This window comes from Natator depressus, chromosome 16, assembly GCF_965152275.1.
Source record: "Natator depressus isolate rNatDep1 chromosome 16, rNatDep2.hap1, whole genome shotgun sequence".
Lineage (NCBI taxonomy): Eukaryota > Metazoa > Chordata > Testudines > Cheloniidae > Natator > Natator depressus.
Window position 1 is genome coordinate 17,163,047 of NC_134249.1, and position 243,793 is coordinate 17,406,839.

The 243,793-nt window shown below is 47.7% G+C and overlaps 6 protein-coding genes across 12 annotated transcripts in view; 3 read left to right on the top strand and 3 right to left on the bottom strand.

Moving 5' to 3' along the window:
* Positions 1 to 54,277, bottom strand: part of TSC1 (TSC complex subunit 1) — a 57,936-nt gene extending 3,659 nt beyond the window's left edge. The window contains exons 1-22 of one of the 2 annotated variants that reach the window (XM_074974040.1): positions 54,186 to 54,277; positions 45,487 to 45,549; positions 31,624 to 31,816; positions 30,608 to 30,711; positions 29,657 to 29,809; positions 28,102 to 28,246; positions 26,723 to 26,877; positions 26,287 to 26,360; positions 24,488 to 24,666; positions 23,791 to 23,906; positions 23,374 to 23,497; positions 22,704 to 22,816; positions 22,312 to 22,384; positions 20,749 to 20,850; positions 15,918 to 16,494; positions 9,701 to 9,744; positions 7,300 to 7,466; positions 6,119 to 6,301; positions 5,648 to 5,758; positions 3,726 to 3,848; positions 1,748 to 1,935; positions 1,241 to 1,402 (exon numbers count right to left, since the gene is read on the bottom strand). In XM_074974040.1, the coding sequence (XP_074830141.1) occupies positions 1,241 to 1,402; positions 1,748 to 1,935; positions 3,726 to 3,848; positions 5,648 to 5,758; positions 6,119 to 6,301; positions 7,300 to 7,466; positions 9,701 to 9,744; positions 15,918 to 16,494; positions 20,749 to 20,850; positions 22,312 to 22,384; positions 22,704 to 22,816; positions 23,374 to 23,497; positions 23,791 to 23,906; positions 24,488 to 24,666; positions 26,287 to 26,360; positions 26,723 to 26,877; positions 28,102 to 28,246; positions 29,657 to 29,809; positions 30,608 to 30,711; positions 31,624 to 31,729 (2,999 nt within the window). In that variant the 5' untranslated portion in view covers positions 31,730 to 31,816; positions 45,487 to 45,549; positions 54,186 to 54,277. Of the gene's footprint in view, positions 1 to 1,240; positions 1,403 to 1,747; positions 1,936 to 3,725; positions 3,849 to 5,647; positions 5,759 to 6,118; positions 6,302 to 7,299; positions 7,467 to 9,700; positions 9,745 to 15,917; positions 16,495 to 20,748; positions 20,851 to 22,311; positions 22,385 to 22,703; positions 22,820 to 23,373; positions 23,498 to 23,790; positions 23,907 to 24,487; positions 24,667 to 26,286; positions 26,361 to 26,722; positions 26,878 to 28,101; positions 28,247 to 29,656; positions 29,810 to 30,607; positions 30,712 to 31,623; positions 31,817 to 45,486; positions 45,550 to 54,185 lie in introns of both variants that reach the window. The other variant, XM_074974039.1, reaches the window with a different exon arrangement.
* Positions 54,278 to 61,160: 6,883 nt separating this feature from the next.
* Positions 61,161 to 75,895, top strand: GFI1B (growth factor independent 1B transcriptional repressor). Of its 2 annotated transcripts, none has more exons than XM_074973552.1 (7): positions 61,161 to 61,472; positions 66,922 to 67,050; positions 69,380 to 69,547; positions 71,008 to 71,270; positions 71,970 to 72,107; positions 73,229 to 73,394; positions 74,207 to 75,895. In XM_074973552.1, the coding sequence occupies exons 2-7, from the start codon at positions 66,936 to 66,938 to the stop codon at positions 74,383 to 74,385; spliced, it is 1,029 nt and encodes a 342-aa protein (XP_074829653.1). In that variant the 5' UTR covers positions 61,161 to 61,472; positions 66,922 to 66,935; the 3' UTR covers positions 74,386 to 75,895. The 2 variants fall into 2 exon arrangements, with proteins under 2 accessions (XP_074829653.1, XP_074829654.1); XM_074973553.1 differs by having other exon boundaries at positions 69,380 to 69,496.
* A 14,880-nt stretch (positions 75,896 to 90,775) lies between these two features.
* GTF3C5 (general transcription factor IIIC subunit 5) lies at positions 90,776 to 104,547 on the top strand. Its single transcript, XM_074973526.1, has 11 exons — positions 90,776 to 90,922; positions 91,735 to 91,954; positions 92,553 to 92,751; positions 95,697 to 95,892; positions 97,100 to 97,204; positions 97,787 to 97,901; positions 99,384 to 99,464; positions 99,986 to 100,083; positions 100,936 to 101,018; positions 102,596 to 102,738; positions 103,628 to 104,547. Exons 1-11 carry the CDS (start codon positions 90,776 to 90,778, stop codon positions 103,777 to 103,779), a joined length of 1,539 nt encoding a protein of 512 aa, XP_074829627.1. The 3' UTR covers positions 103,780 to 104,547.
* A 537-nt stretch (positions 104,548 to 105,084) lies between these two features.
* On the top strand, positions 105,085 to 116,975 carry CEL (carboxyl ester lipase). Its single transcript, XM_074973525.1, has 11 exons — positions 105,085 to 105,730; positions 108,522 to 108,672; positions 109,384 to 109,506; positions 110,150 to 110,347; positions 110,983 to 111,113; positions 111,707 to 111,814; positions 112,264 to 112,381; positions 113,372 to 113,558; positions 114,636 to 114,839; positions 116,022 to 116,219; positions 116,710 to 116,975. Exons 1-11 carry the CDS (start codon positions 105,692 to 105,694, stop codon positions 116,900 to 116,902), a joined length of 1,650 nt encoding a protein of 549 aa, XP_074829626.1. The 5' UTR covers positions 105,085 to 105,691; the 3' UTR covers positions 116,903 to 116,975.
* Positions 116,976 to 117,925: 950 nt separating this feature from the next.
* RALGDS (ral guanine nucleotide dissociation stimulator) lies at positions 117,926 to 216,262 on the bottom strand. 4 transcript variants are annotated; one of them, XM_074973334.1, is made up of 18 exons: positions 215,702 to 216,262; positions 135,813 to 135,923; positions 133,397 to 133,590; positions 131,574 to 131,648; positions 130,813 to 131,006; positions 130,124 to 130,245; positions 129,739 to 129,954; positions 128,881 to 128,984; positions 128,152 to 128,236; positions 125,672 to 125,749; positions 125,491 to 125,577; positions 125,146 to 125,178; positions 124,715 to 124,836; positions 124,048 to 124,143; positions 123,150 to 123,402; positions 122,618 to 122,863; positions 122,230 to 122,344; positions 117,926 to 120,744 (listed from the first exon to the last, which is right to left on the bottom strand). In XM_074973334.1, the coding sequence occupies exons 1-18, from the start codon at positions 215,720 to 215,722 to the stop codon at positions 120,569 to 120,571; spliced, it is 2,328 nt and encodes a 775-aa protein (XP_074829435.1). In that variant the 5' UTR covers positions 215,723 to 216,262; the 3' UTR covers positions 117,926 to 120,568. The 4 variants fall into 4 exon arrangements, with proteins under 4 accessions (XP_074829435.1, XP_074829433.1, XP_074829436.1 ...); XM_074973332.1 differs by lacking the exon at positions 215,702 to 216,262 and adding an exon at positions 188,759 to 189,274; XM_074973335.1 differs by lacking the exon at positions 215,702 to 216,262 and adding an exon at positions 159,218 to 159,577.
* Positions 216,263 to 220,942: 4,680 nt separating this feature from the next.
* Positions 220,943 to 243,361, bottom strand: GBGT1 (globoside alpha-1,3-N-acetylgalactosaminyltransferase 1 (FORS blood group)). Of its 2 annotated transcripts, XM_074973361.1 has the most exons (9): positions 243,300 to 243,361; positions 240,357 to 240,677; positions 236,051 to 236,123; positions 235,462 to 235,524; positions 232,951 to 233,001; positions 232,816 to 232,851; positions 229,527 to 229,661; positions 226,646 to 227,350; positions 220,943 to 221,001 (listed from the first exon to the last, which is right to left on the bottom strand). In XM_074973361.1, exons 3-8 carry the CDS (start codon positions 236,116 to 236,118, stop codon positions 226,666 to 226,668), a joined length of 1,038 nt encoding a protein of 345 aa, XP_074829462.1. In that variant the 5' UTR covers positions 236,119 to 236,123; positions 240,357 to 240,677; positions 243,300 to 243,361; the 3' UTR covers positions 220,943 to 221,001; positions 226,646 to 226,665. The 2 variants fall into 2 exon arrangements, with proteins under 2 accessions (XP_074829462.1, XP_074829461.1); XM_074973360.1 differs by lacking the exon at positions 220,943 to 221,001 and having other exon boundaries at positions 224,216 to 227,350.
* Positions 243,362 to 243,793: the final 432 nt, after the last annotated feature.

Consider the following 243,793-nt stretch of genomic DNA (forward strand, 5'->3'; position numbering starts at 1 on the left):
GGTAGGATGTACCTGCATCCTCACTGCTTTAGGAAAGGAATGGGGCTATAGTTCCCACTTGGATTTGTAGATCTATCCTTTGCCTGCTGCAGACCTGAACAATAGCTGCTCTCACTATATCAATTGTTTTTTGTAGCCATTCTGAAATTACTACAGGACTAGGAGCAGGAAGCATTTCATGAGTGGGAAGGATTTATTTAAATCATATATAGGTGAATGCTAATCAGCAGAACAGACAAATTCCTAACAGGGCAAAGGTAACTGTTGAGTATAATCAAGGTTATTATTTCCTCCCCCAGTGGAGAATCCCTTTTTAAAACTCAGATAAAAGTCTCAAGACTTCAATGAAAGCAATAAATAGAGAGCTTTTCTTTGACTTCAAGATAGCTTCAATTCAAATGTGCTACATTTGCATAAAAGGGATGCCTCTGACATATCCTACTCAAGCCAGTCATGCCCAACAAGTTTTGGTTGGTGATGATGGTAAATCCAGATAAGTTGTGAGAAACAATGCCTCATAATTGACAATGTTTCAGACCAGAAAAGATGGTCAATTCCTGAGACCTTTGTAGTCATAATGAGGGTTCAGCAACTTTCATGCTAAATGCAGCAGTTTGGATTAGATCTCAACATCCAAATTTGGATATTAGCAATCCTAACGGTCCCTATTTAATGCAACAGGAACAAAAAGTGCCAATGGAGTAAACTATTTCCCTGGACAACATCCCATTTAAATAGAAGGTATTGTCTACACTGCCTACACTAGTTCCTACCAGTCAGTCAGCTAATTGTTACAAAGGGTAGAGCTGCCCAATCAGACAAGCTAAACTAGATTCATTATGCAGCAATTAGAATAGTTAAGAAAATTCTATTTGGTTGTAGATTAAAATGATAGGTCCTGGATGTGAGCTACTGGAACTCAAATTCTTCAGAGAGAAAATAAAGAGAGTGTTTTACTGGAATGGGTTTCAGGTGTAGCTAGTTTGCATAGTATTGTAGTTACTAAAGAGCTCCTTTACAGTTTATTCTCAACTCTGTTACTGACTCACTGGGTTACCTGGACAAGCCACTCACCTCAGTTTCACCACCTGTAAGAATGAGAAAAACTGATGCTTCACAAAGGTGAGTAAAGTACTTGGATACTTAAGGATGGCAGACACTGAATGCTAAACATTACTAAGGGAGGTTTACCTCAAGCAGCTTGCAAGTCACTCACCAAGTTTTGTAATATTGTCCTTACCTTTCTTCTGCTGCTTCAGCTGCTTCTGTTTTTTCATCGTCAAGTTTTTTCAATAGGCTATCCTTCTCCCATCGGCCATACAGATCTAAAATCTCCAGCTCAAATGCTTGTGTAATTCTTTTCTGGGCTTTGTATCTGCTCTCTACCGCTTGCAGCTGGCCTCTGAACATACAAAGAACACATTACTACCAATTTAAATTTCTCAAAGTATAACCCATCTGCCAATAGATTTTTTGAACTTTATTTATAACATAATATATTTTATTGCACAAACTTCTATTGGTAAAAGAGACGAGCTTTCTTCTAAGCTTACACATGCTTCTTCAAGTCCTGAAGAAGAGCTCCGTGTAAGCTTGCCTCTTGCACCAATAGAAGTTGGTCCAATAAAACATATTACCTCACCCACCTTATTTCTCTAATATCCTGGGACCTACAGCTACAACAACATGGCAAACAACTTTATCTATAATGTAAGTTAGTATTAGTTACTGAAGTTGAAATCCCAACCTTGCTTGGATTTTGACATCCTCCAGATACTTCTTTTGCTCCAGTAACAGGTGATCTTTCTTAGAAAGCTGAGACTCCAGTTCAACTATCCGCTTCTGGGAGGCATCAAGCCTCTGGCTTTGCTGTTGAACACAGAATTTTGCTTTCTCCAGTTCTTTCCGAAAAGCAGCCTGCATCATTTCCACTTCCTGAAAAAGAGGGGTATTCTGTGTTCCTGAGCAATATACCATTTAGTGTCACATAAGTTAAAAGGCTAAACTTTCGTCAGATATAGTAAAATATCTACAACAGTAGATCCATCCCATGCCCCTTTGCTTTGAAGAGTCTAAATCTGTTTTCTCAGGATTTCACTGGGGAAGAAAGGTTTTAAATAGAGCTTTAATAGGGACAGGATTCCTATATGTTTGTAGTATTTATACGTGTGCATACAGTTACAGATAGCATAATTTCTATATAAGATGAAACAAAGCAAGTGTCCAAAAAAAGAGATGCAGAATTGGAGAACTTGTGAATGTATCAGGGATACTAAATTACCATGAATATAGCTCCACATGACCAGAATTTATTAGCACATCAGTGTTCCTTACTTAAGCCCTTTCCAATAGGGGTAAGGCTTGTCAATCTTGTATCAGATTAGAATGGATAATTTTCAATTTCTTTGAAATGTGGCCCTCAAAGTGCCAAAAGGGCACTTTTTTTGGCTTTACAGTTCACTTTTACTGGTTGCTGTCTCTCATGTAAAAGCAGGTACATTGTGCTGTAAATGTCACTTGCCCTACTGATACAAAAATGTTTCCCTGAGCAGGGGTAATAAAATCATATGGTCCTTAGAACTATTACAAAAAAGAAGCAAGGAGCATGAGATGTATGTGTGGTTGCAAGAGATAAGCACTTTTGGTGACAATTGTTGAAGTGACATGGCACTACTTCTGCATGCCGAGACCTACTGTATTAACACTAAGAGCATTCCCATGCAATATCTCAAGGAGCAGATTCTCTTTTTACCTTCACCTAGAAAATTATATGCGATATGGATTTCTGCTCCAGGGTGATACAAACGTAAGTTTCCAAGGTCACTGAACCTATTAAGGGTTGGCAGTTTTCCAGGAAAAGCTAGTTTATGCCAGGACGCTGGTAAATACCAGGTTAAATCCAGTTTAAACTGAGAAAAATAATTGCACCAAATCCAGTGAGTTCAGCAAGCAGAGAACAAATCTTTTCAACCTTTGGATATACCCATTCAAAACTGAGGAATAAGCTCAGTCTATCTACTATATCAAAGTTGGTATTTTGCTGCATGGCCAAATGGACTGGTAGTTTGCAATTCTCATGCTTCTGATTGCTCAATGCTTCAAGCCTACAACTCTGCATTACTGTCATTTTCCTATAATGTTTTCGACTTTTATTTATATAATACTGAAAACTGAAATGAGTCATGACATGAATAACTTCCTTGAGAAAATACCAAACCAAAATGCACAGTCATTCCAATGTTCAGTATAATAATTACATATATTAGTATTATGTCCACTGCACTTTTACTTTTTATTTGTGCAACTCTAAATTAATCTATGCATCTACTGCATTATGTAACAATCTGATTGTATAACTAAACCTAAGTGTAATGTGGTCTGCATCAATTAAGCAATTTTTAAAATAGAAAATGCCTTAAACTGTGATGAACTAGTTTTTCCTGGTGCAGTAAAAAACATTATTTACCTAGTAAAAACTATGCCATCCAAGAAGCTATTTGAAGACAGACTGGATAGCCTGGCATGACTAACACAAAAGCTCTCACTGAAAGATAAATCACAGTAGTATATTCCTTCATTTGCTTTGAAACTGGATGCAAACATCTATGTCTGTTTACTGATTTATAAAGAGTTTCCTTCTTCACTGAAAAGCCACTGCTGAACTTGATGATGATCCTAGGACAAATCTTTCCAGAAAAGCCTTGCCTGTGACCCACATACGGTACCTTCGTTGTGTCTGCATGCTTGTGCTGCAGCTGTTCCAAGTACAGCTCATTGACCTCCCCAAGAACCAGAAGTTGCCTATTCAAGAACTCCATCTGCTGCTGGACTGACTCGCTGTTGGAAAGCTTAAAAAAAAATTTAAAAAAAGAAGAGTCCGCAGTGAACAGTTTAATCTAAGTGTCACACCTGACCTGCACTACATCTGGGGGTTATTTTTTACTGAAAAGAAAAAGGAAAATCAAACCATGGTGCCTAGGGAAAGTAGCAGGCAATTATGACAATCAAGTGAATGGATGTTACTCAAAGTTGCTTCTGGTAAATTGTGACATTCCATGAGAGAAATGCAGCATTTAGTTAGCTTAACCCCCTCAGTTTGCTTCAAATAAGGTAACTGCTTCTCCATTTGTATGTGAAGTCCCTTTAGCTTCTGACAGGAGCTCTTTAACATACAGAAAGCTTTAATCCAAGCACATTATTAATTACTCCTGGGGAAATTCTGTGCCACTGCGCATGCGCAGAATTTATGTCCCTCACAGATTTCTTTACTTCCCCGCAGTAAAATGACTTTCTGATGGGGAAGCATAGGGAAGCCACAAGAGCAGTCATGAGACCCTCCCCAACAATATGTTTTGGGTGCCCAGGGCGGCCAGCAGAGAGGTAAGTCACCATGGGGCAGAGGGCAGGACTGGGGAAGACCTGACTGGTGGCTCCTACCCTGTGCTAGGCTCAGCTGCTAGTCCTGGCTGGGCTGGGGAGGATGGGACTTCCTTTTCCCCTACATGGCATCCCGGGTCAGGTCAGACCCACCCCCAGATTTCTTCCCCAGTTGCAGGAAGCTCTGCAAAACTCCTCCTCCCACCTGCTGCTTCCTACTGCCATCGCTGCAGTGGGAGGAATCCCTGTACAGGGAGCTGCTCCCCCATCTGCCCAACCCATGTGCATCCAGACCCCCTCGTACCCAGACCCTTCTGCCAAGCCTCACCCACCCACACTCAGAATCTGGCTGCTGAGCCCCACGCCCCCTGAACCTGGACCACCCTGACAAGCCACCCACCACCAGATTCCCACCCCACCGATGCCCAACCAGCTGCATCTGGACCCCCACTCTCCCAGCATCTGGACCCCCACTGAGTCCCCCCCCCGAACCCTCCCGCTGAGCCCAAACCACCTTCACCTGGACCCCCCTGCAGAGTCCCATTACTGTTGCACCCAGAACCCTGTTCCCAACAAGCCCCTGTGCATCCAGATCTCCCCCGCAGCCAGATCCCACACCGAGTCACCCACACCCAGATTGCCCCACACAGAACCCTCTCAACCCATACTTGGATCTCCCCACATTTAAGCCCCTCCACACTTGCATCCTTCCTGCCCACACCTGGCATGGAGGAGCAGGGCCCTGGGGTGTTTCTGGGACAGGCTTGGTCCTTGCACTGTGTCAGGGTTGGGTGCGGCTTCACCACTGAGTCCATGTCCTGGCTGGGGGGGCGAAGAAGAGCTGCACAGTGATCTCCCACCTCTGTGCAGCCAGTGGCCTGTGCTTCCCAATGCCAAGCTGGAGCCTCCATATTTATTTGACAAATAAAATTTGCAGAATTTTTAAACACCGTGTGCAGAATTTTTATATTTTTGGCACAGAATGCCCTCAGGCATTGCTCAATCTGTGAAATTCCAAATGTGGGCCAGACCCAAAACGAGGAGCAAGATTTCAGAAATATCAGGACCACGCAAATTTAATTTCTTCAGCATAATATTTTTCATACTCTTTCTGTTCTCACTCATTTAAAATCAATACCATGGAACTCAGTGTAGTATGAGGAGCAGCTTACCCAAAGTGATGGAGGCCTTATGAGGAACGAAGAGAAATTTGAAATGGGTACTAACAAAAAAAAAAGACATAACAAAAGGGCCACAAGGGGAATCTTACCTTCTGAGAAACTTGGCTGAGAAGCAACTCTGTGTGACACACCTTGTTGTTGGCTTTCTTTAATTCTACCCTCAAATCTGCAATCATATTCCTACAGTCCTTCAGCTTGGTCTGTTTAAATAAACAGCAAGAGTCTTAAGGTTCTGAAACTGTACCACAAATCTAGCAAAATACACATTTGGCAGGATGGCCAGCATTCCCCCCCCCAGCATAATCAGCAGTTACAGACTAAACACTAAAAATGATCATCATCTACGGACTAGTGAAATGCATGCAATTTCCATTTCAAAGCAAAATAAAACAAAGCCACAAAGAACAGAATCACATTAGTTAGATGAATTTTTAACTGCATGTTGTCTTATTTGGATTGAAGTGAGAGGTTTAATATACTTAAGAGCCAGATCATTAGGGGGGTTATTTTTAAAGCTACATTATCTGTTCACTATAGCTTTTCCATGCTATGTTTCATACCTGCAATTCCTGGCTCTGGTTGTAGAATTCTTCCCTGTCATGTTGCAGCTGTCGGATCTGGCTGTGAAGCTGAGCCACTATATTATCATGTTCTTCCTGAAACTGGTGGTACCTGACCTGCTCTTTCTGCAGACTAAGTTTCAAGGACTGGATATCTTTCTCCTGTAGTTTCAGCTGATCTTTCTGTCCGGAACCATATACCAAAAGTCAGATGACCAAATTTGCTACTTCAACTAGTACACCAGAGACCACTGCCCCAAGTCAACCACCAAATAAAGGATCAAAACCAAAACCCACTAATAGCACAGTCTTCAAACTTGGCTATGTTACAGCACTTTAGTATGTTCCTCATATAAAAAGTTTTTTTTTGTTTTGTTTTTTTAAAGAAATGGTTAAAGATGCCAGGCTGAACATCCTGGAAACTGAAGTTACATCCATGAAATATGGTCAGCAGTTATGTATGTTCCTCCACATCACCCCATGCTCCAGTGGTGACCTAAAGGGACAGCCTCAGGGAAGAGAGGGTAGTTCCATTTCCAATAATTACTTAGTTCTTAGCCTCTTTGCTGTGACTGCAATAAAGATCCCAATTTACATGGCAGCTTTTATAACATGGACTTAAGAATTCAAACAAGATTAAAGTTATTTCACATGGATTCCACACAACTAAGTTTCCATCACTAATTAGGGCCAGATTCAGAGACTCTGAAAGGGAGAACACACTTGAAATACTTAGCTTTCTGCCAGCATTCTTCCTCCTCAAATGGAAAGTATGTACCTCTTCAGGAAACTTAACAAGGTTACTAGCCTAATGCTAAGACTGCCCAAATGTTAAGCAAGCACAACATTAACTGTTAAATCACGTCTTTCTAAGCTAAGTTTGGCACTTATTTAAGCCAGCTGGCTTCTTCATGTATGTGTTCAGTTCAGTGCCCTTTATGGTAAATTTCCAGTTTCAACTAATCATACTGCACCAAAATTATCCACAATCCATTCCACAAAAACTGGAGTGTTCAAAGGTTACTTTAAAAACAAGAAAAAACTTCAAAAATAAATACTTTAAAAGATTTTAAAGTTCTACGATCCTATAGTAGATGTTGTCTGGGGCAGGCATTCATAGATTTGATAGTGATGTATTAGCAGCACTTCTTGGCATGCACAACTCTTAAATCCTTGCTCACCATGGCAGCATTATGTTCCTCCAGTGCTGTTGCTTTGATCACTTTCCGCAGGAGTCGCCGGTTCCGAAGGGCATGTTGTTGCCTTTTGAAGCGCTCATACAATAACTGGTTGTGTAGCAAAAGCAGCTGGTTACGCAGGGTGTGAATCTCATCTGAAGGGGGAGAACCTAGACAGAGTTAAATGACAGAGCAGAGGTTACTGCTAAATATATTTGATTCTATTACATACATTCAAACTTACATCCTCTTTCAGGCCCATTCTACTTTTCCAGGATTATTTTTTAACTTCAAAACTGAATGGAAAAAATTAGGAATTTAAATAAAGGTATCAATAGTTAGCACAAAACTTTACATGTTCAAAACTTTATACAGTCTTGAATCTTCATCATACCCACAGTTCACAGTACCAATTTATTATCTACATTTTACAGAAGGGGGTAAAGTTTTCTAGAGTGTTTAGATGGCTTAGATACTTTAGAAAGTGTGAGTGAGATTATGTCTACACTACAAAGTAAAAAACTGACAGCACCAGCTCAGAGCCTGGGTCAACTGACTTGGGCTTACAGGGCTCAGGCAGCCAGGCTAAAAATAACAGTTCAGACATTCCCCCTCAGGCTGGAGCCCGAGCTCTAAGACCCCCCCTCCCCCTTGACAAATTTCAGAGCCCAGGCTCTAGCCTGTCTATACTGCTATTTTTAACCCTGCAGCCCGAGCCAGCTGACCTGGGTTCTGAGACTGGGCTCTACATTTTTTTCTTTGCTATGTAGACCTAGCCTAAGCTACCTACGTTCCACTGACTTCCAGTGCTACCGAAGACACTTTTGAAAGTTTTACCCACAGAATCTGAAAGAACTAATTTGCACAAAGTTACACAGCAAATCAGTGACAGAACCAGAATTAGAATTTAGGACCTTCCAATTTCTAAGCCTGTAGCTCATTCCTCCAACTTATACAGCCTTCATAATTATATTAAAAAAAATAATGCAACAACCATTTGAAGCCTGAAACTGAAGTCTGTTTCCCTGCCAACATTTTCTCTTACATTACATGTTTTTGTCACTCATAAGCAGGTTGCTCATGAGTGCTGTGCTTGTGGCTTACATTATTATTTCTGGGAAAGAGTAATGAGAAATTGTAGGACATGGCTTTTACTGCACCATCTAAAAGTGGTAAGATTGAGATTAGCCTGAAGCCATCTAAAAATGTCAGTTTTAAATATTTCAGGAGAGGATGTCTTCCAAAAAGCCACGGGAAAGATTTTAAGACAGGCCAATTTCACACTCCTTTGTTATTTCACCATCCTACCTTAGTAAGACAGATTTATCTAAAAGCATTCCTAAGCACAGGCAACACTGAAAAGTTTTCTAACAGTGTACAAAGTAGATTTTTGATTGACAAAACTGTGCTTAAGTCAGCTATGACTTAAGTGGAGCTTCCAGATGGCTCAAGTGAAGAAAGACAAGGGACATACTTGAATTAAGGGAACCAGACCAATGTGTCCAAAAACAACTTCTGTCCTAAAACCCTCTGCCTCATAGTTATATTGATTTTTCAACTGGCTCATTTTTTTAAATCTCCCCAGAGGAGTAAATATTACCATCATGGAACTCAAAAGGAAGCCTAAGATGACAAAACTGTGAGATATATGTTAAAATGGTGAGGAAAGATTTCAGTTTTAGGCTCTCTGAGTTATGATCAGCTGGGGGTGGAGCGGGGGGAATATTTAAGTAGGTCTTTAAACCAGGTGGAATTCAGCTTTAAAATGGAAGGGCCATTCACCTGAGTAGAATTTGTTTCTGCATAGGTGGCCATAAAAACAAACCCATAAAGAGAATGAGTGTCCCTTTGAAGAAGGCCTGTACATGCAATTGCAGATTTGATAATGGGCATGAGTACCACTCCAATCTAATGGGGGGAAAAAGCACATAGCAATATTTTTGGTTCTGCAGGAAAGGCAATTATCACTTTCCTAAGAAAAAGAAACTTGTAATGTTGAAACACAAAGGTGCACCGTCTGCTGAGCAGATAAACTATATCTTAATGACGCAAAAAGAAATGGAGTACTTGTGGCACCTTAGAGACTAACAAATTTATTTGAGCATAAGCTTTCGTGAGCTACAACTCACTTCATCAGATGCTCACTTCATTGGATGCTCACGAAATGAAATGTGGCATCGGTGCCACAAGTACTCCTTTTCTTTTTGCGAATACAGACTAATACGGCTGCTATTCTGAAACTGATCTTAATGACGGTCATCATGGAACTGCAGCAGTTGAAAAGAAAGAAGCCAAATACGCAGTCCATCATTTAAGTAAACCAAGTAGAAGAAGATACAAAGAAATGTATTTTTACTGATTACGGACTACATTTATGGTCCTAAACCAAAAAAAACTTGTTTACCTCCAAAGTGAGTCCAGTCAGCAGATTTGCTTGGCAGAGGCAATCTGAAAATAAAAACACAGTATTAACAGTTTATAGTTACAGACCGGTAAGTCTGACGTCAGTACTGGGCAAATTAGTTGAAACAATAGTAAAGAATAAAATTGTCAGACACACAGAAGAACATAAATTGTTGCACAAAAGTCAACATGGTTTCTGTAAATGGAGATCACGTCTTACTAATCTATTAGAGTTCTTTGAGGGGGTCAACAAACATGTGGACAGGGCAATCCAGTGGACACAGCGTACTTAGATTTCCAGAAAGCCTTTGACAAGGTCCCTCACCAAAGGCTCTTATGTAAATTAAGTTGTCATGGGATAAGAGGGAAGATCCTTTCATGGACTGAGAACTGGTTAAAAGACAGGGAATAAATGGTAAATTTCCAGGGTAGGAATAAATGGTAAATTTTCAGAACAGGAGAGGGGTAACTAATGGTGTTCCCTAAGGGTCAGACCTAGGACCAACCCTATTCAACGTATTCATAATGATCTGGAGAAAGGGGTAAACAGTGAGGTGGCAAAGTTTGCAGATGATACTAAACTGCTCAAGATAGTTAAGACCAAAGCAGACTGTGAAGAACTTCAAAAAGATCTCACAAACTAAGTGATTGGGCAACAAAATGGGAAATGAAATTTAACGTGGATAAATGTAAAAGTAATGCACATTGGAAAAAATAACCCCAACTATACATACAATATGATAGGGACTAATTTAGCTACAGCTAATCAGGAGAAAGTTCTTGGAGTCATTGTGGATAGTTCTCTGAAGACGTCCATGCAGTGGCAGTCAAAAAAGCAAACGGGATGTTAGGAATCATTAAAAAACGGATAGAGAATAAGATGGAGAACATCTTATTGCCCTTATATAAATCCATGGTACGCCCACATCTTGAATGCTGCATACAGATGTGGTCCCCTCATCTCAAAGAAGATATACTGGCATTAGAAAAGGTTCAGAAAAGGGCAACTAAAATGATTAGGGGTTTGGAACGGGTCCTGTCATAAATATAAAGGGAAGGGTAAACACCTTTAAAATCCCACCGTGTCATAAATACAAAGGGAAGGGTAAACACCTTTAAAATCCCTCCTGGCCAGAGGAAAAACCCGTTCACCTGTAAAGGGTTAAGAAGCTAGGATAACCTCGCTGGCACCCGACGAAAATGACCAATGAGGAGACAAGATACTTTCAAAAGCTGGGGGGAGGGATAAACAAAGCCTCTCTCTCTCTGTCTGTGTGATGCTTTTGCCGGGGACAGAATAGGAATGGAGTCTTAGAACTTAATAAGTACTCTAGCTAGATATGCGTTAGATTCTGATTTCTTTAAGTGGCTGAGAAAAATAAGCTGTGCTGAATGGAATGTATATTCCTGTTTGTGTGTCTTTTTGTAACTTAAGGTTTTGCCTAGAGGATTCTCTATGTTTTGAATCTAATTACCCTGTAAGGTATTTACCATCCTGATTTTACAGAGGTGATTCTTTTTTACTTTTTCTTCTATTAAAATTCTTTTTTTAAGAAACTGAATGCTTTTGCATTGTTCTTAAGATCCAAGGGTTTGGGTCTGTGGTCACCTATGCAAATTGGTGAGGATTTTTATCAAACCTTCCCCAGGAAGGGGGGTGCAAGGTTTTGGGAGGATGGGGGGGGGGGGGGGGGAAACGTTTCCACACGGACTCTTTCCTAATAATAATACCGGTTAGACGTTTGGTGGTGGCAGCGAAAGTCCAAGGGCAAAAGGTAAAATAGTTTGTACCTTGGGGAAGTTTTAACCTAAGCTGGTAAAAGTAAGCTTAGGAGGTTTTCATGCAGGTCCCTACATCTGTACCCTAGAGTTCAGAGTGGGGAAGGAACCTTGACAGGTCCCATATGAGGAGAGATTAAAGAGGCAAGGACTTTTCAGCTTGGAAAAGAGGAGACTAAGCGGGGATATGATAGAGGTCTATAAAATCATGAGTGCTGTGGAGAAAGTGAATAAGGAAAAGTTATTTACTTGTTCCCATAATATAAGAACATGGGGCCACCAAATGAAATTAATAGGCAGCAGGTTGCAAACAAATAAAAGGACGTTCTTCTTCACTAACGCACAGTCAACCTGTGGAACTCCTTGCCTGAGGAGGTTGTGAAGGCTAGGACTATAACAGGGTTTAAAAGAGAACGGGATAAATTCATGGAGATTAAGTCCATTAATGGCTAACAGCCAGGATGGGTAAGGAATGGTGTCCCTAGCCTCTGTTTGTCAGAGGGTGGAGTTGGATGGCAGGACAGAGATCACTCGATCATTACCTGTGTGGAAGTGTGAAAGGGAAAAGAAGATTTGTGTGCAGTTATTTTAGTTTGGTTAAGAGAGAGCAAGAAATAGGCCAACCTCAACCCTAGTAACGCAAGATTTGTAGAAGCGGGGTTTGTGTGAAGCGGATGGGAAAACTACAAGGGACCTTGCTTTAAGATAAGAATGGAAAGCAGACTATAGCAGAAATTGTTGAGAAAAATAAGATATCAGGAAGGAATATGTATAAACAAAATGCAGCTGTTGATTATTATTGTATGTAACAAAAGGTATAAATGCTTGACATAATTGTTTTTCTTTTGAGAGACCGGCCGAGGAAGGGGGAATCCCTGTCTGTGTGTACTCTCTCCCGCCTTCCAACTGCTAGAAAATAAAGACTGTCTCTGACTTGCTGCAACCAACCTAAGAGCGAAGACTCTGTTTTCTTCCACACCTGTTAGGCTCACTCCCTCTGGGGCACTTGGCATTGGCCACTGTCGGTAGACAGGATACTGGGCTGGATGGACCTTTGGTCTGACCCGGTATGGCCATTCTTATGTTCTATATACGCTGTAAGTGAACACTTTACAAGGCAGATTGAAATACAGCCCCTGTCCCTAAGGCTTTGCAATCTAACAAATGAAACATCATACTCGAGAATAATTCAGGTAAGAGGGTGTAAAGATCACTGCAAGAAGTGGGCTTTAAGGAGGAATTTGAAAGACAGAAAGGATGCTTGGTAGACAGAATGGGAGAGACTGTCCCAAGTGTAAAAAGCAGCTTGAGAAAGGGGAGAAGCAGGAAGTAGGATAAGGAGATGAAGGGAGTGCATAATAGGAAATGAAAACAGACATGGATGCATCCATATATGAATCTCCCTTCTTACACCTTGGCCCAAACAAGTTTTTCCAGTTCCTGACTTTCACACTAGGGGAAGGAATTGCTATGCTTCTCCTGGCCACTAGACTTCGCCCCATTACTGGACACACAACTCTGCCCTCATGAACAACTTTATCTAAGGGCATGACTACACTACAGACTTTAAATTGACATATGTGCACATTACCCTCCTTCTGTCAGTGGTGCACATCCTCCCTAGGAGTGGTTCCACTAACTGAAGAGGGGTGTTGTGTGTGAGTGCGAGTGTGACAGAGAGAGAGAGCGCATGCGCGGGGGCTGGGAGCCAGGACTCTCAGCTCCACGCAGCTCCCCACCAGGAGCAGGGGGACCAGCCACCCCCTAGAGTTCTTGGCTCTCCGCTGGGAGTGGAAGCAGCCGCTCGACCTTCTCAGCTCCCTAAGTGGGGAGCCAGGCACCGGCAGCATGGAGCCCTGAAATTGACAAGACAGCCAATAGCAGTGTCTACACAGAAATTGTGTTGCCCTACCTACCCTGACAAAAAACCTCCACAAGAGGCGTAGGGTGAGTTATTATGTCAGTGTAGAAGGGCACTTTTATATAGGCGGGACAAGGCTGCAGTGTGTACACTGATATTATTAGGCCGACATGACCTGACTTATCTCAACCTAACTGTGTCTCAGACAAGCATCTAAGCCACATTAGAGAGAGGCAGCCAATGGTCCTCCACTTCCTCACCATCAGGTTTAGCAACACAGCTGAGCTCCATCAGCAAAGGCAGCAAGAGTCCTTAGGTTATTCACAGACTGTTAGACTTTAAGGTCAGAAGGAACCATCGTGATCATCTAGTCTGACCTCCTGCACATGGCAGGCCACAGAACCTCACCCACCCACTCCTGAAATAGACCTAGAACCTCAAATCATGGTTTAAAGACTTTACCTTCAAGAGAATTTACCATTTATACTAGTTTAAACCTGCAAGTGCCTTATGCCCCATGCTGCAGGGGAAGGAGAAAACCCCCAGGGTCTCTGCCAATCTGACCCAGGGAGAAATTCCTCCCAATCCCAAATATGGCAGTCAGTTAGACCCTGAGCATGTGGGCAAGACTCGACAGGCAGATACCTGGGAAAGAATTCTCTGTAGTAACTCAGAGCTCTCCCCATCTAGCGTCCTGTCTCCAGCAGTTGGGTTTTTTTGCTACTGATGATAGCCAATGGGCCACATGCCGTTGTAGGTAATCTCCTCATATCATCCCCTCCATAAATTTATCAAGCTCAGTCTTGAAGCCAGGTAGGTTTTTTGCCCAGCAGTGCTCCACTTGGAAGGCTGTTCCAGAACTTCACTCTTCTGAGGATTAGAAACCTTTGCCTAATTTTGAGCCAAAACTTGTTGGTGGCCAGGTTATAGCCATTTGTTTTTGTGTCCACATTCGTGCTTAACTTAAATAACTCCTCTCCCTTCCTGGTATTTATTACTCTGATGTATTTATAGAAAGCAATTATAGAAAGCAATCATATCTCCCCTCAGCCATCTTTTGGTTAGGCTAAACAAGTCAAGCTCTTTGGGTCTCCTTTTATAAGGTAGGTTTTCCATTCCTCAGATCATCCTAATAACTCTCTCTGCATCTGTTCCAATTTGAATTTATCTTTCTTAAACATGGGACACTAGAACTGCACACAATATTCCAGACGTGATCTGACCAGTGCCTGGTATAATGGTACTAACACTTCCCTGTCTCTACTAGAAATACCTCACCTGATGCATCCTAGGACTGCATTAGCCTTTTTCACAACTGCATCACACTGACAGCTCAGTCATCCTGTGATCAATACACCCAGGTCTTTCTCTTCCTCTGTCACTTTGACCTGATAAGTCCCCAGCTTATACCAAAAATTCTTGTTGTTGGTTCCTAAATGCATGACCTTGCATTTTGCTCTATTAAATTTCATCCAATTTCTATTACTCCAGTTTACAAAGTAATCCATATCTTCTTGTATGATATTTTGGGTCCTCCTTGGTATTGGCAATACCTCCCAACTTTGTGTCAACCGCAAATTTTATTAGCACAAACTCACTTTTTTTTTTTTTAAACCAAAAAGTCAGTAATAAAAATGTTTAATAAGATTGATCCCAAAACCAATCCCTGAGAAATTCCACTAGTAACCTCCCTCCAGCCTGACAGTTCACCTTTCAGTATGACCCACTGTAGTCACCCCTTTAACCAATTTCTTCTCCACCTTTCAATTCTCATATTAATCCCCATCTGCTCCAATTTGGCTAATAATTTCCCATGTGGAAGTATATCAGATGCCTTACAGAAATCCAGGTAGATTAGATCTACTGCATTTCCTTTGTCTAAAAGATCAGTTATCTTCTCAGAGGAGGAGATCAGGTTAGTTTGGCACGATCTACCTTTTGTAAAACCATGTCGTATTTTATTCCCATTACCATTCACCTCTATGTCCTTAACTACTTTCTCTTTCAAAATTTGTTCCAAGACCTTGCATACAATTGAGGTCAAACTAACAGGCTTGTAGTTTGCTGGATCACTTTTTCCCCTTTATTAAAAATAGGAACTATATTAGCAATTCTCCAGTCAGAGGATGACCCTTGAGTTTACAGATTCATTAAAAATCCTTGTTATTGAGCTCACAATTTCATGTGCCAGTTCCTTTAATATTCTAGGATGGAGATTATCTGAGCTGCCTGATTTAGTCCCATTAAGCTGTTTGAGTTTGACTTCCACCTCAGATGTGGTAATTTCTACCTTCATAAAGACATTTTACTTATACAGATAAATGTTAAGCTACCTTTCTGGCTATAAAGTTCACTTTCAAGAACTCACGCATGTCCAGCTAGGAACCTCTGAAGAGGTGACTAAACATGAAGTAATTCTGCACTTTCAATATAAGGACTACAGACCCATGTCTGCAGAGCTTCTTGGTTTCCAAACAAAGCAGCTTTTTAGGCACAGCTATTGATATATGAACTGACAAGGAAAGGAATAATAAAGTGGTAACCAAGTGTTTGCAGAGCAAGGTCTGTAGACACTTACTTGTTGAGCTCCTTGGTATGTGCATCTGCTCCTTGCTGTATCAGTCTATCCAGTACTTCCATTGGAGAGGTGGAGGATGTGCAGTCTTCTTCCTGGTTTCCCTTGAATTTCTTTCGCAGTTCCTCAGTCTTCTTACTAACAAAGAGGTAGGCAGTCTTTGGTAATGCAACCTCAAAAAGGTGCTCATATGAGGGACGCTGCCCGCTCCCAAACCCCATTCTTCTCTGTGCTGATACTTTGCAAGGGCTGGGAGTGAGGATACTGGTCTCCATAGAGGATTGGCCTACCCTGTTACCAGCAGGGCTTTCATGAGAGGCTCCGCAGGGTCTGTCAATGGGAGTAAATGCTTGTTTAGGTGTGTCTCGTGCACCCTCCGGCCCAGATTTGTCCAGAGACGAGGCTAACGGTTCAGAGTTCAGACTGTGTCCTTGAACACTGGAGGCTACTGAATGGGGCTTCCTTTGAGAGGCTGGTAGACTCTCACTTGTGCGGTAAAAAGGAGAGTCAAATCCTCCTCTAGGCACCACGGGCTCAGCATCTGCTGTAGTGATCTCAGAAATCTCTTTTGATATTGCATCTGAGGAAAAAAAAGGAAAGGCAGTTAATAGGCAAAAAAGCTTTAAAAAAATAAGTCTGATGCTGTGTTAAGACAATCCACCTTTCACCCCCTATAGAACGCCCCCAAACCAACTCTGTGAACATTTAGACATCAGTTTACCTGGCACACACTCAGGCTTGCTCTTTGTAACCTGGGATACAAATCCTGTACACTTTCTTAATGTAAAATTAGAACAGGGTACAATATCAAAACTGAGGGATGCAAATTAACTCACGGCTTTATGTCAGAGAGATGAATTTTTCAAAGTGTAATTTGAGTTCTTAAAACTTTGGGAAGATTTTTCAAATTGAAATAGACCAGACAAAGTATTTCGGAATATGCACAATAGGATTTAAATTATTTACCACGATTAAGATAATACAAATAAGAGTAAGTTTTATTAAATTGGAAAAACTAGCTTGTGGGTAAAAGCTAGAAATAAAGCAAATAAAATAAACCAGCCTTTCTATACAGGGTGAATAAAAACACCAACTAAAAAACATTTATGCTGATAACAGCTTATCTTAATTAATTAGCCTCTTACAGTTTATATGGCAACTTCCACCTTCTCTGTACGTATGTATATATATATATATCTTCTTACTATACGTTCCATTCTATACAGCCGATGAAGTGAGCTGTAGCCCATGAAAGCTTATGCTCTAATAAATTTGTTAGTCTCTAAAGTGTCACAAGTACTCCTGTTCTTTTTGCGGATACAGACTAACATGGCTGCTACTCTGAAACCTGTCATTTAAAAATTGATTTATTTAAATCAGAAGTTTTTAAAATTTCATTAAATATTTAAAATTTAATTTAAAATTGACAATTTCTTTTAAGGCCTTAACTTATTACAAATTACAATCATTTTAATCAAATACAAAAAATATTCAGCAGTTCATATTTGCTGCTAAGTTTTAGGAAGAAGTCAAACCACTGAATAATAGTGAAAGTCACTGGATAAACACTTGGAACCAGAGTTTGTGAAAGTGCTAAACCAGCTTTTGACAGCAGTAGCCTCTTTTGCAGGTGTAGAGAGAATCTTTTCTTCATTTCAGTTTTTCAGCTTCCAATCAATTTCTTAACACTGAAATGAACTAGTTGAATAAAGCAGGAAAGCTTGTTTTCCTCTTCCAATCTATGAATAAAAACTAGGTATGAAAAAACAAGATCTATTCATTCTGAAATCTTGAAAGACACTGACCAGAAATCATCAGCTCAATTCATTAACTAGAGATAATACTTCATTTAATAAAACCGTTAGTTTTAAATGCAAAGCATGTTTTGATAAGTTTTTTTTAAAATGTATCCAGCACATTTACGGTAGTTTTATTGAATAAAAAAAAAAGTTATTTTTGTGCATTTTAACTGAATTTGAATTTCTATCCAAATAGCACTTTACACAAATCACAAATAAAAAAAAATAAGTTCAGTAAATGGACAATGGTGAATGATGCATTTCTTAACAATAAAAAATGTGAAAATTAAGAAACCAAATAGAGGTAAGTTAAGCTATTGTGACAGGGTCGGGCCAGATGGCTATAGGAGAGTAACAGAAGGCAGATACATTAGCCCCAGGCTAAGCAGGTCCCTTTTCCCTGGGTAAGGTAACAGGGAAGGTTCCAGAACAATCAGGAACCTTCTGGAGATCATTAAGACAGGCTGATTAAAACACCTGCAGCCAATCAAGAAGCTGCTAGAATCAATTAAGGCAGGCTAATCAGGGCACCTGGGTTTTAAAAAGGAGCTCACTTCAGTTTGTGGTGTGCATGTGAGGAGCTGCGAGCAAGAGGCACTAGGAGCTGGGAGTGAGAACGTGGACTGTTGGAGGACTGAGGTGTACAAGCATTATCGGACACCAGGAGGAAGGTCCTATGGCGAGGATAAAGAAGGTGTTGGGAGGAGGCCATGGGGAAGTAGCCCAGGGAGTTGTAGCTGTCGCACAGCTGTTCCAGGAGGCACTCGAGACAGCTGCATTCCACAGGGCCCTGGGCTGGAACCCGGAATAGAGGGCGGGCCCGGGTTCCCCCCAAATCCTCCCAACTCCTGGTCAGACACAGGAGGAGTCTACCTGGACTGTGGGTTCAGAAAAACAGCCAAGCTGAGGGCTGCCGTGAAGCTCCAAGGCGAGCAAATCCGCCAATAAGCGCAAGAGCCACCAAGGTAGAGCAGGAACTTTGTCACACTATATAATTGCTTAAATATAGGTATATAGATATATTGTATCTTCCTGGTTTTCAAAAAGCACCACCAAAGTCTGTGTAAAAAGACTATATTTAGTTACAAATCAACATGTTTTAATGGTTGCCAACCAATGAGAATCAACCTTTCATTAGGAAAGTAATTAAAAATATAAAGAATTATATATATCAAGGTTTTCTGCTTGTTGATTTAAATCATGATCAAAACTGGTGATGTAAATCAATGCACTTTGTTTCTAGAGTTTTTTTTTTTAATTTAATTCGAGTCCTTGTCAATTGAAGTTCCAAAGAAGAGTGATAAATTTGTAAATATATTGTTTAGTTTATCCATAGGAAAAAACGCCTCTGAATTAAAAAGAGTCACATACATCTGTAAGAAAAAGGGAGACTAACTATATTAAACATGGAAAAAGTGTTATATCGTCCCTTATAGTGCTAATATGAAGAAAATATTGAAAGACACCCTATCAACACAATGTGTGTTAAGACACTACTTTGAAACTGACTACTGTCTCACTCAAATACTCAAAATAGGGTTTTAAGTGGTACATAAACCTTGCAATAGTCCTCTGCGTAAGGGTGAATTTTCCACATAGCAAGTAGGGGGTCTATTTTTATATAAAAATCAAATATTTGCTTATCCTCCTGTAAGTTTGTTTTTAGAAATTTTGACAGAGAGGAAGTCTCTTTCCTTTTTTGCTAACTACTTCCTAATATAGAATTTGGATTTTTTACTTGTGGGGAAAGAAGGCTGTTGTGAATACTGGAAACAAGTACAGACTTTAGGATGGAATAATTTTTCAAAGGAATAGTTAGGGGTATTGCAACCATTTTTTTTTTTTTTTTTTTTTTAAATAATGGCTATCCCTGTTTATGCATCTAGAAGATACAGATATTATGCGGTTTTACAGAATATCAGAAAACTAACAGAACAGGGATGGAAAAAAGGAAAGTTAACCTGTAGATATTAAAAACTCTATAAAATTTTGGAAAAAAAATCTTAAAGGAGAGTGAAAAGAGATACTATAAGTGCCTGATCTAAAATCCACTGAAGTCAATGGAATCATTCTATTGACTTCAATAGACTTTGGCTCAGCCCCCGAAGAAAGTCTAGAGCCGTGCCATCTAGCCTGGCATGCTAATTAAGGAACATTATATAAAGTTTTATTTCAAAATTACCTTGACCAGAATATTTTATAAAGGGACTATGTAATCATCAGTATGTCAGGGATGGGTGTGCAGAAGTAATTCATTCTTACAAAATGTAAATGATAATGTTCTAAAATTAAGATAGTTTGATCCTTGATATTAAAATAAATAGATTTTCCACTTGCCTATAAATGGTAATTTTTTTTTTAAAAACCAATGCAAAAGAGTCTACAGAGTTAACTAGGGACTTACTGATTGTCTCAAAGTCAGAAATTCTTCCCAGATTAAAAAGAGGAAATACAGCCTTAACACTAGTCATGTAAAGAAGGGTTTACTATTATTTATGTATTACACTTCTGAAATCTGATTTTTACATTGATACATACGTAAACGATAAGGATCGCTAAGATGATTGTTGCATAAAAGGAGTAGGTTTCAAAAAATAGAACATTTAAATGGACCAGGAAGACAAAGCCAATAGGGAGGGTTACAACAGTTAAGCAGGGCAGTGTGGCTCAGTATACCTTGACAGGAACAACTTCTTTCAGAAATTAAGGATATTTCATTCTCATCAGAAATACGTGCAGAGTTGCTACATATTGAACATGAAGTCTCTTGATTTACGTGGGAAGAGTTGATAAGAAGCAAGGTGAAATTAACTAACTATAAATTTATGCCACTTTTGGAATACTTATCAGGAAGAAGCTGGTATCCCCGATAGGTTCCCTGAATCCACACATTTTCTTCTGGCTGCAGTAATAACTAATACTCATTTATATCTGGCTTGATAAAATTAGAAAGTCTGCATCGTCAAACTCAGTACCATACTAGCTCGAGGTCTAAATGCATATAAAACCTACATAAGAATACCAACAGACATTACCTTCTTCTCTGTCCTTCTCAACACTATCTTCATCAGAGGCCAGGCAACCTAAAAATTCTGGAAGATCACTTAAATTTACAGAACTTTTACTGCCAGGCACTTCTGAAGAAAAAAAAACAAAAATTAATTGTACAGGTGTTATATGTCATCATAAGACTTAACAATATGATATCTTCCACTTCTGCTGAAATAATCTTCAAACAACATTCTCCATCCCTCTAGATCCTCCCCAAAACAGGAGCGTACCCCATTTCTGCTCCACCCGCAAATCAAAGAGTCCTGAAGTGTTAGGTCACTGGTCCCTCCAGAGACAGCCAATGTGATATTGAAATGACAAGAAGTGTTACTGCAGAGTGAGATGAGGTAGTCTCCTCCACAGAAGAGAAGTACGTTGTCTGCAGTTCTCCTACCCATGAAAAGGAAGGACAAAGCTTAAGTCTCAAATATGTTTGCACTGCTAGATTTCCAGGCCAGATCTAAACTCCCTTTAAAACACTCATCTTGCTCCAATAAACAGTACTTACCTACAAAAAAAGCTTAACTGAATGAATGCAGTACAAACTAAACCATATGTGACTGAGTAACAGATCAAAAGTCTGAGACAGATGATAGAGAGGCACATACTAAGCAATACAGGGACAGAAACCTTAGGTTCGCAGCTCAGTCACAAGTTGTGAATCCAATGGAAAGTCTAGCACAAATGCCAAATACCAGAAAGTTCAGATACCAGTGTTGCAAGACAACTCCACTGTGGAAAGCTAGTTTTAAATTCCAGCATCTTCTCCACCCTGAAAACATTTCTACAGCAATTCTTTAACATCCTAAGTGTGGTACCATCAAAGTCCTTTCCCACCCCTTCCAGAGATGTGTGGCTGTGGGATAGAGGGTAGAGGAAATGGCAAGTACAGATTCCATTTCCAGTAAGATACACTTTTCTCTCAAACATTCTCTATAGATTTTACTACTCCACAAGTAACTAGAAAGGGTTCTCTCAAATGCAGTGATATAGTAACACTGCAGGAGCATGAAAAAATACCAAGTTCTGCTTCCAGAAGCATTTGAGGGGAGAGAGAGAGTCTATACTGAACTGCTGACGCAGTGAAGGAACACACCTGGGCAGTCTTACAGATGCATAACAGTGCAAGTCCTTTTGAAGTTGAGGAATCTAAACATAAGAGAGCTTCCAAAGATCATCCTTAAAGCTTGAACTTCTCCTCCTTTTTAATCTTTTGCAACCTTCACTTTAGTTCTGTGTTCCAAACATTAAATATTTAAATTGTGGAACACTGGGGTGGGGATGAGGGGCAGCTAAGAAGGCAGTCCATGCAAAGTATTTCTGGAGGTGAATAGTTAACAGAAAACAAATAAAAAGTTTTTATCATGTGAAGTTAAGCTGAATCGTAGTGCTAGAGTGGGATTCTGGAACTACTATGGAATGGATGGGGAAAAAAATGGAGAAAGGGCAAGGGAGAAGTCTTTCGTAACTGGAAACATTTATCCACAAATGAGATCACTGCTTTGGGGTAAGACTATTGAGAGCTGGGAGAAGAGGATGTAGTTTACCCAATGCTTTCTCGCTGTTTATGACATTTTGCTGTCGGGACAGCGAAGGCCTCCCGGGATCCGGTTTGTCCTCCTGGAAGAAAATAAGGATTCTTTGCAACAGACATCTATCATAAAGCAGCCTCTAGTACATGTTCAGTGAGAGGGAATTTTTCCAGACAGATGACTTTAAGTGGTAAATTGATAAAGGACTTCAGAGACAGGCTAACCCAAATATAAATTGCCTGAAGTTACAGGCAATTTGTTAGTTTGTGTTAAGGCCCAAACTATGTTTTCATAATTAAATACTTTTGATTTACACACAGACAACCATGAGTGAAAAACAGGTTCTCATGAAAAGTTAACCCAGAGACTGAAGCCAGCTTTGCCTGCAAATTACATTTTGCCTTTACCTTCTTGAGAGGTGTGGCAGCAGCTGGAGGGAGTGAAACGTGCACAAAGTCATCTGAAATGCAGGGTGGAGGAGGGGAGGTGGCTGGTGTTCCTAGAGGGGTTCCTTTTCCACCTGCTCAAAAGGCAAAGAAAAGGTTAATCACCATTAAAACTCCATATCCTTCTTATTTGAGTTAATTTCACATTCATAAAGTTCAAGTGATACACACTTCAAATGATTTGCCATTCAAACCTCACAATTTTCAGTTTCATATGGGACATCCAGTTTTCAAACTTTGGTACTTAACTCGGGGTACCCAGTTCTCTGTCTCAGTGTTCATAGTAGAACTTAGCTGTGTAAATGAGTACTTGGATGTCTAAATGCTGATTTGGAGAACTCAAATGCAGAACTGGCTGTTCCCATTTAAGACGGCCATTCAAAAAATTGTATGCTCCATTCAAGTGTGGAGTAATGATATAGCTAAAGACATCAAAACTTACGAACAGCAAACTATGTAAGAGAATTTTTAGGGGAAAAGCAATTTAAAGACGTTCCAAATACACTTAGATTCACTTTTAAAGAGCCTGTATGCAACCCTAAGTATCTACACAGATATTTTTAACAAAGTATCGCTTCTAGACCAAGTTAAAAAACCCATTAAAATACTAACTCTGAAACGCAGTACATACCAGGTGTGCTAAAATATTTGCTATAAGGCTGTGATGAAGTTTGTGAGGACTCTGACGAGACAATTCCTGGAGAGGTTGGTGGAGTGGTCATACCACAAACTGCAGAGGGGCTCCAGATGGTAACCTGACTCACAATATAAGCAAATCAATTAGGCATATGTAATAAAAACCTAAATGAAATACACACATTCTGGCCTATGCCAAATGTCAAAAACAAAAAGATATCAATGAGGATTACATTTAATTCTTTACTATATTAGGTACAGAAGTTATACTAGGAAGCTGCAATGCTTGCTCACCTGAAAGCAAATGCATTTATTTCTAAAATATCCAAATCCAATGAAAAAGCCAATTTAAGAACTGAAGAGTGAACATCTTTGTAATAACATGCTGGTATGCCATGGTTAGGTGCATTACCTGCTGTGGCTCAGCTGACAGCCGCGAAGACTGTGGGCTCAGAATCGGACGTAGCTGCCCTTGCATTTGTAATAGGGTTAGCCTAGGAGTGGAATAAGGGGTAGAAGTGGAAGTCCCTGGAGTTTAAAAAAAAAAAAAAAGGAACATTCATGTTAGTTTATCAAATCTGATTTAGGTCTTGATGGTCCTTCTTGCAGATATTTAACAGTTTTTATTTAAAAAAAAATCAAATCCACTCATCCGTTCCTATGCACAATCTGGCTATTGGAGAGCAGATTTATCCCTTTCCATCCATGCAAAATATATAACACCACTAATTTTAAGTGGCTAATGATTTTTTCAGTATTTGAGCGTGCAACCTTAAAGAGGCCTAATTCTCAAAGTGCTGAACACTTGACCAGCTAATCACTACTGTCAATTCTGAGTATATGACAGACAAGGCAACAGGAATTGTCTTAGCTCATCCTTCAAGGAAAAAGGACACAGCTTTGTGACATTGCTAGAGAACAGTAATATCCGGACTTCATACGCGTGTACGGAAGGAGGTGGGGGGGAGAGAAAGAGAGAGAATGTTCTTTTTGCAAAAGTCGTCTTGTAGAACTGGACTCCAAGGAGGGTATAATAGTAAGAACTGTGATTTTTTTGTACATAGCTGGTCTGCTTCCAATGGATATTAAAAGTGGCAATCAGCTCTTACCATAGCTGCTGTGTGTGTCAATGTAAGGACTGGCATTGGGGTCAGTTTGACGAGGCTGCAAGCATATGCTGACTGGCTGTGACACAGAATAATAGCTGTCTTCATATGAGGCTTCTTTTGGGTCCAGGGAGATTTTGGCACATTCTATCACAACATCATGAGTTTCTAGTCTTTTCCACCTGCAGATAGTTTTTGGAGCCAAAAGAGTAAGTTAGTCTTAAATAAGCTAATTATGATTCTAAATCAAGGTTCCTGGACATATTAGGAACTGGTTTGTCGGATGGCTCATTTGTGTTCCTGCCAGCTTTGCATGATCCCATCTGAAACACGACTGAGGCACCATACAAGTGCCTTGCAACATTTTAGACAGTTTACAAAGAAATTGCACCTAGATGACTCATAAGAGGTGACTCCAATTTGGCAACATAACAGCTTTGAAATAGATCTATTTGAACCAAGCAGGCTCTTCTGTGGAGCACTCTGGAAAGGAGGAAAAGCATACAAAGGCTTGAATGGTCCTGAGCTTCAATACATGGAGAGATCAGATCAGCTACCCTCAGATGTTGGGAGTCCAAATTTAGACAAACCAGCAGTGCAGAATCTGAAACTATTTTGCAAGTTGCTATCTGGTACACCAATTAAGGAGTTTTACTTGTTTTAAGTTTTGGGCACAAAAATTATATTTGTTTCTTTCACTCTGTACACCTCTTCTCTGTATAACTGAGTAACTAAACTCAGCAGTCAAATTAGAACAGACCAAGACCTCAGAGGATGGAAGTTCATTGCATGTTAAAGTATAGTAAGAAAAAACGGGAAGTTATCCATTTAGAAGCTACTTTGCTTTTGGCCATAAGATAAAATTTGAAGCAAGATAGTTTATGCAAGATACTAACCCAAAGGGCTTTAACTGACAATTCTGTGCCAATCTAACTCTTTAGAGGTGTTGCCCCACCCCCACCCCAAAATGCAGCTGGGAGAAGCCTGCAAAATTGATCATTGTGATAGTCAATGGGTTCCCATTTAGTAGCGTTTTCCTAGTGACTCTGAAAGCAGGGGAAGAGCACTATTGTGCAGGAACAAGAATCAATTTCTCCTCTTCAGTTGCTGGGCCTGTGGAGACAAGAGAAAAGCAGCAAGTGGTGCTGCTGCAGGCAAATGGGCCTATTTCTAAAAAAGTTAGTAGAGCTGAGGCCACATAAAAACACACCTGTTAAAAGAATTGATCTGTTAACCGAATCGAATTTTCTAGGCACCAGATCAGATACACTGAAGCCATTTTAAATACTTAAATTCTATTAAGCACTTCTAATGAGCCAAAGGTAAAAAAACACAATATTAAAACTTGACCCAGTGAAACAGATACGGTAGCTTATGTCAAATCAAAATGCACATAATGAGCCTGCAGATTCCTCTTTATTTTGTTAAGAAAAATGAGCAAATTAGTTGTCGATAACATTGTTACATCACAGTAGTACTAACTGGTTTCTACCATAACTAAAATATCTTCCTCAGGTATTGTAATTATCCACCCACCAGACACAAAATGAAGTTCAACCCCCAAACAAACAACTGGTAAATGACCTATTCCAACAATTTTTGTGTCCCCATCCCCAGCTGAAAGCTAGGATGCAGAAACCTTATGTTTTATCTGGGGTACCTTAGAATATTGATTGCAGAGTATCACTGGCATAGGACTTTTCTATTGGCAGGCACAAATTTCTGTTGTGAGCCTCCTGAAAAAGACCATCTAAAGAATGCTCATTCACAGCCTTTCCTAATAGAGGAGTGAATTTATATACCTTCGTGGGTCCAGTTCATGGTCCTTGGATCCAGTCACTAATTCTGGATGAATTCGTACATGTTCCATCATTGGCTGGAAAAGTGGGGGCAAACACAGAAATATGTATTTAGTGCTTCTGGAAAAGCTTTGTACCATATTCAACTCCAAAAATGGAGCACCAACAAGTAACTGAAATAGGCAAGGGCTAAAAGTTTAGAGGACGGTTACACAAGTGTGACAGCTAGATTAATTTTTCAGACTTGCTTGTATTTAGAAAGCTGTTTTTGCTTCCACTAAGGGTTCATTCTGCCAGTAATCTGTCATGATCCTGTTTCACTGCACAGTACTCAATCCAATTATATCAATGCAGTAACTCTGTTTGGCAGATAACTACAGTCTTGCAGCTATAAACTACACATTCTTCTTAGCTGATATGAACATAAGCCATATTTTACCTTGACCACCTCTTCAAAAGTCTCCAAGTTTTCCTTCATACTGTAGTGAGAGCGCAGAAAGGAGACAAAGTTGCAAGGATACATTCCATAAAGGCGGTGAAAGAGTGCATAAACACTGGCATGGAGATGGACGAGATAGATCTCTGCCACATGACCTGGGGGAAATAGTTAGAGCCTTTTTACATGATTGAATTGGAGGAGAGAAAGAAGAGAAATTCTGCTGATGAGATCAAAGAAATTGAGTGTCAGAAGTTAAGAGATAGTGCTTTAAGAATATCTGTTCTGATTCAAGACAAATGACAGTTTGGAAGTACCATAGCCTAGCAATGCTTAACACCATCATCTGTGTGAAAGGAGAGGCCGCACTTGCACGTCACAAGTGTCAATCAGCTCTGAACTAAAAAGTAAAATCAGGAATGGAGTACTCATTCAGGCTGTCTTTTATCCTGTGTTTGTACAGTACCTAAGGTCCACAACTAGGAAGCCTACATGCTACAGCAATACACATAATAAATCCTTAAAACAAAGCGTTTTCTATTCAGATTGGCTCCTTTGCAGAAGAGTTAATTTTTCAACAATCGTAGCTTGCATGACTGACTGAACACTAAGCAAATCAATAAGGACACCCCTTTCAGCTCAAAGTCAAATAAAAATCCGATAACCACAGAGAAAAAAGTATCATAAGTTTGAATTGTGTAACTACTGGCTTGTCTTTCTGGCCTGTAGATGCAGCTATGATATTAGTCAATGTCAAAATGGCCTTCTAAATCACACCTCTATATACTCAACTATGGCGTTTGTTCACAGGGTCACACAGACAGAAGACATACAATTTCTAGAATTGTGCCCCAAAATGGCATATGGATTGTCAAAATGGACTAAGACCAACCAATGTTAAAATGAAAAGTCTAATACTAATAGTACTTTAGTGGTTACTGGTTCAGAAGCATTGTCAGAAATTCCTACATCCATAGTTAACACTCATAACTGAGAGCCTCCAAACTAGCACCTGGTTCAAGCTAGTTGTTTTCTCTCACCTTTCCATCTACTAGACCTAACTATCCATCCATATCCTTAGAGCTCTAAGGGTTGCATTCCTGCCATGTAGTGGCAGAAACAGCACTATTGATCTTAAACCATCACAGAATCCCTCATTTCAGAGTGTTGTACCAATAAGCACCATGGTGCAAGAGCAACATCCAGACATTAGCTGTCAAAGAAAAGAAATAGCTTTGAGTTTAGTATCTAATTTTCCCCATTTAACTAACCCCAGGAGTCAGAACTGCAACCCACCACTAGTCTCCCAAGATAAAGTGCTCGCCAGCAGTCAGAGAAATGGTGCTACTGAATCATACTTGCAACAAAGTCAGATCTCTCACCTGGATTCTTCAAGCACCAGGATGAGAGACGGCCAAATATACCAAAGAAATCATGAAGGTACATTTTGCCAGACTGTGGAATCATTGGCAGCATGGTTATTAACACTAGGACACCAGTGGTGAGTACTACTACATCTGTGTCAGTCTGCAATGAAGAAAAGTTGTATTAGTCAGAATTCAAATGGAAAAGCTTCATTTTTTCCTGACGCAGCACTAGTACACAATGGACATCACATAGTTACAACCTGATTAGGCATCCTTAAAGTAAGGACCCTTATCTAAACCAACCAAACCTTGACTCACTCTCACACCTGCCCTTTAATCTTGCAGATCCCCAAGAGAAAGTCAGGGATTCCAGCTACCATCCTGTCTTCCAACCACTGACCTGCTGCCTATGAATTCGTTAACTTCCTTCAAAGGCAGTCTTTATATCAGTTCCTTATCTGAATGGAGAAAACCACTACTGGTATACCTACCTCTGCCTGTCTAGAGCTAAACATGCTCTGCCTCCAGAGCCCAAGAGATTTGAAATTTGATCTGGGTACCCCACATGGTTGGCAGAGGACTAAAACTAGGCCCCAGCTGTCCTCATGTTAACATCTCTTACATGCATACAAGCCTCTTTCTGTACAGCCACACAAGTTAAATAGTATACCTGTTATAGTAACAAGGCCAAAAACATGATAAAAATGAAACCATTTGGACCAGAGCAAAATAATCTGTATCTTGAGTTTAGAGCTTTAGTATTAAAACTTGAGGTTAGCTACAACCAGTTTGTCAGATTGCTGAAATACAGACCAAAAAACTGAGCACTGCTGAAACAAAACACTTATGTTAGCTGAAGGCACTGTTGCATGATAAATCTAAGGTAACTGAAGAGGTCCCAAACTGTAAATTCTGTCTGCCTGATGCCTCCAATTTAAAAGGAAAAAACAAACAAAACTTTATGAATAGTGACTCTACTAATGCTAATCTACTATTATAACTAATTATGCAAATTTCTGTACCTTGTATTCATATATCTTTGCAAACTTCAATCTATTCTCATAACTCACATGTGAGATACACACAGAATATATAATTACTACTTATTTATCAGATGGGGAAATAAAAGTACAGGACGGTCAAGTGACTGGCACATTCTCTCAGCAAGTTAGGGGCACAGGAAGGAAAAGAAACCAGGAGTCTTGACTTGCAATCTTCCTGCTAATCACAAAACATTGTTTTCTCCCTATATTAACTTTAGTATCTTAACTTTTTACATGTTTTCATAAAGCAAAGGATACAAAGTTGTACAATTTAGGGAAATTCAGTGCTTATAAAACAAGAAGCATTCAGACCTAGGATTATCAGTGATCCACAGAACATCTACTACGTGGGAAGTGTCAGTGTAGGCTTCCTCCACCAGTGTGCTTCAATGGAAATAGAGTATGTACTCACTATTTTTCAAAATTTTCCTTTCCCCTAACCAATTCATGCAAATGGCACCCAGATATTACAGCAAGGGCCCCTTATAATACATATAATAAATACTCAGTGTTGACATAGTTCTTACCTTAAGACACTTAAGTAAAGAAAGCAGGAGAGGTGCTTGAGAAAGTTTATGTTTCCAAGATGGCTGTCGTCTTATCACATGACCCAGCAGTGAGAGAGTATGTAAACGGGTAGCAGCTTTGCCCATATATTCATTAATTTTGTCCAGTAGGTGCTGAAACCAAATTTAGGGGAGGAGGCAGAGGAGTAGAAAATGAAATGAAATGTTACAAAATATTTACAGGAACCTGATGAACAACAGACACCAATCTGTATGTTTGACAAGTTGCTCTTCTCAGTTACAGGAATTAAATGTGTTTTACAAGTGTGTCTAGGGAGCCAGACTGAATATAATTCTGTGAGTACAACACAGGGATACAGATTAAGTCTCTCTGTGGTGATACTGACAACAAAATGTTGTTCAAACCAGAATTTGTCATTGTGCTTGGAAACTCATTCTGCTCCAAAGTATTCAGCCATAGCAGAAAAAACAGCTGTTAGTTTTGCCAAGTGTTCATTTAAAAATTCCCACATGCCTGCAGAATCCCTGTATATTCTTGTGCAGTTGCGCTTTCCCCTCCCTTCAATGGGAAACAAATCTAGTAACAGTAATAAGCAGCTGCTGCCACAAGCTGTAAAGCAATTACATTACAAGTAAAAGATATTAAGTATCTGTATGAAAGATCTTCTATGAGTTTTGTAATTTCATCTCTTGTGATCAACATGTAAAGTTGATGGCAGCCATGGACCCAGTTTAAGTAATCCATGAAACAAAATGAAGTTCTGTGTTTGAGTTTTGTTTTGTTTTTTTTAAACTAAACCTAACCTACTCTTACAACACAGATAAAACGTATCAATTGATTCTACATCAAGGGAAAAGAAGAATTTTAACTGGCCTTCTATTTAGAAGCTTCTCTAATACTAGAGTAACATCTGCCATGCTCCATTTTCTCCAGAAACTAAGTTATTTTACCTTGTCATGGGGCTCTTGCAATGTGGACAAGATCTGCAATGCCTGCTGAGAATTGTTTTCCAAGTAGTAATCTACTAGCATATTCACAAGCATCGGTCCACGGTCTACAGTTTGTTGTCAGCAACAAAAAGGAATAGGACAGGTTATAAACTAAAATGAACAAAAATTTTCTATTGTAAAAGATTAAAATTGCAGAATTGAACAACATTCTTACAGGTGCCTCTAGAAAATTCCCCAGGTTTTTAAAAATGAGACCTCCCAATTATATTCTCCCACCCCCAAGTCTCTCTCTGATTGTCTAGCATGGTGAGAGAGAGGAAACAGACCTTCCTGAAAACTGACACCAGGATTTCCTAAAGTGTCCCAAACTAAATGATTAGATGTGTGACACTGACTAAACCTTTGTAGAGAGTCTACAGCTAGTGTTCCATGCTGCTGGGTGAAATCTGGCAATCAGCTGGATTCCCTCCTCCGTTCCCCACATGAAGCAAGTTTAGGGGCAAGGGGAGTAATAATGCTGTTCCACACTGAAATGGATCCACTAATAGCCATAGGAATGCTCTTAGTGGTAGCAGAAAGCATTTGTATAGCAAAATGAAGAATGGCATTTCACAAGGAGAAGGCATTGTTTGAAGTGACTGAAGTGGATGAAACACCTTCACTTGTTGGACGTACTTGGTAGGAAGGGAGCATGATATCTACTTAAAACCGGGGTGTGCATGTTTTCTTTAGTACACCACAAAACCCTAGTAACCTTATAAAAGGGTCAAGAAGACAGTCTCAAGGAACCAGGAGTTACAGTTTATCAGACCTTCCAAGAAGTGCCTCTTTTAGCAAGAGGAACATAAGGAGCATTAATCCTTGAAGCAATCACTGCCTCTGACAGAGGGTTTCTTCAAAGTAAGTCACATTTGCAGGAGGTAATGAGTAGATTTGATAGGGAACTTCAACTTTTTGCTTATTTCTCTACAAAGCTTCCTCCCAACCCTCCAGTTTAACATTTAAGAGGCACATACCAGAGTTGAGGTTATCTTTGAAGACAGCTGTTATATCTTCCTGGACAAGCAGAACTGAAGAATCCAACATAGAGAGGAGCTCACCAATATTTGCTTGCTGGGCCATTCTGTTTACTACTATAGGCTTATGCACGTGTTATATGAATGTGCAAGTTAAAACTTCTTCAGGTTCCTCATTGGTGCCCCTACCAGACTGGGAAGACAGAGCAGAGTACAGATAACAGAATATATCTCAAAGACCTCATCACTGCTATACTGGTAGCTGCAATATTACCCTTTTTGACAGTTAAATGCCAAAAAAGTTTGTTAGTGCAGAATTAAGGCTGCCCAGTGATAGCTTGTACCCTTCCAGAACATCGAGTTCAGCAGAACTCAAACTTCTGAAAACCAGGAAATACAGAGTTAAGGTAAATGCTCAGAGAACCTTAACTCTGCCCCACTAGAGCTGGCAACAGCCAATGGGAATTATATGCATGCGCTCCAGCTGTAGTCACAGTGTTAGGTATAGCTGTACTGAATGGTGGAGGAATACACTGGAGCAGTTTGGGAAAGCTGCGATTGATGAGATCTGGGCCCGAGTCCCCTATGTATATTATCAAAGGAAAGAGGTGCATATGTGCCATGAAGCTCCAGTCTACATCATTTCAAATGCAGAACTGTGTAGGTTGTATCAGTGGCAGGGCATTGGGGGTCTCTTTGCCATGGGTACTGCCAGTAGTGAAGTGGGATATGAGAGCAGTCTGGATTTAATGATGGGTACAGGAAAGGATAAGTTTAGGCGGTATCCTGTGTTCAAGTGTGCAGGAGTTCTAAAACAGTATAAAATGGCTGTTAAATTTTTTTAAAGTGTTCTATTGTGTTGGGAGAAGAGGCTCAGTGTTTGAACACAGGGCAAGGACAAATTGCCTTTTCACTGTAACATGGACTGAATGGAAGTGTGTGTATCATAGCTGTATTGGTGCATCGCTGAAAGAGGGCAAAGTTAAAGTTGCGTTGGCATTTACCATGACTCTGTTTCCTGGTTTTCACAAGTCTGAGTTTTGCTGAATTTAATTTTCCCAAAGGGCACAAGCTATCCCCAGGAAACATTAACTTTGCATTAATGACATGTTTTGCTATTTAGTTTCCTAGATTTTAAACAGAAAGAGAAACATTTATTGATAGGCGATAGTGGTCATTTAGACAATTTTAGTTCTCACACAGGTTTGCAGATGATATGCTGCTATAACTATGTAATAAATCAAAAGACCCTTGGCTGGTCTATACTGGGAACTTACATCATCATAGCTACATCCCTCATAGGTGTGAAAAATCCAAACCACTGAGAGACATAGCTATGCCAACCTAACCCCAGGTACAGAATTCTACTGTCAGCCTAGCGCTATCTTCTGTTGGCTTAACTACCACCACTTGGGGAGGTGGATTAACTATACTGATAGAAGAGCCTTCCCATTGGCATAGGTCAGTGGTTCCCAAACTAGGGGCGCCACTTGTTCAGGGAAAGCCCCTGGCGGGCCAGGCCGGTTTGTTTACCTGCTGCGTCCGCAGGTTTCGCTGATCGTGGTTCCTACTGACCGCGGTTCACTGCTCCAGGCCAATGGGGGCTGCGGGAAGGGCGGCCACCATGTTCCTCGGCCCACACCGCTTCCCACAGCCCCCATTGGCCTGGAGCAGCGAACAGCGGCCAGTGGGAACCACGATCGGCCAAACCTGCGGACACGGCAGGTAAACAAACTGGCCTGGCCCGCCAGGGGCTTTCCCTGAACAAGCAGCACCCCTAGTTTGGGAACCACTGGCATAGGTAGTGTCTACACTGAAGTGCTACAGCAGCACAGCTGCGCCACTGTAGAGATTTAAGTGTAGGCATACCCCTAGCTTTTATATACTGCATTTCACCAGAAAATGTCAACTTTACATCATTTTCCCATCTGTAAAATGGGGATGCTGAGGCACAGAGGGGTGAAATGACTTGCCAAAGGTCACCCAGCTGGCCAATAGCAGAGTTAGGAATAGTCCCAATCAAGTGGTCTTTCCATGAAGCCACATAGTTGCTATGCGATTCCTCAGTGCTCCTCTCTCATCCTGTATATTTTGTGATAGTGGAATGGGGATAATGATCATGCTTTAAAATATATTCAGTGTCTAGTTGCTAACAGGGCTGGTGAGAGAAATCTCATCCATGGTCTGTGTCCCAAAACCTTGACAGTTTTATTATATGGTTGTTAAGGTAACTTTAAGCATTGAGAGAAGACTGATGTCTCTCTTTTTCCTTCTCCACCCCCTGGCCCATCATTCCCCACAACATGTAGCCGCCCCCCCAATATTTCCAGCTCCCCTTCCCTTTCCCATCCCATTAAGACATTAGTTGACACTGTAGAAGCCATTAATACATAAGAAAAATTGCTCCTTGCTCTCTCCTGCCTTATGCTGCTGCATACATGTGTCACAGACAGCAGCTTACTGAAGGGTGGCGAACTGCCTTGGACATGTAGATGAGCCGCACAGAGCTGGGCCCCTCACTCCCATTACCCACTTCCAGTTGGGACTTCTGCTTCAGCCAGTCTTCCCCTCCCAGGCCCCAGACTCACCTAGTCTGCCCTTCCACCACATTCTGGCCAGCTCCCTCTCACCCCACATGGGTGATGTGTATCTAAACTATTTATTTTCTGGTGTTTTCAGATGTTTAAACGTGTATTACCTTCAGTCCCCCCACCTCATATGGAGGGGCAGGGCGAGGGGCTAAGACCCCTGCAGGGTAGAGGTCCCCTACATCCTAGAGTACACATACAGAAGAGGAGAATTCAGGGCTGACTCCCCCCCCACCCCCAATTCCTCTGCCACTCCTCATTTTCCAACCTATCCCTAATCCCTACTTCTTCTCCCTTAACCTGAGCCCTCCCCAACTCCTCATTTCCATTTATTTTTCTCCCCAAAATACCCCCATCCCTCACTTCTCCTTTCCCCGACCACCACCTACTCTTTTGCCCCTCCCCTTCCAGTGAGAATTCACACATGTAATTTATTTTCTATACAAAAAATAGTTTCACACCTTCTGAATATTCTGCTGTACTCAGCTAACATTTCTCCTATTAAAAACCTTGACAGAGACAGATTTTTCTAAGCTGTTTACAGCTCATTCTCAGTGGGACATTACACTCCATAGTCTTTATGATATGGATATGACATAACTAAGATATGTTTTATGCAAGATGGCTCATGTAAGATATCATTGGAAACGTTATGACTTACTGAATGTGATTATCCAATTTGTATGCATGTATCATTTCTGTATCTAAAGTTAGGAATATGGACTATGTAACAATTACTGGGTGTGTATTTTGAAGACACCCACCAGACAACAGGCCATCAAATTTGATGGGCCATTAGAAGAAGGCATCCTGGGACTTAGCTGTGACACTACTAGGTCAGGTGGTCTTGTCACCTAATACTAAAGACTAAACATTATCTTGGACTTCTTGTAACTTTCCACGAAAAGGGGGGGGGGGGGAAAGAGGAGGAAGGGGGCAAGCTTGGGAAACAAAAGATTCCCGCCTTATGTAAATCTTATTTAAGGGTGGGTAGGAAGGCAAACTGGACTCTCCTCCATTGCCTACCCAAGAAGAAGGACTGCTGAAAGAACCTGAAGGGACAAAGGAACTAACTTGAAGGGAAAGGCAGGGGTGAGTCCAGACTGAGACAAGGGTCCAGTCTATAAGAAGAAATATCTGGAACTCTGAGCTGTAGAAACTCCTCATCCTGCCTAATTCAACATTTAGGGAGAAATTACATTTTGTAACCCCTTTCTTTAGTGAATCAAGCTTAGTTTGCGTGTTTTGTTTTATTTGCTTAGTAATCTTCTTTGTTCTGTTTACTATTCCTTTAACCATTTAAAATCTGCCTTTTATACTTAATAAATTTGTTTGGTTTATTATTAAACCCAGTTTGCGCAATTTCTAACTGCGGAGTGCAAGAAGTTATGCATATCTTCCTCCACAGTGAGGGAGAGGGCGAATTTATGAGCTTACATTGTATAGATTTCCCTACAGCACAAGACGGTATTATTTTGGGTTTATTCCCCAAAAGGGGTGTACCCGTGTGTGCTGGGAGAATCCTCTCACACAGAGCTGACTTCAATCTGTGTCTGCAGTGGGATGTGGCCCTGCCTATGTGTGTACTAGAGGAGGCTTAAGAGCCCGGCTCAGCAAGACAGGTTAAAGGGGACCTATGCTGGCAGAATAGGTGGGCTCAGTGGTATCTCAACACATCAAATGGCACCTTTGAAAGGGGGCAACCCGTCACACTCAGATTTCTGCCCAGAGTGGGTTTCAAACTTAAGCCATGTCTACACATACAGCACTACAACTGCATCACTGCAGTGCGTCTGATGAAGACTCTTTATGCCGATGGGAGAGAGCTCTCCCACTGGCATAAAAAAACCCACCCCCACGAACAACAAACTGTCAGCAGGAGAAGCTCTCCTGCCAACATAGCACTGTGCACATTAGCGCTCATGTCAGCATAACTTATGTCACTCAGAGGATGGAACAGTCACACCCCTAAGTGATGTAAGTTTTGCCAACATAGGCAGTAGCATAGACATAACCTTAGTTGTAGGCTCAGAGATATTAACTGGTCCATTCTTTCAGCTGAGAACCTCTCATTGAGATGAGAGTACCTAATGGAAACGAATACAGCCTGAAACAATAACTCTGACAGAGAGCTGCTCCATTCACATCAGTAAGCATTCCCTTTCTACCTTCCCCACTGCTGGAGAGTTCCAGATGTGTGCCAACCATACCCACTCTCAGTTCCTTACCGCAGCCTCAGCAGCGTGTTCTTGGTGCATGCTCTGAGCATGTCTGTTCTAAGCTCCCCACCCAGAGATGGAGGGCTTCCCCAGATACTGGCTCACAGGGGAGGTATGGAGAGGAGCTCAGACACTCCCACAAAGACAGCCCCCCCCCCCCCCGAACCTGGCTCACATGCAGGGGAGCAGAGATAGGATCAGCCCCCACATAGACGGATAGGGGTCTCCAGATCCTGGCATACACACAGGGAGAGGGTCAGAAAGGGGGCTCAGACAACCCCAGAGGGCATGGACCTCTAGATCCTAGCTCGCATAAGGGGAAGGGAGTGGGGCTCAGACCCCCCTAAAGAAAAGCAAGCCCCCACAAAAAATCTGGCTCACATGGGGAGAGATGGGGAGTCATACCTCACAGATGGGCAGGAGTCCCCCAGATCCCAGCACACATAGGGGATAAGGAGCAGGGGCAGAGCAGGGACCCCCCCAGATCTCAGATTGCATGGTGGGGTAGGGATAGGGGCTCAGGGACCTCCAGAACCTGGCTCACATGAAGGGGGAAACAGACTGCCATAGATGTGCAGTCCCACCCCCGAAGCATGGCACAAACAAGGGGCAAGAAGCAGGGGCTCAGACATTCCACAGATCGGCAAGCCTCCTCCAGAACCCGGCTCATATGGGAGCGTCACACCCCTGTAGATGGGCTGGGGACCCAAGGACAGCACACACACAGTGTTACTCCTGGAGGAATTCTGCACCACTGTGCATGCACAGAATTTATGTCCCCCACATATTTCTTTGCTTCCCTCCAGAAAAATTACTTTGATAGTGAAGCAAAGGAAAGCCACAAGAGCGGCCATGCAACCCTTCCCAGCAATATGTTTTGGGTGCCCAGGGCAGCCGGCAGAGAGGTAAATCACTGTGGGGCATGGGGTGGGACTGGGAAAGACCTGGCTGGTGGCTCCTATCCTGCACTGGGCTCACCTGGGTGGGGAGGACGGGACTTCCTCTTTCCCTGCACAGCATCCGGGGCTGTGTCAGACCCACCTCCAGATTTCTCCCCCACATGTAAGAAGCTCTGCAAACTCTACTCTCCTTCCCCTCCCCAACTTCCTGCACCCATCTCTCCTCATCTGCAGGGGGAGGGATCACTGTACAAGGAGCTGCTCCCCCATCTGCCCAACCCTCCCACACTCAGACTACCTCTTCTCCCCCCCAAATGAGCACCACTCCCCCTGGACTACCCTGATGAGCCACCCACACCTGGATCCCCACCCTACCAACCCCCTACTGCACCTGGATCCCCACCCCATTGAGCCCCTCTCCCCCAGCATCTGGACCCCTTACTGAGCCCCCCACACTCAGAGCCCTCTGATGAGCTCTATCCTCCACACACCCAACCCCCTGCCCCACTTAGCCCCAACCACCTTCACCTGGACCCCCTGCAGAGTACCATTACTATTGCACCCAGAATCCCGGCCCCCCCTCCCCCCGCAACAAGCCCCTGTGCATCCAGACCTCCCATACACCCAAATGCCCCACTGAGCCACCCACACTCAGATTGCCCCATACAGAACCCTCTGAACCCACAGCTGGATTCCCCCACACTAAACCCTTCCACACTTGGATCCTGCCTTGCTGAGCCTGCCTGTACACACCTGGTATGGAGAGCAGGGCCCTGGGGTGTTTCTGGGGCAGGCCCTCTTCTTGCGCTGTATCAGGATTGGGTGTAGCCTCACCGCTGAGTCCAGGTCCCAGGGGGAGCTGCACAGTGATCTTGCATCTCTGTGCAGCCAGTGGCCTATGCTCCCCCATGCCATGCTGCAGCCTCCACATTTATTTGACAAATAAAATTTGTAGAATTTTTAGGCGCAGAATGCCCTCAGGAGAAACACAGAGCAGGGGAATGTGGGGCTGACATGTGCCCCTGCCCTCTCCCAGCTCTCCAAGCACTCACCCCCCTGTCCCCCTTCCCACTCTCCTATCTTCTCCCCTCCCACTTCACCTACTCTTCCACCCCAATCACCCTCCCCTCCCAGCAAGCATTTGCTTGCACAGTTTTCTTTTTTTTCTTTTTTAAATAGTTTCAGCACGTTCTGACTATTCTGCTGTATTCAGATTATATTTCTCCAAAATAACCCCCTCCCCTTTGACAGAGGCAGACTGGAGCAGTATACCAACTTTTCTTACTTCAGATTTCTGCCCTCGCTTGGATTTTACCTCACAGTGCCTTGGGTAGTGCTCAGATTCAATGAACTTAAAACATCCTCAGAGCCACCCAGCCCCTGTAATACGGGGTAGTTTTCCAGATAGATTACACTGAGCATGTGCATAGAGAGATACTTGCATGCCTGTTTGTGTGCCTGATAACTGGAGAAGCAAACTCTTTTTGAAAAAAGATTTTAATTTGATGTTCCCCGATGGGTGCCATGCACTCTATTGGGATAATCTTTGAGATCATGGTGCAATGAGCTGAGCCCTGGTTTGAGCTCTATCAGTGAGCAAAGATAGTTGACAGGTTCTGGCAACTTCAACCAAAACTGCTTTTTCCCTGGGTGCTATATTTCTGGAACCGTTTGGTCAAATGTCCCCAAATTTGGATCACTAAAATAACCCAAGCCTCCAAGACGCATTCCAACTTTCAAGTCAATCCATGTAACCATGTAGATTTCAGAGCACTTAGAATTGAGCTTTAAACAGAAAAAGTTGGTCTTAATCTTAACTATAGCAGAGCTCTCACTCTGCTGTAATGTTAAATTGAAGAGGCTACTAGGGATATTTTTCTTATGCATATGCATGGGAGAAAGTTTATAACTTTCCCTTCACACTCAATGAAACCAATACATTATATGCAACCTTGAACATTAGACCCTGTTTTGTTGAGAATATGTTGGCTGAGACACCTGGATTACGCCCTTCTCATCAGAGTGCTATGAATCTTTAGTGTAGATCTGGTCAGCCAGTTATGATTACAAGAAAAAGCAGCTGTGAACAAAGTGGCAATAGCTCCCCGAAAGCACCAATCCTCCTCCTCCTCCTCCCCCCCCCCCCCCCCCACAGTGGCCCCTAATGCAGCCCGGCTTTAGAACAGTTCACACATACCAGGCTACACTCAGGAAGTAGCCTGCATACTCAAGATTCTCTTTCCTCCCATATTTTCAGGTCAGCTGCAATCCAGCCTCATTCCAGAGACTTACTTACAGCCCCTCCTCATTCTTCCAGAGGTTCATAGCCCTTTAGTGAATGAAAGCAACTCTGAGTGGACAGGTTGGTGTGGGAAAGGGTACAGAAAGGAAAAAGGGGGTTGGGGGGAGGTAATAAAGTGTAGATGAAGTTAACTGTGCAAGAGTATGACCCAAGAAACATGGTGGTATCTGTCAATCAACTGTAAGGAGACTCCAATAAAAGTAGTATGGAGCTGGATTAGAACCTAGAAAGGGATGATCTGCAGCCTAATTGCATTAGGTTTCCTGCAACTAAACTAGCAATTTGTACGGTTTCTGTGGGGCAAGGAGAAATATTTACCATACTAGCAAAAAATGGTCTACCAGGCCAGCTGCTGACAAGAATTTTGATGACTTTTCTGAAATAGGAGGAATCTTGTTCACAATATAGACATCTAAACAGGGAGTGGCACATTTGTATTAATATACATAGGGAAAAAATGAACTGCATTCAGACCACGTTTTGTGACAGTAATCACAGGTTTCAGAGTAACAGCCGTGTTAGTCTGTATTCGCAAAAAGAAAAGGAGTGCTTGTGGCACCTTAGAGACTAACCAATTTGTAGCTCACGAAAGCTTATGCTCAAATAAATTGATTAGTCTCTAAGGTGCCACAAGTACTCCTTTTCTTTTTGTGACAGTGATGTTTTACTACATTAACCTTTCAGATTCCTATTTTGAATACATGGATGCATAAGCCATTGCCGAGTGCATAACTACTAGCCAAAATTCCATAATTTACTAATGTAATTCCATTCTTTATTTTACCCAAAGGAAATGTAAAACATCAACCTCTCCAGATAACTCCAGCAAACAGACAGCTATTCTACATTCAAATTAAAACATGCTGATCCTTACTAAATGGGACAGGGTGATTTTATTTACCCAAAAGGTATACAAAATGTTAGACTAGCAGAAAACCAGCACAGTGACATTTCTGACTACTTGCTTGGATTTCATGAAACAAGATGTATGAATTACAGAGAGGATAATTTTATCACCTATATAGATAAAATTCTGAAAAATATGGCAAGTCACATTCTTTAGTAGTCTACAGCCTGCCCACTTAATTTTTTAAAGGGAACAAGTACAGTTAACAGCACATCACAAACAGGAAGTGAAATGAGCAAAGACAAACTTGCGTGGATTAGGAGTCAGAGCACAGATTTACACATACCGCCCTGCTCTGAGTCCACAATAAACAATGCTGGGATCCTGGTTTATTGCCCAACTAGCAGAAATCACAATCTCATGAATACACCAAGAATGGCAGACTGTGTTAGAAGTTTCCTAAAGCAAGAGAGTCATCATCTTGTGGATGAAGTAGGTTCTAGCCCACGAAAGCTTATGCCCAAATAAATCTGTTAGTCTTTAAGGTGCCACCGGACTCCTTGTTGTTTTTGTGGATACAGACTAACATGGTTACCCCGGATACTTGACATCTTGTGTTTGGAACCCTCAAAGTCAGAGTTCATATTTAGCTGAACAATAGCAAGCTAAGCATTTAGCATAAAGGTGAAGGAAAAAGTGAACAACAGAAAACAAACCAGTCACTTGACAAATAGTTAAATCATGGCTCCTAAGAACGTAAGGTGAAACATTTAATTCTAACACGAGTCAAACTCGAGAGAAGTTCACTAAAAGTATCTTGCTCTGTTTTCTTGAAGTCAAGAGCCAAATCAACAGCAGCAAGAAGATCACAGCCTATTATGGGTCAAGTGGAATGGGATGCTGTAGTTTATCTGTTAGACTGTTTAGCTGTAGATTCAGTCAGTGTCAACTTTATCAGGACTTTAATAGCCAGGATTAAGAAACTGGGTGGGATACAAAGTTCAGATTCACACCCACAGTTAGCACTTTCACATGTATTGAGATGTTTTTCTAAACAAGGACGGAAGGAGAGAAGATTCAGTCAGAGCAGGAAAGAGAAATTACTTCAATTTAATATAGAGGGCAAGCCTGTGAGTTAGAAAAATGTTGTATTACATTTTGAATCTTTCATACAGAAGCATGCCATGCGAAATATACAAGTCCACACTCTACATCCTACTTGCAACTGCAGTGCTTCGTAACACTTGGGGGGGGGGGGGCAGAGGGAGAACCACCTCTGCCTTCTAGCGTAATGTATTCTTAAAGGAAATCTGTAGAAGGTCCCTTTAATCTCACTTGTGAATCAAAAAACATGTTAAATCATCAGCCGTATGTAAACTTTAAAGTTATAAGTTTCCCCTCTTTTTCTACCTTGAAGGACTAAACTTTGATGTTTTCATTTCAGTTATTCAAGCTTCTGGGCAACCTCCTTTCTGGTCCTTCAAGGAAAAATATGGTATAAAGCCATTTAAAACATTTACTAGATCACCAAATCTCAGAGGAGTTAGTTCTTGCTGAATAAGCAACTATTACCAATTATAATCTCTTTCTGTGATAGAAAGACAAGCCGTCATCAAGTAACCACAGAGAGCCTGGTTTTAGTCTTACCACAATAATCTGCATTCTGCAAATACTGAAATCTAGGCTGAATAGTTGAAACCAGTTACCGTGGCTGTAGCCAAGTAAACTGGACACTTGCCATCGTCTGGTTTTGATGTCAGCTTTACATTGCAGTGCTGACAGCTTGACATTCTGAATGCAAGCATCACAACTCTCTAATTCCAGGTGAGAACCAGTGTTAACAAGTCTCACTTTAGAAGTTATTCTATAATCGACCTTTACACCCAAATTGGAAAGGCTACTATTGATTTTATAGTATGAACAATCTAGAAAATAAATCCCAGTAGATAAGAGTTAGAACTGTGCTAAACAAGGAACATATCACATATATATATAAAATAAACAAAACATGGAAATCACTTGGTTAATCTGGAGCAGAGAAATAAGACTCTAAGTTGTACTTTTCCCCAAGAGTTACTAGTAAAGCGTTAAAATGGATTAGCTTTATTATTTTAGAACAAGGGCTAGTTGCTCAATAAAGACAAGGTTAACTTAGAAATCAGAAAGGGTCAGCCTTTGCAGATGCAAAGATAATTTGCTGAAGCACTCCATGAGCTTTACCTAGTGGAGATAAGAGGGGCAGCTCTAAGTAAATTATGGTTAATCCCCTCCCCCCATAGCGCATTAAGGCCAACAATATCAGAGGAGGCAAAGGACTTCTGTTTAAGTTCAAGTGATCTAAAAAAGAAAAGGAGTTCGTGTGGCACCTTAGAGACTAACAAAATCTAAAAAAGTATCTCCATACTACCACTCAAATATGGCTCTCCCCAGAGGTACTGAACTGTATTAGAGAGCATGTCATTTAAAGAGCCTGAAGCTCAGTACACAGATCTTGAGTGAAAGGTTCCTTAAAGAATGTAAAGTATGAAGCAAACGTTTGCTTAGGAACACCACATTTTTAGAAAGCCTAGAAGAAAACTTATTTAGTACAATTTCTAATTTGAGAAGAGTGTGCTAGTAGCACACAAAAGGAATAACCAAAAGATTTTTAAGAATGCATACCAGCTGGTCAATGGAAACGTAGAGACAAATGCAATTTAGTGAAGAGGCAGCTTGGTAAATAACTAAGAAGGGCAATGTCTTATTGATCCTAACCTAGATATGCACAGAAAACTCATTCACATTGGAGTGTTTGCCCATAAAAAAAAAAAAAAAAAAAAAAGGGACAGGATGAGGCTTAATTTGACTCTAGAGTCTACTTGAAGTGTGTCTGTTATAACAGGTGTCAACTATTTAAATCTTCTGCACATAGATGGGATAGCAAGTGTCTCAAATTGTAAAGAATCCCTTTTCAATCGGGTAGCATCCAGAGTTATCAATTGTGACAAATACAACCTGATAAAAGTTTGGTAAATAGCTCCCAATAAAAGCCTTCTATGTGCAGTTTTTATTAGTCTCTAACATTTTATAAAGAAAATTCATTTTCCAATCTCTTTCAAGTAAATAACTTGACTGACAATGAGATCTTCTAATCACCTTTAATTCTGATATTCTTAACTCAGATATGTTCAATGAAAAACAAAGATACAACCATTATCTTGCAGCAGGGGTAAGCAAACTTAATTTTTAAACACTGCTTTAATTAAATACTGTAAGCAAAACTCAATGCACAAATCAGAAAATTCTAACTTATGGTTCCCACAGTAACCAGAACCTCCCTGGCCTGCCTGTATTTGTATTAAGTTGTGCTGCTCAGTATGTGACTTACTACATGCAGTAAAGCCAAGTAACAGCAGCTGTAGTAACCATAACTGAATTTCCTGACTAACAGCTGCTATGTGGCTACACTGCATGTATTAAAACACAAATTTAACAGCATACAGTATTACTAAGTACAGGATAGCAGAATTCTGGTCACTGTGGGAACCATTGCCCTGAATTTCCTGATTTGTGCATTTAAAGTTTCACTCATCATATTGCATTAAAACAGATTCTGAAAATGAAGTATATTTGCTTTTGTAAAAAAAAAAAAAAAAAAAAAAAAAGAGAGAGAGTGTCTGAAAACTGCAAGTATCTCAAGTGTATATGTACTGGAACAAGGAGACCAAATCCTTCACTTTGATTCAAATCCTCCAACATTCATTGGGAAAATGCCTATCTTAAACATTTAATCTGTCTCATTCCCAAATACAAAGGTAATGAGAGTGTGCATGGGTCTACAGGATGAAGTCCGAACTACTGTTGTGGCATCTTTCTTTACTCTTTGCTTCCAGCATTGGGAACAGCAAAGTGTTATGCCTGCTCTTCTGAAAAGAAAAATATTAATGCCCATTTCAGGACATGAACACAACCCACCAAATGGATACAAGTAATAAAGTAAAGGCTACACCCCCCACTATGGTAGGTACTGCTATATAGTCGTAAAAATTGGTCAGGAACCAGCAAAACCAAACTCTCCAAGCTCCAGAAAGACAGTCACACAGGCTTAAACTTTTATATTTGAAAAGTCCTAGATTCATGGAAACTGAATGATTTCAATACACTACTTCACCATCACACAAACTTTTGGAAAGAGTGTTTGGAAAGGATGTGTGTGGGGGGGGGGGGAAACGGACTGATACTCAGAGCTTCAACAGGAATTTCAAGAACCCCTTAGAGCGGGAAGAGAAGGACTTAAGCCAAAAATTTCTGCAGATTTCAGGCTTTCATTTTTAAAAAGTTAAATTCCTAGCTTTTATGTTTGCAAATAAAACCAGCTGTAGTGCCGTCTTCCCAAACCTGCTAGGATGGCTCCGATGTCTACTGCTGTTCGTAGCTTTACCAAGAAACAGTATGAAGATAACAAAACTCCGGACAGTTTCAGTGCCAATATTCAGAATGTTGTGAGCAGTAATGAATCAAGAATTTTCACACTCTTAACACTACTTGGGAAAGCTATGAACAGAGACAGGCACTGCAGTTATTCAAGGAGAAGGAATGAAAAAACAAAGGTTGAGAAACAGTGGTGACAACTCTGCCTTCACAGCAGCCAGGAACTTCGCAGTAGGAAGACAAGACAGAAACCTCCTCCCTTCTAGCAGCTAGGGAAGGGTTTTAGATAAGATGCTTACTAGTCACAACCTGATGCAAATGATGGAGTCTCCCTCCTTCCAGCAGCGTCCAGGGACAGCACATTTACCAGCAGCTGACTTGGCAGAAGGGCCTTGGCGTCTCACTAGGCGTTCCCCCCCACCAATAATCTCACTGGTGAGGGCCCTACCCTTTGTATTTACCTCTGGCTAGTAGGTTTTGGACAAATTTTACAAGTCCTGAACTATTCTCCCCCCTCAGAAGTCCTTCCTCAAAATCAGGGTTGAAATACAACAGAGCGTGCAGGGGAAGCTTTTAACTGCTGTTGGGTATGCTGTACCTGTTCTGTGGACAAGTAGGACTTCAGTTTCCAGTGCTGTCAATCTGGCACCTTTCATGATCACTGAATTGAAAAAAGGACAGAGAGGTTAGCATATGCTACCATTAACACTGTTATAAAGCAGTTGAAAAAGCCTGCTGTTATGTTTCACTGCAGTTTTGTCGTTCCTGCATTACAACATCAGCCCCCAGTTTGAGTAACAACCAAGTAAGTTGCATGGTTACTTCTTCTGGTTCTTGATAGCCTACAGCCACAAGAGAATCAACAAAATGTTGGCTTCCACATTCATATTTGTGCTTAATGGTATGAATTTACAAAACCTGCTATGAAGAGAAGTTTTTTAGTGTATACCTTTAATAAACACAAGATTTTTGTATTTAAACATTCCCCTAGAGAATCATGAACCCAAATAATTGGACAGAGAAGAGGATTTTAGACAGAAGTGAAGAGGACCATTTCATTTTGCTGTCCAAATTGAGCAAGGAACAAAACTAAAATTAAAACTGTAGAAAATAAAAGATTAAAATTCAGTTCTGTCTACAGTGTTAGTAACAGAATCAAAGACTTTAAATAAACATGTTTTATGTTGACAGGATTGCTTTAAAAAAGGAAGCTGTGTATATGTATATGTATATAAAAAAGAACACACTTGCGCATCTCAAGATGATTCATTACAGAAAATAATTCCATTCACACACCTAAACTTTTGGGCCATTTCTATTACTTGGACACATTGCTATGAGTTAGCTGGGGGCTGTAGGGCAGTCTCAGATATTTATAAGATCATATAATTATTAAGCCTGACACTTCAATGATTCTCTTGCTCAGTACCTTTACTGATAAGTTGTGTTTTAAAACGTGAGCTGGGTTTATCCAGTTCACAGGTGAAGCCATGGACACACGAGATACCCTACTGAGGGACTGTCACAGTACAGCTGCCTGGCCTTGCATAGAATCGCAAAAGTTAGAAAAGGAGAAAGATTTAGACCACTGAGTCAATCCCTATACAAGCAATAAGCACAGGCCCCTCAAAGGGGAGCGATATCACTTGATCCTCTGAAGAAAAAGGTTTTTGGTGCAACTGGGTAGAGTGGCAGCCAAGAAGTTATATTTAAACACCTTCAAAAGAGGTGCTTTTGAAAAGTTATTATGCACGTGGGCTTGATTTTGTATGGGGAGGTGAGAGGGGTTATTTCTTAGCACTTATAGAGCAATTTATACAGTAGAAATGATGTAGGTTAACTTATGATGTATTTCAGTTTTCCAATTAACTGACTTAGAAATACCATTTCTTCTTCCAGTAAATCTCATTACTCGTTTAGTTTACTTAAGTTTTTGCCTGTCATTCTCAGGATGGACAGTGAGGAAAAATACACATTCATGTGTAGGAACAAAGACAAGATTACACAATGATAACCACTGACCATTCCCAACAGAAGAAAGACAGAAGTGTGAAGAGTAAGAGGAAAATGGTTGCAAGTTCAAAGTTGGCAACTTAGTTGTTTTTACAAGAGGTATATCATTCGCAACAAACTATCCAATAATGTTCCAATAATCTATGTTACTAGCATGGCTACAGCATATACACTTTGCTCTTCCCTTTAGCAATAAAACTTTAATTCAGTCTTCAGCAATCATGGCTGGACAGTCAAAGTGAAATGTCACAGTCCATTTATAAGCAAGCAGTGTTATGTTCAGAGTCCTTCAATAGTCAAATGTTTCAAATGTAAAAGCTATCCCTTCACACAGTCTGACTGACGATTCCAACGGGGATCAATAGCAAGACTTCCAATGGAAGATACTTAACAGGAGACTATTAACACCTGTTTCAAATTCTCATCAGCAGTTTGTTTTCAAGTGTTTTCCAAAGCAGATGGGTGGTTCTTTATTTTTATAGGGATTGGACCACACAAGCATCCAGAGTGTGCCAAAGTTAAAATGTGAGCCTTTGGGAAAGGGACTGCATTTTATTAAGGCAACTGAGATATGAAGGAGAGAGAGGAATAAAACACACAATCCTTTATTAAAAAAAGGAAAAAAAAACAAAACAAAAAAAACAGCTAGCCCGCTCTCTAGCCTACGTTCAAGAGAGTTAATGCACTGGCCTTTCACTTCAGCAACTGCATTCAAACCCTGAATAGATCACAAGTGGGTTAGTCTCAAACTCCCCTCTGAGTAGGTCTACACCTCTAAGTTTGACAGTTAAAACCTTCACCTGAGACATCCACATTTTTAATAGGCATACTACACATCAGGATTCAGGTACATTGGCATAACTGTATGGGAGAAAACTACTTGCCTGCAAGCAACACGGTCTACAACCAAGCAGTCTGTTCCTTGATTTCCGTGGCCACTATCTGCAAGATTATATAATGGAGTTAGAGAGCTTGATGCCTCAATTGTTTTTTGGGATATGGAATCTGCCAAACATAGGATGGTGGTGAATCCATTCCAGAACAATAGTGAAGTAAAGTAATTATTTCTCAACTATTTGGTTGCCTAAATTAACAGAATTGGTGATCTAAGTCGTTACTAATGCACATATCCACATCAAAACAGTGACAAGCGACACCTATTTTGAGACCCAGAGGCCAAAAACAGAAGGGGCGTAAGTTCTAGCCTACTCTTTTACTCTACGATGGACTTGTCTACACTGTCCTTTTTCTTCTGATCTCCCTCTGTCATACCACCAAGGCAGGTACACCTACAGTAGGGTTTCCACTGCTGTAGACAGAGTGTAGACTTTCATTTAAAAAAAAGCATCCTCTATAAATGCTCAGAATAGGTCTAGATGACAGTGGTAATAACACCAACAGCAGCTCCTCACTAGTGTGCTTGCTATCGTTAGAGCACGTGAAGCTTTATTGGTGTTAGTATACCAGTGGGAAATTAAGAAAAATGCCCATGTAGGAAAAGCAGATAGGTCTCTCAAGCACAAGGTTCCACAACACGATGAGAGGAGTGTGGGGAAGCATTGTTGGTGATGTACCTGTTCTGCAGATAAATGAATGTCAAACTTTAGGGTGTCAATCTGTTTAAATTTAGTCTTCACAAAACCTGACAAAGATGAGGAGGATAGTAAAGAACATGGCTGTTCTATCAGAGATGCAGTTATCTAAAAGAATTACTCAGTTCCCTAACTAATTAAACCCTGGAGTGACCTTGTGCCAGTAAATGCAGAATATTCCTAAAAGACATGTCAGTCAGTGGCCAGTGGATTGTACACTCTTACTGCTCTATTTTTATAGACTAACAATCTTCACTCCAATAAGCTGATTTTTTAAACATGTGTAAAAACATTCTAAATAAAAGTTTCAAATTTATACTGTACAGCATCTTGCAACCCGATTTGATATATTGCTGAAGTTAAATGAAAACAGCAAGTAACACAATGCCATGAACTAAAAACGTTTAAGGAGAATTAAATACTTTGCCGACATAGGGTTTCAAATGAATTATTTGTTGATATAGTCTTAAGCTGCCAGTTGTGGCTTTCTGATCAACCTGGTCTATGACGCTCACTGTAAGACAAAGGAACTCATATTTCCGCATCACTTTTGAAGACTAAGCTACAAGTTGTCCTCTAATAATTAAATCCATTTTAAAGCCAATTTTGGGAAAGTATTTAACGTCTATAAGGAGGCAATGTGTTCCAATGAAAAACACAGGTTTGGAAGATGTATACCCATTCATGCCCAAAGACCTGCTGTATAATCTTCTGCAAAAAACACAGACATCACTTGAGTTTCTCTTCTGTAAGGTGGGGAATACAGATACTTAACCCTACTGTGTAAAACACAGAAATCTTCAGATGAAGACTATCATAGCTGTTTGGTATTATTATATCCAACTAAGATTTGGAATATTGTCAGTAGTAAACCAGCTCTCCATCTGACCCTTGTACTAATGTGAAGAACAGTCACTTCCTTCATCGCCGTTTACACTGTGCACAAGACAGACTGAAAACAAAATTCCTTATTTCCCAGTTTGCATGCTCTCAGTCCCCTATTAGAGACAGTAAATTCAGCAAGATACTGTCAATGCTTGGAGTTGGCAGGATGAAAATGGTGAATCAATAACTTTTCTTCCAGTTTATCACTAGGTACTTTAGCCTCTAGTATTTATATCTTTTTTGTGGCTAATTTTAACATCTTCTACAAGGAAAGTCAAGATCCCCTGGTTGGGTATTAAAAAAAAGAAAAGAAAAAGAGAACTTGTTTAAGTGTTTACACACACACACACAAGTTCATCCCCTCCCATTGAAAAATTAGAAATAGCTATAGCAAATTATCCTAATCTTACATTCAGGAGCTTTCACAAAAGAGAATCTTATTAAATGAGTCAAAGCAGTAGGACTAAAGAATTGGCCTACAGAGAAGGAGGGAGAAGCCAGGAAACCTCAATTATGGGACCTATAAACGATGTGTTCTTTTCAAGGTGCAGTTTGCCCACAAGTCATTGTAACCAGTCAAGGAACAATAGACTGAGGCCAGAAGGGAAAGGGTAAACAAAGCATCTGTACAGTGAAAGAGATAATGGGATCTCTCTACAGGGTACAGGACTTCCACACACATTTTTGTCAAGAGAAAATTTTCTTCTGTTGTGAGTTTTATCCCAAGCAGAAGAAAGGAACACACATTTCCACCATAAAGGAAATACCACTTCCTATAGTAATACAGATTCAGACAAGTGAGGCACTTTTTCTATTGCTGACATCAGTATTTCACCCCACTTGCCATGACTTTACGTTTGGCGGGGGGGAAGGAGAAGAGGCCAACAAACTGTTTCAAGATGCATCCCATAAGGGAGACGAAATGTTACCAAACACAGAAACGCTTCAACAGCACATGACCTCCACTAACATCCTGGACTCTTCATAATCAGGAATTAGACTTGGCTATGGTACGACAAACCTTCAGGCTCATACTACTCCACCTAATTAGTATTTTAGGCAGACACCACAAGCTGCTGCTTAACCAGCATTAGCGGACAATGGGAGTGAATGGTGGTGTAATAACTCCTTTCAATGAGAACTCAGAAATTGATAAGCAATTGCTCCTCATCCTCAGGAGCACTCACATACAGTCCCAAAAGGATCAATCCTGTCTCCTCTTGCTTGAGATACAAGACTTCCGAGAGCCTACGTGTCACCATGGGTTCTACTGCCATCAATATCCTAACAGTGCCCATTTGTACACTTCCTTCTCAGGTAAGACTATCATCATTGCCACAAAGATAATGGATGAAATAAGTGACAATGAAAAACAGTAACTCAACTCAGAAGAGAGTAATGCTTGTATGGAGAGAGAAGCACTGAACAGCTAACCAAAGCACTGACCACACACTCTACAAAATACACGGGCTCTCCAATTGTCAAAACAGTAATTACCCTAAGGCCATGCAAAGTTAATCTTTTCCCTCTGGCTGCAGAAAGTAGCAAAAGATATCCTTCCACTCCCAGACTTACAAAGCTGCACTGTTTCCTCTCAGACCTAACAACTATGATGCACACATTTGTCTAGTCTTAACCAACACCACTATGTAGCTGGGATTACAACAGTCCAAACAATAACTCCAGCATGTTATAATATGTGGCGGCCTGCATTTCAATAGAATTAGCCACTAGTAACACATCACACATCTCCTCTGCCCTGTTCACTTCCAAGTCCAATGTAAGCTGCCAATTCTAAACCTAGTTACTTACCAACTACTGAGCTAAAATCATAGTTGCCTAGCTTGTCCATTTTCATCTACCTTTTTGCAAAAGGTTACCCTCAACAGGAAGAAGAAAAAAGAAAAAAAATCAAGGTTAAACAGACAAATCCTAGGACTGTAAGAGCAGAGTCCAATTCAGTGTTTTTTATGCTTCTCTTGAAATTGTGTTTTGTGCCAAGATACTATGCTAATTGCTTCCCTATAAATACCTGACAGAGGAAAAAAAGAAGAAAGTTAAAAAAGCATGTCAGGAAAGGGGGGGTGGGGTGGGAATGAAACTTGGTAGGGCTGATACTCTTTAGCCCTTTGATAGAAGCCATCAACTTACTGCTAATAAGCCATTACTAACCTGAAAGAGAATTTATTTTAGCTCTGCTTACAAGACTCAAAATAGATTACTATTTAATAAAAGTAGTATAATAAAATGGATCATTCTGTTCCTTTTTTAAAGTAAATACCTTGTCAGATCCCTTAGGTAAACTAACAGGTCAAGGGAAGGGCTCTACACTCCACAGAGATATATAAGCATCAGGCCTCTCCTAAATCTTGAGAACAAATTTTTGTCAACAACAGTACTCTTGGCACATGTTCACTGAACTGGGCTGCAACTACCCTGCTCTTGAATATAGTGCAAGACAGATAAGGTAACTAGTCTGGTTAGACTAAGCATTTTAACTCCCATAGAAATTAAGGAAAATACTTGATACTCTCTGGGTTGCATGTAAGGTAAGAAAGAAAACAGTGCAGATACACAAGGCATACTGAAGGCAAACATTTGCCTTTCTAAATACAGCTGTTCTGGTTCCGGTAATCCCACTGACTATATTAAAACTAAATGACCTAGTTTGTGGCCACTACATTGTGAATTCTATCCTAAGCCATTATAATACCCCTTTAAAAAGCCATACACCTGGCTGCTACATATCATACAAATCCCACAGTCCCCCAAGGACACCATTAGAGGATGTTCTGTTTACTCATTTGACTTGCTGACTTGTCATTGTTGAAGGCATATTTTCTGATTGTTTTCTATGGTAGAACATTCAGTTCCTGTAAAGACCAGTGTCAGTGATCAGATACTCCACTTGCAACATGAGGTGAACAAGATCTTTGATAGTGCAAGACTGCTAGGGTTAGATTAAAAAAAAAAATCAGCATCCTACTAATCAGCATCAGTTCTAGATCACATATGTATGTTTTAATCCAGAAGTCACTACCGAAACCAAAAGATTGCTTATTAAAATATCTGTAGTTGGACTATACACCACAGATTAAAGCCCTTTAACAAAGAGCAAAATAGTTTTAGTCAATATAACCCTTAGTTTTTATACTCAAGTGTTAGACACCTTGTCAAAAAGAGAGAGAATTGAGATTTGCTTTAATTTAAGTGATTTTACCTTATCTAAATCAGCTGCTGTAACCATCATATTTTAGTTTAAACAAAACCTGCTTTCTCAATGAAGTCATGTGGGTCTCCTTCGTTGTTCAAAAAAAGTTACAAAACTAAATCTCTCTCTTTTATAAAGCTCTTTTTAATTAATGATTTTAGTGTGCATTTAAACATTACCCAGCAGTGTTTATAATGCAACACCAAAGCCTTGTACTAGTGCACAACAGGAAATGAAATCAACTAAGAACCACAACAAAAAAAAGTGTGTATTCTTACTTATCACAAAAAAGTAAAACAAACTGCATACATTGTGGAAGATCTAATTTTTAGTTCTTTGTTTTCAAATGTCTAAAATATTGTTAGTAACAAACGAACTGAAAAGAGTTATTTGATCTAACAGTATCATTATAATACCACTTCCATTCTGACAAGCTTACAGTGACTTGTACAGAAAATAACTTATAATAATTGTCAGTCTGATCCTTTGGCATCCTGAAAACCTTCAATTCTAGCATCTCCTAGGAGGTACTCAGCATCCAATTTCAAGAGTTAGAAGTGGTTTGGGACACTCCAGCTACTCCCAAATCTCCCTGCCAATTTGTGTGGTTTCAGACTCACATGCTCCTTACAGGCCTGTGTTTCTCTCCCTTGTTGACTTGTATGAGACTCTCACAAACAATAAGAGAAAGAGACTGACTGTATTATTCTGCTTCCCCCATACAAATTACATACAAAGTAAACAAAGACAGAAAGAAAAAAATAATTTGGCTCTACCCTCCTAGATTTAGTCGTTTCAGGTGTTACTTGTAACACTAACAGAATATTTTCAAGCAAAAGTGTGATTTTTTTTAAAAGTTAATAGTATCCAAGCAATTTTTCCATTGACTTGACACATCGGCCATTCCACAAGAGAATGAGAAAATCCTTTATCACCAGAGAAAGAAACTTTTAAAAACTGCTTTAAAATTAATCTCAAAGGAACGAGTCCCCCTTGCAAATGTGTGAGAGTCCTTGGGGTCAGGTCTGGAAATTGGCACTCAGCATTTGAAAGGAAGGTGCAGAGTCTGCTTCCACAGTCAATGCACCAGACGAATAAAACAAAATAGAGAGAGAAACCATCTTAAAAGGAGATGCCCAGAGGAGCCGTGTCTGGGCAGAGTCACATGGGGGAGCTGATGACAAAGACCAGGTTTAACTGGGGGACACAAACAAGGGGGAGGGGAGGGGGAAATTACACGTTATTCATCCTCTCTCTTCCCCCCCACAACTTCTTTCCTTCCTCTCCTCCTCCCCCATCTATTCCCCTCTCCTCACTCCCCCTCCTCATTCCTAACATCTCCCATCCCCTTCTTCTCCCTCATCACCTCCTCTCTCCTATCCCCCATCTATTCCCTCCCCCCTCTATCCCTCCTCTCCTTCCTCCCCCTCCTCACTCCTAGCATCTCCCATCCCCTTCCCCCTCTATCCCTCCTCTTCTTACTCCCCCTCCCCACTCCCAGCTTCTTCAACGCCCTTTTCTTTCTATCCCCTCCCCCTCCTGTCTCTCTCTCACTCTTCCCCAGCTCCCTCCTGGCTGGGGGTCCGGGATACTCACCCCTCCTTCTCTCCAACTCAGCTGTTTACCACTCGGGGCTCCTCTAGCCCACAGGGCGCCGCCATCTTGGCCCTGCCTCCCTCCTCCCCCCCCAGTCTAGCTAGTCACTCCTCGAATCCCTCCGCTACAGAAAGTAGTGCGCGGGACCAGCCCCGTCTGCGCGATACGGCGCCGCCTGCCCACGCCCCGCCCTCGCTGTTTCCTCTGACCGGCCTCTGTCCCTCGGCGGTCCGCGTTCCAGGCTTGGGATGCCCCGTGCCGGAATGGCGCGGAGTTATCTCAAGAGGGAGCGAAGCGGCCCCAGAGCGGTCTCGTGATTCTGGAGAGGGCCGCAAGAAGCGCCGGCTGAGGATCACGTGATTCGGAGTCTCCGGGAGGGAGTGGGCGGGGCGAGGCAGGCTGGGAGGTAAACAAGGCCTGCTGGCTGTGGGGGCGAGGCAGGCTGGCTCTGGTAGTGGGCCTGGACCTGCTGCAGCCTCAGCGCCTAGCACCCAAGGGTGTCTGAGTGCTAAGCTCAGGCAGCTTTCCAGGCAGGCTGTCTGTCATGTTACAGTGCCAAGGGCACAGCATGCTGACGCACGCAGCCGCACACAGGAGGTGCCACACAGAGTGACACTCGGCAGCTCGTTGTGGCACCACCCTGGTGACATGCCATGGTGGACACGCAGTCACAACACGCCGTGGCCACGCTCAATGAGGCCACCGTTGTGTTGACATCTGCAATGACAAGCCCCAGCCGCACCACGGCAATATTACAACACCTCAATGCAATACTCTGACACCATGTTGCCAGGGTGACAGAAGATGGTGATGCCACTGAAATCCATGGAGTTACACTACATATAAACGTGACCTATGTGGACCTCCCCCTGACCTTCTCAACCAGGATGTGCTCCTATGCAGTGTTGCCAACTCTCAAGACTTTATCACAAGTCTCGCAATATATGTGCCCAGCTCCTGGCATCAATTGGCTCTCAGCTTTCATTGAAAAAAAAAGGAAATGTCTAGTCCTCGTGGTTGCAGAGGAAAGCTGGAAAACATGAAGCAAGGCTCAGAAACGGAAAAGTAAATGAAAAGAACCTCAGCACTATTATTTTTTTTAAAAAATCTCAAGATTTTTGCCACTTGTGGTTTTGGGGGGCCCTGACTCATGCTTTCAGGTTGGCAGTACTGTTTTGGTGAAGTAATGATCGAACGAGCAGCACATCTCTCTGTTTTCTTGTGTAATGCACCTTTGCAATTTCCATTCATCCACAGATCGTACTGTTACCAGTTTAAAACAGGGATCTAATGAAGCCCCATTTTTATCCTCCTTTTGTCTTCTCTAAGCCATGGTGAATTTCATTTCTGGAAACTCCTGAAATTCTTTTTAGCCGTATAATTCCCATGGAGCGCTGTAATTTTTAACCTTACCATTGCAAATGTACAAAATGGGCTGTCCTAGAATCTATCAGCCAGAGTGCCATTTCAAATTTACATTGCAATGAACAAGCTCCTTCATAGCCCACAAAGAACAAAACTACCTTACTTGTAAAAATACGTGGAAGGTATAAGAAAGCATATGGCTGTGTGTCAGGGGGCACTATTGAAAACTCACAGCTATCAAAATATTCCGTTCTTTTAGGCTATCAGTTGCTGTGGTTGCCAGTGTACTTTTAACCTGGGACAAAGAATGTGTTGCAGCACCACCATGTGTAAAAATAATAGTACTGCATATCTGAAAAAGAAACATCCTTGCAACGCTGGCCCAGTTCCACCCCTGATGTAACTCCACGGCCTTCACCAGAGAACAGTGGTGGTCCCACCAAGTTCTGCCCACACCAAGCTCTGCCCACTCAAGATACCAGAATGAGATTAGACTCACAGCAGATTGTGCAGATGTTCAAAATGTGACCACCTGGGTTCAGCTGGACTCCTCAAACTCGACTCCCCAGCAGTGATACATCTTTGCGCAGGCCAGATTAAGGCAAAGACACGATAGACACATACTTAGTGCCACAGTAGCCAGACTCATGGGATACTATGAGAATCTAAGCTTTCATTTAAAAAAAGTTTCTAGGCTCAGGGTTGTGCAGAAAAGCATGAAAACATGATCCGAGGATAACTTTAGGTTTATGTGAAATAATATTTACAAGACAGTATGGAGGCATGCACCATTGTTGCAAAAAATTTACAGGAAAACTCTGAAGTCTGGTACGCTCAAAATGTGATCTACTTTTTACTTTGAGTTAGCAAAGTTCATGCCATCCTTTATATTTTTATAAAGATCTATATAGTGATGGATTGCAAAATGCTTTATGAGCTGATGTACAAACCTTGCACAGGGATCACTTCACCCCTTGCCAAAATGCAGCAACTGTGGGAAGATGCATAACATTTCACCCCTTCAGGTTTGGAGATTAAGTATATCTTATCCAGTTCAAAGTGCAAGAATTTAGGGCGGAAGAATGAAATTATGTAAAACAGGGGTTCTCCTGCCTTTTAATTTTGTAGACCATTCATGGACCTCTCACCAACCATCTCTTTACCCCGCACCCCAGTCTCCATATAGGTTGGTTCTCAAAAAAGTTTCATTCTGTGGGCTAGCAGGAAGAGTTCTGTGGCTCTCTGGTGATCCACAGGCTACAGATTGTGAACCTCTGGCCTGATTCTGCAACTCATACTAGTAGTCCCTTTGAAGCTAATGAGAATTCTCTCATAAGGGTGGCAAGATAGAACCTAGGTTCAAGGAAAATAAAAGCAGGATTATAATGCTACCGTGAGGTATCCGTCGCTCTTTAACTACTGCAGCACTAGATGGCATATGTTACAGCTCTCATTGCTCTCCCTGTGGAACTGAGATCCCTCTGAGCTTGTTTCCCTTGATGTTGCACCTGCAATAGGTCATCCTATTGTAGGGTGAGAAAGAGTTTCTAGATGTGAGCATGTCTCTAACCTAGTCCTGCTTTGTGCATTACAATTAATTTTTATTCCAGTCTGGGCTGAGTGGGCTTTTTTTTCTCTCCCTGCTGTGCTGGGGACATGTTTATTTAATCTTCCTCGAAAAAAGATCTCAAATTAGGCTGAGTTTCAGAAAAGAAATGGAAGCAATTAGTGGTGTTATTCTGCATTGACTTAATTACCATAGTACTACCAGCACAAAAGGAAACCCAGACAAGCTGGGAGGGGTTTGCACATGCTTCTTACCGCTGGACAGACACAAAAAGGAAAGAATAGTGCATAAAGAGTGGTTTTTGTGTGATATAATTAACCTTGCTTAGTCTTATTTACCTACATACTTCAATGATTTGTTTAATGTGCCCATCATGAGCCATCTGAGCATGTGATGTGTATTAAGAGCAGGTAGCAAAACTCAGAATTAAATTGTCCTCAGTGGACAGCACAAATAGCCCTGCCTCCAGTATGCCCCCAGTGCACCATGGGTGAAATTCACCCTTGTGCAAGGAGCCAGCACAAACCTAAGCAGTCTCACTTAAGCCCTCCATGGCAGCCTGCCTTCCTTCCTCCTAGGTCCTGCAGAGGGTGCTCTACTGGTCCTGGAAATTTCAAGGGGGAACAGATGAGATGGGGAATGAATCAGCTGAAGCAGGGCCAGACAGATATGTATTGTGCCCACATCAGTCTAGTGGAGATCAGGGCAGAAAGAAAATACAGCCCCAAGTGTATCCATAGTGGGAATCCCCCTCAAAGGGTGTGCCTCTGGGGTGGCTGCTGCTGTGGGAGCTCTCTCAATGGGCTTCTCTGCACTGCAAAGTTAACTGAAGTTATGACATGAGAGTTGCCCTGTCCACACACAAAATCCTTCAACTCAAGTTGTGCAGCCCATCAGGGCGTTTCGGGTAAAACCCAAGTGATCACAACTCATCAGCTACTGACATGACCACTCTGTAGGATGGACACAGGCTAGTGTCCTCCAATGTCTTGCCACAATTCCTTGTGTGCCCAGAAAGGACAGACAACTCTCATACGTCACTGGGAAAGAATTCATAGTGTGGCTCAGCTTAATGCGGCACTAAAAACCAAGGGATGTGCCCCCAGAACTCTTAGTGCCACACACAAGTGAGTGCAGTTCCACTGTGGACACAGCAGCTCCAGTGTTATTTCAGCATGGCCGCTCTCATTCAAGGTAGGCTAACTTAGGGGGACTAACTCAAGTGTACATACAATTGAGTTAAAATGCAGTAAAGACAGCTGTGGCTCTATTGAAGGAAGGGTGATAATAGTTACTCTTTGATCCTCAACTTCCCATGAGGTATAATAGGGATAATAATAATCCTTCCTTCCTCCTGCCCTTTGTCTGTGCTGTGTATTTAGATTGGGGGCAGGGACTGTCTCTTATGTACAGTGCCTAGCACAATGGGGCCCTGATCTTGGTTGGGCCTCTAGGCTGTGTTGGGCTACATATAATAATAAAACAACTGTACCTATTATGTTAATGATCTGAATGTGTGCAATGACATCTCTGCTTTGGAAGATTATGGCAAACTGGGACAGTGGATTGGCTGGTATAAATGTCATAGTTCCAGCTGTGCTCCTCCCCATTGGTCACTGAGGCCCAGGAATCTAGCTGTCATCCTTCTAGTGAGCACTGGACACTACACGCTTTGAAGCCTTTGACACCTGATTCAACCAGCTGGGTTTGGTGAGAATTTATTGAGTACATTGCTGGGTTCCCTGCACAGTTTGTCCAGCAAACAAAACCTAATAGAGTCATGCCCGATTGGGTGGCTGTTTTCCCCAACTACAGTCCCAGAACCAGATTCTAGCCCTAAGTGTTTCATGAAATAACATCTCAACCCTTTCACCAGCCTGTCATCTTTCCCTTTTGTTTAATTCCTGCAATTCTCTTCACATAAACTCCCCCTGAAGTTCCAGTTCACTTATTGGTTTTCTTTCACAATGCATGTTTTTGTAGGGGGAAATGTAATCCCACAAATGTCTGTGTTTAAGAGGATGCAAATCAGTTTGCCAGCAGAATGCTGTGTGAACAGTTTCTTTCATGCAAAACTCTGCTAGATAAATAAAAATCAAAGGGGGGAATAGGAGGGAGGAGGTAGAGGAGATGTTGCTTCTATAAACAACAAGAATTAATTATCATTCAACAAAATCACAGATGTGACAGAATCAAAAACCTTAAGATCTGAATCTTTCTGAACTTTGGAGAAGTCTAGATCTAGAGCTAAATGTTGCAACAAAACCTATAGCAACGGCCCTTGCCTTGTCTAGTATCCTGGGGAAGTAAGGAGTCTGAAGGGCTGGGGGCTGGCTGTGCATTGTAATTTGAGATAGCACCAGCAGATGGCACCACAAACAGAAAACCTCACAAGAACTGTCATTAGTAAAGAGACAAGGTGGATGAGGTAATGTCTTTCAGTGGACCAACTTCTGTTGGTGAGAGAGACAAGTTTTTGAGCTACACAGAGCTCTTCCTCTGTGTAGCTTGGAAGCTTGTCTCTCTCACCAACAAAAGTTGGCCCAATAAAAGATATTACTTCACCCACCTTCTCTCTCGACTATCCTGGGACCAATATGGCTATAACAACACTGCATATTATGAGTAGACTCTAAAATACCTGTCACTTATATGTAGTAGTTTTACTTCTTCAGGATGATTGTAACATTGCAACAGGATCTCTTTTAACTGTAAAAGAAATGGTATTGCTTCCTTATACTTGCACCACGTTGAACTGTATAGGACAAAAGGACACGTTGATTCCTGGTGGACTGGTTCTCCAAAAAATAAAGTGTATTTGAAAAGGTTCCTACTGAGCAGCAAAACTCCACTAAGTGAAAGCTTTTCTTTGATGGCATCCATGAGCGTGTTCTGTACTCCATGCATGGATATGCATCTGATCTTAGATTATACTTCTTAAATTGTAAACTCCTTGGGCAGACACCTTGTCTACTCCATGCTCTGTACATTGCTGAGCATGCTGATAGAGCACGACACTTTGCACATGCCATAATACAAGTGTGTCTCTGATAGGGAAGATCAGAGAGAACAGGAGAAAGTGGAGGACAAGTTTTTATTGGTATGTCATTTGGGGAGATCACATTACTATCAGTGCAGCAAGTGAGAGCACTGTCTAATGATTATTGCAAGTTGCTGGTATTCAGAACTCACAGATTCTGTTCCCCGCTCTCTACAGACTCACTGTGTGATTTTGGGCAAGTCAGTTTACCTCTGTGTGACTAGATTTCCCCATTTGCAAAGTGCCTCACAAAGGTGTTGTGATGTTCAGTTGTTTCATATTGGTAAATTCCTTTGTGATTCTTGGGTGAAGGAAGCTACAGAAGTGCAAATTCTTATCTTTACTCCTGAGTGGAAAAGCATATTGGAAAGATGTCTATTAATTAACTTGCATTTTTCTAAATATATATTTATATAATACATACGTGAATGAAGTATGTGTATTTATATATATATATAGATGCTTGTTAATGATCTTGTATTTTTGCTAAATGTATGCGTGTAATGTATATACATATTTATTTTTGTTGCATGTATATACATTACACGCATGTAATGTACATTTTGTTGCATATACATATACATGCAACAAAAATAAATATGTATATACAGTACACGCATACATTTAGCAAAAATACAAGATCATTAACAAGCATCTTTTGCAGATATTAGATGGAGGTATCTAATCCTTTTTTCCATGTAGACTGCAGAGGTAAAGATACATTTTGAAATAAAAAAAATCTTGTGTATGTGCATTAAATGCATGAGTCTGAAGTGTGTGAGTGTGTGTATGAGAGAGAGTGGTGAGATGTCTGAGAGCTGTGATGTGTAAATGAATATGTGTACAAATACAGCTTCCTTAACAGCCGTTTCTTTTTTTGTAAAGTCTGTTTGGTACATTATTTCCCTGTGTCATGCACTTTGTCAGTGTCACAAAAGACTATTCCAGCAGAAAGCCCCACTGTGTTAAGGGCACTGCTTCTACGGAGCATAGTTGAGCAACATGAATTCTCTTCAAGTTTTCAAAGTCCTGGAAAGTTTTGATAAGCAAATACTGTGCAGGCTCTGCTTCTCCATTGGTTGTTTCTTCACCGCCAGATTTTGACACAAATAATCTGATTGAAAAATCAGGGAGGGGAACAGGGGCAAAAAACAGAAAGAAAAAAGGAGAAGTATCTATTTCAGAAGACAGCTACCAAGTGAAAAAGTGGAAGAAAGAGCCACAAAAAGAGAAAGAGAAGACCTCTTGCTGGGGGTCTGTCTGGGGAGATTTCAAGGCTGAGCTTGATTCCTGCAAACCACAGCCCCCCAAACAGGTGATTTTTTTTTACACGTTTACTGACTTTGTTGAATTCATTCCTATGATGTGTCTTCATAAGCTTTTCTTTTTTCTTTTCTTGTGTTTGCAGATATATCCCACCACATGAGTCAGTTACATGTGTTGGGGATTTTTTCAGGGTAATAAGGTGCTTAGATAAAATGATCAAACCTTTTAAAAACTGTACACTTATTTAACTTAAACACATGCACACGGGCATGTGCATGCACACACACTTAAGTAATTAGTAGCAGAGAATGATAACAGCAAAAAAGGTACAGATAAGATATTACTATGCCCTTAAACACCTAGGTCACAACAAGCACCTATAAGCAGAACTCATTTCCAGATGTGCCCCTTTGTATCTCAGCAATGAGGACATATTACATTTTTTCTTTTAATTGATATTTTCATGGGGCCAGATCTTCAGCTTAAGTAAATTCACAAAGCTCCATTCACTTCAATGAAGCTATGTCAGTTTACAACAATTGAGGATTTGGTCCATATTATTTAGTATTGTTGGCTCCAGTTTACCAATTGATTTAACTTGGTTTTCCCCCTCTTAAATATGTTGATTAATGTGGCATAATTTTTAGTATATGGAATAAGTTTGAACTCCCACCTGACATACAGCCAGATCGGTTCAATGCATTGGTCAGGAGAGTGAACAAATGACAAGCCCACACGATGGGTGAGCCTGTAAATTAAAGGAATATAGGATTTGCTTTACAGTACCTTGTCAAAGCTATTTATCCTTTGACACCCGATCCAATGCCCATTGAAGTCAATGAATCCGGCTCCTAATGAACAATCCTGGAATCACTTTTTAAATCCCTTTATTTTTAAAAAATGTATTTAATCCAGATGGGCAAGTATTTCCATCCACATTATGGGCAAAATTATTATGAAAAATTGCCAGTCCCGGCACAACGTCCATTTGCCTAACCTTACCATGATAATGAAGAACGAATTATATGTTTATCTCTCCACTAAAAACAAGTACAAATTACTCATTCCTAGTGAGTAGAATTTTATAAGGCTGGACTAGTGAATTTAAATTTTGGTTTAAAAAACTGAGAGTCTTTTTGAATGCTACTTAAGATCCAAAGTGTCAGGAGCCTGTAAAACCTCTTATTTTGTCAGTACTCAACAAAATTAAAATACATGCGGATGATAGTGAGGTTTCTTCATAATGTAGAATCTTCTGTAAGACAGAGAGTTCTTTATTTTTATAAGGTTTGTGCTTTGGTTTGGTTTTGTTGTTTGTTTTGTTTTGTTTTGCACCAGAATACTGGGAAAAAAACTACAATATCAATTAAAGTTTGTAGGAAGAAGAAAATATTGTCCCCTGGGCTGAACCCTTGTACAATGAGCAACCCATCTGAAAATGTATTTTATTTGTAACTCTAAAAGTCTGTTGTGGATTTCCTTCAAACATAGTGAAAAAAGCTTCCTTCATCTTGAGAGTTAACTTTCCAAATTCGGAGATAGAGAGATTTGAATTTCAGGAGTTACAAGGAGATGAAAGTCTGTCTTAGAATGGAACATATGTAACAAATTTAAGGCCTGATTCTGGATGGTGTTGAGTGCCTTCCAGGATTAGGTCCATAGGATGCAATCCTGAAAACATCTGCTATCAAATGTTTGCTTATTGTTGTGAGTATTCCCATTGAAGTCAATGGGACTACTCACAGCTGTAAGTGCTTCACTCGGTAGTAAGTGTTTGCAGGATCAGGGTCTAAGCTATGAAGACCATATTTGTCTCTCCATAACAGCAGTCTTCTGACAGGCACAAGAGCCCTTTACAGCACCAACAAAGGGCCTGATCCTGCATTTTTTGTGCACTGCAAACTCCAATTCATTTCAGTGAGAGTCAGGGATGCACAAGGAATGTAGGCTCAGGCCCCATGTCTCAGCTCAAACAGAAGTCAGAAACCCCTGAAAATAAGACATTCTAATAGAAGTTCTTGTACATTGAGTGTGACAATGTGACTGCAGTACATCTTACACATTTTTGATTAGATGTTCCCTATAAATTCTATTGGCCACCTATCAAAAGTGTCCTAAAGGCTCTAGGAACCTTTGGGATGGAAGGTGTGCTGCAAATATAAGATATTATTGTGAACGTTGGCCTAGATTTTCAAAAGGGGCTAGTAACTTTGGGTGCCTCAGTTTTGGGGGTACCAAAGATGCATTCACGGGGCCTGATTTTCAGAAATTGCTGACCATCCACCCTTTGTAAATCAGGACCTTTAAAGGGTCTCAAGTAAGGCACCCAAAAATCAAAAAGTCCAAAATCACTAAATCACGAGCCACTTTTGATCTAAAAATCTAGGAATATTTTTTCCATGCTGCAAGCCAAAACTGTAACTTGGCCACTCTCCCTGGGGCTTCCTCTGGCTGCTTGGAAAATACAGTAGCCAGTTGTGCGTTCTGTAACTGAGCAGTAAACAAGTAACTCTGATGAGTCTGACATTGAATTTACATTCTCTTTTGAACCAAGAAGAATCCAAAACAGTCACATTTTGAGTAATCATCCTTGGCTAATCAGTGAAACCTTTCTTATATGATCACCATCCAAGGAAGGGATTGTCACCAAAGAGACCAGCAAAAACCAGCTCCCTAAAAGATGGATTTTAAACTAAAGGTTGAACAAAACTGTGCTGGAAGACTCAGTGGTTGCTTAAGACATAGGGCTGCCAATTTTGGTTGTATGTATTCCTGGAGGTTTCATCACATGACATAATCTTTAATTAAAAATTAATCTTTGATTCCTGGAGACTCCAGGACAATCCTGGAGGGCTGGCAAGCCTATAAAATAATACAAGTGTTGTCTGTTCAAGGTGGGGTCAGTAGTGCCGGTTTCCCTTGATATCATGGTTAGATATTAGTAGCAGTTGACCACTTGTTACTGATAATCTGTGTTTCAGAGGGAGATAATATTTTTCTCTCACAATCTGTGCTTCCAGCTTTCCTCACATTTGGTCGTGTGAATCACAAATATAATCTGATGCAGTTAATTAACTACACTCTGGGTTCCCAGTTCCTGTTTTCTCTGTAATGTGGCGTGGGGGGAGGGGGACTTCCTTTTGCAACGTTCAGTAGTGCATAAAAGATTGTTGAACTAGGCACAGGCCATTATCTGCAATACAGACACTGAGCCAAATTTGGGTGTCATTTATACTGGTGTAAATCTGGAGTAATTCCATTGATTTCTGTGGAGCTATTCCAGATTTATTCTAGTGAACTGAGAGCAGAATTTGTCCCAGTGTATCTAAATGAAACACTGTGGGCCCAATCTGGCAAACGCCCCACCTGGGAAACTCCTGTTGACTTCAGAGGAAGTTCTACACACATTGACTTGTAGGATTGGGCCCTGTAACTTTGTGGTGCTTAAAAGAAGCCTCAGTAGGGAGTTATGGGAAAGTAAATAGAACTAGGTAATATGGAGTCATTGCCTGCTAATCAACACTGATGGTTAAAATACGCTGTCCATTTTCAGCCCTATATTGGTCCCCCTTCTAACTGTCTAACATAAAAAAAAAATTTTCCTTGTGACCCAAACTTTCACATGTTAATCTCAAGTCACTTGAAATTTTCTTGGTAAAATTTGAAGAAAACCAGGTGAGCCTATTTCAGAGTAAAATCTGACTAGGGAGTTCAAGATTTGGCCTAATAGATGGGTTATTAAGTGATAGGAGCCCTGGGCCAGATTTACAAAGGTATTTAGGTGCCTAAAGATGAGGATGGGGTGACGTGTGATTTACAAAAGCACTAGTTAGGTGCCTAACTCTTATTGACTTAAATGGGACATAGGCACCTAACCTACGTAGGCACTTTTGTAAATCACACTAGTCACCCTATTTGCACCTTCCGGCACCTAAATGCTTTTGGAATCTGTTCCCCTGTCCCTTGGACAAAGCACTAGCCTATACAATTATATTTCAAACACTCTAGGTCAGTTTCTGCACTGGGCCCTGGAGAATGGACTAGATGAACTCAGAGACCTTTCCCATCTCTAGTTGCTGTGTTTCCATGATCCATTCACAACTTTCCCTGGCTGCCCTATCCTGCCTCACTGAGACATTTCAGGTCATTCTTGCTCTACAGGTGCTGGACTTTTTTCTTTTTTTAGTAAATATGTACATTATGCTTCAACTCCTCTCATGTGGGGGTGGGGTGAGAGGGAAAGGGGGAGAGGAACACTTCCCTGTCAACACAGAGCCAGGATTTACTACAAACTTTCCAGGGTAAAATATACCAGGCTTTGCTTTTACTGCCACTGTACTGAACAAGTATAGGGAAAAATGCAAATGTGCATGCAAATAAGAGATCACCTGATCTCCTTGTAGTGTCTAACGTTGAACATTTTCCCGTGTTCTCTAGCACAAGACCAGTTATTAGCCCTTGGGAAGTGGGGAGGGAGTAGGCCTGGGTACTAAAGATAACAGATGCACTGCAAGTGAATTTCATATGATTAAATTCCAGCATTTGATGTTTGTTTCTAACTCGTGCATTTCAACAGCCTCATAGTGTTTGTTTCAGAGACAGCGTGTAACCCTTTCCCACTGAGCACTTCTGCTATGCCATTGCTTTGACTGTCATTTGTCAGATAAAAAGCCAAATCATCATGCAGCGCTGGTAAAGAAATTTCATGTGCATTAAAGAGTTTAACCCCACATCAGATCAAGGCTCCCTCTCTATTATTGTTCAGCATGTCTTTCACGTTGTTTTGTTGTTATCATCATTAGCGTTTGTACAGTGGCAGCACCTAGGAGTCCCATCATGGAATAGGACCCCATTGTGCTAGGCACTGTAGAGATACAGAACAGAAAGACACCCTCTGGCCCAAAGAGATGTTTTCCAGCCAGCTCTCCCACTTTGTCGTCCATTCAAAAGACTAGAATCAGAGATGCAGCATTGTCTAACGGCTAGAGCTGGGGAGTAGGAGTTCTGCATTCAGTTCCTGTCTTTGCCACTGACTCACTGTGTGGCCTTGGGCAAATCATTTAACCTCAACGTGCCTCATTTTTTCCCTCTGTAAAATAAAGATAACAATACTTCTTTGCCTCAAAGGGCGGTGGCTTATATTAAAGCACTTTGAGATTTGCAGTCATCTCTGCAGCCACTGACAAACAGTGTCTGACAATGACATGGTGCTCCTCTTGCCTTGTCCATGGGTTTCAGTCTCCTGCCCTGGAGCTGAATCCATCCCAGCTCCTAATTCCCTGCAGCCATTCCTCTTTGACTGGCTAGGAGTAGGGGGAGCAGGATCTTTCAACTGAATCCTCTGTCTCAGTATAGGTTGTTCATCCATAAACATGACATAAGGGTTTTATTTCTGGTAATCAAAACACCAGGAGCTGGCGGGTAGGGGAGTGGGGAGTGATAGAAAACATTTCTGTCCCTCACCATTATTTATCCCATCCTTCAATGTTTCTGCCCAGGAAGTGCCTGGAAAATGCCACGTTCTTTTTTGGTGAAGAGTAAGAAGGCCCATACCTACCACCAGTACCACTCTGTGGAAGAGGACCTGCCTGTATCCACATGGGATCCCATACCATCGCTCTGCCTTGGTGAGTCAGATGCATCCTCTGGGCTTGCTGAAGTACACCAAGGCAAACAGCAATTGGAAAGCCATGCTGGAACACAGAGCTGTGACACCAGCTAGGAACCTCTTTAAGTAACTTGCTTATTGAAGTCAATGGGCGTTTAGCTTGAGTAAAGTGTGAGTATGAACTGATTAAACAGTGAGTGAAGGGCCCCAATACACAGACAGTGGCTTCCCCTCTACGTGCTTTCTCCCTTGCCCTCTAGACCAAATCCACTGCTGGCATAAACAGGTGCAACCCTGTTGAAGTCAATGGAATTGCACCTTTTCTTCAGAAACTGCATTTGGCCTCTGTTTGTGTCTCCCTTTTGACTTGATGGTTTAGCGATTCCAGGGGCAGCACAGAGATACCATACTATACTGGAGGGCTTTGCTCGCACCTGTGAATTTAAAAGCTTGAATAAATGTGTTTCTATTGATTCCCAGATCCCTGCCTTGCTTGCATGGAAATCACTGCAAAAAACCCTCCCTTCTTCTGCTTTCTTTCATTTTAAATATAAATATTTATTCCCATGTTCTCCAGAGGGCAGGTTTAGGACATGCAATGAAACCTGTGTGGATCTCGCTGCACTTATGTTCAGCCACAGCAGCTGACTCCAGCAAACATCCACTAGCGATCAGAAAGGCTTGGAGTTGGTGGATGAATTTTCACGGGTGCCTAACTATGCTGCCTGTATACCTATCTGCCACACATACACTCTTTGTCTAGGCCCCATCCGTACACTGTCGCTATGGGTATGTCTATGCTGCACCTGCACATGTGAATGGCAGCTTGTGTAGATATACCTGCACTAGCTAGCTCACTAAAAATAGAAGCAAGGTCCCTATGGCCTGGGCTTCCATGGGGGCTAGGTACACATCGAGGTACACACTAGCTTGCACAGGTGATGCTGAAGCCTGCTCCACAGCATCCTCACTTCTAAGGTAGGGTGCAGTGAGCACAGATATGTCTACCTGAGCTGCAAATCACACCCCCAGCTGCAGCGTAACCTGTGTCTATACCCCACTGTCTGTGCAATACCAACCGCCGGTGAGTTGCAAGGAATTTCACAGCAGGATGGAAGGGTGACAGGATACCAGCGTAGTCACGACCGTGGAAGGAATTGCCCCCTGACTATTTCACAGTGAGGAACTTGAGGGGCAAGCTGATGTGTGTTGCCTGCACTTAAACCAGCCTTCTTTTGTGGATGGATTTCCCGCCCCTACCAACCCCTCTCCCCTCCCATGCATTCCCCCACAGCTGTCACTGGAGCAGGACAGATGGGGCAGTTATCTGCACCCCTCAGGCACCATTCAAATTTACTTTATTCAAATTCAGGCTCAATTTACAGTTTGTTTTGGCCCCATCTGTGAAACTAGAGCCTAGCCCTGCCATACCCTCATGGGAAGAAGTAAAGAGACAGCATGGTAAATCCCCATCCTTTGGAGAGTTGTATTGTCCAGTTCAGTATCAAGGAAGGGTCCGGCCCCTTCTCTGATCTCTATTACCCCCAAGAAACCCCAGCCTCTTCTGAAATCTACGACACTCTCCCTTTTCAGATAGCCCAACTCCTCCCATTTCCAAGGTCAACCCATTGCTGAGCAAGGAGAGAGGTGAAACCAGTACTTGGCCTCAGACCAATTCAGACACTTGGAACAGGCCCATTCCATCTCCTATTGCCAACCAGCAAAAGATGGTGGGTCTGTTTTAGAGATGGCCTGGCCAGGTGTAGAGAAATGTGAGGGTCATTGAACGCTGGGGTAGGGAGGAGACTTCTGGGCTCTGTTTCCAGCTCTGCCACAATGTGACAAGCCCTTTAACCTCAGTTTATCTGACTAGAAAATGGGAATAATAATCCTGAATGCTCTGCAGGAAGGGCGGTGAGGCTGAATTTGTTAATGATTGTTAAGCACCTGGATGAAAGGTGTTATATATGTGCAACTTACTGTAACAAACCCCTGGACACTTAGGATTTCATGGCTGTCAGCCTGCTGCATACCAAATGCCCCACTCCTTCCTCCCTGCTTCCCTCTTCCCAGTCCATGGTTTGCCACTTGAGCCGTCAAGGCAACGATAGAATTCAGATTCTTCTTCTCCAGCATGCACAGGCCCTGATTCTGGAGCTAAGAATAATCTCCATTAGCACCACAGGGCTTATGACACACAGTTAAGCAGTTCTGATTCCATCCACCAGAGGACAATGTAGTACATGCACATACACAGACACACTCATTCATACACACTCGCTAACTCATTACATTATTGATATTTTGCCAGCTAGAATAAATTAACCCTGATGCCATTCTGATCACAGCCCCATGTGACAAGTCGTCAGAAGAAGTCAGGACCTTCAGCGCAGAGTTCAAAAGCGAGTACCCAGAATGCCTTGTTCCAAAACAAGACAAGGACCATGCTGGACTGAAGGAAGAAGGTGCGCCTGCCCTGTATCTGAACAGGACATTGTCAGGGCCTCCAGCTCAAGGTTAGCTATACAAGGCCAGACTCTCCAAAGAGCTCAGGGCCTGATTTTCACATGCTCTGCACCTACAATTAGGGCCAGATTTTCAAAAGACTTCAGTGCCCAGCTGACTCCCATTGTGACACCTCTGATCACACTGTTTATGGCAGAGCTGAGCCCTTTTGAAAACCTGGCCCTGAATGGTTCATGAATCGAAGAATTGCACAATGGTTGTTGCTTTGGTAACAAGGACCTCAGAATAAATAGGGATCAAGAGATATTATTCCAAATTATATGAGGTATTGACTCATATCAACTAAAGGCCTAGTGATTCTGAGAGGGTTTCATCCGCTAGCTCACCTTCACAGCCAACATCTGAATGTAGGAATGTCATGGCCCATCGGCACCGGCACCACTAGCCCCGTGTTAAAGGGAAGTCTCATATCAGCCAAGATAACCTGAGTGCTGGAAGCATCTCTTCCCTACCTCATAGGGCCTGGTGGCCTTTAAATCTGATGAGCTTGGCATTTGGTTACTACAGTATGGGCACCTTAGAGATGTTGGTGATTGAGAGATAGACTGAGGTTGTTACTGTCACGGTTGCATATGGCCCCACATGTGCACACACGTCCGTACCACCACATTCTTACAGCACTACCTGATGACAGTCTCCACTAGTACCTGAACCCCTCTGTTCTCGGTCTGCGGTAGGTTGCCCAGTCTGCTTGTATGTAGCAGGCCATTGACAGGCACTGCACCAAACTAGGAAGTATAAGCTGAGCTGCTGGGAAGTACTAACTGCCCTGCCTGGAGTATCAGCAACATGAAGCTAATCCAGCCACCATACGCTGGGACAGATTTGTGTCTAGGGTGGCTCCTAGACCACATACAGCAGAATTAAGACAGCTCTGCCCACCTACCAGAGTTATGAGAAGGCTTTTCTGTTTCTGTGTTTCCCACGGGCAGCATTTCCCTCTGTGCTTCTGGGATAGATTTGTTTCATGCCAGACAGCACGGCCATACATTTCAGACTGAGATTAGAAACATGTCAAACCCCCCTAACCGTGAGCTCATTCTGTCGTTTCCTGCACAAGAGAGAAGAGACAGTAATGAATGCAAAGGGGACTTATTACTGAGGCACAGCCACATCCTGCAGGTCTCTCTGAGGCTCGAGCTCCCAGACTGCACTAGTCTCATTACACAGGCTCTCCCAAAGCCCTGGCCTGGTCTGGCCATCCATGAAAGGGACTGTATCCTGATCTGAATGCTGTGGCTTAGGCCCATCTGTAGATGAGATAAGCGTTTGAATTGAAGCGCACTGGTTACTAATCTTTCCCTGTAGCTTTCCTGAGTCAGGTATTCTCATTACAGATATTAAGCAGTAATAAAATAACTTTGCTGAGCAGGTCTGGGAGCATTTGCATGAGTACCCAGGCAAAGCAGAAAGCCTGCCAATCTGTTCTCCTTCTCCTTTGCCACCTCAGAGACATCCGTCCCAGCTCTGCAAGTGAAGGGCTGCAGCAATTCCACAAGCACCCCCACCTTCTACAAGCCCAGATTCTCTTGGGATGCCTTCCATTCTCCATACAGCTACAGGCAGATGTCTTCCAGCATGCAGTCAGCCCTCCTGGAGCGCTCAGTTAGTCTGTATGGCAGCCACCTCCTGCCGAGCTCTGAGCCGCCTATTGATTACAGCATGCGTTACTCACCGGACATGGAGACATACCACTGTGTGAAGTGCAACAAGGTGCATCACCAACTAAAGCCATAGGGCTGGGGAGGAGCCTGGGATGATTTTCATCACATACATACACCACAGTCCCACAGGCTTGATTTAAGGTACAAGGGACCCAGCTGGAGGATGGATACCATGGGTCCGATACGGCCAAGGGCACCGGGAGCCTATGCAGGCAATATGTACTTGGTGCTCAGTGCTCCCCCACCCATGCCACACCAAAAGTATAGCTCCTGCACTGACACCTACACTACCAACCACTATCAAGTTGATAGTAGAAGGTCTCTGTAAACAAGAACCTGGCTCTGCTGAGCAGAGATTGCCATAAGCCACAGAGTTTGGATATGGATCTGAATCTGAACATCACTAAAGTTTGGATCTAGAGTTTTGGCTTAGCCCACTGGGAGAGTAAGGCTAGCTGCCATGTTCAGAGCCAGCGTGAAAGTTTGGGAAGAGCGGGTGTGTACCCAGGGGTTTGGTTTGAGCCCCTCTCTGCTGGTAAATAAGAGCACCTCATTTTGACTAGCCCAGAAGTAGAACTAGCAGAGACAGCTGGCTATTCACTCTCCTGGCTGGGGAAATAGTTCTGTGATTGGGCTCAGCTAATATGGGCAGCTGGAGGGAAACATCAGACAAAGAGAGGGAACTGGAAAATAGAGTTGGAGACATGGCTGGCTCCCAGGATCCTCACTGGCAGCTTTCCTCTTCCAGGTATTCTCCACCCCACATGGGCTGGAGGTCCATGTCCGAAGATCTCACAGTGGGATGCGGCCCTTTGCTTGTGATGTGTGCGGCAAAACCTTTGGACACGCTGTGAGCCTGGAGCAGCACACGAACGTCCACTCCCAGGTTGGTCGCCAACAGGGAGCCAATGGCATTGCAGAGTCACCCGTGGCACTGAATTCCCAAAGGGGCTGGCTCCTCTGATACCTCGAAGCAGATTCTGGGCAAATCTCTGCTCGTGCTGAGTCCTCGTTAGGTTTGGTGGCACACCTCACGTGACATGATATGATTTGCTGGACTTTAATTGGCAGGCCCTCTTGAAAAATAGCAGGGAGTTTGGGAGGGAACAGACATAACTAGAGATGGGTCTGAGCCACAACCAGGGCTGGCCTTACCATGAGGCGAACTGAGGAGGCCACCTCAGGTGCCAGACTGGGGGGCGCCACTAGGACCCAGAGTTTCAAAGCTTTGGCCCAAGCGAGGGGGCATGGGGGCATCATTTGAGCTCTCCGCCTCAGGTGCCAAAATGTTGTGGGCCGGCCCTGGCCACAACATTCAGATCTGGAGCCAGATCCAAATGTCTTAAGAGTTAAGGGGTTGTCTGGATAACCAGGGTTTTGGTTCAGTCCACTGTAGCAAGACAGGCGCACCGTGACGTTCAGGTCTGAGCCTCCCCAGAGTTTGAGAGTATTTGGATACAGGAATTTGGCTGGCAGCCATCTGTTATAACAAAGGGGGAATCCCCAGCAGGTAAACACAACAGCCTTCCTGCAGACACACCAATAGAGCAACACCAGTGCCAAGAACATTTACACATCCACAACAGTCAGGAGGACTGAGGACAATGGATCTCATTCTTGGCTCTCTGTTCTCACAAATCTCAATGTTCTCCTTGGTAATTCCCTGCACATGTCAGCGGTTCATTTGCAATAGTTTCCTCCTGTGATACACTCCTCCTGCATGACACAATCTAGTGACTCAGACTGCTTTAAGCTCTTTGGGGTAGAAACTTTTTTATCCTGTGTTTGGACAGCACCTAGCACAATGGGATCCTCCTGGTCCATGACTAGTCGCTGCTGTGTGCTAGTGCAATACAAATGAATAATAATAATAGTATTCCTAGGAGAGGATTACCTGATTTGTCTTGTCTAACTTGCTAGCCTGCCTAGTTTTCTGCTAGCTTTGGGCTCCATCACTTCACCTGTGAATGACAAATCTGATCCCCAACATTTCATTTCCCCCAACAGGAGAGAAGCTTTGAGTGTAAGATGTGTGGAAAGACTTTTAAACGCTCGTCCACGTTGTCCACCCACCTCCTGATCCATTCAGACACGCGGCCCTATCCCTGCCAGTACTGCGGCAAGCGCTTCCACCAGAAATCGGACATGAAGAAACACACCTACATTCATACTGGTGAGAAACCTTTCTGACATGAAACACACACACACACACACCTGAGCCCACAGCAGTCACGCATACAGATACACTCATACACACACCAGTCACACATATACGTGCATACATGCACCTGAGCTGACAACACTAACCCGCACACGTGTACATGCGCACCTGAGCCCACAACATTCATGCACACACCGGTGCACACATGCACACAGACACGTGAGCCTGGTGTTCACGCACACACTTGTGCATATGCACTGAGATGATGTACAGAAAGATGCTGATGGTGAGTCCAATTGTGGGCTCAGCATATGTGTTTTTAATTTTGCATGTATGCCAGAGGGTATGATAGATGCATTCACACCTGTGCGGGGGGGGGGGTGGCGGAGGGGGCAGCACAAGGTCTCGGCACCAATGAAGTCCCACTGGCCCCCTGCAGGGGTTGAATGTTCCCCCTTGGGACCCAGTCCGTAATGCCAGGAGGGAGGGATGAGCCCATTTTCCCTAGTGTAGAGGGTTTGAGTTTGTGTTCTGCTTGGGAGAGTTGGGGAAGAGGTGCAGGGATCAGAGACGGGGAACGAGAAAAAAGTGACAAAAAGAGGGTGAAAAAGAGCAGAGGGGGCACTGACTGAGCAGCCGCGGCAGAAAGACCAGGGACTGAATGGGCTCTGCAGGCTGAGCTCCCCTCTCAGCCCTACAGGGCCGTGTGGCAGCACATCAGCAGGGCAGTGTGTGGCGAACAGACCCGCACTGCCCACGCCCATCGGCCCAGCACAAACAGCCACCTCAGTTTGGATCCGTGATGATTTGTTTCTGTCCCATAGGGGAGAAGCCCCACAAGTGCCAAGTGTGCGGCAAAGCCTTCAGCCAGAGCTCCAATCTCATCACCCACAGCCGCAAGCACACCGGCTTCAAGCCCTTCAGCTGTGAGCTCTGTGCCAAGGGCTTCCAGCGCAAGGTGGACCTGCGGCGGCACAGGGAGACCCAGCACAGCTTGAAGTGAGAGCGCGCCCCAAGCTCTGTCCTGGACCCCCACTCCCAGCCACATGGAATCCCACCAGTATTCTGGCCTCGTCTCTCCCTCTGCTTGGCTTGGGGCACCCACCTTGTTAAATGCTTATCTCTGCCCAGATTCCCTGTGGGACTGGCACAACAACGTCATCCTCCCTGGTGTTACCCCGCATCCTCCTGCGCGTGACCTAGGAGCACTCACTGTCTAGTTTTATCTAGTTTTAGGCATTGGGCTAGGCTCTGATCTCAGTTACTCGACTGTAAATCCCCTGGAGTCATCATTACTCTGGATTTACACTGAGTGCCGGATCTGGCTCATCTCATCCACTGGCAACACAGAGGGACTCCTGGGTTGATGACACCAACTGACTAGCAATCTGTGCCAGGCGGGCTCCCTAACCACGCTTTACTTCGATGGTTAGGAAGATAAGGCCTGGGCATGCAAATAATTTGCATTCAATGAGCTGCGCTCAGCTAAAACAGGGTTCTCACAGAGGGCATAAATGTGGGGCACATACACCTAGATTCACATTCTTTCTACAGGAGTCTTTTTGTTATCGGGTGAAAAATATGTAGCACTGCATGTTTATCTTACAATAGAGTTGGGGGGAGGAAACTAAAAATCAGACCCTGCATGCCCATATTAGTACCACCTGGCTACCTACATGGACTTCTGAACTACTCAATATTCAGGACCGTGGGGAATTTTGTTTCCCGGTCACTCTTATAAAAGAAGAAGCTGATCTATCCATCTTGCACCCATCCCATTAGTATGTGAGTACCCTACAAGTATTAGCGAGGCAAAGTAGCAGGATTTCCTTCTCTCTCTGGTCTAGCGGTTAAAGCACAGGGCTGAGAACAAGAGCCATGGGTTCTTTCCTTGGCTTTGCTACATCCGCACTATGTGACCTTAGGCAGGGCGCTTCCCCTCTCTCTGACTCAGCTTCTCCATCTGTAAAATGGAGACGATAAATATTAATGTATCCAGACTTGTCAAGTGCTTTGAGACCCTCAGCTGGAAGACACTAGAGAAAGGCAAAGTGCTATGTTAGGGAGAGACGTGCCTTTAAATGAGAGGGGCAATGCAGCCCCAACCAAGTCAGACTGGGACACTGTGTCAAACAGTGAGATCGCTGTGTTTAGCTTGAGGCTGGGATACAGCGTCGGTTCCTTTGCCCCTCTCCTTACCCTAGCACTGATGAAGGAAACAAAAAGCCCTGCAGTGACTCTCCTACAGACAGGAAAGACATGATGCAAGTGGAGAATTCATTTACTGCCAGGAGGAAAGGGGCCAAATCCTGCTCGCAGTTACCCCAGGGTAAATCCAAAGTAACCTCAATGGCTCTGGCCGAGGATGTGACGCATAAAAGCCTCAGTGTTTGTGCTGTGTCTAGGCTACTTTCCACTAATATGCAATCTGGCCACTCAAAACACTCTCCCCTCCTTTGCTTGTACATTTACATATGTATTTATACTTCTTGTAATGTATATTTTTACTGTAATAAACCAGACTGTAACAACCTGTACGGGCCTGTTAGATTTCCCAGATAAACGCTATGTTTCTTCTCAGCACCCGCGGGAGGAAGACTATCACAACACTATGTGGACTAAAGACACAAATTTCAAGAAAGGCTTTGGCCATGCCCAGCACTGGATTTGCAGTAATCTGTCTGATTTACGAACCTCTCTCTTTACATATCACAGGGGCCTAGTCCACACCATGAACTAAAGTGTCACTTAGGGGGGAAATGCCAGCATAACCTAGTGGCTAAGGCACACTCAGTTACTACAGAGCATCCTCTACTCAGAGCCTACACTCAGACCAGCAAAGAAATCTTGGATCAGGTTTTGGTCCTGTTCACAGCGTGATACATACAGAGAGCCCCATATAGGCAGAGTACAGTTACCATCAGCAGGTAATACACTGAGAGAGACTTATAGTCGGCTCCCATTTGGTCAGCTCTTTTAATAGATCACAGCCAATGTTAGGATCCTGGTCAATGGCAGGGCTTCATGGGTTGGGTATAAACAAGTGGGGGGAAATGGGATTGAGGAATAACTCTCAGGATTACGAATGGGACAGCAAGCACACACACACTCACACATACACAGGGACACACAGTGCGTGCAACCCCTCCACAGGGTAAAAAGTCATTGTAAGATTACTAGAAGTGCTGCCAAGAATCCAAATGTTGATTGTGATTTGTTTGTTTATTTTGCACCCCTAAAATCTATAAAAAAATATTTAAGGAGTTCCCAGGTATCTGAACCTCTCGACTGCTTCCCACTCCCAACCTCCCGCCCTTATGCTCTGTGGCAGCAGGTGTTTGGGACAGAGTTACGGGCAGAGCTGGTCACTGCAATGCTGGCGTGGCCTGAATAGAAGCTACACCAAGAGCACCTGTAAAACCACTCATAAAAACAAATCAGACAGCTGGTTCTTCCAAGCACTAGCAAACAACAGCTGCTGTGTCTGGGACATTTCCATTGTTATCACTGATTTCCATGGGACGGCAGAGTCGCTGCTTGGGGGAGGGGGCTGGTATCTCCTCTCCTGAATCCCTGCCTCCGCAGCCAACTTCTTTCCTTCGAACCAAAGCCACTCACCCACTTCAGTCATTTATTTTGCCTTGTACCCTAGGGCACACGGTGATGGCAGCAGCCCTGGTATCACTGAGCAGACTGGATAACTGAAGAGTTGTTAGACTGGAGTAAGCAATGGCAGCCCTACATGTATGCTAATTATGTGATCACATGAGCCCTGTATATCTTGGAGTCTCATTCATGCAAGGCTGACTTTAGACACAGGCTGGACAGGCAGCCTCTAGAGAAACACATTTTAGGGGTACTATGATACTCAGGCGTTCCACTACTGAAAGCCGCAATGTGGCCAGAAGATGCCATGCACTGAGAGCTCATCTGCAGATCAAATGCAACAGGAGAAGGGTCGGCCTGACCCAGAAGCCTCCCTGTGCCCAGAAGTCTCTCGGAGCGCATCTCTAGGAGCATGGGTGGTGGAATGAGGCCAGCTGGCAGAAGGGGAAGGGAAGAAATGGAAGGTGACCTGGGAAAGGGGGAAGGGATAGAACTTATTGGGTTGGAGGCTGAGATACCACAGCTATTCTTCACTTAGAGTAACAGTATACCTGGGGTAGGGCCAGGCACTGCTCCCTGCTGCCAAACAATGGATAGCTCTAGGGACACTGGCCATTTCCTCTGCATCCTGCATTCCCTGATTCCTGCTCAGCCTCCATTCCATGCAATGAGTGCAGGGGACCTTTTCCAACTGGTTTCCATCCCCGCTTTGTGTGTTGTGCTCTTGGCTTCTACCCTTCCCTACAGCTTTTGTTCTTGGGTGGTGGCCAAGGGGGTTTCATAGGTATGTGGAGTTTGAGGGGAGAGCTTAATCACAGGCCGGGAGGAAACTGGGCAGAGCCCTGCAGGTCTTTCTTCACAAGATCCTTGAGACTCTAGGCTCATCCCTGTGAGAAGGGGCCTGAGAGGCCCCAGACTGGGGTCAACATGTAAGTTGCTCTTATCTCATAACATGGCTCCTCTTGAGGAAGGGATCCAGTTACCCAACCAGGACTCCAAACTGCATGGGGTTATGAGACCAGGAGGATGGGGGTGGGGAAACCTGAGTCACAGCCACAATGAAGTAACAATGTTCTAAGCACAACGGTGCATTTCAGGCCAATCTACTGGGCTTCACAGCACACCCAAGACATGAGTGTGGGGCATAGCCCTAAGCACCCTTTCATGTTACACCGCTTGTTCAGAAATCACAGTTCTGTTGTCCTCGTCTTTGCCAACACAAAAGGCTCCTTTGTCCAGTAGGAGCCCTGTTACAGCACTCTGCACTGACACACTTCCCACACACCTGAGCTGACTATGTCAGTGCACTCTAACATTGCCCCAACAGAGCTTTTTGCCTTTCATTTCCCTGGTTTTTTGAAAGGGAAAGGGAAAGGAGGAAGAAAAGCAAAAGGCCCACAGCTGCAACACTATGGAGCTAAGTGATTCTCCTTTGCACAATTCCACACTTTAATCTGCATCGCCTGAAACTGTTGAAATTCACCTGAAGGAGGGAGGGAGGGAGGAAGCAGTTGTGCCTACACACACACCGCATTGCACAGGGCTGGTGGAAGAGCCTTCAGGTCAGAATTCTGGAGGGAGACCTGTCAGCAGAGAACAGATCATGGGCACAAGATAGGGAGGAGGCCTGTAGGCAGCGTACAGCCTCTTTCAAGAAGTCAGTTAGCCTATGGGCTAGGCTTTGTTGTAAAGGGCTTCCCTTTGGCTCATGCTTCATCCAAACCTGGGAGCTGCTCAGCTGACTTAGCTGGTAGTTGGTGGTGCTCAGTACCCTACAGGATCAGGCCACTGGTGTCATCAGATTCGGACACACCTGCCCCCTTGTTCCCCAAACATACAAATCCTTCCCAATTTTGACTGCTCTGAACATAGCCCCCTTCCCACCGTCTATCCCAGCATCAGAACATTTTGGCCAGTCAATCAAGAAACCAGATAACAAAACAAAAAATCTCAACTAATCTTTGTGGCTGAAGAAAGAGCTGATTGTTTTTGCTCCTCACTGAGCCCTCCCTTCCCCCCTCCCATGTCTCTCCCCCAACACCTTCGTTCCTTTATTGGAGGAAGAAATCCTGGTATTTGGACTGTTTTGTTTAGCAAATGAGGGCCATGCAAAGCAATCCTTCCGGGCAGCTGCCAGAAGATTGGGGGGGGGGGGGGGATGAGTTGCTCCCAGCAGCCTTCAGCCATAGAGGGCTCCAGCCCAGCTGCATGCTATTGATCATGGATCTGTCTGGACATAGCCTGGCCCCGGAATGATCAAAACTGGGAAGAGCTGGGGGGAGGGAAAGGAGAGGGGAATGCTCTCCCAGGGGAGTGCCAGCAAGAAAAAAAGCTTTAGTAAATGAGGTTGGAGGGTGTTGATGGGAACCAAAATCTGTGCCAGTTTCAGGAAAGCACCTCTGTTCAGGACAGCAGATTAGCGTTGCTATGAATAGAAACAGACTCGCTTAAGTCCTCTCCTGAATCAGAGCCTCTTGAAAGACTATGGGGAGGCCTAGGCCCGGTCTACATTACAGACCTATATCGGTGTACCTACGTCCCCTCAGGGGTGTGAAAATCTGCACCCCCTGAGCAAGGTAGTTATTCTGACCTAACCCCCCGTGTAGACAGTGCTGTGCTAAGGGGAGAGCTTCTCTGGTCGACATAGCTACCGCCTCTCGCAGAGGTGGATTAACTATGCTGACGAGAGAAGCTTTCCCATCAGCATAGGAGCATCTTCACTTAAGTGCTACAGCAGCACAGCTGTACCGATGCAGCGTTTTAAGTGTAAAAAAGCCGCCCCTAGTCTTTAACCTGACTTATGCTTACTCAGGTGAATACTACAAGATGCCTTATCTCTACTAGGATTTTACCTCGTATTGGTTACCACGTTAGCTAGCACCAGGGAAGAACCCTTCTGTTCTCCTAGTGCAGGTGAGGTCTGTGAGTAGCAGACAGACACTCACTAAGCAAAATGGCTGCTTCTGGGGCAGGGCAGGGCAGAAGCAAGCCACACACTCTTCAGAAACAGCCTAAGCATGTCCAGCAAGTGCAGCTTTCAGAGGAGTTTGTTTGCCAAGTGCTGTTGCCTCCCTCCTGAGCTGTGGTTATGAGGAAGTGTTTTCACTGAAAGGGAAAACAAATAAGCCCATTTCCCAGCCCAAATCCCCACCTCTCTGCAAGTGCTGCATCCCTTGGGAGATTCTCTCAGCTCAAGGGGATCAGCATGTCACCGCTCTACACTCTAAACAGAGGACATAAATGGAAGCCTCAGGACATTAGTCAGTCTCACAATACAGCTGCAGAAACATGTTCCCCGTTAGTCTAATAAAGATTCTTTCCTATTATTAAGGCCTTGTCTACAGGGGGGAAGTTGACCAGCATATCTGTGAATAAACTATTCCAGAAAAGCTATTCAGGTATAATTTAGCTATTCCAGAATAGATCCACATATGGACACTCTATTCCAAACTAAAAGTGTCTTTGATTCAGAAAGAATTACTCCACTCACACAGTGGAGTAACCATTCTGGGATAAAAATTACTTTTATTCTGGAATAGAGTCCACTATTGTGGAATAGTTAAATTATACCAGAATAGCTATGACAGTCAATGTACTCTGTAGAGAAGGACTGAGACAACACAGATCTATACAGCAGAGTTACTGAACAAGGGCACTTTAACATATCATGAGTCAATGTAGACAGAAAGGTTGGTCTTGTGGCGAGGCTGGGGCTCAAGAGATCTGGCACAGATTTTCTGTGTCCTTGGGCAAATCACTTAGTTCACATTTTCATAATTGCTCAGCACCCACTTTTTAAAACCTGTCCCTTAATCCTTGAGCCTCAGTTCTCCATCTGTAAAATGGAGAGAATACCTCCTTTCTCCAACCTTTTGTCTGCCCTATCCACTTAGATTGTAAGATCTTCAGGGCAGAGACTGACTCTCATTATTTATATAAACAGCGCCCAACATGATGAGGCTCTGATCTCAGTTGGGCCCTCTAGGCATTATTGGAATACAAATAGTTAATTAGAAAAATAACTCTGCAAAGCAATCTAATTCCAAAACTATCAGAGGATGAAAGAGAATATCATCCTAACCAGACACACAAATAATAACCCCCCAGCACTATAATAACCCCCCAACATACCCAAGAGACAGGAATAATAAAGAGAAAGAACAAACCAGACCACCAATGGTATGTGCAACTGTGAAGAACATCCCAAGGAAAGAGACCTAGGGGGACATTAAGCCTAAGAATCATCCTGCCACAGTCTGGTTTCACTGAAGATTTCATTTTCAAGGAGCAGTTTAAAGGCAAATATCTGCTATTCTGGCCCTGAGGCTGGTTTTGAACTGGTGACCTAGGAGCATTCCCTTTGCCAATCAGGAAGGGCAAGAGAGCAAGAGAAGCAAGCGTAGGGAGAGCAGGAGTGGGGAAATCTGAGGATGGGGAGGAGCTGACCATGCATCGAGCTCAGCTTTTGTCTGATAAGTTTATCAAGCACTGCCGGCTGCTAACTGTCAGCCAGCAAAGCGGGCCTGTTAGGGAGGAGGAACAGCTCCTGGTGTGAGATAGGACAGCCCATGCCTTATCAGAGCGTCTGAATGAAAGAGAGAGCTGGAGAAAGAGCGTGCTTTCCAACCACTTCATCTGAACAACAGACAGATTGGCAGGAAAAGACTGTCAAGCCCAACCAGGCCTCAACAGACAGACCTGTTCCATGCAAATAACTATGTTAAATGCAACAGGAAAGTTGCAAATTTGACCATAAAATCTCCAGGAAATGCAAAGGTTAAGGTTCTAACAGGAGCCTTGCCAGCAGTGTACATTCAGATTTTCAGCAAATAGCCCAGCCAGTTATTGAGCAGACTACCTATTCAATGTGGCTGAGAAAACATTTGTTTTGGGACATTAGCTTTCCTGACATTTTGTGGATCAAATCTGAGACTTCAATGCAGCATTAATGTGCGGTTTTGTGTATAATTTCCTTGGGAGGTAGGGGGGACTTATAAAAGAAGAAAATAGGGGAGGGGAATCAGAGAGAAACAACAAGCCCCAGCTGCTTTAATATGTAGCTGAGCAATTGGGCCAGATACCCATTTACACTGAGGCCCCTTTACACCACTCCAGCAGTATAAAGGAGCCTGAGTTTAGGAGTAGATGGCATTTATAGCCAGCAAAGCCAAAGGCCCAATAAGCAATTACATTTCCACTCATTTTAAATTCCCAGCACAGTGTAAAGGGAGCTGAGTGGGTTTTGGGTTTTGTGTTGAACAGAAGTAGTAATATGTGCCACACACAGATAAGCATCATTGTGGACACTTTGATGGCAGCCTCAGCAGAGAGGCCATGGACTGAAAGAACCATTATAACCCCTCTCCACCCCCTTGGGGGTGCTGTACATCACTGGGGCAGGCACCTAGAAAAGCACTCCCATTTTGGGGGACTGGATTACAGGGGATGGATCACTTTCTTCGGTTCACTCCCTCTGACGCATCTACTGTTGGAAGAGAGGATACTGGGCTGTATGGACCATTGGTCGGATCCAGTATGGCCATTCTTATGTTCTTATACATTTCTGCAAGGATTGTGATTGTGACAGAGCCTTGCTTACCTGCAGGCCCTAACCCTGCATCAGAACCAGCCATGCTCTAGCTCTTAGGCTGCATTCAAACTGATGACCTAGGGCTTGTCCAGACTCCACTAGAAAGTTTTACTGGCAATATTTCTGCAGGCATAGTGCTGCCAGCATAATGCTACTTATAAAACTTTTTTGGCAAAGTGCAGTCACACTTGGTTGCTTCTGCCCATGCACCGTGTCCATGCAGCATCAGATTGTATCAGCAAAAGAAGTGTTGCACCATGAATGTATCCTGGTCAGTGAAACTGGAGTTTCAGGGCCTACGTTTCCTGGAGGGACCGACTGGACATCAATGGAACGGGTTGGTTTAGACTAGAAGCACCTCAGTCACATGAACAGAGCAGTGCCCAGGGTTTAATAAAGTTCCATTTGTTCAACTTAACTTGTATTGATTCACTCTTTGCTAATGAAACAGTGGGTAGAATCCCAGTATCCTATGCCACCATCTGCCATGCTACTCTGGGGGAAGGATACTCTCACTCCTCTCAGGGAACTAAGAGACTTTGGGGTCAAATTCCCACAGCCCCCTCTGTTCCATCCCATAACCTACTGCTCTCCAGCCCATTACCAGCCCCCTGCACTGTCCAATCCCTTCACACCTCTAGAAAGCTGAGACTGGTTCTAAAGCGATTCATCCATTCCCAACTTCTGTCAATGCCACTCTGAGTTTCAAAGGCTTCAACAAAACAACCCACTACCCCCTTGATTTTGGCTCCCTACTGGATCATTTTAAAACAGGACTTATCTCGCTTCCCAGGCCCTTCTATATTAGGAGCTTTAACAGGATTTTTGGCAGTGGCCAAGCCTGCTGGTTTCTTCCCTTTATAAAATATAAGTTATCTTTTGCCTCAAGTGGGGACTAGGAAGTCAAGAGACTGGAGCATTACTGTTCCTTAAGGAGCCACATCCTGAAAGGCAGCGGGGCCTGGTGAGTCAGCATGTCAATCATCCACTGCTGCAGCCGGCCATTTATTTTGATCCAGCCTGCACCAGCCTGACTGCAAGTGAGTCAGGTTCAGGAGCTGCCCTTCAATAACCCTTGAAAGAGAGAGTTAGAAGAACTTCAGCTGCATTCAGAGGCAGTACAGCCTAGTGCACAGACCACAGGCCTGGGACTCAAGAAACCTAGGTTCTATTCTATTCTATTCTATTCCTGGCTCTACCATTGGCCTGCTGAGTGACCTTGGGCAAATCACTGCCCCACTGTGCCTCAGTTTCCCCATCTGTAAAATCACAATAATGATACTCCTTTGTAGAGTGCTCTGAAATTGTAACTTGGCAGCTGCCTCCCAAGCATCCTCTGGTGGCCTGGGGTAGCTCTGCAGTGCCCTGCCTCAGTTTCCATCCCTATAAAGTTCCACAAGAACTCCACCTCACAGTCCAATGGCAATTAAAACTCTCCCATTCTGGGGTCCAATTTATTTAGCCCTTAACACATTAACCCTCCAGGACCCAACACCAGTTCACTGTTTTTCCTCCCCTTGAGTCTGGCATCCCAACCCTCCTTCCCAGATCAGGGTTCTGTTCCTTTACTCACTGCAGAAAGCAGTCTTGTTCCCTCAATACTCACCTGCAGCTCCAGGCTTCTGTCCTTCCTATCACTCCCTAGCTGGAGTCTCAGTGGCACTTACATGAGCTCCTTTTAAGTCCCACACCCAATGCAGGTGTAGCTGGGCAGGGTGAATGGGACAGGGTTGGCTGACCCAAGACCTGCTGGCCCTTACAGGGGCAGGCCGCCTTGTTACAGAGATCTCTGGGTGAAAAGATATACTGGCATTAGAAAAGGTTCAGAAAAGGGCAACTAAAATGATTAGGGGTTTGGAACGGGTCCCATATGAGGAGAGATTAAAGAGGCTAGGACTTTTCAGCTTGGAAAAGAGGAGACTAAGGGGATAGGATAGAGGTCTATAAAATCATGAGTGGTGTGGAGAAAGTGAATAAGGAAAAGTTATTTACTTGTTCCCATAATATAAGAACTAGGGGCCACCAAATGAAATTAATGGGCAGCAGGTTGCAAACAAATGAAAGGACGTTCTTCTTCACTCAGCGCACAGTGAACCTGTGGAACTCCTTGCCTGAGGAGGTTGTGAAGGCTAGGACTATAACAGGGTTTAAAAGAGAACGGGATAAATTCATGGAGGTTAAGTCCATTAATGACTATTAGCCAGGATGGGTAAGGAATGGTGTCCCTAGCCTCTGTTTGTCAGAGGGTGGAGATGGATGGCAGGAGAGAGATCATTAGATCATTACCTGTTAGGTTCACACCCTCTGGGGCACCTGGCATTGTCCACTGTCGGTAGACAGGATACGGGGCTGGATGGACCTTTGGTCTGACCCAGTATGGCCATTCTTATGTTCGTATGTTCTTAAGTTTCACAGGAGAGGTAACATGAAGCCTCCTGGTTGTTTTGTGTTTGTACAGTGCTAGCACAATGGGGTCCTGGTCCGTGTCTGGGATTCTCATGTGCTTCGGCCCAGATACTTGAAAGTATTTAGGTGCCTAAGTTCCATTGATTTCAATGGGAACTAAGTGCCTCAATATCTTTGGGGCTCTGGGCCCTGGTAATAAAAATACAAATTATTATTATTATTAATAACAATAATAAATAATAGCTGTCAAAGTCAATCATTTAAACTTTTGGGAATTTCTTCCTTTGCCCCACTCCTTCAATCCCAGTGTCCCCAGCAATCTTAGCTCAGAAATGGAATGTGACTCAGGCCTTAAACTGACAGGTTGTCACTGGCAAAACCTAGAGGCTGGATGTGGCTGCAGTTTTATCACTGCCTGCCAGCTGCCTCCAGTGCCCCTGCCTCCTCCCCGATGATTCAGCAAATCTTCTTAGAGGAGAAAAACAAGCATATAAGTGAACAAATCACAATGTCAGATTACAGAGATGAGCGGGGGAAGGTGTGGCACAAAGAGGGAGATAAAGGGCGGCAGAGTCACGTGGTCCAGTGACTGTCAGGACTTACGAAGACTTTCTTTGTTTTATTTTGTTTTTTGTCTAATAAAAAACACATGAAAATGCGCTAAGAACTTGCAGTGCTAATACCTTCAAATGCTGAGCTTGCTAGCAGTACAATACAATGCAGGAGCGTGGGAGGAAATGGGGCACATGCTGCTCGTAGTTGTGCTGGTGTAACTGCTGGTGTCAATGGGGCTACTCTCGATTTTCAAGACTGTAAGTGAGAGCAGAATTTGGTCCAATCTGTTTAATATTATAATATGATGCCCATTCTATCATGCAAGCTATTTTCAAAAGTACTTTCTGTGTTAATACTAATACAAAAATCCTGGCTACGGTTTTCAAAAGTCTGAGTGCCCAAGGTGAGACACACCTTAAAGGGGCTGGGTTTTCAGAAAGTGCTGAGCAGCTGTTCTTGGAAAATCAGGCACATTTAAGATATCTCAAGTTGGGCACCGAGCATCACTACTTACTTCAGAAAATCTTGGTCAGCAACCATTTCACCTTCCATTAAAAGGCAGCCACCTCTGGAGTAGAAGGTAGCAGCTGCTTAACAGTTCAAAACAATACTCCATGACAGAAGAGAAAATGAAAAGAAAATGCAATAGTTTAGATAGAAAAAATGTTACTTCCAAAACTGGAATTTGACCAGGACATAACAATTAAAGGCCCCCCTACTCTTACAAGAAATGCCATGGAATCTTTAATGGCTCAGCCTTTTATAGGAAGAGATCTATATTGCCCATATTTGATGATCTAGGATTATCCTGTAGAAAATAAAGTTTCCCAGTTCATATTTAGTATTCACAAGCCACTCCTTTCCTGCAGTATGGGCCATTCCAGTGGTCCCCCTGAGGTCTGCAAAACTCCAAGACAGAGCTGTACACAAGATGGAAATGCAAAATGAAGACATAGCAGGAAAGCCAGAAAGTCAGCCTTACGCAGGATTTACAAAAGTTGCTCAAGAATTTGTGATGTCAAGTTGTGAGTATGTGTGTTTGTGTACACTGGCGGATGAAAACTGTGAACCTTCATTCTGCTCTCACACCAGTTTCACACCAACATAACTCTTCCTTATTTACACCAGTGTAAGCAAGAGGAAACCCAAGCTCTGTGTACTGGAGATGGGGTACTGCTGATCAGAACAATACCTCACCTGTAGACCAGTGCGTATTAGAAACCTGTTAAAGTCACACATTGCCTTAGGACCTTGGAAATGTATTATTGTGGCAAGTATTCATTCTTCAACACTATAGCCTGGGTGACAGTTAATGAGATAAGAACAGGGCTGAACACTAATGTAACTGACTATAGGGAAGCTAAGTATCTCATACCCGTCACCTTCAGCCTCCAACTAAAACCCCTCCAACGCATTATTAAGGATCTACAACCTATCCTGAAGGATGACCCAACACTCTCACAAATCTTGGGAGAAAGGCCAGTCCTTGCCTACAGACAGCCCCCCAACCTGAAGCGAATACTCACCAACAACCACATACCACACAACAGAACCACTAACCCAGGAACCTATCCTTGCAACAAAGCCCGTTGCCAACTGTGCCCACATATCTATTCAGGGAACACCATCACAGGGCCTAACAACATCAGCCACACTATCAGAGGCTCGTTCACCTGCACATCCACCAATGTGATATATGCCATCATGTGCCAGCAATGCCCCTCTGCCATGTACATTGGTCAAACTGGACAGTCTCTACGTAAAAGAATAAATGGACACAAATCAGATGTTAAGAATTATAACATTCATAAACCAGTCGGAGAACACTTCAATCTCTCTGGTCACGCAATCACAGACATGAGGGTCGCTATCTTAAAGCAAAAAAACTTCAAATCCAGACTCCAGCGAGAAACTGCTGAATTGGAATTCATTTGCAAATTGGATACTATTAATTTGGGCTTGAATAGAGACTGGGAGTGGCTAAGTCATTATGCAAGGTAGCCTAAACCCCCCCCAAGACGTTCTGGTTAAACTTGGATTATTGCTGTGCACATTGTACGATGAGCTATTGCCAGCAGGAGAGTGAGTTTGTGTGTGTGTGGTTTTTGGAGGGGTGTGTGTGTGGGGGGGGGGGGTGGTGGTGGTGAGAAAACCTGGATTAGTGCTGGAAATGACCCACCTTGATTATCATGCGCATTATAAAGAGAGGTTTCAAAGAGGGATGGGCTATTACCAGCAGGAGAGTGAGTTTGTATGTGTGTCTGGGGGAGGGGGGGGGGAGGGTGAGAAAACCTGGATTTGTGCTGGAAATGGCCCTCCTTGATGATCACTTTAGATAAGCTGTTACCAGCAGGACAGTGGGGTGGGAGGAAGTTTTGTTTCATGGTCTCTGTGTGTATATAATGTCTTCTGCAGTTTCCACAATATGCTATGCATCCGATGAAGTGAGCTGTAGCTCACGAAAGCTCATGCTCAAATAAACTGGTTAGTCTCTAAGGTGCCACAAGTACTCCTTTTCTTTTTTCTTTTTACGAATACAGACTAACACGGCTGTTACTCTGAAACAAAAAATAAGTCACCCATATGAGACTGCTGATCCAGCTCACAATATTTGAACTGGGTACTTCATGCAACAAGCTCTTCACCCCCACAGCTAGCAGAGAACTGACACATCTGTACTTGCCCTATCTCAGGTTGGAGGAGCAGAAGAAATGTGGGATGGGGAGGTGGGGAAACACCAATGCTCTTTGAGTCCCTTTTACTGGCTGTCACATGAACAGCATCTTTGGTAATCTTAGATGACATACTCAGCCCTGGCATAAGTGGTTGCAGCTCCTACTGATCTGAAAGGATCAGAGTCAGGGTCAGTCCACCCATGTGTTTTTCCTTCAAATGGACAGAAACCACCATGCTAATAGATAGGGAGAGCTGGCATAAGAGTGAAGGATGGAAAAGTGGGTAGGTGGCAAACACCCAAACCTAGCCACAGGGCTGCAAGTTCTTCCATGTCTCCAGGTACCTGAATCAGTGCAGATGATGAGCCTCCCTAGCAACTCTAGAGTATTTTATTCCTGAAAGATGTTAATTCTTTCTCAAATATTAACTTAAAAACAAGTGTCTCTGTCATGGCGAACACTTACTTCCTATTGTGCTCACCCAGGGAATTATTGACATCTAAATCTTATTCTAAATGACCACAACACCTTGTTGGATTAACAAACCACAGTGTGGCTATCAGCTGAATTCTGTCCTAATGCGCCCCCTGCTGTAGGTCAGATGAATATCAGCAACAATTGTATGGTCCCAGGACATTAGAGAGACAAGGTGGGTGAGAAAATATCTTTTATTGAACCCACTTTTGTTGGTGAGCGAGACAAGCTTTCGAGCTTACACAGAGCTCTTCTTCAGCTCTGGGAAATATACACAGAGCGTCACAGCTAAATACGGGGTGGAACAGATTGTTTAGCATAAGTTATTAACATGTATTTCTAGGGACCATTAACCTTGAACAACTTATGCTAAACAATCTGTTCCACCCCGTATTTAGCTGTGACACTCTGTGTAGATCTCCCAGAGCTGAAGAAGAGCTCTGTGTAAGCTCGAAAGCTTGTCTCGCTCACCAACAGAAGTCGGCCCAGTAAAAGATATTACCTCATCTACCTTGCTTCTCTAATCAGCAACTATTGCAAGAACTCTTTCAATACCTAGTATGTAATAGGAAATGATGATTGTATTATTTATCAATTGCAATGTTGCCAACTTTCACGATATTATCTTGAGTTTCACGATAATTAGTGTACTCCTTAAGGCCCCAGCTCCCAAAAACAAGGGAGTATTTCAAATCTGAGCTTTCATTTTTTAAAAAGTCAGTTTCTAAACTTAATGGTTGCAGAGAAAAGCTTAGAAATGTGATGCTGGAATAACCTGAGAGCTCAAAACATAGAAAGTATATAAAAACAACCCCAAATTAATTATTTATTATAAATCTCATAATTTGTAAGATAATCTCATGATTTTGGGTGTCCTGATTCATGTCTTTTGTCCATTTGGTATCGGCTATTCTATTTCCACCCTTTACCAAGGTTCTCTGGGTGTAGCACAAAACAATTACCTACAGCTGCAACAACAAAAAAAGCAAACAATTAAAAAAGCAACAAAATAAATGTAAGACGTGTAAAACAATGAAACACTAGAGATAAATTAAAATAGAACCGGTTTGATTCTGCTGTCATGTGCATCTATCTTATGTGTAACTCCACTCACTGCTGTGGAGTTATGTCTGATTTAAATTAGCCAAAACAGTAAAATAAGGCCCAATGATTCTATAAGCACTAATTTTTTAAATGATAGGTTCTATCTACCTTCGGCTTTCTCCATAATTTACATCAGCACATCCCAGAAAAAAACAGATCTCCAGGTTCATTACCAGTACTAAAAGGAAAACAAAGGAGGACAATATGGTACAATAAATGGGGCACTGACCCGTTAGCCAGAAGACACAGGTTCTGTTCTGTCCTCTACTATGGATCTGCTGTGTGACCTGGGGGGCAAGTCACTCCATTGCACTGTGCCTCTTTCCCCCTCCTGGGTCCTTGAGAAAGGAACTACACTTAAGGCTCACCATGTTACTCAGTGCATCGTTGGAAGGCACCCAGATACAAGAATAATAGGGATGGTATAAGAATCTGAATGGAAGAGTGGCAAATGAGCTGTAAAAAGTACAGGCTTGGGGGATGCCACACAAGGGCATGGAGGCTACAGGCTGAGGTGTGCGTGTGGGAGCCGCACGCAGGACTTGAGGCAACAGGCTGAGGATTTGGGGGTGAAAGCAAGGGCGCTGTGGGAGGGAAGCTAGTTAATGGTCTCCAAGCTGCAGAGAAGTGGAAGAGGCACAAATGAAGGGGCTGGAGCAGGAGGACCCACACAAAGCGGGTGGGGCGGCAGGTGGGAGCCACACAAAGGCTGTCAGGCCTTGTTGGAGCCACAAAGCCCTTGGGAGAGGGGGCTGGGAAGCTATGGAATGTCAAGAGCCAGGCTGTTCAAGGGGGCGCTGTTCCCCCACCTCGCCCCCTTGCAGTCTGGCTGGGGGCAGGTTGTTGTGGTAGGAACCGTTCTTCCCCGGAACCTTGGTGCTGCACCGGCTGGGGGAGCGCGTTGAGGGGAGGACCCGAGTGGGGGGTCGCAGAACCGGGCGGCGGAGGCGGAGGCGGAGGCGGCGCGGCGGGGCCGGGGGGAGATGGCGGCCGGGGGAGGCGGGGAGCAGGGCTCGGCCGTGCTGGAGCTGCCTCGCGGCCCGCGGCTGGTGTGCGTGGAGTACCCGGGCCTGGTGCGCGACGTGGGCAAGATGCTGCAGACTCTGGGGGGAGACGAGGGGGTGTCCCGGGTAAGGGGGGCCCCGGGGGGAGGGCGAGCTCGGGGTAACCAGGCTTCCTGGCTAAAGGATGCCCGGGCGGCGGGGGCTTTCCTGGCTGGTTGCAGGCCTATTGGGGCGGCTTCCTGGGTGAGGGGTTCCCTGGGTGCGGGTCATCCGGGGTAAGGTGGGGATGGATCTAAGGCCTTCCTGGGGGAGGGGTTGTCCCAGTAAATCCCAGGGAGCGGGCGGGGGTGCGCTGCGGAGTGGGGCTGGGAACAGGGTGCTCTTGGTGAGAGTTGACTGGGTTACAGTGAGAAGGGCCTGGGATTTTTCAGAAGGTGGGAGGTGTCCTGGTTAACGGGACCTCAAGGGGAAGGAGGCTGGGGGCTATCCTAGCGAAGCAGAGGGCGAAGGATAGAGGGAGATGTTAACTTCGGAGGTGGGGGGTGATGAAGGTATTTGTCGTGGATAAAGGGAGCCCTGGGAAGAGGGTCTAGAGTGCTGAGTAAGGATGGATGATCCAGTTCAGCGCTTGCTGTGGGTGACCCCGTAAGGTACGTGTTGGGATTAGAGTAGGGCTCAGGTAGGGGTATTAGATAGACTGTAATTGGAGGGCAATGCCTTAAATAAGAGTGTGAGAATCTGTGGTTCTCTGGGATATAGAGACTTGCTCGGGCCTGGTGCCCCATGGAAAGGAGGTGATGGTCACTAAGGGAAGACAGGGATAGCGTTTTGGTTTGGAGGTGGATTGGGCAGGGGGCATGATGCAAAGGAAAATTCAGTGGGTTTTTTTGGAGGGACAAATTTGATGTTGAAAAGTGCTTACGCTCTTGGTAATGTAGATATATGCCGACCCTGGAAAAAGGCTCGAGTTGTACTTCCGCCCCAAGGATCCCTACTGCCATCCTGTGTGTGCCAACCGTTTCCCTACCTCTTCCATGCTGTTCAAGGTAAAGAGGAAGATCAGGAGGAAGCAGCTGGAAGCTGAAGGAGAAACCCAACAGGAAGTCAAGTTTGAAATGGAAGTTCTTGGGGTTGTCTCCACTGTTTACAAATTTCAAGGTAGTAATTTCATCGGACCATGTGTGTGGAGTAGTGACTAGCAGTTCTGGTGGGAAAAGGGCAGTGCTCCCTCTTGCTTGAGTCCAACAAACAGTGTGTTCAGAAAACCCTGCATGTCAGCCTTACAGCGCTGGTATCTAGGGACCTCAATGTGTGACCTGGATTTGATACCGTCCCCCTTCTGTACTGTGACTTAATAATACATTGTCCTCTCTGCTGTTGCATTAGGTTATGGTGTAATCCAAGATGTTCTATAATGGATGCACCTATGCAGGAGGAAGGGGAAAAGTAGTAGTTTCATGTATTATTGTTTTTAGCCTTTAGTTGACTGCTTGGCAGATGTTTAAGATAAAGAAATAGAAAGTATTATGCTTTGAAAGTGAAAGTAGAACAAGGCTTCCAGGGTGCTTTTATGAATGCAGTGTAGGGGGACCGTGGTGCTGCTTCCCAACGTGAATTAATACCTAGCCCATTTAACTCAGCTCAGGAAACAGCATCTTCCCTGAGTGAGCTGTCTGAGGAAAGGAGAACTAGGTATTGTGCAGCATATTATTGTCTCTGATACACACCTTTTATCTTGACTTTTCCTTCCTCATAGGAATGTCTGATTTCCAGTACCTGGCAATGCATTCTGGACCTGATAGCAAACAGATCTCTATGTATGACAAGGTCTTGATGCTCAAACCAGAAAAGGAGGAATTCTTCAATAGGGAATTGCCCCTCTACATCCCCCCACCTATTTTTTCACGTCTGGACACCCCTATAGACTATTTCTATCGGCCAGATGTACAACACCGGTCAGTGCCTTTTCTTGTGATGTAGTAAATAGTTACATTGTCTCTTGAATGAATAGATAATGGAAACCTTTTACTGGGCCAGCATATCACTTATAAAATCTGAATTTTCAAGTTCACTGGGAAGATATCCCTGCTTCATTACCTGAAGAAACCTCTTGTAGTATAACTGGCATGGTTCGGTAGTAAAGGATCTTTCAAAATGGCCTATAAGAAAAATGATGGGGCTTGATGACCTTGGGGGTCATGTTGTTTGTATCAGGCAGCGATCATGACCAAAGCATAGGGTGCTTTTGTTTTTTGTTTCTTTGTCCAGAGTCTGTCTATGTAATTGAAATGAGAAAAAAATAGAATTAAAGTAACCAATATACCACTGAGTGTTTTTTAATGTGGAATCTGTGTTCTTTCAGAGCAGCATTTTAAAATATTTCACACACATGCCTCATCAGGGCAAACAGCTATAACTGATATATGCCTTTGTTATATCTCTCTTTCTGTGTTAGCTTTGTTTGTTTCAATACAATATGGACAAAAATACTTGGAAGGTAGCACGGGCTAAATGAGGCTCTGAAAGTCAAGAGCTCTGCCACTAGCAAGCTTGTGGTCTTGGGCAAGTCACTACTTTCTGTTTCCTTATTCTTGTTCTGAAATAACTGAGATGATAATTATAGTCACCTGCACAAAATAGGTCTCTCCAGAGTGGAGATAAGGGGTTGCTTAGTTGGCGCTTGTGGCCTATTAAGTTGTTTCTGGTTTGAGTTTAGTGGACTTCCTTTGTATTTGGGGGGGAAAAAATGCCATTGTCACAGAGATTTTTTTTAAAAAAAGGAAGAAATGGGTAGAAAGTATACTGTGCGGAAGTAATCCTGCACTAGCCTACTGGGGATTGAACAAAGGAGCCCTGTGAAGAAACCTTGCACTGTGTAAGAGAGAGCCATTGATGGGATCATGTTTTCGGAAATACAGTCTGGTGGACAGCACTGCAATCTCACCTCATTTTGCTTTCAGGCAGTCTCAAAACAAACATCAAAAATAGTCTACCGTATCCTAGAGAATTGTGCAGTATGTAAATGTGGTTCTTACTGGAAAAGTATTAATGTGATTTCAAATCTCATTGTGGCAGAGGACTTCCAGCTTGTGGCATTCAAGGTTCTGAGAAAAAGGAAGGATAGCCTCATAGTCAAGGTTGTGGATTAAGACTCCAGAGACCTGGATTAATTTCACTCTGTCACAGACATTCTGTGAGATCTGGGCAAATCACTTGTCTGTGTGCTTCAGTTCCCAATCTGTAAAAGGGGGATAATAGCACTTCCCTACTTCACAGATGTTTGTGAGGAAAAATACAGTATCAACTGTGAGGTGCTCTGTCACTACACTGATGAATGCCATATAAGTACCTTAGATAGGTTTTTCCCTCAGAACCATAAAGAGTTATGATCTCACCTGCGTGTCCATTTTCCATCCCATGCATTCTCTTCCCTAAAAGCCTTCTGTCCACTTTAAACCCAAACTAAAACTATAACAAAATAAATCTTTTAGGGTTTTTTTGTTTTAAATTTCCACTCTTCTCCCACTATTGAGATACAGCTTGAGACTATTTGGCAGCTTCTTTCTCTCTCTCCCCCTCCCTAGAAATTTTGGCAGGTGAGCTGAGAAATCCCATTTTAATAGCTGCTTTAAAGCTTTTTGTTTCATCAGGCGCTCTTGGCGGGCTCCCAAGTGAAACTTTGGGTTGAAGGTCTGTTGCATCTAAACATAAGAGAAAATTTCCACTCCTAAGAGTGGGAGTTGGACACTGCATGGTAATGTGAAGTTGTATCAGTTTGGCCTTTTGGCTGGCTTCCATGTGTTCCCAGTGAACTGGAGGTTGATGGAGAGTGGTGCAAGTGCACATGCCATGTGTTGTTGGGCTAGCATTCACTGGAACTGTTTGCTTCTGTGACTTTGTTTGTTTTGCCATAAATAAAAATGAAATCTGTGATGTCTCCCACGAGAAACATCTTTATTTTTCTCACTGTTGTCCTTCATTTGGGCTAAAAAGTGCAAATAAATATAATCTGACTCCAGGATTGAATTTTTAACTGCTCCATTGCCTTACCTCCCTGTATATCCCGGTACTCTTGGTGACTGTAGCAATGGGAACATAAAGTAGGTACCCATGGAAGCTAAGCCTGCCTTTGTGGATTGAAAATTCTGATTGAGTGACTAACATGTAATGCAGAGGTCCCCAAACTTTGGGGCACGCACCTGTAGGTGGGCGTGGAGGAACATTCAGAGGGGCACAGCAGGCTCATGCCAGCCCCCACCGGGGGGGGGGGAGGAGCGGGGGGGAGTACCGCCCCGCCCCCAGCTCTGCTCTGGTCCTGCCCCCAGCCATGGCTCCGGCTCCTGGCCCCATCCCCAGCCTCAGTGTGGCTCCATACCCAGCTGCAGGCCCCTGTCTGTGGCTCTGTTCCCAGCCTCGGCCCCCTTACCTTGTCCGCATCCCCCCGCCCCTCAGCCGCATCACCGCTCCCAGCTCCAGGGAGGAGGCGGCGGGGCGCAGACTCTCAAAAATTTGGGGACCACTGGAGTAAGGTTTATTTCAGTTAATATCAGTACATGGAAGCTCTGTCCTAGGGGTATTGGACATGGATCATAGTTTTCTCATTGGAAGAGTGATTCTCAACTTTTTCACTCTGGACTACTCCATAAGGGAGTCTTTAATGGTGACCTAGCTTGGACTACCCAAATCCATGTTTACTTGGGACCCAAATATCTTCCGACCCTAGATCTTGAGGGGCAAAGGGCTAGTTCAAAAACCCCTTATTCTACCTAATGCAATTCCCCATCACCACTTTTTCTAAGACCAGAAAATAAACTTATTTTCCACGTGGTTCAGTGGAGGCCACTAAGTGTAAAAGAGGAGGAGGAAGAAAGTATGACTAATACTTTGCATTGCTTCTTAGGGATGGCTACAACAATCCCCAGGTGTCTTGTGAGAACCTGATCGGCCTCAGCAGGGCCCGTCGACCACACAATGCCATCTTTGTGAACTTCGATGATGATGACATCCCCACTAAGCCGCTAGAGCCTGCAGTGCAGACCTGGAAGAAAGTGTGCACCAATCCTGTGGATAAAAACGTGGAGGAAGAGCTGAGAAAGGTACAGGCCAAATCTCGGGGGAAGGGACTGGACCAAAAGCCACCCCAGTGCACAGTGTGTGGGAGAAACTTCATCGGCTGCCTTCAGTGACTTTTTTGACTTCCCGGAAAACTGCTACCTACAAGGATTTATTTTATATATCTGTGTTTAACATTATTTACAGACCTCCACAAAGGATTCTAAAGACTGATCAAGGTGCTGTATTATAAATGTGATGGTGAATGAGACAGTGTGGTCTGATCATTAGAGCAGGGAACTGAAAGCCAGAACTCATGGGTTCTGTTTATATTTCTGCCTCTTATTTGCTGTGTAATTTTGTCAGTGTTTTTTATCCCTCTCTCTGTTTCTTGATTTGTAAAATGGGAATGATAACACGGATGTACCTGGTTATAATATTTAATGTTTGCCAAGTCCTTTGAAATCTTGAAGTGTAAGGTGCTATAGAAATATTAGATCCCCAGGACACTTACAATTCTCATTGCCAAGAGTTTTAGGGTTCTTCATGGTTTTATGAAAATTCTATTGGAAGCGAGAGTAAATACACTGAAGGATAGGGCATGGCTTAAACCATCAAGGAGAAGCTATAGTTATCCTAAGTTACTTGAAACCTGAACAGCCAGGTGGTACATCCATTACCTTCTTCCACTTCCCCACGTATTTTAAACTTTGAGTGAATTATGTGTTCTTAAATGTGAGATATATGGGATGAAAGTTTATCAGGAGCAACTCTGTTAAAGGCAGTGGATGTCATGTGTCTGAAACCCTACCCATAGCTCTGAAAATGTATCCTTTTCATGTGGGCATATATTGTGAAACCATATCTTTCAGTTTGCCTGACCCTTCCAGCTCTCAGGCCATTCAGGAGCAGAGCCCGTCTATTGTACTGAATTTTCTGGTGTGTTTTTGTTGATGGGACAGGTCACTGCCTAGGGACTAAGCTGAGACCACTGTTCATTTCATGTGCTACCCAAGTCAGTATTTGAGCCTGTCTCTTCAGAGATGAAAGGCAGGCTTGTTCCCTCGCTGTGCCAACATCCCTTAAATAAGTCTTATTTTTACTTTTCTCTCCATTGCCATCGTGCTGCGCTGTAGAAATGTGGTGACAGCTTTTAGTCTGGGCCAGAGGCTGTAATAAAAAGCAGATTCCCATTAGGAAATCGAAATTGGCATTATTAATGCTTACTCTCCACTTTGTGTGTTTCTTTAGCTGTTTGAGATTCGTCCCGTCTGGTCTCGGAATGCTGTAAAGGCCAATATCAGTGTCCATCCGGACAAGCTTAAACTTCTGCTACCGTATTTGGCCTATTATATGGTGAGTTTCTTTGTATACCTGCTGTGCAGCTTGTTCTTATTTGAGGCAGGCTTGGGAGCAAAGGGATGAGAGGACCAGCTGGATGTCTATGGACAATTCCTGGTTATCTACTGTTCAGATTCCACTGTCTGGTACCCAAAGCTTTGCATTAAATATCCTTAAGTAGGAATTCCAACTTTTTTTGGGAGGGGTGGAGAGAGGAGGAAAATCTTGCTTCCAAATGGAACCCACGCATAGTTACCAATTAAAGCAATGAGTGATGCAGTGGCTTTGTGCTTCTGGTCTGCCTTACAGTTATAGTAACAAACAGTCAAATTGACTGTCCATCTGGAAATGCTAGCAGGAGCCCTCAAAAAAAGTCTGCTGTGAGCTTTGGACTTCATTTCTGAAATCACAGATATCTGCAGCATGTAGCCTTCCTTTGCCCAAGGTTAGGTGTTAAATGCGTGTGTTGAAAGGAGGAAAAGAGGGAGGGAGGGAGAATCTGTAAAATAAATATTTTGGGGTAACACTGTTGCGCTCATTAATACTCTGCATCTCTGTACTGTCTCCTGTAACCACTCATACTCTGTATCTGTGCAGCTCACAGGTCCCTGGAGAAGCCTGTGGGTTCGGTATGGGTATGACCCCAGGAAACATCCCGAAGCAAAGATTTATCAAGTCCTGGACTTCAGAATTCGCTGTGGAATGAAATATGGTAAAATGGCCCAAGCAAAATAGATTCACTCTCTGCCCCCCCCCTCCCCCCCCCGCAGCTCTTCTGTCATCTCTTTCCATTTGTTTTTAAACCCTCAGAGCCTCTTTCCTCAAGCTTTCTGTTCGCAGAAAGGTGCGGGAGAGGAGGTCGTACCGGTGATTGTTTCTGAATTTCCTTCCCTAGAATCTATGGGGGCATCTGATAACCCAAGTTAGAGGAGCAGAAGGGACTTTTATTTGGCCACTGGGCCTAACAAAAAGCTACTCAACTTCCTTCCTCGTTATGTTCAAAACACAAATGCGTGTCAGTGGGATATCTTGTTATCTTCCTTCCCACTCCAGGACCTGCTACAATTTCAGAAGGGGGAGACATTTAAAATGCCACCTAAGGGTTCGTTTCTTTGTCATTTCTTCCACTTCCAGAAGGGACCAATTGGGTGACTGTTACAAGGATGACTTGTCCATCTGGCCAACTAATGCTGGAGAAGCAATTTCTTTTAAAAAAAATAAATAATAATAACATTTAATGCCACCAGCTGGAAAAGCACATAAGACTTGTGCAAAATGGAGGAATGTGCATTATGAACTCAAGGATGCATCTGGCTCTTATCCATCCTCATCCGCCCTACAAAAAAAATCCCATAGTGCCCTATGAGATGCTACAGACAACACAGTGAGAGTTTAAGATCTTTTAGCTCAGTGGTTCTCAAACTTTTGTACTGGTGACCCCTTTCACATAGCAAGCCTCTGAATGCAACCCCCCTTATAAATTAAAAACACCTTTTTTTATATATTTAACACCATTATAACTGCTGGAGGGAAAGTGGGGTTTGGGGTGGAGGCTGACAGCTCACGACCCCCCATGTGATAACCTTGCGACCCCCAGTTTGAGACCCCCTGTTTTAGCTTATTCCATTGCATGAGTTTTTGGTTTATACCATTGTAACACATCTGGGGTGTGTTGTTTTTACCAATTCGTTTGGCCTATTTAAGTTTAGTGCAGTGCTCAGCTCTGTACAAAACACCTCATTATATTGCATTTTCGTACTTCAGTTTCATACGTTCCCTGCCATAGTTTTAGATGTGTGATGTAAATTTAGTTCTCTCTTTATGTGTGTGTGTGTGGCGGGGGGGGGGGGGGGGAGTTCAATACAATAATGATAGTGCTTATTCTTCAAGGATCTCAGAGCTCTTCACACACTACTAAATCTCTAAGTATTATTATCCCTATTTTATAGAGGGGGAAATTGAGGTCCAATGACCATGCAGGAAGTCAGTGACAGGGCACATCTTCCCACCTTGTCATGTTAAATAGCTTTATTTCCCTGATCTTTCTCTCTCTCTCCATCTCACCAAAATCAACAACACGGTATTGGTTGGCTCTCCTTTCAAACCCTAGTCCAACACCCCGTGTTATAAAAACTGGAATATTCTATAGGATGCTGATCTCTGTTCAGAAACTGTTTTCTTTCTTGGCCTCCAGGTTACGCCCCTAGCGACATGCCCGTGAAAGCAAAACGCAGCACATACAATTACAGTCTGCCCATCACTATCAAAAAACCAGGTATGCCGAACAGGCAAAGGGGTTGGAAAAAGGTGCGCAGCTTACCGTGGCTTCTTCATTTCATCTTTTCATTGCTGTTGGTGGGTGAAGAGAACACAGTTCAACTTATTTCAGTAGATTTTTGGGGTTTCCTTTATCTCAGATTGCGATATATGTGCCCTATTAAAAGCTGTGGAAGTGTTGCCCTTTGAGGCATGTCTGGCTGATGGAGCCAGGGGTAATAATGGGAGGTGAGCGATCAGAAATTAGAAAAGGGGTCTAGTTGAATGAGGCCGTATCAGAAACACTTCCCAGTAGCTGCAGAAATAGTCTGCCTACCAATACAACTGCCAAAAAACAGGGTAGAGGGAATGAAGTGGAGGAATGAAAAATGAATGTTTACACTAACTTTTGCTATGCTGGCTATTTTTCTGCTGCCAACAAAGTTGAACTGAAGTAGAGAAGCAGCTAAAATCCTGTACTATGCCATGAAGTGCAAACTATTGTGCACTTCAGGAATCTTCTTCCTTTATGTCTTTCAGTAAGTCACACGGTCAGTGTACAGGACCTAAAACATGGGCTGGACACATCGAGTACATCCAGTGCAAAAAAACCTGCCTCCAGCAGGTACAAACTTAAAGTAGGTATTACTCTCTCCTACCAAGAGCTCGGAATGGTATAATAGGAAGGGGATCTGTTATGGTTTGTCACTCTTTTGGGGGCGGTGTTGACCCAGATGTACTATGGGCATTGATACAGATTTTACTTGGAGATGCAAGTGACTAGCTAAGAAGAGCTCTCTGTAAACCTGAAAGCTTGTCTCTCTCTTCAACAAAAGTTGGTCCAGTAAAAGATACTGCCTCTCTAGCTATCCTTATGGTAGACTTACCTGGAAAGCCAGTAGTCATCCACATCACTGCAAAGTTTGCTGTTGTTTTTAATGTCTTTTCTAAGTATGGAAAGTCATACATTCAGCCCCTCCCTTGAATGTGACGTATATTGCATTTCAGGAAGCAGATTGTGGAGCGCTATGAATAGCAAACTCTTAAGCCCATTATGGTGCATTTTCAGATTGCTCTGTAGAATCCAGTAAAGCAAAAGAAATAAGGGAACAGGGTAGTCTATACTTTTGCCATTCTCCATTTTCTTGTAATGGCAATCCCTCCCCTCTCCCCATTTTGAAGTAACAAACTATGGGTGATAGTGTAATTGTTAATAGGTGTGAATCGTTTTCTCCACAGAACTTTGCTGTGTTAGTTCTGATTGCTGTGGCTGGCAGGCTGCAGTGCAGTTCTGCTGCATCCATAGTCTGACTTTGTCCTCTACTGCACACAGACTCACACGCTCTCTCACACTCCTCTTTCTGCCAGGGAACTGAACTCTTATAGGAAATGCCTGGATCCTGAAATAGCTCTTAAGGAAGGATCTCTAATGTATGGGCGTGGAAATGATTTGGAATGCCCATTGAATCTTTGTCTTTGCCTCCTTCTAGGACTCCATCTATATCTTCCAGGAAGGAGATCTGCCTCCATATCGACAGATGTTCTATCAGCTCTGTGACTTGAATGTGGACAGGTACTGCACCTGATTAGCTGGATCTTTTGACAAAGGGAGATTTTGCAGATGATTGATTACAAAGGCCACCATTTGTGCCCAACCTCCTATCTTTCTCCTTGACCCGGATGCTTAGGAGATTCCTAGTTTCTCAACAGACAGACTTTATTTACATTGGAAATTCCTTCCCAGTAAAGTTGTATGAGCTAGCAAAATATACTTTCCCAACACGTGTTTTGGGCCTGATCCCAATCCATTGAAATCAGTGGGGAAACTCCTATTGACTTCAACAGGAGTAGGTTAGGCCCTACTCCCATTGGATAAATATTTAACCTGCAGAAGGAAAAACAAATTGTCACATAATTCTGGGGAAATGCATTGTTACTTTAGTTTGGATTTTCATGTACACATGTACCCCTATAGGTTTAAAAATATACACTACAGACACTTAATATAACCAACTAGCCATCACATTTAGAAAAGCATTTTATTTACAGTCTTATCATTTCCCTCTGCATTCATAAGATGCATATGATGTTACAAAGGGATAGGGTAGACATAGTTGAGGTACGATAGGCAAGTAGAACAAAGCACAGCCAGAGAAACCTACCTGAGAAAAAAAGCATGGCATGATCTAGTGATTGAAGCACAGGCTTGGGTCTCTTATTGGTTCTGCAACTGACTCATGCAATCTGAGTGAGTTACTTAATCTGTCTGAGCCTCATTCTTTCCTTCTGTACATTGGAAATAACTTTCTTACCTTACAGGTGGTTAGCAAGTAGAGCCGAGCGAAATTTGGCCTTTTTGCCTTGTGGGAAATTCTGATATTTAACAAGTGTTTTCATCTCAGTCTGGGACAAAACATTGGAATATTGAAATTTTTCACAGAACAAAATATTCTGAAAAATTTTGATTCTTTATTGTCTAAACCATTTGAACAATCGAACTGATTTGAAACAAAATGTTTTGGGTCTTTTCACCAAAATGAAATATTCCAGTTTGGATTGAATCAACCTGAAATGAAATATTTGGTTTTGATTTTTTTTTCACAATAAAAAACTGAAAAACGTAGGCAAAATTTAAATTTTCCAATGAAAAATTTCAGTTTTGCAGAAACTGCCTTTTTCTGTTGGAAAATTCCCAACGAGCTCTACGATGGAGGTCTTATGTGTGTGACATGCTACGAGATCCTTGAGGAGAAGCATCAAAAACCTTATCACTTAATCTGTTTCATGAATGCAACCCTGAATCACACTGATTTTTCTGGTTGCAGGGTCTTCCAGTGACTCTGAAAACTATAGCAGCAGGAGTTTTAACTCCTGCTAGTGCCACTCAGGCTGGACAGGTCATAGGGCAGGGACCAGATGAAGAGCAGTCCACTGACCCTCCAGGTTGGGGGTTGAGTAATAGGTCAACAGCGTAGCCTTGTAAAAAGCTGAGGTTATAGAAACACAGCAGTGTGGCCGTTCGGGCAAACAGCACAAGTGATTGGAACGATGGAGCCTTGTTCGTGCCCTGCGTGGTGTTTGGCGGCATAGGAAGGTTTCAGAGTCAGATCTGGCTGCCGGAGGCTGACTCTTTTCTTGCCGGCTATTTAGCTTACAGAAAATCATCCATCGGAATGATGGCACGGAGGCAGAATGCACAGAACGGGACGGGTGGTGCCTTCAGAAGACCAGTGATGATCTGAGGGATACCATGTCTCTGATGATAAAGCAGATCATCAGATCCACCAGACCTGGTAAGGATGGCTCTGGGGTTTTGAGCCTTGGAGGGTATGTTATAAAAAAAAGTTGAGACACTAGGGGGCGTGTTGTTGGGAGCAGTTGAGTCACAGTGTTGCACTTTGCAGTAGCGCCGGGAACTTGTCTGTTCATTTCCTGTTGTAGATCCCCTTCTCTTGTGGTAGGAGACTCAGTCTGCCTGGTTAGATGTAGGTGGCTAGATTCTTCACTTGCAATGTTATCATGATGTGCAAGTTGATATCAACCTGGATACCTGCAGGACACCTGCTCTTCTTAAAGCAGCACTTGTTAGGCCATAGGAAAAAGACCTAAAACTCTGTGGCACTGGGAAAATGTAACTAGATTTTGCCATTTGAAGACCAGCAAAGTGAATGGAGGCATGAGTATGAAATAGTTGGGGGGTAAGAACCTCCCACCTTTGCCTTCCCAATGTCATCGTGGCTAGGTTTTAAATGTCTTCGTTCCATGATACTCTTACTCATGGTTTTTATAGTTATTCAAATTGGAGGCATCTGGATCTTTTCATTAATGTGTTTAATTTAAGAGCATACTGTAATAGAGCAAGGACAGGACAGGAAAGTCTCTTGTCATGGTCCTGGGCCAAACCAATTTCCCAAGGAATTAGGTTAGTCTCAGTTGGAATGAGATGCACAATCACTCTAAATGCAAAACCTCCTGGCCTTGTTCTGTTAGAATTCCTGGCACAGGAAAGCTGCTTTTGTTTGGTTTTTTTATTTGGTTTTATTAAGGTGCCTGACTGTAACTATGATCTTCATTTTTACATCTTCTGGCTGGCTCTGTTAATCTTATCTGCAAACACATCCCTGGTTTTAGTGAGGAGGGAAGTAATGTTGACATCTTTTCTTCTTTCTCTTTCTGACTAAGCTCTGTTTTCGAGTACGTCGAACACTGAAGATGGCAAAGAACAGCTGACGTACGATTCTGGAGAGGAAGAGGATGAAGAAGAGGAGGAGGACTTCAAGCCTTCTGATGGGAGCGAGAATGAAATGGAAACCGAGATCCTGGACTATGTGTGACACAGTGAGCGAGCAGGATGAGGCTGCTTGGGGCTTTTGTTCCTTGAGCCCTGGGGGATATGGAATCATGACCAGGCTTTCGGGAAGATGCTAACCAAACTCATGGCTCACGGGATGTGGTGCTAGCAGTTGTGCTAAGTACTCTGAAGGTGCAGGCGCTAAAGATCACATTTTCACAGTGCTGGGGTGCCAAGCATTTGTAAAGGTGGCATTGTGGGATGCTGGCCCATTGCCAATCCCAGGCAACATGCATGGCCGACATTTACTCTGGCAGTTTTTTGGTCAGAGCGGAGCTGGTTGGGATTTCACTTGCTTTGGTTCTCTTGGCCATTAGATTGTTGTGTTTGTTTTCCCTTCCCTCCCTGTGCTTACAAACTGCAACATCTGATCCCATCATCAAAGGGATCTATACTTCCCTTTGAGACCATATAGGTGTTCCTAGGACAGCCATTGTGAGGGTACGTTAGTGTACTGTCTCCTGTTACCAGAAGTTGAGAGCCTCTTCATCCTTGCTAGCTCTGATATGTCAGAGACTTCAACAAGTGCTGAATCCAACCCAGATCAGAGGTGTTCCACTGGCCTCTTGGGCCCAAAGTGTTAACCTTTCATTAGAACCATTGCAGGGAATGTGTGAAGGTCACACCATTCTAAACCTAGTGTCTGGGTCAGTGGAAAAAACTTCAAACAAAATTAATTCTGTATCGAACAAGGTCATTGCTGATTCTTAATCGAGAGGCTCTGGAGACTGTCATTCGGGCTGGCTTAAATCAAATGTGGAGTCTATCCAATGGGACATGTGCAGGTATCTGTAATAACTTTGCATATGCATGAGAAGCAAACAGTAATTTCTCTTGGGGAATGTCCATCTCCCCATGAAACAGAACCTCCTGTCTATTTTTCTAATAAACTCTTCCTTTTTCCAATAACACATTCTTTCATGGATTTCTGTGTAGATATACATAGTACAGCCAATATCCCCAAAATGATTTTGAGTCAACAGAAACATTTTGGTAAACTGGACATTCATTAGGTAAGTGATTCTGATTTGAGAATTTTAACTAAGAGTTGGATTAAGAGAGTTCATCTAAACTGAGTTTTACTTGGTGGTCAGATATAAACTGAGACGAAGATCCAGGTCAGACTGGTAATTCACTTGAAGTAAGGAGAAAAACCTGAACTGGATTTCTGTGTTTGTTCTTCCCTGTAAAATGCACTGATTGGGTTCACATCCTCAGTTTGATGGGTAAAGATGAGAGAAGTTCAGGAAGGAATTCCATACCTCGCAGTTACTGGGATGTGTTGCCTTTTGCTCTTCTGAGTGGGAATAAAATATTCTTTGTACATTGACTGCACCTTCTGCATTCGATCAGCTTGAGAAGTTGGAAAGAAAAGCAGTAGGAAGGAACTCAAATTAGAAAAGACTTCCATGGCAGTGAGTAATTCACTTCTCCATGATGATGCATGTTGTCCCTGCCAGGCATTTACTCCCACAACTTTGCAGTCATCAGCCAGCTTTTGATTCTGCTCATCAAGAGAGAGTGTGGGGACAGAAACACACAGCTTCAGATGCTTGGAGGCTGGGACCTCTAGCCATGAACATGCTGTTGGCTTGCTGAATTTCTGACATTCTGTTATAGAAATTAAAGATCTCTTGGGACCTATTGAGTCTTATATTCTCCATTCTCCAATCCCCAATCAGTGCAAGATTGTTGCCTGGCCTATAGTACGTTTTCTAATGCATGGTTTAGCCTAACTTTAAATGTAACGTACATGGGCCTTCTTAAGGAGTCTTTTTCCTTCCCGCATAGAACTCTTATAGACATGGAACTCATGAAACAGTTGGCTTCCAGCCCATAACAGCAACAGCTGGAGGTCTCTCAGACTCTAGTGCCAGTTATCTACATTTTCAACCATGAAATGGAAGATTTGGCTGCAGCCAGGTGAATTGCAGGTGTGTGCAGTCTCTGCTGGTTCACACGGCAGCGAGAAGGGCGTTCCGCAGAGTGCGTGGCATGTGCCAGTATCTGCACTCCTATTCAGTATATATAGGCATACGTGCTGGGACAGGCTTGTCTAGCACGCATCATGTGTCATTGGGAGGTTCTGTGCTTTGTCCTAGCCTGCTACCTTGGAGTAGCAAGGGCTACAACAGTAAGTATGAGGTAGTTCATTGATGCATAACCATCAGTGTAAAGGTAAATTGTGTTAGAGTGAAAACAGGCTGCCTGGTTAGAAGAAAAATGTGCTTTTAAGGTTTTGTATGCCATTAGCTAGATGAGAAAACAGATGTTGTAGCTATTTTGGATAGTTACCTAAGACTTCCATTAAAGGAGACCTGCAAAAGGGGAAAAAGGGGGCTGTGTCCCCTTGCTATTTTATAGTATATAAAGGGCTCCAACCCATTTTTTCCTTTCCTTTGCAGTTCTCCTTTAATGTATATCTCGTTGCCTACTACCTCTCCAATATAAACCGTCGTCTGCAGCACTCCACTTTCCGGTTTTTCTTTCTTCCTCTTCATTTTTCTGAGTAAGAAAAGGAATCTATTAAGTGCGGAAACCTTGTTGGTACTGCAATATAAAGATTGCAAATCTGAATGCACACCTATTTGGGAAATACTCATTTTAACATTCCAAGGGAAACTTTACACCTGTTTTATACAGAGTTCTACGTTTAGCCATTGAAAATACTATTAAGGGGTATGTGTGGGTGATTCATTGTTGCCATTAGAACCTTAATGTTTGCACTTCCTGATTCATGGATTTTGCTTTTTTTTTTCCCCTTTTGACCAGGATTTAAAGAACAGAAACAACTTTATCTGTGACGCTATAGTATTGTTCAATACTGATTTACGCAACTCGGTATCTTTTTAAATGTTGCCACTTTAGAGATACCTAAAATATACCTGGAGCACTGTGGAGTTAATCAATAGTAGCAGGGAACAATATAACAAAACAAACTGTTTTTATTTGCAATGTACTTTAAAATATATATTCTCAAACATACCACTGACCCTGCATGCATCCAAAACTCATTGAAATCAGTGGGAATTTTGGGCATGCCAGGAATTTAGGTTCAGGCACAATGTAACTATTCCAGAGTGGTTTGTTTTTAAATATCATCTGTTTTAATTTTGTATTTAACTTTGCTGCCGATTTTTTTTTATAAAACAAATTGAATCTCTTTCCCACCAATTGCCTTAATACATCAGTAGCTGAACAGACCTTAAGTCAACTTTCCAGCACAGTGAACCACTTAGATACAGATGAGATGACATGTGGAAAGTTCCAACCCAAATAGAGCATTTTTGAGAAAAATTTGATCAAGTACATAGAAAGGGCTGGTTACCATGGTATCTGAGTTGAAGCATACCTTATGTGTGATATATCTAGAATCAAATACAAGCAAAATAAGTTTTAACTTATTCTTCGATATTATGCATTCATTTGGGACAAATTTTCTGTTCTCTCTACTCCTTTGTACTGTTTTGTGAATTCGGGAAAGCGACGGAACTGCAGGGCAGCCTTCAGAGTAGCTGCATAAGGGATATTCCACATCCTGTGTGTGGCAGAGCCCTGTCTTCTGGTCTTCCCACAGAGTGTGAATGGGCATGTCAGGAAGGGACGTGAGAGACAGGGAAGCAGTTCTACAAACTGTGTTGATCCACCAGCCAAAACACTTGTGTACTCGTGGGCTGTGGTTAAGTAGGAAGGCAAAGTAGCAAGGGGCTGGTTTTGTTTTTAACTTTGCATAAAGTAAATAATGGAAATGGGCAATTCCAGCTACTGAGTGTAGGCAGCTAACGTGTACCCAGAGTGTTTGAATTGGGCTGGCCTATGTTTCTCTTGCCAATACTCATCTTCCCCTTCCTGGTATCTGGGTAGCTTTCATCCAATGAAAAGAGAGCCACCAAGCCTTCTCTCTGCTGTGTCTCCCTGAGCATGCTCAAACTTGTTTTGAGCAGCTCCTGCCTCCTCAGTAATGTTGAAGGGTAGGATTTATTCTTCTGTACAGCTCCTGGCCCAATATTAGGGAGCCCATTGTGATAATTTTTGGCAGCAGGTGGTGGCAAACATTTACCTTTTGCATATCATCTGTTATATCTTGACTGTAAGATTCTCTGCAAAGTAATTTAAGGTCCATTTCTGTTCATTATGAGTCAATTTCGCTTCTTCTGTAGCCCTTGAAATGGCCAGTTGGAGTAAGTCTGATACTTAGGCTCCATTGAGAATCCCAGTATGTGTTGATATTCAAGGGGATCTGGGTGCCTGACTCCCCTTAAGCTTCATTAAAAATCCCAACCCTTGTGTTGCACGGGCTGGTATCTTCAGTATTGCATAAAACAACATTTAGTTCAAAACTTTCTTGCTGGAACTCCCTTTGACTTCATGTCACTCCTTTGCTGTATCTCAACATCCCCATCTGTAAAATGCAGTCAGGATTTATCACCATCTAATATTTGTAAAACGCTTAGAAATGCCTGCTGGATAAAATCCTGAACACAAGTGCAAGTTATTCATTAACAGAGTGTGGTGGTCATTAATTTTATAAAGAGTCTTCAGAGGATGCTATTTCAGTTGAAGTCTGGTTAGGAACACCACTACTGTGGAAACATACTGTTTTCATAGCGAATGCATCTTAGGGCTGAATGATTGGGGAGATTTGTGTTCCTGCTGTGAATTCTGCCTATCTACGTTCACGGGAAGATGTTTGCTGTCCCCTCTCTCCTCTTGGCATGTGTTTAGCTGGGTGTGGTGTACACTGAAGGAGGTTTTGTTGAGGGCATCAGTGAAAAACTGGGTCTCTTTGGTGACTACGTCGATATCTTCAAAGGAATCCCTTTTGCTGCTCCTCCAAAGAGTTTTGAAGACCCCCAACAACATCCTGGCTGGGATGGTAAGACACACATTTAGAATATCTTTCGTTTTCTGCCCTCATCCCCAGAACATTTTAATTCTCATACCATTTTGGAAGCCTGGTTTGTTTCCCCAATACTGCATTAGCCATCTTGTTGAGTATCACAGAGGCCTCCTCTGCGAGGGGCTCTGGCTTTCATACCCCTGCTGGTCAAGGGGTGGCTACCAATGATTTTATTTGGGGATATATTTTGCTCCACCCTCATGAACGTCATAAAGTTCTGTTCCCCTTTTCTGTCATTGCCCTTCTCTGTGGCATACCTTGCCTCAGCGGTAACATACTGCACTTTCATTCAGGTGATCAGCTGGGAATGTTGTTGCGTGCAGGAGCTGGGTCTGGTGTTGCTTTCATTCACTAAGTGAATGTCACTAAGATGTTGCCCGGGCTGTTAGAAAGGATGATTGTAGAAAGGAACTGTGTGTGTGTGGAAGTGCCGGGACAGAGCTAGGAACCTGCAGATTCTGTGGCCACAATTCCCAAGGTTCCCTCAAGCTTAAAGTGATTGTAGCTTCTGCAGTCTCGTGGGTATGAGGTGGCCAGTTAGAAAGGGGGTGTCTCATCACAGCTATTTTGCTAGTTGGAAACAATGCCATGGCGGTGAGTGAGGGCCGGGAACGGGACCTGAGTCACAGGCCTGCAGGATGGAACCGAGGGTTCTAAAGTGGGATGTTGTTTTCTCTCTCTTTGTAGGTACTTTGAAGGCCAAGGAGTACAAAAAACGTTGCCTGCAGGTCACGCTCACCCAAACCAGTACTCGTGGGAGTGAGGACTGTCTTTATCTGAACATCTGGATCCCTCAAGACAGGAAAGGAGGTACAGGCATGATGGTAACACTAGGTGATTAGGGAGAAGGCTCTCTGCAGGCCTGAGCAGCTCTGTGTTTGGCTGCCCATCCCTGACAGACTCCCCTGGGGCTGTCAGTCTGCAGTCATGTATTCTCCCCAACTCCACGGGCAGCAGTGGACGCCTCGGGTTATGGCAGCTACAGCCCCCGCTCCCGTTATGGTGAGTTCTCTTGCAAAGCACTGTGCGTCTGTGGAAATGACCCACCCTGCAGGCTCTGGGAGGATGGATGGTGATACTAGAGACAACACTGAACCTGTTTCCATGGAGAGCTTGTGCTTCTCTTGGCGAGTAGAGATTGGAGTTCCATGCTGGGTGTCTCTTCTGCACTGAATTGCTGCCCCAGGCTCCTTTAGCCCTGATAGAGCAAAGTAGCTGAGACCTAAGTCCATTGTCATGATGAATCATCTGTCTGTGTCTGTGGCCAGGTGGACCTGGAGTCAGATGTTTCTATATTCACACAAGAGATTGGCTTATGCCTGAGTGAGGCAATACTTGCTGATGAATGGGCCCAACAGGTGGTATCCTGCCTACGTGGCATCAAGGGACTTGGGTTTCATTTGGACAAGGAAGGGCTTTCGTTTGACTCTGTGTGGTCTGTCCCTCCCCACAGTGTCCACAAATCTGCCGGTGATGATATGGATCTATGGAGGCGGATTCCTCGTGGGAGGTGGGCAGGGCGCTAACTTCCTCGATAACTACCTCTACGACGGCCAGGAGATCGCAGTGCGAGGAAAGGTCATCGTGGTGACCTTCAACTACCGAGTGGGACCGCTGGGGTTCCTCAGCACGGGGGATGCTAGTATTCCAGGTATGGCAGCTACTTCACTTTGCTCCAGAGACCTCCACTCTGCCCCCGCACCTCCGCACACGCTGGGGTATCTCCTGCTACCACACTCCCCTCACACAACATACTGAGCTGTCTCGTGTCCTGCCCCCCCTCACACACACGCACGGCGGGGTGCCACCTTCACTCTGTATGGGGGAGTGTGGCAGAAGAGATCTCTCTCACGGGATGAGAGGGCCCGCGTTTATACTTGGAGCAGAGGCTGCAAGTGGATTGGGTATTTGAGGCACAGCTGGCGTTGGTTAGATAGGTTGGGTACCCACCCAGCACATCTTGTCTCTCGTATCTGACCAGACGGTTAGCAGAGTTAAGATACTGCAGTGATTTCTGTGATAGCTGGGGATAACGTCCACCAGCACAAGATCTTGGTTTCTTTTCAGCATGTGGCACGAGGAGAACATGGGTGTTGAGAGGGAAAAAGCCCTTGTTTGAACGCACAGCTTCACAAAACATATAGACATGAACGCAGGAGCCAGGAACTCCTGAGTTCTAACCCCAGCTCTGATACTGAGCGGAGCTGGGGGCGTTGGGCAGGGTGGGCTTTGAGCCTCACTGCTTCAACTCTCCTCCTTGAAATGTAAATGCCTTCTCTTGGCCAGGTAACTACGGGCTAAAGGACCAGCACATGGCCATCGCGTGGGTGAAGAGAAACATCAAGGCCTTTGGGGGTGACCCAGAAAACATCACCATCTTCGGGGAGTCAGCTGGTGCCGCCAGTGTCTCGTTACAGGTGTGTGATTGCCGCTGGGCCATCATGGGGTTCCTTTTCCCCCTCAGTTTTGTGAAGGGTCGAAACTGCCCCATCACAGTTGCTGGTCTTTTCTCACTGCAGATGCTGTCCTGGGAGTAGGTCCAGCCACAGTGGGTTAATTAACATCCCGTTTTGAGCAGCCCACCCTGATAGAGAAAGTAATTGTTTTCCTCACAGCTGCTCTCTCAGCTTTGATTTAGAAATGTCCTTTCTAAACCTTCCAAATCCAGATCTGGAGAGTGCTGTTTTCCCAAGTGATGTCCCACCTTAGGGTTCCCCTACTGTAACAGCATCTCTTTATCTTCAGCCCCAGTTCTGTTCTCCTGTAGGGGTTCTTGTACTGCCCTGCTGGCTCTATAGCTGAGCACCTCAGCTGCCTGGTGGTTTAGAAGATTGAGTCCCTGGATTCCTGAGACACTGTAATTGAGACTTGAAAAGAGCTAATGACTTTTGAGTCCCACGTAAAGCCTGGATGGGAGCTGGAGCTCTCTGCCATGGCCGTGCCAGAATACGGAAGGATCTTTTCAGGACTTGATACCACATAACCTTCTTATTTCTCTTCCATGTTGCAGACGCTATCTCCGTACAACAAGGGGCTGATCAAACGAGGCATCAGCCAAAGCGGAGTCGGCCTGTGCCCCTGGGCTATCCAGGAGAACCCTCTCTTCTGGGCTACCAAGGTAAAGTGGACTCCAGAAGTAGGGCAGTGTCCTGAGGCAAGAGTTTCCCAGGGTCTTTGTCAGATTTGAGCCTGGGAGAAGCTGCACGGTAGTTACAGCTCCAGGAGGACAAATGGTGCTCCAGTTGTCCAAGGCCTTTGGATTCAGAGACGCATTGATACTCCCAAGCTGAGGCCAGCTGTCCTGGCCAGACTTCCTGCAGTTAAAGGTCTGTCTTGCATGTGAAAAACTGAGGGTGATTTAATAAGCAGGAGCAGAAGCAAAACCAAAAGTCTTCAGAGCGGGCAATACTCCATAGAGATGGAGACTTGCAAACAAAATCCTCTAGGATTAAAAAGAAACTCCCCCTTTCCCAATGGGTATTAGTTCAGTGCTAATTCCTGGCTGGTTGTGCCAGCAATGGCTATGGGTGTAACTACAGGGTGGTTTCTCTCATTCATGTCCCAAAGGTGGCAGAGAAGGTGGGCTGCCCTACAGACAACACCACGGCCATGGGCAACTGCCTCCGGGTCACCGACCCCCAGGCTGTGACGCTGGCCTATCACCTGCCGATGGTCAACCTGTCATGTGAGTCAGTGGGTGCTAGCAGGATGGGAATCAGGGCACTGTGTGTTACGTGCCCACAGAGCCCAGTCAGTGAGCAGATGGGACATTATGTTGATCATTCGATAAGGGAAGATGTCAGCCCCCAGCTCAATAAAGTACATTTTGTACTGACTGGGATTGATCATGCTGGAAAAGATGCCTCTCTCTTTAGCACAGTGGAGCTGCACTACCGAGGTAGCCATGGCATGGCTTAACACAACCTCTGTGTCCCTTGGAGACAGCTGTACTGGCCAGTACTGTACCACACTTTATATTCTGTGGAAGCAGAGAGCAGAATTCAGGAGCAATGCTCAAAAATTGCCACTGCCCTGCAATTTTCAGTTGGGCCACTAGGTGGGGCGTATGAGCCAGCAAGACCCACTCCCAGTACAGCCGGTAGGGAATGTTGTTTGCCAATTCAGTGAATACAGGACTAGCTTGTCACAAGAATGGTTGCTGGCCCGCTGTTTGCACTGCAGGCCCATGTCTGAATCCTCTGCTGCCGGCAGCAGGTGAACACGGCTGGAACGAACGGAGGAGCTTTCGCTCAGGAGCAAGCCCCACTCTTCTGTAGCTGTGGGTGGGCGAGTTAGCTGACTTTGACACTGGTCTGACACCGATGTCTGCTGTTTTGCGCCCCCCCGCCACCTTAATGCAGTGTCTGTGATATCTGGCTAAAGCCTGTCTTGCACTATATACTGTATATACCCTGAAGCTCCCTGTGCAAGGCAGCCATAGGGTGTGCTAGGTGAGAGGTCTATAGTATATAGTTATATGCCCACCTTCCACTATGTAACGGGGGAAATTCTGGCTCCTCTGAAGTCAGTGGCAAGACTCCCATTGATGCCAGTGCGGCCAGGATATCACCCAGAAGCTCCCTGTGCAAAGCAGCTGTCGGCCATGCTAGGCATGAGGGCTGTTGGCTCCTCTCACAGATGTATAGTGGATTTCTGTTTCTGTTCCCTCCTGCAGATCCTCTAGTCTATTACCTCTCTTTCATTCCTGTGGTTGATGGAGATTTCCTCCCAGACCGGCCAGAGAATCTCTTCGCTAATGCTGCAGACATTGACTACATTGCAGGCGTAAACAACATGGACGGGCACTTCTTCGCTGGCTTTGACATGCCTGCTATCAACCGCCCGCTTGTGAAGATCACAGCGTAAGTTGCAGCTGCCCTTAATGGCATAGCCATAGAAAGGAAAAGCAAGTTGGGCTTTTGTCGAGAAGGGGACAGCCAATGAGTAGAGCACCGGCAATGCAATGATTGGCTTGGGCGCCCTGTCAATAACACCACCACTCCCATAGATCAGGGCTTCTCAAACTGGGGGTCGTAAGGTTATTACTTAGGGGGGTTGTGAGCTGTCAGCCTCCACCCCAAACCCTGCTTTATCGCCACCATTTATAATAGTGTTAAATATAAAAAAGTGTTTTTAATATAAAGGGGGGGGTCGCACTCATAGGCTTACTGTGTGAAAGGGGTCACCTATACGAAAGGTTGAGAACCGCTGCAGATCAGGCCTGGGCCAAAATAGCACCTGTTTAGAGCCAGCTTCACTCCTGCCATGTGAAAGGCTAGGGCTGATGTGGCATATGAATGCAATGGCAGGGCAGAGAGCAGTTTCCAAGAGCCAGCCTGGCTCTTTGCCTCTTGTATCGTTTAGCCAGGGGCTTAGAAAGGAGAACTCTTCCTTTTTTCTTCCAGCTTTCATACTACTTTGTGGCTTCTCTCCCCCCACATCTGGGTGGGGGCTTTTGGGTCCCTCACCTGTCAGACATCCTGCGTTCCAGAAAGCAAAAGTTTCTTGGCTTCACGAGTAGCGTGTAAAGAACAAGGCTGACTCAGTGGGCAACAGTTGTACCAAGTCACTGGGCACAAGGACCTCTATAGAACAGTATTCTAGAGGGCTCCAAATCCCCCTGGCTCCTTCCTGCTCTTTGGGAAGGGAAAAGGAATAGAAAATTGAGATGCTGAATCCCTCGGAGCCAGGAACTGAACGTCACATTCACCAGCTACACCAAGCTTAGCTTCCAGCTGTCTTCCCAGGCTGCAAGCCTTGCCAAAGGTTGAGCTACCAGTTGTGAGTCACAGGATGATGTTAACCTGCAGTCACCCTTGAGCTGGATTTACACTGGCAGCCTACTGCCTGAAGGTATCTCATCTATACCACCAAGATCTATTGCTTTGAGCACTGAGCTCAGAACTAGGACCTAGTTAAGATGTTTTGTGTCTTTTCAGAGATGAGGTCTACAACCTGGTGCAGGGGCTGACTCTACAGAAGGGAGTGCAGGCTGCAAATGCCACATTCTCCCTGTACACCCAGTTGTGGAATGACAAACCTGACCAGGAGGTCATGAAAAGGACAGTGGTGGACCTGGAGACAGACTACCTCTTCCTGAGTCCCACGCAGCAGGCACTTGCTCTGCATAATGCGAACGCTAGGTGAGTCAGAGAGGGTTGTGGTGGGCCCAGAGGCAGAGTCTGTGATTCAGCTACTTTACTCATGGTTTAAATCAGCGAGCTGGAAACAGTCACTGGAATCTTGTTTTGCTCTTTATTTTCCTAAAGAAAGGTTGATTCTCATTGCTTGGTAGCCACTCAAACCTGTTGAATTGTAGTAAATTAAGTGTAAAGGTTCTCTTGCTATCCAGGAGGTTACACCATAGCTCAAAGCAATAGTTTGGCTTAAGAAATGCATGGGTGACCATTTTCTAATCTACTAGATGAATATTTTTACTTGTGTCAAGCTGCATTTGGATGGAAACTGAAATTTTATTAAATGCACAGAACCAGGATTTTAAAATAAGCTACTGTAAATAATATGGTTTGTATTAAAGTATCAACTGTAATTAGTGAATTGAACTGATTATTTCTGGTCACTGTTGTCTTTCAAAAGTTCAGACCTCATTTTTAGTCATATGAGAAAACAAGCATTCCTGCTTTTGCAACTCCTGGTCGGTTTCTCAACATTGATTGAGCTAGTCATTGAGCTGTGCCAGCTGAATAAACTGACATGAAAAAATAAATTCTTTCTGCACCTGCAGAAGAGGCTACTGCTGTCAAAAACTGGATTAGCCCCACAACTCTGGTTCTAGGGGCTCAGCCAGTGACTTGATTACCTTTAACACTTTGGGAGCAAATATATACTGCTTAATATTTTTTATTTAATTTAAATGATTAATAGGTTATAGTAAATTTAAGCCTTAATAATATATCTTCATTCCAAATTAGGCTTTTTCTATTTAAAAACAAACCTACATTTTAAAAATCATTGATTTTTATCCACCCTACAAGTAGGTTGGTGACTCAGTTCAGCCACGAATGTGTCTTCGTGGGGTCAAAGTTGGTTTCGTTTGTAAAAATGAACTTTTACGCACAGGGCCCAGAAAACATTTAAAGATTCCCATGGAAACAGGTTTTATAAAAAAAAATTGTACGGCTCAAGTCAAGGTGGCCAAGGTAAAATGGAAGGGCAAGTATTTGTAATATGATTTTAACCTGACAGTGCATGGATCTTGCAAGACCAAACCTCTTCCAGTGCCAATATTGTCTGACTTTGTGCATAGGGAGTAATGCTGGTGCAGATCCTCTTCACTTGCTGAGAATCTATTTTGGTTTGTGTAGGAATGCCAAGACTTACTCCTATGTGTTCTCCCAGCCTTCTCGAATGCCTGTGTACCCCAGCTGGGTAGGGGCAGACCACGCAGATGACCTTCAATATGTCTTTGGGAAACCCTTCAGCACCCCACTGGGCTACTGGCCTAAGCACAGGACCGTCTCAAAGGCCTTGATAGCTTATTGGACCAACTTTGCCAGAACCGGGTAAGGAACTCAGCCTGTGTGGGGCAATGCCCTGCCAGTTGCACAGCTTGATGCAAAATTCCAGTGAGCAGTCTTCCCACAGCGGGGGGGAATCTGTCGCACCTGCAGCACCCACCCACATGTAGGTGGCCCGTAGATCTCCTAGAGCAGAGATTGCACTAGGTCCCCCTGCTATAAGGGAATGGCAAACACACTGAACTGGGATCTTGAGTTGAACATGATGGTGAGGTAGTGGTGTTCCAGCGTCAACCTGGGTGTGCACCATCGCAGTTCACTGTACTAACATACACAACATTTCTCTGCCCAGCAGCCCCATGACAGCTAACCCCAAGGTTTAGGTCTAGCTCCTCAAAAGGTGTGCAGGCAAGTGCTTCCTTCTCCCAGGTTTATAGGCCATTAGAAAGGCTGACCTGTATGAACCCTAGAGGCTGGGCTGTGAGCCCCTTGGCAGCTTTGCATTTAATACCAGCTGTTTTGTCTGCTTTTTCAGTGACCCCAACAAAGGGGAGTCTACTGTGCCCATTGGGTGGATACCCTACACTCAGGAGGAGAGCTTCTACCTCGAAATCAACAGCGACATCAACTATGATTCGGTGAAGCAAGGTCTGAGAGCCTCCTACGTGCAGTTCTGGAATACAACCTACCAGCGCCTGCCCGACCTTTCTTTACCTTTCCTGGATTAGAGCCAGGCCAGCAAACCAATTCTGTAAAAAAAACAACTCCTCCTTGCCAAATTCTGATTAAATGCTTGTTTCTGGCTGCACCTCCTGGCCTCTTCCGGTCTACTTATTGCAACAGAATTTTCCCTAAGAACATTCAGAGCTGGTGGGAGAGGGGGGTGGCATCAAATTTAGTGGGCAGTTTTGTTCTATGAAAAATATACCTGGTGGCACCTGTTGCATGGAGCCATTCATCAAACCTGCATCATCATCTTGACCTAGTAAATTGCTCTTCATGTAAAAGTCAAACCTTGCACAGAGAGACTTTAAAGGAGTTGCTTGAAATGGGGGTCTTTCATAAAGCTGTCACTGACTGACAATCCTCAGCAACAGAAGAGCCCTGTTTAGAAAGCTGGCTGCTTTCTCCTGCACTACACCAGATGAGATCAGTTCACTAATGCTACTTGGCCCTAAGCCTTCATGCAGGCATGGTGCTAACCCTCCTAAAATCTCTATTACCACATTAACTAGATATTTAGCCCTGTTTTACAGATGGGGAACTGGGGCCCAGCATGTTGCTGACTTACCCCAGAATGTGGCAGAGCTACAACCAGCTGTCAGGTCCTGACCCTCCTCCTTTGCTCTTGCTGCGGGATTCAGTGGCCTAATGCAATGCTACTTCAGTGCTGGAAATCTGGGGTCAGTCTGTTTGGGTGAGAAGTAGATAGTTTGCTGACATCAATCCAGCAGGGCCATCTCTGCTCCCATCTGAAAGAGCAGACCTGCTAGTAATAGAAAAAACACAGTGACTCAAATCCTGTCAATTGCCTCAGGGCCTCACTCTTTTCCTAGCAATAAAATGTCACTCACTCACTCAAGCAATCACTGCAGGCATCAGTCCCTCCCTGCTCCTCTTTTGGCTGGTGAGAAGCCCAGGGCTTCACAGGGGACAGGACAAAGGCTGGTGCTGTTCCATTTTTGTGGTAGGCCAGCACCTGAGGACAAACTGCATCCAGCCTCCTGGCTGTGACATTTGCACATTGGTATTTTATTGCAAAGACTAATTACATTGCTGTGTACATGTCACACCGCTCAGTGTGCTCCTTCATTGAAGTTGTGTTACAAAATACATACATATAATACATCCAGCTTCAGTGATCACATACACACAGGGGCGAGCTGAGCCCACCTGGAAAGATAGGGAAGGTGACCCTGCCCTGCCTTTAATTTCAGGAGTGGGCACAGGTGTTCAGGCACAGAGCAGTACAAAAGCTGAGCAGGCAGCTGTCCAGTGGAGAGGTGGGGGGGTGGGGTCAGTTTGTGAGTGTGTGGGGTGCAGGGGTGTTCACATTCTCATAGGGAGTTAAGGGAATATTTCACAGTGACAGTTCACCCTGTAGGATCCTCTGGAGCCAGGGCGCCCCCACAAGACAGTAGCGTTTAGGCACTTTCTGCCACAGCGTAGTGTAGGGTAAAGGAACGCCCTAGGCTTGCAGGCTGGCCATGCTGGCTGATCTGCAGAGAGTCCTTGTGTGAAGGTGAAGGATCTCTTCCTCCCAGCCTCCCCTGATAGTACAATACTCCTCAAGTAAGGAGGGGACAGGTTCAGCTGCCTGGCGGAAGCTGGAGGGGTTTGGTTTGCAGCACAGCCGTGCAGTCGCTCGTTCAGCCTCCAGCGGAGGAGGTCCAGCTTGTTAAGTGCTGTGCCTGGCAAAGGGGCCACTGAGACACAGGTGGTAGCAGGAGCAGCTCTGGTGCTGTAGGCAGGCCATGGAGAGGCTCCTGCTTCAAGGAGGCCATGGCTCCCTTCATGTGCAGGAGCTGGGGGGCGGGGGAGGGAAGGAGAGGAGAGAGATTATTTCCTGAAGCTTAGGCCCATGCAGATGCATGAACAAATGCCCTTTACGAAGTGCCCAGGCCAGACCCCAAAGCAGCAACACTCCAGAGTGACAGACCCAAGGCCCTGCTAGGAGTTACCACCCAACCGAGAAGCAGCTGCTAGAGACACAAGTGAGGTGGAAGAGAGCAGGCAGGTCCCGGGAAAGGTCAGCATGCGCTGGATACAGTCGTTCTGGGATAAGAGCTTCCCTCCCCATGCTCCCCGCAGCTTGACACTACCTCTACATACCTGTGTCTTAGCTTTCCTCCCTGCGTGGCCCAAGTCACAGCACAGATGAGACATGCAGGTCAGGTGGCAACTTCCAACAGGGTCCTACAGAACTGGCTCCTAAGAGACAGAGCTCCCAGGGACTAGCACTCCTACAGGCTTGTTCAGGAAAGGTCCTGTCTGCTCCCAGAGCTGGCAGGCACACCAGTATTGCTACAATGGGCATGGGCATGGGCATAAACAGGAAAGGGCTTGAGGAGCTCCAGGAACAAAGAGCCCCCACTGTGAGTGTTTTGTTCAGTGATTTAAAAAACTCAGCTTTCTCTCTCCCCTGCTGAAGCAATTCCCTGTTAGTGATAAAGAAACAAAGGGGACGTGGAAAAGTTTCCACTCCTGCACACAACAGAAGGCAGCCATTACAAAGATGGCTCCCAGCAACTTTAAAGACAAGTGGGGGGCGGGGAGGGGTTAGTAAAAATGTACACATTTGACGGTCCTATTTACAACCAATAAATATTGAAAAAGATTCAGTAAACATCAGGGGTTTGTTTTTACAAAAGTTTGCTCACACCCCTCCTCCATTTCATTGTCAAATGTTTAAAAAAAGTCTTTGTAAAGCCCAATGTAAGTGGCACTTTCTGGGGGCTGGGTGGATGGAGCCCAGGGCTGTTAGCCCCACCTGGCTGCTCCTCTCCCACCCAACCAAAAAGAAAGTCTCTATTTACAGACATTTGTACAGAAGTTGGCTCCGCTCCTCCTGGCTCAGATGGCAGTTCCGGCTGGGTATTTTTTGCCGACGAAGAGACACTGGCATTTGATCTTTGGTGCAGGTTTGAAAGTAATAGAGCACTGGAGGGACACGGGAGTCCAACCCAGAGGATCAGTAGAAAGAAAAAGCAGCCTTGCAGAGCTGAGTTGTCAAAGCCACCGGCCAGGTCATCACACCAAGGATGCCCCACCGATCCTGTGGAGCAGCAGCTGCGTGGTTTCCAGTTTTGTGTCCCTAGGGGAATGGTCCAGAGGCAAAGTGCAGCTCCCCAGGGGCAGGTGGGAGATGCAAAATGGTCATGCTGCCAGTTTACCCCAGAAGGGGAATGAGGGACCTGGAGGGAAAGCAGCTTCAGGGCCTGACTCAGCACAGGAGGGGATACACCCCGTTGGAGAGGGAGAGCTCAGCTCTTTCGCTCAGGGAGTCCGCTAAAACTCCCTGCATGTGCCCCCCCTGCAGGTAGGTGAAGGGGGCCCTTGGCAAGCAGTCCTCTCCTCCGCTCTTTGACGGAAGGCACCTAAGGCAGAGAGGCAGGGCCCAGCTCTGGGCGACCCGACGGCCACAGCAGCGTCACGCCTTGGAAGGAGTTAAAAACCCAGCCTGCATGTAGGAGAGCGCCCGGCTCGGAACGCAGGGTTCCACTGAGAGGCCACAGCCACACCCGCCCATGCAGCTCCAGGAGAGCGACACCCTTCCTCGCGGGTCAGGCTGGCTCACCTCACCCAGGCCGGGTGGCATTAAGATAGACCAGCAGCCAGGCCCAGAGCAGGCTGCCCTCGAAGCCCAGTCAGCGAGGGGCGCAGCCCAGCCATGGCTAGAAGATGCCCTTGGCAATCTTCAGGCCCTTCTGCTTCATCCTGGGCAGGGTGGAGCTGGAGCCGTGCTTGATCTTCACGCCCTTGGAGAAGCCCCTCTTCTTTAGCACAAAGTCGTAGTTGGCGGCAGAGTTCATGGCGTAGAAGACGTTGGCGTTGTCAGGGATCTTCAGCTCTGCAAGGAGAGTTCAGTTAAGGCACCCACGGGCTCCGGCTGCCTTCGTGGAAGGGGAAGGAGCACGTAGCCAGGAGCCGAGGTAGAGTAAGGCTGGGACTGCACAGGGTGAGCCCCTGGGTCCTAGCCCTAACTCTGCCGCCGACTCACATTTAACTTTGGCCGAGTGTTGCAGCCTCGGCAGGACGGAGATGGTGCTCACCTCCCTGACAGACAGGAGAGCGGCATGGGGCTGCCTCAGCCACTGGGAGGATCACAGGGAATCTCTCTGGCTCCAGAGCATCTGGGAGGGAGGGCCCATTTTACAGGTTGGGGAACTGAGGCCCACAGACTTCACAACTTGCCCAAGGTCTAACAAGAAGTCTGTGGTGGAGAGGGAACAGGATCTGGGTCTCCAGCAGCCCAAGCTGGTACCCTAAGCCCCGGGCCATCCTTTCTTTTACGACTCTAGGGGAATGTTCTCCCCAGGAAGTGATGGCAGAAGCAGCTCCAGTAGCTCCTTCCCTGGGGGGCACATCCCCTCTAAGGAGTTGTGGACAGCTCCATCTAAGCTTCTGCCTACACAGCAGCTGCCAGATGTACACAGGCTAGTTCTATTCAGGCTACTGTGCCGAAATAGCGTAGCCCCAGCAGCTGGGGTTAGCCACCCGACTACAACCCTACGAGAGCGCTCTGGTCTGTCCTCGGGTCACCAGCCCAATTCCCTGGCTGCGCAGCTGCAGCCCTGGCTGCTGTTTTCATAGATCCCAAGCTCAGCAGGGACTGTTGTGACCGTCTAATCTGACCTCCTGTAGAGCACAGACCTTCCCTAAAATAATTCCCAGGGCAGATCTTTTAGAAACATCCACTCTTGTTCTGAAAATTGTTCGTGCTGGAGAATCCACCTGACCCCGGGTAAATTGTTCCAATGGTTCATTTCTCTCCCCATTAAAAGTTCAGGCCTTATTTTAGGGCACTAGCACATGTAATTCCTAGCTCAGCGAGACATACACCTCCCAGCTTCTGTGTAGACATACCCCAGTGTAACATGGGCAGCTCAGGCGACGAGGGACACCAGAAGGCCCTAGGAATGGGGGACCGCGTCAGACAAAACATGTGTCAGACCCAAAACGTCAAAGTTCAGAATGGGTCCATTAGCTTCCCCACCCCAACTCTGCAGGGCCTGGTCCCAGCTGGCCTGGGAGAAGCAGCAAACACCGGGACAGCTCGTTCCTCTCAGCGGCTTCTGCAGCTGGGTGGTGCAGAGCTAAGGGCTCGGGCCAAGAATCCCAGCGGCGGGACGCTCTAGTCTCCCTTGGCCAGCAGAGGTGTCTTTGAACTGCCCAAGGGCCCCTCCTCGCACAGGGCGCTGTGAGGGCACGCTCCATCTCATGATAGGGGCAGAAGTCTGGGGTGACAGCCCCATACCGAAGGGGAGAGGAAGCGAAGGATACTGTGGGGGGCAGTTAATGCCAGAGGCAGGGTCCCAGCAGAACCCCGAGGTACCTCTTTCCTCTGAGATGATCTGAACGAGCTCGTAGTCTTCCGGCCGGTCCCCGTCCAGGTTGTGTTTGGCCATAGCCTTGCGAATCACCACTGGGGTCTTATCCTGGCTCGTCACCTGGAAGGGGAGAGTGCTCATCAATCCAGGGATCAGGGACAAGGACCCAGAAGTGGCTGCCAGGCCTAAGACAGATCCCATGCCCCCCTGCTTGTTAGTTCAGCAGCAATCGCCCTCTGTCCTTCCCGCTGCAAGCTCCGCCAGGAGGTGCTGTGAGGATCAAACACCTGCCTCAGAAGGCTCTGGGATTGGGCACGCTGCAGACTCTCCCCAGGATGTGCTAGCCCAGACTAGCCCCCTCCCCCAGATGCGCTGCGGGTACCCAGTGCTCACCAGGATGCTTTTGTACATGTTGCCATTGTCCACGGCCAGGCTGACCCGGATGATGCAGCAGTCATCAATCTGCTGGTTGTAGAGGGGGAGGGAGAGGGAGGAGTAGCTGGAGATGCCCGAGACGGAGCGCTTGTGGGTGCGCGAGGCCGTCACCGGGGTGGAGGAGACCGAGGAGGAGGAGGCACTGCTGGAGCCAGAGCCGATCCCCGACGTGTCCAGGGAGGAGAGTGAGGTGCATTCCCAAAACTGGGGGGAAGGAGGGACAAGCACCGGCTTCAGCAACTCCATCCAGAGAGGAAAGGGGGTGTCTCCCCCAACCGCACCCCCAGGGCCAGGAGGGGAGGGGGGGTTCCAGCCACAGCGGGGGGGGGCAGGGAATTCCCAATGACAACCCCCACTCATGCCTTGGACGGGAGGGATGGAAGGAGAGGGGCTCAGCCTCCCATCTGCTCCAGGTTAGAACCAGCCTTTAGGAGACGCGTGGGGGGAACCCCCACCCCCCAGGGCAGAGGCGGGGCTGCAATGGGCGCACCTGGCTCCTGATCGCCTGGGTGCGAGGAGAGCCCAGCGAGCTGCCCCGTACCTTCTTCTCCTGGCAGTCGGGGGACTCGGAGATGAAGCTGATGTTGATTTCCTCCACGTCGGAGCTGCTGGAGCCAGCCGAGGTGACGCTGACCGAGTCGGCCGTGTCCCCGCTGCACAGGTACTGCCCGCACTTGAGCTGGTCGAAGGATTTGGAATGGGAGCTGCCGCTAGTGCAGGGCTCGGCGCTCGGCACCTGCCGGCTGCAGGACGGGGGAGACAGATATGGTCAGGAAGGAAAAAAGCGGACATGCACCGTGCAGCTGGGGCACCCGCCCCATCCCCCCCCCCGCCCCCGCAGCCTCTGTGCCCCCACCCCCCGGGGAACCTGCCCCGCAGCACCCACCCCATGCCCTCTGAAGCCTCTGTCCCAGGCCCAGCTCCCTCCGCTCTATAAAGAGCCCAGTGTCCTGCCTGCACTCCAGCTCCAGCAGCTCCCTTCTGTAACCGTGAGCCCTCCCCCAGCTCTGTTAATGTCGCACAGCCCCACTGCTATTCTAACCCTGACCCCGCAACCAAGATGTGCTAATGCACCCACAGCCTGAAGTGCAGCAACCCCTGCTATCCCAGTCCTGGGGCCCAACCTCTGCCAATGCAGCTCATTGTTAACAGGCAGCCCCCTAGGATCTCCCCCAGCTCGGCCATCGCCCCTTACTCCCGGCCCATGGCGCCCTTCGCTGCTGTGGCTGGTTTCACCCACAGCACTTGGTCAAGAGCGGGGAGCTGGGGGGAGACATGCCAGCCAGCAGGTACCCAAATACCACCCCCCACGGCTTGGCCTGGCCGCTAGCTCTGGGCAGCCCGTCTCTGCTCAGGGCCCTGGTGAGAAGGGGAGCAGGGAGACTCACTCGCTCCATCGCTTGATGATGCCTGTGTTTTTCTTTGCCTTCAGCGTGTTGCTGGCCGACTCGGACAGGGGCTCGATCTCACATGAGAGGCTATAGCTAGGAGAGGGGAAGAGAGCAGAGACTCAGTCAGGTGAGGCTAGGGTCCCCCTCCAGAGCTAGCCATGTTAACAGTGCAGGGGAGGGAACGGATTGGAGCCCACCCGCAGCACTAGGGCGACCGCAGGTTTCTGACAGCCTCAGGAGTTGGGGTGCAAGGTGGGGTCATGGTCCAAGTCCTGGGGTTTCAGCCTGGAAACCGAAGAGCAGGGAGGCTACAGGTGTTTAGACGCCCCCTGTTCTGGGGGAGTCAGTCTGCAGGGTCACCAACCCTGCACCCCTTTCCTAGTGCCAGATTCACCCAGTGCGTTGGGGTTCGCAGGGAGGCTGCTCGGAGCGGCGCACAGTGGAGGGGACAGAGCAATGGGCCTAAGGGCTCAGCCGCAGATTTTCAGCAGCCTGGATCTGAAGGAGACAAAGGGTCCCTCTATGGGTCCAGGCAGCAGAGCGTCACAGAGGGAGGGTAAGCAGCAGAACAGCCCACGCTCTGGAGGCCCATCCAGAGGAGGAAGGTGCTGGGTCCCTGCAGAGGGACCGGTAGCTAAAGCCCCTGGCTCCGGGCCCAGCTCACCTTTCAGCCTCGCTCAGCCGCTCCACGCCATGGAACCACTCCACGAAGCGATCCTCCTGCGTGAAGCTGTAGTTGTTGCAGGCCGACTGGAGCAGCTTGATCTGGGCGATGACTTCAAACTCCTGCAGGGAGCCGAGGCAGAGACAGAATGAGGCCCGCTCCTACTGGCTGACCAGACCCCCAGACTCCTGCCCCATGAGGTAGGGGTGTGTGTCTTAGACAGGCACCATACATGGAATCACAGAGCCCCGGGGAACCCCTCCCCCAGAGCCAGCTACTGAAGCCTCAGTGCTACAGACTGCAGAATGAGGGAGCCCAACTGGGCTGGGGTATCTGCAGGACCCCAGCTGCCTGGATGCACAAAGTCAGCACCTTTCTCTAACCCAGGTCTGCTCAAGCTGAAAGCTCGGCTGTACGTGAACACCTCTCACCTTCCTTCTCTTCTCAAAGTTGATCAGCCCCCCCTGAAAGATAGAAATCAAACAAAGGTTACAGGGAACCTGCAGGCAACGGTTCCCGCAGCCGCCAATAACCCCTCCCCCCTGGGAACTGATCCCGCAGAGCAAGACAGGCGAGGCCTTGCATCACGCTAGGGGGCAGCGTGAGTTCAGTAATGTACCCATGCGTCCCGGGCGTCTCACCATGCAGGGATCCAGCCCTTTGTTTTCAGCCACAGCCTCCCTTGGCCAGTTTCTTGGAGCTCCAGGGCTCAGTGAGGGAAGCCAGGCAGAGAAGGCGAGGGACGGGGGGGGGGGGGGGGGGAGGGGGATACTTACATCCAGGAAGTCTTTCATGGCAGTATCCAGCATCACTAGGTCTGTGAGGAAGGTGCCCAGGTAGGGAATGGTGCCCTGCATCACGCCCTGGAAAAGGAGAGAGAGCCGGGATGAGCCCCACACAAGCGACGGCCGCAGAGCTCTGAGTGAGCTACCAGCAACGGGCGGCCACGCCACTCACCATCTCCCGCTGCTGCTGCTGCCGTTTCTGGGCCCTCTTTGGGTTGATCTCCAGGGTGGCGAATTTGGACGTCCCCTCCTGGATCGGTGGCAAGACGACACAGGTTGGCTTATTGATCTAACGTCCCTGCTAGAGGCTCTCCTTGATCGCTAAGATCAGGCCTCCTGGGGCAAGAATTCAGACAGTGCTTTGCAAACCCTGGGTAAGTCCCATTCCCTGCCTTGCAGCTCATGCTGTCAGACAGAAATTCAGGTAGGGCAGGGAACACAGGAGCCCCACCCAGGCAGGGTTACAGAAGTGCCACCCACCTGCTGAGGGGCAAAGGGCTTGTCTACGTGGGAGACTTCTCTGGGGTAGAATTATACCAGCACAGTTAAGCTGCTACAGTTCTACTGGCACAACCCCCCATGCGGACACACTTATCCCAGGCTAAGAGTGGCTTTTTCTGGCTCATCTTAAACAGTGCTGCCTACTGCACAGAGCACTGGACTGGGACCCAAGAGACCTGGTTTTCTGTTCCCACCTCTCCCACTGGCCTGCTAGGTGACCTCAGGCACATCCCCTCTGTGCCTCGGTTTGAGAGCTACAGGGGAAAAGCGCTAGATACAGAGCCGGGTATTATCATTAAACAGCTTCCAAAGCGACATTCGCTCAAGTGAAACCAGGCCCTCTTCTACCGGAACAGGAGCGCCCACAAGGGGAGTTAAACTGGTATAGCGAGAACGGTTTAAATTCACACCCTACCTTATACCAGTATAGCATCCCGTGTGGACAAGACCTCTGTCTCTATGGGGGTGGGAACATGATCAAAGCTGAGCATTCATGCTATAAACAGGAGGAGTCTCACCCGATATGAGTCATGCCTCCCTCCCCTCATCTCAATCTCTCTCTCCGTCTCTCACTCACACACACACACACACGTACATATTAATAGCTCAAAGGGATGTTTTGTTCCCTTTTGGATTTTGTGATCTCAGCCCCAGACAGAGATGGGATGCAACGTCCAAGTGAACGCCCTGATGCGGAGATGGACATTTCTATAGCAGCATTTTACAAGCTTTGGGCCTGAGCCCGAGAAGGGCTGAGCACTCACTGCTCACACTAAAATGAATCAGTGTGACTCTGGACAGGCTCTCTGTATGTGCAGGGCTGCTAAAATGCAGCCACCTCTGGGGCAGAGCAGCCACCTGGTGCACAACATCCTATACACACCCCTCTGATGTTGGGATTTGACCCTGTGGCCTCAGGCAGCCAGGCGATTCCAGCGCAGATCCATTAAGCCCAGCCCTACGTGGAGCCAGAATGAAAGCTCCATACATGACATTGGGCAATACAGTAACAAGCAGGCACTAATACTCTTCTCGCACCCACTGCATACTCGTGTAAGGCTGCTGCCATCAGCCGGGTTACTCTTGTGCCATGGCGGTGTGAACGAGAGCAGAATCAGGTCCACTAGAGAGATTTTCAGATGCAGTCTTGGTTTGGCCACCAAGTCGGCTACTTCCTTTCTAGGCAGCTAACAGGCGGGGGCGGCTGCCGCAGTGCTGGCTGCACACACTAGACCAGCAAGCGCTCATATATGAGAGAGAGCACCAGTGTGTGCGTGCGCAAGGAGCCAGTCCAGGAGTTCACCTCACAGCCAGCATCTGGCATGGACTCTCACAGCCAGAGCTCCTTTACCTCTGTTCCAGGGAGATAAGGGGAGGGAATCCCTCTGCAGACACCCCTCTCTCATAGATAAGCCTCTCCCCTACTTATCTTCTGCCCTCGCTGGGGATTTCCTTGCTGCCAGAGCTGGCTGCAGCCCAAGCCCAATCAGAGCCACGCTCAGCAGTCCAGGCTGTCAGCATCAGCCATTCACAACATGCCGCCTTGCTCTGTCCCTTTCAGACTTAAAGGGAAACTGTCCAGTTGGAAGTTCTGGGCCAGACCCTCAGCTGATGTAGTTCCACTGAAGATCCATCGATTTACGTAGACTGAGGATCTGGCCCATGAAAAACTAGTTTCCCCTGTGTGTATTATAAACACTGCCTGACAGTTAAAACTGGGGAGGATTCTACAAACCACATGCCCCTTTCTCCCTTCAGCTTGGGCAGCCGAAATAGCCCAGTCAGTTTCAAGTCTCTCACTTCCTGACACTCATGTCCTAGCAAAAGGCTGCAACATCAGAGATGCAAATTTCAGAGGGAATCCTCATTTCGGTTTTAAAATCACCCACACTCCCATATACATTCCCATTGGGTGTAGAGCGTGCAAAAAGTTTGTCTGTGTGTGCACACTTAGTGTGTCTGTAAGGGGCATGCTTTAAAGATCATGCAAGACCTCTAGCAACTCATGGTATGTGCTGCTATAGACTTCACTACCTGTTCCCATTGCTCCACACATCCTCACTGCAGACTGGGCAGCATCAGGGTAAACTCCCATCCCACCCCCGGATCAGAAACAAGCCCATGTGTAGAGAGACTCTGAGCTCCTGGTACCTTAATGAGAAGCTCCCGGCTCAGCGAGTGATTGTTCTCATCCGAGAAGATTTCCGACAGCTCGTGGAAAGTGCGGAAGCTCTCCCTGTTCGGGGCGAAACAAGGAGGCATCAGCACCAGTGTCCCCATCCCATTTGGGGCTGTCTTCCCCTCTTCTTGTGCAAGCCTATGCCCCTTTCTAAGCCCCATGCTGCTAGTAGACCACAAGTCCATTTCATTCTCCAAATTTTCACTTCCCCAAAACACCAGCTTGTATCCTGGATTCTTTCTTAGGCGATGGAGAAGATTTTCCCAGCATGCCTTGGGAGAATAGCCATTCTTCCCCTTTGGCTCGCAGATTTATTGACCTCATTTGCCTGGGAATCTGCCTGAATCTGCCTGAAACATTCCCTTCCAGGCTGGGCCATGCCCCTGGGAAGGACCCAGCTGATCACAGCTCTAGTGGGTACTTCTGCCATTTTGGAGGGTATCCAGGAATATTTTACGTGTGGGATCTACCGTAGTTTCCTCATGCTGATAAGACAGCAAAATGTCTTACATTGGTCCCTGGCTTTCGGGCACACTCCAGGAGGAGAGCTGGTGAAATGATCACAGTGCCATCTGCACGATCACCAGGCCCTGGCTATAGCCCTGGGACGTGAGTAAGACAGCGTTACAGCTTGTGGCGTAGATGGGAACCCCCAAACTAAGCTAACACTCCGGCCATGGGACTCAAGGGGCTGCACTCACCGTGACACCTCGTCCCAGGTCTTCTTCAGCCTGTGAACCGCGTTACACTGCAGGGCGGAGAGGATGGCTCGGAGAGAGGAGAAATTCTTTAGGATGCGACACTCCTGAGGGGAGACAGGGAGGCGGCAAGGTTTAATGTTAGTTGGAAAGATGGCAGCCAGGCAATGGTTATTGGTTTCCCCCTTTGGCCATGGAGATGTTTAGGGCCAAATCCTCAGCTGGTGTAAATCAGTGCAGCTCCACTAAAGTCAGAGCTATGCTGATTTAGCACAGCTGGGCAGCTGGCCCTTTAGCATCTCGAGTCCCATCTGCACCCTCCCCTCCCTGCAAACTTTTTTCAGGTAGGTCCTAGCCCAGGCTTAGGCCCCTCAAACGGGGGTCTCCCTTCACACAGACAGGAATGGGCGACTTTAGCTCTACAGAACCGCACTGGCCGAGTTTTCATTCTGCAAAATCAAAAGTCCAAGGCAGAGGGATGTCAGAGCTGAACCCCACTTACTGAAACCCACAGATGATGGGGGTTCAGTTTGGTCCCCCTCAGCCATGGGCTCCTTGGAGAGGGATCTAGTTTTCTAGTGGGGGCACGGTAGGTGGGACAGGGACAGGGAGTTCCTGCTATTAGTTACAATTCTTATTCCCATTCATAAGGCTTTATAACGGGTATCATTACCCCCACTGTACAGAGGGGGAAACGGCGGCCCAGGAAGTTGAGACTTGCCCAGGGTCGCAGAGCGGGGCTTAGAACCCCCTCCGAAGCCAGTGCCCTATCCACTGGGCTACACTGCTTCAAGCACCAGCAAGGGACATCCCAGAAAGACCCCACTGGGCAGTGGCTGGCACCACAGGGGACAGTCCTACCCGAGCCACTTCAATCCACCGCTCCACCACCTTGGCCCTCTGCTGTGGTTTGAGGGAACGGTCCCCCAGGCACGTTGCGATGACGCAGTTGGTGACGCTGTTGAACTGGGAGACGGTGGCGCGAATGGTGGGGGCCAGGTGCTCCTTGCCCTTCTTGTCCCGCTGGGACCAGATGCAGCCCAGGCAGTGGTAAGGCACCACTTTCTTAAACAGCTCCTGGAAGAGAGAGGGTTGGAGACGGGTCTCTCGAGGGAACTCTGAGCAGGGAACGTGCAAGCAGGGGAGCGAGAGCGTGACAGGCCCAGGCAGACAGTAGAGAGCGCACGGGCAGGACCCCAAGCACATGGGCAGAGCACTCAGTGCCAAGGCAGCAGCCAATACTCACAGCATCCATCAGAGTGAACTGCTCGGCCACCATCTCTTGGGAGAAGGCGAGGAAGTCTGGCTTCCCCTCCCCCAGCCCGTTCTCCTCCACTATCCGGAAGGTGCAGCTGGTCTGGTCCGCAGCTGAGAAAAACAGGGGGAAAATGACAAAGGGACAACCCTCCATTCCTCAGTTACACACTTCACCCCAAATACAGACACTCCACATCACAGCCAGACCCTTCCCCCTAATTCCCCTTCCCACATCCCGATACACAGCTCGCCCTCCCCTCCCCCTACACAGACACGCTCACACCCCTCAGGCCACCCATCTCGTACAGGCCAGGAGGGCGCACAGAGGTGCCTGCAGGAACTCCCGCCCACTGCAAGGAAAGCCAGCATCCTTCCCCAGACCGAATCCTCCCAGGGTCATTTACAAACTGAACTCCCCTTGTGGGCACGAAGGGATCCGAGGGGCTCGAGAGGGCAGGGCAGAACAGAACGGACTCATTTAAGGGTGGATTCATTCGGCTTTGGTCATGTGGCAAGTTTTTCAGCTCTGGAGATCCTCCAGGGTGCTAACCCTCCTCCTTTCCACCCAGGCCCCGCCGACGGCCCTCACACGCAGTTCTCCTCACAGGCGTCACTGGGGAAGCCCAGGACACACACCACACAGAGCACTAAGGGGCACGGGGAGGAAGCGCCGCTCACCATCTGCCTCTGCCTCACTGTGCTCCTGCTGCTGGAACTGGGCCAGCAGGATCCGTGCTCTCCGCTCCAGGTCCGAGCCAGGGATGTTGTGGCGCACGTAGGAGATGAGCTGCTTGAGGCAGGCGAAGTCTGGGGGCTTGCGGAAGTCTTCAGAATACTGGTCCAGCCAGGCGCCCAGGATGGAGGAGATGGTGCTGGGGAGAAGCAGACGGACAGACTGGCTGTTAGAACTGGGCATAAAGTGACACCTGTGTGCAGGCGCGTGCCAAAGCGTATGTACGGGTACATGTCTGACGGCTGAGCGCCCACATGCCCAACAGCCGAGAGCCAACATCCCCCAAATGTCCTAACAGAGCTGCAAATGCACTTGCAGCAGCATCACATCATTAACCTGTGGAACTCACTGCCACAGGATATTACAGCTCAACAAATTGGACCTGACAGGCAAGGACACATGGCCTAGCAGTTAGAGCAGGAGACAGGCTCGGGAGACCTGGATTCTATTCCTGGCTTCTTTCCAAGACCCACCCAATCCGAGTTCCCAGCTTCTGACTCGATCCAAGTCCCAGCCCATCTCAGCCCAGCATTCTCCCTGCCTGTATCCTCCTAGACCTAATTCCACAGCACACAGCCCAGAGTGGATGGTCCTTTGGCACCTGGAGAGAGTTCCATCCATGAAGAGAGCAGAGGGGCCAGGCAGACACATTCCCTCCCTGCCCTGGTGCCGAGTGGAGGGCTCATGGCAGCAGAGGTACGCTTACTTTTTCAGCTCCAGTCTCTCATCCACAGTGTGTCTGGTGTGGTCCCCATTCATCTGGACGTGCAGTTTGCCGTACCTGATAAGGGGATAACAATGAGCCAGTTAAACCACACACCCCTGGGCAGTTGCCTCTCCACAGCGACCCTGCTGGAGCAGGCAGGCATCCTTCACTCTGGATCTCTTCCCAGCATACTGCCCGCCCCCGGCCAAATGAGTCCTACCCCCTGCATGGAGTTTGGGGACTTACGAGGCATTTCAGCCAGGGCAGGGTTCCGAAGACACCTATATCCATGCACTCCTGCCAGGGGCCTTTCAGGAGCCTGTTGCCAAGCCAGGAGGGGCAACTAGTACCCACTGTGGACTCTCAGGGTTGCCTTAGGATAGGACTCTGGATTTCAAACTGTGGGGGACGACAGGACCGGCCCATGTCCCATGCACACAGGGACAACTATCCTAAGCACCCACGACAGGTCGCCCTTTCCCATGCACACCCTGCCAGGCAAAGAGAAGCTGCATCTGGCAGGCAAAAGTCACCGGCTTGTTCAACGAAGCCGCTCCAGTTTCAGAGTTGGACAGCTTAGCCCATGTCTCTATGACTCAGCCTGGTGCCAGGGAAGGGTTAAGTGGCACTGCATCCATGGGTATCCCCTGAAGTACCCGCACTGCTTGAGACAGCCTACAGGGCTGTCACATCTGGACAGCATTCCCAGAGGCGGTACTTCTGGGAACGCCATTGTAACATCCATCCATCCGTGTTCTCACCCCCACGGTGATGCTCTTAGAGCATTTCAATGTATAATCAACCAGGTGCATTATAGAAGACAGAGGGCCACCTTCTCCTAAAGCAGCAGGCACTGGCCACGGTCAGAACAGGGTACCCGGTGGGATGGACCTGGCTTTGATCTAGGAATGCTGAGACCCGGCACCGAGGCAGCTCTGGGCATTTCACAGACTCATTGGACTGGACTGGCCCTTTGAGAGGGACAGCACAGGCATGAAGAGCAGAGTTCACACTGTCTCCCCCCTGCTGTAGTCATCGCATGGCCCATAAGGCCCCCCCCTCCCCCCACGCAGAGTGCAATGCCCGGACAATCCCGGGAGTATACGTGCTCCCTGGTATGCGCTCCCGCTAACACTGCCCCCATTGTTCCGGCGTCCTGGCAAATGCGCTGTGCTAGGGGCACAATGAAAGGCTGCCTCCGGAGGGGGTGGGGGCGATACAGCTCTAGTTACAAACAGCAGCATTAAAAAGGACTCAAGGTTGGGGACGCTAACGTCTCTGGAGAAAGCAGGAGCAGCTCTCCTAGCCTGGCTTTCCACACAGTACTGGGATGTGCCTTGCTCCACCTCCTGTCGGGCTTGGAAGGCCCTGAGCACAGGTGGGCTGAGGGAAGGGCAGAGCTGGTCAATCCGGGACTACACAAAGACTTCCACTCCCAGCTATGGGCCTCGGGGCGGGGCGGAGAGACACGCTACATGGACTATTCCATCCCTGAGGCTGTAGCATGGCTGAGGAGTACCCCACCACCCCGCCCCCCACTCAGTCTGCGTGAGAGGAGAGGACCCAGCCCAGCCAGAGTTTTGAGGCTGGAATGGGGGCAGCTCCCCGCTAGAGGGGCCCCCCCCAAGGAGCAGCTGTGATGTGGGGTGCTGAGCCATGGTCAGAGCCAGGCATGAACCCGCACAGGCAGGGCCCGGAGGAGAGAACTGCATGAATCGCCTGTCTGGAACATGGGGGTCTGGGGCACAGGAGGGACCATGGCACGGATAGGGCACAGACTTCCACCCCCCAGGGGCACCACAGGGAGGGAGGGGCAGCATCACCTGTTGAGCAGCAGGTCTAGCACTTGCTTGGTGGTGGCGAAGGCCCGGTACGTGCACAGGAAGATGGTGACGTAGGTGGAGTCATTGCCCTTGAAGGCTGAGACCAGATACTCCACCAGCTTCTCCAGGGTCCCGGCTTTTATTGTCCGCACCTTACACGTCTCGTAGAGGTTCAAGGCCGACTCGTTCTCGAACTGGAGGTGGGGGATGATGGACGGCGTTAGGCGGAGGACAGAGAGAGGAACACGAGCGCAGAGCTGAGGAAGCGAGGCCCCAAGGGACACATACACACACTTCCCTAATGGTCCCAGGGCACCTCTCCCTTCAGGGCGCTATGGGACGGTGTCCCAGTGCAGAGCAGCGCTGGAATGGGCACAGGACAAATGCGGACGTTGTGCTGGTTCTTGCTACGCCACTGAATCCGTCACCAGTGGATCACTTCCCTGGTGTGGACAGGGACTCAGTCCAGTAAAGCCTGAGTAGCTTCCCCAGGAGCTTCTGCAGCATTCGATCAGGCCAGGGCAACGCTCCCGCGATGGGCCTGCTCCTTTAAGCATGATCGCAAGCATGGGCTCCACAGACAGGGAGAGCACAAGGGGTGGGGATGGGCAACCAAGTTCCTTTGGAAACCAAAAGGCTCAAGAGCTCCGCCCCCTTCCTAGGGGCCTTGCGTCTCCCCCTAGCCTGGGCACTTGGAAAGCTCCATGCAAGGAGATCCTGCTCAGCGCACATGATTTGTGAGAGCTGCAGTTCTGTTTAGTGACCCATGGGAGGCGCTGCTCACAGAGGGACAAAATCAGAATTGGACCGGCACATGTGTCCAGGCAGGTCTGGCTAAAGACTCACCATGACACTCCTGGGGCGGGGAGGGAGGGGGGGGATTACCCCAATTTTACAGGGGGGGGGACTGAGGCACTGAGAGGCCAAGCAACTCGCCCAAGGCTACAGAGGATGTCAGTGCCAGGATTAGAACTGGGGCATTCCTGGCTTCCAGCCCTATGCCCAGTCCGCCCCTCTACTGACAGAGCAATCTGTCCCAGTGGGGAGGTGCCCAAGCGGATCCAACTTGGTATGCCCTCCCCATTCCCACACCCCTGGTATCTGCTATCCCTGCTCAAGCAGACAGAAGGGCTGGCAACCCTGGCTCCCCATTGCCCACGGCCTGGACCTGCCTGGCTCAGCTCAGGAAACAGAAAGTTAAAGAGAAAATAATAGGTGGGGAAGGGCAAAATGAGGATCTCCAGCAGCCGCCTCTTCCTTCCACTGGCTTCAGGGCTCCCACATGGACTCTGCATGAGACACACCCACCCGCGGGCAGCAGGGAAAACCAGGCCTGGAGTCTTTATGGCTCCGGGATCCTTCTCTCAGCGCTCCCATGCAGGGGTTGCCCATCCGCTCTGCCACTGGAATGTGATGGAATTGGACAGCCGGAAACAATAATACCCAGCGCTGCATTCCTGCGGGCCTGTCTGGTCCCCCGGCCCCATGCCAGCTCCCGGAGGGGAGAGGCTTTTTGTTGGCTGTGTCTGGGTTGGTATGAGAAGGACAAAAAGGATGTCGGCTTCCTCCAAGACAGGCTGTTCAGTAGGAGAGAGAGCCTCTCTTAACCCCTTCTTCTCCAGGGAACAAAGCACCAGATCCCATTGAGCATGGAGCTCCCCAACTCCCACAGATTTCAGCGGAAGATGTGTGCTCGGCCCTTCCCAGGAGATTGGGGCCCTATTCTGCAAAGGGCAGCCTAATTTGCATCCCTCCCAATCCCTTCCTGATGTGCAAGTAATCACATGGCTCGTCCTGCCGCCCCAGGGTCAGGCACCTTCTCCTTCCAACTCTGGCAAGGAGTCAGACAAGGATTTGAACTCTCCCATGCACACTCAATCCAGACGCAGGGCCAGGTGCTGGTGAGCTCTTGGTAGGAGACCCCAAAATGGGGATGCCCAGTTTAATGCCCAAAGCAGGAAGAGGATGAGGCACATGTGAGCATGTTTCATCAGGCCGTCCTATTGGGGGGTCACCCCCAGCCCGGAGCTGCAGCTGGCAAATCGAAACATCTGTGTCCACGTTGGCTGGGGTGCTTCATCCCCTCACCCTGACTGCTGCATGCCCATGATCCCCAAGCCAGCCACCTGCCTGCATGCAGCACAATGAGTGCCATAGTGGGTGCAGCGACCGGCCTGGAGAGGGAAAGGATGAATGGATCTCCCGGCCACTGTAGGAAACACTGCCCCTAGCACGCTAAGAACTGGACCTGTGGCTTATGTGGCATGTGCCCACTTACACCTGGACCCATCCTGCTGGAACCACGACACCCCAAAGGCCACCTGTTGCCATGCTCGGAAGGCAAAGGAGAAGCGAGCGTGGGGAAATCAGCACAGCTGTAGTCACAGAGGGCAAAGGGAGGCTGGGCCCAGCTTACCCCGAGCCATCGCTGCCCCTTGTTGGCTGTGTGGTGGAGCTGCACCTTCCGGAGCGATATGCTGTAGATCACTCCGTCTCCCAGCTCTTCTCCGATCTCCTGCGTGGAGCTCTGCCATGGGGAGAGGAAACAGCGCAGTTACCTTCATGGCATGGGGGATTTAGCCCCGGGAATGGCTGGGAGGCCAAGATGGTGACATTTGCATATTTAAATATGAAAATCAGGAGGCATCAGTCCTGGGGGGGGGGGGGTAGGAAGGTTTTTTGGGGGGAGCAAAGCCTACAGGCACTTCCCTTGTAATGTAAGAAGAGCTCTAGAGTGCTGTACCGGGGGGGATTCTACCTACCTACAGTTAGGCATCGGTAAGGGGGGCGCCTCCTAATGCATCGGTGTTTCAACAGCAGCACAAGCACTGGGAGAGCCAGCCCAATAAGCTGGTCACTCAACCCCCTGTCCTGCAAAGTGTAGGAGAGCTGAACCCCCAAAACTCGCCTCCTCCCCAAAATGCAGGGGGGCCAAGGGCCAAAAATCACAGCCTCGAGCTCTTGGGACACAGCCGCTCCCACTGCCTTTAGGGTGCTCAGCCCCTCTGCCAATCAGGCCCAAGGTGCCTGACGCTGATCAGAGCGAGAACCCCGCCCCCTGCAGCTAACACTTCGGCAGCATTTGGGGCTAGGTCGGCAGCGTTCCCTGGTGGGTTTTAACCTGGGAGCTAGTGCTCCCAGCTGCCAGAACGTAGTAGGCCTGCTCCAGTCGCTCTCCCTTCCCTGCCTGGGATGCTGCCCATTCCAGCCCCTGGAGCACTTCTTAGTCCCTCTGGTAACCGCACAGGGGAACACCGCGCTCTGCCCCTCACCGCTGGGCTGTGCAATCACAACACACGTAGCAAACAAACCGTCACAGTGAAACCAATCTGCACTGGAGCGAGGGATCGCACCTGTGGCAGGGAACCTGTGCAGGAGACGGCATCCAGCAGGGAAGCTCAGACACAGGGAGAGCCTGCAAAGTGGGCTTTGGATACAGACAGGAGAGGCTGAATTACCGCATCCACAGGAGGTGCTGCAGTGACACGCCACTGACTGGTTTGTCCCCAGCCATTTCTAATGGACTCATCACCAGGGCATCCAGGTACCAATATTTTGCCCCTCTCTTGATGGCACCTTCTACAGACCCTGAAGTGCTTTGCAAATACTAGTGTCAGGGGTTCCAACACTGAACGTGAGAGGGATACGTGCCAGGATCCCCTTTGTGCAAATGAGGGACCTGGCCTACATTCCAGTGCCCCCACATTTTCAGCATGGCGGTTCTTGAGTGCCCGACCAGAGGTGCCTGGTGCCCCATTCTCAGAGGCACTCAGCACCCATAAGTCCCGCTGAAGCCAACAGGGCTGCGGGTCCCTGGCACGGCTGAACAGCAGGCCTTTGTTTTCTCAAGCAGAGCACCTGAAATTAGCAGTCACTGGGAAAATGGGGGGGCTAAGTGCCTTGCACCTAGGCCATACAGGAGGGCTACAGCTCCGCTGGGAATCAAATCCACTGGCCCAACTGAACGTCCTAGAGCTCATCCAAAAGACCATTCTGCCCCCCACAGAGAAAGGGCTTTTGGGGTGGGGCGAGGAGTGGCAGTTTACGCCTGACTGATCCTGAGGCCTGGACTGGTCCAGTAGGCTGGTTAGGGCAGCTCTGATGGTTGCTCTAACTTCTGCCTGCTTCCCCAAGCTCCCCTCCAGCTGGCGTAGCTGGCACGGCAGCTGCAAAGCAGCCTTGAACTGGGCTCTAGGCCTCCAGGCCAATGAGGCCAATTTAGCTCCATTACCCACAACGGCTCCACAGAAGCCTATGGCCCTTCCTCCCTACGGCTTGCTGAGGCAAAACTCCCTCTAAGAGGATTTATCTGGATCCTTTTAAAACACTGGGGGATCACTCCCTCCCCGCCTTTTCCTGCCCAAAATGGCGAAACATGTTGACATACAATAAACCTGCCACTTGTCCTATGGAGAACACACCTGACAGCGATACCTGGCTAAGCCAGTTCAATGGAGAGATTTACTCAGGGGAGGCTCGCAGCCAAGTCCCTCCTGTGTACACACAGCACATCAACAGAGAGAAAGCCGGGCTGTGACACCGCAGAGTGAGCAAAGGAACAAGAGGAACGGTGGCTAGCGACAGCCCTCCTAGTTCCCGTGGGCAATGCGCAACGGGCTCTCTCAGCCACTGAGGTTAACGGACCCACCCCAGGGGTGGGTTTGGCCCAGTCAGACACCGCACTTTGGTTTATGAACCATAACACATGCCCACGAAAAGGCAGGAAAGCCGCCCTGTGCGGCCACAGGGACCCCTCACGCCATTGTTTATCTAACCTGGGCTGGCCGCTCACCTTCGCGCGCCTTGGAGGGGAAACACAAACTTGATGCAATACCGGGGTTGAGCACATGAAGCAAACGGGCTGGTCCCAGCCTGGTGGGCAGCGACCAGCTCCTGTAGCAGCCTGCCTGGCTCCCAGTTTCCAGCTGAAAAGCTGAGTTAGGCAGCTGGCTCCGAGAGCCTGTTGCTGAGGAGACGGAGACACCTTGTGCTGCTACAGAAACCCATCCAGTGGAGAGAACAGCCCGGTTTCCACAGGAGCAGGATCTGACCCCAGTCAGGTGCTCCCATGCTGGAACCCCGCCTTCCTACTCAGACACAAACTGATCCCAGCTGGTGGTGACTGCCACTGCACGGATTTAACCTGGGCATTGGATTGGGGTAGACGCTCCCTGTAAGCGAGCTCTGTCTGGGGAAGAGGGAGTCATGCAAATGGTGGGTCTGCTGGGTAAGGGTCTTTCCAGGATTTCTGCAAAACCTGGAGTTCTCAGCCATGGAAGTCCCTTGGCTTCTCCAGCAGAGATTGCAGGAAGCATTTCCATCATAAACCAACAAACCAAGCCACCCAGAACCAATCCCTGCAGGCAGCCATCTCCATCATAGCTACAGACGGCTGAAACAATTCCCTCCGCTCCACCCCCCATTGACTTCACAAGGCATTAAACTTCCAAGCTTAGGGCTTGTCTACGCAGAGAGTAATCCAGGAATAGCTATTCCTGAAAAACTCCACATGTGGTTGTGCTTGTTTAGCTTCAGGAACAAGAACAAGCCACACTTATTCTGGAATAAGAATGTCCACACAGACAAGGCCTTAGATGGGGATCAGTGAAATGGGAACGTGGTTAAGTATGGGCGTCTGGAACACACACATCCTCCTCTGAAGTCAAGGCATAACCCTTACGCTAGTGTTAATTATACCACAAATCCTCACACCCATTCTTAGGCCCAGTCTGCTTAAAAAGAATACCAAGAAACGCCTTTTAAAAACCATTTCAGCCAGATGGGTTTGTCCCAAATTGTTGATGTTTCCACAAAAAAGAAAGACAATGTTTCCTGTAATTTACACCCTCAGACATGCAATTTTCCCATCGGATCAGCCTATTAGTCCCTATTCTCTAGGATGGCGACCACCAAATGCTTTAGAGGAAGCCAAACCCTGCTCCCACAAAAGTACCTATCCCATTGCACAGGGACACACATGGAGTTGGTCGGTTTCTGCTTTGCCACTCGTGCAATCACCATAATCTAACCTGCGGAGCAAATTCTGCTCTCTAATTACACTGGTGTAAATCTAGTGATAATCGGGTTCCTCTGGATTTATGGCCTGATCCCAAGAGATGCTGAGCAGCAGCTGTACCTCCCAGCAAAGTGAACGGGGATCTGGAGGTGCTCAGTACCAGTCAGGATCAGACCCTTAATCTGGTATAACTAAGAGCAGAGCTTGACTCAGCCGCTATAAATTCCTGATGCAGAATTTTGAAGGACTGCTAAAACTGAATTCACCTAATTAAAATATAAACAGACATATATTGGCAAGTACAAAATTTCCAGTGTTTAATCCATGAATCACTAGCAGAGTTGCCATGCAGCTGAAAGGGAAAGCAATGTTATGACTCAGCAATCAATCCCACTCACGAGTTCCATATCACATGCAGATGGAATACCCTGTTTTGTCACATATGTGCAAACTCCATTTCCTTCCTACTTTGAGTCCTTCTGATTCAGTTATTTTTTTCCCCCGATGACTTTTGCGATACCCTCTTGACAAATCATGCACAAAGTAAACGGATATCCGATGGGTATAGGACAGGCACGCACCGAGGGCCTGGTGGGTTGCTAGGATGGGACTCTATTAAATATTAAATCTTTATTCTTGCCATCAGCTTCCTCTTTCCTCCATTTTTTCCTGCTGATTGTGCATTTTGCACATGTTGGTCAGAAACTAAGGAAGCAAAACAAAGCAGAAACACAGAGGCAGCTAAGGCCCAAACTGACATCTGCACTAATATTTCCCAGTGCATTTCCCCCCTACTCTGCAATTTAGCAGAAACAGAACAGGAAGTTGGACTGGGAATGAGGCGAGATCTAGTGGCTTGGCAACAGGCTCCTGAAAGGCCTCCGAAACAGTGGCAAACAAGTTTAGTTTTTTAACTTCTTTGAGATGAGTCAACTAAGGTGAAGGAGGAGAGGAAGTGTGTGACTTAAATTAAGTGTGGGCATGACAAAGCCACTGCAGGTGAGATACAAACAATTAACTCACAATTACCAAGGCCTAAGAGTTAACTCATGTGCCCATTAGTTCACACTTAGGCATCAGTAAATACAGATAATGAACTGTTATTAAAAAGGTATCAGCCTGCAATACAGGTGACAGAGAAGCTATTTTTACACTGAGGCATCCTAGACAGCATCTGGATTAAATAATAAGACTCTGCACTTCTCTAACACCTTCCAGCTGGGGAACACAAATGTTTTACAAGCCTATTACTGTTTATTTATTTGAGCCTAAGTGAATGATACCTTGCATCCTTCCCCAAGAGATACCATCACCCTGTTTACACAGATAGGAAAAAATAAGGCACTGGAGCTGTTACTACCACAGGGTAGATCTGGACGCACAATTCCAAACAAATGCAGCTACTCCAGCGGCAGTAGAAGTGGAGGCTGCCGTACAGGCCAAGACTCAAGCGTGTTTTACCATCATCTCATCTAACCCTGTCTACAATTCACCTGCCACCAGTGGCTCTGCACCTGCTGAGAATTAACAGGCTGAGAATGCTAGTCTAGACAAGATTAAGGACCTGGTCCAAAGCCCATTGAAGTCAATGAAAGTCTTTGCATGCAATGGTCGAACTTTAAGTGACTCAAGGGATGGGGCTCCCGTCCCTTCCTTTGGGGAACTATTCCACAGCTTGCTCCATTTTGTACAACGGACTTCGGATCAAAACGTAGGTGACTTTTTCAAGGTCAATGAAAGTAAGATTTCCGGTGCCCCATTCTAGACGGTGCTCACTCTTTGATAACTTGGGAAGAGTCCTTCAGAGAAAGCCAAGAAGCTTCCTCTAGAAATCTGTTCCACCTATGCCCCTTTCCCCCAGGGTTCACACAAGCCCTGAGTTAGGTTTCCCTCATTCACTGAAGCAGAAGCCTGGGTTCATCAGGATGAACTGCAGTTACTTCTGGGCCTCTTACATAAGCCACAACATGTGGCCCTGCTTGAAAGGAAACAAAAAACCCCTCTCTAGTGAGAGAAAAAACAGCTTCCTTTCTGTGAATCGGACACAAAGGCAGAAGCTCCGCCTTGTTCTGCTTGTCTAAAATAAGAATAAGCAACGCAAGAGGTTTTCTTGGGGGGATTTCCATGCAATGCCAGAGAACGGCAATACAAGCAGCAGAGTTTTGTTTTCCCCACCCCTTGGGATTGTGCTCCCCTCACCATCTACACACAGGGATATAAGCCATATCCTTTCAAGTGTCATGCTCAGAATGTCCTCGAGAGAGGCCATCCTACTCTGATTATTGTGCCAACCCCATCCCCGTGGTATCCAAGGGCAAAGGACACGGGAAAGATGCCCTGTGTAACAAACATACCAGGTCTAGATTACTGCTAGCATGGGCCTTGGTAGACAAGCAACTTAAGGTGCCAGGAATGTAGGACACCCATTTAAGGTACCAGTAGGGCACCAACTGCACCTGGGGCAGCATGTAGGGCCAGCCTTTCTGAGAAAGCACCACAAGAGGCAAAAACCTCACGGATGCCCATTGAGCTAGAACTTTGCCCCTCAGGCCCTGCTGTTGTCTGTTCTCCAGGGGCAGGGTTTCACTGTGCAGAGAGATGGGGTCTTCACAAACACTGAGGCAGAGGTGCCTTAAATCAACCCCCTTTCAACCATTACATCTTTGTTAACACATAACCAGGGAGGGAGCTTTGGAGAGACCCAGCAACACTGAGCTGATGGTCACTGGAGCCAAGATGGAGCAGTCCTTTGGAAGCTGAATCTGCACTGGGTGGTGGGAGCAGATGGGGAGAACAGCAACAGGCTCAACCCAGCAAGATGCTAACCACACCCTGAGTGGTGTGAAGTCCTTGCATTCGCTTCCTCTGAAATCCAATGGGAACTGCAGGTGCCCCACCACTGCCAAGACACCGCATGCCGCAATACAGGGCACATACACACTTCCACAACTCCCTTCATTCCTGGTTCTCAAAGCACAAACGTTGAACAGCACCTTACAATCCCCCTGTGAGGAAGGCAGGCATGATCACCCCCATTCTACAGATAGGGAAACCGAGGCACAGAAAAGTAAAGCAGCTGTGAAAGGAACCCAAAGATCCTGACTCCCAGTCTCCTTCTCCGGTCTCACTGACTGGAAGGGGAGACAGGGCCAACCTCCTTTACTGTGGGTTACCAAGCCCACTGTAGCCTCCAGCGGCTCCATCCCTGAGAGCTAATCACTCAAGCATTAGAACAATAGTGTCAGGAAGTTAAACAGATGGAGATGTATTCTTCCAACTCTATAGAGTCTCTGCCTTCCTTCCTTCCTGTCCCTGAGCCACTTCAGTCAAGGAACAATTCCAAAGCCCTATTAAAAAAGTAACTACAAAGGGGAAAACAGGAAAGGTATGGACCAGGGGCCAGAAGCTAAACTTGAATGGGGGTGGGGGAGCAGAGGAGAATGGTTTCCCCCAAGACATGGGAGCGGCCAGTCACCCCATCAGCTGCTTGGCTTTGCAGGTCAGGATTTCCTGACACACTTAATGCATATTTTGTTTTACTTTAGGCATTAAGAGCGGAAAATTGCAGTCCCTGGCCCCAGCGGAGCCAGCCTGAGCTACCGGACCTGAAGGACCAGTATTTTCAATGGCTTTAGAAACTTCAAGTTGCCCCTGACTGAAATCAAGATCTGGGAGATACCTATGAACCCCTCCTCTGTCGGGAACCAATGCAGGCATATTCTCCAGTATTAAGTCCAGTCGAATTTTAAGTGACTCGAGGGATGGGGCTCCTGTCCCTTCCTTTGGGGAACTATTCCACAGCTTGCTCCATTTTGATCAAGATTCTCCAAAGTGACCAGTGGTTTTGGGGGCCCAACCTGACACACATTTAAGGGGCCCAATTTTAAGGTGGGGGGGGAAGTAGGCCCTTTTAAAGGCACCTCAAGTCAAGACACCCAAAATCACTAGGCCCTTCAGAAAAACCTTGGCCTGAATTACTAAAATCCACACTCATTGTTTTGGCAGAAGAGAACCCCAATGGCATGGGGGTCTGTTACAAGGGAGTCTTTGCAACTTGCACAAGTGAGTCAGTGGCTGGGGATTAGGAACTAAACCTCTTCGTTCCAGACACGAGGCAGTGCAGGGAGACGGAGTTCTCCTCTGGTCTGGTTTCACTTCTAAAGGGGGTTTAAAAAAAAAAAAAAAAAAGCCACACCCACACCTCTTTGCTGCACACAGTCTCCTCATCCGCTGGCGATAACGGGCTGGATTTAAAGGGGTGCTCAGCACCCACCAAGTCCCCACCGCTTTCAGCTGGAACCGCACGGCTCAGAGCTTCTGAAACTCAGGCCCTTTACATGGAACACACAGGAGAGTTGCACTCCACAGTGTGAAAGCACTGACTGAGTGAGACACCGGGGCGCTGGATTTAATCCAAACCCCACATCTCTGAACACAAGAATGTACGACAGCCACTTGTGCACGCAGACAGCAGAAAAACTACACAGACAAGCTTCCACAGAGGCAGGACTTCCAAGGACAGACAGGCATTCTGGGAACAGCTCCTTTTCTAGGGTGATGGAATTCATAAGAAAACTCAGCCCTGCACATTTCTCCCTCCACCCAAAAGCTCGGGGCAAAAAGCACCCAGCCAACACAGCAATTTCAGCCCTTGCTTCCACATTTCTGAGCTTTCTGTTCTTGTTAACTTAAGCTTGCATTTCCACAAACTATATACAGAGGCAGCCACGCATGGCCACATGCTGCTCACACACGAGGGCACAGCTTAGGGCACAAGGAAGAGGAACCAGAATGTCACTGTGGGTGGCCCTTAGTACACAAAACAACAATAGGTATCACTGCATCGGATTAAACAGAGAGAGTGTCTGACGGTAACTCACTCCACTTCAGAAGGACTCAAACGACGTAGATCTGACCCCCAAATGCAGGGACGTGGTGCAGGAGATGGAGGTCCAGAGATGGAAGTGTCTAGACACTATAGTAATGGGTGCATTTGACATGCAACAACATCATTACAACTTAGAGACGAATCAAAACCATAATGATTTTTCTGTCTTCTTCCAGCCATGCCTCGGGGGTGGGTTCCCAGGGAGCCAGTACTTGACCCATGGGTTTGGTTTTTTTGGCAAAAATAAGATCTGCCCAGCAATGATTTGAAAACCAAGAAAAAGCTACCTGCATTTTTGACCATCACTATTCGCAGCCTTGATAGGCCAGAACTAGAACCACTTATCTGTCCTCAGTCCCGCTGCTAACCTAGGAATGTGTATAATTAAAATGAGAGCCAGATAAAAAATAACCCTGGTTTGGAGGCATGTGGGGAGTACACAAAGGGATTGGGCTTACAAAAAATCAAATATTTTAGTGTTTTGCAAAACCTAAATCTACCACTTGATTTTAGAAATGAGCAAAACGAACTCTGACAGACTAGAGAATTAAAGGTTCCGTGTTTAACCTGGATGGAAAAAATCTCTGCATTGAAAGCATGAACCCAAAAGCTTGTCTTTTTCACCAACCAAAGTTGGTCCAATAAAAGATATTACCTCACCCACCTTCTCTCGTGAATATAATAGAAATGCATCCAGCAGATGTAATTATTTATGTTATGGCAGTGCATGCACATGACCAGGGCCCCTTTGTGCTACACATGGTGTTCAAACACATAGGGAAGACAGAGTCCTTGCACCGAGGAGTTGAAAAAGCAGAAAAGGTTTTATTCCTCTTTTAATCTATGAATAAGAACTAGGTATCAAAGGATGAGAGATATCAATTTTAAAATCTTGAAGGCTATGGTAACCAGAAATATTCATAGATAGATATTTTTAGGTCAGAAGAGACCATTATGATCATCTAGTCTGACCTCCTGCACAACGCAGGCCACAGAATTTCACCCACCATTCCTGCAAAAACCTCACAATTTACTTCCTTTAATAAACCTGTTAGTTTTAAATGCAAGATGTATTTTGATAAAACTTTTTCTCCTTATATATCCAGCACATTTAAGGAAGTTTTATTTAATAAAAAAATTAAAATATATCTTTTGTGCATTGAATTTGAATTTCCATCCAAACAGAGCTTGACACCAAATCACAAGTATGAAAGCTATCATTCACCATTTTTTAACATCATAAAAAATGTAAAAGTTAAGAATCTGGGGGAAAAAACACAAAAAAACCCCAAAGTCAAGCTATATAATTGTTTAAATAAATGTGTACAGAAATAGTGTAACCTTCTGGTTAGCAAAAAGAAGCACCAATTTTAGTGCCAAGCTTATTAGTTGCAAATCAACATGTTTTAATGGTTACCAACCAATGAGAATCAACCTCTCTTTAGGGAAATAACTGAAGTACAAATGCAAAACACAATTAAAATTGATGCTTTAAATCAAGGTTTCCTGATTGTTGATTTAAATCATGATTAAAATTGGTGCTTTAAATTGCTGTGATTTAAAATGATCCACGCTGGTTTCTAGCTGCCTGTTGAGCTCTTGGGACAGGAGTGGAATGGGGGGCTTCTCCTCTTGAGGGATTAATCCTCAACCCTCTCCACAGGGGCCAATCCATTCTTCTCCTATCCACGCACCATTCCAGAGCAGCCACTCACTGCAGCTCCACTACTCTGTAAATAGCTGCCTATTCAATAATCCACCAGCTTTAGCTTGTAACTCATCAGTTGGCTGCAGTTCAAACATGTTTTAGCTGTGCAATTCCAATCTCACTTCTGTTTTTTCCACACACGCCCCCACCTCCCACTCCACTGGATGCCTTTAATGCAGACCTGGTTACTAAAGTGGCAATAAAGATCAAGTCAGTGTTTGGGACTGGCAAGAGGAAACAAGGATCTCTGTGTCAGTGCTAGCATCTCTAAGGTACAGACATTCTCTGCTGATGAAGATGACTGCCAAGGGATCTGACCTTGCCTGTACACAAATTAGCACTGCTTTACTTTAGCCGGTGCAAGGCCCTGTGTGGACACGCTTATTTCAGTTTAAGAGGAGCTGCTCCTAACTGACTTAAGCTAAACCAGAGCAAGCCCCACAAACTCAAATAAGAGCGTCCACACAGGGATGTGCACCAGTTTAAATAGGATTACATTCAGATCTTAATTAATCTGGTACAAACTCTCTGCCTAGGCAAACCCTAAGAGTCAAGAACTTCAGCATTTTAAGAGTCCTGGTGACCCCAACTGCTTCTCTTGGCAGTCATCAAATCACTTAGGAAAACATTTTCCAAAAAAAGCATGCACTAATTTCAGGTGTCCGACTTGGGGCATGCATGGACTTTGTTCAGAGGTGATGAGCTCTCAACTCCAGCAGAAACCAATGGGCGCAGCTGGTTCTCAGACTTCTGCAAGGTAGGCTGGTGTATGAAAAAGGGGGGCAGCCAAAGTGAGTGGGCTATTTTGAAAAGTCAGCCAGAATCTCTCTACCTCAGCTTCTTCCCCTTTTACAGGGAGGAGGAGGTCACAAGGTCCTAGATACCCAGATTCGTTTGCACCCTTGTCTGGATCAGCCATTGCATCTGCACAATGTAACGGCACTGAAGCGGCTAGCGAAGGGTTCCCAAAAAGATATATACAATCCCCAGACACCCCACCGAAAGTCTATGGCCTGAGTGCTCTGCAAGCTGCAAACCCCAACCCCACCACTGATCCGCATGGCACGGCAGGGTCAATGCACTCAAGTAACCCAATTCAATGCTGCTACTGTATTAATTAAGGCAGAGAGGGTCTCATTGTACAGTCTAGCCAATCAAAAAACCACCCTCTCTCTCTCTCTCTCTCCCTAGCTTTCTTTTTGTTGTTGTTATTTAGGGTGACCCAGTAAACAGCTGAAGTAGAGAAAATGCAGGAAAGGTCCACTGAATGGAGCGGCCAGCGTGGGGCTGTTCGTGAAAGGCAGGGAGAAAGAAAACGAGGGCTTTTGTTCTCCAGCCATGCTCCCTGTCCCCGATTCCGGACACAGCTGACGCATGACTCTTCCATTTGTTAGTGCTGTGCTTTCTGGGTTGTTCTGCACCACGTGAGGGGGTTCAATCCCCCCCACCCCCAGCCGCTCCCCACAGCCTTCTGACTGCCCAGATTTCATGACAGAGCCCTATGCTGCAGTATCTCCTTCGGCTCCACCACCGTGAAATGGGAGTGTGCCTGGCAATGTTGATTAGTTGGAGATTTTCCTCTCAGATGGTTACCCTCCCAGCCCCCAGAGTCGGTTCTGCCATGGGGGGGGTGCAAGGGGAGGAGAAAAGAGAGCTGGAGGGGAGGAGACCTGACAGCAAGCGCTTCTGCTTTGTAATTAGGAAAATCTCATATTATTGGACTGCAGAGATGGCGCCCACAGGTCGGTAGGTGCTTGCAATCAGGAAAGAGAGTCACAGGCCAACAAGTTGACACCTGGGAGCTGAACATCAATATCTGGAATTAAAGCTGCCTGGTTTTCACAGGTGCTGAGCTACTGAAGACGATGGGAGCTGAAGGTTCTCAGCACCTTTGAGAATCAAGTTACTCTCATTTAAGGGCCTAACCTGTGCACCGAGCAGCCTAACTGGTAAACACCCAGGTCGCAACATTCTGACCACAGTTCCTGCCCAAAAGGGTCCAAGGGCCCAACCCTGCATACACTGCTGAGAGCAGCCCCAGCGAGGTGGAGAAGAGTACCCAGGCTCTGTGCCCTCAGCGCACAGGATTAGGGCAACATCAGGGCTTGAGAATGGTCTTCTCTGCTACCTGCCTGAACATAGTCCCTTGATCCCCCTCATCCCTGCTTGGCCAGCACTGCATTTGTGGATGCATAGCCTGCAGCACAGCCCACCCCAGCACCACCCAAAAGCTGATCATCTGGCGATGCAGCCAAGAAATCCCCTGTAACACGAAGATTTAAAATCAATATCCTAGGCTATATGTCCTAGGGTGAGGCAGCTTCTGCCCAGGGGCCATTTCCCCTGCCCCGAGCTAGCACTTTTGAGGCCACGTTCTGGGCAGGACAGCAGCACATTACAGATATTAGGGACCGCCTTTCAGTCATGTTACCAGAGTACCTGCAGCTCCCATTGCACAGAAAATCAAATAATAAACACTGAGCAAAGTCAGCTCATCCCTAGACGCAGCAATTAACAAGCCACTGCAGACACATGCTGGTGGGCTAACTGGTCTGCTCCTCCCACTCAAAAACTTTCCAGAGCTGGATTAGCACTCAGTTTCCCTTTGCAGAGCCTCATTCACCTGCTCCGGATTACCAGCTACCCGCCGCGACAGAGACTTATCCCCTCAGTCTGAATTCCAAGCCACGTTCCTGTTTAGAATGGTTTCTCTAGGGCAAGGACTGCTGGAGGGGCCTCAGCAGCCCCAAAACAGCTGTTGGGATCCGTAGGCAACATCCACCGTCACTGCGTAAGCACTGGTGTGCAAGAGAGGCAGAGGTTCCTGCCTTCCACCCACAACTCTTTGGGTTTCAGGGGCTGAGCGGAAGGAAGGACCACCCTGAACTGTCCCCTCTCGCGACACCAGAGCTTTGTGGGGAGGTTCTGAACTCTCTAGCACCCCATCCACTTTCTCTGTTCACCTGCATGGGATCAGACTCCGGGCCCTGGAAAGGACTGGAGAGGTAATTACTTCAGTGCAATAAAAGGTTGTTACAGCACTGATGGCCCAGATCCAAAGCCCCAAGAAGTTCTCACAGCTTGGAGAAGATGCAACTCAACAGCCAAGCATTCAGGGGCTTCTCTGCAGGATGTCCAAAGCTTCCCAGGCTCATTCAGACCCATCTACACATTAGCAGAGATGGGTCTGAATCCACTCCAGGGCCAGACACACTCAAATCTGGGGGGCATTCAAAAAAATCCAGAGATGAAAGTTATGGCACAATCCAACATGATCAGAAACACTGCAGGAAACAGGGGCTTAGTTACATCACCCTGCCAACAGTAAGCCATAGCGATGTCCTGAGTCATTTAGATGCTCGCAGAAGCGAGAGAGAGGCCAGTGCCTACACTAAGCTAAGCTGCATTGTGATGACCAGGACGCCATCACTAAATGACATCATCAAGAGACAGCCAACCAGCCACAGAGCTGCAAACTAGCAACAGGCAATGGTGTCGCACCATCCATCCAGAGGCTCCAGCCAAGGGATTTAAACACCAGAGGCAAGAGAAAAGTTTAACCAAAACATCCACTTTCAAAAGTGCAGCTGAGTAAAGACAAGCAGGAGGAAAGTTCTGTTGTTTGACTAAGGCAAACCAAACAACAGCCTTCCCCTGCCCTGCTTTCAGTGACACTCCTGGAAACTACACGGAGAGCATTTGGGGAAAGATCAAGTCAATCCTGGCCTTACTCACTATAATAGCTACATCCTGCAAATCCTCATTTCCCATTGACTTCAACTGGAATTTGGTGCATGGAGCCAGACCCTGCAAGAGAGAGGGGCCAAAGGCAGAACCATTTACCCAGACCTTTTTGAACTTTATGAGGGTTCAGATAAAACAAACCTAGAGCTGAATTACCCCAAGTTTTTGGCCTGAGCTGAAAGGTTCAGCTGGATCCAAGTTTCCTCAAAGTTCCAGGGGTTTGGAGTCAGGATTTCAACTTCAGTTCCCGTCTACAGTTTTGGCTCCAAACAGTCTTGCTTTGTCCAGCTTCACTAAGAGAAGGAATTTGTGTGTATACACACGCACATACATGTTCCTTGAAGTTAATTCAGGTTAAAAAAACAAAACAAACAAATCTATTAAACTGAAAACATCAACCTCAAACAGGCACCCGGAGCGGACTCTCAGGTTTCGCGTCACTATGGAAACATGTTCACTATAAAGAGAGGGGAAATCTCAGTGGTTTTGCTCTGTCATATAGAAAGACATTCTGTATTACGGGTAGGGAACACTTTAAAAGCCAGTTTTCCATACAGGCATTCTGCTCAGCTGTTATTTGTTAAAATGTGGTTAACAGAGAGAAAAGCAACTCTAAAAATAACACCTCAGCATTCCAGATTAAGTCACCACCATTGACTTTCCTATTAAATCTGCTTCGTTTGCAAGTCAAAACAAAATTTTTCTTCTCTCCCCCACTCTCCCAAATGCCAGCACTGAAAGCTCAACCCTGGTGAATGGAAATTTAAGCTGTGTTTTTCCTGCTTCCTACAGTATCAGCAGCATCAAGGACTGAGAAATCAGAATTTAGCCGGGCAGCTGCGTTCATGGTGCACAATTCAGAAAGCACCCAGGAGCCAATTTGAGCAGTAAGAAGAGGCCATTTCCCTCTGTACAGTCACATTTCTGAGATGAACCCAAGCAAAAGACCAGCTGAGTAATAAAAACAAACCCACTGTTGTTTAGTTATGCAAGATAAATATGCATTACACATGCATGTATGCCAGCTCAAAGCTCTGACAACACTCTGACAATGCCAGCTGTTACGTTACTGCTGCTCCTCAGGTATGTTTGGTAGTTATTTAATGTCAAATAACTGTCCTGTTAAAACCAAAACAAACTGGAGCCCTGGGGACACATGCACTATGTTCATTAACTAATTAGCATTTGCATAGCACTAAAGGAAAAGAAAGCCATAGACATGCTCCATGTTATTGCCAAGTTACAGTTATTATTTTCTCATACTGCAGTAGAGCCAGAGGGTTCCGGACACATTGTGCTAGGCGCTGTACAAACACATAACAAAGGCAATCCCTGCCCCAGAGAGCTAACAATCCGTTACCAGTGTTGCCCAGTGATTAATCTGGAGAGGAACTCTCTTTTCTCCAATTTCTATGGCATAAGGGAATTCATGGCAGGACAGCACAGAAAGCAAAGCCTCACCCTTTTTAAATCTGTCTGAACAGAATTGAGGACCCTTGCATGCAAACACCTTTATAGGCAGGAACAACTCCATCAAAGTCAGCGGGGCTGCTTACATATTTATTTTTGCTAACTGCATGTATTGAAACTAGCTATTAAAAGAGCTAGAGACACAGATCACCAGCTGTCTCCAGAGACATACCATTTCCTACCTGGGGGAGGGGAGGACGAAATTTAAACGCACAATTTAGCCCTGAAGCCTAGCACTTGGTTTTCACTTCCCCTCTGCTTCACAGCCAGCCTGAGCTGAACCAGTCAAGCAGTGGTGGATCCATTTACAGGGCAGGGGACCTAGGGACAGTTCCACAGAACCAGCTGGTGTTACTGTGCTCCTTCGCTGTGTCTCTTCCTTTAATTGCCTTGGGAGCAATGTCCAAGTGTATCTTTATTGAAGAGGGAGCCCAATCTAGTGCATTGTGGGTAAAGCATGGATTGAACAGGCACATGACAACAGGATTTAACAGCACTTTCTGGAAGCGGCTACGTGAGAGTCTAAAGGGGTTTGGATTTCCATTGTCTTAAACAGTTTTTTCTAGACTTGGCAGTACGGTCTTCCCATGTTTGCAGACAGCCTGAGACAACAGCTCTAACAGTTGTGTCTTCACTGCACAATTAATCCAGGCTCTTACCTGGGTTTTAGCCCAGAATCCTCTACCATCCACACAGAAAAGCCTCTGACCCAGGTTTGGAGGTGCTTTACGCTAGTTTACTCAGGTGGAGGGATGGGTCAGAGCCGAGCTCAGTTCCAATCTATCCACTTTGCAGTAAGGATGGGAGCAAAAGTCATTTGAGTGCTGCTAAAGCTCCAATCCCACAATTCCCCCCCAAAAGACAAACAGGTTCACCCTCAAATGAGTGTGCAGAGCGCTCTAGGATTCTCTCCCAAAGAACCATAGGATACAGCTCCAGACACATGGGGCAAGTACATAACCAGTGAGGTCACAGTAACGCGAGAAGGGCCTTGCAGTGGGGATGCTAAGGCTGACCCAGGGGCCAGTCACCCAGATTAACAGTGCAGTGAAGACACAGACTAAGGGCCTGATGGAAAACCTACTGAGGTCAATGGGAATCTTTCCACTGATTTCAATGGGCTTTGGATGGGGCCTGCCTTGAGAGGTGTGAACTGCATCCATCCAGCTCAATAGGATGTTAACCCTGAGATGCTAACTATGACAGTTTAAGTAGCAAGGCCACTTAACTATTTCACCACTGACCAGTTTGGATGGGTCTGTTAAAATGTAGGTTTGTGGACACAGTTTCAATAGAACACTTGCCCCTTGCAATATAACCCTGAATGTATTCTCCAGATAACCAACATCAAAGCCATTTGGGGGATGTTGGGGGTGGGAAAGACGCTCATACAAGTCAGTTTTACATTGCAGTGCACTGATGCTTACATGGAAAAGAGAATGACCCTCTGGGGCCGTTTGGATAAACTGCATAGAGCATCATATAAAACATTTTTAATTAAGGTAGCTTTTATGTAGACTGCAAACTATCTGGACTGTAAGCTCTTTGGGGCAGGGACATTATCTTTGGATCTATAAGGTGCCTAGCACATTTATAGCACCAGACAGACAATACAATCCATTGATGGGATGCGTCCTATCACTCAGCATTCCCTTTGAAGGGTCCAGTTACCCATATGAGCACATTCGCATGTACTCCCTTTGCAGATACCATTATACGGAGGAGACGCACAAATTCCACCACAGACCGAGCGCATGCTGGAATTCCACTTCCCAGAAAGTGAAGTCACGGGTAAGACGCTCTCCCCATATGTGGCCAGCTCAGCCGGCATTGTATCCAAATCCCATTCCTTAGCAACAGTTTTTCCCCCCCTTGCTGGGTCCATCGGCAATGCAGAGATATTTGTGAGCTGCAATAGCACCATAGCGCTGCAAAACCACATTCCTTGTGTTTATTTATACAACTGCCTGAAAAGAAGAGCCACTGGGCAGTTCTGACTGCAATGGCGCTGGAGAAAGTACAGATTAGGAGGACGCTAGGCCTTTAAATGTGGTCTGGAGTGACCTAAATAAGCTCCTGACTGCTGTTTCAGTTATACAACCCAGGGGGGGACGCAGTGACTGGCAATTAGTCAAAGTGCCAGAAAGGATGGGCCTGCCCGTATAGATGCCATTTCAATGACAAGCCCAGCCAAAGTGCAATGGAGGAATATAGCGTTCACTGACACTCCTGGACTCACTGCCAATGGGTTACAATCACAGCCCCCAGGCCTCCCAAAGGGAGGACCAGGCTTCCCAACACACAACAGTACCAAACCGGCACAGGCATCCCTTTGTTATCCCATTGAGAAATCTCTCTGTGAGCAGATCCTGTTCCACCCCCGAACAGCCAATACTCCTTTGCCCTTTCCCTCTCTCTAACTGAGGTTTGACTTCATGGGTTTATGGCAATGCCCTGAGTACGAGGAAGGAAGTACTGGAAGGGGTTACCTAGGGAGGTGGTGGAATCTCCATCCTTAGAGGATTTTAAGGCCCAGTTTGACAAAGCCCTGGCTGGGATGATTTAGTTGGGGTTGGTCCTGCTCTGAGCAGGGGGTTGGACAAGATGACCTCCTGAGGTCTCTTCCAACCCTGATCTTCTATGATTCTAAGGATCAAAGGAGATTCTGTAACACACACCCCAATAGGGGACATAAAACTAGTACTCTGCAAGTGACATGAGTCTTGGTCTCCTCCCACAGGTTCCTCCTACTCGGCCCCAGCTCCTCAACATTAGCTTACAATCACTTCAGCCTGGGCTTTATCACGGCTTGGTTGCTGGAGAACTAAAAGATAGCTATATTATACTTCAATCAAATCAAAGCCAGCTACTATTTATTATCTGCATTCCAGGAGTGCCGAGGAGCTCACTGTGCTAGGTTTGGTGCAAACAGAACTAAAAGACGTTCCCTGCCACAAAACCCATTGCAGTCAATGGAGAGACTCCTGTTAGCATCAATGGCCTTCGGATCAGGCCCTATAAGCCTAAGTCACCGGTTCAAATCCAACACTCAGGTGCTACTGATCTGGGCAGATGTGACGTGAATTTGACAGTATCCAGCCCCAATATCACTGGAACTACTCAGTCCCCTCACGGGTATTCTCACCTGGGAGGCCAAGGAATAAGTGGCCAGGCCAGGCTGAGAACCCACACCTCCTTCCTCATCCCTGCCAGGTGATCCCCCTAGGGCAGGGCAGAGGCATGATGAAGGGGTGGGTGGGGAAGCCTGAGCCTGTGGATAAAGAAGAGGTTTCCTCTGCCAGGGCTGCCAATCCAGCACCAAATCCACTTACACCCCAAATAGATCTAGGCTCTGGAAGGTCTCTCCCTCCTATGGAAACCGAGACAGCAATCTCCAGGTAACACGATCCTTATACAAACATACTTGGAAGCCTCTCCCCCATCCCGCTTTAATGGTATCAAACAAAAAAAAAAAAAAAAAAAAATCCTGCCAGCCCGGCTGCTTATGTTCTTCTGCACACACAATCACCACCTCCTCAGCCCGCTTCGCAGCCGGGGCTGCACCTTTTGGAACAGTGCCAGAAGGTAGATCCCCATCCAGGAAATACAAGCACGATTGCCCTGCGGGCTGCAGGAGACTATCACGCTGCAACTTGAGCTCAGAGGAGAGCACTCTGTGCAGACAGGATCTCTGCTCCCCAAACCAAACGCGGGAGGCCAGGGGAAGAGATGTCTCCTCTCCCACAAACAATACCGTGTGATGCACTGGTCCAATGAGCAATTCATGTTACCGAGGGACCAACTAAACAACAGCAGGCCTCTTTATTGTCTGTGGTACAAGTACAGCCTGGGTGGCAACCGTACAACCTTCCCCCAAAGCAAGGAAGATGCAGCATGTGTGTATAACAGAACCTGAATGGAGACATCAAGATGATGCCTTGGAGATGGTACAGAGAGCAGTGTGGGATTGTTTGCACCACAGGCATCGCAGGAGATCAGCTGAGGCCAGGAGGAGAATATGCACTTAGCCTGATAAACAGCTTTTCATGAAGCCCTATTATAAGCACTTGTCCTTTGTTGGACCAATCGGTGAAGCTGTGGCCCAATGCATAGAAAAGGTTTGAGCCAGGAATGCATAAAAGCCAAGTCTGGAAAAAAACCCACATTTTTTGCCATGTGTTGATTAACATACGGTAAACTTCTAGCTTGGACAAGGTGGATGTCGTTTTAACATGTATCAGCAGGTCAAGGTAAACCCTAGGCTCTCCCCTGACCTTGATTACAGGGATTCTTCATGCATCCCCAGGCGTTTAGAGACAGATTATCAATGGTTTTTCTAACTTCCATTCACAGTCCATTAACAGGCATCAGGTTTAAAAACAAACATAAGGAAGAACTTCTTCACACAACACACAGTCAACCTGCGGAACTCATTGCCGGGGAGAGTGTGAAGGCCAAAAGTAGAACAGGATTCAAAAACGAATGAGAAGTTCATGGAGGGTAGGTCCATCAATGGCTAGTGGCTAAACAGTCAAGGACACAACCCCAGGCTCTGGGTGTCTCTAAACCTGCAACTGCCAGAAGTTGGGACTGGACAACAGGGGATGGATCACTCGATAATTGGCCTGGTCTGTTCATTCCTGCTGAAGCATCTGGCGCTGGCCACTGTCAGAAGCTACTGGACTAGATGGACCAATGGTCTGACCCAGTGTGGCCATTCTTATGTCTCCAAAGCTTTTCTCATTTTAAAAAAAAAAAAAATAAATAAACTGAGTTCTTCCCCCAGGGTAAGTCCCACAGAACGACTTCATCTCTGCTTTTAGTCACACCAGGCTGCTGCTGAGGAAGTTGCCACAACAGCACTGAGTTAACAGTTTGTCATTCTCCAGTTGTTTTGTCACAACAAAACACAAAAACACTCAAAGAGGAACGAATAGGCCCTTATACAATACAATCAGAATAGCAGCACTTTCAAAGCATGTTCCTTGTGAGGCTCTCAAAACCATTTACTAGCCTTAATCCACAACACCCCTCTTGGGTAGGTAGCAATATGCCCATGTTATAAATGGGGAAACTGAGGTACAGAGAGAAGTGACTTGTCAATGCTCACACAGGGAGAGAGTGGCAGTGTCAGGAATAGAACCCAAGAATCCTGATGCCTAGTCCACTGCTCTGACCACTAGACGACTCTCTTTCCCTCAATCAACAAAAGGGAGAAGTACTGAGATAAGACACCCCCCCCCCCAGTTGGTCAGAGGATTGCGGGGGGGGGGGGGGGAGGGGCCATTAAACCAAACAAATAACCAAGCAGGTGCCTCCTTCAGTGTTTTTACCATAAGGCTGCCAGCAGGGGGTGATGCAAGCCAGCTCTGTTCCTATACCATGCCCCCAGTCACCCTTTTCCAACCCCTGCTGCGAGTCCTGGGGTCCTGCCAAACTTCTGAACTCCAAGCCCCGGGCCAGAGTGCACGAGGGATTCACTATGCTCAACCGTTCTCCCACCAGGAGAAGCGCAACAAGCAGAACGGCGCCCCTCCCCGCCCACTTGCGCCGAATGCTCTCCAGGCCAAGAGCCAGGCTCCGCGAGCGCAGGGGGATCTGCCAGACATAACAAGAAGCAGATGATGTGCTCTAAACAATGTCACTATGCCCACCCCTGAGAGAGAGAAGCAGGAGGAAGGGGGAGGGAAGGAAAACAGACTCAATGGCACATTTGTGTACTTTCTACAGTGTTGACGGGGCCGGTCCCTAGAACACCTGTCATGGGGAGAGAGGACCAGACAAGCAAGGCCTGGGGTGACACAGCCAACGCCCCATGAAGCCAGGTTTTTCTTCTCTCCTGCTGGTAATAGCTCACCTTACCTGATCACTCTCGTTACAGTGTGTATGATAACACCCATTGTTTCATGTTCTCTGTGTATATAAAATCTCCCCACTGTATTTTCCACTGCATGCATCCGATGAAGTGAGCTGTAGCTCACGAAAGCTTATGCTCAAATAAATCTGTTAGTCTCTAAGGTGCCACAAATACTTCCTTTCCTTCCCGTCTCAGATTTTGAGTGACCAGGGCTCTACATGGGCAGGGAGCTGTTCAAGGAAGTTGCCTCTGCCATGGGGACTGGCTGTTAATCCCAGTGCTACCTACTCTGCCCTGTAACCTATTGAAATCTGGTCTTCCCTCCATCCCCAGCTATCTGTGCAGTAATCCCAAAAGTTTTAATGGTGATCCTCTCTCCAGCAAGACAGATCCAGGGCTGGATAAGCATAGGGCTGTAAATCCTGATGGAAATGGATCTTGCTGACCCATTCTGGTTTGAATCTCTTCATCACCACTGGGACACGTGCACACTTCAACTTCCCCCATCCCACCAATGGAGGGAACTAGACAGAATGAATGAGCCCGCTGTGAAACACAGCATTAGTTATCCAGGGATTGATGGAAGGTCCCTGAACACTCACCACCCTGAGCCAAAGCCACTATCCTAGTGAATGAATGGCACAGTGCTCTTTTTGACCCAGAGGACTGAGAAGTGGTTGACGGGCATAGCCCTGGCTTGCAGAGACATACCAAGGGATGCTTTGTGGGTCTCCAACATTGACCTGAGAGCCCCCTGTTCCCTTCCTATGTTATGCTGTGCTATGCCAACTCCCTTCCCTGAGCTGAACCTCTCATTTGATCAGGGTCCCCCATGTTTTCCCAACATGTGAAGGTTTCATAACCCAACTCCTTGCTGACAAAAAGCAGCCACCACCCTGCAGGCTGTTTTGTGTGTCACACATCCCCCTAGAAGGGCAGCCTGGATCTGAAGCCAGCAAGAGCTGCTGGGGGCTGGTGCTAGTAGAAACAGCCAAGGTCTTGCCCTAGAGTATGACAGTTTTGCATCCTCCACTGAGTGTCCCATTAGGCCAATCCCCATGGTCTTCCTCACCATGGGGGAGGATGCTTGGGTCTTTCTTTGCAACCTGGACAGGCCCAAAGCCTTCACAGGCAGCTAGAGTCACAGCAGACGGGACCGCAAGCCTCCAACAGGATGCCAGACTCTCAAATTAAATATTTAAAGGCCCTGGTTCTAGCTCTCCGCTCCCTTCCGCTAGCTGCATCAGATGGCGCGCATCTCTCTGGTTTCTCCTAATAGATATTCCAGCTTGGCAGCAGGCCTGCCAGAAGGATAATGGCATAAGGGGGAGTAAAGAGATCACAGAGGACAGCTATTTACCCACTCCTAGTGAAAGGCAAAATGTGCTGCCAAAATACCTTCAACTGTGCTCCTCTCCTTCCCAAACAGCCTGCACCATATGCTCCGGCCTCCCTCGCCATGCCAGGGCTCAGCTTCTGAGCATCAGATACACAACACAAGCCAGCATCAGAAACACACTAGGCAGAGACCGTGCAAACTCATAGGGACCCCTGGCTTGGTTTGCAGGTGCTATCCGGAGAAAAGGAAGCATGCACACTCTCCCCAACGGTTACCTGCACTGTAAAGCAGCTAAGGACTCCCAAGTGTTTTTTAGCTATGATGTCAATAACCCAGAGCACCAAATCCCAAGGGGGAAATCAATCCTCTATAAAGCCTGCGTTGTGTGGGGAGGGGGGAATGAAACACAAAGCCTTTACGCGAATCCTGGGGCAGGCGTTCACACGGTCTAAGCCGGGGTAGTCAATAGGCAGACCGCGGGCCAAAGCCAAACTACCAGGTGCTTTGGAACAGACCCTGAAATCGTATTTACTTATTATTGGGGGGGGTGGGGAGAATTTATTATTTTCCCTGGTGCCCGGACCTTGACATGGCCCTGGTGCCTCCATGGGACAAGCTCCCCTCGTTGGAAAATAATAATTTACCACTCCGGTCTAAACCACAGCGTGCCCCCGGACTGAGCTCTGCCGAGACCCAGCGGGGCTCTCTCCCCACCCGGGGCCCAGCAGAGCCGCCCCGCATCCCGCAGCCGGGCTCGCTCCGGAGCCCGCTGCCAGGCCCCCCGCAGCCCCAGCCTCACCTCCAGCGGGGGCAGGTCGGGGTCGAGCTGGGTGAAGCTGTGCAGCACCACGGGGCGGCCGCCGCTCTCGCCGGCCACCTCCAGCCTCACGCCGTCCCACAGGCTCCGCATCCTCCGCGAGCTCTCGAACATGGTCTCCGGGCTGCCCGCCCCGGCATCGCGCCGCGCCGCCCGCCCGCGCTTCACCATGGGAGCCGCCGGGCCGCTAGCCCCCCATCGGGACCCGCTGCCGGCGCGGCGCGGCGCGGCTCTGGCTCGCTCTCCGCCGCAGCCCCAGCCCAGCGGCGGCTCCGACGCGCCCCGAGCAGCCGGCGGCTCCCCTGCGCGCAGCGGGTTTGTCATGCACGGGGCAGCCTGATCCCACCCACCCGTGGGAGAAGCCCCGGCGTCAGCCCGCCCCGCCCCGCCGCGGCCGAAAGGGGAACCCGCAAAGCCAGGCGCTGGAGCCGGCCCTTCTGGCGGGGAGGGGAAGGGCAGCGGCTCGCCTCAGCCCCCAGCGGATCGGCAGGATCCGGCAAGGACGGGAGTCGATCCCCACAAAGCACCCGCGACGGGAAGCTGGAGCGCCGGGCTCTCAGAAGAGCTCAGCCGGGGGAAGCTGCTTTGGGAAACAGGGCCCTGGGGCCTCCATGGGAGATGCTCCCCTCAGCTCAGCTCTTTGGAAAATCTGGCAGTGATCATGAGCCCTTGAAAATCTGACCCTGGCAGGGAGCTTTAAATGGCAAGAGACACACATCTGCGGCAAGAGAAACCCGCACAGAGAGAGAGGCAGGACTGGTCTGCCTAAGACAAGCTGCACCCCTGTAACTCAATCTATTTAAAATCAATCTAGTCACAGCAGCGGGAATCCCTGCTGGAGACAAATTTAACCCCCTTCACGCCTGGTTTAATGTTGATTTAATTTAGCTTCGTAAATTATCAAATTAAACTAAACCAAGTAAGCGAAGACTACAAACTCCTCGGGGCAGGGACTGTCTTTTTGCCATGTGTTTGTACAGGACCTAGCACAATGGGTCCTGGCCTAGGACTGAGGTCCCTAGGTGATACAGTAATAATAATTCAGTTTAAGGACACGTACATTAGTGGTTTGCATGGGTGTCTAGGCAGATTATAATTTGATTTAGTTACACCATTGCAACCTTTGTAATACAGACCAGACCAGAGAGAGAGATTAACCCTTAGCACCACATATTAGGGTGACCAGAGGTCCCAATTTTATAGGGACAGTCCCAATACTCAGAGCTTTTTCTTATTTAGGTGCCTATTACCCCCTACACGCTGTCCCGATTTTTCATACTTGCTTTCTGGGCACCCTACTCCATGTTCAAAGCACTGAACAATCACATAACTCCCAACAGTTCCCGCTTTCATGGGGACTGTCCTGCTTTGACCCCTGAAGCCCCAGATTGCAAAGAAAGACCACAGCTGAAGCAGCTCCTGTCCCACAGGCCTGGATGGGCTTGGCTCCCCGCTCTGAGCTTTGCAACCTGGTCCCTAGTGCACAGGGTTTCAGTGCTGTTCAGGTTTGGCCTTGACCCCCTGATGGGGGCACGGGAGGGGAGCAGCCACCAGGCAAAATTTCAGTAGCACCACTTGCTCAGATTTGGCCAGGTTGCCCTGCCGCCATCAGGGGGCTGGGCCAAACCTGAGCAGTGCTGCGACCCTGTGGCACCAGGGGCCAAGTCACAATGGCCAGAGTGGGGAGCCCAGCCAGCCCTGCGGGACAGCTGCTGCGGGGTCAATCCAGGACAGGCTCGCTCTGCAACTGCCTACCCCGGGGACAGCACCTGACACACACACACCTCCCACCTGCGGGGGGCAGGACCTGTCCCACCTTAGCTACTGGAAATGTTGGAAGGTATTATGCAATCATTAACTACCTAGGGCTGCGGGTCATGGTCTGTGCCACCATTGTTCAGAAGAGGAAGCTGAGATACAAGGAGATGAAGTAACTTGCCCAAGATCTCCCAGCAAGTCAGTATCAGGATGTGACCATTGGTCTGATGCAGCGTGGACATTCCTTGGTGCCCTCGGTGGGTGCAGAAGGCCTGAGAACAGAACCAACTCAGTCCTGCTGTACCAGAGATCAAGGGGCTACAGGTGAAGACTCCCATGCAAATGGGTTACAGCAGGGCTGAATTTGACCCAGTACATGGTTCATGATGCCAGCATGGGGAGGGGGTTGTGGATCTTAACCAATGGGCTCTGAGCCCCCAAACAGATGCTGAATCCACATATTGTAACTATTATTAAGTACCAAAAAGAACCAGGCAAAACTGTTCACTAGCTGTCACTGCTGCTAAAAGGTGCAATCCTGCAAACATGGAGTGCCAGTCCCAAGGTCAGAACCTGGACTTTCACGTCTCAGTTTTCCGAACAGCTGAAAGAATATTAAACTCTTTGTGTATTCGAAACCCCACAGCCACATTACCTAGGAGAACATCAGGCTGAGATAAGTACATCCAGCTGTATTTTTAGATTAGCACATGAGCAGTTGGAAGCTTCTGCCAGGATGATGGGTAAAGAAAGGGTTAACAAAGCCAACACTAAAGTGATAATGAGTCAACTTGAAAGTTAACAGCCCCCTGAGATGAATGAGAGTAATCCGTGCTATTGTCCCAGCCTATCTGCAGACTCCAAAGGAACAATGGTGCATCAGTTGAAAGGTGATCAGCCCAGACACTGGAAGGCTACAAATTTTTCCTTGTTTTCTTAAACTCCAATTTAGGGACTTTAACAACGAGCAAAAATCACAGGAAACCAGCAGAGACCCTGAACCTACAATCAGCAGACTTTTCTTCCTTTTTGGATTTGAATGCAGTCCTGGCAACATCTGGAAGTTATAAATAGGGACACATGGGGAGGTGAACAGGGGCACTCCTTTGAAATCGGTTGGATGGGTATTTTTTATAGGGACTCAGTAGAAAAAAGAGAGAGATTGTGCTTAACACACAGAAAGTGTCCCTCCTAAATAGAGAGAGTTGGCAATCCATGTGTGTGATTGCTAAAATTCAGGGCTCTCACCGGTAGCTGGATGGGCATGTGGTGAAGGCACAGGACTGGAAGCCAGGACATCTAGACCTCGCTACCTCACTGCATTGGTGCAGCTGTGCCACCGTGAGCTCTAATGTAGACATACCCTTAGATTGTAAGTTCTTTGGGGCGGATACTGTCATTTGGATCTGTATTTGTACAGCATCTATCATAATGGGGTCCTGGTCCATGACTAGGGCTCCTACACACTACCACGATACAGACTAATCATCATCACTTTCTGTAGGCAGACCCATGCCTTTCGCACCAGTCTCCAGTTCAGCTGTGTTTGTCCTTTATTAAAAGATGCAGCTCCACTAGGTGACTAATTTTTGCTGGTCCCTTGGTTGGCCACTCAAGACAGTTTCCCTGGAATAATACTAATGATAGTGGGTAACAAATAATACACGACAGGAAGTAAACTATAAAGCTTTAAAAATAGCTGGACGGTTTCCTCTCTGTTCTCCTGGGATCTTTCTGGGCCTGAAAAACAAAACACTCAAACCACAGTCACTGGCCCAAGCGCAGAACAGTTAGTACTGCCAGCCCCACGCATTCAATAGTCGTGAACTAGCCCTCCCAAAATCATGAGATTATTAAAATGTTTCATGACTTTTAACCTAATTGGGGGTTCTTTACCTCCTACTTTTGACCATGTAGGATGCACTCAGATCACATTTTTCAAGCCTTTCTTCATAACCATGAAGACTAGAAATGTACTATTTTTTAAATGAGGCTTTCACATGACTCCAGGAGCTGGGGCTTTAAGAAATAACATGAAACATGACACTTGTGATAAAATGGCAATGTGGGTTTTACCCACAGCAGAAAGGTTTCACAGCACGTTGAGTGCTTTGGCCTAACTGTGCTCCCACTGACGTACGTCCGTGGTAAACCTCCTATTAACTAATGTGGGAATAGAATTAGGCCAATGAATAGGAATTGAGCATGACGCAAACTCCATTCCTTTGTGTCCCTCTCTAATCAGTGCTGGAACCACACACACACACACTCTCTCTGTCTCTCTCTCCTTGAGGCTGTGTCTGTGTGTCCCTGATCTCCCTCTCTCTCTCCTTCACTTCCTACCAGTTCCTCTTTTCCTTCCCTGCCTGCCTTGTGCATTTCCTTTTCCCTTTGGTTACTCCTGTCTCTCTTCTTCATCCCTGCCTGCCATAGTCCTCCCCTTTCCCTGTTCATTTATCCCCCCCAGTCTGTGACCCCCCCACACGCCATCACACCTGTCGCACACACACCTTCCCTGTGCCTCTCTCTCTACTTCTTCCACTACTCCCATTTCTTACTTCTCACACAGTCCCTCTCTAACCCCAGGTTTCTTCATTCCTCTCTCCTATGGTATCTCTTCCCCCTGCCCCATTCCCTGTGGCCACTTTCCTCATGTCCCCCTTACAGCGCTTCCCATCCCCATCCTACTCCTAGATTTGGCCTATCTGTATAGCCCAGGATCAGCAGGGCTCTGTGCCGGCTGCACGTGGGCTCCTACAGCCTTCCTCCAACACCCTAGGGGGCACACTTTCTCTAATGCTGGCACCAACCTACTGTAAACATTCCGGAGTGGGGGGAAGAGGTACTGAAAGGGTTGGTAGGAGGTGGCCACGTGGCCTAGGTCACATCCCTTAGCATTAGTACTGATCATCAGCACCAGCGTTGCTTTGCAAACCATGTTAATTTCCATGTGACCCCTGAGCATGTATCATCACCGCCACTTTACAGATGGGGAAACTGAGTCAGATCCAGCACCCACTTTCCAAGCCAGGCCTCTGGATCACTCTGCATCTGTCCACCTCTTGACCTCTGCTTCTTCGAAGCACTAGCCAGAGAAATGCTTAGTAACCTCGCCCCTTGCACAGAACAATCAGCAAGACCGGGCTGCCGGGCGTCAGAGGGAATTTACATTCAACACACCAATGTGTTTATTTCCAAACACTCAAAGAACAAAACCCATCCCAAAGACAGAGTTCAAATCCCACAGAGACGATTTTAATCACGTTCAGCCCCTCTGGGCCCCAGGCTTTTTCTGAGCCTCTGCGATCTGTCCGATATTCCAACATTTTTCTCCTGGCCCATCAGCACTGCTCACCTTCAGGCTGCGTCAGTGTTTCTGTTCTAATCTCCAGGTGCCGGGCTTCATGCTGGCTGGAGTGGCAGCATTTGGGGAGCTTATTTGAAGACAATATTATATTTAGACACAAGGATTCAAAGTGCCCAGTCCTCAAACTGTATTTGCCCATTTAGCAATTTATTTTGGAGAGGTTAGGAAACCAGGTGATTGCCAATCCTCTGAAATGGCCCCCTGGTTCTCATCCCAGTCCTCCATCCTCAGTCATTTAAGAACCCCTTCTTTTCTGCGGTTTGCATTCTCCTTTCCTGACTGCCTTACAACATGCCACAGAGGGGGAAAAATGTCTAGTGGTTAAAGTGCAGGACAGAAGGGCTTTATTCCCAGCACTGCCACTGACTCACTGTGTGACCTTGGGCAAGTTTCTCAAATTGTCTGCGCCTCAGTAACCCCATCTGTAAAATGGGGATGATAATACTTGTCTCCCACATTGGGGGTGTGGGAGCTGTGAGGCTCAATGCATTAATGGTTTTAAGGTGGTTTGAGACGGAAGGTGCCAAACCCACACAAATAATGATCCCGGAGAGAGTATGCTGCTTTGAAACTTACGTGTGGCCTCCTCCCCTCCCCACCCTGGGAGTTGCATACACAATACTCCAGTGGCCCCCAGATCCTGCAATAGACTGCCTTAGGGGCTGGCTGGGACCTCACGGCATCAGGGTACGGTGGGGTGAGTTAAGGATGGGATCACAAAGCCATCACTTTGTACCACTCAGCTTCTCTTCGTTTACGTTACAGCCTGATTGATGCTTGAACCATCCTTGCCTGCGTGTTCTCAAGTCCAGTGTAACCCTATAGATGGCTCTTTGCCTTTTGCTTCTGCTCAGCCACTTTGTCACTGTGGCAAGGAAGGAACAGGGGGACGCAGAAAACAGAAACAGCCCTGCTGTGTCCCAGTCACCAGGATAGCAGGGCCCTCTCTCACCATCAGGTTTAAAGATTCATGGAGAGGTTAAGTGTTTGTTTGAACTTCAGGACGAAACCATTACAGCTGGGACAAGGCAGCAATCTACCACTGTGGGGCTACAAACTATGGAGCGGGTCCAGAGGGCTCTGTCCTGCTTCCCAGAAACAAGAGGAAAGGGGGAAATGGATTAAGTCAATGGAGATAGACATACCTACCTCAAGGGGAAAGAGGGAGCAATAAATGACACATCTAAAGCTCTGCCCACACCGGATCTCCAGACCTCACCCCAACTTCCCTGTACAGCTTTAACCCCCTGTGGTCCTCGCTAATGCTTTCCACCTGTTTGTACTTCCTACAGAACAAAACAATCCCACTGCAATCCCGCTCCCCACGCAGCACGGTTCCTGCTTTTCCATCCTGATGTTGGCTCAGAGAGTGACAAAGCTCCCCGCCCCCCCGCACCAACGTGCTGTCATCACACACTGATGCCTCACATGTCAATACATTGTTTGGATAAATCCCCCACATTCCCGTTGCCATACACTGACCCTTCGCTCCTTATCCGCATGCCTGGGTTTCTCCACCCAGACAATGCACAATTCCAAAATGTCTGTTCATACGGAACATTGGCATTGACAAGTCCTGACGCATAGGCTCGTGTAACTATACAAATATCTCAAGCAGCTGCCCTGGGATCGTACATTGGTCTCTGAGTTATACAATGTACATCTCCCTCAGGCCTTTGAAAGCAAAAACGCTAACAGAGAGGAGCAGGCATCAGAGCAGAGAATTCAGAACCCCTGTTTTCAGCTCTCCGTTTAGGAAGGGACAGGCACGTACCATCTAATCCTAGGGGAGTGTCCCCCCGAATATTATCAGCTAGTGACTTCTGTTGCTTCAGAGAGTTTGGTAAACTCCCAGGCTGAGAGGCAGCCTGGTCTAGTGCAGTGGTTCTCAAACGTTTGTACTGGTGACCCCTTTCACATAGCAAGCCTCTGAGTGCGACCCCCCGCCTTATAAATTAAAAACACTTTTTTATATATTTAACACTATTATAAATGCTGGAGGCAAAGCGGGGCTTGGGGTGGAAGCTGACAGCTCATGATCCCCCACGTAATAACCTTGCGAACCCCTGAGGGGTCCCGACCCCCAGTTTGAGAACCCCTGCTCTAGTGGTTTGTGGGGAATACTGTAGGCTGGGCATCAAGCTGTCTGGGCCCTAGTCCCAGTTCTAGTACTAACTCACTATATGGGGTTGGATACGTTACTTCAATGCTCTGTGTCTCAGGATATGTCCTAATTTACAGGAGTGGTAGAGGGCTAAATTCATTGCTGCTTGTGAGGCACTCTGGATGCAAAGGACTGTGGAGTACAAAGAGTTATGAATTATTAGTCCCAGTGCTCTGTTCAGGTTGACTTGAACTGAATCCTGAACCAAAACTTTTTTGTTGTTCCATTTTATTTTTAAAAACTTCCATTTCTGCGCCCCACTGAATTTCCTGGTCCAAGCCAGGGCTGGACGATGTGCGTCAGAACACAGCCAGGAAGGAGGCAACCATCACACTCCTATCCCAGTCAGCAATCCCTAAGAACAGTTTTAGGATCTGTTTACATAGGGAAATTCACTGGAATAGGAATTACAGAATTGGTCCTTGGGAATAAGTGTGTCTACATGGGAGCAATTGCAGAACTATGAATAGCTATTCCGCTTTACATTCACATCCTACCTTAATCTGGAAAGACTTTCCCAGGTAGACAGCTCCTAATTCCCTGAGACATTCAGCCTGCTGTTTCAGATCTGAGAGGTCTGCACCATTTGACTCAGCCTCAGGGTGCTTCGCAGGATGGAACCACTGAATCTTTTGAACTGATTGGGATTCTCTGTTTTGCTGATTAAAAAGCTTGACTCTGGCTTTGTACTCTGTGCCCTTTCTACCCAGTGGCACCTGTTCTCCAGCTGGGATATATTGCTCTTCCTCAGCAAAGCCCGCTCCCCCCACAGGGAGCCATGGACAGGGCCGGTGCTAGCCCATTGGGGCCCCTCAGCAGGAATATTTTGGGGGCCCCCTCACAACACATACTAATGATTAATAGGGTGCCCCTTGAGCTGCTTGGGGCCCTTAGCAATTGCTTATTCCTAGAGCCGGTTCTGGCCATAGATTAAGCCACAAGTGCTAGCCCAGGAGCTCAGTTCTCCTTCCAAGTTGCCTTTAAGCATACACACTGTCTCACACAGCCAGACCAGCTCCTAATTACAGCTAGTGCCCAGAAGCAGCACAAGGACGCAGGCACCACCCCCAGGCAATCAGAATTCAAAAGCCCCTGTCTGACAGTTTTGCACAACACCTCTCATGCAGGTGCTACCTCTGGGGAGGTGCTCAGTGGCTATATAACAGTACACTGCAACACGACACAACTGTTATTAGGAGGAGAAGGGAAGCTTACCTTAGCCAATGTAAACTACATGCAGAATTTAGAGAGGCACAATGTAGCTATTTACATTGGGATTTGTCCAGAAAACCAGAGATAACAGCTCTACTTTTGTGCAAAGTGTCATGGGATATTTTAATGGTCACAAGAGGCCAGCGTGATGCGTGTCACTGTGAATTTGTGTTGCCTTTGTTTTCCATGTGTTACACCTTGTATGGGAACTTGAACTTTACATGCCCTATAACTTTATACGTCTAAGCACTCTCCCTGTGAGCACAGTTCAGCAGCCATTTTGATCTCAGGGCTCAGCCTTTTACACAGAAGAGACCACACTGTGTTCTCCCCGGGAGACTTGACTTTTGTTCTTTCTTGTGCTGTTTTGCTTGAAAGGATGCTGTTAGCTTAACATCACCCTTCTCTCTGAACATTTTCATCTGTGATTGTAACAAGTACCAGCTAAAGCGACTACAACTGAAAGAAAATAGAGGAAAAATATTTTTCCTCGATTGTTTGACAGTGATTTGTATAGAGTCAGTTTCACTGTTTTCCCAGTTGAGCCACTTAGTCAGTTTCTCCTGTTGCTTACATGGGTCTTTCATACAGTAGCAAGTGTGACAGGGTCGGGCCAGATGGCTATAGTAGAATAATAGAAGGCAAATATATTAGCCCCAGGCTAAGTAGGTCCCTTTTCCCTGGGTAAGGTAACAGGGAATGTTCCAGAACAATCAGGAACCTTCTGGAGACAATTAAGACAGGCTGATTAGAACACCTGCAGCCAATCAAGAAGCTGCTAGAATCAATTAAGGCAGGCTATTCAGGGCACCTGGGTTTTAAAAAGGAGCTCACTTCAGTTTGTGGTGTGCATGTGAGGAGCTGGGAGCAAGAGGCACTAGGAGTTGGGAGTGAGAACGTGGACTGTTGGAGGACTGAGGTGTACAAGCATTATCGGACACCAGGAGGAAGGTCCTATGGCGAGGATAAAGAAGGTGTTGGGAGGAGGCCATGGGGAAGTAGCCCAGGGAGTTGTAGCTGTCGCCCAGCTGTTCCAGGAGGCACTCGACAGCTGCATTCCACAGGGCCCTGGGCTGGAACCTGGAGTAGAGGGCAGGCCCGGGTTCCCCCCAAATCCTCCCAACTCCTGGTCAGACACAGGAGGAGTCGACCTGGACTGTGGGTTCAGAAAAACGGCCAAGCTGAGGGCTGCCGTGAAGCTCCAAGGCGAGCAAATCTGCCAATAAGCGCAAGACCCACCAAGGTAGAGCAGGAACTTTGTCACACGAGGAAGAGAGAAATATTTTTCATAGGAAAACGTGGTTGGGAAAACACTAAAATTGGCCAGGACACAGGGCAGGTGCACTACCTAAATACTTTAAATTCCGTTTTCAAATTGAGACTGTCCCTTTATTCTAAAATAAAAGTAATTTCACACCATGAGCACGTAGGATTTGCTCTTTTGTACAATGAAACCCAAATTGGGTGAACCTCAATGTTGCACTTGATCCAAGTGGTGACATCTCCATCCAACACCATGCTGGGAGATCACAGGCCTGACTCAGGAGGAATAATGTCAATTTCTCTTCACCGTCATCATTTCCTGAAATTCCTACGTGCTCCTCACAGGTCTCTTACTCAAGGAATGACAGAGCCCATCCCTGCTTATCTTAGCAGACCAGATAACAACTCGAGGCTGTACAGACGCACAGAACAAAGTCAAGCTAGCTCCCGAGTCCCAGCTGCCTCATCATTTCCCAAAAGAAAGCCCAAGCTATAAAGGCACTTACTGGGCATAGCTTATTTTCCCCTCCCCACCCACTAGGGACTAGAATCTATGGAGGATGTTCTATGTATTTCGCTATTTCTTCCCCTTACGTTGAATTATTGGAGGGTGGGGGGATAAATGAGTGGAATGTACATAAGCAATATCTCCAAGTTATATACAGTAGTATTAATTATGCAAAAGAGTGCACAGCAGTGACGCTAACCATCAACTGCCTGTGAAATATTGACCACAGCAGGAGATGCCAGGCCAGGGGAGAGTCTAATGGTCACAGCGACCAAAGCAGGAAATTGTCTGGATCTCACAGAGAAGCAGTTCTGTCTGGGTCTAATCAATCCAACTGCATGTGGGTTTTTTGGGGAAGGGGGGTGGGAAACAGATTTGAATTGGAACCCATTCTTTCTGATTGAATCTACACAGTTTGTTCACAGTTTTCTCCTTCACCTTCTTCTTAAGCAGCTGAGAGAGACAATGGGGGAAGGGACTCAAGACTTACCAGGGCGTTCCTGATTCTGGGACATTTTGGCTGCATGAAGCCGAAGTGGGAGATAGCTGTGAAGTCCAAGGAGCATTTTGCCTGCAGCTGTCCTATAGCATCCTTCTAATGTCTGTGGCTGCACAGTTCACACCAGATAAAGCTCTCCCACACCCTGCACAAAGCCCATGTATATTACGGGCCGTGCCTTTCCGTACACAGTTCCAGTGGGCCTAGAGAGCATCTTCACTTCCCCACACGCTGCATCTAGAGGGGTAAACATTAGCAAAGTGCAAAGCTAATGGCTTGTTAAAACTCCCGCTCAGTTCAGTAAACCTAGCTTTTGGTTTCCAAGCCCCAGTCAAACCAGAAGAGAATTATCCAGGGGGCATAAGAAGCTCTCTCCTGAACCATGCCTGCATCCTCCCCTCCATCTGGGCTTTTAGCACGGGCTTTGCAGTTGGTGAAATAGCTGGTGTTCTGGGTGATGGACTGTTTCAGCTGATCTGGGAAAACAGCCAACTTGCATAAACCCCTCCCTCTCCACTCCTTGAGCCAGCATTAGGATGCTGGGGGGCCCTCACTGACATTATCTTTGGGGCGGGGTCATCCCCTCACTCTCACACAACCATCATCTTTAGCCTTTCTCTGCCCTCCTCCCCACCCCTGCTCGAAGCACTCAGACCACAGCACCTCCAAGTATAATTTGGGAACCGGTTTGCAAACTTGGGGGGTTGGTGTGAGGCATGAATTGTGGGCAGCGGAGCTTGAGGGTCTAAGAAATCAGGCTCTGGCTCCGCTCTCCTCTCAAGAGCAGTGAGTACATTTTTTCCAGCAAACCACATACAGCCAAAATGATACATTTAGCTGAATCGAGTAAAAGGAGAATCTCAGAAACAGCCTTTGGCACCCGATCAACAGAGAAACCTCATGAGACAAAGAAGAAACTTTGCTAAGCAGGGCATGTGCCTGCCAGCTCCGCCCCGATACATTTTCTATCCCAGTTCCTTTCTGTTCTGATCTATCCCGGTGGGAGGTGCATGATGGAACCATTAGGAACACACACACACGCCCATGGAGCGGACAGACAGAAAAGAGGGACGGCTCCGAACGGTCTTCGTATGTGGCATGATCTGGGCCGTGCTCTCCAGCTGTGGAACAGTGTCTATGGTTCTATTCTTGGTGATGGATGGAGCAGTCTCCTAGCTGTCTCTCTGAATCTGCCCAGCCTGTGCATGGCACACTGGCTCTCACTTACAAGCCCACAGGGACAGAGGACTGAGTTCCAAGTAACGGTGTGAAATGGGTTATCCTCCAGGCCTGCCCTGCAGCTGGAATTGGGGCCTGTGAGAATGGCACATCAGCAAACCTAGAACACCACTCAAGCACCTTCTCTAACATTCCTACAGCTGCAGTTACTGTCTGACCCCCCTCTGCAGGAGGGCACGGGGAGGGGGACTTCTCTGGAAGCCACCAATAGCCCCCTAACACAGCAGTGTGCAAGCTTACCATGGAGTCAAATTAAACAATGGGATCAAAGCGATTTAAAGGATGGCAGAGGAGGTGTCAGGTGGCAGCAGCAGCCCTGTAAGCATTTGGTGTTGAAGGAAACTCATTTAAAATGGAAAGCAATACTACAGCATTGTAGAAGGCAGGGAGCTCCCCGTAAGAGAGCTGACGTGATTTAAAGTGAAGAATGAAACCTTGCTGTCAGGCTTAGGTGAACTGAAAAGTGGAAAGCTGATGTGATCTAAACCGAGCAGCTGACCGAGGAGGATGCTGAGCACAGCCTGGCAGGATTCAAACAGAGAAGTCTGAGGAGGTGCTTCATAGCAGAGAGGAGAATGTTACACGGTCTGACTCTAGCAGTTGAACCACAGGATGGGGAATCAGGACCCCTGGGTTTTAGTCTTGATTCTGACACTGATTTGGTATGTGACCCCGGGCACGTCACTTCGACCCAAATTCACCCACATGGCTGTGCAGGGACCAACATCGGAAACTGCATGGAATTTTAAATGTCCTTCTGTAGTAGTATCAATCCACACACAAGATCACTGTCTTTCGTATGAAAATCAGAAAGGAAAACTAGCGTGAGGGTCAGAAAGAGAAAGTTCCATGGTCCAGGCCCCAAACTAAGTGAAATGCAACTTCAACAGCAGCAGTGACAAAAAGCAAGTAAGAAATTTAAAGTCATTTAAATGTTCCCTGGTATTGTTAACAACACAGACAAAGGATGTTCCCTCCGCCTCTTCTACTGGCACTAAAAGAGGTTTCCACTGTACATTGTTTTAGGAAGGGATGTTAGTCTGGATGCCTTTCAGTTGCAAGCAAGACTTCTTCCAAACAACACTGGACTCCAGTGGCAGAGGACCAGATTCACCTCTTACGCTGGGGCAAACATGGAGTGACGCCGCTGACATTGCATCAGTGTCGCTCACCCACACCCCCACACCGGTGTCATTGCAGTCGAGCGGTGCTGCCAATTCTTGTGGTTTTAATCACAAGCCTTGCAATTTATGCTGTGTTTCTGGAGGCCCCAGATCCTGAAGTCACGTGACTGCACAAGAATCTCAGCGTTCCTTAAAAACTGGCTGTTTCTCATCCCCATGGTTGCAGACGAAAGCTTGAAAGCGTGACCCGAGTGCTCCCTGAAGGCTCACGATCCAAATGAAAAGAACCCAACATGTATTTTTTAAGCCAATCTCATGATTTTGGGGGGCCTGGCTCATGATTTTTGACTACCTGGGGTTGTTGACCCTTCAGATGTTGACCCTATGCCTGGGATTTGCATTTGGAACAAAACTGAGAACAGTACTTGAATTATGGGGAGCCTGGGCCCACCTCACTTCTGTCTTATGGCTCCCTTCCTTCTCCCTACTGTTTAAATTGAAGCAAGCTGCTTGCCAGTCAGGGCCCCCTATCGTTTCCCCATAATTCAAGCACTGGACTGCTGGCTCTTGGCAGTCTATCGGAAGCAGGGCCTGGGGTTTTTTTCAAGGAGCAGGACTTTTGCCTCCCACCGCCTAGGGCTAGAGAAGTTCACCTCAGAAGAAAGCCTCCAGCAGACAAGCACACACACAGAGCATCCATTCCTTGCTACCATCAGAGATCTGGGGAAAGCAGCGTCACCAGCATTGGCTCAGGGCCAGATCCAGCCACCATGGAAGTCAATGAGACTCTCTCCATTGGCTTCCACGGGCCCAGGAGGAAAGAGGATCCCTCCCCATTCAGCAGTGTAGGATCACTGCAGAGATCTCCTCACAGCCTGGGATACGTCCTGCCCGTGCGGGTACAGTGAGTTGTCTAGTGAGCAGTGCTACATTATTTGACTCTCCTCTCAGCAGATGGATGGGTTGTTTTACTTCCTGCTGAGCAGCCTCAATTGATGAAACTTTATTGCTTAAATCAGTCTGGTAACACTATCTCCTTATCAACAGTTAATTACCACACTGCTATGTAGGATGCTCTAGCCAGGAGTCGTGTCAGCATTTCCATTACACACACTGGGGCTCTGAAACTCAGCAGCAAGAATTCACTCAGGGCTGACAGGTATAAGGCACCAGCTTGGAAGTATGCAGCAAATAAGCCCTTTTCTAAGGTTGGACCCCAGCAGGGCACCTGGATTTTGAAACTGGCTCCTCCCATGGATCTGCAGAGTCTGCTGCAAAGCCCCTAGTTTGGGGAGTTTGTGGGTGGGGGAAGGGAGGGACTCTTCTGGAAACCAGAGAGGCAGGGGGATTGGGGTTTGTTATGTTTCCCTGGTCGCTGGGGTGGGGTTTGCTGCTGGGTTGCTATGGCCTGGATTGTTAACAGCTGTCATGGCCCCTACAACTGGGGACAGGAGCTTTTCTGAGGGCTGCAGCAAAATTAATCCGATAAGTAAGAGGCTGGACTAGTAAATCCAGCCACTGGAGTCTTATCCCTGCAGAAAAGGCCTCCCCTGCCTTGGTGGAACCACCACTGTGGAGCACGGGGGAGAGCGGAGTTTGGGCCCATGGCCCAGCCATCCCTTACCCTCTCTCAGCTGAGACTCACCGGAGCCACTGTTTAAGCCATCCATGTACCAAGGGGAAAGAGAACCCCTGGATTTTCAGCTGCTCTGATCTGGCTCTTTGTGTCCCCATGCAGGGTGCAACAGAGACTGTTCTTCAGTTCCTAGCCCCCACATGGACCTGGGTGACTACAGGGGCTGGAGTCACAAGGGGCATGGCAGGGGAATGGCCAGTGGAGCCATAGCCAAACGACTCCACAGAGGAGGAGTGCAGGGTCTATGGATGGTTTTGCCCCAGCGGCTGAGGAGTGGCTCAGCGAGCTCACAACAATACAACAGCAGTTGCCATCTCCTTTTCCTCTTGCTTTCAGCCCCCTCAGCTCCTACTAGTGTTCTCAAGTGTGTATTGCAGCTGCTCATGGCTGCTCTGTTCAACCAGCCATAAATAACACTGAGACTCACACTTCTTTATTCATGTATTGGCAGCCTCTAACTTCTCTTTTGGTTCTGGAAGTTAAGCATTTCATACAGCAGATCTAAGATGAAAAGAGAAAAAGAAACCCAGAGCTGTGCAGATAAAAACTGAGAGGTGGGGGGAAGGAAGGATGAACAGAGAGAGGTTATTTTAAGTTATCTTGAACTCAAATCCTAGAGCCTGACAGGCTGGCTGCACAAACCCCCTCCACTCAGTCCACAGTTATAAAGAGGAAGTTGGTGCGCATCTGTTTGCCTGTTGCTAGGATCACAGCTCGATGCTGCTGAGATTGTCACACTGTTCAGTTCCAGGCATCTTTCAAACAGCTTCTATACATCTCCAAATCAAAGGCCCCTTCCTGCAAACTGCAAAGGCGGCTTGGCCTGGGGAGAGTTGCATTTCGTAAGGGTGGGGTGTGACCAAGGTTTCCAGCAGAGGCATCAATACTGAAAATGCATGAGAGTAAAACCCAACAGGTTATACTATTCAGCTCTTGATCATTTTTGAATCATGCCATCCTTGACACACAGGGAGTAGCATTTTACTATGCAAGCAGTCACGCTGAAATTAAGAGGCTAGCTGAGTCATGAGGTACTGCTGGATGTGAGTAAGGCTGGCAGCAGTAGACCCGGAGGCCCCAGTTCAGGAAAGCATTCCTCTTCCGGACAGCACTTAAGAATGCGATAAAAGCTAAACACATGGTTATATGTTGTCCTGAGTCATGGCCGTGATGTGCAGCACTTATATAGCACCCTCTGGATCTCAGAGCCCATTAGAAAGGAGGTGTATCTGTTTTATAGGTGGGGAAACTGAGGCACGGAAAGGTTTGGTACCTTGGCCAAGGCTATATGGTGAATCAGTAGCAGAGCTTAGAACAGAGCACAGGTGTCTTGACTGATAGTCCAGATGCCCTATGCATTACGAGAGATAAGATACATGTAACTCGAGGCTATATTTCCATTAACAGGTTGTGTCGACACATAAACCACAAGGGCAGAGCTTGAGACATCAAGATGAGCTGCAAGCACAACACAAGTCTCTTTGTGAGGCCAGCAGCTTCTGTTTCACCCCAACAAAGACCCTTAGATGCAAGCCCAGTTTACCCAAACTTCAGCATGATCACCCCATCTCTGCCACTCCTCTCTCCCCAGGGGAGCATGGCTGTGGCCTGTGCTTTTTATTGTCGCAACAGGGAGAAGGGAGCCCCCGGGTCTGACCTCCCAGAGGAGTGAACGGCAGTGTTTTTGGAGGGTGTAATGATTGGGCTTAACTCATCGCCCAGAAAACCCCGTTCCCCCACGGAGGCCATCTGAGTGCGGATGAGCCACAGTTCAGAACTCGAAGCTGAGCTGCATGGAGTAGCAGAGGGAAGGCATCAGACGCCAGGGCAGCACCAGTCCTTCCCTGCATTCCCCTTACTCTAGCAGGGTAGTAATTTGCTGCTGGCCCCTCCCATATCACATTACTGTCTCTCCCTTTGCCAGCTCCCTGCCATGGCTGGTGCATTGGGGGAGGGAGAGCTCAGCCTTGGCCACTCCCCCGCCCACATGGGAGATGGTGGGGAGAAAGGAGAAAGTGCACGGGCCCTCGATCCAAGACCTGGGAAGGGCATGCAGCAGTGTTCGGAGGCCCTTATGCCCTTGTGTGGCAGCTCAGTCCAGGGGCAACCTAGCCCCACATGACTGATTTAAATTACAGCACTTGTGTTTGAATTGCTACAACAAACCACATCAATCAATACATTGACTTGACTTTTTTTTTTTTAAAGACACCCACCCATCTTCCTAGTCACATGTACACACAGCCTTCCTAGCGCTCCCTGCGGCAGCCAGTTTTCTAATGGCACTGTCCTAAACCCATCCGCCATGATGCAAACTGACAGCTGACAGCAATTTGTATTGACAGACCCTTATTGAATGCAACTGTTCAGCAGCAGCCAATCGGGTTCCATCAGTCCCAAAGCCAGGCCCCAGCACCTCAGGGCTTGCTGCATCAGTTACAAATGTAAAAAAATTGCTTGAACCCCGGCATCTCTTTCATTACAAATTAAGCACTGCCCACAGACAATTTGCTAAATTATTCTGTCCAGCTGCAGCGCTCAGAAAAGGTAACGAATTACAATCAGCGACCATGCGCCCCAACAGGGCTTGATTATGGATCATTGCACAAGCTGCAACGCCAGACGCTTTACAGAGTGAGATGACCTACTGACAACGTCGGGATGAAAAATGAGAGCGGAAGGGGAGAGAAATGAAGGGGCAGAAGCAAGGAAGATGAGACACCATCTCAGGTGGAATGCGGAGGAGGCAGAGCCATAGAGAAAAGCTATCCCAGACTCCAGGAGCTGCAGAGGAGAAGGCTCTCGCACCAGCAGTAATGGGATAGAGGGATGTTGGGTACTAGGTGAAAAGAATGAACGAGGAGGGAAATGGAGTGACAAGAGACAAGCTTTAGGGTGAAACCATTTACATCAAACCATGTCCTCAGCTAGTGTAAACTGGGATAGTTCCACTGGAATTACCCCGCTCTACACCAGCTGAGGATCTGGCACATGGTATTTTACACACGTTTCATTCTAATTTTTGCACTGCAACAGTTACCACCAGAAGTGGATAAAATACAGTCATTTATTCTTGTACACTGAAAGTAGGTTGGTCGAACAATTGCAGGAAGTGGCAAGTCTTTCCCAGTTTGCAGCACAGTAACCATTAAAGTTGCTTTAACTGCACCAATCCCACAGCTTGTGCAATGGCACCCAGCCAGCGCTGTTCATTCAAATGAAATATTGCTACATTACCCCTCCTACAAGGGGAAGCTATTTCTAGGTGTGCAGTGGTGTATGGATGTCCCTCTGCTGGAGCCCAGTGGGAGCACCCAACGCCATCTCTCCCAATTTCCCTGGAGCCTCCCAGCCGCAGCTGGAAGATATGGTCTGAGCGATGGAGTCTGGACTGATGGATCATGGAAAGCACATGCTCTAGTGGTGTTGGCCTGTGACCCACATGCCAGATGAAGCCGGGAAAGCGGTAGACACAGCCTGGAGGAAAGAAAAGGAATTCAGGGCAAAGCACCCTAATGGGCAGCCTATCAGGGGGCTGGAACAATTTGTATAGTGGGGGTGCTGAGAACCACTGAACCAAACTGAATATGATGAAAACCACTTCAAGCCAGAAGGTCCGGCAGCACCCCAAGCCCCTGTGTAGCCTGGCCCTCCAATGCCCCTCACTGGGAGGGTCTGCAGCATCTCGCCCCATCCCACACAAACCTGCCATTGGGTCCGTTAGTGGATTGTCATTTTAGTGCCAGCCCCGGTGTCTGATGTCCTGTTACCATACAACAGATATCACCTGGGCAGTTTCACCACATGCTGTCCCACCCTGATCACATCCCACTGGGGCCAGGGGCGGAGAGAGGTGGCTTACTTGTAGAGGATCCGTCTGACCACCTGAGGCAAGCTCTGCCTTAGACAAACCTCCCCAGGGTCTCTGAAGGGAAGGCCTGCTCTGAATAAACCGACTGGGCCTACAGGTGGAGAGGACAAAGACCTGCCTATAACAGCACATTCTAAACTTCACCAGAGATCAGATGTTACCCTAGCGTGTGCATGTGATGTAGAAGAAACCAGTGTGAGGGAACTGCTGTGGAGAGGAGGAGCCTGGGAGTGCACTGGATAGCGGGATGACTGGGTGTGTGAGTGAGGTTTCCACAGTCAAGCAGCAACAGCCAAATGGGCACAGGAGATCAGGCCCCAGGTGTAACCCTAGCCTGCGTGGTTCCTACCTGACTGACAGACAAGAGAAGGGCAACCCTCGGCCAGCTTGTCATGCCAATATAGTCTCGTCAAATTGACTGATGCTCATGCCGCCTTCAGTGCGTGTTGCTGGGACCGGCACCGCAGCGACCTTGTGTTACTTATTTATTTCCAGTGATAAATGTACACAAAGAGGCGCCCTTCTGAAACCTCTCATTGCCTCCGACACCCGTGAACAGGGACATATAACCAAACCCGGCACCTACTCCCACGCAGCCCCCTCGCTTCCTCAGCTAAACGGCACCCAACTCCCACTCACCACACACGCCATGAGAACACCCCCAAACCAGGCGCCTCCCTCCTCCGGAGCCTGAGCAAAACGATTCTTCCGGGTGGCCAACAAACCTGAGCTATTTCAGTCCCCAAGACTCCAAAGCAGAGGGCCCCTCGCAGAGAACTCTCTGCCTGCACTCTGGGCAAACAAAGGGTTTGGCTGGGATTATTAATTACATTCCCATTTTATGCGACCGGCCAACGTTTGCAGAGGGCTTTGAAGATGAAAAGCACTGAGAGCCGCATGGGGTTATTCTTGGCATTTGCTGCTGAGTCGTTTTTTGCTGAGTCTTGAAACCATCACTAAGGATAAACGTGAGGCCTGTTAAATGAAACACACGTCACCAGCTGGGTTATGCTCAGGGAATAAAGCACAGACAGGCAGGAGAACCTGCAATAGGCCTGGTCGACAATGACAATTTTGGGGCAGTCCCCCACTGTTCCTCTGGCACCAGCGCAGCCCCACTAGGACTAGCAACCATGGGAACCCTCGTGTAGCCAGCCACGCTGCCATCCAGTCCTCCTCAGAACAGGGTGAGACACCACTGGAAATCAGTCTACACCAGCACTCATACTGCAGGGGCAGTGCAAGGCTAGAGCAATAGAACCCGGGGGGGTGTGTGTGCGGGGGAGGGGTGTCTAAAATTGTCAGCGCAGACACAGTCCTCATGGCTCGTGGTGCCCAACTCAGCTCTCAGCCTGGCTGGTGTAAACCCAGAGTAACCTCACTGGCTTGACAGAACACCCTCTGGATTTACACCTCTGGATGTGAGGGGCAGATTTGGTCCGGATCACTTCTTCTGTGCTTTCTAGTTTTCTCCAAAGAAACCAGCCCACCCTTCGCGCCGCACCACAGAAGGGCTTGGTGCTCTGTGCTGAGAGCGAGGGGACAGGGTGTGCTGTTTTGAACGACAGCCTTCACCAGGAAACAGTCCAACTTTTAGCTTGCAGCTCCACCCTCCCGATAACATCTACGGTGCAGGGGCAGTGGAAAAGACACAGTGTATGAGATCAACATGACAATGTCTCTGATTCATTACCGGGGCTGCTAGTGACTGTCAGTCCATCCAAACAGCCCATGCGCCAGTGAAGCCTACGGATTAATCCAAACACAGGCTGAGCAACAGCAACAGCCAGACACACCAGCAAAACGTGTCTGCTCCGTTCACGCATGCAGAACAAAACCGGGCTTGCACAGCCACAGACAGAGAGGCACTTAATGCTGATGAGGAGGCCACGAGAGGCACATGGGCTGTGTGCCAGCCTGGGATGTGCTGATGCAAGGCAGCAGACTACTCCCTAAGGCTCTTAGCATCGCAGGGCTACTCCCTTTGGAAAGCTGTTAGCAGTGAGTTTGGGGGAAAGGAGCTGGGTTGGGAGCCCTGGAGAATGAAGTTTCTGACACAAAAGGACCATGTGGATGGGTGAGAGGATACAGCAGTGCAGTCTCTATGCTCATTCCCTAAAAGAGAAACCTTCTACATTTCACTCTTCCATGAAAATCTATCAGATTTTATAGATGGGGAAACTGAGGCACAGAGCAGGGAAGAGAGTTCCCCAGGGTTGCCCAGCAGGCCAGCGGCAAAAAAGAGACTAGACCCTTCTGCTGAGTCTCAATCCAATGCTCCATCCTCTAGGCCACACTGACTCCCCTGTGCACCAGTCCTCCCTTCTGTGATGGGTTTTACTTAAGGAAGAGGATTAAACCCCAGTAAAAGGGTATGAGATTGGCAGTCTGCTCAAGTGGATTGCACATGGACCTGGGAGTTCAGCCCTTCTGAGTTCTAACCCTTGCTCTGCCACTGACTCACTGTAGGACCCTGAGCACATCCTCTGTGAGCAAGGGCACAACATGTATTCCCATCTAGGAGCCTTGCAGGGACTGATTAGTTGATGTTTGCACAGTGCTTTGAAGCTGTAAAGTGCTGTAGACAGTAAATTTACTAAAAGAAAAGGAGTACTTGTGGCACCTTAGAGACTAACCAATTTATTTAGTCGCTAAGGTGCCACAAGTACTCCTTTTCTTTTTGCAAATACAGACTAACACGGCTGTTACTCTGAAACCAGTAAATTACTAGCTCATTACAGCTGATCTGAAAGTTCTTTTTGTATGTGCCATAGGCCAGTGCTAAACCTAAGATACCCAGGGCTTGCAGCCTGCTTTTACTCCTAAAGCTCAACTGCACCAAGCACTGAATGTGGCAGGGAACAATCCAGCACTGGGGTAAAATGGGCCCTAAAATGTCTTTCCCATCTCCTGCCTCTCGGCTCCCGAGCCTGGATCTAAGGTCAAAACTAAGCGTTTATCTTCCAGCTTCCAGAGTGCTGGGGAAAAATATACTAAAGGAATAAATCAGCATGTGAAATACAATTTAACCAATTAGCCCATTGAGTGGAAAATATTTTCTAAGATCTTTGAAGTCAAACCTGCTGTGCAGGTAGAGGGAGGGGAACGGACCCTCGAAAACATCTCTGACTAAGGGGTGGAATTTGGAAAAGCATCCAAGTGACAGAGGAGCGCAAGGACTTGTGCTCCTGTGTCACTTAAGGCTTGTCTGCACGGGAAAGTTTGACCAGTGATACTGGTATAGTTACCCTGCTATAGTTACACCACTATAACCCCTTGTGGTTACTGCTATTCTGGTATTAGAGTGGTTGATCTGCTTTGCATTAAAACCCTTCCAAAGCAACGTAAGTTAAATAGGGAAAAAGGCCCTCTCATATTGGAATAAGAGTGTCCACAGTTGTTTTTCTCTGTACAGCTTATGTAGCGCTTAGGTACTACAGTCATATGGGTTATATAAATGGTTGTGTTACACTGCATTACTTTGCAGCATACTATAGCCAGGAATGGACCATATACATTGCATTTTAACATGCAGTGCATTGTAATACAGCACTGGACTGACTGTATTGCATTATAATGCATTGCCGTATAGGAGCGGATTGATTGCATTGCTTCACAGAATAATGGGGACTTGAACCTATGATCTCCTGCACCAAGTGAGCCAAACCATTAGGCTGACACACTGTACTGTGCGTTGCTCCCTGTAATAGAGTGTAACATCATAATGGGACATATCGCACTGGTCCCTCCTGATCCTGCAGCTTCCAACTGTCTCTCAGAGTGCGGAGGTTGCTGGTTCAGCTGGCAAAGCAGTGTACTGTAAAGTGCCATTTGATGAAGCATTTACAAATATGCCAGAGATGCCCCCAAAAGCCAGTGTGCGTTGCTTGCAGCAGCCAGTGCATGGATTTCCCCTTCTCGGATCAGCTCGCACAGCCATAGAAGCAGCTGCTCTTTTGCTGGCAAAGCACTCCAGGTTCTTTAGCAATCCTTCCCATTTTGCCTTTCTTGCTGTTTTGGGGTGGATTTTGCAATTGTTTCTGCTGAGTCGTAGAAGCGAGAGGCCAAGAACGGGTGGGCCACAGTCAAGCTTCCTGCACAGCTCTGCCATTGCCCCTCGACCGGACCTACAGCACTGTGGTATGTCAGCCCAAGGGTTTGGGTCACAAGGTGCAGGGCACAGGTTCAAGAACCTGCCAAGCTCAGACATCAGCAGCCTGATCCAAAACCCACAGGAGTTACTGAGAGTCACTTAACACCACGTTCAATGGGCTCTAGTCTAGACTAGACCCTTGGCACCAAACTAATACCTTGCAATCCAGGACTTCAAAGCACTTCACAGCCCTTAATGTGCTAACCCTCACAACCCCGTGACGGAGGACGGGGTTACCAAGCCCCATCTTACAGACAGGGAACCTGAGAGGTAAAGTGATCTGCCCACGGTCACATAGAAAGTCAGTGGCAGAACTTGGACTAGAACCCAGAACTCCTCCCCCCAGGTCTGTGCTCCATTTAATAGACAGCTCTTCCTGTGCACCTGGACGCTCCAGGCAGGTGAGGGGAGCTCTCCAATTTCTGCTGCCCACTGGCGGGTTTCAGGGCAATGGGGAAGGGCCCCATTCTCAGGGAGCGGCGTTTTTGAGGGTGTGCTGCACCCCAGCCTGTACAAGGATATTGCACAGAGACTCGGCGTGAAGCTGCTGGACAGGAGCCTTGTTATCACTCAGCAAATGGCTCCCAGTGCAATTACGTCTGTTTTAAAAACACACAAAGCCAATTGTCCATTTCCCCCTTGCCTGCGGGAGGGGCGCGTCCGGGACACTGAGCCTGGAGCCAGGCCAGGAGTTCCCATCACGGATGGGAAAGGGCCGCCTGACGTTATCGCCAGATGGGCCAACAGCAGCTGCATACCTGGAGAATGATGTCTTCTCCTGGCCCCAAATCACACCAGACAAGCTCCTAATCAGAGCCAGAGGCGCAGGCCACAGCGAGGGGCTCCACTTCCCCAGCTGCAGGCAGCCCTTCTATGCTTCCACCTGAATCTGCCGTCCATCTCTCCTTCGGGTGCCCTCTCCATCTGTTCTCCCGAGCTCCCACCCAAATCCTTCCGTCCTCCAGACATCCTGGCCAGCTATCCTTCCAATACCTAGCTAATCCGAGCCCGTCTCTGTCTCCCCCTAGTGCCTCTCAATAGTCCTCTCCCTGTCCGTCTGTCCTCTTGATACCCTGTATCCGTTTGTCCTCAAGAGCTCCTGTCCAGACCCTGCTGTACTCCTGCACGCCTGTCCTTCCCCCTCGATCGACGGTCTGAATCCTTCTCTCCTCCCAAGGGATGCTTGGACAGGCTTATACAGCCACTGGAGCCCTCCTATAGCGAGGTCACTGCTTCCCATTGAGCAGCAAAGTTCTCATCGTGCTGCAAGTGGAACTGCAATAAGCTCCACAATCGGGTACAGACGCACTGGGAAAATGCAGCATGCTAGAGAGCATGTTACCCAAAAGGAGGTTAAACACAGTGGTGCAGACAAAGGACAAGTCATGTTTAAAAACATGTCAGCTTGGCACGGTTAACACACACTTTAGACCTCCTTTTCAAAAACCAAGAGCCACCACACTGGGTGCAAAAATACTTCACTAGCCATTCAGTCCAAAGACCTGATTTTGCAGGCACAATCATGACAACGGTACTCACCAATTACTTGTGCAATTGCACAGACTTCTCTCCCCCCCTCCCCACTACAGCCCTGGGCTGCCCAGATTTTGAAAATCAGGCCCAGCAATGATAGTTTTAATCCATCCCATGTTATCAATAGCTCTCAAAACACTTTACAAAGGAAGGTCAGCATCCTCTTCCCCATTTTACAGGTGGGGCACGGAGACACAAAGTGACTTGCCCACAGTCACAACAGTAAAAACTGGAAAAGAACCCAGGTTTCCTGAATCCCAGTCCAATGCTCTACTTACCAGCTAACACCGCCTCTTACTACAAGTGGTATGTCTAACCATCCACACAGTCAAATTTCTATTAGCTGTCTACGTTCATTCATCTCTGCTCTATCCACAGGCACTCCAAAATCAGTAAAGTTAATTGGCAGTGATTATTTCTAGTGAACTAGGAGTGCTGTACATGTTGAAGCTCTGGGGTACCCGAGAATGCTGGGGTCAGGCTGTGTGTGGAGAAGCTTGCACCGCACCCAGCAGGGAGCCTGAAACTACGTGGAAAGCATCTTTCACACTAAGACAAACTGGCTCCACCATACGTTTACAGGTATCTCTCCACCCACTGTGGAAATGCAGCCAATTCTGGGGTGGAACATGGCAGCCAGCAAAGGTGCCATGTTGCTAACCTGGCGGTACTGGTGCCTGATCAGGGAGGGAGCAGAGAGGTGGAGCTGGGAAGAGGCGCCGCAGGGGTCTGTTGGCAGTGCTAAACTGTTGGCAAAGAGTGGACCGGGGTATGTGTCTCCACGGCAAGATAGCAGGGCCTACAGCAACCGCTGTGGGGGGGAGTGGGGGATGATCATCATCAAGTGCAAGGGAAAACGACTCGCTGACATGCCTGGGAGCTTCTGGGAAAGAGCATCAGGCAGCGTGAGTGGGTCAGTGACTCAGCCCCTGGCACTCACACTCTACTGAGGCAGCACAGTGCTGGGGAAGCTGCTGCCTCCCTTTGCGTGAAGTTCATTTTTTATCTCCCCCGCCTGGCCCCCCCAAATTCTCTCTTGCTAGCAGATCAGATCAGGGCTGGGGCCTGCTCACTGCGGCGGGGCCCATGTATTCAATCATTTGCTCATTCTGCATCTGGATGAATTTCACTGCTTGGGAAGTTGAGAATCTGATCTGACTGACTGGAGGCACATCCAGTGAAGGGCAGACACAGGACAAGTTTTCCTCTACATAACTTTGCCAATGCACCACCATCCTGACCCACAGCATCCCCTGCCCGTGCCCCCCCACTCAGCTCTGCCAATGTGCTACTGTCCTGACCCACAACATCCCCTACTGTCCCACACTCCAGCCCCCACGCAGCTTTGCCAGCCCCCCTCATGAACTGTGAAGTTTGACTAAGCGGACAAAGATCCACTGGGGATGAGGAGACCAACTTCCTCTCATGCTTGTAACCTGCAGCAGGATTTGAACACAGGTCCCTGGAGACTGCACTCCAAGTCGGGCAGGCTTCCACTCCCTGGGCTGGGAGCGGTGTGGAGTTGGTTTGCTGAGCCAGGGGTTGGGGTGAACCAACCACTGCCTGTAATTTCGGGCTGGGAATGAGAGACCGTGAAAGGTCTTGGGAAATACGTCTCCAAAAGAGTCTCTTTGGGGATCTCCTTGGGGGCCGGAGAACGGAGGTCAGAGGGTGCAGAGATCCCCCTCTCCAAATACCCAACGGTCCAGGGTCACCAAAGATTTCCAAACTTGACTCCACTGAGAGAGGCGGCCTGGGAAGCTGAGATTCCTCCTTCAGGGGAAATGCCAGGGCAGGCACCCCCGACTGGCTCTCACTGAGGTGGGTCTCCCCGTCCTGGAACAGGCGGGCGGGTGATGCTGCCAGCACAGCAACAGAAGATATGAGCATGGGCATGCCAGGAATAATATGCTCAATTTGGCCTCCCCCGGGCAGAGAGCGCGAGTAAGCACTTGAGATTGTGCAAGTGGAGTTTCCATATTGGCACATGAGAGATACGGCTCTGGATTTCCCCACAGAAGTTTCCACTATGGCGTGAGCTGTGCCAGCCAGCAGAGGAGGAGTATGAAAGGATGCCAGCTCTGCCAGCATATTTGTATGCAATTGCTCCCCCACTTCCCAGGGCTGATGGACAGGGTTAATTCTTCCCAGGCTTGCAGAGGGACTGCAGGGACTCAAGGCAAGTTTATACACAGCAAGAAGGAGCCCATCTCCAACCTGCAGATGCTAATCCTTCTACTCAAAAGCCACAGTCTGCTCCCAAGCATTGCCTGCTGACACTCGCCCAGCTGGAATCCAAATGCTCTCTGCTAGAAGCAGGAAGGCCAAGAAGTTGGAAAATGCCAGCATTGCTTTGCGCATGATGGACAAGAATAACTTCCTTCAAGTTAGCTTGACACCCTCTGTGTGTAGCTTGCACTTTGTCCTGAATTACCCTGTAACTCTCCTAAATTAGGAGAGTTTCAGGACAAAGCACAAGCCATACACTGAGGCACCCAAGTTGTACTTGCAATGGGAAAGCTGGGACAGATTCCGTGCTCACCTATGATGGTGTAAATCCAGAGCAACTCCTCTTACCTTGGACTCACTCCAATGTAATTAAGAGTAGAATTCAGAATCTACACCAGACCTGAGGCCATAGGAAAATGCCCATTAACCCTTCCATCCTGAACAGCAGACCTGGTATGTTCCAGGACAAACAGCTCTCTGGTGGAGCCAGGGGCACCACAAAAACAAGCTCCCCCAGGACCAGGACACACCCTGACATTCCAGCCACCTATCTGGGCCTCTCACAGTGACTCGGCTGCCGAGACCTGTGCATGTTCCAGCAGCTGCAAAGGGGTTAATGGAAATAACTCCTAAAATACAGTGTTTATGGTCTGAAATAAAAGCAAATTTGACTTTGTGCAGTAAAACCAGGAGTGACATTAACAAGGAGAGGCCGTTCCAGATCAATCCAGGCCAGGGTTTTCTCCTCCTAAATTCAGTCCTGAGAGACCAGCTCAGGTGAGCATAAAGATCCAGTTCATAATTTCCTCTTCCTTAGTTTACATTAATCTCCCAGGGAATCCTCTACCTGTCTTGGGGCAGCCCAGCGAGTTCCCTAGGTAATGCTCCAACAGTCACAGGTAAATCCAGCACTGGCTTTCCCTGCCCAGCAGGAATGGATTCTGGACTGACTACACTTCTGAATCCAGTTACATGACAGTGAAACACTCAGCCTGGTTAGGGCTGTACAAGCCCCTTGGTCCTAAATAGGGTGACCAGATGTCCTGATATTATCTGGACCATCCCACTACTGGGGCTTTGTCTTATATAGGTGCCTCTTATCCCTCACAAGACCCTAATACCCCCAGGGCCATCCCGATTTTTCATACTAGCTATCTGGTCACCCTAGCCTTAAGGAACCTGCCAACACACTGCAGACAAATCGAACGATGAACAAGATGCCAGGAGGCACTGCCCTAAGAGATACAGGCAAATCAGGTGCTCAGATACCGCAGCGGTGAGCACAACAGACATGGGAGGGAGAATGAGACGACGGAACTGTCAGGACAACGGGACCACTTGCAGGATCCAGCCGTCTTCGCCCCAGCCCTTTGCAGCGCTGGAGGAGGGTGTGGGTTGGCTGCACACCTCTCCTCACTCCCTTGAAATACGAGTCTTCCTGTCTTCCTCCACGCCCCTCAGAGCCGATCCTGAGAAGCTTGGGCTGCCCCCAAGCCCCAGTCATTGCAGTGGGAGTTGCAAGGTGCTGAGCCCTGTCAGCAGCTGGCCCTCCCACCTGCTGCACCTCCCCATACACAGCTTGGTTACCTAGCTCCAGCCAGCTGTGTGGCAGCCACGCAGGTATCCTCATTACCACAGCCACAGCAGCCAGCCAGCATCTCCCGGCCAAAGCCCTGGGGTGTATCTAATTGCAGATGCTGTGCAAGTCACTTTTTATTTATGGAGACACTTTCCCAGGCTGCTGAGCACGGCCTGTTGGGGGTTTCCCTCCCTGCTGGGACCAGAACCCGCCTCATGGGCGTGTGGGGGAGGGGAGGCACAAGGTCCTTCTCCTTCTTTGTCTTTTTTGGGTCTCTTTACAACCACTGCCACCACATGGGAATCACATCAATAAATATAATCACTCAATCAATAAGTGTGACGTCAACATCAATACGTTAATTGCACAACTGTCAAGAAATTCAGATGTAATGTCCCTGCAACAACCAAACTCCGCCTGCCCCTCTTGGAGATACCCATGATGGGCGCAATTCTGCCCCCAGTGAAGCCAGAAGAAGTTTTACCCCAGACACCAACAGGACCAGGACTGGGTACCATATGAACACCCAACATGCAGTATGAACAGGGAGACCAGATGCCACCTGCGTGCGTCTAAGCCTACGGAAAGAGGGGCAGTGATATTGGGTCGTTGAGCAGTACAGCGTGTCACATGGCCCAGCGCTGTGTAATCAGGTCTGTAATGTATTCACACGTTGGGCAGAGTTAAGGTTGCTGAAGGAACCTTGCCTCTGAATTTCCTGGCATTGAATGCAGCATTGAGGAGGAGATTCCCAAATGCACCAGACAGGATTTTTGCACTTAATGGGCCAAATTCCACCCTGAGTTGCTCCAGTGGGGTTTGCACCAGAATAATAGAGAGCAGACTCTAGCTCAGAGTGAACTACTAAACAGCTGGAGAGTCAGTGATTGAAGGTGTAAAACAAAGCCTGTGCAGAAGGAGATTTAAGCTTTGCAGCAGAATGGTTCCTCTGAAATTCCACATCAGCACTGTCCTGCATTGACACAAGGCAACCCACACCAACAGGCTGCCCTGGGGTGACACAGAAATGGGGTTTCACTTGTTGTCCCACCTCACATGACAAACATCCTCTTTTGCTTTGACTGGTGAAATGCATTTAACTTTCTAGAAACGTTTCCCCCACCCTCTCCTCCCACATTTGGTCCCCTGGATTTTGGAAGATCAAGAGACAGTCTGCCACAAAATACGCCTCTGCAAAGGAGACAAACTGTTGCTCATGGAGATCACACCAGCCCTCAGCAGCTCTAACTTCACCAGAACTTCCCCGTTCCCAGGAACGCTGCTGGTTGGATGGGAGGGTGGGGATCAAAAACCCCTCCCGGCTCCTTATGCCCCATCCCCACCCCCTCGAGCAGTACACCCCTTTTACTTGCTTTCTCTGTACTCACATCATCATCCTGGACGCTCAGAGGAATATCCAGCATGCACATCTGCATGGGCTGAACCAGAGCCTTCTGCACATTGAACAAAGGTTTTGCCTCCATCTTCGCAGCACTGGAAAGATTTCTCTCTCCCTCTTTTTCTCTCTCTTTCCTTCCAATTCTTAGACTAAGAGTAAGTCCAGCCCTGGAGATGAAGTAGATTGAAGCTCTCCCTTTGATCAGCTTTGCCAGTGCATCTTGCCAACAGCTGCTGCTTCTGCTGCACTAAGAGGTCTTATTTCCTTCCTTGCAAATCAAAGAGCCGCGGAGCCACACCAAGAGGCTTTCCGTGTGCGTGTGCAGCCAGCGATGTTCTCGAGATCTGAGAAACAGCCCTTCTCTGCAAGCGGGCCACAACATGCTCCTTTCCCCAGCCTCCCTTCCTCTCACTTGGTGTGATCTATGCTGCTAGCTCCTGCGGCCGCTTTGCACTGGCGCAGGGTTTCCAGCCTCATCTACATGCATGGCACTCGCAAACCCCTGTGCATTGTCTCCAAGCCACAACAGGTCCTGCCTGCTGTTGATTTCCTATTAGGATCGAACTGTGTCTGCTGTAGCTACAGCATTTCCCTGTGATTGTTGTGTCAGGTAGGCAAGCTGTGTTGGAGGAATAGGTGTGTGGGAAGGGCAAACTTCAGCCTTATCCTCCCCCTTTTCTTTCCTTTTTCCATGCCTCTCTTGTATAGTGTAAGGTACCATTTCAGACAAATGCCTCCCTATGCTCACAGGGGCACCAGGAGGCTCAAATAATTCATACCCAGAGAGCACTGGGGGTTCCTGTTATGGAAGAGCAGTGCATTGCTAAAACGGACCAGGTGAGATTCTCAATCATTTCACTCGTGAAAAGCTTTGCCCCATGGGCCAGGCAATGCCACCCATCAGGGAGCCTTGCCAGCCACGGAGTCCATTGCATTGTGCCTTGAGTTTGACATGGGGCTTTGCTGGAGGCATGTTCCGGGCGTGGAGCATGTCCCCCCATAATGTCCATCAGCAGTGACTGGATCAGTGTCAGCGGGGAGCTCTCCCTTCACTGGGAGTTTAGTGTCCCTGCCTCCATGGATCAGTCTCCCCAGCAAACCCCATCCCTAGGACCCTTCTGCTCACCAGCATTAGGAGCACAACTCTTGGGTGCAGAGGAAGAAATGAGAGACCTGCTGAGGCAACTGCACTGGTCTCCAACATCTGGAGACTGGGGACCGAGTGAAACGAGGCTGCTGGTCACCATATGGATCCGTCACAGAACAGGGCCCCTGGGGTGTCTCCACCCAGTACTTGTGTCCTCCTGGCCTTTCCTGGGGGATGGGCACTGGCTGGAGAGAGGCTGCTCCCCAAGGAAGCATGGCTCTGCTGCTTTCGCCCTTCGCTCAGCTCTGCGCGGCTCAGCACCTCACCCTGCAGCAGAGCACCGGCTCCGGCCAGATGGCAAGGCCGCTCGGCGCCACGGCCCACTGCCCTTATCCCCACCAGGGCCTGAAATCAGGCCTGTCCCGTCTGGTGGAAATGGCCAGTCACAAAGGAGCAGGCCAGAGGGCTCAGGTAACTGGGCCCAGTGAGCAGACTGGAAGTGGCTGGAATCCCCTGGGTGCTCGCTGCAGGGCTAGTTCTAGATTCCAGCAGGTATGATTTCAAATGGCTCTGCCGGGTCCCTACTAACGAGAGCGACCCTCACAACCAGCCCCCTTCCAGGTAGTCTCTGCAGACAGGCCAAGGGCGGAGTGGACAGGGAGTGTAAACTCCCATCTGCCGCATTGGTGGCAGAGAGCTGCCCTGTCTCGGCCCGCACTGACCCTCCTGGACCCTCACCCCGGCACCTGGCAGCAGTGCCAACTTGGGCACATAGAACATTTCGCCTTGGCTGTGCAGCATGAGAGGCCTTTCAAAATCACACTGGGTATATTCACCAGGGGCTAAGAGAGCCCCTGGGCAGCCGGTTGTGGGGGCGCAGCATGATGGGGTGCAGTGAATGGGAACCCCTCGGCTCTGGGCACACACAAGGAGGCCTGAATCTCCACTGTCCCTGCTGTTCCACCTCCATCCGGCTGGCCTTGGCCACAGGGCCTGGCCTGGAGCACACGTGGATTTCCCGGGGAGCACAGGCAGGGACCTGTTGAGGTTTGCATTCCTCTGCCGTTAGGTAACTGGCTGCTCAGCGTTCAGCCTCGGAGCCGCTGCCGCTCTCTTCCTGCCCTCCTTCGACGTGGGCGCGTCACTCGCACACAAGCCAGAGCTGTCCAAGCCACTGGGCCCGGGCAGGCCTCACACATGCACAGCCTCATGGGGAAAAGCTACAGCCTCCTCTGTGCCACTGCCTCTCAGGGCAGGGGGCCTGGCACGCTCTGTCCGCCCTGCTGAGATAGCCTGTCCCTGGGCACGTGGGAGGGGACTTTGCCAGCCTCCTGCTGAAACTGTTCCCCAGGCCCAGCTACCCGGGGCGGGGGGCTGTGCCTACTAGAGGCAACACTCCCTCAGGCCCAGCAACATCCCTGTCTAGTAGCATAAACCAGGACACAGCCGGGAGAAGCTGAGATCCAGAGTGTTCCCTCCATTACGCTGTGGTAAATCCGCAGGGCCTCTGCTGAGCTCCGTGGGCCCAGGGTCTGCTACCCAGGGCCTGCACTCAGGGCGACAACCGAGAAGGTGGGGTTAAATACCACCTTTGTACTGCACAGTTGCCAACTTTCACGTGGTAAACAAGCACCCCAACCTTCACAATAAGCCAAAAATCAAGCTAATCCCATTACAAAACAAGGCCGAAACAATCCAGTCCCTAAGAACCCCAACACTCTAAGTGACTAGGCCCCCCAGCGTGCAGTCTGGGACTGTGGTGGGCCCGCTGTGCACCCCTGACTCTCTCCCTGCATTGTCCCTGCTTGCCCCTTGCCCCCCCTTGCCCCTGCTTGCCAGGAGCCGATCAAAAAAAAAAGAAGCAACGAGCTACAAGCCAAACAAGCAACAAGCCCAAAACTAGCCAACAAGCAACTCACAAGCCAATTAAGCCAAAACCAAGTCCAATTTCTGTGTTTTTTCCCCATGGGTTTGGCATGTCTGCCGCCCATGTTTTGGGCCGGTCCAGGGGCCTGCCTGGCTCTCGGACAGTTAGAGCAGCTTTGAGGTTGCTCTAATGGGAGCTCAGGCTGCCATATGGCTCATGGGCAGCTGAGAATAGCCAGAGCGTTCCAGCCACACCCTCTTCTTCTCTCTAACCGTCCCCACTATGCCCCGATGCTGGGGACTGTGAGGGGACCAGTGTAGAACCCATATGTTCTTCCTACACCAGTCAGGATGGCTCCTACCCAAAGGCCACTTTATGCTTAGAGAAGCCCTTAAAGCAATGGGGAATCAGTCCTAAAGGACTGACCCCGGCATCGATGAGAGGGGAATTTGCCCCCAGCAGTGCCGGGGGAGGGGCTCTTTCATAGGCTTTACCAGCTGGATGGCGCTTAAAGCCTCCAGTGCGAACCAATACCTTCTGCTAGCACCCCTAAGAAAGGGGCCCTTAATGCACTCCATTAGTGCTGTGCAAGGCTCTACAAGAGGGTGGGGTGAGCAATTCCTCCCTGCCCCTGTGCTGATCAGCTCATGCTCTAAAGCAGGAGAACGGAGTCCTCTGTGTAGGATGGTCTATAAGGACCTTTAGTTCCCTTCCCCTGGGGTTCAAGCTCAAGTCCCAACTACATTTCCAGTGATGGTAGGTGCAGGGGATCATGGTTTCAGACCCCGCTCTGAAGACCCAAGTTCAAATCCTGGCTCCAGTATACACAGCCCAGCTCACACCACAAACCACAGTGGGACACATCCCTACAGTAATAAGCCAGGGGGCACAGCTTAGGCTCGCCATCAGACCACGCAATGAACCAGTGTATGTGGGCACTGGCAGAATTGACATCTGGAGAAGGAAAATGAGGTCAGGTTCAAGCCCTGAAGTCCCCTAGGAGTACAGTTCCCTGGCTCTTTCCCATGGAAGGCTCTGCAATTAATTAAGTGGCGATACGGAAACCGAGGCCCATTGTCCGCCTGGTAGATGTGTCTGTCCCCGTCCCCGGTGGCAGCAAAAAGAGAAAAGCGACAGGGGTAATTGTCTCCAAGCCAGCACATGGCTGGCACGGGGCCAGTGCCTGCTCCAGAAGCCCCAGAGCTCAGTGACCTCTGCGTAGGGCAGCCATAAAGCTGTCAAAGAGGGGAAATAACTTCTCAGGGAGAGTCAGAAACCATGCAAAAGACTTTGAAAGAAAAACAAAATATTAAGTCCCTGGACTGGCCCAAGGGAAAGGCTGGTGCCACTTGCAACAGAGGAGCATGGGCAGCAAGAGACTGGGGGGCTACACAGGGCAGGCCCATCTGGAACAAGTAGCAGCTGGATCTGGTGGAAAGGTGGCTGAAGGGAAGGATAAGGGTTTGCTCTGCCAGGGAGGCACCAGCAGAGGCCCAGCAGTGGGGCTCCAGGCTATTACTCCTTTGCATTCACAACGTTCAAAGCCCCCCATCCTACATTCTGCTCCATGTCCCTAGACAACAGGCAGCAGTTCCTACCCGTGATGGACTCCCAGACTTAAGCCAACCCTGCTGTTGCTGACAGCATCTTAAAACTAGAGCCCTGAGACTGCTGGTCAGGGTGGTGACCGGCTTTATATGATCTCCAGAGATCCCAACATGCACTGGGCTCAGGGTAAAACCTGGGGTGGATTCTTTGGGGGAATCAGGCTCTTCCTTGGTCTCCATCAGGTATCTGAAGTCGTTGCCAGGACACCACAAGCTTCTCCATCCACGAAGGATGTTTCATTCCCCTTCACTGTTCTCCCAACAGCTCTGGTAGGATGGGGAAACTAGTGACCCTATCCCAGGAGCTTTGAAGAATGGCTTCATCAGGGATCTTCAACAGGAGTGGAATGCAGAGATTGCCCTTGCTCATGACAGTTGCCAAGCCAGCCACTTTCCACAAGGATCCCCAGGGACTTGGGCATATGGCCACAATTCCACCTCGTCAATTTTGCACAGGAGCTTGGGGTTGATTGTTTCCTGCAGGTCCAGCCAGGCAGCTGGCAACCATTGTTGGGAAAACGCCGCTTTCCAGTAAAGGTCTCGTCAGGAAAGGAATGACTCCAGGGAAGTTCACCAGGGATTCCTACGCAGGTCCCCGCGGGCTCTGACTGGTCCACCACTGCCCTAATGGACAGACAACTGCCTGTCTGGGACATGCACCTCTCCCAACACAGGGTGGTTTTTAACCCCCAAGGTCCTTTATGAAAATGCTCCCAGGTTTTTGGCTGTGAGACTGATTGCCCAGCAGATCCCTGCAGAGTGTAAGGAAAAGGCTGCTGTGTGAGGTTTGCTCATCATCAGCTCAACTTAGGGCACTGAAGTTAGCATTTGTAAACCAAAAGGCCTTGTCTACACTGAAATTTTAGCCACTGGTGTAGCTGCGATGGTGCAAACCCAAAGCATAGACACCATTTACAAAGACCTGGCACAGATTTGTACCGAGTGACTTAAAAACGCAGCATAGGCAAGGCCTTAGGGGAGTAGACAGCTCACAGGAGACAGTGTTCGCCAAGGGTTGCGCAATCTGACCTGAAGGTTTTACAAGTCAAACATCAAAGGCTCCATGATATTAAAGAAATCCCATAAAGACAATGGAAAGTTTGCTTTCCAAAGGAAATCACAACCCCGTGAGCTGTCTGCAACCCAAACGTAGCAGCATCCTGCTCACACAGGAGAATGTGAAATTCAGGAGAAACACCTTGAAATGGACCCTTTTGTTTTCACTGCCCCAAGCTGATAGAAATGTAAATAGGAAATAAAACAGTCTGAGGAATGAAAAGTAAATAAGGTTTCCAAGAAGTTCTTCCCCTTTGATACCCAGCAGTAACAGGGGGAGGAAATCTGGTTTTATAAACACAGAAATCTTATCCTCACAGAGTCCCTCTATAGAATCCCCCTGGGTGGGACTAGCAAAGAGCCTAAGGGCCAGATTTACAAAGGTATTTAGGCACCTAGTCGGATTCACAAATGTGCCCATGGAGGTCAGGTGCCTAAGTCCCATTGAAAGTCAATGGAAGTTAGGCATCTAATTCACTTAGGCACTTTTGTTAATCCCACTTGATGCCTATCTGCATCTTTAGGCACCTAAGATACCTTTGCCAGTCTGGCCCTAAGGGACATAAGAACAGAAGCCGCACTGACTTTGAGTCCCTGAATGGCGAAGAAGCATTTTGAACATTCCACCCTCATTCCCATCAAAGCTTATTTCTGCCACAGGATCTCCATACACCTAGCTACTTCTGTTCCTTGCGTTCACTTTCCTTCTGCAGTGGAGCAAGTCAGGAAAAGCCCAGTGTTGCTGCTAGCTGCCCTGAAGATGAGGATGTGGATTAGTTGACTTCAACCAGAGAGTTCAACTCCTAACAAATTCCACTGCCTGAACTGTCTCCCAAGTCCACGGAATGCCATGGACTCCCATCACTCTGCAAACTCCCTTGCTCCCCAGAAGAGACAGGCATGTGAAATTCATTTGTAATCAAGACCTTATGAAGCGCCTTTTAATAAATTCAGAGCGCCAATTAGCAATGCAAACTGAACAGCTAACGAGCATTAAAAGGGAAAACCAATTAGTTTTCACGGGATTCCTCCACGCCTTTAACACTTGATGTATTTTGATTTTTAAGCTCCTGTGTGGGTTGGAATTTCACACCAGGACCTGAACGTAGCGGAGATCCCAGTCGCTATCGTTACTTAATTCCAAATAGAAAATGAGCTGTTGGTTTTGCTCACCATCAATCAAACAGGTATCTAGGATATGGCAGAGCCGGGCTCTGTCTCCATGGAGATGACCATATGCAACAACCACCTAACCGATGGAGCAAAAAAAAAAAAAAAAATCAGATACAGATGCATCTCAAGCAGCCTGTTTTGTTTGGGGCGGGAGGAGAGGGGAACAAAGGGGGTGTTTTTAGGAAATGGCACCAAAATAGCAGAGGGGCTGCTTCTTACACCGGGGCAGGAGGGAATGGCAGGTATCTATGAACCTCATTTCTGCTTCTAAACGCATCTTCATTCATCAGTTAAAAAAAAAAAAAAAGAAGCAGCTCTGTTGCTTGCAATCCAACTGCCTTATTCAACGCTAAAGCGCTTTCTCCAGCTGAAATAAATCCCCCAGGAGTTGGTAACATTGAGCTGTCATGAAGGGTATTTCATCCGGAGGAGGAGACGGGGGGGTGATCTTTACTTGGGGTTGCTATGGTTACAAAATTTATTGAGTTTCCATAGAAAACCCCCTGCTTCTGAAGTGCTTGTGATCTGCCAGAGGCCATTTCTGTAGCCAGTTCTCCTGGACACCCTGGGTTTCTGGGTGCGGTGACAGACAGAGGTACAGGTCGTAATCAGCGTCCGCTTCAACAGCAAGATGGGGTCGAGCGATAGAGACCTGATGAATGTCACACCATAGAACACAGCACACACACTGCACAGAGGCATGGATGCACATGTCCTGTGCATCCATCCAGTCACCCCCGCAACAGCCCACCATATGCATGAAGACAGATCCCACAAATATGCACACAAGCTGCATGCATGCTCTAATAAATACCTCCACATTTCTTTGATAAATACAGCTGCCCCATCCCATCACTCACCCTGGCTCCCCAGGTATTAAAAACCAAAAACACGTGGCAAACCCGGAGCCCTTCTGCAGCTGCAGGGATAAGTAGAAACACAAAGGCCACTCTGCAGGTGATACGATCCCTGTTATGTCCCTTGCCCTCTATTACTGCCCAGGTGTGGTGCGTTATCAGTGTGATTGAGTCAGTTCTACAGAATATCGTCTGTATTTGTTGTTGGCTTCCCTGGACATGGACAGCCATGGAAACTGGACCTCCATCCCCCACCGAGCACTGCCTACAACAGGATGTTGTCGGTGAGTGACTCACTTCTGGATGGGGACACAGCATCTGTCTAACAGCTGTTCTTTAACGGCCATGCCTTCCAAATGACATCTGTCGTCTTTTCCCCTCCAGCACTGGTGTTTTGCCCACACTCCCTGACAACGCTGCGTAGCCTCACCCAGACACGCCTAGCATTGCTCTTGAGTCACATGGGGCACTGAGAGGGTGTCAGCCAAGGGAGGGGTTGGAAACTGAGCAATCTATCTTGCTGTTTACCTGGAAACCAGCTGTCTGCCCACATGATACAAAGGTGTCCGCTATTCACTGTGCTACCGGCCAGGTTACCACCAACCCGGCACAGAGCAAGGGTGGAAGCAGATGGATTTTTGACTGCATAGTGGGGAGGGAGATGACGAGTCAGTCCTGTGTCTGCCACATGATGGGACATAGCCTCTCGTTTCCAGAGCTCAGAGGGTTGGGGAGGGGCTAGCCTGGTGGAGCCAACAGCTGGGAAGCAGAATGGTGTATCCAGAGGGGCAGGAGATAGTTCTGAGCCATTGTGGGAGGCGGGGAAAAGGTGCAGCTTGCGGTTTTGTGACTCTCTAGAGCCGTTTGTTTTGGGTCACTGTACTCCCTTGAGTTCATCACTCCCACCCCTGCAGCCCCCATAACTTAAACCCATCATTTCCCTCCCCCCCCCATGGCAGATTCATCTTAAAAACTCAACCACCTGTTTTCTCAGCTATAGGGCAGCCTGTGCCCTGTATTAGGGGTCTGTGAGCCTCCCCTCCCCCCCCGCCATCTAGACTGGCAAAAGTAGAGACCTACAGATGGAATATAGACGGGATTTACTGCCACATTAGATTTGTTTTTCATACTCCCTCTCCCCCACCCCAGCCTCTCCTAAGCTTTGACAAGATCCAGAGAGAGAGAGAGAGAGAGAGAGAGAGAGAGAGAGTGTGTGTGTGTCAAGGTGTCAGACCTGCAGTGTTTGGGTTTGGTATTAGGTCACAGGGGTGGGCCTGTCCTAGCTGGCCCCGGTGACTCAGACTCTCCCCTCCCCGTGCGCACACACACACATGCTCTCACACACACACACATGCTCACACACACACACACACACTATTCCATCTAGGTGAGACAGCAGCAGATGTCAGAGAGGAATCCCCTGTCAAGAGCGGGGAGCATTCCTGAGCTGGGTATAAACACCATTCCAGAGGCCTGCATCATTCCTGACTAATCCCGCCCAGCCAAGGGGAGTAACACCAGTGCGAGCTCCCTGGCCCCCCACTGCCTCCCCCCCACTGCTGCAATAGACCAGTGTGCCAGCTGGCTCCACTCTGACCAGCTTGCTTCATCAGATGGCTGCACTGCATATGAGTACACCAGCCCTGCCCAACCTTAGCAGCACCCTCTGCAGTGTGCTAGGCTGGTGGGGCTCACTGTCATTTCTGCCCCGGATTGACCTCCGGGCCTCCTGCCTCACCATCTTTCCAGCGGAGGACTTCTGGAGATGCTGTAAAGTCTGCCACCGGCATTCCTTTTATCAACCAGAAGGGGTGCTACTGAGCAACAAAAGGCACATCCCACCACCACAGCTCGGCTGTCTCCCCAGCACTCCAAGCCCTTCCCAGTAAATCCCAGCAAAGGAATCCTGTTTGGATTCTTCCCCATCCAAAAATGGCATTTCCATGCATCCAGAAGGAGCAAAGGGTGGGTAATAGCAGCAAGAGGCTGCTTCCCACCATATGCAGCCCCCTTGCCCCTCTAGCCAGCCTATCTCCCCCTCTCGGCGTCTCGTTAACGCTCCCCTGAAGGCATCGTTCCTGGGGAATGGCGGGAGGGGAGGTTTGAGAAATAAGAGGCATTTCTCAGGCACACATGAGAGTCTAGGCACCGGGGGAGCACACGGACAGCTCCATCAGAACCACTTTGATCTGTTTCCCCATTGTGCTCTCACAGGGGACAGGTCACCCCATTAGGGCCTGATGAGGCAGAGAAGCTGAGCGGCTATGGAGCAGGTGATTACCCCCTAGGGAGGGCAAAGCTTGATGCATTTGAAACTCCCAAGAGCCAGGAAAGGACCTTTCTCTGGGGCAGATGGAGAGAAGAGGGGCCCATTTCAAAACCAGGCACCCATGTGACACAGGCGTGCTCAAGAACCAAGGCCACTGTGAGTAGAAGCTATGCAGTTGAACGTGCAAAACAGACAGCTACACGTGCAGTGCCCTGCTTGGGCCCAAGCGGGAGCAGAGAGGGGTAAAGCAACAGCTCTGAAGGCCCCACACAAGGCAGCCCCCCCCATCCCCAACACACCACCCAGCCAACCCCAAGCCTGCAGGAGCTGCAGGGCCCAGAAGCCAGTCTGGCTGCAGGTGAGGCTCTGGCTGCCTTGTCTGGAGAATCCACAGGTGCCCTGGGGCTGGCAGAAATGAGGACACAAGCAAGCTGAGGCCATCTCGACAGTTACCAATTATCATTCTTCTGCAAGGGCCTTAGAGACAGGATTCCTCGGATGTCCAGGGAACCTGCACGCCTGGGTGATGCAGTCAGAACCCCAGCAGGGCGGGGTGCTTCCCCGTGTGCGAGCACACATGTAAACAGGTGTCCACCAGAGAGTGCGTGTGTGCACACAAAGGAGAGCACTCTGTGCAGGAAGGGCTCCTCTCCTCACAGCAGAAGCACCCACAAACTCACAGGCATTAGGCATGGCCAGGCCTAGGATCCTCCTTCCCCTCCCAGTCAGCGCAGGATTATTCCCGTCAGCACAGAGCTGCCTTCTCCAGGGCTTACTGAGGAGGCTTCTACCACCTCCCTCTGGAGACCATTCCACAGCCCAGCCCATCACACCGGAGGACTGGACGTGTTTCCTGATACTAATACTCCTTTTCTTAATTTCATCTCATAACTCCTAGTTCTACCCCCTTGCTCCACCCTTCATAGCCCTACTCCTTCCTGGGTGCTTTACAGCCTCCAGTTATCAGCAGCCCATTCTCACCTCCCCACCCTCTTCGTTTGACAGGTGGGGAAACTGAGGCACACAGAGGCTAAGTGACTTGCCCAGGGACTACACAGCAAGTCTGTGGCAGAGCAGGAATTGAACCTGGGTCTCCCATGGCCCAGACTAGCATGCAAACCACTGGATCATCCTTCCTCTCCTGGGTGGATCAATAGAAGGGGCAATATGTATGCATAGAGACGTATATACCTCTGTATGTGGTAAGCACGTATGGAGCTCTTTTTCCTTGCCTTCTCATTTCTGAGCCCTTAGGACACACTCAGGTCACATTTTCAAACTTTTCTCCACAGCCACGTGAGCTAGACACTTTTTAAAAATGAAAGCCGAGATTCTCATAGAAACCTTGTCTCCAGGGGCTGGGGCTCAAAGCAAATATTGTGACATTTGACAGCACTACAACAATTTAAATAGACAAAAGCCAGGAGATCCTACAGGCAGGGAACTGCAGCACAAAGCGATGACGTGCTGTGCCTGGAGTCACACAGGAAGGCCGTCCTTCCTCTCAGTGATTGCTTTGCAGGTTTGGCCTTTTCTACAGATTTCCATTTGACAGGTGATCCATTCTTTTACCATCTCTGCTTCGGGCGGTGGGTGGGTGGATGGAAAGTGTGTGTCATAGAGACAGATTCTTTGAGCGGGTCCATTTTCTACTGAGAATTTCCTTTGTGATGCGCACAAAAATTTAGTCCCTCAACATCTCCCCACCCCTTACCATGACAAAGAGCTGCCCAATATTGCTGGAGCCAATCCCTCAGCAGCGTGGGAAGCTGATCCTTTCTGCAGACCTTTCCCTTTTCCGAGTTGGCTCAGCCGCACCCAGGGACCAGAGAGAGAAAGTCACTTTAGTTTGCATCTCTTCCTTTCCCCTCGCAGTCTGGCTTTCGTCCTGCACTCTCGCTCGGAGGGAGAGGAGGCAGGGGAAGGGCATAGTGGGGCAGGAGGGCTGTCTGCTTTGGTGGACACAATCCAGGTGTTGCAAAGGTCCTGCCCTGACCTCCTTGAGGGCTGGTGTCAAATATCAGTTCTCCCAGCCTGGCCCCGCCTCTGGAGCACAGTAGTTCAGCCTACCACAGAGAAGACTGGATCCCTGCCAGGTTCCCAACAAGAGCCAGTTCTGCAGCCACTCACAGATTTGGGACGGAGCTGGTTTGCGTCAAATAGCTCTGTTCAGTAATTGCACTAGCAGGGGGCCCTCTGCAAAGCTACCACTCAGTCCAGGGAGGCTGGCTCCAGATGCTTTATAAACCAACAGAGAGAAGGGGAAGCCCTCCTGTAAGATGAGGCTGCTGCTCATTTACCAGGCCTGGCAGGAAGATTCCCCTGGCCCAAAGAAAACAGGTGCCTTGGCTCCCTGGACTTCAGCACCAAGTGAGGAAGCCACTGCAGTGACCCTATGAAATGCATGGAAGCTTCTGCCCTTGGTGCATTCTGAGAACAACGACCCCATGTGGTTGGCACTTGTTGGGAGCAGGGGCTGATGCATTGCATTGTGGGACTGGGCTGGGAAGGCTGCCTCAGGCGGTCCCGTCCACACAGAGGCCAGCCTGAGCAAGAGCCATCATCCTAGGCATTGCAGCCAACTGGGACCACCCGCCAGGCAGAACCCCATTGGCAGCTGTTGTGGGTGGACACACACAAGCTCTTACCATCTGGGTTTAACACCAGCCCTCAGAGGGCTTGAGCAGCAGGGGAAAGGATGCAGGGACCTGGTTCAGACAGCTGCCTACCTGCCCATCTGCACAGGCTCCCCTGTGCCAGCTCTCTCTGCTCTGGGTCTTCCACTGCCATAACCTGAGTCAGGTAGGAGGCTTGGAGCCACCTAGTGGCAGACCATTGTAACTGACATTAAGCTCAGGCCTGGGGCTGAGCATTGATTTCTGTTGCTTAACGACAGGAAAGCTTTATAATCCTATTAACTAAACACACTTTCAAAGAGCATTGGAATGAGGATGGAGCAAAGGGGGGTTATGTAAATAGCAGAGTGTTACAAAGCCCCGGAACACGGCCTGTTGGCTTTATCCAAGGCCAGGTGAATTCCCAAAAGCAGAGAAACGGTGGGTGTAGCTGCAGGTGCAACTGTCTCTTGTAACCCTTCCCCCCTCCCACAAAGATACTGGGTTCTCCTGGGGAGCACATGCTTAGGCCTTCAAATCACTAACCCTGATGGGGGAGGCAGCTGTTAGTCCCCGACCGGGCCAGTGGAATTTATGCTCCCAAGGATTCCAATACAGTTGGTTAAAACATTGTGCAACTAGGTGATAATATGTGTCACATTATTATGAAAACGGCCATTTTTCCATGAGATTTAAAGTGCACAGCACCACCTAATACAGAGTAAAATCTCTAACATCCCATGCATTTAAGCTCTCAATAGCGCTGTCCAGTTTTGCATCGTCTTATACCCTGCCACAGAGATTCTGTAAACACTTGCACCTGAGTTTATTCACAGATTCATAGAGCCCCTGCTGCAATCCTCAGAGCGCTCTCTGAGTTACAAACTGCAAGAGCCTGAACCCAGTCAGTAAGAACCCTTTGCACAAGGGCTAGTCACATATGTAAAAGCGTGTAGGAATGGGTCCATACCCAGTGGAACACAGCGGAATTCCTTCACTTCATGCCCTACTAAAATGCAGCCACTTTTCGGAGGCGATAGGAAAGCTGGTCAAAGAGTTTCCCTATGCTGATTTGACAACGGCTAAATGTTTTGCAGGAACATGGAGATTCCCACAGAAAATCTCAAAAAGGCTGAAAAGATTCATCATGATAAAGGACAAAACATTTTGTGACTTTTATTTATCAGTGGAAAGGAAGTATTTTTAGATATTTCATTTTTCAAAAAATTCTGAGATTTCAGGACAAAACCAAATTTCGGAATTTCCTGCAGGACTCAATTCTGTTTTGCAGCCAGCTCTAAGCAGGCACGAGGCAGAGGAGATACAAAGCCACTGCAGTCCCACCAGCAGCTCTACACAGGAGCTTGAGGGACAAGGAGCGAAGGAAAATCCTGTATCCTAGTGAGCCAACAAGGAAACGTTGCTAGGCAACACAGGATGACTGGGATTTGGCCAAGCCACTGGGGCTCGGGCCCAACTCTTCTGAAGAATGCCACTGGAGGAGTTTTAATAATGGCAGGCAATCCATATGTCAGGCTGGTGCCTAATACCAACAACAGCATTTCCCACATCAGAGCACACCCACAGACCCCCCCTTTAGTCATTCTCTTACGCTGGGCAACTGCCAGGCCTCATATTTTCCCATCTTGGATTACGAATATGGACGCTTAAGCTGTTCTCTTTGTGCACCGCAGTGTCACGAGAGGGATTGGCATTCCAATCACTCCCATTAACTCCCAAAGGGGCTAGTGCCCAATGGGCCAGTCCCACTGAAAGGGGCTCTTTCCCCCTATTTGAATCTGCTCTCAAGAACACTGGCTGCGTCCACATAACTCAGAGCACGTGGCCTTACTCACCAACAGCGGATGAAGACAGGGCGCCATGAACCCTTGGGATCCAGGCTCCGCACTCAGAGGGTGCGGCAGGTGAAGAGGCAGAGTACAAAGGTTCAAGCTGCTGCTGGGTTGGGGATCCTCCTCTGGGGTAGAAGAGCAGGAGGAAGACAAGTGGGAGGAATGGTCTGTCCAGTCAGATCTGGATCCCACTTAGCCTTTGGGATGAAGCATTCCTAGTGGTTAGAGCACAGGGCTGAGTCAGGACATGTGAGATCTGCTCCCTGCTCTGCCATTGGCTCACTGTGGGACTAGGGCGAGTTGCCGCATCACTCTGTGCCTCAGTTTCCCCGAGGGCAGAATGGGAATGGTGATACCGACAGACCTTGCGGGGCACTGCTGTCGTTTGTAAAGTGCTCCTAACGGAGAAGGGCAGAGTCTTATTATTAATCTGTCTCTTGTCACAAGAATCTGGCCTCCCTGAGGGGAGTGACCCAGTCTTGGCCCACATGGGGTAGAGTTATGACCATCCGGCCTGTGCTGAGACTCGGCTACAGAGCCACAGGAACTGGAGTACACCCATCACAACGCAGCACAGCTCACTCCAGCCTTGTTATTTCAGTGCCCCTGAGGACAGCGCGGCTGACAGGAACTCCCGCCCCATCGCCATGGAAATGTGGAAGCCTGCTGGGACTCTGAACCACTGCCAAGCAGAACAGGCCCCGCTGCTCCAGAGCGCTTGGCCGGGTAACAGACTCACGGCCTTTCCATCTCTTGTCGGCCCAAAGGGCCCAGTGCAGCACTCGGAGGCACCTCTGCTATGGGATTAGCGCTCGCCAAGCCACTGAAGCCACACGACAGCGTGGAGAAACAACTTCTCCCTTAGCAAGGGCCTTCCCGCTGCCCTAGGTTTCGTCTCACATTACGCCTCCTGGCAGACTTGCCTGCTCTGTCCTTCCCCATCTGTCCGCTCAGCACCTCAGTGCAGCTGGGCTAGGTCACCACATGGCTTGACCAGGGTACTTCAATCCTGCCCTGCAGCACCCCATCTCCTCCGGTCCTCGGACCCGCGCCCACCGCACACTCAGAGAAAGCCCTGCAATTCTGACCCACAAACCCGCGGAGCTCTTCTGGCCCGGGGATTCCTCATAGCCACGGTGGATAAAAATCAATGATTTTTAAAAAATAAATTTCAAAAAAATCAGATTTTTTTTATTTAAATCGGATTTTTTTGATAAAATGTTTTTTGAGGAAAAACCTATCTAAAGATAGTTTTAATTAAGATACATTATAGTTCAAAAATATCTCATCATGGAACAAGGATTATAAATTCTAATTCTATAGTGTGAGACAATATATTCATGTAATGTTTAAGAAAAGTTTTGTAAATGAGTTCCAATAGTTCATGGATTAGGGACCCAATCTTATGGGGTTCCAGGGGCTTCTGTATAGAAAGATTAACCTAAATAATCTATTTATCTAATGCTCAGTTTAGAAGATACCATCAGAGATGCTTAGTTTTACAGTTCTCAAACTGTGGATATGTGTCTCCAGAGATAACATGCTTGTTAACAGCAAAAATGTTTTTAAATAAATCAATAATATATAGAGGAAAGAAATAACAGACCTCAACCCTATTGTCCCTCTGCAAATTTGTGTACACAGAGTTAATCCCTTACCTCTCTCTAAAAGTGCAAAGTTTCAAAAAGTTCAATGAATAGAAGATTGTTAGGGGCGGAATAGATCTGGACAAGGAGAAGTCTGGAGATAAATGTGAGAAGGGAGGGACAGGCAGTAGAAACAAAAGTGAGCAGCATATTCCAGCAGTCTTGAGGTCTTTCTGAGTGTAGCCTTCATTGATTTGAGATCTACCATACCATTCTCTCACTAGAAGGGAAAACCTATAATGGCAGCAGGCCGTAAAAGAGACCCAGTTTGGGAATAAGAGCCATTCAAGAAATATATGTTTGCTGATGATGTTTTAAAGAAAGTCACACCAGTGAACTCGTGGAAATCACTTAAGTACTAGGATTCAAAGACTGTTGAAGCAATAATCTCACTTTTACCAGCAGTGGCTTCTTCTGCTGGTGTGGAAAGAATATTTTCTTCCTTTGGACTAATTCATTCCAAATTGAGAAATCGTTTGGGACCTGAAAAAGCAGGAAAGCTTGGTTTTCTTTTCCAGATTGTGAACAAACAGGAAAATGAAGGTGAAGACAACTGAGTTAGCTGCAGAAGCCATTATTTTAAGTTTCTCATGTTGACCTGGCTGACATAGTTAATTTAATTTTGTTTTGTTTTTTAAATATTTAATTTAACTATTTTAGTTAAAAACAATTTTAACAAAAACAAACCTGATTTTTAAAAACTTGAATGTTTAACTAAATTCAAAAATTCATATGCTTGTTTTGTTAAAATATTATATGTTTGCTGTTGAAGAAAAAAATCCAGAAAACATAACGTTGTTTTAGTTAAATAAAACAATTTAAATGTTTGTCTGGTGATGTTCTCCTCCTAATAAAGCATGGCAAGAAAATCCTCCAAATGTTAATGGAGCGTCGTCTCCATAGCTCCCATTGGCTGGGAACTGGTTGCCTGGTCGTGCCTCCACCTAGGAGCTGGAGGCACATGTTGTCACTTCCTGGGAGCCACCTGAGGTAAGCGCCACCCACAGCCCGTACTACTCACCCCCTCCTGCACCCCAACCCCTTGCCCCAGCACTGAGCCCCCTCCAATTCAACATTCAATCCATGTTGAATTGGAGCTAGTTCACCGCCCAATGACTTCATAAATATCTGCTTCAATTACCTTTGGTAAATGAAATAACCAAACAATCATTCATTTTCCGATATAGCTGTAAAACTAATCTGAAAAGTTTTCAAAATAAATCACTTTAAAAATGTTTAGTGTGTACCTTCTAAAAATGAAACCCTACATCTATCGCTGAGTTGTGAAGAATTATGTATTAATGTTATAACAACCAACAAGAATGCACTTTTATGTAGAAATCCATGATTAAATCGAGTCTTCCTGACTAGTGATTTAAATCATGATTTAAATCAAATCCACCCTGCCCATAGCTCTGCCAACGCACCACTGTCCCAACTGGAAGCCTTCCCGTCCCCTGGTATTCCAGCCCAGGGCTCCTCACGCACAACTCTGCCAATGTTCCTTAACCCGAACCTGGTGCACCCTCTGCTATTCTTGTCTAATGAGCCCCGCCAAGGGACCTCAGTCCTGACTCTCAGCCTCTGCTGCTGTTCCAGCTCTGGGACCCTCCATCCTGACCTTTTACACCCAGCTATTCCAGTCCTGGCCTTTGCCTGATCCCCAAGCGTCAAACCACCCTTTCCTGGAGGAACCAGACAGAGGCTGAGCCGTCGGCCAAAATCCTGTTCACTCAAAGCCATTCTCGGAGCCAGGTCTCCATAACCCACTGCGTCAGAGAGCATCCTCTGGATGGGCCATTTCCTTCTTTCTCAGGGAAGAAGCCAGAGTTTGCTGTGCCGGCCTTTCACTGACTTGCAATCATAGGTTCCTTCCCAAATTCCTGTCACAGTTATTTACACTAGTCAAGTCTCCAGCCAGCACTCCTCACTGCTGCACTGGGAGGCTGGAAACACAGGCCACACGGGCCTATGAGCACAGAACACGCTGCAGAGCAGCTGCTTTGCTCCTATGGCAGTAAACACACGGCGGGAAATCTGGCATCAGATGGCAGCAGTGAGGCCAGGAATGCACAACAGGACGGAACCTGGAGGCCTTCACAGGGGTCCAACACAATCCCCCCAGGCACAGCGAGACACCCCTGAACTCCCTACCCCTATGCATCCTCAGGTGCAAAGCTGATGGGCAGGCTGACCCATTCTCTTTCTGCAGGACGACTTGGCAAGTTCCAATGTGTCGGATGCAACCTTTACAGAGTTCATGTCCTGTCTCCAGAAGGGGCAGGGCATTTTTAGCTGAGGCAGGGCTGGGTGGGGAGGTGGGGAAGCTTTGGAGGAAGGGGAGAAAAGGAATATCAGGTTCTCACCATCCTGAGAAACCGGCGAGGGGCAGAGACAGAGATGGCTGTTATGGAACCACATATGTCAACACAAAGGGATAATAACAGCTAGCATGAGCCTTGGGGGAGGCTGTGCCCGGCTCACGGCGCCTTACCTCAAATCCCGACACAGAGTGTCCCCTGGACAGTTCCCTCCAGAAGTTTAAGCACCACTCACCCCCATTCCTCCTGTCTTCACCACCTCCTCACGCTCTTTGATGGGGAAGCTCAGGAAGGCTTGGAATCCAGGTTGGGAAGAGCAACCCAGAGCTCTACCACCAAGCCCCAGAACCTCTCTGAAGCTCCCGAGGCTCCAGCAGTGGGCTGGATGTCCCTCAGGTACAGGGTCCCACGTGGCCTCAGCTTCCAGTCATGGCTAGAAGCCAGGGTGAGGGGCAGGGGAGAGGGTTGGCTGATCGTGTCAGAACCTCAGACAATTTGGCTCTGTAATGGGCATGTGTTTAGGTTGGTTCCAATTTCACCCCTGGGTGCTTTCCCTCATCCTTCACCTTCTCTGTCTCACCGCCTCTCCCCTTAATTATCCCCCTGAAGACACTTCTCTCTAGGCAACATAATGAAGGTTGTTATCCTGCTTGGGACAGACAGTTCAACAGAGACAAGGCCCACCTCGCTGCCATCCCACACCCGCCCTCCATTGCAGACGTCTGCCAGCCCGGGGCTCAGAAAGAAAAGTCTGGCACAGAAACCCAACATCCCATCTCTGTCCAGCTCAGTCATGCTCCAAGGAGACAGCAACAGAGGAGGAGCCAGAGACCATAAATTTGTCAGGGCACTACAACAATCCCCTGAATGGATGAACTCCCGCTGTCTGCACCAGGCCTCCAGGGAGCAGGAGCTCTGTCTTGGAAGCCTGTGATCAATGACATGCAGTCACCAGGCAGCCCTTGACGTCAGCTTGTGTCTACAAACATTTTCTTTGACTGATGGCCAAAGTGCGCAAAGCAGGGACACAAAAGAAAGTGGAGAACAGAACATCCGATACAAAGGAGAAAGCCAGCTCGATGGACGTTAGACGACTGATTCTGGAGCCCTCCTGGGATGAATGCACAGTCATTCTCAGGCTGCTTTACGAGCTAACAGGGCCCAGAGAAGTCACTCAACCAGTGGCACAGATCCCTGGGGAACACCACACCTGCGATCCCACCACAGACCTGATGGGAATTCATCCAGTGATACTGACCGGGCCTGAGCCGGTCAGACATTCCCAGCCACGGCTAACCCAGCAACAATCAAATGTCAATAATAGAACAAAGGGCCCCAGCAAGGTCCAGGACGCTCTCCCTGCTGTTGCCATTAGGTCATTTGATAAGCAGTGATGGCGGGGAATGGCTCCATGCAGAGAGGATCTGGGCATGTGGTAAATTCAGTGCACTTAGCACATTAATGGCTGGCAGCTGGAATTTCTTATAGCAGCCTCTGCCGAAAGCCAAGAGCATGAAGTGCCCTCCTCATTGCTGGGGCCTCTTCACCCTGATCTCTTTAGCCACCTTGTAGGGCAGGTCAGTTTCCTTCCAGGCATCACAGAGCACTGGACTGGGAATCAACAGACCGGGATTCCAGTCCCAGCGTTGCCACTGACCTGCTGTGTGACCTTCAGCATGTCATGTGACCTCTCTGTGCCTCTACTTCCCTTCCTGACCTTCGTCTTGTCCATTTAGATTGAAGCTCTTTGAGGCAGGGACCGTCTCACTATGTGTACGTGCGGTGCCCAGCACAACGGACCATGCTCTCAGTTGGGGCCTTTGGACAATACTGAAATACAAATTAATAATCAACCATCAGCTGAGAGCCCTTATGTCCCATCTATGCTACAGTCACCCGAGTTAAGCCATGGGTCCCTAATATCAGCTTCCTCTCACACAAGCAAGAGCAGAGCACGTTCTATCATGGTTCAGCCAAAGGCACCCGCTGACGTGAATACCAGCAGCACAGGGGCTTAGATCTAGACAGCAGACAAAGGCAAAGGCGTTTCATGCAGCTCTGGCCCCAGTGAGGAGTACGTTCTGTATGGTAAGCTTTGTGTCAGGCTCCCATAAAAATGCACCACCTTGCCCCCAATCATCTGAACCTCAGAAGAAAGCAGTGGGATACTATGGTGATCAGGGCCTCAGTATCTGAGTACTTATACGGCCCTCGTCACCGTAGTAACGGAGGGCCGCATTCTGAGATTTGTGCCCTGGAAGGACCTCAGATGGGTGCAGGTGAACAGTGCATTTTAAATAAGAGATGGCTGGGACAGGGCACCACCTTGTGTAGCTCTCTCCTGTCACTGGATGTGTCCTATCAGCATTAGCAGCGGGATCTGCGCACACCCCCAGGGCAGAATAAATCCCGCACATGTGAGGGAGAACTCTCAACGCAAGGGCAGGCTGTTCCCTTGACAATATCCCAACCCCACTATCACTTGGGCCAGGGACGGGTTCTAACTCCAGGCCCCAGATGTGTAGGGACAGGAGCCACCACTCCTGGGTCTGTTCTCCGCTCCACCAAGCCTGCGTCTCAGCATCCCCCTCTGTAAGATTGGGATAACAATATAGTCCAACCTCATAGGGATGCAAGACATAAATGCTCGTGAAGCACTGGGAGATGCATGGAGGGAAGGGAGCAGAGAAGGGCAAAGGATTATTCTGATGGGTTGAAGTGTCCTTGAGGAAAAGAGGTGATCCCTGTGTGCTGCTCCTTACATGCTGGTTTTCAGACAGTTCTCTTCTATATTCCAGCCACAGCAGCAGGGCCCCCATGGGTCCCCAGTTTCATGTGCCAAATGAAGGCTTGGTTTGGCTTTTCCTAATAAAATGGAAGATCGGTCTCAGGGGTGGCAGAGATGCATGTGGTGCTCACTCATGGAACAGCAGAGTCTCTGCATCACAGCACCCATTACTGAGATCCTGGGAGACAGGATTCAAGTGGAAATAATCCCAACAAAATGCGGAAGAGAGCTTTGGTTATTGAGATAACCACGCTGGGTACATTCCAACTCCAGTCAGTCTGCTCTGCCTTCCTAAACTCTCTGAAATGTAATCCTTGGGTTCTGGGATGTTCACCCAGTTGTGCCAGCTGATCTCCAGCATGGGTGAGTTTGGTACATTCCACATACCTAAGCCCTCCTTGCAGTTTTATGGCATAGAGGATACTTCTTCACTTCCTGTCCTAAACTGGGGTAGTGTGATAGTTAAAAAGTTGCCAGGCCCCATCCCAGAAGTTGCTGCGTTTCAGGGCTGGGTGAAGTAACGTCTGTGCATAGTTTATTAAGCACTCTGTGGTCATTCGGTCAGAAAGGTACTTTGGGCCTGATCCAAAACCCATCAAAGTCAATGGAAAGATTCTCACCAAAGTGAGTGGGCTTTGGATCAAGACCTCTATAAATAGTACTTAGAGGCTATATGGTGCTTTTAATTAGGAGATCTCACAGCCCTTTACAAAGGAAGGTCAGTATCATTATCTCTGTTTTACAGATGGGGAAACCGAGGCACAGAAACGTTACCATGACCTCCCTGAGGTCACGCAGTAGGTCAGTGGCAGGACTGAGAATGGAACCCAGATCTCCTAGCTAAGTGTGCATGGGATAGCCACTGCCTTGCTTAATAAATGCAACTTTGTATTAACGATCACCATCATCAACATCAATGGCAAAGCAAACCTTGTCTTCAGGCACCAAGGCCTTTGAGAGGCAAAGATCATTCTCCCCAACCTTCCGCCAGCCCCTCCTCCCCGCGGGGAAGTCCAGGTCCCTGTGCAGACTGAGGCTACCCAAGCGTGATGAGGAGAGCCACAGGGAGTCGCCAAGCTCACGCCCTGCAGGTGGGTCACATTTCCCAGTGGACTCATGAGAGGTGACCAGCTGATATTCCATAGAGAAAGCAACAGCGCCACCTGCTGGACAGTCAAGCTCTCCAGATGCAGCAGGTCAGAGACTTCCTGGTTCATGCCCAGGCATGGGGCACAGCTCAGGTTGTTACCTAGTGCCTGTTGGATGGATCTGAGTCTCCCATACCAATTGTGGGGGTGTTGCACTGCCCAGCCGCCCCAGCCCCCATGGTGGTTCCATTCCTGTTCCAAGAAAATACACCCGGATCAGAGCAGCCGCCTGTAACAGTAACGTCAAAGGGTTGCATGACAGCGACAACAGGGCTCAACCCCCAGAGACAAACCCCAGCCTCTGGGCACATCTGGGTCAGGGGCCAAACCTCACAGGGCTCAGGCCAAGCCCTAGTGATCACTTCCAACGTTCAAACAATCAATCAGGAGAGGAGAGAACTGTAGTGGGAACTGTAACGCTGCACACAGAGGAGCTCTCTCTGCCCTCCAGCACACCCACACGACATCGATGCAGGGAGAGGAGCGCCCCCTACTGAGCCACCGACACCACTGCCACCCATCTAGAGCCCTCCCAAGCACCGACCTCTCCCACCCTGCCCATGGCTTGAGGTGGGGGCTTGCTGCAGCCCTTTGGGAGTCCCAGCTCTGCGTCCCCAACGGTGCGAGCTGTCTTCTGTGGCACCAGCTCCCCAGAGGGTCGGGGATCTGGGAAGGGACCAGAAATTCCCCCTCTCCTCCTTCTTCTAACCTTTTACTGGTGTTGATTTTTCAAGAATGATTCAACAAATGTCACCCTCAAGCTTGATTACCCTGAGGAGGGAGGGAGGGGGCTGGGGAGGCATCACACTGAGCCGTCAGTTCCCTCCCTGCTCCATTTATTCGCTGCGCGGGCTGGCACTAGGGAGGTGGGCGCACACACTGGCTGATGCCCAGATGGCTGCAAGTCATGGGGAGCCTCACGAAGCAGTGTGACCTCTTACCTGTGCGCCCCTAGCACTGCGGGGAATAACAGCGGCTCCCAGCCATGGCAGGACCCCCATAGCAGCTGTATTTGTCTATAGAGAGCCGCCAGCCAGGAAGTCCAGGTAGCATTCGGGCAATGCCCTTCCACCTCCACCATCCTGGCTCAGATCCCAGCCCATCCCACCTCCTTCCTGGGCATGTCCATCCGTCACAGGGCCCGAGGGAAACCCTGGCCAGAGACAAGCAGCACAAACCGCTGCTTGAGGCCCACGTGGGCCTGGGAGCTGGTGAGGCGCTCAGCTCCCATCGAAGGGACTGGGGACTGAGCACTGACTGGCCGGGTCTCCCCGTCCAGCAGTGGGATGTGAGGGTGTGGGGCAACCTGCGGCTTGATCCTGTCCTTCACTCAGCACAGTGAGCAGCAGGAAAGGGGGCAGAATGGGTCAGGGACACTGTGCTAAATCCCATCCAGCGACACCTTCATATAAAGGCACTTGCAGCCAGCCCAGTGTGGAGAAAGAAGCAAACACCGTCTGGGACAGTCTCTGTCAAAACGGGCAAACAATCCCTTTTCCCCATCAACATCTTGCAGGTGAACCCTACCTCCCAACCCCGCCTCCTGCCTTCCTGACAAAGGGGAGCTGAGTGCACTCAGCACCAACCGAAGCTGATCGATGAGGACATAAGCTGCTCTTTTTGGAAGAGATTAAAACCAAAGTCCTCGGACTCCTTGTCATTTCTGTGCAAGTGTCAGCGTGTCACCCTGCAGTCCTGGGCCATTCCAGTGGGGAGAAGGGGGTGGGTGGGGGAACAGACATTCAGCTTCTCTAAATTGCCCCTGCACTTTCTGAATATGCTAGTTATCTGCCCCCGCCACCCCCCCCCCCCTCTGGCTGGACTCCTCTCCTCCTACTGCCCTAGGCTGGTGTGTGTACGAGGCTGGCTAGCGACTCCTGTTCCATGAGTGAGTTTGAGGCAATGGCAGGTGAAATGATTCCTCGGCTATCACAATGTAGACAGCAGGTTGGCATCCTCAGGAACGATCATTGCTATAGCAATGTATTGGAAACCTAGCTCGAGTCTGTGGGCAAGGCAGCTTTCTCCAGGATTCCTACGCAGGGCCGGGAACGCTGCTTCCCACCAGCCTCCCCGGCCCCTAGCGGCCCCACAGCCCAGCACAAGGAGTGCAGCAGAAATACTTGGAGTGACAGAAAGAAACACAAACCCAAAGACACTGGGAAAACTGGTCTTGGAAAACCCCAAACGGGCTCTCAGAGCAAACTGGGCCCTAGGGGGGAACCCGCACTGGGCTACAGCGTGAGGATAACCATTGCCACAGGTCTGCCTTGGTGCTATCTGCACAGCTTGCCTTTCTCCCCCTGACCTGCCAGCACCTGGTGTCTAAAGGGGCTCCCCTGGCCCCTAATTTGCACCCACATTTGGAAATAGGGGTCCCAAATACACCAGCTGAACCAGTCTGTGAAAGACTCAGGATGTCCCCACCAGACATCATGGCAGCTGGACTCCTTTGTGTACCCTCTGTCAGCTTTCCTTGGTACCAAAGTCCAAGCCCCCACAGACCAGCTGAGAGCCAGGAGGAGCTCTGGATGAAGAGTCATTCCAGGCCAGGCTCCGCTCTCTGCTAAAGTTCAGGCCAACACTCAAGAAAAGGCACTGACCAGAGTTTGGTTCCAGCCTCGCTCACTACGCCTTGGAGATCAGTGTGTTATCAGAGGCTCCTCCTGTTTTGAATCTGCCAATGCAACAATCACTCCCTTCTCCCCAAAGGCCCATGTAATTCCTCCAACAAAGGGAGAGGAAGGAATCTCCCTTCAGCGGACATTTTGCCTCCTGCTCTAGGAGTTGGATTTAGTCTGGAAGTCACTTGCTGGACTGGTCCGTGTGCAGGTTTGGGATTTAGAGGGGGAGCATCAATCTAAAATTCACACGGCAGGCCCTCCTCTGGTGCCTGCTACAGGCAGAGCCCAGAGACCCCAGGCAGTGCTTCAAAGCTGACCAGATGGAGGGTAGCACCTGCAGGATGTGCTTCCACGCTTAGGGCCAGATTCTCTTCTCACGGGCACAGGTGTAAATCCAGGGGGAATTCCACTGAGGTCAGTGATGTTTCACCAGCCTAGGAGAGTGGAGGATCAGGTCCCCCAGTCTGAGGGGTTGGTGGGGAGCTCAGCATCTGGCCCCAGGCATACATCTGTCAGAACGTGCAAGTTCTTAGGGGTTAACTGATGGGGGAAAAGCGGGAGTGGGAGGAAGGGGCCAGTTGAGGATTCACGCCAATCCAGGGCCCACTCTCCAAATGTTTCCAACTTCAACCCACTCCCAGAAATAGCTCCAGAGGGTTTGAGGCCCTGCGATTTGGTTGCCTAGGCCCCATTTCACCTTGAGCCTGCCCCATCAAGGCGCTGGGACGGTGCAGAGAGTTTGGGGCATAAGGGACAGTGCAAGGGGGCCTGACACCTTCTAATGTCTCTTTGGCCTAGGCATTGCCTACGTGGGTCCAAGCCCTGCACATAGTGGAGCAGAGTCTCACCATTCGGGAGCATTTGCTGCCCACCAGTCTGTCACCCAGCTCAGCGATGACTGAAGCATCTCTTGCAGGGGCTCTCAAACTTCATTGCAGCACAACCCCCTTCTGACAACAAAAATTACTACCCGACCCCAGGAGGGGGACCAAAGCCTGAGCCCACCCGAGCTCCACCACCCCGGGTAGGTGGGGATAGGGGGCTGAGCCAAAGCCTGAGCCCAAACCCCACTGTCCCGGGCAGGGGAGCCAAAGCCCAAGCCCAATCACCACTGTCCCAGGGGTGGGGGGGGCCTGTAACCTGAGCCTTGCCATACAGGGCTGAAGCCCTCAGCCCCAGGTGGTGGGGCTCGGGCTTTGGCCCTGGACCCCAGCAAGTCTAACGCCAGCCCTGGCGACCCCCATTAAAACAGGGTCGCAACTCACCTTGGGGTCCCGACCCACAGTTTGAGAACCGCTGGTCTCTAGTTTAAAAGCACCTGGTCTCTTAGACTCTGGATCCCTCCCCTTTCCATGACCCACCTCCTTTGGCACATGCAGTGGCCTTCGGCCATTTTCACAGAGACCAAGAACTCAGACTGGGAAGCTCCCCTGTGGTTACTTCCCCTTACCGAGCATGCCTGCGTGGTCTGTTTCCCTATTACTGCCATCTGTCCCCTGTACCCACCCAAAGCATGCCAGGCCATGCCCCCCTTATTGCCACCGTGCCCCGTGCCCAACAGACATGTGGGGCTTTAACAAAAGGTTCAACAAAACCTGACGGGAAACCTCGGGAATGCTGTCATGTGGTGGCAGAAGCCGAGTGGCTGCCTGGTCGGGGTTGTACCCTGCACACGTATCTACAGGAAATATAATTAGCACACAGGGCCTTCTGTAAGTAAATGTGAGCCGCCTCATCTCACTCAGTGCATCAGACAAGACCGTTTGGGAGCAGCGAAGGTGGATCCACTGATCTATCCCACGGCTCCTAATTAACACAGGTGGCTTCTGCTGACCCTGAGCGTCCCAGTGCAGCAGCAGCCTGGGTAAGAGCTGGCACTTGAATCTCCCCAGCAGTGGGGGCTTGAGTGCCACCCGGGATGGTGCCAATCCAGGAGATCTAAGTATTTATCCCGCTGATCCCACTTCACCGGCATAGAGAGACCAGGGCAGCACCGCGGACACCCATCCTGCCAAGCTCACCTGTGTGTCGATCATCATCATCTCCCTCTCATCTCCTCGGTGGGGTCCTCACAGAGAAAGGTATCCGGAGGCCTCGATCCCACCAGCTCAGCTGCTTTCTCAGGGATTCAGATGGAGGGTGCTCTGGCTAGGAGGGGTGAGGGGAAGCTGGTCCTAGCCCCCACCCCAAGCCCTGCTGGGTCACCGGCTGCCTTCCATCTCCTGGCGCTGAAAGGAAGGAATCCCCCGGGTAAGATCCCTTTTCAGGGCTGAGAGGCTTAAGGCGTTGACAGGCTAGGAGAGGCAGGTGATGAGCCGGCATCCCCGACACAGGGCTGCCATGGTCACATTGCAAATCAAAACCACAGCTCGGAGCTCCACGCGGAATCAGCAGGATCCAGGGACCCGAAGGCCAGGAGGAGTCTCCAGAAGACACATTTCCTCGCGGGGGGGCTGGGTCAGTTTCCCATTGTCTGCACACAACCCCACGGAGCAGCAGCTTTGCCCCTTTAGGAAAGCTCCCAGTCCCTGCCTTCTCCTCCTCTTCCTCCTGCGAGGAAATCCAGCGTGTGGGACCCGAGAGCTCGTGCTCCGGTGCCGGGGGGGGAGCTAGCTAGCTTTCCAACAAACGCACGTTGCAGGCGGCAGATTGCAAAGCCAACACACGGCTTGGCTGCAACAATTTGCAAAGCGAGCGTGAGCGTGTGTGTGCAAAGGCGGTGGAAGGGGAGGGAATGAATCAGGCACCAGGCGTTTAAGGGGAGCTCCAGAATAAAGCCTTCTTCCCCGGGTCTCTGCGCTGGATCCCTTTCCAGGGCAGAGAAACTTCCTTGCAGCTAGGAGAACAGCAGCATTAACAACAAAAAATCGTTGCAAGCGAAGCAGCCAGGAACCCAATCGCCCAGGCGGGGCTGGAGCAGGCGATCGGATGATTCTCGAGATCCAGCCGGCGTGTGGCTCAGGGAAAGGCAGGGTTTCCCCCCCGCCCAGGTCAGCCTTTCCTTCTGGAGCTTTGATCCCACTTGGGGTAACCGAGGAGACAGGGGAGTTCCCAGGAGATTAGGGGAGGGATGGTGTCAGTGCTTCGAATTTAAGATCACCACCCCCTAATGCTCCTCAGCCCGTTGGAGTTGTAGGGTTTTGTCTTACAGACGCCCAGGCTTCGCCTGCCTGGAGCAAATGAGTTGGCAGTAAATTGTGCTAAGCACAATATTTGAATGAGCCCCTGGTCAAGCACTATGGCGCATAGACAAAGACAGCTGAGTTCAAAACCATGTTAGCTGGGCACCAGTGACCCCAGTTCAGTCATTCCCAGACCCACAATCACTTGGCTCACCGCTACACACAGACACAACAACCACACACAGTTACACTTAGAACCAGTCACTCATAAACACCAATCCCCCAGGCGGAGTCCATCACAGGTGCACAATCACACACATACACAGTCACTTGCAGACACCCAGATGTCACTCACGCTCAACGCATTTCTCCTCGCCCTGCACTCCCAGGCAGGTGTTTTGCACCCCAGCAGAAATCTGATGAGTTTATTATGGCACCGCAGTGTCCCTGGGCATCTCTTTCTGTCACAGCTCCAGCAGGGAGAGCGGAAAGGGGCTGCTCATTGCCAAAAGCCACCTGGCAAACTGCAAACAGAAGGGAGTGAGGGCGTAGCACCAGCCTGGCAGAGGGAGGGCACTGCCCTGGATTACCTGCTTGCTGGCTCTCCCCCTCAGCACCACCCTGTAAAATGGATCTACCTTCCGGGTCACGTGCCCAGCACAAAGTGCTCAAGCGGTGCGTGGGAGAAAGCAAAGCCCCTTGAGGTCTCTGTCTACTCACGCTGCCACACGCAGTACTGGGATCAGGCCACACAGAAGAATCTATTTTTGCCTCAGCGCCTCTGACCAGTTCCCTCCTCCGGGCTGCCCCAGGAGGCCCTGCTCCTCCCAGCGTGGGACTAACAGCCTGCAGCAGATGCCTGCTGTTCCATTAGCTCCATCTGGGGCTCAGCTGAGTCATAGAGATCCACAAAGGCCGGCTCAAATTGGGGCTGATGTCAGTCAGAGAGAGGTAGGGCCTGCAACTGGCTGGGCGTGATGGTGTGTTGTCTGTAGGGACACATGTCAGGGGCCTCTTCAAAGCATGGGCCAGACCCATGGACCGGCCCTGAATCAAACAGGTTGGTGAGGGAGGTCAGCCCAGTGTTGTCAGACCTCAGGACAGGGGCTGGGTTTGATCTGAGCTGGTTTCCCTGTCTGGGCTGGAGCAACGCGCAGTGACTGATGAGCCCACACTGCCCCTCGGTTGCCTGCAGGGGACCTGCTGTGTTCAGTAGAGGCTGGTCCCTGTCTCTTCCCAGATATGCCACTCCTCCCTCGGGTGACTAACCCCTGCTCTCTCCCCTGCTCTGCTCTCACACACACCAGGCCGCTGGCACAGGCAAACCAGATTAGGTTCTCAGCAGCAGACAGAAAACCTAGTTAACACGAAGGGGGACGTGGGTTACACAACAGCCAGGGGGATATTTTGGAGAGGCCCCTAGGGATGGGGGATATCCAGTGGAGCGGGATGGGCCCTCTGGAAACCCTTATTGCACCTTTTCCCAGAGTCTCCCCATCCAGTCAATGAGTTGGCTCCCTCTGGAGCTGGCCAGCAGGGGCTGGCTCAGCACTTCACCTCCACGGACCAAGTGTGGGGCCCCGTAGGAGGTACGACTCCAAGGGCTCCCTCTGATTCCTCCGCTACCTGTGGCCAGACCCACCCCCATCCCCTAGATGCACCATCCCCATCTGAGCACAGAGACCACTGCCTCCTTCACCACACCCCCGGCTCATGCCAACCCAGAGAGCTCAGTGCCAAACCAGCCACCAGAAGTGGGGTCCCCTCCCCTGCACCAGGCCCAGCCAGGAGGAGGGAGACCTTTTGCAATGATTCCTGCCTGGAGAGAGCTATTTTGTAAGGCTATCAGTGGGGGCAGGGGAATGGGAGGGAGCAGAGCTGGGGGACTAAAGCCAGCCACATCCCAGCAGGACCCATCTAATTAGCCAAGCCGAGCCCCATCCTCTAGCGCCGTGTGGTATCGTGACTGTGGGGCTGCTGCGCAAACGACATCCACCCCCAGCCGTTTCATCTCTGTTCAAACTGACACCTGAAATGGAAGCGCTGAGGAAACTAAGGAGGAAAAAGCTGCTGGAAATCTCCACGCACGATCAATTTGCTGGAGTGCCGAGCTTTTGATACTGAAGAGGGCTGAGCAGAACGGGGTTTCCATGGAAACAGAGAGGCTGCTGTTTAAAGGAGACTGGTCGTTCATATTTATGAGGGCGGTGACATGTGCCATTTCAGAGGGATGCCGGGAGAGGCAGGAGCTCAGGGGAGAGGAGGCCGCCCACACAGGCCGGCGGAGCGTGGGCCCAGTCAGGTCCTGGGCAGCTGGCTCAGATTAGAACGGCAGGGCCAGGCCAGCTGGGGTCCCCAGGCCCTTTTGGAGCAGTAAAAATGGGGTCTCAAGCAGTGAGTTCAGTTCTAATGCGGCTGGCACCAGCCTGGCAGCCCTGGAGTCCGAAGTCCTCTGAAACACAGAACCCCACCAACATGCCTCGTCTCAGGTGGTGCAGGAGCTACTCCTTGGGTTGAGAGGTTACAGGCAGTCTCTGGCCAAGAACGGGCTCCAGTCTGCAGCATGTAGTGGCCCCCTGTCCACTAGAATTGGACTGAGAACCACCACTAATCTCCCAGAGATAGGGTTGCCAACTTTCTAATTGCTGACAACCGAACACCCTTGCTCCGCTCCCTGCCCCGCCTCTTCCCCTGAGGCCCCGCCCCCACTCACTCCTTTCCCTCCTCCCCCCTCGCTCACGCCCCGCTCTCCCAGGACTCACCTGCTGCCTGCAGGGCTAGGCTGGGAGGAGATGATGTGAAGCCGGTCGGCCAGGCCAATCGGGTCACAGCGCGGGTCGGTTCCCGGAGCAAGGGGCCAGGGCACGGAGGGGTTGGTCCCTGTAGCAAGGGGCTAGGGCCGAGGCAATTGGGGCACAGTTGAGCAAAATGTGGGGCGGACAGGATTTCCACCTCCCTCCCCCCGCCAGGCAGCAGCACCTACCTTTTGGAGCCTGGTCCAGAGCAGCCACTGCTCTGTCAGGCGCGCGTCAGCAGCTGAGCAGAGAGCCGCTCACCCATGTGGCTGCAGCCGCCGTTGCTGCACTTCCTGCCCCCTCAGGGGCGGAGGCCGGTTACTGTGGCCAACCCGACTTTTCGTGTCTGGTCAGCTGTGCTGACTAGATGCTGCCAGGTTCCCTTTTTGACCGGACATTCTGGTCAAAATACGGACACCTGGCAACCCTACACAGAGACCACGGCATAGCTTTGAGAATGGCTCTGGGTTCCTGCTGAGCTAGGCCGCAGTCAAACCAGTGAGCGTCTATGTCTATAGTCAGGGTTGTTAGATCGCTCCAAGAAAAGGCCAGAGGAGAGTTAGTGGTGTCCTGAGACCTGTTATCAGGTCTGAATGATCATTTTCAGCAGGCACTAGAGACTGTCTATTGCCAGGCATGGTCTCACAGCGTGAGCAGGAACTCCGGCCTTTTAAACCCAGCATTGCCACCAACTCCCTCTGTGCAAGTCCCTTAACTTCATAGCTTCCGTCCTCCATATGTACCGGGGGGTGATAATCCTGAGCTCTCTGAGGTGCTGCGAGGATAAACGGATTCATGTTTGTACATACAGAGCTCTTGTATCGTGATAACATTCGACCCTGCTGATAAAACTCTCCCCTCCAGGCTAGAGTTGTGGCTTTATGCCTTATACTAGGGCTTGGCTCCATTCATACCCAGAACTCACGCTGCTGACTGCAGATATAACTGGATCTCCTAGCTCCATCTGTACCACACTCAGCACTAGAGGGGTCGCTGCTTTCCTACAGCTGCAGTTCTTCAGCTGAAACACACTTAGGCTTCTGCTATCCACCCTTGGCAGCTGGTGCTGCGTAGAAATGGAAAACGGAACTTAACTTTTCAAGACCAGTAGGGGATTCTCTCTGGTTTCCTGGCTTATAAAATAAGCCTTAGCATTTATATGATGATTACGTATTCAAAGCACGTTGCAAACATTAATTCGTCTTCCCAACATCCCAGTGAGGTAGGGAAGGATTATCCCCATTTTACAGGTGGGGAAACTGAGGCAGAAAAGTGTAGCGATGTGCCCAAGGCCACAGGCAAGTCAGCTGCAGAGCTGGGACTGGATTCCACGTTTAGCCCCCCGATGCCTCACTGTCTCTTGTAGTCTCCTTCACCTTCAACAGAATGTAGGCATCCATGGCTCTGTGAACAGAATAGAAACTCAACAGAAGAGGAGAATCATGGACAAAGGTTGTTCTCATTTATGCCCAGTGGCACTAGATGTCACTACAGAGCAACGCTCTAATCATAGTAACAAGCCACAGCTGCACAGTGGAGAAAATACAGGTTTGAAAGAGTTTGGACCTTTAAGTTGATGGTAAAATTTGCTCATGGCAAAATGTTGCTACAAAGGCTCAGAATAAAATCCTTAAAAAAGGGTTACTAGCATTTAACTCTTGTTAAATCAGTTCAATGTCGAGAGAGAAAAAGGGAAGTTTCCTGGTTCAAAGCTGCCAGGGTTTTGCATTCAGATAGCCTTAAACTCGTTCTGCTTGAAAGCATCTAGTGAATCTGTAACTAAGTCTGGAAAAGCTTAACTAAAGTATCTCTATTTGGGAGGTGATGGGGGAAGGAGGGTTACTGAGCTTTAAAATTCACACGCCCAGTACACTCAGCCATCACAACTTTCCCAACGGAGTTGCTCCTGCAGTCCTAAGTACAGCTCTGATGGCAGGATGGGGGTCTCAGTGTAAATGGAAGGCAGACTGATGTGGAACATTCCTGCCTCCAATTCCCGATCACCCCCACACCTCCCATTGCGGTTGTTGTCACTCCTAGACAGAAAGGGGGCTGGGCACATTGCTGGTGTTCTTGGCACACATCGCCTCTGCAGATCCCCACGCATGGCTGTGGCCACCCGCAGGACGCGCGACTCCAGGAGCAGTGTTGTGAAGCAGAGCCGGGGTGCTCAGCGAGGAAGCTCCGCCATGGCAACCCTATTGCTCACTGGGGGAGAAATCCTACCAGCGCACCTTGTTTTTATTATTATTTCTACTAGTATGAAGATGGGGATCCCGCTGTGCGAGGTGCTGTACGTGCACAGAGCAAGAGACAGTCCCTGCCCCGAAGAGTTCACAATCTAAACAGATAAAGCAAAGGGCAGGGGAGCTGAAAACAGAGGTGGCAAGCAATGTTCCCTCTAATTTTTAACAGGCTGTGTGCGCAAAAAATTTCTTCTGTGCCGCCGCCAAAACCGGAGTGCGTGCGGTGTTTCGCCGTGTGCGCGGGGTTTAAGATCTGTGTGCGTGCGCACACGTGCACAGCTTAGAGGGAACAGTGGTGGAAAGTCACTTGCTCAAGGTCACCCAGCAGCTCAGTGGCTGATCGGAGAAGAGACCCCAGATCTCCCGAGTTGCAGCTCAGAAACCCGTCACTGGACCATGCTTCCTCTCATTGCCCAGGCATGTCATTAAGCTGGCCAGAAGCACTTGTTTTGCTGCATTTTCCCAGCCTCCTTGTGCTGGCTTTGCACGAAGAACTTACAACTAATACACTACCCACAGGCCTCTGTCATAGCTCCCTTAAAGAGCACCTCTGTTCCCTTCTTCCCAGCCACCGACCAGCCCCCTAATTGGGGTGGGGGGGAGGCAGGCTACTATTTTTTTTTAAACTAACTGGTGGCAAGTGACATTTCGGATACATGACCCAGAGCACCAGGGCCTGAGATGGGATCTAGGGGAGGATCAAGAGTAGCCAAAACGGGAGCCACAGAGTGGTGCCAGCATGGCCTGGCACAGAAAAGACTCCACGCCATTGACGGGATCAAGTGGGTCACTAGCTGTCCTCTCACGGGATTCTCTTCCACACTGGGGGTTTCTGTCCCCAGCAGCCTACCGCAGACTTCCTTTTGTGGTTTAATGCATCGCACAAGAGATCAGCAGAGAGAGGGAAAGAAAACGCTTGTCAGAAGGGTCTTGCGTTAGACAGACAATGAATGATGAGTCTGTTCCGTGCATCTGGAGGGGGATGGATGGAACAGGGGGCCCTTGGTCAAGGATGAGGTTGAGTCAGAAATATCTTGAAAGCAGTGAGCCAGAGCCTCACCCGGTGTGAACTAACTTCCAGGGAGTGACAGCAATTTGCACCCACTGAGGATCTGGTCCTGTATTTCTACCTCTAATGTATACTCTAATATGGTGCTATGTGGACACTTAGAATCAACTCAATTCCATTGGCATGAGAACTCTGGTGACAGCATGGTCCAGTGGTTACAGCAGGAAGCAGAGTCAGTCTAGCGTGCTGCCACCAAATAAAGGGATAGGTCACTTCACCCCTGGGTGCCTCAGTTTCCCCTATGCAATGATACCCTAGATTGACACTGTGATGGAGTGATGCTTCCAGGCTCATTTCAGGCCTCAGCCCACGCACTCCCCTTTGAAGGTAAGTGGTTTCCTTATTTGTGTTTCTCCTACATCAGACCTCCCACCCCAGGCAGCCCAATTCTCCGGGGGCCTGGGTCTCAGGCCATCATTTACAGGAGGGCAGAGTGCCGCCCAATTGGAATGATGGCAATCTAGACCCACTTTGCCCTGGTGTTAATGCCACCCTGAGCTGTAGGGAAAAGAAGAATCGGGCTGTTGTCTAATTACGGAGGCCACCTGGGAGCAGACAGAGGCAGCGGATGGTGCCCTGTGGCTGGCTGCCATAGACAGACTCCAGCTCTCCTCCCACAGGAGCCAAAGCTGCCTGCTAGTGCTGGGGGAAGGGAGTGTTCTTGGCTCCAGAGGGGTGAAGCAGGGAGAGGTGATGGCAGAGGACTGGTTCCCGTCTGCTCTCAGCCAGCATGAGCTAATCCAGGGCCCCACCCCCTCCTCCCAGGCTGGGCGTGCATCTCGCCTGTCACACAGCCCTGCTGCCTGGATGCACAGGGATTCCCCAGATGCAGTTACAAATTGCAGCCCCGCAAAGCGCTATTCGCAGAGCAGGCTGCATGACAGGAGGTCAGCCCTAGGGAGAAGCTGCAGCGTGTGGGCCAGCCAGGGACAACACGGCCCATGACATGGTACAGCTTAGACCCTGTGCTATGCCAATCACTGGGTGACTGCGGGCCTTTGATTTGGCTGGAGGAGGGCTGGGAAGCACCAGGTTAGCAGCAGCCTGGGAAGCAAAGATGCAACTTCTCTCAAACAGCTGGATACAGACACCTTTAACGGAGGCCCCATAAGCAGCTGTCAAGAAAGCAGGTACTATCCCCTCTGCATGGCCCTGAGGCAGGGACTGCTTCTCGCTGTGTGTGGTGGGGATGGAGAGATGACGTGGTCACAGTCTGTAAACCTTGGTGGGGAGAAGATTTCTGATAGCAATGAGCATTTTAATGTAACAGACAAAGGCAGATCGATATCCCATGGCTGGAGGCTGAAGCTGGACAAATTCAAATGGGAAATAAGACACATTTTTAACAGTGAGGGTAATTCACCCATGAAACACCTGACCTAGGGCAGTGGTGGATTCTCCGTCACGAAGTCTTCAAGCCAAAACTGGATCCCTGTCTACGAGATACTCTCTAGCTCAACCACAAGTTATGGGCTTGACATAGGCCTCACTGGGTGAAATTCAATGGCCTGTTGTATGCAGGAGATCAGACTAGTTGAGCCCAATAGTACCTTCTGGCCTGATAACCTATTAATCCATATGTGTACAGCAGCCAGCACAATGGGAGCTGGAACTTGGCTGGGATCTTCAAGCACGACTGCAATACAAATAACAGCTAGAGATCTTGGGGGGAAGGGGCGTATGGCTAAGGCTTGAAATAGGATGGGGCTTTTCCCTTGGCCTCCTGGTCCCGAGGAAGGGATGAGGAGCACAATTCTCTAAGGTGGGCACTTTAATAGAGGATCCAAATATATCTCTAAGGCGCACCTCAGCATCCAAGCCCTAATGAAGAAAGCATCACAGGGGAGCCCAATGGGTCCAGCTGGTGATGATTGCTGAGGGGGTGTTGCCCATAAAATGTATAACAACAATGGAAATGCTGAGGGCCTTTCTAACATGCATTGCAGCAGGTAAATGCCCACACTGACACACCTGAGTGACAATCGGAATAGCCTGGAATAGCCTCATTAGCCACTCGCCTTTGGAAATGGACCGCTTGATTCACTGCCATTTAGCAATTATCTGAGGCAAGAGCAGCCAGCTGCCTCTTCCCCATTTTCCCTCCCTCTCCTGCCAAATGAGTCTTTTTTGAACGGTTTCCTTGGAAACAGACCGCTTAGCCCTCTCACCTCTGCCCCCTCCCCTCCTTGCTTTCCAGTGCAGGAGCAGAGCTGTGCTCAGGCAGTCTCTGCTCTTCCCCAAGGTCTCTCTAACGGCTCTCATTAAACGAGCGTGGCAAAGACGTGCGTTATTCTTCGGTCGTGTGCCTCGGGAGCTATTTGAAAGATGCTTATGGCACAGGTGCTTCAGCAGGGTGGGTGGCATTTGGGCCTTAATTAGGCAGCCACCATTGCAGGTGATTGTTGTTTTCCTGCATTTGTATTTCTCTTTTGGTTCCAGAGGAAGAGTCGGGTTCTGAGGCTCCCAGTACCCAGATCAGCTTCTCCTTGTTCTCATGTCAAACAAATAGTAACCTTGGCCCACCTCACACCTCCACTCCCCCTCCTCTGCCTGTCACGTCAAGGTTATTCAGCTGGAGCAGGGAGCCCCAGAGTAGAACTTGCCATTTCATTAATAAGACAAAGTGAAATTAACCCATTTGCTACAAAACACATTAGGTGTTACTGTTTACTCCCAGCAACTTCTAGCCAATTTGTTTCACAGAGCTTAGGAACGCTGGAATGGACTGAATAGTGGGATCCACCTGGACACCTCAATGCCAAATTTTCTTTATCAGAGAAGACTGAATGATCCACAGAGAGATATGAACCATTGAAAAGGTTCAGAGGTTGGCTTTGGTTGAGATATGCATGCAGACATTCAGATGCTGGCCTGATCTGTATCTGATCTGTTCAGATCTCTTGGGTCTGCAAAACTGGGCAGGATATGAGGAACATAGAAAATGCCAGACAGGGTAAGATCATTTTCCTGTCTAGTTGAGTATCCTGTCTCTGACAGTGGCTGGAACGAGATGCTTCAGAGGAAGGTGCAATAAACCCTGTGGGAGGCAGCTAGAGAAAAACCTCCTTCCAGGAAAAGCTTCCTCAGGACCCCAATCATTGGAGGTTGGTTTATGCCCTGCACTATGAGGGTTTATATTTCTTCCTTGTTTATTCTTTTAATTTTTTTACCACAATTGTGGATATTCTCCTTATCCAGATTAATGTGCAATCTTTTTTTGAATCCTGCTAAATTCTTGGTCTCAACAATGACTTGTGGCAATGAGTTCCCCAGGCTAATTACGAGTTGAGCCTTGCTTCTGGAGTGTGAAAAACATCATGAAAGTTAACAGCACCTTTCCATTCAGGGCTGAGGTTTGACAGGACTGTTTGTCATTTTATTGCCCAGGCTCAGACCAAACTACAATTTGGGTGTTTTTCTTTTAAACCAGCACACAGGGGATTCTAAGCTTTGGTATTGCTTGGCAAAAGGCCACCATCCAGGCCCTGGCAGCCTCCCAGTTTTACAGGGAAGAGGAATCAAGTAGCTCAAGGAGTCACCATCACTAAGGCATCATCACACCATTCTCAACAAGTACCTTACACCATCCCTGAGCTGAAAGAACCACCTGCCCTTCCCATGCCAGCTCCACAATCCATTCACAGAGGGGAGCCAAAACACTGACTGGGACACATCCTGCACTGGCAGCAGATCAAGGGCCTGATTGCACAGCAAAAAAGAGAGGGCTAGATACCTCCAAGAGGGCCTGACACATCAGTCCCGTATCTCCTTGTAGTCCTTATCCACCGTGGAGAAGCGTATCAGGCGCACCTCAGGCGGCTTGGGCTTGGTGTCATCCCACACGTACTCCGGGGAGAGGAGCTTTGAGGGCTTGTGGGAAAAGAAGTGCCTATTGAGGTGGCTCTCCTCTTGCCAGGTCGCCATGATCCCGTTGGCTTTGTCCGCCAGGATGGTCATGTGGCAGGCCCTGGTAAACTCGTACACCTGCTTGACCAGCCCGCCGAAGACGGCCCCTGCATAGTAGAAGTCCCCCTGGCTGTCAGGGATGAAGGCAGCGGAAGAGCTCCTCCTCTCATAAGGGAACTGGCTGCGAGGGACATTGTAGTACCCAGGGTGTATGGCTGCCACCATCTCACCCAGAGTCTCCGCCCCCCATGGGTTGTGAAACACCATGTCGATGTCCAGGCAGAAGAGGTAGTTCACCTCCTGGTGGCTCACCTCTGCGATGTGCCTGTTTATTGCCTCCATCCTGCGCATGGAAATCTCCTGCCAGTGAGAGTATTTTTTGATGGGGACAATGCTGAGGCTCCGGCCGGGCTGCAGCTGGACTCTGGGGATCACCTGGGGGTCGTTGGTGAAGATGTAGTACTTCACTCGATAGCCTTTCATGAAGAGCTTCTCCGCCGACGCCACGAAACGGCCCACAAATGTGGTGTACCTGTGCAGACACAAAGGCATTGATGCATAGCACCATGGGGGAGAGACCGTGGCCCAGGTTACTGGGGGTCTATAGTACACTATGATGTGAGAGGAAGAGTTTTGCCTAGATACTGCTCTAACGATGGGCACATTACAGGTGCAATGGGTTGGAATAGCGCTACATTAGATGAGGGCAGAGAGACAATAAAGAACACACCTTGGCCGGTCAACTACCTGAAATGAACTAGAAATCCCACATGTCCCAGCTCTCGCTAGTCTCACAGAGAACCTGGGATGGACTTTCAAAATTGCTGACTGTGCTTCTCTGTGGCCTTACAGCTCATGTGGCCATTTAGGGTACGTCCACACGACAGTCAGAGGTGTGACTGCAGCATGTGTAGACGTACCCGAGCAAGCTTTGATCTAGCTAGCTCAGGTCCCAACAGCAGCGAAGCTGTGGCAGCACGGGCTGCAGCATGCACTAGCCAGCCAAGAAGCCAGGCTCCTTGGCGGGCATGTACGCAGGCGGCTGGCCTACGCTGCAGCCCGTGTTCCACCGCTTCACGGCTATTAGCACCCGAGCTAGCTCAGCTGGGTCTACACATGCGGCAATCGCACCTCCGTTGCGCTGTACACAGCATCAGTCCGATCCGTGTGAGTGTAAATGATCACACGGGGCAGCGGTGACTCACGCTCCTGGCTTAGCGCACGCAGCAGGTCTTTCCATCACAGAAGGGGTCTCTTCTCAGACTGTCTAACGATCACGCATGTGGTTCCAGTTTGGCAGATGGGGGAAGTCACTGGGGAGTCATTTGACTTACACTCAGCATCAAAACCACACGTTTAATTTAAAGTCTGACTGACATTGTGTCTCCTGCTCCTGGGATTCTCTAAAATTGAGGGTTGATGGCTGGCAAGGTAGGTTATTGCATGCCAGCCTCTGGAGATGATCACGTCTGAGTTAGATTATACCAGCGAACGGAGTTTGGTGGTCTTGGCCTACTCACTAGTGGATACTTATCCATATAATAAAACCAGCCTTCTTGCAAGGCCTTGTCTACTCTAGAAGGCTTTACCAAGTATAGGAATATCCATATGCTACACTGGCAAAGCGCTTCCAGTGTGGACGCAGCTATGCTGGCAAAGCTGCGCTTTGTACCGGTATCGTAACCCCCCCGGAATGAAACAAGCTATACTGGTATAAGTGCGGCTTTGCCCATAGCGCTGCATCTTCATCGGGGCTTTTGCCAGCACAGTGCTGTCAGTCAGGGATCACCCCTCTTGCCTGACTGAGGCCACAGCTGCGCTTTGGGCACTTCGGTGGCACGACGATAGCTCATTAACTGTGCCACTGTAGCGCCAAAGTGGAGATGCTTCCTACAGTGATGGAAGGGGTGTTTCCATCGGTGCAGGTCATCCACCGCCCCGAGCAGCTGTAGCTAAGGCGATGGAAGACCTAGCCAGGGGTTAGGCTGGCATAGCTACGGCGCTTGGAGGTGTGATTCATGCCAACCTAACTTTTAAGTAAAGACCAGGCCTGACGTAGCTAGGCCGGCAGGAGCCGGTGGCTTGGACGCCAGAGGAGGTGGGGCACTGGACTAGCACCGGTGTTACTCAGCACAGCAGGGCTGATAGGCAGCAATAGAACCTACTTGAGCTATTGGGAGGCAGCATGGTCTAGTGGCTAGAACACTGGCCGAGGTCTCCAGACACCTGGGTTCTGTCACTAGCCTGCTGGGCGACCTTGGGCAAGTCATTTCCCCACTCTAGGCCTCGGTTTGCCCATCTGTAAAAGGGGGCTAATGGTGTAAAGCATAAAGTCGTTGGTGATCTACTGATGCCAAGTGCAATGCAAGAGCGAGGGATGATGATGCCTATTTCTAGCTGATTCCACCAGGCCAGGCTCTAACCAGTGTCACTGCTACCAACAGGTTACAAGGCCCTTACTCTTACAAAGGGGAAACTTGAGCAGGCATAAAAGGTTGTTCCTGACCCCAGCTCTCTAACCTGTGCGAGTTTGCTCTCTCTTCTCTGAGCAACTTCTTTAATTCCACCTTTGCCCTCCTCTTGCTCTCACTGCCCCCCACCTAGTCCTCTGTGGGAAGACCAACGCTGGGGACAATGCTGGCTGGGGAGCTTTGGGAGGACGCAAACCTTTTGCCTCACGAACCGGAGCCGTTGTGCGACTCACTTACTTGCCAACGGCAAAGGCTGTCACCCCTATGGTGAGGTTCAGTGGCTTGTAGGCACTATCCAAGAGTTCGGAGTTGAAAATTCCTTCCCAAACAATGGGGGCCAGCCAAGGCGTGAGAGTCAGCACGTCCTGGCGCCTGAAGGAAGACGAGAAGGGCAGTAAACAAAACGAAACAGTCCCCTTTGGTCTGAGCCCAGTACGGCTGTGAAAGAGATGCTGGATAATGCATGTGTGAAGTCAATAGTTAACCCTTCAAGTTTCATTGTACATGAAACATGCCAGGCTCCCCCATTGGAAATTTTCCCTCACGGCAGCCTGGAGGCTTCATAACTAAGGCTTCGATTTAGTCACGGGTGTTTTTAGTAAAAGTCACGGACAGTAAACAAAAATTCATGGCCCGTGACCTGTCCATGATTTGTACTGTTTACCCATAACTAAAACTTGGGCTGGGGCCCTCAGTGCTCGGGGGGGGGGGGGCGGTCTGTGGGGAGGGGACCATGGGTGCTGTGGGGAGTGGCCTGGGACCTCTGCTGGTGCTGGGGGGTACGGGGGCGGCGTGTGGCCCGGGACCCCGGCTGGTGCTGGGCAGGGAGGGGCTTGGTGGGGCTGATAGGCTCCCTACCCAGCTCCGTGTGTCCCTGCAGCTCCTAGGGAGAGGGAAGTCCAGGGGGGCTCCATGCACTGCCCCCGCCGAGCTCCGGTTCCGCAGCTCCCGTTACCTGGGAACCACAGCCAATGGAAGCTACGGGAGCAGTGCCCCCAAGCAGGGACAGCGTGCAGAGCCCCCTGGTCCCTCTGCCTAGGTCAGGAGTTGCGGGGTCATGCCGGCCGCTTCCAGGGAGCCTTCCCCCGCCTCCCCAGTAACCACAGCCTTGAGCCCCCCCGCCCAATCTACAGCTGCTGCTGGCCCAGGGGTGCCTGAGTATTCGGGCAGCCCCTGAGCCAGCCGCAAAAGTCACAGAGGTCACGGAAAGTCACAGAATCCGTGACTTATGTGACAGACACGCAGACTTATTCATAGCTATATGATTCTCTCCAGCTACTTCCATCACCTCATTGCAGAAGGCCTCAGAGCAGGATAAAGCAGGATCTGAATTTCTGCTCCTAGGGTGAAATCCAGTCCTGTGCAGAGGGGCTAGCAAAAGGTCCATACTCCACTTACATCCTACTTAAGCCCATGGAATCTCTGCACAGGGCACTGAACTCCACATAGGGGGAGGCCACGCATACCCTCCTTATATCTGTTGCAGGCCTATACGGGTTGCTGCATATGGATTTAAAATATATGCAAAATTATTAAAATTAAACAAAACTGTCTTTTCATAACCATGGCAACGGGGCAATCTGTGGTATGGCACTGCATTATCCCAGCCTGGAAATGTAGTTTTCATATGTTGGATCATAGCTAATGTTTTTATATCTGGTCCAGCATTCGGACATGTAACAAAGCTATGGGAAATCCATACCCTCTTCCACCTGCACAGCGTAAGCATCTCATGCACATGTAACAGAGGCCTGTTATTCCTGACCACAGTCCACTGAATGCATCCGATGAAGTGAGCTTATGCTCAAATAAATTGGTTAGTCTCTAAGGTGCCACAAGTCCTCCTTTTCTTTTTGCGAATACAGACTAACACGGCTGCTACTCTGAAACCTGACCACAGTAGTTCACTTACATTTTATCCTTCTTCCTATACGAAGGGCTGTTTGCAAGGGCTCTGGAGTGTCTAATGAGGTATCTTTTATGATGCTTGCCTGACCCTGGGATTTGTTGCTGAGACTTAGCAGAAGCCTTGTTTGGCCACGTTTTGGGACTATGCCAATATGCAGCTGTCTTCCCGACCCCACCTTCCAACCCAGATCCCCTAAGGCCACAGAGGGCATGTAAGCTACGTTCAAGGAACCAGGGGAATAGCTTGGTGGCCCAACGTTGTATTACATCGTAGCTCAGCTGCAGCAGATTCAGTCAGATTGGACACAATGTTTGGTGAGCCTTGCGTGTGACTTCCTTGTACATTAGGGGAGTCTAATATATTGAGACAAAAATAAATTCAGAAACTGATGGGGGAGAAAGAATAGAATTTGGTTTTGTATGTAGAAAACACATTAATTTAACCAAGATCTTCTCTTTCCAGATCAGTTATCTGAAGTCTTATTTTTGAACACCCTGGGAGTAAGTTTATCCCTTGTATCCAATTTCCTTTCCTTACAAAAGGCTTCACTGGATCTCTCTGGGTGACTCATTCTCCATGGTATTTATACACCCAGCGAAGCATATGCAACCACTAATTAGCTCTCCCCGGAAACATTTCACACCAAAAGCTGCTATAAAATACCACACAATGGGCCTGATTCTCCCCTCACTTACACCAATATAGGGTGACCAGACAGCAAGTGTGAAAAATCGGGACAGGGGGTGCAGGGTAATAGGACCCTATATAAGAAAAAGACCCCAAAATCGGGACTGTACCTATAAAATCAGGACATCTGGTCACCCTACACCAATATAACTCCATTGACTTCACTGCAGTTATTTTCAATTTACACCAGCGTGAGTGAGAGGAGAATTAGGCCCCATGTGTCCTAGCAAAACAGAAATGAGATGCAAACATGGATGGATAGACACACGTTAGGTGTTAAAATGGTGGCTAATGAAGGGAACTTGTTAGAGGTGTCAGACACACTGCTCCTGTTGGGCCCACTCCTGCAAAGGTGCTCAGCATGCTCAGCTCCCTGCTGAAGCCAGGGGAAGATTAGTGACTGCACTTTTCTCTCTGGTAAGTCATCACTATGGAAAAGCATTGCAAGGATCCTTCCAAATCCTAATGATGCACCCAAAGGGAACTGAAACTGCCTCTCTTGGGGTTTTATACCGTTGGCCATCACCGTAGCATCTGCTCACCTAATTAGGCATTCCTCATTGGCTAATGGGGGAGGATTAAAAGAGAATGAGGCCGAAGACACCAAACACCAAAATATTTGGAAGATAATGCATCAGCCTGGGGATGAGACTACTCATTAGTCTTCATGAGGCTGTATTCTGTTACCGTTACTCCTGTTGAGTAGTATCTTTCTCCACAAGCAGTCTCATTGACTTCAATTGGCCTACTCATAGAGTAAGGTGCTGTTCAGTGCGATTAAGCGTTTTGCAATCTGACCCGTCATCTTAAAGGGTCCAATCCTGACAGACCCCGAGTGCCCTGAATTGAAGTCAGTGGTGCTACTCGCATCAGTTGTTGGGGGTGGGGAGGGGGTGTCGCAGAATCAGACTGTCCTGGGAGGAGACTTACTTCTGATCCAGTGATCTGGGCTGAGGATAAAATAGCCTGCAAAGGAGAACAAACATTCACTGAATAATAGAGGACTAGGCCTGGAGGAGAGGAAAAGCCTTTAAAAGGGGAGACATTACAAAGATTGGTGCTTACTGGGGGAAAAGCTGGACAGGCTTCTCTTCTGCATATTGTAGTTTCATGGAGCTGCGTAAGAAGAAGGAAAGAGGGAAAGGTCTGTACATTCTCCTTGACACAAGGGGGCAGGTCAGTTTCAGGATTGGTCCTTGCACCAAATACTCCTCAAAGCACAGGCCTACCCCACAAGCTGCATTGCCTGGCGGGGGCTGCATGCATTGCCTCCCTAGGTAAAGCTTCAAGAGCTGTTAGAGAAACCAGTCCTTTAAAATGGCACCTCGCTACACAACCCCATGGGGTGGGAGAGACTGGGGGCTTTCGGGGAGTCCTTTACACCGCCCAGATTCTCTGGGGGAATCAGGAGAAGGCTAGAGCCTCAGGGCAGTAAGCCAATGGAATACACACTAGCAAGGGATTGTCAGCATGCACTGCACATCGTTGGCTCTGTACCCACTGGGGCACCGCCCCCCCACTACTGGAGGAATTTTTAGCTGGGGAGAGACGGGGTTTGCGATGTAAAGGGAGGAGAGTTGGGCCAGGGAATCCGAGCCTGATTCGCGTGCAGTCACACGTACACAAGTGTCCCCCTGAAGCCCCTTGGAATGCTAGCGGAAGTGCTACTCAGCAGGGCTAAGGCTTCCACTCCCACCTGCTGACCAAAGGACATTTGTCCTCCTCTTAGCCCCGCAACGCCAGAACAGTGACAGGAGAGCGAATACTGGCTTCTCCTCTGACCAATAACACTGTTTGACACCAAAGTTCCAGTTCTTCGTTGCTGGCGAGAACTCAAGGGGCACCAGCTTTGTTTACAGATCCCGGCAGCACTGGGCAGCGACACAAAATCAAAGCTAAATTCTAACCTGTAACGGAGGGAAGACAAAACAGAAAACTCTAGATTCCGATCAGTGGACTGTCGAGGAGCTGCAGGAGATTTCCACTGGCCACAGGAGCAGCAGAGGGCCGATGTAGACAGCCCTCCGCTACCCCTACCCCACTGCAGGCTCTGTCATAGGGAGCAGGCATGTCTGTTTTGTCTTCCCTCTGTTACAGGTTAGAATTTAGCTTTGATCTTGTGTCGCTGCAGCTGCCCAGAACGAGGGCGCAGGAGGGCAGCTGATAGCCACCTTTACCCTGACTTCTCCCGCACAGGCGCTAAACCCCCCGGGAGAGGCAGCGCAGAACCTGGCCCTATATTTCTGAGAACTGACACGTCACTTCTTAACCGCATCGTCCCTGGGCTAGCACAGCTTTCAGTGCAGTGTGGTCAGCACTTTGCATTGCTGCAGCCAGTATCAAGCCTATTGAAAAAGCAGCCTGGCGGGATTTCCAGCATCACTAAGCCACACATTCACAGCCTACTTGGAGTTCATTACCTGAAGGCTTAGCCGAGATGCCCTCGGTCGGATTTCCTTCCACCGCCTGCTGCACTGGATTTGTTTAAAGGTAACTTGGGCAGTTGCTGAGCTCACACAGCAGGGTGGCGCAGTTTGGAGCCATTCAGAACTGCTTGATTTCTGTATCCCAAGTTGCTTTGCAGAGCCAAATAACATGGTTATGGAGTAGGTGTGGCACCTTAGAGACTAACAAATTTATTTGAGCGTAAGCTTTCGTGAGCTACAGCTCACTTCATCGGATGCATTCAGTTTTTCCAGTGAATGCATCCGATGAAGTGAGCTGTAGCTCACGAAAGCTTATAAATTTGTGAGTCTCTAAGGTGCCACAAGTACTCCTTTTCTTTTTGCGGATAGAGACTAACATGGCTGCTACTCTGAAACCTATGGTTATGGAGTGTAACAAAAATACTAGAGGGAAAGAGGGAGATGAGGAACTCCAGGCGAGGGAGCCACAGAGTGATTGCACGCAGCTCTCTGTGCTTTTATTAAACTATGAACACATGACCTGTTAAAGAAAGAAGAGGGAAGGGAGCTATTCCATCAGCTGGAACAGATTCCAGTATAAAATGGCTTTCAGAGGCATATGCATCTTAATGGACAGTGAATGTTTCAAGCTGGGTATATTGAGAAGCAACCCAAAATGTCTAGATTCTTATTCTCCCTACAGAATGTTGTGTTTCCCATTTCTAAGTAATGGGATCTTTAACAAGAACAATAGACCGTGACATGGGGTGGGGAATGATATTGTCTAACGCCATTGACTAAGGACAGAAGGCCACTATGGTCCTATGGTTACTTAGGTGTTAGGCCCAGATTCACAAAGGTATTGAGGCTCCTAACTTGCATTGAAATCAATGGAAGTAAGTGGTCCTAATACTTGTGAGGATCTGGGCCTAAGCTCTTTAGGACAGGGGCCATCTTTTTGTTCTGTGTTTGTACAGCGCCTAGCACAAAGGGGCCCGGCTCCAAGATTAGGACTTCTAAGCACTGCAGCGATGTAGATAATAATCATCCAGTCACCACGGAAAAGGACCAGGAACTAGGCAATCTCAGTTCTAATCCCACCTCAGTCAAGACATACTGTGTGACTTTAGGCAAGTCATCATTTCAGCTCGGTCTCAGACTGGATACTTACAAGATTTCTGGGCAAGGAAGGTAGTGTGGAAGGTAGTGGACTGGCCCATTCCAGACAGTCATCCTGTAAGTAACAGGAGAAAGCATTAAAAGGTAGGAAGACATTTTCCAGCACTTGTCAGGATTTTCAAAGGTTTTCTCAGAATCCTACACAGAGACTGAGACGGCCTGCTAGGTTATCTAGCCAATTCACCAGCGGATGCAGAATACAGTGATATACAATCTCTGTGAACATTTTTGGACTATAATTTACTGCTGGTCATATGCGAAAGGGCATCATGAACGGCTGATGTCCAGTAGGCTCCAACTTTAAAATAAAGGAGAAGTATTATTATTATTTACATCAAAGTGTTTTACAGACTGCAAACCATGTAAATATATAGGGCTCCCTTCACCACTGGTGACAGACAGCCACTTCTGGAATGGTGCAGAACAGCCATTAGTATAGGGCCAGAAATACATGCAAAGTATAAATAGTAACAATAAAGTCTCCTTCCAAGTGGTTTGTGATGCATCACTAGCAGTGTTTGCCTGTGAGCATTCCTCGAGTAGGAGTCAGTGGGTAAGTAAGGCCAGCAGTAGATACTCACCAGATAAATATGGGAATGAGGATGAGGTGGAGCAGGAGAACAGATTTCACCACTTTCCAGCAAGTCATTTCTCCTAAAGTGAAGCAAAAAAAAGACAAATTTCCATTCCCAGCAGCTCTCAATCGGCCATGGACAAAAGATGAGGCACTAGTCTTCAAACTGGGTACAAAGATCCCACAGCAAGGGACACACAGGGAAGCATGAAATGTTATGTGGCTTATTTTATCTCACGGTTTTAATTCCTCCTCTTGCGCATGCGGGAATCCAGCAGGGGTTGGATTGCAACAGTCTCAGGGCCCAGCTAGTCTCTACAGCTGTCTTCCCAAGCTGCATCAGAGAAACCTCACTATGGCCACAATGCCCTGGCTAGTTATACTGTAATAGACTATTGTGGCCACATCCACCCTAATTGAATTGGCCTCATTAGCGCTGACCCCCCACTTGGTAAGGCAACTCCCATCTTTTCATGTGCTGTATATTTACATATAAGCTGCTCTAAGGTGCCACAAGGACTCCTTGTAGTTTTTCCTGATCACAGTGGCTCATTTGGTTATGTCCTGAAGCCTGGAGGTTGATAGCCCTCCTAATTTTATCCTAACCTGCATGAAGCCACTTGTTCAGATAAAGCTATAATCTCTTTTTGAGGCTTAGTAAGCTGCTGGACTCAGTGATATCAGAGGGTAGGTACAGCTAATGTAGTCATCACTGTAGAATATAGATACCAGCCTCCACGGGCTAATAATTGCCCATGACAGAAAGATCCCAGCATATGTGCATATGAGATGAAGGCAAATTGGGATCTGCCATAGTCAAGGTAACACCCTGTAATATGGTGTAGCCAGACAGACAGCCCCCCCCCCCCCCCCCAGACCAGCATTGCTGGAAACACACGGGAGCCAAAAAAAAAAAAAAAAAACCACAGGGCACTTAACATGAATTCCAGCACAGCCTTTGAAGCTGTGAGAAGCACAGGTGTGCTGCTACAATGTGCCTCTGGGAACATATGCAACAATTGGGCTCACAGCAGGCAGAGGCCCTGTGACAGACATGGCTCTTAGCCCCTACTAAACAGCATGATGCACACACACCAACATCCTAGGTGGGAAAATATTTACCCTGATAAAAGGAATGTCCAGTAGTTGACACTTATTGTTTCTCTCCCTTGCAAGTGTGAACTACTCTTGTGAGAGCTGGCGTCACCCAGATAGACCAGCCCCAATTTGGCATAGAAAGGAGAAAGAGAATAAAGGAGTACAGAGGTATAAGTAGGGGACCTACAGCACCATGATTTTTGAGTGCTTTTCACTATCTATCTGCTGGTCAGATAAGTGACAGCCTCCCAAGGCTTCCGCAGCTAAGAGGGTCCCTAAGCCTTGTCCCTTATTCGTCTTTCCGCGGAATTGAGTGACCGATCCTGGCTTGGCACCGCTGGAATCAAGAGATGCAAGGAGGGTAAGAAGCACCCACACCTGATCTCCTATCTTTAGTGTACACATATTTTGAAATAGAGCTCTATACTTTGTTTTCTTTCTTTGGGATTGTAGCTTCAGTTTTGTAACTTGTTTGTGTGTGTAACATCTCTACATTTAAATAAGTAGGCACTAGCAATTTTGTAACCACATGATTAGAATCTAGTTTAATAAATTTTGGTAACCATTTGTGCATAAGCCTGACTTGTTTCTCTGGTTTACTGTAAAGCAGCCAACACAATTAAAGAACCTCAGCCGTTTTGGCTATAAAGCCTGGCCATTAGGTGAGAGTACTAAGAGCCTAGCGTTGAGTTGTGCCGCCTCCACGGGGCAAACTCTTGGGGCACCTGTCAGTCAATCCTGACTGCCCGCTGCGAAGGAGCTCTGAGCTCTAGCAATTAAAGTCACGGGTGGTTAGGAACTTGGGGCATCCGTCAGCCTAGCCCGGGCTGCCTGCCGCGAAGGGACAGTGCGTCCTAGCGGTTAAAGTCACGGATGGTATAAACGGGTATAGCTGGCACCTCACCAAACATCCTGGCCATCAGCTAACATATGGAACAGATGTGAGCCATAATATAGACTAGATAATAATGGATCTCTATTTCAGGGTGGTCTCTGTAGCCCTGACACAACCCTGAGTCACTCCTTAAACAGCTGGAAGGTCTGATAAGGGGCAACACAAGGCAATTCCCTCCTGCCTGGCAGCCCAGCGTGTTGCTCTCAGCTCCCAGCACCTGCTGGTGCAAAGAACCAGCGGCTGCTCCAGACAATCAATATTTTAAATCACCAGGAGCCCCTGAGCAATTGCCCCTTTTCCCCCATTGGCAGGCCTGTACAAAGGACTTCCGTGTGCTGCCCCCCTCTACTAGACAGTGTGCACCCGGTGAGCATTGGCAGTTCCTTAACATGGGTGCCAGGTTTATACGATTGTGTGTGAGGCCCAGAGATCAGGGGACAGAGACCCCAGCAGGGGTGTAAGGGGCGGAGCCCCCTCAAGTCTGGTCCACACAAACTGGATCGAACTGTGGTGCTAAACCTGGCTACAGTCCTGGCCTGGTGGGTGGGTAAGTGACTGTCGCTCCCACCCGGGATCTGGTAGAAATCTGAATGGGACCGAAGTGATTCCTTTAAAACAGCACCCACATTTCAAAGAGGATGCCTCATGCAGACAGATGGGAACCCTGCAGCTCCCTGTCCCCACCCCTAGTCAGTGCTCTTTTAGGGTGACAGAGCGGCAAATATAGCAGCAAACTCCTCCTTAAACAGGCTTCCCTGGAAGTACCCCGCCACTGGGGCCCCAAAGGAGCCAGCAGCCCTACCCAGGCCCGCATTACAGATCTGCCCCCAAGAGCAGCATGTGCTGGGACGTGCAGCATTTGGCTCTATCTGCTGTACCCTCCCCAGGTGGCCTCTAGCAACCCCATCCCAAGACATCCCTCTGGGTCAATCCAAAAGGCACCCTACAGTGCAGGTTAGGGTTGCCAACTTTCTAATGGCACAAAACCGAACACCCCTGCCCCGCCCCTTCGCCGAGGCCCTGCCATCACTCGCTCCATCCCCCCTTCCCTCTGTCGCTCGCTCTCCCCCACCCTCACTCACTTCCACTTGGCTGGGGCAGGGGTGTGGGACGGGGTGAGGGATCCCGGCGGCGCTTACCACAGCTTCCAGGAAGCAGCTGCCAGGTCTCTGCAGCCTCTAGGCGCATGGGCGGACAGGGAGGCTCCGTGTGCTGCTCTCGTGCCCAAAGGCGCTGCCCCTGCAGCTCCCATTGGTTGCAGTTCCTGGCCAGTGGGAGCTGCGGAGCCGACACTCAGGACTGGGTAGCGTATGGAGCCTCCCTGGCCACCCATGTGCCTATGGGCTGCAGGGACCTGGTGGCCACTTCCGGGAGCTGCATGGATCTAGGACAGGCAGGGAACCTGCCTTAGCCCCGCTGTGTCGCTGACCAGACTTTTAACGGCCCAGTCGGTGGTGCCAACCAGACCCACTGGGGTCCCTTTTTGACCGGGCGTTCTGGTCAAAAACTGGACATCTGGCAACACTGGTGCAAGTGGAGCTGCACCACGTTACAGGGTGGAGAGTCCCCATCATGCAGCTGGGAGAAGTGGGGGATGCAAGCCATGGGGGAACAATGGAGGGATAATACTGGGGGACTAGAGTCTGGACATGCGGTAGGGATGGGGACCAGGACTTGGGGGAGACCAGGACACAGAGAACAGATGGGGTGGGGTTCAGGATGTAGTGAGGGGCAAACAGGATAGGGAGAGACTAGGACATGGAGGCTAGGAAAACAGGGCAGAGAGCAGATCCTGGGGCAGATGGGGTTGGGGAATAGGACACAGGGGGTAGATGGAGCAGGACACTAGAGAAGGCAGCTGATGGCATGGGAAGGGCAGGAGGGACCAGCTCAAAGTGCTTTAATAAACTGTTAATTTGCATCAGCAGGGTGCACACAGACAGCTAGTGCCTAGCTTGTCTGTGCCTAGAGCGGTCTCTGCTGGGGACTGCCCTTTAGCTGTAAACAGTGCTTGGATATCACCTGCCCACGCAGCACTGGAGAATGTACCACGGGGATCCATCCTATGTGGGCCCAGGGGGAGGTGGGCAATGCACTACATGGACTCCTTAGTATTTCCCCATTTCTAATTTCACTCCTACAGGATGGGGAACGGAAAGCAGCTGAAGTTTCTTTATTATCACACACACATTTCCATGGTGCCAATCGCCATAGTATCTGGACAGGAGGAGTTCGCGCTTTCCAAGAAATGAAGAAAGATCAGGGCAGCCTGACATTTAAAATCCTAATAGAGTCACGTTTGGCAATTCCGGACTCTTACCTGAGTGTTCTGCAGATCCCCAAGTAGGAGCTCAGCCAGATTTTCTAGCAGCCCTTCCCTCCTTGCCGTTCTCCTGTGCTCAGACCTGCCTCTCCTGATTACAGCGCTAAGAGAGCAGGGAGTGCTGCTGCATTGCAGTTGTGATTGTTTCCAGGAACTGCAGTCCAGCCAGAATGTCCAGTGGAGGAATAACAACTGCGCACGGGTAAACACTCAGGCCACGATTAGTCTTGGCATAAGAGGTCTCACCTCCAGAGGAACAATTTTCAGTCTGTTCCGTGTTTTAACGTCGTGCTGGGAAATGACGACAGACCAACAGCCCTGGAGAATGACGCACTATATGTATCCAGGGCCTACCCAGTGTAAAGATTTTTACTATTGTCCCATTAAGCTATTGTACGAGGGGAGCAGAGGGAGGGTGGCAGAGACATGCAGCAGGCAGTCAGAGAGCATAGGCAAAGGTGCTGGGTACAAAGCTTGAATACATGTTTTTTTAAATGGTTATAGCGCTAGGTTTTTGGCTGGCTCTTACGCAGCCAGGCAGGGGAGTAAGGGGAGTATGGCTGCGTAAGACCTGCCTGGATTGTAGCTCCAGGTTTGCTGGTAGGGAGCTCAAGGGGAGGGGGAGGAAGCAAGGACTGTGTGCCCTGCCTCCCTCCAAAAATGGGCAGGTGGGCATACAGGGGCAGAACAATACCTCCCCAGGCCCATTCACAGAGCTGACTGCAGCTGGGGGCTGGAGAAGTTGTAGCAGATGGTTTACCTCCCAGCCCCAGCGCAAGGGGCGAGCATCAGGAGATTTGTGCCTAACAGGGGTGTCTCTGAAGCTATTTCTGGGGCAGTGCAGCTTGCAGGCTGGCCCTTGCTCAGGCAAGCCCATAATGATAACAGCAGGGCCCAATCCTGTAAACACTACAGGGCATAATGCTCAGCACTGCCAGGAGCCCAGTGCAGTGTTGCCAACTCATGCAATTTTATAACGAGTCTTGTGTTTTTCTGCAAGCCTCAGCTCCTGGAGTCCTGTGATGAGGTGGGAATCTCAGCTTGCATGTTTTTAAAAAAGTAAGTTGTCTCTCTTGATTGCAAAGAAAGTTTGCAAACATGACCCCCCCCCCAACGGCTCCAATACCAGAAGGCAAATCAAAAGCCCCCAAAAGTGTTATTTTTGAGCCAATCTCATGATTTTAGGGGGGGGTCTAAGTCATTATTTTTGAACCTTCAGGGTTGGTAATATTGCAAGGAAATATTCCTGCAGTAAGGTACTACACAGTGAATGTGGGCAGGAGGGGCCCAGTCAGGCTCTTAGATAGTACAACCAAAAGGCACTGAACCATAGAATCATAGAACTGGAAGGGACCTCAAGAGGTCATCTAGTCTAGTCCCCTGCACTCAAGGTAGGACTAAGTATTATCTAGATCATCCCTGACAGGTGTTTGTCCAACCTGCTCTTAAAAATCCTCAATGATGGAGATGCCACAACCTCCCTAGGCAATATATTCCATTGCTTAACCACCCTGACAGTTAGGAAGTTTTGCCTAATGTCCAACCTAAACCTCCCTTTCTGCAATTTAAGCCCATTGCTTCTTGTCCTATCCTCAGCAGTTAAGAAGAACAATTCTTCTCCCTTCTCCTTGTAACAACCTTTTATGTACTTGAAAACTGATATCATGACCCCTCTGAGTCTTCTCTTCTCCAGACTAAACAAACCCAATTTTTTCAATCTTTCCTCATAGGCCATGTTTTCTAGACCTTTCATAATTTTTGTTGCTCTTCTCTGGACTTGCTCCAATTTGTCCTCATCTTTTCTGAAATGTGGCGCCCGGAACTGGACACAATACTCCAGCTGAGGCCGTATCAGCGCAGAGTAGAGCAGAAGAATTACTTATTGTGTCTTATTTACAACACTCCTGCTAATACATCCCAGAATGATGTTTGCTTTTTTTGCAACAGCGTTACACTGTTGACTCATATTTACCTTCTGATTCACTATGACCCCCAGATCCCTTTCTGCAGTACTCCTTCCTAGGCAGTCATTTCCCATTTTGTATGTGTGCAATTGATTGTTGCTTCCTAAGTGGAGTAGTTTGCATTTGTCCTTATTGAATTTCTTCCTATTTACTTCAGACCATTTCTCCAGATCAATCTGAATTTTAATCCTATCCTCCAAGGCACTTGCAACCCCTCCCAGCTTGGTATCATCCGCAAACTTTATAAGTGTGCTCTCTATGCTATTATCTAAATCATTGATGAAGATATTGAACAGAACCGGACCCAGAACCCATCCCTGTGGGACCCCACTCGTTATGTCCTTCCAGCATGACCGTTGTCAAGGCTGATTCCCCACTCTGGCACTTCAAGTGCAGAAGGTGGGGGCCCGCAAGTATTCTAAAAATTAATACTTGTATTAAATTCCAGGCTTGTATTAAACTCCCAAAGTTCCAGCTTTTCTCTGATCTTGGCTTCAGAAATGCTGCCACCACCCAAGTGAAAAACTGCCTCTTGCAAATCCTAGAAAAACTCACTTGGGAAGTTTTTCCTGAGGCCCCTCGGCTTTCCCCCCCCCTTGGGGAAGCCGAGAAAGAAAACAAACAAAAGGGAAACCCAGCTGTTGCCACCAGCTAATTGAAAAACATATGCACAGACCTTTTAAGACACAAAATCAATCATGTTCTTAAAAAAGGTAAATTTTATTTAAAAAAAAAGAAGAAAGGAAACACATCTGGCAAATCAGGCTATTGCTAGATTTTATAGAGCAACTGAAAAGGGGTTAAACACCAGGAATGGCTCCCTGGGGTCCAGCTTAATGTTACAAAAGAAAACAAAAATACCTGAGCTTAGCACAGAGGAAGTCCGCAAGCCAAAATAAAGAAACAAACCTGAATTTATCTAAACATTCCCTGTCCCAGTGAATCCTTCTAGGTATGGAAGATGATTTTTTCATACCTGGTCCAAACTGTATTCAGCATTCCTGCCGCCCCTGTCTCTTCAGCCAAGAGAGAACAACAGAGAGACAAAGGGAAAGCTTTTTTTCTCTTTTTAAGTTCTAGCCTTCCCATTGGCTCTTTTGGGCAGGTGCCCACTCCCTTTCCTTTACCTGGGGGACTTTTTTTTTTAAACCCTTTACAGGTAAAGCAAGCAGAGAACAGACACCAAGAGGGACTTTATAGCTAACTGGCTGGCTGGGTGTCCATAAAAGAGAGCTACCCCCCAACCCCTTCATTTAGCACAACTGTGAACCACTGATAACTACTCTCTGAGAACAATTTTCCAACCAATTATGCACCCACCTTATAGTAGCTCCATCTAGGTTGTATTTCCCTAGTTTGTTTATGAGATGGTTATGCGAGACAGTATCAAAAACCTTACTAAAGTCGAGATATACCACACCTTCTGCTTCCCCTCTATCCACAAGGCTTGTTACCCTGTCAAAGAAAGCT

Excerpts from the sequence above, each read along its gene's own strand:
- GFI1B (XM_074973552.1), top strand. The coding sequence starts at position 66,936 with ATGCCACGTTCTTTTTTGGTGAAGAGTAAGAAGGCCCATACCTACCAC. Across the intron at positions 67,051-69,379 it reads CATACCATCGCTCTGCCTTG|CCCCATGTGACAAGTCGTCA; the intron begins GTGAGTCAGATG and ends TTCTGATCACAG. Across the intron at positions 71,271-71,969 it reads ACTGTGTGAAGTGCAACAAG|GTATTCTCCACCCCACATGG; the intron begins GTGCATCACCAA and ends TTCCTCTTCCAG.
- GTF3C5 (XM_074973526.1), top strand. The coding sequence starts at position 90,776 with ATGGCGGCCGGGGGAGGCGGGGAGCAGGGCTCGGCCGTGCTGGAGCTG. Across the intron at positions 97,902-99,383 it reads TCGCTGTGGAATGAAATATG|GTTACGCCCCTAGCGACATG; the intron begins GTAAAATGGCCC and ends CTTGGCCTCCAG. Across the intron at positions 101,019-102,595 it reads TGTGACTTGAATGTGGACAG|CTTACAGAAAATCATCCATC; the intron begins GTACTGCACCTG and ends CCGGCTATTTAG.
- CEL (XM_074973525.1), top strand. The coding sequence starts at position 105,692 with ATGAAATGGAAGATTTGGCTGCAGCCAGGTGAATTGCAG. Across the intron at positions 109,507-110,149 it reads CCCTCAAGACAGGAAAGGAG|TGTCCACAAATCTGCCGGTG; the intron begins GTACAGGCATGA and ends CCCTCCCCACAG. Across the intron at positions 111,114-111,706 it reads CCGCCAGTGTCTCGTTACAG|ACGCTATCTCCGTACAACAA; the intron begins GTGTGTGATTGC and ends TCCATGTTGCAG.
- RALGDS (XM_074973335.1), bottom strand. The coding sequence starts at position 159,559 with ATGACAAACCCGCTGCGCGCAGGGGAGCCGCCGGCTGCTCGGGGCGCG. Across the intron at positions 131,007-131,573 it reads GAGAGACTGGAGCTGAAAAA|CACCATCTCCTCCATCCTGG; the intron begins GTAAGCGTACCT and ends GCTTCTCCCCAG. Across the intron at positions 125,578-125,671 it reads AGCAGCAGCAGCGGGAGATG|GGCGTGATGCAGGGCACCAT; the intron begins GTGAGTGGCGTG and ends CTCCTTTTCCAG.
- GBGT1 (XM_074973361.1), bottom strand. The coding sequence starts at position 236,118 with ATGACTTGCTGGAAAGTGGTGAAATCTGTTCTCCTGCTCCACCTCATC. Across the intron at positions 235,525-236,050 it reads CTCATTCCCATATTTATCTG|GATGACTGTCTGGAATGGGC; the intron begins GTGAGTATCTAC and ends TGTTACTTACAG. Across the intron at positions 232,852-232,950 it reads CCTGTCCAGCTTTTCCCCCA|GCTATTTTATCCTCAGCCCA; the intron begins GTAAGCACCAAT and ends TCTCCTTTGCAG.